General features: G+C 49.0%; 9 protein-coding genes across 23 annotated transcripts; 6 read left to right on the plus strand and 3 right to left on the minus strand.

Annotated features, from left to right (window-relative positions):
- Nucleotides 1-12,517: 12,517 nt before the first annotated feature.
- On the plus strand, nt 12,518-55,806 carry PPL (periplakin). Its single transcript, XM_048493231.1, has 22 exons — nt 12,518-12,793; nt 34,331-34,430; nt 35,630-35,784; nt 37,731-37,851; nt 38,947-39,072; nt 39,486-39,527; nt 40,232-40,393; nt 41,213-41,320; nt 41,438-41,533; nt 43,024-43,146; nt 43,401-43,547; nt 44,374-44,525; nt 44,663-44,760; nt 45,178-45,335; nt 46,074-46,252; nt 46,686-46,824; nt 47,395-47,588; nt 48,617-48,767; nt 49,236-49,319; nt 49,716-49,832; nt 50,760-50,852; nt 51,647-55,806. The coding sequence occupies exons 1-22, from the start codon at nt 12,732-12,734 to the stop codon at nt 54,308-54,310; spliced, it is 5,271 nt and encodes a 1,756-aa protein (XP_048349188.1). The 5' UTR covers nt 12,518-12,731; the 3' UTR covers nt 54,311-55,806.
- Nucleotides 55,807-56,531: 725 nt separating this feature from the next.
- On the minus strand, nt 56,532-79,305 carry UBN1 (ubinuclein 1). The gene is given in 18 exon segments (XM_048494821.1): nt 56,532-59,229; nt 60,879-61,131; nt 61,872-63,107; nt 63,286-63,328; nt 63,709-63,759; nt 64,640-64,783; nt 64,916-65,044; nt 65,863-65,981; nt 66,403-66,532; nt 67,500-67,570; nt 67,871-68,101; nt 68,103-68,337; nt 70,418-70,521; nt 72,390-72,524; nt 73,128-73,223; nt 73,764-73,850; nt 75,114-75,892; nt 78,848-79,305. Coding segments are annotated over 17 exon segments (3,366 nt in total). The 5' UTR covers nt 75,363-75,892; nt 78,848-79,305; the 3' UTR covers nt 56,532-59,176.
- Nucleotides 79,171-117,114, plus strand: GLYR1 (glyoxylate reductase 1 homolog). 9 transcript variants are annotated; one of them, XM_048494830.1, is made up of 17 exons: nt 79,171-79,398; nt 84,638-84,674; nt 85,079-85,158; nt 93,936-94,074; nt 94,531-94,746; nt 96,680-96,766; nt 97,680-97,736; nt 99,166-99,216; nt 99,332-99,405; nt 101,580-101,648; nt 103,021-103,120; nt 104,951-105,061; nt 106,821-106,922; nt 108,452-108,614; nt 109,642-109,821; nt 110,159-110,283; nt 114,484-117,114. In XM_048494830.1, the coding sequence occupies exons 4-17, from the start codon at nt 93,988-93,990 to the stop codon at nt 114,556-114,558; spliced, it is 1,497 nt and encodes a 498-aa protein (XP_048350787.1). In that variant the 5' UTR covers nt 79,171-79,398; nt 84,638-84,674; nt 85,079-85,158; nt 93,936-93,987; the 3' UTR covers nt 114,559-117,114. The 9 variants fall into 9 exon arrangements, with proteins under 9 accessions (XP_048350787.1, XP_048350782.1, XP_048350783.1 ...); XM_048494825.1 differs by lacking the exon at nt 79,171-79,398 and adding an exon at nt 79,445-79,735 and having other exon boundaries at nt 99,166-99,204; XM_048494826.1 differs by lacking the exon at nt 79,171-79,398 and adding an exon at nt 79,445-79,735 and having other exon boundaries at nt 96,680-96,757; nt 99,166-99,204.
- A 2,118-nt stretch (nt 117,115-119,232) lies between these two features.
- Nucleotides 119,233-134,091, plus strand: ROGDI (rogdi atypical leucine zipper). Its single transcript, XM_048495680.1, has 11 exons — nt 119,233-119,391; nt 123,978-124,049; nt 124,641-124,723; nt 125,622-125,676; nt 127,994-128,074; nt 128,957-129,052; nt 129,728-129,826; nt 132,043-132,156; nt 132,346-132,395; nt 132,520-132,646; nt 133,351-134,091. Exons 1-11 carry the CDS (start codon nt 119,347-119,349, stop codon nt 133,390-133,392), a joined length of 864 nt encoding a protein of 287 aa, XP_048351637.1. The 5' UTR covers nt 119,233-119,346; the 3' UTR covers nt 133,393-134,091.
- Nucleotides 134,092-136,262: 2,171 nt separating this feature from the next.
- On the minus strand, nt 136,263-139,513 carry SMIM22 (small integral membrane protein 22). The gene is made up of 4 exons (XM_048495629.1): nt 139,402-139,513; nt 137,885-138,062; nt 137,540-137,628; nt 136,263-136,525 (listed from the first exon to the last, which is right to left on the minus strand). Exons 2-4 carry the CDS (start codon nt 138,018-138,020, stop codon nt 136,481-136,483), a joined length of 270 nt encoding a protein of 89 aa, XP_048351586.1. The 5' UTR covers nt 138,021-138,062; nt 139,402-139,513; the 3' UTR covers nt 136,263-136,480.
- A 3,650-nt stretch (nt 139,514-143,163) lies between these two features.
- LOC125431380 lies at nt 143,164-150,429 on the plus strand. Its single transcript, XM_048494141.1, has 9 exons — nt 143,164-143,216; nt 146,457-146,545; nt 147,449-147,510; nt 147,821-147,925; nt 148,203-148,276; nt 148,480-148,585; nt 148,834-148,929; nt 149,886-149,996; nt 150,328-150,429. The coding sequence occupies exons 1-9, from the start codon at nt 143,164-143,166 to the stop codon at nt 150,427-150,429; spliced, it is 798 nt and encodes a 265-aa protein (XP_048350098.1).
- A 32,734-nt stretch (nt 150,430-183,163) lies between these two features.
- Nucleotides 183,164-192,356, minus strand: LOC125431644 (galanin receptor 2b-like). 2 transcript variants are annotated; one of them, XM_048494636.1, is made up of 3 exons: nt 192,193-192,356; nt 188,031-188,410; nt 183,164-184,757 (listed from the first exon to the last, which is right to left on the minus strand). In XM_048494636.1, the coding sequence occupies exons 2-3, from the start codon at nt 188,402-188,404 to the stop codon at nt 184,007-184,009; spliced, it is 1,125 nt and encodes a 374-aa protein (XP_048350593.1). In that variant the 5' UTR covers nt 188,405-188,410; nt 192,193-192,356; the 3' UTR covers nt 183,164-184,006. The 2 variants fall into 2 exon arrangements, with proteins under 2 accessions (XP_048350593.1, XP_048350592.1); XM_048494635.1 differs by having other exon boundaries at nt 188,031-188,439.
- A 17,978-nt stretch (nt 192,357-210,334) lies between these two features.
- On the plus strand, nt 210,335-262,013 carry SEPTIN12 (septin 12). 6 transcript variants are annotated; one of them, XM_048493614.1, is made up of 12 exons: nt 210,335-210,491; nt 210,625-210,776; nt 222,774-224,114; nt 244,793-244,981; nt 248,055-248,183; nt 251,725-251,806; nt 252,384-252,521; nt 255,330-255,447; nt 255,902-255,997; nt 256,927-257,023; nt 260,129-260,180; nt 260,916-262,013. In XM_048493614.1, exons 2-12 carry the CDS (start codon nt 210,722-210,724, stop codon nt 261,058-261,060), a joined length of 2,442 nt encoding a protein of 813 aa, XP_048349571.1. In that variant the 5' UTR covers nt 210,335-210,491; nt 210,625-210,721; the 3' UTR covers nt 261,061-262,013. The 6 variants fall into 6 exon arrangements, with proteins under 6 accessions (XP_048349571.1, XP_048349572.1, XP_048349573.1 ...); XM_048493615.1 differs by having other exon boundaries at nt 210,349-210,491; nt 210,622-210,776; XM_048493616.1 differs by having other exon boundaries at nt 210,446-210,497.
- Nucleotides 262,014-265,715: 3,702 nt separating this feature from the next.
- On the plus strand, nt 265,716-268,807 carry LOC125430589 (myeloid-associated differentiation marker homolog). The gene has a single exon (XM_048492592.1). It carries the CDS (start codon nt 267,289-267,291, stop codon nt 268,156-268,158), a length of 870 nt encoding a protein of 289 aa, XP_048348549.1. The 5' UTR covers nt 265,716-267,288; the 3' UTR covers nt 268,159-268,807.
- Nucleotides 268,808-281,261: the final 12,454 nt, after the last annotated feature.

The following is a 281,261-nucleotide window of genomic DNA, read 5'->3' on the forward strand; positions in this document are numbered from 1 at the left end:
TAACCACTACACCACAACATCTTTTCCTGATTTCTGCAGATCAGCAGTTTGCTAAAGACACAAGGCCAGTAACAAGCTGGGGGGGTTGGTCAGTTTGAAACCCTGTTTTGGAGTCAACCTGTCATTTCCTTTTCAGCACCCACTAGTATCTACTATTGGTGTGGAGCCCTTGATGAATATAATAGCTATCCACTAATATCTGTTATTACTGCAGAGCCCTGGATGAATACAATAGCTATCATTTAGTCTTGAGACACCTAAATGGAAGGGTGGTTGTCTTAATTTTTTAAAAATTGCATATGGGCCGCATCTCAGTGTCCTAACGCAATCCCGGAGTGCCTCTTTGTTCAAGTCAGGGAGGGGACGGTCAGAGGTTGCAACACATCACCCCCGGGGCCGACAGCCAAGTGGCTCGATCCACTCAGCACAGCATAAACTCATGCATCCAAATAGCCCAGAGAGAGGTTCACGGCATATGACTGTCGGACACCCACAGTAAACAGGGAACGTCCTGCAATGATACTGATTTTTTTTTTTAAATTAATACTATGAAGCAGAAACAAAGGATATAAATCCTTTAAATCCGGACAAATTATGTCACATCCACACAGGGCGGGGGGAGATGACGATACATTTCAATGTACTGAGTGATTTTTAAAAATCCAGTTTTCAGGAAGTGTGCGTATTAATGCCACTCGAGTGGCGTCGTTCAGTAGCACAGCACCTGTCTCGCATGCAAACGGTTCCAGGTTCAACCCCAAGAGCTGCCAGTTCCTCTCTACGCCTGTAATGAAATCTGAAAGCGGCACAATAAAGCATCACAGTCTCTGGTGTGTGCGCTCGCTTCTTTGGCTTGGCCTAACAAAAACCTGTTTGGCCAGAGAAGATAACGGGACAAGGGTGGACCCTAGAAATGAGGCCCCGGCCCTGCCACCATTGGGAAAAACTCTCCCAGCCTCTTGAGAACTAAGCATGATGTGGAGGGAAGGAGGGGAAATCTGGAACTCTGAAGAATGCGCTTTTCCTGTCTTTGAAAACCCAGCTCCTCGAATAGGCAGGCTGGCTTTTTCTGCTCCAGACGCAATTGGAACTGGTAGCTTGGCGAATGAGAAGCCTTTGCTTTCTCTAGAGGGTGGTTTAATGTACTTCAGGACAGGACTACAGGAAAAGAGAGGTCACAGCAGACAGAACAATAAATCTCCACCGGCAAAACAGCTCGTTTCGACGGTCCACGTGAACCAAACAAAGGTGCCTCAGCTCTCGCCCTGGGAACCAGCTGGTCTGGACAACATTTGCCCACAGTAGAGAGTACAAACGTTAGGGCAGGGCTGCAGGAGGGCGTGGGGAGCATCTCAAGAGAGAGGAGATGCCAAGGATATGAAAAAGCAAATTGTTGCGCAAGGTGTTCCCGGGTGCTTCCCAGCCCCTCCCTGCCGCTTCTCTCACACAAGAGTGCCACAAAATCACTTCACCCAGGTGAGAGGGACGTGGCCCAAGGAATCTCGTGGCCCAAAGGATGAGATCAGGAGCGACGGCCATCTGGTTGCCAATCCTGTAGGTGCTCCTTGCTGCTCTGAGTGCTAATACACTGTGCTACGGGGAGTGGTTTCCTTTGGATGAGATACCTACGGTGTCTTTGCCATATTGGATTTATGGACCAATAATTATACAAGCACACTAATTACACAAGGCTTCTCTGTGTCAGAACCCAGGTCCGTCTTAACAGCATTACAGGCCCTCGGGCAAAACATATCCGCACGTGTGTGCTTGCAGAGGTGACCGTGATACTAAACCAGAGGCAAACGCCAATGTCCGCTTGTTAACATAAAATTAACATTAATACTGTTCGCTATGTTTATTAAAAATGCTAAATATGCATTTTTCCAATTACAAATATTTACAGTTTAGTATAGCACAGTAATTATGTATTTATGGACAGCAAGTCACAGCATCCATAGATTAGCATGTATGCTGTGCGTCTTCCAATTACAAATATCTATAGTTTAGTATAGTATACTATTGTATGATTGATTGATTGATTGATTGATTGATTGATTGACAGCAAGTCATGACATACCTAGATTTGCATGTATGCTGTGCATCTTTACAAATATTTATAGTTAAGAAGAAGAAGAAGAAGAAGAAGAAAGTTGGATTTATATCCCCCCTTTCTCTCCTATAGGAGACTCAAAGGGGTTTACAAACTCCTTTCCCTTCCCCCCTCACAACAAACACCCTGTGAGGTAGGTGGGGATGAGAGAGCTCAGAAGAACTGTGACTGGCCCAAGGTCACCCAGCTGGCGTGTGTTGGAGTGCACAGGCTAATTTGAATTCCCCAGATAAGCCTCCACAGCTCAGGCAGAGTGGGGAATCAAACCCGGTTCCTCCAGATTAGAGTTTAGTATAGTATACTATTGATTGATTGATTGATTGATTGATTGATTGATTGATTGATTGATTGATTGATTGATTGACAGCAAGTCACAACATACATCGATTAGTATGTATGTCGAGCATCTTCCAGTTACAAATATTTATAGTTTGATTGACAGCAAGTCACAACATACATCGATTAGTATGTATGTCGAGCATCTTCCAGTTACAAATATTTATAGTTTAGTATAGTATAGTGTTTATTGATTGACAGCAAGTCACGGCATACATAGATTAGCCTGTATGTGTACAAGTCCCCTAGAGTGTTATTTACATCCAAATTCAGCCATGTGTGCGCATAGGTATGAATTTAACAGAAGCCATGCCATTGGGGAAAGGAGAAAAGGTTATCTTCTTTGCCTCTCAGGCCTTTCCCTGAGAGGAAAATAAAAACAGGTATCCATCTTTTGCCTGTATTTTTGACCTACCGGGAATTGAAACAGTGGAAAGGATTCCAGACAGGAAAACAGCTTGGAGAGAACAGTATATGGGGATTTCTTTCACCTTCTGCACCTTCTAAATGTTAGCAAAAATGAACTGCTTATTTTCACATGCGTATATATCTGCCTCCTCTTCTCTGATACAAACTCTGATGACTGTCTCATGCAAAACTGAGACCTGCTCTCAAACTGGGAGCCTGTTTTTAGTTTGTTTGTTTGTTTTTAAAAAAAAATCCTGTTTTTCTACACATCTAGTGGTTTTGCAATTTCTGACAGATACAATCAAAGCTGCCACCGCGTCCCTATCTCTGGTTTCTGAATTTGCACACTTGACTTATCTGGGTGCCGACGGATGTGAAATCTCAGGCCTAACTGGCAGATTACAAATACGACAAACAAATTTTAAAAAATCCACCCCAGTTATTGAGGCATCATGCAGGTCCCGTAAGAGGTAAATACAGCTTGCAAGGTTTGCAAAGCATCCTGCCAGGCAACGGGAAGTATTACAGCTCAGAAACAAGGGTTTGAGCCGGAGCCTGGCAGCATGGTCCCGCCCAGATCCACTACACTTCGCTCAACGCCATGTTAGAAGGCCTTTGAGCGCCTCAGGACTGGGCACTTTGATTTACACCCACTTCCAAACATCTGTTGGCATAGCGCACGGCGAGGAAACAGGGACAGGCAGCATGTCGTTGCCCCAAACCATTGTGGTTTCCTTTGCTGATGACAATCAGAAAATAGGAAAATGTCTTTCACCTCCTACCTCTGCCGTGTTTCCTGTCCTGGAGTTGGTCAACAGGCGCTGCTGTTTTTCGATACCTCGAGGAAGAGCACGGAGCTTTATTTAGCATGGCGGTGGAAATACATCCCAGCAAGTCCAGGACCGCAGATTCTTTGATCAATCCTTGTAGCTCACTGAAGCTGGTGGAGACATGGAACCAATGCTTTTCCACAGTGTGTACCAGACTTCCCTCTGTGGTCCACCTCTGAAGATGCCAGTCACAGATGCAGGCAAAACATTAGGAACAAGATCCACCAGACCATGGCCACACAGCCCGGAAAGCCCACAACAACCAATGCTTTCCCTGTCGGCAGCAGAGGATAGGACTTGCAATAACAGGTGTAAATTATGGGGACAAAGGTTCCAACTGGATATTAGTGGGAAAAATAACAGTAAAAATTGTGCAACAGTGGAATTAGCTGCCTAGGGAGGTGGGGAGCTCCCCGCTCCACTGGCAGTCTTTAAGCAATGGTTGATCAAACACTTGACTAAGATGCTCTAGCCTACAGCCAATTGCCTGCCTTACTTGCCCTGTCAGCAAACTGTGGTGTTGCAGTAAAGGATCCCAAAAGGAAGAAAAAGTTGGTGTACTGGGATAGAGGGATCTGTGTGTGAGTGGGCATCAGTGTTTCCTTTGGGAGCAGGGCCCAGCACATGTTTTGAAGTCAGAATGCTCTACCTTGGTCCCTGAAAAATGCAGGTAAAATGCAAAAGCAGAAAACCTGGACAGAGAACCTGTGCGTCAGGGTAGTCTGGGCTTGCGGACTGAAGGCTTATAATCACAGGTCTACAGTCACGATCTTCTTTGAGCATTGTAGACGAATCAGTGCCGTTAAGTGTGAAAGGAGGCAAGCTGGAACAACTCCCTCGATTACTTCTCAAGGGCCTAGGAAATCTCTGCTCTTTGCTCTGCCTGCCACTTTTTCACAAATCCTCTCCTTTCAGGCCTGTTGCGTCTTGTACCTACTCGACGCCCTTCTTCCCACTCCCCCTTGTTGCTACTCTGAAGTCGGTGGCTCTTCTGTGTACATAAAACCAATTATAAATAAATAAAATAAATAAATAAATAAGGCAGCTCAGTAGTGAGCTTAGGGTTTCCAGAGATGCTGTGCAAGTGCTATAGTAGGGAGTTTGAAAGACTCTGTCATATACTCCAACGTTTTCATGACGGGGGGAATAAAAGGGGACAGTCCCTATTTGACTGGGGTTACTTTTTGCATTGTAGGGAATCTGTTCCACTGAACAAATATAAATATATTACTAATCTGATGTGGGGATCAAATAGAACCCAAAGGAAGTAACAAAAAAATTTTAAGGGTTCAATTTGGTGTGACGCCAACTGGATAAGAGGGAAAATGCTATAACGTTTGGCTATTCAGGAATGCAGCACTCGTAAAGACAGGGAGAAAAATACTGTTAATTTCCACCTATGTGCTCAGTTCACTTTCCAATTCAGGGCAAACGGAGTTAATAATGCCCCCTATCCTGCTTGGTGAACCACAGTTGTAGAGAAAAACTATGGCCCCTCCTGCACATGCAGAACAATGCACTTTCAGTCCACTTTCACAATTGTTTGCAAGTGGATTTTTCTATCCCGCACAGTAAAATCCAGCTGCAAAGTGCATTGAAAGTGGATTGAAAGTGCATGTGCGGAATTATTCTGCATGTGCGGAAAGGACCTGTCCAAGGATATGAACTCTGCACCCCCTGGATTAAAATTCTTGAGCTTTTTCGAGCTCTTGGGGCCTGTTACTTTCTACGACATCTTACGGGCTCTGACTTCATACTCATCACTTTATATTCATCTATACGGCTCCCAGATCTGAACTTCCAGAAAATGCACAGGCCATTTAGAGGGATATCTGATGCCATTTTTCCCTTTTGGAAGAAACTTCCTGCTGGTCTAGCCACCCTACTAAAATTAGCCATCCTTCATTGTTGGCAGCGTCCTTTGTTTGTTTCATTGTCTCTCTGGAGAGTGAAGCAACACAGCTCTCTGGAGTCCAATCCTCCCTTTCACACAAATGCTGGCTCAGGAAATTGTGCCCTCCGTTTCCAAGTTCTGCCTGCCAGCTGCGATACATCACCCATCTGACTGTGCAAGATGGGATGGAAGCTGTCTGACATAATGGACTGGCAGTGCAGATGAAAAGGAGACATTTCTTAGTACAGCATAACTGACTGTACGGAACTCATTGCCACCAGACAGCCACAGCTTTTAAATACTGGATAAGTTCAGCCCAGAGAATGAGCGATTGCAGGGACAGGAGTCCTCCTTTTCTGCAGAAACAAATCCTGATCTAGAACAGCAGTGGTGTAAGGCAGGTCATTTTGGCCTTGGAAATGTTTAGTTTGGCGAAGAGAATGTTAAGAGGTGACATGATAGCCATGTTTAGATATTTGAAGGGTTGTCATGTTGGTGAGGGAGCAAGCTTGTTTTCTGCGGCTCCAGAGACTAGGACCCGGAGTAATGGGTTCAAGGGGAAGAGATTCCAGCTAAACATCATGAAAAACTTCCTGACAGTAAGGGCTGTTCAACAGTAGAACACACTACCTCGGTGTGTGGTGGATTCTCCTTCTTTGCAGGTTTTTAAAGAGAGGGTTGGTGACCATCTGTCAGCAGTGCTTTGATTATATGTTCCTACATTACAGGGGGTTGGACTTGATGGCCCTTGGGGTCTCTTCCAACTCTATGATTCTATGATTAAAGTATTTTGAAAAAATATACTTTTTGTCTTGCCTTTCAGGTTAAAGAGTAAATATCAACTGTTTCAGAGGGTAACCATGTTGGTCTCCAGTAGAACTGCTAGTTTTTAAGTCCTGTTGCACCTTAAGAAATCAACATAAACTTTTAAAGAGAAGGAAGGGTGGCATGGTGCCCAATCTAATCAGATTTTGGAAGCTGAGCAGAGTCAGCACCTGGAAGAGAGGCTTCCAAGGAAGGCTCCGCAGGGGAAGGCAAACCACCTCTGCTTCTCTCATTTCCAAAAGCCCTGCTGGGGTCCCCTAAGCATGCACTTTACACGCATGCAAGATTTCAAGTGTTTTGACAAAAGGAACTTTGACTCTCAAAAGCTTACCCTCCCAAAAAAATATTTTTGGTCTCTACAGTGTGAGTGAGCTCAAACCTAGCTGTTCTAAATAATGGGAGGTATCTCAGTCAATAGACACAAAGTTGGGGTTTGTTGGAAGGGAAAACCGCAGCCTCGTTACAGAGGCAAAATACCCGCCACTGAAAACCAGTATCCCACCTATCACCGCCATAATCTCCTTGGGCTTTCCCCAGATGCGGCTGAACACGTGACGCCCGGAATAGGTGAAATCACTGTTTATCTCATTTGGTTAAATAAAAATTCTTTTCCATGAGGGGCTTGCTGCGGACCTTGATTAGGGGTGATTTTGGGGAAGGGCAGCTGACATCTCCAGACATTACAGGAAGCATTTTGGAAGCTCTTGCCCAGTGGTGGGATCCAAAAATTTTAGTAACAGGTTCCCTCGCCAGCCCCCCCTCAGCAAAGGGGGCAGAGGTGTACCTAGGCCAGTGATGGCAACGAACCCTATGCGCTTACGTGGTAAAAGCCAGAGGTGGCACCTCCGGAGCCCTCTCTGTGGGCAATACCACGCAAACAGAATTCTGTCTATGTGGGGCGTGGAAAATCACCCCATCCACAATAATAACACACACACATCTAGGCTGGCCTAGGCCACTGAGCACAACGTGCGCGCACCAGGGTGAGCAGGGAAGACTTGGCTGGTGGGCCTGTGGTGTTCCTGGTGTGGCTTCGCTGCCTGAGGGGGAGCAGCAGAGGGAGGCGTAGAAGAGCATGCTAAGGGAGGCACGGAGTGGTGCGTATTATTAAGGACTCTTGCTGGAGGCTAGAGCAGGCTGGCCCCTGCCTGGCGGGTGGGGCGGAGGAAGAAGGAGCCAATCGTTTTTTTCTAAACTAAAACCTCAGCATTCAAGTTAAATTGCCGGGTTGGCACTTTGCGACAAATAAGTGGTGTTTGGGTTGCAATTTGGGCACTCGGTCTCAAAAAGGTTCACCATCACTGACCTAGGCAAACCTGAGCCCTGGGCAAAACCTGAGTTGGATGCCCCCCCCCCATGGGCAGCCACCCCACCACGACCCCCCAAGAATTTTCGGTTTTTGCACCAAGGTCATTTCTAAATCATCATCACATTATAGAAAAAAATGCCCCAACCTTACAAATCTGAACACAGCAATGGTGAAACGCACAGGTTCTTTGATAGAGACTGGTGAGATAAAAGGTACGAAAGGCTGAGAATCCATGAATTGCAGTACCTGAAAGGGATTAACCCAGTTCAGGGAGTTACATTATTAGTCGCAATTGCTATATGGAACCTTCACGTTCAAAGGCAGTATACCTCTCGGGGAGGCAAGGACGTGGAGATGGAAAAGCGGACCCAATTAGCAACCCCCTCTTGGCACACACAAATAATTAGTAACCCACTCTCGGGAACTGGTGAGAACCTGCTGGATCCCACCTCTGCTCTTGCCCCATTGTTTATTGCTGTTCTCTAAGCATCAGCAACTGCTGTCGATTACACAAGGTACCCTGGAGCTTCTCCCTTCCTGTATTTCTTTCATTCTTTTTTTTTAAAAAACACCTCTTTTAATTAAGAAGAGGGTAGGGCTTTCCCTTTGGGGCGTCTCTCTCACCAAGTTGCATTGCTATCTCTGCCCCTGATTTCCAGCCTAGCCCTGGTGAGTTACTTAAGGCTCGAGAATTGTCCTGCGTATGCTCAGTTCCCCTTGCTGATGCTAATATGTGGCTTATTTCTAAAAGGTGTTTAAAGCTTATGAATGGTTTGCTGAACTGAAGCCAGTTGTTTGAACATGATTGCAGGATTAAGTGCAGCTATATCCCCACAAATGCAGAGCCATTCACACTGGCAATGGGACACCACATAATAGTTTCCTGTACATTTTCCTCTGCCAACCACCACTTTCCCTGCATCGACACCCCTTCCCCTGCTGCCCCTGGAGAGATGTCAGACTTTTTAAAAAGAAGCAGTAACTGGTATAGAACCATAATGTTATAACCATCAATTACTACAGTCTCCTAGTACTTCTGAATTCCCAGCTTTCATTGTTTCAAAGTAAGGTCTGCAGCTCTTTTCATTGCAGAGATACAAGGGGCAATGTGGTAGCACGGTAATGTTATAACCATCAATTACTACAATCTCCTAGTACTTCTGAATTCCCAGCTTTCATTGTTTCAGAGTTTCAGAGAATTCCCAGTTCTTTCATTGCAGAGATAAAAGGGGCAATGTGAGCGTCTTAACTGGTTGTGTGTTCATTTTAGTTTAGTGTGTGGAGGGGATGTGATTTGTGCATGTGTTCTAATGGTGCACCATTTTCTCCCATGCAGTGTAAAGGCAATATTGTGGAGCACCATCATGCCTGAGAGGGAAATAGACGGCAGTCTGTCAAAAGACAGGAGGAAATTATCCAAACCACCACTTGCTTTTCTTTTCCTCTTCCAAAAAACTGTGGGGATTCATGTGGACCCCAATCAGCAGCTACCCAAAAGCTAAACAAACAAAATATCATTTTTCTACCTTTGCGTAGACTTGCATGCAAAGTCCTCCGTGTCTGAATTACTTCTTCTTTTTCTATAGTTTGCATGTGATCTGTTTGCATTGTAAAAGTTGGCAATTCTAGTTCGGGGTGACCTCAGATTTCCTGATGGGAGGAGAAGAATAAAAGTCACTTTTGAGCTCAGTTTAGGCCCCTTCCGCACACGCAAAATAATGCGTTTTCAAACCACTTTCACAACTGTTTGCAAGTGGATTTTGCCATTCCGCACAGCTTCAAAGAGCACTGAAAGCAGTTTGAAAGTGCATTATTCTGCATGTGCGGAATGAGCCTTAGATCAGCGGGCAATTTTCTTGCACTCAGCTTCCTCCACTGTCACTCAAACCTCAACATGAATCCTCCGCAAGTGCCAAACTGTGACACCAACCCTCCCATGCAAAAAAAACGTGCAGGAAAAATGCAACCGTGGAATCTCTCTTTAAAATATATGTAGGCATTGATAGTATTCCTTTATCAACTCTCCAGTTTGGAAATAAAACTGGACGTTGAATTTCTGCAGGGAGCCGGATGAAAGACCAGTTTTGGGCAGTAGGCCAAGCTGGTTCCTTAAATGATGAATGGATAGGAGAGCTAAACATGATGATGTAATTGGAGTCTCTAGACCAAGACCATGCACCAACCCCGACACGTGCTGGAGAGAATTCACAGATCTCTTCTAAAAGCTCTAGACTGAAGCTCAGATCAACAAAATAGAGCTTGGCTCAGAATATATTTCTCCAAACAGACAACCATGTATTTAAACAACATGGGTACCTTTTGGCAAAGGGCTCTCTAAATCAGAATGCTCCACCGGCAAGAGAAAAGAATTGGGTTGACAGCAGATACAAGGAGCTTTTTTAAAAAACTGAACTAACCTGAGCCTGGGAATGGGAAAATAAAAGGTGCAATTTCCCTTGCCATTAGCAAGCGCAAACCTTCTTGGGTATTGGAGGTAAGTCAGGATTATGAGCAGGTTGTTTTGAGGAGAGATTTTGAGGGAACTTCAGAGAGCTTTTCATTAACAGAATAGCCACTAGCATCTTGCTTACATGCCAGGATGAAACCACGGCTTCAAATCCTGACTGGCAAACCAAGAAAGAAACACATGTCGGTTAAAACATCTAATTTAGGCATTCAAATAAAGTGTAGTGGAATGAAGATTTCCTGGTTTGCAATTCCGGTGTGCATTGTGTAGAAGAAGGGAGCGTACAGGGTGAGGGAAAACATCAGTTATCTGGGCTGGCTGGAATCACACCTGCCATTCCCATCCCAGACCCCACTTTCATTATAAACTCCAACAATTTTATCTTTGAAAGTCCTTTGCAATTGCTAGTTATTTATTTAAATATTTATACCCAGTTGTCTCCCCAACAGAATATTGTTCTTCCCACCTCCAGTTTATCCTCCCAACAACAGCCCTGTGAGGCAGGCTGAACTAGCCTCACATCTGTCAATAAGTCTTCCAGGTCCGAGTCCAACATTGGCGGCTACACCACATGATCTCTCTTTATTCAAAGAGAGGTTATATAGAAGCCATGGCGAACCACAAGGAAAGGCTGTGTATAAATGTTTTAATAAATAAATTATCATTAATTAATTAATTTCATATTTTATGGTATTGAAATACTTATTATTCATATCTTTCTGGAGGGGTGGTGACTTAATGCATATATGTCCACAATATTTTCTTTGTGATATTTACCTCTCATAGCCAAGCATCGGCAAAGAGATAATGAGAGACTAATGGCTTGTTTTGACAATATCTGTTTGTTACTTGAATATCAAGCTTTGTACAGCAGATAATCTTTAAAGCAAGCCCTAGGGTCAAGGTTGGCACATTCTTCCTGTTGTGGTAACAATATGACCGCAGGTACGGGAGACATCCGATCCTCCTCCTCCAACCTTAAGGAATATTGGTCATATCCCATTTTTATGAGGCAAGAAGAAAAAAAGGGAGGGAAAAACCGCTCCAGAGTAGGCCTAAGAGAGGGAAAGGCAGGAGTTGTTAATTTTTCTTGTGGCAAGGTTGGCGTCACACCCCGTTGGCAAGAAATGCCCTCCTCAAACCTGTTCATTCAGGTGCGGCTTTAAGTCACACTTGGCCTGTCAGTGATGGGCAAAGATACCAGGCTGGGGTGTTGCCTAGCAACCAAATGGTCCTACTGTAGGTATGGCTTGTTGAGGCCTAGCGGGACCACCAGACCCACAGCCTCCAGTACAAAGCAGTTGTTATGAGAATTACAAAAATTACAAAAAAATGGCTGTTCATATCCCACAAACATCCCCATCTTCCTCAAATTTTAGGACTGTCAGCTCTGGATTCAGAAAGCCCTGGCGGCAATTTGATTTGAACCTTTGGAGGATGGCATTCGGAGTCAGAGGGGTATAATACCACTGACGCCACCCTCCAAAGCAGGTATTTTCTCTAGTAAACCTTATTTCTTTAGTCTGGAGATGGGTTGGAATTTGGTAAGTTGGTAAGCCTCAACTGAGCCTTATTTTTGAAATTGAGCGGTGCTAAGAAGTAAAACCCACCAGGGAATTAAAGCCTCTAACCAGGAAACAAAGGCTGTAAGTGAAAGAAATGTACTCTGCGCATGGTCAAAGGCATGCTTTCCTTTTATTGTGGTGTTGTAGAGAGAGTAACTTGGACTGGGGGGGAAGGGGTGGATATGTATTTCCCAGCCCAGCCCTGAATCTCACTGGCTAAGCCTTGGGGCAAGTTATTATTCCTCAATCTGGCCTACCATGCAGGGTTGTTGTGAGTTTGAAGGGGCATCATCCTTCCCTGATTTGCCACTGCAAGTGGCTTAGAGGGAGGGCTATGATAAGCCTTAGCTAAATTGTTACAGTATTATTTATACATTTATACATATTTATACACTACACAGTATTATTAATCCATGTATACATTTTATTTTATACATTTGAAAGTTTTATAAGCCACATCTGCTCAAACAGTGATTTGCAGAGAGAATCCAGTGCGTGAGGAGGAAGAAAGGGCTTCTCTCCGCACCTGTTGAATTTCAGCCTTTGTTGAAGTCACAAGGTGAGGAATGTTGGGAATTCTGATGTTGTCAGGCAGGGACAGAAAAAGACACGGGCCCCCTTAGCAACTTGCACTGCCGGCCAAAGGAGAGGAGGAACTTATGGTTTGGGCTAGCTCCGCCTGTATTTTTGACATGTGTGCTAGGTACAACCCCACCTCCCTGGCAGGAGGCTGTCCCAGGCTAGCTTTCAGGCACACACCTCCCTTGGCAGCAGTGACCGAGACGCAGGAGCCCAGGTAGCTGCAAAGCTCTGTCCTCTCCACCACGCTCTCCTTTCCCTGCAGGATCTAGCAGCGAAGACACCTGGCCTTCTGCCAAGCGGGAAGGAGAGCTGCCAGCAACCCTGTGACAATTCCCCGATTATTATTTCTGCAATTTTTTTTGCCCGGAGACCAGATTTCCACTGCTGGTTCCTGGAGTTGGCAGGATGCATTCGCTCTTCAAGAAACGAAACAAGGGGAAATACAGCCCTACAGTCCAGAAGAAGAGGTAAGTGTCCCGGCTGAGGGGCAGCTTGTGGGGAGCAGATGGCTGTGAATCTAGATCTATTGAGCAAATCCTCAAAAATATTGGTGCTTGGCTGGCATTACAGCATTTGTGTTCACTCTTCATATATCTCAGAACAAACAGGGCTGTTTGTTCTACTGGCTCTTAAACTTGCATTGCTCTCCTCGACTGCTTTTAAATGTAAAAGATCCTGTGCTTGGAAAGCCTTTCATCCTTCTCCTGCCATGCTGTATTACTGTGCCAAAGATCCTCTGCACATCCTCTGTGGAAGCACTGCTGAAGGTTTTAGGACTGAGCTTCTGAGACGAAAAGGAAAGTTGCTATTTTTTCCTGGGATCCCCCTGATCCTGTGCCTTTAGTAATAGCCATGCAGAAACATATACCAAATCAGGTATTTACCCAGTGTGGAGATGGGGGGTAGAGTCTACCCAGTGGATTTATGTGTCTTAATAAGACAGGAGTCTCTCATATTCAGTTCTGTCTTTCTTCTTTCTGCAGCCTGCAATGTTTGTTCAAAACAGCCACTGTGTTGAAGGGAACGAACTCTCAGATGAGTCGGCAGGGGACGGCTTTCTTCATTTTCCTCTCCAGCCTATTTTGTTGGAGTCTGTTGACACATTCCAGAATTTAATCTCAGGGTGCGGCCCTTTGCACCCTCTTTCCCTCTCTCTCTCTCTCCTCCTCCTCCTCTCCGAAATATTGGCATGCACCTGATCTGCTGGTCTTCCCAGAGCCAAGTAACATGCCTGGATCCATCCCAATTAAAACAGCAACCCAGGTTGATTTGATAAAAAACAGGAATTGAATGTACGCTGCTGCCTTCGACCGAGTCAGACCCTTGGGCTCTGCAGCCCGGCATCTTGCATTCTCAGACACGACAGCTCTTTAAATTTAATTTCTTTAATGCATTAATTCATTAACATGTCCTGAGCACGCAAGGCCTGGCCAAACGCACCGCACCCCAGAGTTATAGAAAAGGCTTGCTGGCAAATTCAAAAACCAGAGAGCCAGTGTGATGTAGTGGCCAGAGCGGTGAGCTAGAACCTTGGGTGGCCCAGATTCAAATCCCCACTTTTGCCACAGAACCTTGCTGGATGACCTTGGGCTTGCCACAGACTGTCAATCTGGCCTACCTCGCAGGATTGTTGTGAGAAAATGGAGGAGGGGGTGAACAATGTTGAAAAAAGAACTGTGGAGAAAAGAAAATGCATATGTAAACATGTAAAGCAGGGACTGAAACGGCAACAGTCAGGATGCTTTTTGTCAGGCGGCGGGGCAAAGTGAATGTGCTGAGGAGTTCAGCTTTAAAAATAAATGCTAGCAAGACAAGGTGTTCAGCATCTGGAAAGAGAAAATTGCCTCTTTTGAATGCAAAGGAGGGCGGACGTCTCTTACCTTTTTGCTCTGTTGATGAGGGAATTTGGGGGGAGGGGATGAAGCTTCACCAAGCACTTGCTACTGAACTTCTGAGTCTACAATATCCTTGCCAGCCACTATGTCTCTAAACTGCCAAGAGTGGGCACTACAGAATTAAAACTGGGAGGCCACCATTTAGTATTTGGTGGCTTCTCAACATCCCGCCTCTGGTGTGACTGACAGCCGAAAATTGCATCCTGTATCTCAGAGGAGTTCTCTTTTTTGGCTGAATAGGTACCCTGATGCACTTGGATATTTTCTGGGTTGCCATTCCTAAGCCAGTGTGGTGTCAAACTAAGATCTAGTTAAGGTATCAGACTAGGATTTAGGACTTCCAGTCCCTACACTCAGCCGGAGGCAGCCACTGTACCCCACAGGGTTGTTGTGTAGATAAAACAGGTGTGATAGGGCCATGCATGCTGTCCTGGGATCCTTAGAGGAAGCATGTGATGGAGGGAAAATAGCGTGTAGGTCAAAAACATTGGGGGTTTTGCCCAGATCTTTTGATCTTTCCAGTCAATCATACTGAAGTTTAATAAACATACTGTTGTTCCTCAACGGTATGGAATTTCAGGAAGATTGATCAGGTGAAACCTCTACAATCCTTGCATCTCTGTGCAGGAATAACCTGTTCCGGTCGAAGGTTTCTGCCATGCTGCTATTCAAGGATACCCCTTTAGCCACAAATTGTTTCTTGCCAGCGTGTGATCTGGGGCATCCTTTTCAGGCCAGTAGGTGAAACTACCAAGGGAGATTTTAAGGCCCAGCAACTAAAAACCTCGAAAGACCCGTTGCCAGCTCCTCCTTTGTCATCCTCTCCTCCGGAGTTCCAAGTTTCCATATAAGCAGGGGAGCCAATCCTTGTTCTTTACAAGCCCCCAGAGGAGCTTTTTGGCCCGATCTTTCCAAACAAGCATGTGGAAAAGTTTTGTGGACGTGACCACGTGACCTTTCTTGGGGGGAATCCTGTGACGAGCGGAGCCAAGGAAGCATGCTGTGTGCGGGCTGTGCTGCGTTCTTGTGTTTTTTTGTGTGGGTTGTTATGGGGAAGCGGCCAGCTGGAGGGTGAAGTTGCGATCCTCGGCCCTTGTTGTGTTCTTTGCAAGCAAGCTCGCTCATCTGTTGCAGTTGAAACTGAGCAGGAAGGGCTCAGCCAGGCAATTTATTTGGGTTGTATTGGAGATGCATTCTTTCTTCTTCTCTCTTGCCCAGTGTGCCAGGTTTATGGGCCCAGGGGCAGAGGAGCGACCTTGGCCAAGGGTCCTCAAACACACCTTGAAGCAGAGTTTGCACACAGGCAGGCTCCAGGGATGCTTCCCTGTCACTGGGAATGGGAAAATTTTACTTCCCTGTCACTGGATGGGAACATTTTACTTGCAGAAGTTATGTTGCAAAGGACTCAGAGGTCTATGGCCCCTTACGCACGTGCAGAATAATGCACTTTCAATCCACTCCCAATGCACTTGGCAGCTGGATCTGACTGTGTGGAATAGCAAAATCCTCTTGCAAACGATTGTGAAAGTGGATAGAAAGTGTGTTATTCTGCATGTGCGGAAGAGGCTTTTTGAGGAAACGCATCTAAGGGGTTTCTGGATTGTTCTCATCTGGCAAGCAGAAAGGAAAGGTAGCCCCCTTTTCCGCTGCGGACACTTTCCAACTAAAGTGGACATGCCATGGAGAGAAACACATCTTACTGTGACATACCTCCAAGCCACAGATGCGGGCAAAACGTCTGGAGCAAAAACTGGCAGACCACAGTCACACAGCCCAGAAAACCCACAATGGCCAACGAAAGAAGGGTCGCTTTACTATTCACTATTCAGCTGAGGATGCAGGACTTCCAGATCTAAAGGGGGTTCACACCCCATGCGACTAGTGCAATCTGCAGTTCTGAAATTTATTACCAGAGAGTAAACTCCATTGCGCTCAATGAGATGTGCTTTGGAACAGACAATTTTAGGGATGCGCTGAGATGTTTTGAGCACCACATGATGGGGAGAACTTTCCCCATTGTTGGGAAAAGCTTCCCCTACTGTATCTCTACCTTCCTAGACAGTGGTTAAAAATGAGAGGACGCATCCTGTCCGGGCGCCTCGGCGCATTTATTATTTTATACCTAATATTGCACAAGGTGCTGCGCAATTTAGGACTGACAAGTCACTGCCAAAGAAGTCCACCCACCCCACCCCCAAAAGGCACAATAAGGCATCAGGAATAAGGAGGGCAAGGAGTTTTTACGTAAAAGATTGCAGTGGGTATAAGGGACCATACCTGTGGGTAAGAATCTGGCAGCTGTACATAAAACATCAGAAGAACTCTGCTGGGTCAGACTAGTGAAGGTCCGTCTAGTCCAGCATCTTGTCTGACACAGAGGTCAAACAGTTCCTCTGGAGGTCCAACAGCAGGGCATAGAGGCCAAGGCCTTTCCCCTGATGCTGCTTCCTGACACTGGTATTCTGAGGTTGACTGTCTTTGAACGTGGAGGTTCCCTTAAGTCACCATGACTATTTGCTGCGGATAGACCTGTCCTCCAGGAGGAGGAGGAAGAAGAAGAGTAGTAGTAGTAGTAGTAGTTTGGATTTATATCCACTTTTCTCTTCTGTGAGGAGACTCAAGGGGGCTTACAATCTCTCTTCCCTTCTCCCCCACCACAACAAACACCTTCTGAGGTGGTTGGGGCTGAGAGAGCTCCAAAGAACTGTGACTAGCCCAAGATCACCCTGCTGGCGTGTGTTGGGGTGCACGAGCTAATCTGGTCCACCAGATAAGCCTCCACAGCTCAAGTGGCAGAGCAGGGAATCAAACCCAGTCCTCCAGATTAGAACGCACCTGCTCTTAACCACTTCACCACGCTGGCTCGAGGGAGGGAAAGTTCCCCCGGTCGCTTTGGTAGTTCTCTCTATCCACTCCCTCTGGAGCTTTAGCAGAAAGCGATGTCCCCACCGATCCTGAAAACCCTCTTACGTTTGTCATCTTTTTCTGGCCCCATTCTGGCCCACAGCAGCCAGAAACACAAATATAATCAGCATAACCTTTCTGGCTACGGGAAGATGAGTTGCTCTTGTGTTTTGTTTAAATCAGAACTCGTTTCTCCAGATAAAATTCCGTCCAGCATCTATCAGCCCCTACCAGCATGGCCAATTGGCCATGCTGACAGAGGCTGATGGGAATTGTAGTTCCTAAACATCTGGAGAGCCGCAGGTTCCCTACCCCTGGTTTAAATGGTCCAGTCGATGGGCTGTTTGCTCCACTGTTTTTGCCCCATTAAACCCAAATTGGAACATAGGCGAGAGGGAGGGACAAGCTGGACTGCCTTTGAGCCTGGACAGAAACAGGCAAATCGCCACTCGTTTTGCTGAATGACTCATTTGAAGCGAGAAAGGGAAACTGGAACCGATCCAGGGTCCGATTGGCACTTGCAAATTAGGATCAGGGGCCAGGCTGATTTTTACAAGTGAAGCAGGCTGGCATCCAGGAATGCAATTGCTATTAAGATGGCAGGCTCCGCGGTCGCTCTCCGAGCATACGGATGCCGACTGGGCTAGAGATTCAGGCCCGCAAAGTGCTTACCATAGTGGTAATTCCAGCCCTGGCTGATTCACACAGGTGGCATGGCAGACCAAGATACAGTGGCCCGTTCCTCCAGGCGTACGTTGCCAACTGGTTTTGCATTTTCTGTCTTGCAGTAATGACTCAGTGTTGGGGAACAAAACAAAAAAGGCTTTTGAAGACGGCATGATGGATACAACTCTGTCCCTGTCCGCTATTATCTTGGTTTTGTGGGGTTTTGTAGAGCTTTGGAAGAGGGACATGGGAAATATGTACACGGCAGGAAATTTCACCTGTTGTCCCCCTGCAATGTAAGATTCTGGTTTTCCACAAAAACGGACATAAAATGAAAGAACGCTCCCAGAGGGTTCTTTGGATGCCCTGATGAGCTAGCTCTCTTCCCAGTTTTCCCCGTTGTATGGTGTTGATAACCTTTCATATCTGCTTGGGATCTGTCCTAACTTGGATGGCTCAGGCTAGTCCGATCTTGTCTAATCTGGGAAACTAAGCAGGGTTGGCGTTGGTTAGTGCTTGGATGGGAGACCACCAAGGAAGTTAACCCCAGAGCGGACAACCCTATCTCATGTCTGTCCACTGTGCAGACGTACCAAGGCTTCTAAGTCTTTGCAGCTCCATGCCAAAGGAGTGCTTACGGGCGGCTATTTGTTTCGCCTGCGACGGTCGGCCTTTTTTAAATTATGGAAATCTCTCAGCGAGAAGGGTGTCGGGGGCATTGGCCACTGATCAGGGGGTTGCCGGCAGGAAGCACCTCGACACGCCCAGTCTGTTTCAAATGCTCGTCACCAATCACATCATCACAAAGAAAGCTGTAATTTCGTGGGGCTGAGAGTCTCTGACTGCAAGAAGAGGTGATTATCCAAACAGGATTTCTCATGGTAGAAAAAAAAAATGAAGAGAAACCTGACCTGGGCTGGTGGGGAGAGTTCCAAGTTGCCATCTGTGGACTTCAGCCGATGGTTCGGCTTCGGGGCAAAATGTTCTGGGAAATTCTTTCACACGTGTTCCACAAAAGGCTAATTCATGGCGCTAAAGCCAAAGAACTAGGCGTGTCAAGTGGCTAAGCAACCTAAGAGCCTTCAAAGTCCATTTCAGTTTTTGGCTTAGCAGGATGTAATTGTGTTCAGGATAGCACAGTAGGACTGTCAGCTGGGCTGTTTAGACTTTCTTTGGCCTCTGCCCACTGTTGCCCACACAACAAAGTTATCCGTGACAGTTAAATGGAACCCTCCAGGTTTAGAGGCAGTATACCTGTGAATACAAGATACTGGATCCAGGGAAAGACTTTGGCCCCTTCCACACATGCGGAATGATGCACTTTCAGTCCACTTTGCAGCTAGATTTTGCTGTGCGGAGTAGCAAAATTCACTTGCAAACAATTGTGGAAGTGGATTGAAAGTGCATTATTCTGCATGTGTGGAAGGGGTCTGTGAACTTCATGCTCTGCTTGGGGCCTTCCCAGAAGTGGTTGGCTGGCCACTCTCTGGGATGTTGTGCTAACGTTCTTGCGGGAAATGACAGATCAAATTAGTTGGCTGCCGAACTCTTTTAGATGCTGAAAAAGAGCAATACAAATGCTGATATGGTTGGCATTATTCTTATTCGGCCGATGGGAAGGTGGTGGTTGTGTTCAGAGAAATGGGTGCCGTTTGAATGATTGAACGATCATTGTTCGAATGATCGAACCCAGCGTCTGGGTCCAAAGATGGGGTCCACGGGCACTAGAAATGGTTCACTCCGTTGACGTTCCTGCCTTTCGTGATGTTCTTGGCCTCCTGCGACATTCCAGGGAGGGGCCGTAGCAACGGGGCAGAGCTTTGCATGTGGAAGATCCACTGGTGCCGATTTCTGGTGTCTTCAGCTAAAAAGTTCCCAGGCAGTAGGAGGATGGTAGGGCTCCACCCGAGAACTTGCAGAGCCGTAGCCAGCCAGAATGGGTAATCTCGGGCAACCAGAAGAGCAGGATACGGCAGTTTTTCTGTGCGCACCTTTCACGTGCTGCAGAATGGCATGGCAGGACTGAGCATGTCCTGGGTCGGTGTGTGTGTGTTTAAAATTTTAAACCTGGCGTGTGTGAATTCAAAAGCCTGGTGGAATCACGGGGAGCTGTACAAATAGCCATTCTCGGGCCTTTTATAAATGTCGATGGTTATAATTTGTAATAAATGCAAATGTATTTTTGATCCTTAGCAGCTTTCTATTTGGTGGGCCATTTAATTATTCCTTGGCCTTTTAGGTGCTTATTTCAGAAATAATGTAGACAATTATTTCATGAGAATTGCAGGGTTGTATGTGAGGGGTTGTGTATACGTGTGTGTGTGTTGGTGTGTGTGTGTGTGTGTGTGATAATGCTTGCCCCTGACAGACGCGCCCTCCCTTAAGGAACCGTCATGCTGAAAGGTACCAATAGTTTTGCATGTCAATTTCAAGCTTTAGCATCAAACAACTCAAGGAATTAACAGTGGGAGTAAGACCCATTGTGAAGAAGCAGCACTTAACTAGACGTGGATTTAGCGAAAGAACTTAGGGCGTTTCCCCACTTACCTTGGTCCAAAGGTTGCTGCGCGCAACTCCCAGCGGGTGCCATTTCTGGCGTGCGCCCGGGCTTCCCCATGACCCCGCGCTCTGCTCTGCGCGGGGTCATCAAAAGGCACCGTTTCAAAAGGCGCCAGGAATGACGCCGGGCTACGAGGGGCGCCGGGATAGCGAAAGCAAGCAGCTGCATTGTCAGCTTCTTCTGTAGTGGGGAGAGGGAAGCAAAATCCCGTAAGCATACTTGAGGAGAGTAGCTCGCGGCTTAAGGTAAGTGGGAAAACGCCCTTAGATGCAATTCTGCACTGAGCTGTGAGACTCAATCGATAGGTCCAGGCAAACCCCCCCCCCCAGACTAATCTCCTTTGCAGGGCTGTTGTTAAGATCTAACCCTTCTTGGATAGAAATATTATTTCAGTCTATGCAATACACCTTTGGCTCAGTAGGGAGTCCCTCTGGAATTTATCATCTTAACCCCAAGGGTGATAGATGCTTTACTTTTTAAAATGCTGAGGTTCTGGCAAGAATTAGGCCGGGCAATTAAATCAGTCACGCTAAGCCCCGGTTGTGCATCCGGTGCTGAATGGGTGGCGTCCTGTGGACTTTAATTTGTGCCCGGGGTACTGGGTGAAACGTTCTCTGGTTCCCATAATATTCGGTAAACAACTTTTAAGTGATTAAAACCCAGCTTCGTGGGGAAGCCGGGAATGTCTGTTTCCCATTACAGAGATGAGCAACCCAGTCCAGCCCAGCACACAACTGTGTGGCGCGGAGAGCTAGGAAAAAATGAAAGTTGGTTCAGAGCAAGTGACTAAACCCCAAAAACATGGGATCCATCTGGAGTCGGATAAGGTCCAGAGGCCTGAACTCCCCACTTCAACCCACACACACACAGAAAGGCCAACTGACATTTGTAGAAGCACATTTATTTCAACTGCCTTTTCAAGATCATGTGGCAGCACCGTTTTTTAAGATGCACATCTAATGAGGTTTCCCCTCCCCAATGAACAGCTTAGTGGGAAACCTGGATGATTTTCAGGTGGGATTCAGCCGGTTCGCACCACTTCGGCAGAACCGGTTGTTAAAATGGTGCTTGTAAACAACCAGTTGTTAAATTATTTGAATCCCACCACCAGAACCGGTTGTTAAATTATTTGAACCCCACCCCTGGTTATTTTCATGTATAGTAGGGAGTGTTGCCAACCTCCAGGGAGTGCCTGGAGATCTCCAGAGATTACATCTGATCTCCAGGCAACAGAGATCAGCTCATCTGAAGAAAATGGCTGCTTTGGAAGGTGGACTTTGTGGCATCATGGTACCCTACTAAAATCCCTCTCCTCCTGAAGCCCTGCCCTCCTCAGGCTCCACCCCCAAAATCTCCAGGTATTTCCCAACCTGGAGCTGGGAACCCTAAGGAGTGACTGTACTTCATAGGGGAACAGGTGGGTGCAGCTGATGCCCGGTCAGCTACAAAGAAATGATCTGCAATAATCCCATTAGCATTTCTCTGAAAATCTGGCTGATCTCCTGGGGTCTGAAGAAGAAGAAGAAGAAGAAGAAGAAGAAGAAGAAGAAGAAGAAGAAGAAGAAGAAGAAGAAGAAGAAGAAGAAGAAGAAGAAGAAGAAGAAGAAGAAGAAGAAGAAGAAGAAGAAGAAGAAGAAGAAGATGGAGGAGGAGGAGGAGGAGGAGGAGGAGGAGTTTTGGATTTATATCCCCCCCTTTCTCTCCTATAGGAAACTCAAAGGGGCTTACAAGCTCCTTTCCCTGCCCCCCTCACAACAAACACCCTGTGAGGTAGGTGGGGCTGAGAGAGCTCCAAAGAACAGTGACTAGCCCAAGGTCACCCAGCTGGCGTGTGCTGAGTGCACAAGCTAATGTAGTTCACCAGATAAGCCTCCAGAGCAGGAGAGCGGGAAATCAAACCCAGTTCTCCAGATTAGAGTGCACCTGCTCTTAACACTATGCCACTGCTGCTACTGGACTCACAATTAGCTTTTCTTGTCTCCCGCAAGGAGCAACCCATGAATGGAGCGGAGGCTGAGTGCTAATTTTGCCTTTTAGGCACAGGGGCAGCATGAGAGCGAAGACAGATTTGGGTCGAGAGCACCCACAATGCAAAGCCTAGACCTTGCAATTGTATGTCCCCCTGCAGTCTCCGCCTTTGACGCATATGTCTGTGTTGAAATGGGTGCAGAATTACGTTCTCTTCCTCAACACGGGACCCCAAAAAAGCAGGGAGGGAGCCCAAGACATACCTCCTTTCCAGCGAATTACATCAGTCAGGGCAGCCCTCGCCACCACTTTACGTTTCTTCTTTCCAAAAAAAGCCATCTGAACATCCCTGGCAGGAAAAGGAGAGATTTTTCCATTTTCCAGTTTATTTTGTGAATGGATGAAGCTGGACTGGATTTAACAGGGGCCTTCCCAATGTGATAGCCTGTCAAGATGATTGAAGGAGGACTTAATTCAGAAATAATACAGACATAATAATATAGCAGCCTCTGAGCTTTTGTTTGTTTCATACGGGCTACCCGTAAATTACAGCCTGACCTTAACAATGCAGTTATTCGTATATTTACCAAGAGATCCCGGTTCCTAGAGGCCCGTGCCAGATTAAACACGGTCTGACACCATAATTGAAAACTTCCCGTTTATAAAAACTAAGGAAAAGCAGAAAGGGAATGAGAGGAAGATGGACCCAGCACGGTATAGAGGGTCACACTAGGATCTGAGAGACATTGGCCCAAATGCCCACATGGCTACAAATAGGGATGCCAGCCTCCAGGGGGCACCTGGAGACCCCACACAGAATTACAGTGCAACTCCAGACTACACAGATATGTTTCCCTGGAGAAAATGGATGCTTTGGAGCGTCCATAGCATTGCACCCCAATGAGGTCAGAAGGGTAGCCCCTCTTTTTGTATGTATGGCTTGGAGGGACCTAGGTCCCAATCCACACACAACCAGGGTGACCTTGGGCCTGTTACTCTCTCTCTCTGCCTTACCTCCTTTGTATTTACTTAGCAGCTGCTAAGAATGTTCTTGTATGTCCTCCAGGAACACCGGCGTTTTTATTCCAGGTGTTTAGGTTTCACATTCAAGGGTTTTTCAGCGGACAGATGCCCGTAGCGACCCAAAGGTTTGCTATGCTCGGAATGTACCTGAGCGAACACCCCTGGATTCCATATTCAAGTGCATTTCACAACAGAAGTACAGGTGTGAAGCCTGCAAGGAGTTTGGACCAGTGAATACAGGGAGGAGTGGAGTTACTGGGCGCAGCGCGTTGGAACGGAGCAAGTGGTCTTTGTAACGCCTTGCGTTTTGGATTTCTGCCGATGCAAAAATTCCTCTTTGTATCCCTGCCAAAACCAACCCTTAACAGCAAGAAAAGAAACATATCCTCTCCTCTTTGACAGGCGACGTCTCTCGGAGCCAAGAAATTTGGGATTTTCCCACAAAACCTTTCCACTATCATGTTTTTGTTGCAGAGCAGGGTTGAGATATCGGAGGGGACGGACGGTCAATTATTAACACGACTAACAATCGCTCTCGGCAAATATTTATCTCCCTGGGCAGGTGTGTTGACAAAAGAGTTTGGACATAATAAGATGGAATTCATTTATACAAAGCTCCCATCGGAGGCCAGATCAAAGCTATTACATCTTGTTCCTGGTTTGATTAAGGCGGCGGGAGACGGCCGTGGCAGATCAATTTATGAAGCCAGACTTCGCTGACTGCACTTGACGATAAATCCAATACTGCTGCATTGATTTTTCTTTGTGCTTTTGGTGAAGCAGCCCCCGTTTGCGTCCACAAAAAAACTTTACCCGCTGCCTTTTTATGTGTGTTCCATCCTGCTCTTTAAGAACCAGCACAGAGAATCTTCCGAGATAACACGGGCCTGTCAGGCACGTGCAGAATAATGCACTTTTAACCCACTTTCACAACTGTTTGCAACTAGATTTGCTATCCTGCACAGTAAAATCCAGCTGCAAAAGGCATTAAAAGTGGACTGAAAGTTGCCTGTATGCTGCCTGTGGGGAACGGGCCTTAGTGGTGCTCCCTCAAAAGTTATGGCTCCGTTCCTTTCTGCACTTTGGCCATTTTGAGCTTGCTTTCCATCTCTGTTTCGTTAAAGCAGCTTTTCCTGTGGCTGTTCGGTTGCTGGATTTGGGGTTCTTTCCCACCCAGATTGGCTGGTTGGCTCAGAACGTTTGTACTGATGTTTTTCCTGTCACAGTGTTATTTTTCTTCTCTGCCTCATAATCCTTTTACAAAAAGGCAGTCTGCCGGCTTTCCAAATGCGTTTATTGTGTAGTGGGCTGCGCGTGCCTCACTTTCTGGCTGTGAAGGGAGCAAGCAAGTGACCTCTTGCAAAGCTTATCTTGCCCCAGCTGTTCCATTGTTGGCTAGTGTTACCTCACCGTAGAGGGTGTTGGAGAAATCTCCCCTTTCTTGTAGGATGGATTCATTTATTCACGCTGTTCTCACCTGCAGGCAATCCAAGAGCAGATTTTAGGCAAGAATCAAAGGCGAGAGGAAGGCAGATGATCCACGATACATAATTTCTACAGTCCAAAATGGCAGAATTAGGAAAGATACGGAAGAGGATGATAAATGAAACCACAGAGCTGAAACACATTCCAGCTGAGGACAAAACTTTTTGAGACATCTTAGTTTCAAAATAATTGTGACTTAGGATCATACGACTTCAAGGTCTCTTTCCCCTGTAATTTCGAAAGTGCGGAAAGTGGAGTGTAATTCCTTACTCAGTGGTTCGGCGTGCGGTTTCAGAAAGGTGTACTTCCGACCAGGATCCGAAATGACGCACGCTAAGAGGTGGGAGGAGTGGCAGAATCGGGGTGACTGCGCTGTCGCTGCGTTGTCACTGCTGGTGTAGTGGGGAGTGCTGCAGGACCCTGGGGTATTTGCTGTGAGGATCGCGCATCTAATGGTGGGTGGGAAATCGACCTAAGAATACTTTCCCAGGTGTCAGCCCCCTTGAGAAGACTTTACTAAGATTATGAACAGACTGGCTCGGGATGACACTATCAGGTTGTATTCCTATGCACGTCCAACTGTATCTCCCAGATCCAAGCCCAATGCTCCAACCACTATACCACATGGTCACCACGCAGACAGAAGGCAACTGACCACGTCTAGGGACTTCAGAGACGCAGCTACCTCGTAAGGACTCGACCCCGTCTCATTCTTTCTGTGAAACCTGAGATGGTCACTTCTTCACCTGCTGGGGCCTTCGGCAAAGCGCTGGAATTTATTTTTTTTAGAAGCAATCCAGATAACGTCATTGTTGTTAAAAGCTTGTACCAGCCTCTGTGCAGTCCTTCGGACCCAAGCGTGGCTGTTCCTTAAAGTGGTTACATGCTCTGATTGGAGTTTTAAATGTCTCTCCGTCCTTCTATATGGCTTGGTCCACAACGGAAGAGAACTTCCCAATCTGTATTTTTGTTACTGAAGTTACAGCTGGCCCGAGCGGGATGCTCACATCCTGACTTTTTGCAAAAATGAAATACTCTGTGTGTTTCAAAATATGGGCAATTTTATTACTGTTTTATTTGTATTGAGGACAGCCTACCTGATTCCCCACTCCTCCATTTTATCTCCATCAGAATCCTGAAAGGTAGGCTGGCTTGAGAGCAATAGGTCCATCTCAGTTTACACGGCAGGGAGGAAATCTGGATTTGGAAGTCCAGATGCTTATGGCCCAAATAGGTTTGGTTGTGCCCGTTTCGATTACATGTAAAGTTACACAGCTCGTTCTTTAAAACCTCTGTGTGATCTGGTTGCCGGAGCATGGATCTGAATTCGAGTCTTGCTTTTGTATTAGACTCGGCACTTGAGCCTCGGTCACGTCTCTCGTACTCTCGGTTCCATGTCTCTAAACTGGCGGGGGTGTTTGCCTTGCGGGCGGGCGGGGGGGGGGGAACGAAGCAGAGCTTTCAAAGTGCTTCTCCGCAGTTTGGTTCATGGCAGTAAGCAGTTTCTCCTGGGGAAGGGTGAGTAATTGTTTTGAATAGCTGCCAGTGTTCTTTGGCATGGGACCCATCTGCTCCTCCACCCCTGCTTTTGCATAAAATAGGAAGGGCAAGGGTGTCCTTCCAATATACAAACAGCTCCCCTGTTTCCCCCACCCCCACCAATAGCCGCCAAATCTGCACTTTAACTGGAAATTAATACCAGTCAAATGGGCTGGGCTGGCACCGTCTGTTCCTTTGGACGGTCCTTCTACATCTGGCATTTGTTAGTTTGTCAGACAGCCCTTTTCCCAGTGCAAATCAGGATTCCGCGGTGCCTCTGAGCGGGTACAAAGTTTCCTAGGCTTCCTGCCTCCGTGACCACGCAGGTACACATTTGGAGGCCTTGCAGCAAGTGCTTAAGCTCAGCCTCTGCTCCCACCTCTTCTAATCTGGAGAACCGGGTTTGATTCCCCGTTCTGCCACTTGAGCGGTGGAGGCTTATCTGGTGAACCAGATTAGCTTGTGCACTCCAACACACGCCAGCTGGGTGACCTTGGAAAGGAGATTGTAAGCCCCTTTGAGTCCCCTTCCAGGAGAGAAAGGAGGGATATAAATCCCAAAGTCTCCTTCTTCTTCCTAGAAACTGCCAATGAGTAACAGCGCCATAACTCAATGGGATGCAGAAGATCCCGGGTTCAGTCGCCGGCAGCGCCAAGGCATTTGAAGCAATTTCTAAAACCATCTAATAAAAAAGCACCTTAATGCAATAAACAAAACGTAACAGAACGATAAAAGCAAAAAAGCAATTATAACGCTCTTTGGGACAGCAATACATTTGCTCCAGGGGAAAAGGGATCTCCGTTGCCTGGAGACCAGTTGTAAGCTCAGCAGATCTCTGGCCACAACCTGGAAGATGGCAACCCGCACTGAACCTGACGGACTGATTCAGGGTCAGGCAGCTTCAGGGGTGTCCACGTGAGTTTGAATAAAGTTAGAGAAAATGAATAGCCCCCGCCCCTTTTAAATTGGGTGCCTGGCAGGCTTCCATGGGGAGCTATCAGAGTGAGCATCTTAAACCTAGCCTGCTGGACGAGAGCAGGGGCCCGTCGAGGCCAGAGTACTGTCTCAAATCTGGAGGAGCCGGGTTTGATTCCCCGCCACCTGAGCTGTGGAGGCTGATCTGGGGGATTCAGATTAGCCTGTGCACTCCAACACACGCCAGCTGGGTGACCTTGGGCTAGTCACAGTTCTTCGGAGCTCACTCAGCCCCACCTACCTCACAGGGTGTTTGTTGTGGGGGGGGAGGGAACGGAGATTGTAAGCCCCTTAGAGTCTCCTACAGGAGAGAAAGGGGGGATATAAATCATCCAAATCTTCTTCATGCAGTAGCCCACCCGTTGCCAAACAAACACAGCCCGGTGGTCAAGGTTCTCTCTTTCTGCTGCCTCAGAGTTTGCTGCTTCCAGAGATGGAGGCTTGTCTTCAGCCGCACAGCCAGTAGCCACTGATGGATCTCTCCTCCATGATTCTGTCTACCCCACTTTGAAAGACATTTACGCTTGAGGGTATCACTACTTCCACTGGCTGTGAATCCCACAGTTTAATTACCTGTTGAGTACAGAAGTCCTCTCTTTGGTCTGTCCTGAACCTAGTTCTCAGCAACTTCATTGGGTTCCCAGGAGTTCTGGTATTATGGGAAAGGACCAAAAACTCCTTCATGTACTTTCTCTACCCCCCCTGCATAATTTTAAAAACCTCTATCGTATCCCCCTCCCTTTTCTAGACTAAAAAGGTGCCGGCTTTCCAGCCTTTCTTTATAGGAAAGGTGATCTAGCCCTCCTTGGTATGTTTTCTAGGTCTGCAATATCCCTTTTGATGTGCAGAAAAAAAACGTTGCTCCATCTCTCCCTCTCTCAGACAAACCCCACTGTTGTCCGTAAAGGCAGTGAGACGAGCACGACTCGGAATGGGGTGGGTAATCATGTCGAAAGACGCTTCCTCCGACCCATCCCAACTTTGTTGTTGTGGTTGCCAGGAGCAAAAAGAAAGCAACCCAGTAGAGAATATGATAATTAAGATGCTTGATTTGCATAATTAGCTAACAGTCAGTTGCCTGATCTGCAAATCAGGCTTCCTGGGTTTGGGAAACAGTTGAGTTAGGAATGCTTGTCCGTCCACTCGTGACAGGCTGGTGTTTGCTAACACTGTCAATAAGGAAAAAAAATAGCCACGAACCAAGCAATTAAAAGGTGGGAGGACAACAGGGAAAAAGTTGTAAGACACCACTGGTTTGGCAACAGTGCCGCCTGGATTTGCCAGGAAATGTGAAGTGAATGAATTACATAACTTATGTAGTGTAACAGCACCTTGTAAGAGTGCCTCTGTGGTCTTTGCATGCAAAAGGATGCAATCTTGTACCCATTTCCTTGGATTCTGTTCAATGAACATCACTGTAAACAGGTTTCGCAATGGGGAGAAACATAGCAGTTTTCACATCCTTACCGTCATGTGCTGGTTCCATCCAAGATGACCAATTTTTTTTTGTTTGAAGAGCTCTTCCAATAATACCAGGCTGTGTATATGTAATGGGTGTAAACAATATTTGGGAGGGTGAATTAGGGCTCAAAATGTGGAAATGTCAGGAACTGGACCTTCTCACATTCAAGAGGGGGTGAATAATTATGTGCTCATTCATCTTGGTCTGATGCCAAGAACCGGATCCCGAACCGGTTCCTGCTGCCACTGTAAACCAGTATAAAACCGTCTTATAACATGTCTGATTTACAAGCGTACAGTGCAATCCAGTACAAAGCAACTGCGTTCTGATCTCATCGATTTCAATGGGCTTTGAGCAGAGTAACTCTACTCGCGATTTCACTGCCATTTCTTCTCAGACTCCAATGGAAAATTCTCCCTTGCCCCAATACAAGGCAACAGTTCCCAGCCAGGAAGGGGCATTAAAATTGGTCCAAGTTTGAACTGGAGTCGCAGTTCTCATACCTGTCACAGAAACATGAAAGCCACCCCTGATTAAAAAATACATTTGATTTTGAAAATATCTCTTCCGGATCCAGTTGCTTGCAGCATCGTTCACACAGGGCCCAAAGAGCATGATACGTTTGCTTGTTTGCTGGGAAACTTCCTAGAACTGCACTGTAAGTCTTTGTCAGACATTGGCTCTGCCTGCACACTCGTGTGGTTTTTCCAGTACTATATAACTATAATAATTAGGACTAGCGTACTAGATAGCAATTGATAGCGAAACCACCGCCAGTCCTACTGCTACTATCATCGACACGCACACAACAACACTCCTGTGTGGAGCGACACCATTTACTTCGTGAAGTGAAAAAGTAATAAAGGTGCCTCAATCTTCTAGAACAGTATAAACAGAGGTGGGATCCAGCAGGTTCTCACAGGTTCCCGAGTGTAGGTTACTAATTATTTGTGTGTGCCGAGAAGGGGTTACTAATTGGTGATTTTGCCACGTGATTTTGGCCTTAGTTACGCCCCTCCTCCGCTCCTCAGCAGTAGCGCGCAGAACTTGGAAGCAGTCTAGCAGGAGGTGCACCGGCGTGCGTGGCAGCCTGCGCCTGTGTGCATTCGTTTTCCGCCAAAGGACCGGCGCAGCGGCTGCATCCTTGCCACAGCCCTGTCCAGGAATGCCCCGCCAATGGAATGCCCAGCCACGCCCCCATCGTGCCCTGCCCAGCCCCATTGGCGCTACGGCACTGTTTGAATCCCACCACCATGGGAACCTGTTACTAAAATTTTTGGATCCCACCACTGAGTATAAACATACAAAACCTTCCACCATACAAAAAGTACTCAAAACATGTATGAATCAAACAATTCCCTCAATAACAGTCTTGGCTGCAATGGTAGGAAATTAGAGAAAAGCTGTACTCACACAAAGTATTCATTCTAGAACGGTCTTCTGCTGATATCAATGATAGTAGCAGTATTTCCAGCACCCCATGGGAACTCCCTCCCTCTCCAACTATCTCTGCAGGAGACATTGTTGTGCAGTGGTCAGAGTAACACACCAGAACTTGGAAAACCTGGTTTCAAACACTGAGGCCCCTTCCGCACAAGCAGAATAATGCACTTTCAACGCACTTTGCAGCTGTGTGGAATAGCAAACTCCGCTTGCAAACAATTGTGAAAGTGGACTGAAAGTGCCTTATTCTGCATGTGCGGAAGGGGGCTGAGGGAGCTGATGCCAACCGCTCTCTTTCAGCCTGACCTACCTCACAGGACCGTCGTACAGTCGAGGACAGGGGAAATGATGCGTGCCGATCTGAGCTTCTTAGGGGAAAGGCAGGATTTTTTTTAAAAAATGTGCCCAGCAGATTTTGTCGCATTTAAATCCAGGTCAGCCCAATCTCGTCAGATTTTAGAAGCTGAGCAGAGTCCTCAGTTAGTACTTGGATGGGAGACCACCAAGGAAGTCCAGGGTTGCTGCATGGAGGCAGGCCGTGGCAAACCACCTCTGTAGGCCCCCTTGCCTTGAAAACCCTTCAGGGTTGTGGTGCCCCATTTTTGCGACCTTGTTTTTTTGATCTCCCATCAAGGCCACACTATTGCTTTTTACCCATCCATTTTGGACACATAGTCCAGCTTCTAAAAGTAATTAAGTCTGAAAGGGGGGGGGGTCCACGCCCATCAGCGGAATGCTGGCTGTGCAAAGTGCTGATTGGCAGGTCCTCCGAGCAGTCACAGAGGCACTTCCCCACCCTCACCTTGAGCAACATGCAAAGTTGTGGCTTCTTTTAAGCAGGGAGCAGCAGTGGCGTAGTGGTTTAGATCAGGTGCACTCTGATCTGGAGAACCGGGCTTCATTCCCTGCCTGCCACTTGAGCTGTGGAGGCTTATCTGGGGAACCAGATTAGCTTGTGCACTCCAACACACACACCAGCTGGGTGACCTTGGGCTAGTCACAGTTCTTCGGAGCCTTCTCAGCACCACCCACATCACAGGGTGTTTGTTGGGGGGGGGAGGGAAAGGAGATTGTAAGCCCCTTAGAGTCGCCTTACAGGAGAGAGGGGGGATATAAATCCAAACTATTCTTATTCTTCTAAAATTAAATGGATTAAGCGGGCAATCTCAGGTCCTGGGAGCGAAAGAGGAGAAAGGTGTTCGAAAAGCTGTCTGAAGGGAAAGAGATGAGACCCCCGTCAGAGTCAGAAAAGGTCCGGCTATTTCCCTCCCTCTTGTGGGGAAAACCAGCAGGAGACAAAACTAATTTGTGACAAACAACACCGTATGCATTCAGACCTCTTTGTCAGGCAAAGCTACCGTTTAACAGCTGTATTATTCTGGCCTCGCTGGCTGACCATCAATCACGTTCTGTGATAGTAATCATTCTCTGTAAAGCCCCACAGCAAAGATTAATGAAATAATAGCCAGTCATCCCCACCAAAGAGCCCGTGGGTGTCACGGTGGTTGTTTATGTGCTTCACAGCACCCAGTGTCTTCTTGAACCTCGGGGATAAAATCCGAAGGGCCGAACAGTACCGAAACCCAAACAAACATCGGGGGTGTGGGGGGGGGTTTCAATTCACTCCCTACCACTAGCGACTGACTGGCTGATTCATCACTTGGGCTTGGCAACCACTCCCTGGGATCAAACCTATCCCTTTCGCTACAAACTGAAACCAAACAGCATCCCCTCCCCAAAACCGCAGAGAAAATCTGCACCAAACGGCACTCTTTTGGCACAGCTTAGGAAAATGTGCGGGAAACCCTGGAGGAAACACGAGCGGCCGAGAGCGTTGTCGGTATTGTTTCTGACCCTCTCCCAGGGCCAAGGCTTGGGCTGTTCCAGGCCAGATGCCAAACTCGTCTTTGTTTCCTGCTCGAAGCCGCTGGGCAGCTGTGCTTCAGTCTCTGAGAAAGTGCCTGCTTGGGAGGCAGAAACCACTGACTGAAGCTGGAGACCAGGGTTTCTAGAGTAGCTGGACCAAGCAGGAGTTAGTTTCCACCAGAGGGACGCCTATGGAGTCATTTCCTGGGGTTTCTTGTTCATGCTAGTGATTCTTAGACTACATGGTTTAGTGGTTAAGAGCAGGTGCACTCTAATCTGGAGAACAGGGTTTGATCCCCCGCTCTGCCATTTGAGCTGTGGAGGCTTATCTGGGGAACCAGATTAGCTTGTGCACTCCAACACATGCCAGCTGGGTGACCTTGGGCTAGTCACAGTTCTTCTGAGGCCTCTCAGCCCCACCCACCTCACAGGGTGTTTGTGGGGGTGGGAAGGGAAGGAGATTGTAAGACCCTTTGAGTCTCCTTACTGGAGAGAAAGGGGTGGATATAAATTCAAACTCTTCTTCTCTGGTGAATAGGATTTGTTTCTCCACAGTCACACATGAAGCCTTGCTGAGTGACCTTGGGTCGGCCCCAGTTCTCTCTGAACTCTCTCAGCTCCACTTACCTCACAAGATGTCTGCTGTGGGCAGAGAAAGAGAAGGAATTTGTAATCTACTTTGAAACTCCTTACAGTTGAGAAAAGCAGGGTAGAATCCAAACTTCCACAAATCGTGAGAAACGGGGCCGTATGCCATGCAAGAAAAACTAAGCGAAGGCTCCAATGTAAAGATGAACCAATATTTCTCATTTTTCTTCCCATCTCTTCGTTTGTGGCGGTTCCTTCCTTTCTGCTGCAGGTTTGGGAGATTTGCTTGTGCTGTGCACATTTCTTTTGCACGCCTATGAAATGTTTAAGAGCAAGCCGCGCACCTCATGTGCAGTGCCGGTTCAGCAAGCAAAATCCTGAGCCTCGGTCTCTTTCCTTCGTTGCAGTGAAGCTTTTCCAAGGTCATGGGTTAAGGGAGACAGTCGATCAGCTTGTGACATCAAGGCTGGGAACTGCAACCCCAGCCCTGCTTAAACCTGAGGTTTGCAGTGAGCAAACTACAGCTAAGGCAGCGGCAACATCTCGTCTTTCAAGGTGTTCACCGGGTCCCGCTATGAGGCTCTCCCTCTGTGTAGGCCCCCAGACTTCACATCATTTGACTGTGCGCTCTGAATCTTCATGAAGGCCCTTATGCATGGTCGATGCTAAGCCTTCTGGGTTTTAACCTACATGTTAGGGAATGCTGGCCACAAATGTGGCCACAAACCCTTAGCCTCAGGCCTCTGTCTGCCACGCTAGCAACAGGTATTCATAGACCACAGGTGCAGAAAACCTCCTCCCACGCAGACGTCTTGCGCAAGGTCCCAGGTGCCACCTGCTGGAGACAATACGGGTGCTACGTGCCCTCAAGTCATTCCCAATTTACAACAACCCCACACAAAATGTCCTAACGCGTCGTTCAGGCCTTGCGCAATGTAGGCCGTGGCTTCCTTGACTGAGCCAATTCATCTTGTGTTGGGCCTTGCTTTTTTCCTGCTGCCTGCAGCTTTTCCTAGCACTGTTGTGTTTTCCCAGCATGAGAAGATAGCAGTGTTGTTTTTTTAAAAAAGAAGTTTGTTTTATGATAGGTCAAACTTGGAAGGCTCCCTTCTCCAACCCTATGTTCTGGCGAGCGGGCAATGGTTATTCAGCGGCAAGGGCGCAGACATGCTTAGAGGACTTCACACACACTTTGCACACGCTTAGAGGACTTCTTTCAGTGTGGCATAGTGGTTAAGAGCAGGTGCACTCTAATGTACAGAACAGGATTTGATTTCCCACTCTGCCACTTGAGCTGTGGAGGCTTATCTGGTGAACTAGATTAGCTTGTGCACTCCAGCACATGCCAGCTGGGTGACCTTGGGCTAGTCACAGTTCTTCGGAGCTCTCTCAGCCCCATCTGCCTCACAGGGTGTTTGTTGTGAGGGGGGAAGGAGATTGTAAGCCCCTTTGAGTCTCTTTACAGGAGAGAAAGGGGGAATATAAATCCAAACTCCTCCTCCTCCTCCTCTTCTTCAATTGCTGTTTCTTGTGACCTTCGGCCCTTGGCATTAGAAGTTCAATGGCTAAATCCCCCCAGCTGTATTTTCCCTGCTTGAATTCTTTGCGTTCTCTTCCCGTCTCTCTGCAGCATCTCCAGCAAGGAATTGTCAGAGCTGATCGAGAAGTTGCAGAAAAATGCCGACAAGGTGGAGAGGAACATTGTGGAAGCAGACACCAAAATGCAAAACGTGAGTTGCTTCGCCTAGCGCCCTGGCCGGTTCCTAACTCCACTGCCTGTTTTGCTTTGTCATTGAAATGTGCATTGTCATCAGAGCAGGGCTGGGGTGTTTTCCCACCCCACGCAAGGTTCACTCCTGAATCCCTCCCGCAGTTGGTTTTTTGGTGGAGGGCGGGGTCTTCGATCTCATCGCTGATACACAAAGGGTTGCATTTTATAGCTTCCCCGCCCCTGTGCCTTCCATAGATGAGCAGAGTGCCCGGGTTAGCGCTGACCCAGGCAGTCCAGTCGTGGGGTGGCCTGCATGGAGAACCAACCCTGAGTTTAATTAAGTATGTATATTTCTATTGGCCTCCTTGTGGAGTCAACAGATCAAATAGCAGACTGCAAAGGCTTAGATCATTAAGCAAATGAAATGCTTAAGTGGCATCGAAGGCATGCGAACCTCCACGCTCGGAGGCAGACAGCTTGTGAATACCAATATCAATAAACCTCAACTATCAATGTCAATAAGCCCCACCCACCTCGTGCCTTGTTGTGGGACCTCCAGAGAAACTGGTTGGCCACCGTCGGAGGCAGGAGGGTGCAATGGATGGACCGCTGGTCTGACCCAGCAGGGCTGTTCTGGTGTTCAGTACTGACAGCCAGCATGGTGTAGTCGTTAAGAGCAGGCGCACTCTAATCTGGAGGAACCGGGTTTGATTCCCCGCTCTGCCACTTGAGCTGTGGAGGCTTATCTGGTGAACTAGATTAGCTTGTGCACTCCAGCACATGCCAGCTAGAGGACCTTGGGCTAGTCACAGTTCTTCAGAGCTCTCTCAGCCCCACCCACCTCACAGGGTGTTCGTTGTGGGGGGGAGGGAAGGGAAAAGAAGATTGTAAGCCCCTTTGAGTCTCCTTACTGGAGAGAAAGGAGGGATATAAATCCAAACTCTTCTTCGTCTGAAGTCTTGTCAGCCTTGTAGAGAAACCTGGATTTCAGCAGTGAATTACTTAATGCCACCCTCAGCTTCTTGGAAGGGCAGGATAAAAATGGAACAGAGATAGAAATATAGTTACAATGAGAAGGGAGAGAAGTGCCGTAACCAGGCGCCGTTGACCCGGTCCTCACAATACCCTCAACTGAGGCCAACGATAGGTTTTGGAAGCAGGACCAGTGTAAGGGAGAAAAGTTCCTGTACTGATAAATTCCCCTGTCTTACCCTGCAGGATCTACACAAACTTAAAGCCGGTCAGCCCGCCAAGTTTCAGGACTACACGTCAGACAAGCTGACGGAATCCGATAAGCTCCTCTACGTCCTAGATGGAGATGCAGCTGTTGCGCGGCACATGAAACACCCGCAGGGAGAAATGATCACAGAGGAGTGAGTCGGGGGGGGGGGAGCCATTGGTGCTGTGGCTTTTGACTTTGCCATTCATGTTTTTTTTGTTTATAACCTCATATATAAATGTCTGTCGAGCAAGGACCCACTCTAAGCACCTGACGCAGCAGGCTCTATCTTCAAGGTGCCACAGGACTCCTGCTTATTTTCGACGCCGAGTTGTGTGTTTGCTTGCAGGCAGCTCGACATAAACATGACGAGCGACTGACCTGTGGAACTCACGGCCACAGGAAATGATGACATCCAAACTGAATTAAGCGGCTTGATGGGAAAAAAACATTAGGCAGATTGGTGGAGAAAGGTCCAGCGATGCCTTTTGGGCATGATAAATGAAAGGAACTTCCATGTACCGTAGAAGTATACCACACAGGGAAAATGCGTGAGCTTCCTTGAAGCAGCTGGAAAAAGATACCACCCCAAACCTTTCTGTCACTAGCTGGATGTTTGCTCAAAGCTAGCCTGGCCAATTAAAGACCATAACAATGCAAATGAAAGCAGAGTTACTGCTAGTGTGGTGTACTGGATACAGTGGGGATGGGGGGGGGGGTGTCCCCAACTTTTTTAAGCCTGTGAAAACTTCTGACTCGGGGCAGTGGGCCCAATCACAAAATGGCTAAGGCAGGAGGCAGAGTCAACCACGAGATGTCGTGGAGTGTGGTCATGCATAACTTGAATAGTTAACGTATTGTCAAAGGCTTTTTTGGCCGGATTCAAGTGGTTGTGGTGGGGTTTTCGGGCTGTGTGGCCGTGGTCTGGTAGATCTTGTTCCTAATGTTTCATCTGCATCTGTGATACACAGACGCAGGCAAAACGTTAGGAACAAGATCTACCAGACCACAGCCACACAGCCTGGAAAACCCACCACAACCAGTTGAATAGTTAGATTTGAGTCTAGTAGCCAACAATAGTTTTGGGGCGTAAGATTCAAGAGTCAGAACTCCACTCGTGAGACGCAACAGGGTAGAAATGGAGATCTGAACCTTTATATCCCAGTCTGAAGGTGGGATGTGCATGCAAAGAATGCTTGCAAAAGTACAATAACAATCTATATTGATTAGAGGGAAAATTCCACAGAACCCGATGGGCTTAGAAGGGTATAACTCTGCTTTGGATTACACTCTATATTATACAATCTGATTAATTGATACAGTGCATTTGCACAAGTTATACTGTTTACATTGGGAGGGGATTGTAGCATTTTGGATGCAGGGGTGTATGGAATGGCTTGTTTGCTCACCCTCTTCCCATGTGTTCCCAACGCTCCATGAAACTCAGGGGGGGTGGCAGCTGGATGAGCCTAAGGTAATTTCCCCATCCAGTCTTCTTCATTGAAAGGTTCATGAAATCAGGGACTTTTGCTGTTCAAATGAAGTTCAAAGATCGATTAGCAAAAATCCCCAAGGTTAAATCACCAGCTCCCCAGGTAATATGTCGAATCTTAAAATTAACACTCCAAGCCACCGAGGTTTAGGAAGGATAAAAGCAACCGGCTCTCAGGCCTCTTCTGCACATGCAGAATAATGCATTTTCAATCCACTTTCAGTGCATTTTGCAGCTAGATATTACTGTCCGAAGTAGCAAAATCCACTTGCAAACCGTTGTGAAAGTGGATTGAAAGTGCATTATTCTGCACATGCAGGAGGGACCTCAGATGAACACAGCCTCCTCCTCCCCTTACTTCCCAACGGTTTTAAAAAGTCGATTACCCTGCTCAAAGACGGGCCACCCTTTCCTTCACTGGAGCCTATGAGAACCATTTTAAGGTGTCCTTAGGCAAAGAGCAAGATTGCAGGAGACAGTTTGTCTGCTCAAGTCAATCCTCATGCAAGGGGACAAGTGGAATTGCAGGGCAGCGGGGAACACAGCTGTGTCTCTCTACTTCGCCTGTTGCTCTTTGGACATCGCACAAATCTTTCTGCTTCTCCCAGCATCCGGCAGCTGAAGGAGAGAGTGGCCAACCTGCGCGTGAAACACGACCAGATCTACAACTTCACCCCGCAGCAGATAGAACCGCAAGTCGACTGGTCTGCGGTGATCAAGGAGAAACAGGTAAAGCATCCTTTGCTCCAGAAAGCCGAGATGGTCCCATCTGCTCTTGCGTGTGGATCGAGGAGGCCCAGCTACAAGCACAAGGTGGTATTCCCCCTGAAAACAGAAAACTAGTGCAGCAGGAAGAGGGCAGGCCTAGACTCTTTTATCCCTGCTGCACTAGCTTTCTGCTTGCATAAAAAAACAAGGCAGGTTTCAAAAGTGGATCCCCACCCATAGTGTAAAGTGATTCAATCTACTACATCTTTTGGGTTCGCCTCTTGGAAGCGCTGCTCTCTTCAGTCCCCTTTCCCTCTTGCAGCCATTTTGAAGGGAAATGAAATCCCAGGCTGTCTCTGCATTAGGGCCTCTGCTTTTAAATTACAAAAAAAGGGGAGATTCTTCTCCCCTTTCCGAGATAAGCTTGGAAGTTGCTCTCTGATGAGGCTGAGAAGCTCGCGTAGGGTCGGCTTTTGTGAATGAAAATGTGGCAGCCCGTTCATTAGGTACCAAGCAGTGTTAATGGGCTGGTTTCATGCCCGGGGCTGCCCGTCTCCCTGCCATTGACTTTGTTCCTCTCACAGTTGTCTGACCAGCTTCCAGGCAGAAATCCCCCACATCCTCTCTGGGTGTCAGCTGGAGACACACCCAGCTTCGGCATCACAGGTGGCTTTGTGCTCTGGAGGGGTTGCTAACTTTGCAACTCCTGGCTGGAGACAAGACGCCTTTGAGCAGAGGCCACAGTACACTGTGTTGTACTGAGTTGACTGGCAGCCATCTTCCCGTTGAATCCAAAGCAAGGGTTGTTGCCTCCCTCTGCAGAAATCCTGCCTTGCTTCTCTGCCTTTTCACAAAAGTCTGACACGTGGCAAACAGCACAGGTGAAACCGTGTGCTGGCATGGTGGGAATGCTTTGCCCGCTCCATTTCAGCACAAGGCCAGTTTGACACAGAAGGCAAGCTTGTCAGAGCTCTGATCTGGATTGGGCCAGCGCTATTGTGGAGTAAAGGGTTGACTCTTTCGATAGGGAAAAGGGGGCTCCATTTTCCACACAGGGAAAGTCTTCCTCCCCTGTACTCAGAAAGAGCTATGCTAATCACATTCTTTCGGCTCCAGGAGAAACTGCTCAGCCAGGGCTTTGGGACCGACTTGCCGTCTGTCAACAATCAGGTGGAAGAGCACAACATCTTCCACAACGAGGTGATGGCGATCGGCCCGCACATCAGCAAGGAAGGAGACAAGGTATGGTGGCTCAGTGGCAGAGCATCTGTTAGCATGTAGAACATGCCAGGTTTGATTCCTGGCATCTCCACCTGAAGGGATCAGGTGGCTGACAATGTGGGAGACCTCAGCCTGAGAACCTGAAGATCCACTCCCACTTTGAGTAGACCGTACTACCCTTGATGGTCCGATAGTCGGATAATTCAGTATAAAGCAGCTTCAGCTGTACTACCCAGTTTGAAGCATGAACAGCTCTGATAAGTTTGTGCCTGGCTGTCACAAACCTTTTCAAATGCTTCCCTATCCTGTTGCTGTGAGAAAGGCAGGCTATAAATAGCATAAAGAAATATCCATAAGTTTTGTGGCATAGAATTCAGAGCTACAATTTCCAGTGTGCTTTTTAGTAACATCCATATTCTTCTCTCTGTTTCCAGGAATACACAAGCGGACTACAGATGAAATATCAGAAATTATTGGTAAGACATGGTTGGGAGCCCTAGCTGTGTAGTGCCAGGGGTGGGGGTGGAATTGTTACATTTGTATACTCTGTCTCTGATAAAGATGTTAGTCTGCTCAGTTGAGGTTCAGCAGTCAAAATTAAATGCTTCTGCACTAGAATATAGTCCCAAATGAATATGAGAAATATCATTCATTTTTACCTTTGTCAAAACCATTATGGAACATGGCACTTGGATAGAAGAGCATTTATCCCCGATACTTGCCTTTTGCAAGCCGGTAGGTGCTAGGACCCAGGCGGCACATTCTACAACCAAGAAGGTCCAGCATGTTGAGTGTGGTGGCAGAGGAAAGTACTGTCCCACTATACTCTGTCTCGCCAAAAGATCAAAATGCATTTGTGTTGTTCGGAGGAAGCTAACGCTGTGCGCATCTGCCACTCCGAGCTGTGTGGGGGATATGCAGAATAACAGCCTACTAGCCAGATAGCAGCCTGAATATCTTGGACTAGCCCAATCTTGTCGCAGCTTGGAAAATAAGCAACATCGGCCATGGTTCGTTCTTGGATAGGACAGCACCAAGGAAGTCACCCCTTGATGGCACCCAGTGCTACGACGATAGATACTCTGGCTTGAGACCAAAACAAGCCAGACTCCTTTGTTCCAGAGGAGTCTTGGGTGGCTTCCGCTTTTCACGTCTGGACACTCTTTCTTTCGCCTTGCAGTCAGCGTCTCAGCAAAGGCAGCAGGATTTGAATTCCCTGCAGGACTACATGCAACGCTGCACCAACAAACTCTACTGGCTCGACCAGCAGGCCAAGGACCGAATGCAGTACGACTGGAGCGATCGCAACCTGGACTACCCCAGTCGGCGCCGTCAGTACGAGGTAAGGGCTTCGTTTGTTCTTGGTAAAGCCAGCAAAGCTGATTTCTGCCATCCAAGCGCACAAGCCAGTTAAGTAGCCAGTAGTTTTCTGAGCCTCTGAGAACTTTGTGGTGGGTCTCTCCTGTTTTGCTGGCTCCGAGAGACGCTGAAGAGCTGAGAAAGAGAGGTCCTTCCTCCAAAGAGTTGAAGACGGTACATCCATCATTGTGTCTTTCAAGTGCCATCCAGTTGTTTCCAGCTTGCGATGATCCTGTGACCAAATGTCCTGTCCTTGACAGCCTTGCTTGGCATTCCTAATTGGGGGCGTGGCTGCCTTTACTGAGTCAACCCATCCCATGTCGCTTCTTCTTCCTGCCGCCTTCATATTTTCTTAATATTTCTGTCTTGTCTTCTCATCATGTGACCAAAGTACAATAGCCTCAGTTTCCTCCATTTGAGTGGCAGAGGCTTATCTGGTGAACCAGATGTGTTTCCACCCTCTTACATTCCTGTTGGGTGACCTTGGGCTAGCCACAGTTTTCTTAGAACTCTCTCAGCCCCACCTGTCTCACAAGGTGTCTGTTGTGGGGCGAGGAAGGGAAAGGAGCTTGTAAGCCACCTTGAGTCTCCTTACAGAAGAGAAAGGGGGGATATTAATCTAAACTCCTCTTCCTCCTCCTGCTCCTCCTCCTCTTCTTCTAATTCAGGAGGGCTCTTTGGATGTTTTCATGAGATCAGTGGGATTTTGAGGATTACCTGCACGTCCAGTTGTCAGTAGCTCTGGGCCCATCTATGCCAAAGGCCTGATTCACCCTCCTCTTGCCATATTGTCACTTTCTAGAACTTCATCAATCGAAAGTTAGAAGAGAAAGAAGACACCATCAACAAACTTCACAAAGACGGCGACCATCTGCTGGCTCAAGCTCACCCTGGGAAGATCCCCATTGAGGTGAGTTTGTTTCAAGATGCCCCGGTCCCCCCAGTTTCCCCGCTCTGAATCCTGTCACGGGCTCCACCGACCGAGAGTCGGGCATCCCCTGAGGCCTGCTCTCCCTGTCTCTCGCAGGCTCACGTGGAGGCGGTTCATGCTGACTGGAAGGAGTATCTCAACCTGCTCATCTGTGAAGAAAGCCACCTGAAGTTTATGGAGGACTACCACCAGGTACCTGGAGATCAAGTGGTCAACCTCCGGATAGGGTGGGGAGAAGGCAGGCTTTGAGGCAAGCACCACGAAATGTGGGAGAAGGTGCGAGAACTGCCCAATTGGGATGGCATGAAGAATGGCTCATCAAGAGATGGGCATCGTTTTGCCTGGGTTACCACCTGGCGGGTTCAAAATCCTCACTTGCCTCCTGTTCTTCCCACTCTGCTGTAGCGATGGCTGTTTTTCACCTCTGCTTGGAGCAGCAGTGGTGTAGTGGTTAAGAGCAGGTGCACTCTGATCAGGAGGAAGTGGGTTTGATTCCCTGCTCTGCTGCTTGAGCTGCAGAGGCTTATCTGGGGAATTCAGATTAGCCTGTGCACCCCAACACACGCCAGCTGGGTGACCTTGAGCTAGTCACAGTTCTTCGGAGCTCTCTCAGCCGCCCCTACTTCACAGGGTATTTGTTGTGAGGGTGGGGGGAGGGAAAGGAGTTTGTAAACCCCTTTGAGTCTCCTACAGGAGAGAAAGGGGGGATATAAATCCAATTCTTCTTCCTCCTCCTCTTGTGCTAGCTCTGAGAATTGTTTTTCTGGATGCTGCAAGACAGATGTCACATCGCACACCTTTTGCCACAGAGAAAGGCGGGGAGGCATCTCCGCTTATCTGTACATTGCAAGCCTCTCCTTCCAGACATTTTGTCTAGCCGGGCCTTGTCTGGGGATGCTGAATGTCTGCATGGGAAACATCCCGTTGTGAAAACGACCTAGCCCAACCTGTTTCCTTTAGCATTCTTTCCCAAGCCACGGCCTCAACCTTTTGGAGGTGTCTCCGAGGCAAATGATTCCTATATGGTGCTTGTTTTCCCCAGAGATAAAGGGCATGCTCTTTGGTGTGTTGCTCCTGAAGGATTTGTGGGTAGGCGAGGCCTCGTTGGGTCTGACCATCCCTGGTGGAGAGCCTTGCTCACAAGGAACATCTGGGCTCATGATTCTTTTGACCTGTCAAGAGGATTCTGGTCGCAGCATAGAAAAAGTGAGGGTCAGAGCATATTGCACAGAGTCAGTAGGGGGGGGGGGACCAGAAAATGCAGAAAGAAGGCCATCTTTTCCTCTCTCTTTTCCTTCTTTCCGCCCTTTCTCTCTTTTTGTTAGAAAAATTTCCAGCAGGCTTCCAGATTTCAGGAAGGGTGTATGTGAGAGGAGAATGAGAATTAGTAATTGAACAGCCAATTGTGTCTAAAGACGAGGGCCTTAAAAGCTGAGCTAAAAGTCTGTCCCTTACATTTTCACTCCACCAGTTCTTCAGTGAGTTTCAGAGTAAGCAATCCTTCCCCCCTTTTCACCACAGCCCTGCAAGGTACATTATACCAAGACATAACGCTCAGGCCAAGGGATTCTTCTTCCTCGCCAGTGTGACCATTTCCCCCTTGTTAGCAGCACAACAGATACATGCAAGGCGTTGATGTTATATCGATAATGACTATCGTTTTTGGGGGGTGGGGGTTATAGTTTCAGAAAGATGCTAAAGACGCTCAGGAGCTTCTCAGGAAAGTGGACACAGACTTGGATCAGAAGTACAGCCCGGATTTCAAGGACAGATTCCAGATCGAATCTTTGCTACGGGAACTGGAGGCAAGTACCCATCAGACTGCAGCAATACTGTGCCAGAAACGTAGGACGACACAGGCTGACATCTGGAAAGCTGCACATTACAGATACTTCCTGTTATGAGAGTTGGAGATTCTCTTCGATAGCGTACCCTGGGCTCCTTGCTATTGAGATTTGGGAGAGGTGGCCCTGCTGATCTATCCCTTTCTCCCTTGGATGGTCCTGCTCCTTGCGTCCACCCTGCCAGCACTGTTACCTTTGCTTTCCTCTTTGGGCAGGACCAAGAGAAAGCCCTGGATAAGTACGAGGACGTGGTGAAGTCCCTGCAGAAACGCAGTCAGCAAGTGCTTCCGCTGAAGTATCGCCGGGAGACCCCCCTCAAGCCCATCCCAGTGGAAGCGCTCTGCGACTATGAGAACGAGCAGGTAAGCATCTCATCGGAACGTCAGCAGACCTGCAGGTCTGTCTAGTCCAGGATCCTGCCTCACACAGTGCCCAAGCCAGCGTGGTGTGGTGGTTAAGAGCAGCTGCACTCTAATCTGGAGACTGGGTTTGATTCCCTGCTCTGCCACTTGAGCTGTGGAGGCTTACCTGGTGGACCAGATTAGCTTGTGCACTCCAACTCATGCCAGCTGGGTGACCTTGGGGTAGTCACAGTTCTTTGGAGGTCTCTCAGCCCCACTCACCTCACAGGGTGGTTGTTTTTGGGAGAGGAAGGGAAAGGAGTTTGTAAGCCACCTTGAGTCTCCTTGCAGGAGAGAAATGGGGGATATAAATCCAAGCTCTTCTTCTTCTTTTGGAGGGGCAATAATAGGGCAAGGGCTGAGGCTTTCCCCTGATGTTGACTTCTGGCATGGTAGTCAGAGGATGACTGCTCCTGAACATGGAGGGTTTTTTTAGTCACTACGGCTGGTAGCCACTGATAGGTCTACCCTCTGTGAATTCTGTCTAACCCCCGTTCAAAGCCATTTATGCTTGTGGCCCTCCCTGTAGCTTCTGGCAGCAAATTCCACATCTCCATTGACTGTGGACTGTTGGGACCTGAGGGGCTCACAATGTGGTCATTGGTGCTTCTGTATAATTGCAACGAGTACACCTTCCCACCCACTCACCCTACTTTGGAACGGCACAACTTCTTCCTGCTCTTCTGGCGTGAAACAGAAGCTGTCAGGAGACGGGGGCTCCCACCAGGCTGTGCCCATGCGGAAGCAGCGTCTGCATTTTGGCAGCAAACTCTTTTCAACCCCCCAGTGTCAGATCACGCGTGGAAGCACCTACATGCTGCAGAAGAACAACGGTGACCTCTGGGAGGTAACGGACAGCGCGGCGAGTGCCATCACTGCCCCCGGCGTCTGCTTCATGATCCCCCCGACAGATCCGGAATCGTTGACCGTTACCGACAAGTAAGCGGGACCCCCTATCGGATGCAAGCGGTGGGACAGCACAAGGGCTCACTTCCCTTCTAGCCCCCCCCCCTTCTTTTTAAGCACCGGAACGCTACGTTATTCGCCAGCTGACTCTGCCTGGTCTTCTCCTGTAGCATCTCTGGACAATATCAGAGCGTGAAGCAGAAGATGGCTGGCACCAGGACCCTTCTGCAGCAGCGGCACGACAGCATGAAGGTGGACAGTTTTGGAGGTGGGAGCCTTTTAACTCCAGGGTAGGGGAAAGGTCTGAGTCTGAGTGCAACTCTTTGATCTTCCCTTTATTCTGTATACGATCGACTTAAGAATCATAGAGTTGGAGGAGACCCCAGGGCCATCAAGTCCAACCCCCTGCAATGCAGGAACACTCAATCAAAGCACTCCCGACACATGTTCATCCAGCCTCTGTTTAAAAACCTCCAAAGAATCAGACTCCACCACACTCCGAGGCAGTGCATTCCACTGTTGACAGCCCTGACTGTCAGGAAGTTTTTCCTGAAGTTTAGGGGGAATCTCTTTAGGTGGACTTCTGGCCTCCTCTTAAACGATAAGACTTAGAACTCGTAGCGCTGCCTGAGTTGCTGACCGGGGACCGTGACAAATCTTTTTCCTTGCCTCCCTCTTCCCCTAGATGCAACGTCCATACAGGGGCGGCAGCTGCTGGCAGGGCTGGAGAAAGTGAACAGTGAGTTAGAGAAACAAGAGAAAGCCATCACAGCGCACCTGCGCCCTCCGTTGGAGCAGAGTCGGGCCGTGCAGGACAGTGCGGAGCGTTCCAAGGAGCTGAAGGTAAAGATGGTCTACGAGGGAGGAGAGCAAGATGCAAGGGACCGTCTTACCCCATATGCCCCAACTTGGCCTCTGCGTTTTGCAGGGGCAAATTTGCTGGCGGTCCCCGGCCCCTCAATGATGCAGCTAGCCTCTATCCGGGCCAGCCCTGGTTCCTGCCTGTGGAACACTCTTCCTCTAGCTGTTAGGGCCCTGCGGGATCTTGGTGAGTTCGGCAGGGCCTGCAAAACTGAGCTGTTCCGCCGGGCTTTGGGTGAGGCTGGCTGCTGATTGCCCGCCCTCCTTACAGTCCCCGTGTACCACCTAACTGGCATACTGCTGGTCCTCTCCCGCAGAGGGATTTCTTGGACGCCGCTAAATTGTTTTTATGGAACTGTTATCGGATTCGAATGTATTTATTGGACTGAATTGTTTTACGTTTGCTTTGTGTTGATTGGTTTTACTGTGAACCGCCCAGAGCCCTTTGGGAGTGGGCGGTCTATTAAATTTAATAAATAACAGTAATAATAATTTTTTAAAATGCAAGAGGCTGATACAGGAACCGGGGTGGCCAATATGAGGACCAGACAAAACAACACATCTCCCTTCATCCTCTACACTGCAGCCTCAAATAGGGGCCAGAAGGCGGCACCGACATGCCAGTCAGCAAGACCCCAACTCAAGGAGACGGCCAATAGAAAAGAGCCCCTCGCCCACTGTGTGACTCTCTCTCTCTGCCTCCCTGTCCTCTCTTTGCAGAATATAACCAACGAGCTCCGCCGCATCGAGCCGGAGAAGGTCCGCAGGATCAAAGACTGTGAGGCCTTCGCCAAGTCAGTCCCTGACACGGGCAGCACCACGTTGGTCAAGAACCGGGCGGAGGAGACCAGCAACAAGTACAACCACGTGGTCCAGCTGCTGAGTGCCGCTCAGGAAAAGTAAGGCTCCCACCCTGGCTTCTATGAGCTGAGTTTGACAATGGACCCTCTTGGAGGGACATCTGCTGGTGCAAAGCTCTGAGCCAAACCGTTGCCGTGGAGCGGAGGGCCTTCACTTGGGGCCTTCTGGGTATCTTCAGCTGTCTCTTTGGGTTTCCATTTCTACCATTACCATCACCCAAATATCTCACTTTGCTGGTGCTTTGCTCTCTGCTGATGAGCGATTTGATGATCCTCCGGGACAGATGAGGACGCAGAGGAATTTGAGCCTCAGGGACCCAGCCCATTAGCTCAATAAAATCCTCATAATGGAATCAGGTCTATTCTTTAAAGTTCTGCGCTGGGAAAAGGGATCCTCGATTTGCCTGGGACGTCGGCAAGTGTCGGTTGTGCCTTCAAAGGGGTTATTTTGGGGGGTTGTGTGTCTTGGTAGAGTCGACGTGGCCAATCACCTTGAGAAGAGCCTGCAGCAGGTGAGAGACGTGCTCTCCGGTTACGAGAACAAGCTAGCCATCGAGGACACCATCCCAGAAGACGTCCGGGGCTTGGACCGCAAAGAAGAGGAGCTGCAGGTGAGCACTTGGCTTTCACGCAACGGATCCACCATGCGACGAGGTTCCTCTTTGCTGACTAGAATCCCACTGGCAGGTGCTGCAGAGCACAACACACATGTGTGTGCCTTGCACTGAACCAAAACCTTGGTCAATCAAGGTCAGTATATTCCCAAGAGCCAGCGTGGCGTGGTGGTTAAGAGCAGGTGCACTCTAATCTGGAGAACCAGGTTTGATTCCCCGCTCTGCCTCTTAAGCTGTGGAGGTGAACCAGACTAGCTTGTGCACTCCAACACGCGCCAGATGGGTGACCTTGGGCTAGTCACAGTTCTTTGGAGCTCTCTCAGCCCAACCAACCTCACAGAGTGGTGGGGGGAGGGAAGGAGATTGTCAGCCCCTTGAGTCTCCTTGAGTGGCTGCCACTCTCCAAGGTCACAGAGATCTTTCACATCCTCGTGGCCAGTCTCCATCACCAAGGTGGATACATACACCTCCAAAGCACAGGTCGCCCCACATACACCTGCATGCACACACAATGCAGTGAGTAAGTTGAATATTGCTGCCTTCTCTTCCTCCCTCTCCCCGGTCCAGATCCTGGGCTCTGAGGTGCAGGCCCAACAGCCCTTGCTGAACGAGGCAGAGCAAGACTTGCAGAGGGCCAAGAAGTGCTCCAGCTCCCTGGCCAGCCGGTTCCAGGAGCACTGCCCGGACATCGAGCGCCAGGAGGCCGAGCTCCACAAACTCAACCAGAGGTTCAACAACCTCGGCAAGCAGATCGACCACAGGTCAGGTGGCAGCTGGGGTGCAAAAAAAAAAAAAAAAGTAATGGCGAACTGGTGGGAAGTGACAGCAATGGGAGGCAGGGCAATTGAGGGCCGGGAAAACCAACTGGCAAAATATATGCTTTTATTTGACGGGTCTCTTTGTGCGTGTATATGCGGGTCTATGTGTATATTTGCGTTATTTGTACCCCGCCCTCCCCAAAAGGCGACCGAAATCATTGGAGAGTGCTTGTTGCTCAGCACCAGTCGCACAGGCAGAACTAAGTCTAAGTTTCCCCAAAAGAGGGCCAAGCCCAGCCAACGCAACAGGCTAAAAATATTGCCTTTTAAAAACATTTCAAAAGGTGCATCATTTACTACACACAAGAGCAATTTCCAAACAATCCAGTTGTCATGACAACAGGCAATTGCTGGAAGCAATTTTCCTTCTTTCGGTTTCTCCCAAAGGCGGAGAATTCCAGAATATCTCAAGCGAAATCTCATGGCCAGGAAAGCCTTTTTGAAGAAAGCCATGTCCCAGAGCTTGTGCAGATTTTTCACAAAATGGCTAAACATGTATTTCTACACAGCAACCATCTAGTCATTTCAATTTTGTCCCTCTTCCCAGGAATTCTGGGTAGGTATGTGGCTCTCCCCAGTTTGTCCACACAACAATCCCACGAGGTAGGTTCAGCTGTGAGAGTATTTCAAGGTCACTCGGAGTGATTTGAGTTCAGGTCTCCCAGGTCCTAGCCTGACACTAAACATAACCCTCACCCAAACCGGGATCAACCTAGTTTTTTCCTGGACAAATGGAAGTATGTGCTGCAGATAGCTGTAACCAACAGGGTTTACTGCAACCCCTTCAGTGTGGTGTAGTGGTTAAGAGCAGGTGGATTCTAATCTGGAGAACCAGGTTTGATTCCCCACTCCTCCACCTGAGTGGCAGAGGCTTGTCTGGTGAGCCAGATGTGTTTCTGCACTCCTGCATTCCTGCTGGGTGAACTTGGGCCTGAGAAAGGGGGGGTATAAATCCAAAATCTTCTTCTTAGGTCTCAGACCCTCCAGAAAGCCAAATCAGCCTATTCCGACTATCGTGCTGGCTACCATAACCTGACCCGTTTCCTATGCAATGTGCCAAATTACGAGCCACAAGAAACGGACAGCGTCGCCAACGTGGAGAAGAAGCTGAAGAACCAAAGGGTAATTGGGCGCCCTTTTTTGTCTGTCCCGGGAAGCTGGAGACTGGGGCGGGAATAGAAGGTGGTTTGTACTGGATCAGAACAATGGTATTTCCAGCTGATCGGTGGCCCAGCCAAAGGGTATGATGGAGGAAGCTATTCTTATTTCTGAATATTGGTAGGCAGCAGTACACTGCTCAGACAAGAAGCTAAGACAGTTTTGCTCTTTCTATGGGGCAAGCTTCTATGGGGCAAGTGAGCTCCACAGCAGCAAAGTCTGCAGGTTATGGGTTACCCCATAGTGTTTCCCCTATGGGGGCAGGGAATCAGGAGCCATTCTTTCCAACCAGCCGGCATGCTCTTTCTGCAAGATGCCCCTTAACGTGTACGACATAACACATTTCAGGAAGTAAAAGACCACCATGTCGGCAGGACTCCAAGAGGGGTGATGTTCCTTCCTGTTTGACTTCTGCTTGGTCCCCTTTTGCAGGCCCTGCTGGGAGACATCGCCAGCAAAGAGCAAGAGGTCAACCGGGTCTCGGCTGATGCTCAGCGCTACCAGCAGGCAGTGAAGGTAAGAACTGGGCGGGAGCGGAGAGAGAAATCGGAATGGCCTGCTCAGAGACAAGAAGCACTCTGACCTCCGCCCAACAGCATGACCTCCTGACCAAAGCGCACGACCCTGACGGAAACAAGCCAAAATTCTGAGCATCTGAGGTCAGCTGCATTGTTGTAACTTTGACTGATGTTACAAATAGGTCTGTGCAGCAGACCGGAAGTCCTCAGCCCACATTAGTTTGCTTGTCCTTACAACAGCCTTGCAATGTCGGCCAGGAGCTTTATCCCCCATGTCAGGAAGGAGACCCAAAAGGGTGGCAGAAGACAGGAGGGTTGGTTCAGCACAGCCTTCCGTAGGCTTGGTTGCATTCAGCACGTTCATGCTCTTTATCGGTCTCCATTCCTCCCCCAGGACTATGAGCTGGAAGCGGAGAAGCTGAGATCTATCCTCGACTTGGAGAACGGGCGCAATGGGTTCATGAACAAGAGACCCAGACTTCAGTCTCCTGCTGCAAAAGTGAAAGAGGAGGTACCTTAGTCCTGAACCCAGTTTTAGTCCCGGCCTCTCCTAAATGGGCCGTTAAGCCCGCCCCCCCTCCTCCTCCTCATGGTAGGACTATTAGTGTCTGAATTCTGCCCCTCCAGCGAAGAGGGTAAAGTGGCGTGTTGTTGAAGACTTCCATGGGCTGGATCAACTGGCTGTTGCGGGTTTTTCAGGTTGTGTGAGAACATAAGAAAGAGCCTGCTGCATCAGACCATAGTCCACCTAGTCCAGCACTCTGCTACTCACAGTGGCCCACCAGATGCCTTTGGGAGCTCACATGCAGGATGTGAAAGCAATGGCCTTCTGCTGCTGCTGCTGCTCCCAAGCACCTGGTCTGCTAAGGCATTTGCAGTCTCAGATCAAGACTGGTAGCCATAGATTGACTTCTCCATCAACCTGTCCAAGCCCCTTTGAAAGCTATTCAGGTTAGAGGCCATCATCACCTCCTGTGGCAGCATATTCCAAACACCAATCACACGTTGCGTGAAGAAATGTTTCCTTTTATTAGTCCTAATTCTTCCCCCCAGCATTTTCAGTGTACGCCCAATGTATGGCTGTGGTCTGGTAGTTTTTGTTCTGTGGTGCCACATCTTAATCGTGCCATGCCTTTGGAGATGCCAGCCATAGATGCAGGCAAACTGGTAGGAGCAAAAACGACTAGACCATGGCCACCCAGCCCAGAAAACCCACAACTGCCAGTCCAGAGCCACATGAACTGCTCTGCCCCGCCCTCTTTACCCTGAACAATAGAGTTGTCAGCTCCCAGTTAGGAAATTCCTGGAGGTTTGGGGACAAAGCCCTCCAGAGATATGATGCCAGAGAGTTCAGACTCTGCGTTCTCCTTCTTTAGACTAGCACAACTGCCTTCCTGAAACGGTTTCCTGAGTCTCTCTTCTTTTTTCACCATCTTAGGAAGCTCACCTGTCTGCCAAGTACACAGAAGTGAATGCTGTCAACAGGCAACGGCTACAGAACTTGGAGTTTGCCCAGAACCTCCTGAGACAGGTGTGTGTGAGAGAGAAAAAAAATAAATGACTCCCCTGGCCAGAATCCAGACCTTACACTTGAAGCTCAGCAGATGTCAGCTAGTTGTACAAGTCAATCCCGGAGAAGCAGTGGCGCAGTGGTTAAGAACAGGTGCATTCTAATCTGGAGGAACCGGGTTTGATTCCCCATTCTGCCGCTTGAGCTGTGGAGGCTTATCTGGGGAATTCAGATTAGCCTGTGCACTCCAACACACGCCAGCTGGGTGACCTTGGGCTAGTCACAGTTCTTTGGAGCTCTCTCAGCCCCACCCACCTCACAGGGTGTTTGTTGTAAGGGGGGGAAGGGAAAGGAGCTTGTCAGCCCCATTGAGTCTCCTTACTGGAGAGAAAGGGGGGGATATGAATCCTCCTCCTCCTCCTCCTCCTCCTCCTCCTCCTCCTCCTCCTCCTCCTCCTCCTCCTCCGCCGCTGCCGCCACCGCCACCGCCACCGCCCCCCTCCTCCTCCTCCTCCTCCTCCTGGGATGGAAGAGATTGGAAGATGCCTTCATAGTTAGCTCAATAGGGCTGCAGATACAATCCAGATTCTTAGTGTTCCTAAGGCCCCAGGTAACATTTACCTGACAAATCTGGCCGATAAGCTGACTTAAATGGGATGTACAAGTTGTTTGCAACAACAACAACAACAACGAAAGCACAACCCAACATGGGGCAAAATTAGTTGCTGACTTCGGGCAGGCGGGACAAGAGCACAATATCTTGCCTCGGCAGTAGAACCTTGAGCTGACTCTACCTTTTCTCCTCCCCTCGACAGCAGCCCGACACCCACGTGACGCGTGAGTCGGTCCAGACCCACCGCTCCGAGAGGCCACTGGAGGAAATCTGGAAGCTCAAGAAGGAGCTGGACGACGAGAGCCAGCGGCGGCAACAGCTGGAGGCGGAGATCAAGGCGATCCAGGAGAACATCCTCCTGCTGCAGAACCAGAAGCCGCAGGAGTCCGTGCTCAGGAAGGAGGTGGTGAAGAAGGTGCCCGACCCGCAGCTGGACGGGAGCTTCCACAAGATGCAACAGAACCTGTCGGAGGAGCAGCGCAGGAACCAGGCACTGCAGGATGAAGTGGAGGGCCTAAAGCTCAAGCTGCGTGTGCTGGAGCGCGAGAAGAAAGAAGGCGGGCAAGAGTATGTGGTCAAGGAGGTCCTGAGGATTGAGCCAGACAAGGCGCAGGCGGAAGAGATCCTGAAGCTGAAGGAGGAGCTGGAAGAGCTGAAGAGGCAGGAAGGGTCCCGGGAGAGCGAGATGGCCGTCCTGCGCAGACAGGTGGCCACTTTGTCTGAGGAGAAGAACACGGCACAGGAGAAGGTGACCGAGAAGGAAGTGGTGAAGCTGCAGAATGACCCCCAGCTGGAGGCGGAATACCAGTCGCTGCAGGAGAGCAAGCAGAGGGAAAGCGCACTCAGGCAGCGCCAGGAGGAGGAGCTGCGCTTCTTGCAGGACAAGCTGAAGCGGCTGGAAAAGGAGCGGGCCATGGCCGAGGGGAAGATCACTGTCAAGGAGGTGCTAACGGTGGAGAAGGACCTGGCGACCGAGAGAGAGGTGAATGAGCTGCGGCGCCAGTACGAGGAAGAGAAGGCCAAAGGGCGCTCCAACGAGCGGGAGAAGGCTGAGCTGCTCCGCAAGATCCACGCCTTGGAAGAGGAGAACGCCAAGGTGATCGTCCAGGAGAAAGTCCGGGAGATTGTGCGGCCGGACCCCCAGGCGGAAAATGAGGTGGCCGACCTCCGCCTGCAGCTGGTGGAGCAGGAGGGGAAACTCCGAGGCGGGGAGGAACAGCTGAAGGACTGCCAGGGCGAGTTGGGCATTCTACGGAACCGGGGGCCCCAGGTGGAAGTGCAAGAGGTCATCAAGGAAGTAATCAAGTACAAGAACGACCCGGAGACCGAGATGGAGCTGCAGCAGCTCCGGGATGAGATCTTGGACCGGACCAGAGCCATTGAGCGGGCAGACTTGGAGATCTACCAGCTGAAGCAGGAGATCGACATCCTGAAGAACACTCAGCCTCAGGTCCAGGTGAAGGAAGTGGTCCAGGAGGTGCTGCAGTACCGGGAAGACCCACAGACCAGAGAAGAGGTCGAGTCGTTGAGGGCTCAGCTGGCCGAAGAGCAGCGGAAGCACATGGACCTGGAGCGGGACCGGAAGCGCCAGGAAGAGATCATCCGGCAGAAGGAAGAAGAGCTCTCCCAGGTCAAGGAGAAGGTGGTGCAGCAGGAGGTGGTGAAGCTGGAACAGGACCCTGCCCTGAAGGCCGAGGTCACCTCCTTCTCCCAGAGCATTGAGAAGGAGCTGAACCAGATCGACACGCTCCGCAGCGAAATGCGCAAGCTGCAGCGGAGGAGGTCGGAGCTGGAGCGGCAGCTGGAGGAGCTGGAGAAGGAACGGGTGGCCCGCAGAGAGGCGGAGCTGGAGGTGCAGAGGCTGAGGATCCGGCTGAACGAGCTGGAGGAGCAGGAGCGGGAGACAACGGAGCGGGTCACCGTGAAGCAGAAGGTGATCCTCCAGCAAGACCCGCAGCAGGAAAAGGAGCACGCCCTGCTCAAGCTGGAGCTGGAGGAGGAGAAGCACCGGAGGCAGGTCTTGCAAGCAGAGCTGGAGGCCCTGCGGAAGAAGCTGCAGGCCCTGGAGAAGATGGAGGCCAAAGAGAAGGTTGTCATCTCTGAGAGCGTCCAGGTGGACAAGGGAGACACGGAGTTTGAGATCCAGAAGCTGAAGAGCAGCCTGGAGGAGGAGAACCGGCGGAAAATGGAGCTCGATGCAGACATCAACAGGTTAGAGGCCAAGTTATCCGAAGTGGAGTTCAACAATTCCAAGTCTTCCAAAGAGCTGGACTTTTTGAGGGAAGAAAATCACAAGCTGCACATGGAGAAAAAGAACCTCTTGCTGGAGACCAGGAGGCTGCAGTCCGAGATCGAGCTCACCGTGACAGAAGCCCGAGACTTGCGGAACATGTCGCCGGCAGAGAGCAACCTGAACCTGGACTCCCGCTTCCAGTCTTTGGAGCGAGAGATGGAAGAGCTGAAGAGGCTGTCGCGAGAGAAGGACGAGGAGATTGAGCAGCTCCAAAACCGCCTCCAGACCGTGGCCATCAAGAGGGAGCAGCGGGAGAACCACTTGAGGCGCTCCATTGTGGTCATCGACCCGGACACCGGCAAAGAGATGTCCCCGGAGGAGGCCCACAAGTTCGGCCTGATCGAGTGGAGCCTCTTCATGAAGCTGAAGAACCAAGAGTGCGACTGGGAAGAGATCGCCGTCAAAGGGCCCACCGGTGAGTCCTCCGTCATCCTCGACCGGAAGTCGGGCAAAAAGTTCTCCATCGAGGATGCCTTGAAGAGCGGAAGGCTGACCCAGGCTCAGTACGACAGTTACCTGAACAAGGAGATGTCTATCCAGGAATTGGCGGTTTTGGTGTCTGGACAGAAATAGCTCCCTTTTCTTCTCCAAGAGAGAAGGCGGGGGGGAAAAGAACTATTTTGAAGCAGTCAGCGGCTTGAAGCTGCACCCCTTGTTGCCAATTCAGCCATTTGCTGCCTATTGCTTGCCTCCCAGGGGGCTCATTGCCGAAATCTAAGGTCTTAATTCCCCCCCTCCCCTCAACCAAATGCTGCATTTTTCAAGGTCGCACGATACCTGTGTCCAGGTATGACACCTCTGCCCCTGCACTTATTTAGCCCAGGAGACCACAAGCCACCAAAGGCTCAGTGTGCCAGCAAGGCCCACAGCTGGGGAAGATGCCTCTCAGGTTGCAGCAGGGCCTGGCCGAGACAACTCGGGAGTTGGCCAGCTTGAAGGAGCCCAGCCAGCTTGAAGGAGCAGGCTCAGAAGCACTGAACTTCTCAGAGGAGGTCTGCTGGGGTAGCCAGCTACATAAAGAAGTCCAGGGGGGAGGGCCAGTGACCTCACCACTCCCGGACAAGTATCCACTGGCCCAGGGGCTTGTCACTCTTGGCATGGGGAGGGAGGATTGGCAGAGCCCAGGGTTGGCCCTCCCTTGGGAAAGCGTTTAAAGGGTTTTGCCCAAGAGCAGCCAGGAAGAACTAGACGCATTCCAAAGCAGGTGGGAATAGATAGAGAGCAGAGCAGAGCGGGGAAATTGGATGAAGAGAAACCCCCTCCTCTGGTTCTATTCTGAGTGTCTCTCCTGGGGCACTCACCTCACTATGAAAGCAACCCTGATGTTAGAGGGTGGGGCAGCCCTGGACTCAAAACGCGACAGCAGTGGATAAGGACCAAGCAGTGATATCAAACTATTTTTGTGTAGGCCGGTGTGTGAACTAGTAGAGAATGTCCATCCTCTGCGAGCCATGCTTTTGTGAATGCTCCTCTCCCCACTCCCTTTATACCTCCCACCCAAACTCAAAAGCACTTCCTACCACACATCCTTGGAACAGGTATTAAGATCTCTAGCCATGGTACCACCTCCCATCTCATGTAGCTGTAACTGAGCTTTCTCAGCTGCCCCCTCAGCAGTTTGGGAAGAATACTGGCCTGCCTTCTAGGCTAGTGGCGGCTGTGAAACTTTTTGGAAACTAAATGTTATTACTGCATCAAGCCCTTCATCTCTTCTGTCTCCGTCCCCAAGCCATGGACTCCTAGAATCATAGAGTTGGAAGAGACCCCAAGGGCCATCAAGTCCAACCCCCTGCCATGCAGGAATACACAATCAAAGCACTCCTGACAGATGGCCATCCAGCCTCTCTTTACAAACCTCCAAAGAAGGAGACTAAGAAACAGCATCACAATATTTAACCCCAAGAACTATGTTCTTTCCCATGTTGCAGTAGTACGATACTTGTGCTGGTGGTTTTTGCTAACTTAGTTCTACTCAACTGTCGTGTATTCTCAAGTATTTGCTGTAGAAGGGAATAGGAAGTTTTATCTACAACACAAAACAGTAATAAAAAAAGATGCCGTGAACTATCCCTCAGGAGTTCCTTTTATATTTCTTCAATTTTAGTTCTTACAAAAGGATGAAGGTGTTGAGAGATTTGTTGTATCCAGTGTAAAGGTTTTGATATACAAGATGGCGGATGATGAAGGCGAGTACTGGAAGGCTGCCTATATCCAGAGAAAGGTGGCCTAGTAGAGAAGGTCACCTAAGCTTCTAGCCCTTTGACAAACAGAATTATATAAATGCACCCAAAAGGCATACAAAGTTCAGAACTGATCTCTGCTTGGCCAAGAGTTTTTAAAGCTTTCAAACACCAAATGCAAACATTAACTGACACTCTCCACTATGGTCGGCGACCCCCGTGGTGGAATTTGTCCTAGACACCCAGCATGGTTTAGTAGTTAAAAGCATGTTGATTCTAATCTGGAGAAGCAGGTTTGAGTCCCTACTCCTCCACCTGAGTGGCAGAGGCTTATCTGGTGAACCAGATGTATTTCTGCACTCCAGCTGGGTGACCTTGGGCTAGTCACAATTCTCTCAGGACTCTCTCTGCCCCTCCTACCTGACAAGTTGTCTGTTGTGGGGAAAGGAAGGGAAAGGAGCTTGTAAGCCACCTTGAGTCTTCTTACAGGAGAGAAAGGTGGGATATAAATCCAAACTCTTCTTCTTCTGGAAAGAGCTACTGCGTTGGTCCCGTCCCCCCTCCCTCCCCCCCAAAAGTCTCTCATTTGGATATGTTTTAAAAAGAAAAAAACATTTTGGGAAACTGCAAAACAATTTTATTCCATTGCTGTATACAAGAGTAACCATTTTAAACCCCCCTCTCTTCCTCCTCAAGAGAGGCCCCTCCCTTCTCTCCCCTCCTCCCGCACCACAAACACCCCCCTCCCAAAAAATAAATCGCAGCTCTTCCCACGTGAGAAAAAAAGAAGCTGCTTTTTCTAAGTTAAGTGCCATCTGGTGGGGCACAGGCCCCACCGTAAAAGAAAATCTCCCGACATGGCTGGAGCTGCGGCAGATGCCACGGGATCCTCTACTCTCGCGCCACTGTTTTCAGTCTGCCGCGGCTCTCTTTCAATTCCGTTCTCTCACTTAGCCAACACACACCAAAAAGGGGGCGGGGGGGAGAAAGGAAACTAAAGCAGGAGAGGAAGAAATCAAGCAGAACTTCCACCACGTTACATCATTTCCCTGAGGCAAGAGACTTCACGTAATGGCCAGAGCAATGGTGCGGCCACAGAAGCCACTTCTGAGCAACAGCCACAAGAGGGACGTCCGAGGGGTACAGTTTGATCCTGCCCAGCGCAGAGCACTGGAGCCAAGGGAGAACAGCACTTAAGAGGCAGCCGGCGTCCAAACGGAGCGAGCCGGACCCACCAAAGCAGAGCAAAAGGGGGGGGGGAACTGTTTCCCCATTTATTCGGCTTCTGTGCTTAAAAATCAGAACCCCCAAATTTGATCTTTGGCTCGTCTTCTGCTACATCCTACAATTCATTCTTTCCCCCGAAAAACAAATCCGAGGGCGGTTCACTAGTATGAAAGAGTCATTCTTTCAGCAAGAAAGAGACATCGTTGTTTTGCTCCAGTCTATTTGGAATCCAGGACACGCAGCCGGAGGAGAAAGAACCCAGTTCTACACTCAGTTTAGAGGCCTCGATCCAGAGCAACTTAAAAAAAACCCACACAACCCCCCCCCCCCCCCCCCCACTTGAGTTACAGTGATTTATCAAGTGCTCCTGTCTTGAAAGAAGACATGGCGGACTGGAATTTCAGAGGGAAACGGGCCTCCTTATCATTGGAGTTTTATAGTAAGAAACAGCCCTTGAGTTAGAGTTGAGGCTTTCAGATTCCATGTTTTGCCTGACGGGCAGCTGGAGACCTTAAGAGTCACGGGCGACTGGCGGCCGGCAGCCCTTGTCTTGCCCACAAGCCCATCTGTGTTTTCCAGGTAACTGAAGAGACTGTAGCCCTCAGGAAGCCTCATCCACAGGCTGGGCATGGCAAAAGGGACAATCTCAAGCACTCCCCACGCACAATATATTTTCCGTCCTCTCCCTCTGCTTGTCCCCTTATGAAGTCCGGTGCTCTGCTTGGATCACCCCCCTGACCACCCTAGCTTAAAGCAGGGGCATTCTCCTAGAGGCTGTGCCTCTGAAACATTATTGATTTGGTGACCACTGAGCATGATTCTGGATCACAGACAACCCCAGCTGGCCACGTGCCACACAAGCAGGTCTTGCCAGTTTCTGCTGACTGGATGGCACAGGTTCGCCAGAACTAGTGCCCAATCCATGTGCTCCAAGTCAGGTAAATCAACACGGGGGGCGCCTCCACGGCAGGAAGGGCGCTCCCCCTTTAAATCAACAGAAACCGACAATGGGGAGAGCCCCTGACAACCTCCGGAGAGATCAGAGCCCATGGCTTTAAGTAGGAAGCTCACGCCGACTGGCAGCGTCGTAACGTTCGGCTGGGCGCTGCCTCCCCAGGTTTCATCTGGACAGCGACGCGCACCCCCTCGGGGGAAAAAGAAGCCCCATTAAATAGAGCTGAACGCATCTTAAGTACAGATCAGTTTGAGAAAGGACAAAATGAAACAGCTCCCGGGAGCCACAGCCCAAAAGATTAGCTAGAAATGTTTCCTTTCGTTTGCTCTACCATCCAAGGCACTGGAATTACAGCTTTGCTATTATTCACAATGACATGCGAGGGGGGGGGGAGGGGGCCTTGTCCAATCCGATGCTTTCAATGGCAATGACAGGTGAGGCGGATGGGGGACAGCTGAGCGCACACACAGGAGGGGAAAACACACACACAAAGAAAAAGGCAGGGACGCCAAACGGAACAACCAAAGAGATTGCAGATTTCAGTCTGAATGTCAGGGGTGAATTCTCAAGTCTTGAAGGACTGATGAACTGATTGACTTTACAAAGCTGCCATAGAGGAAGGGTTTCCTGGTCAATAGGAACACAGCTGCACTATAGGTACAGTTTTTTTTTGGGGGGGGGGGGGGGAAGGGATATATGCCTATACAGGTGACAGAGCCACAGGATCTCTGCTGAGCGTGAAGCCCACCAAGTAAGCTCAGAGTAGGACAAAAATGCTTTGGGGGAGTGAGTCGGACCTTAGAGCTTGGCTCTGGATCTAGCCCTCTACCCACACCAATGGGTTCCCCAGAGACATAATTGCATGGTGGTAGCGGTGGCCAGAGCTGTGCTTGGTAAGTGCTTCTCTCCCCCCCCCCCCCCCCCCCCACAGCTCGGCGCACATCTCCATGGAAAGCGGCACATCTGAAGCAGCCAAGAACATACAGCTTGATTGCCAAGCAGCCGGAGGGCGCCCTGTGCCTTTCAGTCCTTTGCGCAGGTCTGCTTCGGGCCTAGCGGTGCCCTCTTTTCCGGCCGTCACAACTTGCGCGGCTGCACGCTGGACCCTTTCCCGTGAAGCTGAGGAGCATCTGGAAGAGATCAGAAAGACATGGGTTTCATACCACCAAGCGGTGGGGTGGAGACTGGTACTGTTACTTCTAAGATGCCAGTTTCCAAATGGCTGCAAGCTAATGGCCAGTGGTTGTGATCTTTTCAACAATTATAGGCATGAAAGGCTCATTCTCAAAAGCAGGAAGGCTCAAGTTCTGAGAGTGGAGTTGGGCGTCCCAATGGGTTTCCCTCCTGACCACGAGCGGTTTAAGCATTTGAGGGCTCAGGGAAGAGAGGCAGAAAGAGGAAGAAAACATTTGTGGTATCACAGAGGCCAAATCAGCAGGGGCTGCCGAGGGCTCTCAAACCAAAAGGCCTCTCCTCTTCTGACTGAGCTGACATTCAAAACACCCTCTCAGCCTCAGCAGCCAGTTTAAACCAGGGGGAAGATTCCAACTGTTGTTGTTGTGAGGTACGACAAGGTCACAAACGGTTACCCCAAAATTTAGCAAGGGGGGGGGTGATGGGGAAGAAAGCAAATGTCTGCGTCTGGAACAGGGGTCTGCAACCTGCAGCTCTCCAGATGTTCATGGACTACAAATCCCATAAGCCCCTGCCAATTGGCCATGCTGGCAGGGGCTGATGTGATTTGTAGTCCATGAATATCTGGAGAGCCGCAGGTTGCAGACCCCTGGTCTGGAAGCTGCCCCACGACCAGCTCCGTAAACCACTACCAAAATGGCCTGGCGGCTGGGCCAGCCCTGGGAATTCGCTACCAACCAGCTCTAGGTGCTTTTACTCATCAAAATTAATATAGCTGCAAAGGAGAGATCCCATAGCGGCAAGATGCCCATTTGCCCTGAGCCGTGAGAGGTTCCCAAATACCTCTGTGCATTGTATTGTCGAAGGCTTTCACGGCTGGATTCAACTGGCTGTGGTGGGTTTTCTGGGCTGTGTGGCCGTGGTCTGGTAGGTCTTGTTCCGAACGTTGCATCTGCGGTAGTGTGTGGTGTACACATTCAGGGGTGTATGGTTATTATGTCAGACGACACAGGGAGGCCATTGAAATCCATAAACACCCAGAACACATCAACAAGAAGGAAGAGACTCTGAGAATTAATGAAACTTGGATACCAGTAATTAAAAACACCAGAATCAAAGGTCAAGGGCATGCTAGGTTCATGAGCAATGGACTCCACCCAGACACAGGGTTTGCATTCACTGAGACTGTTGCTGCTGCAGATAAGGCAAATGTGAATCACTCCCTGGACTAAAACCCCACACCTGCAATATAATACAGTCAACCACACCTTTGCATGGCAAGTTCCACCCAAACACTTACTGATTGGTCCCCCACCCTGGGACATGGACAATATATACCCCACTAAAACATTCCCTTCTCACTGGACACAGACTTCCCTCTGTGATGCACCTCTGAAGATGCCAGCCACAGATGCAGGTGAAACGTTAGGAACAAGATCCACCAGACCATGGACACACAGCCCGGAAAGCCACAACCCACAACAAACTCTGTGCATGCTTGGAACAAGCATCTCCTTTGCAGCCAGGGCAACTGTGGGCACGAGCATGAACAACTGCGCGCATCAGCATGAGCAACTGTGTGCATGAGCAGGGCTTACAGCCCACCAAGTATGAATCCCCGTCCCCTTCCCCACCAAGCACTTACTGTGCCCAAGGCCATGATGGAAAGTCCCCGGGGCTGGTCCTGTGACGATGGCGTCCTTCGACACGCCAGCCTTGGGGGAGGAGTCGGAGCTGAAGGAGATGACGTGCAGAGGGTAGGAATGGATGGGCGAGAGGATGCCCAGCGGGGTGGAGCCCAGGGCGGCCGGCATCTTGGCACTGCCAGGCTTGTAGGGGGGAGGCAGGGCGCTCAAGGAAGATGAACTAGTCAGCAGCACAGCCCCACTGGCTCCTTTCTGGGGAGGGAAGAAGGAGGAGGGAGGGAGGAAGCGTCCATCAGAGCGGCAGAGTGGTGGAGTCGGCCTCAGAAAACAGAGCCCATCGTTGCAAGGTAGTTTCACCCGAAAAGCCAATGAAGCCTGCAGTCGCAGGACAAAATTCAGTAGCATCTTCTAGACTAGGGGTGTCCAACTCTGGCCTTCCAGATGTTCATGGACTACGATTCCCATCAGCCCCTGCATTATGCTGGCAGGGGCTGATTAGAATCGTAGTCCATGAACATCTGGAGGGCCAGAGTTGGACACCCCTGTTCTAGACCCACAAGATTTTCCAGGGCATCGGACCATGGGAGCTTTCACTGTCACAACCTCGCGATGGGAACTGACGGTGGGTCTTGAAGGGGCTACTGGAGTTGGATTTTGTTCCATCTCGGCAGGAAGTTCTCTCCTGAGTATCCAGAAGTGACTAAGCAGCTCACAAGCCACGCTTAGGAGATCTCCACCCGCTTGGCCCACACGCTGTCAAGCAGCCAAAATGGACAGATCCCCTTCTGGAGCAGCAGTGGCGTAGTGGGTAAGAGCAGGTGCACTCTAATCTGGACAACTGGGTTTGATTCCAGGCGAGAAAGTGGGGATATAAATCCAAACTCTTCTTCTACCCTGATTTAGGGAGATGCCGGTCGAGGCCTTGCCCTGAGGGCTTTCATTCCAAAGCCCCACTTGTATCAACCAACCCGCTTTTTGTAGGGACTGCTTACCGGCACCGAGGTAGAAGCGCTGGTCACCACAGCTGGCTTGAGCGAGGAGGTCAACAGCTTGGCCACCCCCTGCGTCCCCCCGCTCGAGTTGACATTAGGCCCCCCTGGTGGAGCCACCAGCGTCAGCTTTTGCGAGACTGGCATCTTCTTGGCTGTGGTGCTGCTCGGCGACGAGCGACTGGGAGCTTGCCCGGGGGACGGAAGAGAGGCGCCGGGCAGCACGTTGCCAGCGGAGGAGCTCTGGTTCGCACTCCCAACAGACGCAGAGTTGCTGGAAGAAGACAAGTGCCGGGAAAGAGCCACAAAGGGCGACTTGTAGGATGGAGCGGAGGAGCCGGAAACGCTCAAGTGCTTCCCCAGGTAGCTCACAGATACAGGCGAGGAACTGGGGGGCTTATGGGAGATGCTGGACGCCGTGGAAATGGTCGAACACGATGAGGATGATGACGGGGAAGAGTGGCAGCTGGGCACTTTGGCAGCCCCCTTGACGTGCTGTGGCAATAGGGGGCGGGGAGGCAGCGGGGAGGGGGCCTTGGGGGCCTGCAGTTTCACAAAGGGTGGGGAAAGGGGGAAGGGTTTGGGCTGCTGCCCTCCCACAGGGAACACCTTCGCTGCAGGGGCCAGCACCGAGGTTGACATCTGGGGCCCGTGAACTGTGCGCGGCACGCTGTGGTGCTTGGGCTTGGACGGGTGCGTGTCCAGTTTGTTGTGGGGAGCCGGGCAGGGGAGCTCTTTGTAAACGGAGCCCTCTGTCTTTTTGTCTGTCGGGGTCTGGCCCAGCGCCAAGGCCTGGTCGGCCAGGAAATTGAGGGGCGACTGCAGAGAGCCGACTGGCGGCTGGGCCAGCGAGGGGACCAGCTTGGCAAAATTCTTCTTCTCTTCTGGCACGGCCTGGCCAGGGGGCTTCTCCGCGGCCGCCTTGTGGGTGGTGGGGAGGGTGAAGTCAGGGCTGCTCCCGGAGCAGCTGTTCAGCATGGCCAGTTCCTTCGAAACGGCTTCCAAGGAGGAGGCTGCGTTGCGGATCAAGTCCTCATCCAGAGAGTCGTCCACGCTGAAGGTGGCCTGGGCCGCCGCGCTGCTTGGGGCGGGAGTTGCGCTCAGCGCCAAGAGCTCCCTGGTTTGATGGCTGAGGGTGACGCCAATCGCCTGAGGCTCAGGGGAAAGCGACGCTGTCCCGCTTGAGTGGAGCAAGGGTGCGGAAAGGGGCGCCTTCTTATCCAGCTTGCCAGACGACTCCTGAGAGAAAGAACAAGAGAGAATGGACGTGCTGTACATTTAAACCAGGGTGTGTGTGTGTAGGGGTGTGTGTGTGTCCAACTCTGACCCTTCAGATGTTCATGGACTACGAATCCCATCAGCCCAAGGTACTCACTAACTGCAGCAGTTCCCTGAAGCAATGAAGGAAATGGCTCACCTTCCCCTTCAGCTTTGGAGGAGCCATGACTTTCTTCTTTGTTCTGTAGAAGAAGAAGAAGCAGCGTTTGGATTTATATCCCCCCTTTCTCAAAGGAGACCCAAAGGGGCTGACAATCTCCTTTCCCTTCCCCCACCCCCCACAACAGACACCCTGTGAGGTGGGTTGGGCTGAGAGAGTTCAAATATTAAATCAAATAATAAATAAATAAATAAAAGAACTGTGACTAGCCCAAGGTCGCCCAGCTGGTATGTGTTGGAGCGCACAAGCTAATCTGGTTGACCAGATCAGCCTCCACAGCTCAAGCGGCAAAGCGGGGAATCAAACCTGGTTCTCCAGATTGGAGTGTACCTGCTCTTAACCACTACACCACTGCTGCTCCAGAGCAGATCTGCTATCTGGCAAATGCCGCAAAATACTCACGGGATGGACGTGAGGTGGCCGTGGACCCGTCTGCTCTCCTTGAACAGTGTCCTGAAAAAGAAGGGGGAAAGTGAGTGGACCAGGGACTGTGCTGGCAGGCCGGCAAGAGGTCAGCCCTGCAGGTATCAGAAAGGCCCCTTCCGCACATGCAGAGCAATGCACTTTCAACCCACTTTCAGTGAACTTTGCAGCTGGATTTCACTGTCCGGAATAGCACAATCCACAGTTGTGAAAGTGGACTGAAAGTGAATCATTCTACATGTGCAGAAGGGGCCTAAGAATACGTTGAGTATAAGATCCCAGGGCCTCTCTGGCTGAGCCCCCCAAATCCCAGCTGTTGGTATGAAAACGGCCAAAGATCTAGACTGCCTGGTTCCTAGACTTGACGGTCGTCAACAAAAGCCACAACCGTGTGCTGGGAGTGTATCCCTGCACCTCTCCCTTTTTGCTACATTGGAGATTTGTCATATAGTTGGTCATTGACCGTGAGCAAAGTATTCTATTCTGCACCTCTCCGTAGGCTTTTTGTGCATAGCTGTGTTTTAACATGGGCAAATCAAAGTCCATCAAGCCGGGTGGGCGCAGGCGCAAGGAACACCGTTGCTCGGCCGTCTCTCATTTTTCCGGACAGCTCACAGACTCGCCAGGGCACCTTGGGGCTGATTTGGAAGCTGACGCACACAGAGATGCCGCTCTTTTTGTCTGCTCCACACTGGCTTCCTCCTCGGCTTTGCTCCTCCTCTGAGGGTCTTCCCTGTCCTGGGGTCTGTTTGCTCAGACTGGGTGCTTCTCCGCTGAACCACAGGATTACACAGAGCCCGATTCCTCCCTTCAGAGCTACTTGGTTAGAACGTAGGGCTGCCTATCAAGGGGGCTTTCTCGAGTGGGAGCAGCAGGCCCCCAACAGCTTCTTGGCTCTCCGCCCACTCACCGTGCCTGCATCCAGCCCTTGGGCCAAAGGGGCTTGACTTCGGCATCCAGGAAAGTCTTCACATAATCCTCCATCGACTGGGCCTTATTCTTCTCCAGCTCGTACCCATCCAGTTTGAGCTTCACTACCAGGCACAGCAAATCCCTGGGGGAGGAAAAGGTTGTGTGAATGGCAGGTGTCTCCACTCACCTGGTCTGGCAGGTGGCAGGCGCAAGAGATCGGCCAGAGGGCCCGCGTCCCTGTGTTTCCTTGGCCTCTGGAACAGGGACTGCCCACCTGATCTCCTCATTCCACTGAAACTTCTTCCGGGGCCCCATGATGCGCTTCCCTCCTTTGTCGTCGTCTTCCTCGTCATCGGAGCAGACCCGCTCTCGCAGTTCCTTGTCCTTTTCCTCTTCCAGCATCCTGAGGGGAGAAAGAGAGGAGACCCACATTAGATCACAAAAGGCAGCCGTTTCAACTTGGGTTCCATTTCCCACTGGGGCTGGAAACAAGCAGCCTTTTTCAGGACTGGAAACAAGCAGCCTTTTTCAGCTGATGACCCACCCCCCCACCCCCCACCCCAAATCAGGGATATAATCTCTTGGAACCCATTCAGCCACTGTCTTCTCTAGTAAGTTAATGAGGACATTTTTCATAGAATCATAGAGTTGGAAGAGACCCCAAGGGTCATCAACCTCCTGCAGGGACACATAATCAAAGCACTCCTGACAGATGGCCATCCAGCCTCTGTTTAATAACCTCCAAAGAAGGAGACTCCACCACACTCCGAGGTCGGGCATTCCACTGTCCAACAGCCCTGACGGTCAGGAAGTTTTTCCTGATGTTTAGGTGGAATCTCTTTTCCTTTCCCTTGAACCCATGACTCCTGGTCCCAGTCTCTGGAGCAGCAGAAAACAAGCTTGCTCCCTCACCAACAGGACATCCCTTCAAATATCTAAACAGGGCTATCTTGTCACCTCTTCACCTTCTCTTCTCCAGACTAAACATCCCCAGCTCCCTAAGTCTCTCCTCGTAGGGCATGGATTCCAGACTTTTCACCATTTTGGTTGCCCTCCTCTGGAAGCTCCACCTACAATTCATTAAGCCAGACGGTGGCAGGAAAAAAGGGGCGGGGCACGAACCACTTATGGAACCCACTGATGCTTTCTGACATGCAAGGGAAACCTTGAGCATCTAGTCGTCCCGGGGACACCAAGTGGGGAGAAAAATCAGATGCCTACTTGGCAAATTTGGCCTGGGTGTGCGCTTGGCATTCCTCCTGGTACTTGGCCACCTGCTCTGGCATCGCCTGGCCGATGGCTTCCTTTAGCTTGTGAAGAGGCTCCTTCAGCCGACCGCCCTGTGAGAAGGGCAGCAGAAAAGCAATTATCGCACTCGAACGAATCCATCGAGATGGACAGAATGCAACGGCTTTTGTGATGAGGAGAGAAGCAGCACTTTGGTATCCGTTTCCTTCCCTCAACAAGAACGGTTTCTCCAAGGGCAAAGGGAAGAGGAACCCAAAAACATAAAGGAATGAGAAATCACACACATAGATATGGTTGTTTAGACCCAGAACCAAATGTTATGCAAATAACCTAATATAACCTGGATATCAATCTTTCTTCTCCTCGCAGGGCCAGGAAGGATCTCCGGATGTCGATGCTTAAGCTCCATTAATTGCCCATCCATGACTTTTCCCATCCCTGAGCTATTTCTTCCTGCTAAGGGCTGGCTATTATCTGAATTGGCTGACAAAGTAGCTTTCCCACAGTGCCCACCTGTTCATAAAGGTACAGCCTGCGGGCCCGCTTGACCAGAGTGTCTTTGCTGCAGGGAAGGAAGAAGGCCAGGTAAGCGTAGACTCCCGACCGGATCTGGCTGTTCAGCTCCCGGGTTTGCAGCTCGATACTGAGAACAACAGAAGATGTTTTTAGCATGGATTCTCCCTGGCCTTGCATCCCCTTCCAAGCTAACATGAGAGAGTCCAGTGTGAAGATACTGAAAAGAGCTTTGCCAGTTAAGGAGGTAAAATTATGTCTGCACTGGTTTCTCTCCTGGTACTGTGAAAAATCCCTCCAATGAAGAAGAAGAGTTGGATTTATATCCCCTCTTTCTCTCCTGCAAGGAGACTCAAAGGGGCTAACAAACTCCTTTCCCTTCCCCCCTCACAACAAACACCCTGTGAGGCGGGTGGGTCTGAGAGAGCTCTGAAGAGCTGTGACTAACCCAAGGTCACCCAGCTGGCATGTGTTGGAGTGCACAGGCTGATCTAGTTCCCCAGATAAGCCTCCATAGTTCAAGTGGCAGAGCAGGGAATCAAACCCAGTTCTCCAGATTAGAGTGCACCTGCTCTTAACCACTACGCCACTGCTGCTCCAGAAGGGGATCTGTCCATTTTGGCTGCTTGACAGTGTGTGGGCCAGGCGGGTGGAGATCTCCAAAGAGTGGAGATCTTCAAAGAGTGGAGATCTCCAAAGAGTGGTGGGGCTGAGAGAGCTCAGAAGAACTGTGACTAGTCCAAGGTCACCCAGCTGGTGTGTGTTGGACCGTACAGGCTAATTTGAATTCTCCCCAGGTAAGCCTCCATGACTCAAGTGGCAGAGCGGGAAATCAAACCCAGTTCCTTCAGATTAGAGTACACCTGCTCTTAACCACTACGCCCAACAGACTCCCAACTCAGACTGTGCACAGAACTGTACAGAGTTCAGAATGCTGGAGGTGCTTTCTAAATATGCGAGGAAGAGGAGGATTCACTAAGCACGGGTGTCACACTTCAAGCCCCGGCGTACATGACAGGGTTTCCTAAGCTAATGAAAGCCAGTCGTTGCCAGTACAAGTTATGCTCACTGTCCAAAGATTTGGGATGAGGACTCACTCTAGCAAGATGCTGTTGATGTCCTGGTTGAAGAACTTGTGCTTCCCTTCGCCTTCTGTGGCCCTGGCAGTCTGGTGCGCAAGAGACGGCACAGAATAGTTAGCAGCCAGCAAAGGTAGAGAGGCGGGGAAGGGGTGGGGGAGAGAGAGATAATGACAGTGCAAAGACGATCGGTGGAGGCCGCAGCCGAGTACTGCCTCCAGGACCAGCATCACCAAAACCGACAAGAGCAGCCCTGCTGGATCAGAACAAGAGGGGAACACCTCTTCCAGCTCCAAGGAGCCCTCTGCCCCCACTGACCCCTCCCCTGCCAGAATTACAAAGGGGAACGCAGCCTGAAGAAAGGCTGGGGAAGCTCTACTTGGCGGTACCTGCGCCAGGTCCTTGACCTGCTTCTCCAGTGGCGCCGGCAGCCCGTCAGGGAGGGCAAGGGGCTGCTTCACATCCTGTTCAAGGGTTGCCCCGAGAAGGTCGCCCCCATCCTCCACGTCCTGGAACGGGGTCTCTTCTGGAGAGTCGTTGAGCAGCTGCTCCAGGTCTAGATCCATCAGAGAGTCCATGGCGCTGGCTGCCTGGAGCAGGTCGCCTCTGCAGCTTGAAGGTGTACATGCCGAAGAGAGAGAAAGGAGGCAAGGAGAGGGTCCGAGGGACGCTCTCCACCTGCGGGCGTGGAGCCGGAAAACTCCGGCCAGAGGGGGGGGACGTCACCTTCGGCTCCTCGTCCTTCTTCTTCTGAGCTTCCTTTTCCTTTTGGAATTTCCTCAACATCTCCCTGACGCTCAGGGCCCCGGAGTACTTCTTCTTTTTCTTCTCTTTGCTCGCGTTCAGGGCTGTGAAACTATAAACAGAACACAAAGGAGGAGAACAGGGTAACAGAAAAACAAGATTTGCAGCTCCTCGCCCATTCCTCTGGCAGGATGCTTATGTTTGTCAGGGCTATTAGAAACCACTTCAATAGCAAACTGGCTGGCCCCTGTGCAGATAATGAAAATCGTGTGGTGGGGCCATCTACAAAGCAGGTGGTGGTGGGGGGGGGTCCATCTACTTGAGAAACATCATGGATCTTGCCAGTTAAAGGGGAAAGGCCACGTGGAAAATTACTATTGCTTTTTAAAATGTCTGCATGAACACCTTTTAGGGAACCGGAGAAAAATGAAAGGGTTATTTCCGTAATTTGAGGGCGAAAACTACCTCACTTTGCTTCTCAGGAAATACCAGTTATGCCCCCAAAGAAGACCTCCATGCTATGCAAAAGGGGAAGGTACACACCAAGGTGAAAATGAAGAAAACTTGTACCGACAGGCTACAATAATGATTTCAAAAAATTAGTTCTCCCACTGGAGCAATTTACTTGTAAGTAACCAAAATAATTTTATAATTTTACAAACGGTAACAAAATGTTTTGGAACAATTGTTTACATTCTCAGATGGTAGAGTGTCACCTTCCCCTTTTGCATAGCATGGAGGAATCTCCTTCGGGGGCCTTGGCATCCACTAGCCTTTTAATGACCAGGATAAGGATAGGATTTTACAATCCTTAAAAGATAGAGGTAACACTCTACCATCTGAGAATGTAAACAATTGCTCCAAAACATTCTGTTATTGTTTGTAAAATTATAAAATTATTTCGGTTACTTACAAGTAAATTGCTACTCCAGTGGGAAAACTAATTTTTTGAAATCATTATTATAGCCGGTTGGTACAAGTTTTCTTCATTTTCACCCAAAGAAGACCTGGCACAGACTCCAGGAGCAGCAGTGGCACAATAGTTAAAAGCAGGTACACTCTAATCTGGAGGAACCGGGTTTGATTCCCCTGCTCTGCCACCTAAGCTGTGAAGGCTTATTTGGGGAATTCAGATTAGCCTGTGCACTCCCACACACACCAGCTGGGTGACCTTGGGCTAGCCACAGTTCTTCGGAGCTCTCTCAGCCTCACCTACCTCACCGGGTGTTTGTTGTGAGGGGGGAAGGGTAAGGAGTTTGTTAGCCCCTTTGAGTCTCCTACAGGAGAGAAAGGGGGATATAAATCCAACTCTTCTTCTTCTTCATTGTGTCAGATCACTGGTGTGAGTGGCCACTTGCACAAGTAACACAGATGCTGGAAAATCTGAACTGGTTCTGACACTCAAGTAGTTCTCTGTCTGGCTCAAAGGACAGGGTTAAAACTATACCTTCAATAAAAATAATTAAAATCCATACATTGTGGTGGCTGAAGAAGACCAAGGTTGAAACCGTTTAACTCACCCGGGTTAACACTACCACTAACTGATGTTCCCATGAACTGATGTATATACGTGGCCTATCTCCTGAAGTGGAATCCAGCAGAACATCTGGCTACTGGAATTGGAATACTTCCAACTTGTGATATTTATGGATTTTCACTGAAGGGAGATCATTCGTACGGGGACTTTTGCTCTTTTGAGTATACGTTGGGATCCCTTTTCTGTTTGTTAAGTGTTACCCACGAGTTGTATTATCCTTTGTTGTTGGTAATTGGTTTATTTGATACAGTACTTTTTAATTCTTTCCGTTAAAAGTACAGTTTTAATGCTGTCCTTTGAGCCAGACAGAGGTATTTTTTCTGCAGTTTCCATACCGTTTCTGGCTCATCTTATACTGTGACTCAAGTATTTCTCCCCAGCTCATTCACAACAGTGGAGTTCCTTTCTGCATCACACGGAACGCTCCAGCCTCCTTTCCCCCTGCAGTTTCCTTATCAGCTAGGCCATTTGGTGGAGATAAGGACTGCTCTCAGAAGATTTCATAGCTACAAGGTCCTGAGCTTCCATTCATCCACCCCACCTGCTTCTCAAACCCACCCTTCTCCTGTTTATGTTTAAAAGGACTCTACCTGAAAGAAGGATGACACATCTGTGGCTGAAACAGCCACTTTTGCATCCAATTGCAGCCTCTTACCCCGTTTTGGAGAACTTGGATTTTTTAGATTTCTTTTCCTTGTCGTAAGAATCATCTTTCTTCTTCTTCTTCATCTTCTCGCCCCCGTCTTTTAACTTCCGTTTCTGCGAATTTCAGAAAAAGCCAGGAATCAGACGGGTAACCAGCAGAGGCCTAAAGGGCTGTTTCTGTGGACCTTTGCTATTAAAAGACTAACTTCCGTGTCAGAAGAAGGGAAATAAATAGCCATCCTTCCCCCTCAAAGAAACACAGGGAAGGCACAAAAAGGCTCTTCTAACACCACGAGTCTTGGCACGCAGGATGTGACATTTGAAAGAAAAAAGACCTCCTGTACCCTTAATGTGATGACAAATGTGGGAAACTGAAGTCACTGCCCTTGAATTTTCCTTTGGTAAATTTTCACAGAAGATGGTCAGCTGCACATTGTTGGGCACCACACCTCCATTTCCTGATCTGTTCCAGGGACACGGGTGAACTTTATGCCGGTTCACAGCAAACTGTGCACTTTGCCTCTATTTACTTTGCCATTCCTCCATCTGTTTAAAGGGGGCTGCTGTCCTGTTTGTAGTCCAATGGCCTCTGTACTTTGGGATAATTCCCTGGAAGTTATGTGCTGCTAATTATCTGGACCAACTTCTTAATCATAAGCTCAGATGGGTGCTCACAAGAACAAGATGCAATTCTTTTCTGCCGCTGTTACTTCAAGGTCGGTTTTGAAACATCCCTCAGTATGATCAGCACAGCTCTTTCTGTCCTCCTTATACCGACACCCTTGAACACGTCTTGCTCTTTTGCCCCAAATATAATAGCTTTACGCCCGGTTTTTCTGCCTTAACCTCGGTGGGGTTATCGGCCCTTTCTACCGATCCAAAAATGATTGGGTCTTTTTTGCTTAATAACCCTGAAGTTGAGATAACTGAAGCTGCAGTCAAGTTTTCATTATGTGTTCCCTGGCTCTTGTTTATGCTATTTGTTTACCATTGGATTCACCTTTCTTTTTTCATTCTCGTGTTGTAAATGCCTAATAAAGGTCACTGAAACAACAGTCCAGTGCTGTGTGTGCATGTCTGGAAGTATGCCCCCTCTAAAGCCAGTGAGTCTGACTCCCACAATATCAAGCCGAAGCCTTGCTTCCCCGCACCAAAGGACTTAGCAGTAAACCCTGTTGAACACGGCAGACCCTGCTCCCAAGTAAACCTGCGTAGGGCCAGTAAGTCTATGTTGTTGGCAATCTGCAGCCAAACACTTCCTAAAGTAGTTGATAAAAATACATGTGACACGAAATATACTAGATTGATAAAGGGATTCAGTCCAAAATGTTGGCATTGTGGGGGGAAAAACGCAATATATATATACATATGTGGCTGGAATGTAAAGAGGTGAAACGATTATGAGATCAGGTTATAGGGTATAGAGAGAAATATGTAAAAGTTAAGATATCGGTAAATATAGATCTACTGGTCATGGGTATAAAGGAAAATAAAACTATAGAACAACGGAGAAAAACACTTCATAAAATGATGATAAGAGCAGCCCACGCAGTAATTGCGCTGGGATGGAACGACAAAAAGATATGGACAATACAGAAACGGTTAGAATATGTATGGGAACAAAAACAATTAGAAAATTTTGAAATAATGTCAAGAAACCAAGTATGGTACGAAAAACGAATGGATATGATGAAGATTTGGACTGAATTTGTAGAGTGGAGAAGCCAGAATCAATGAGGACAGATGGGAGAAGAGAGGAGAACGGATGAACCTGCTGCTGCACACTTAAAGAACAAAAAGAAAGGATTCTAGGGGTGGGAGGGGAAAAGAGGGGGGAAAGTATATTATGGATGTAATATAATAATGAAATATGTTTGTAAGAGTGATCCAAATATACCAATAAAAAATTATAACCCCCCCCCATATATACTAGATTACGTGTAACCCTGTTTGAGAACACCCAGACCCTCGTAATCCCAAACCTTTGGCGACTTCTTCTTTTTCTCTTTGATGTAGTCATCCTCCGATTCCGAGGCCTGCCGAAACTGCAGGGTCCCAGAGTTGATGTAAAACCCTCCGTACTTGGTGGTTAGAGAAGCCGGAACATGCTCGTCGTACTGGGAATTAAAAAAAGAGAGATCAGCTGATGTTCTTGCGGGGTTTCTCTAAGTGCACAAGTGGCTAGAGGGCAGGCCTGGAATCGTCACATCACTGAATGCCAGAGTCTTATACACACGTCGCGCTCTGCAAGGATGAACTGGAGTGACCCTTCCCTTGGCTCTGCTAACTACACCTTGGAGCTGTTAAGAGTCTGATACCATTTGCCTTGCCCCCTTGCTTTCAATTCTGTCACAACAGCTCCTGTCATCAGATCTATTTTTATATCCAGACATGTTTCATTGGAACGCTGGTAACAAGGGAATGAACGAACAAGCTCTAAGCACAAGCCAACATTCCTTTCTCATGGGCTCTGGGTTCCACAAGCTCACAGCAAGAGGAAAGTGGTAGTTGCGGTCCACGTAGAACCAAGATCCAGGTAGATTTTGCACAGCAGGCAAACAGAGGGTCAGCGCTCTGCTGCGACAGGAAATGCTCTTAAGAGTCAGGCCTCTGTGGCAGCGGGTGACACCCCTACCTGGAACTTTCAATCCCATCACCTGCATGGTGGAGGGGTCAGGGGCTCAGTTGTTGGAAGTCCAAGGCCTCCACTCGCTACTTACAGCTTCCGAATTATCAATGAAGGAGTCGGATTCATCGTAGCCATATCCCAAGTCAATCAGATCCTGAATGCGGTCTTTCCTGCGTTTTTTCCCGCCCTGAAACGAGACAGGCCGTTCTTAACCAAGGAATGCTGCACAGGACAAAGCAAGCAAGAATTCCCCCAACTGCTAAATGTGCTTTCCCTAAAACCCCAGACTGGTGCTCAAGACAGCCATGCGTGCCTGAAATGGGAGTTGTAGGATCCCGTTGTCCACCATCCCCTCGCCTACTACGGGTAATTTTAATCTGAGGCTGATTCTGCATGGGCCAAAAACAGTGGTGTGGAAATGGTATAAACCCTTTTACACTGTTTTAAACCCTTTTACGCTGTTTTCACACCGCTGTTTTTGGCTCATGCGGAATGAGCCTAAGATTGCTTGACTCAGTTTCATTGTTTATCTGCACTGGGCAACGGGAAACAGCCTTCTGCACTGTTCCCAGTGCCCTCGCACACGGCTCTCGGTTTGCGCCTGCTACGATCCCGCCATTAAGATACACACAATCTTCTTCATAGGTTTGACAGCAGTGATCAGAAATACTTTAGAAAGGGAGCTTCCCCAGGTAAGAGAGGCAGGAAAAAAAAAACACCACCGTACGTATTTCTCTTCAAACTTCCTGGCAAGGGCCTCCACTCTGTGCCGCTCTCTGTCCTCATCGTTGAAAGGATCCACAAGGTCTTTTTTCTGGAGGACGAGGGGGAACAATGGAAAGAGAATCAACAAAATCCATCAAGGTACCACACTGAGAAGCCGCTTGTTCCCAGAGGGCCAGAGAGGACGGGCTGAGCAGGCAAGTTCCGCTTCACGCTCCAAATTTAAACAACTGTATTTCTGAGGAGTTGTTTTAAACCTCAGGAATATGCTGGCCTCCACAGCCACTGCAAGCTGAGGGCAAGGCACGGGTTCTCTCTTGTAGGATCCGCCTGCCTCTATTTAGTGCTACGTATCAGGACAGCCTTGCTAGGTTTGTCCTTGCACTGCACAGACTACAACAATCTGGGCAACTTCCAGCTGCAGCACAATGTAGCCTGCCAGGTTGGGGCTTGAGCATTAAGGTCCCCCATGAGAACAGACATTTTGCAGAGTATACAGAGACAGGTTATTGAAGAATTCACATTTGAAATAGAACCAATCTACGTTGCTGCTAGCCTGACCAAACAGGGAATAGCAAGGCAAGTTGCTGGGAGCAGGAACTATAGAATCATAGAGTTGGAAGGGACCCAAGGGCCAAGTCCAACCCCCTGCAATGCAGGAACACATAATCAAAGCATCCCTGACAGATGGCCATCCAGCCTCTGTTTAAAAACCTCCAAAGGAGGAGACTCCACCACCCTCTGAGGCAGTCTATTCCACTGTTGAACAGTCCTGACTGTCAGGAAGTTCTTCCTAATGTTTACGTGGAATCTCCTTTCCTTCCCCTTGAACCCAGTATTCCTGGTCCTAATCTCTGGAGCAGCAGAAAACAAGCTTGACTCCCTCACCAACATGACATCCCTTCAAATATCGAAACATGGTTATCATGCCACCTCTTAACCTTCTCTTCACCAAACTAAACATACCAGGAGGGAAGGACATGAAGCCAAAAGGCGTTTTTAGAGAGATAGGCCAGGAGAAACACAGAGAGTCACTAGAGCTTCAGAGAAGGGCATTTTGAAGGAAGCCCAGGTGATGCTGTGTGCAAAGGAAAACACAAGAAATATTGGCTTCAAATGGGCAAAGGGGGTATTGTGTGTGCACTGGAATGGGAACACTACCCAGAAGTGAGAGCCCAGGACTCTGACTCAGAAGCCAGATAGGAAGCTTTTTTGGTACAAGAACATCAAGCCACACCTAGGTTTGACCAAACTGTGGTTTAACAGACTGTCTGAATGCAGCTCTGGTATCAGAAAGAGTCAAGGCTGGAGAACTGGGAGCCGCAGACCGCTTCCCACATGCAACCTCACGTACCTTTTCTCCTGTAGAACCGCTTTTCCCTTTCCCGCGCGTATTCCTCAGCAGTTCGGGGTAGAAGAATTCAGGGCAACGCTTGTGGTCCGGCTCAAAAAGGGTGAGGGAGATGCGAACCGCGGCAGCTGTTGGCTCGGGCTCCTGGGGGGGCTCTGTTCCTGTGAGGTCCTCTCGGCGAGGTTTTTTCAACAGCGGGGTGCCCAAGGGGCCTGGCAGAGAAGTGAGCTGGACCCTGTGGGGTTCCGTCATGACTACACCGACGTCGTCGTCACCCTCACGGCATGGCCATCAGTCTGTACCGACAGCCAAATGTAAACATAGCCCTGAGGATCTCACCATTAAACATACGGACAGATCTCAAGTGTGCCAAACAACACACAGCTGCTAGATTCCTCCTTTTATTTTCAAAATACAAGGATCTCTGGCTTTGTCAAAGGTCAAGAATCCCATAGTAGCTGTTCACGGGCTACTGTATGCCCCTGAATGTTACAATCTTAACAAAGTACAGAAAACCCAGCAGAGAGAGAAAGACTTTTCTAAACAGGGCAGCTTTGACAGAATTGGTTCCTATGCAACCTTGGCTCCAAAGATCAGCCTGGGCTATGTCACCTTGCCTTGGAGCATTCCCCATACCGGGGCTTAGCATGACGCAAAGGACCCTGAACGCATGTGTTCAGGATGTCCGCCAGGCCAGACGCAGGGCTTCTCATGTCCGAGTCCCAATTAATCCGATTCACTGCTGGAAACATCCTTCCACAGGTGCTTCTTCATGTTTTTACCTGTAAAAGAAAACCAAAAATTCCAGCCACCAAAAAGCAGGACAAAACACGCAGGTCTCCCCTTAACATGGACTCCAATGCAATATTCTTCCAGTTAATAAACCACTGATTGGCATGGGCAGAAACAGTAACTGCATGCGCACGAAAGGCCCAAACAGTCAGGAACTGTTCAGAAGTCATACATGTGTCATCGTTAGCTGTAGGGGGGAAATAAGAAATGAATGTCGCTACTGTGTTGTTTTCGAGTCATCCCTGGGACAGCTAGGCTGATGCAGGTGGAAACCGAAGAATCTTGGGTCTTGATCCCGAAAGCAAATTTTATCTGTGCGGCTAGCAGTGACACACAGGGTATGGGGCAATCCAATGCTGCATGAATAACCAATAGAACTTCAACACTCTCCTTCTGTATATATAGAAGGAAAGAAAGTGTTAAAGTTCTGTTAGTAAGGGTGTGTGTGCGTATGTATAACATTTGCACTATGCAAAAAAAGAGAAAGAAAATAATTTAGATGTTCCCTCACCAACGTGACATCCCCTAGGCAGATCCAGGTGGAAACAGAAGAATCTTGGCTCTGGAAACAGACGTAGGTGGAAATAGAATAATCTGGATCAAGACCCAGAAAGTGAATTTTATATATAAAAAGGAGAGTGTTCTCTTAGTAAGGTGTACAGCATTTGTACCATGCAATAAAAAGAAAGAAAATAATTTAGATGTTCCACCCTCTATGTCCTTTAGTAATGTTGACATGAGACAAAATGTTTGCCATGGGGACTTCCCTTGTTTTCCCCAGGCAAAAAGCAGACAAACATCATACCTGAGAGAATACAGTATTTGTGTGCATTGTCTCCTTGGGGTTACTGATTTCAGAATAATTAACCCTCGAGGAGCAAGGCTGGTGCTTCGGCATGGAAAGAAAGCGTTAGTACCGATCATAACAAATCTGCTTCAGGTCACTGACTTTGGATAACAAGAAACACTTGAAAGTGCTGCTATATACAGTTAACAGGCACAGCACCCCAACCCAAGCACCAAGGCCCAATCCAGCCTTGGAAAATCATCATGCCTGTAATAAAGAACAGTGTTCACAGAGCACCTAGACATCATACAGACTTGTGTTACTACAGAAAATCAGTCACCCTCTTGGTGGACAGCTCAAAAATCTCTTCTGTGGTTCTGCTTTTGTGCATGGTCTGTGCGAGCCAACAGCAGATGGGGAACCCACCTGACAGGGCTGTTGTCAGGAAAAGCACAAAAAATTTAAATATGGTCCCCAGGAAGTGTTTTCCCACCACCTTTTCGCAACAAAAGCCTGACGTTTGATTGCCTAGAAAAGCTGCAGAAAAAGTGGCACATCAAAGCAGTTCTGAGTAAGCCAGAAAGCCCGCCCAACCCTCCATTCAAACCAAACTGCAGCCTTAATACCTTAAGGCAAGCTGAGCCAGTACCAGCCCATCTATCCACCATACACAGCTAAGGAACATGGACTTGCATGGCTGGGCCTTTAAAGTATTTACAGAGCACTCTGGACATTTGAATGGTGCCCATGCAAGCTATTTTGGTGTAAAGGAATTACTTTGGTGAGTCTGAACAAAGCCCCACATACCCAACACTCTCAGCTTGATGTCCCTGGGAATTCAGAAGCAAGATGGTCCCTCCTTGTTGGGCACCCCATCTAGTGCTCAGGGGTAGACTGCCTTTCTAAATGGAGGTTTCACTTAGTAATTCCCCTCTCTCCAATTTCCAACCACCATCAGGCCAATCATACAGTCTGTGATTTTAGCTCCTGCCTTTCACAGTGCTTCAGTTGCAGCACCTTTCTGACAAATAAGTCACTTTGAAAACATCCCGCTAGTCAGACTCAGTCTATCTCCAGCTATGTTCTTCCAGACACCCCCAAGAAGCTTCAAACAAGCTAGAGTCCTTTCCCATACCCTTATCTCTGAGCCTCCCAGTACTTAAGATACCCTGCTTCTGCATATGGAAGCTCCATCAAAAGCCGATGGAGGAAAACAAGCCGTTGAGCAAAAACTGACCCGCTACAACTCCATCCATGGGCATTACAAGTAAGGGGGGAGCAGAGGCAGTCTGCCATTGCCTTCCTCTGCTCATAGCTCCCACGTCCTGGCAAGGCAGGCATATTCAGGCTGAAAGTAGATGATGCAACGCAAACCACTAAACTAACAAGATTGGTTGAGCTTCTGTAGGTCACAACCTACTTTGTCAAACAGATGGGTGTTGCATAACTCACACAGCGGGGAGTCTTTGTACGAATTATACTGTATGAATCTTACCATTCCTGTGCATAAACACAATCCAGGTCCTTCCTTAGGAAATCTTTCCAGGTCTATTTAAACTACACTCATGCCATGACCAAACAGCCTCCCTTTCAGGAACCCTATACTTCACCCTTCAGGACCTGGTATACTACACCTGCAACTGGAAGCTCCACTTAAGGCTGTCAGAGAATGACAGCTCCAATTAAGGCTGTCAGAAATTGACAGCTCTGCCACCTAAATGGATCAGATACAGTGCTCCTGCACATGGAGACTCCACTTAAGGCTGTCAGAAATTGACAGCTTCGCCCCGTAAACGGATCAGATACAGTGCTCCTGCACAACGGAGGCTCCACGAAGCCCCTGCAGAGCTTCCACCCTCTCCCGCAACTTTTAGCTACTCTTAGCAACCACCTTGCTCTGCAGTGCACCACCCCCAACCTGCATGCAGGGGAAGAGGACCAGATCTGACACTGGCTACCTTCTGCGAGGGAACGAGGAGACCCGGCAGCAGCAGGCGAGGCAGGCCGGTCTCGAGGGGCAGAAGAAAGGGTGGTCGAGTGCAGCCAGCCGGCGAGGCAGGCCCCGTTGCCCCTGGTTACGAGGGAGGCGCCCAGCAGTGCCTTTGGGGGAGGATTGTCCCTTCTGCTGCCCCCTACGCGAGCCCGAGCCGCCACTCACCGGCCGTTTATTTCCCCCGCTTTCCGTCAAGCCGCCGCGTTCGAGTCTCCCCTTTTCTCTTTCTCGCGCTCCCTCGTCACGTGGAGAGGGGGAAAAGACAAAAAAAAAAAACCCGAACGCGGACGGCGCGCGAGAGGGTCCGTGACCAGTATCACGTGACAGTGACAAGGCGGACGGACGCCGCGCGCTCCGCCCACCCTACTCTTTCTCTTCCCCGCCCGCACCGCAGCGACGGGGCGGGGGTGGTCTCACATGACAGGGACCGACCAATCGGGCGCGGCGCTATGACTGCCTTGCCTCTGAACGTAGAGAGGGGTCTGCTTTTAGTGCCACTGTGCCAGGGGTCTGTGAAGAGTCAGAATTTGCAAGATCTTTGCGGGGCTGTTGAAAAACACAAGCAAAGCTGTCGTTTCGGGCCCCTACGGGCAACCATCGGAACGCTCGCGTCACGCGCTCGGGAAGCCACCCAATCAGCGAGCGCCTCCCTTCCTTTTGCCCCCCCCCCCGCCCCAGGAGCGTCGCGCGGCTTTGGAATCACGTGCCCTAAGAAGGTGGGGAAACGAGGAGGGCCCGTCCAATCGACGCGCCCTGTCAGTCTCTTCCCCCCCCCCCCCCGCCGTTCCCTCCTTTCTGTTGCTGAGGCATTGTCAGGGGGGCGCGAGCAGGAGTCTCGGCAGCCCTCCCGGCAGCCTTTGCGCTGGAGGAGGAAGTCGCCACAGCGGAAGGAGGAGGAGGAGGAGGAGCGGCTGAGGGGAGAGAAGGGGGGAGGGGCGACGACGGCGACGGTGCCGGCTGGCTCAGGAAGATGGCGGCGGCGGCTACGGCGGCGGTTGCTGCTGCTCCTCCTCCTCCGGTCCCTGTGAACCTGCGGCTTGGCGATCTGGTGTGGTGAGTGTGGAGGAGGCGGCGGGCGAGAGAGAGGGAGGGAGGCCTGGGGCCCGGGTGAAGGGCGGCGCCGCCGCCGTCGGCCCCTCTCCGAGGAGGCAGGGAATAGAGGGGGAGCTGCCCTGAAGGGGGCGGGCCGGGCGTGGCCTGATCCTGGTCAACCTGCAGGCAGCCGGAGAGGCTAAGGTAGGAGGAGGCCTTGTGGTGGGGGGATCGGGGAAAGTCAATTTTGGGGCATATTTCCGTCCACTGATAAAAGATCCTGTGAGATTTACGGAAGGAGTGAAATCTTAAAAAGAGGTAATGGGTGGGGGGTGGGGGCAGTAAACTGAAAAAAAATCTTCGGATCCCTTTAATAACGTTCCTCAAATATTACTTTTGTACTTCCTCACATAAAAAGGCAGCCCACAAAACAACATTTGCAGAAGAATAAAACACAATCCGTTACTCATTTATGTATTATTTGGATTTGATCGCCCACCCCGGAAGGGGCTCTGAGCAGTGTACAGTGCATCCATTAAAACTTATCAATAGAACACAAATTGCAATAACGTAAAACCAAAACCACTAAATTAATACCCTGAAGAATTCAGATGTGACAAGGGTTGGTCAGGAGGACATGTCAGTATGTTAGTGAAAATCCAAGTTGGAGCGTCGTATATTACATTCTATCCCGCCAATCTCCCAAAGGGACTCAAGGTGGCTTACATATAAGCACATAATAAAACAATACAACAAACTAAAAACAACATAAAAATATAAACATTTAAACCAGTTTCTAATGAGATGGCACAAAACCTTCATAAAACATAAAAGAATACATATATGCTGCACTGAGACGAGGCCATACACCAATTATCAGATGGCCATTATACATCAGATGGTGACTTCCAGCTATTCATCTAGGACTGCAGGTTAACTCTAACTTCACTGTGTGCAGTTAACATGTTATTTCTGCAATTTAAAAAAAAGGCTTCTGGTAATTATAATCTGCTGTTTTTTTTGTGTGTTTTTTAAGATTTCAAACCCTGACACTACTTCTCTGTGTGAATAGATTTTCAGAACTTCTTCTGTAAAGAGTTTCCAGTTTTGTGAAAAATTGTCCTGTTATTTCTAAATAATACTGTCAGTTTCGCCGTTTGTAAACTAAACAACTATTATTCCAGCTCAAACATTTACAGAGCTGAGACCCATCTCTTTTCAGAAGCTTTTAATTTGTAGTTTCAGCAGGAGCAGAAGTGGATTTTTTCCCTCTCTATTCCTCTCCTCCAAAAGCCCACTGGAAGATAGTGGAAAGCTATGTTAAGTCTCAGCTGATTTATAGCAATACTAGCAGGTTTCTCATTCCAGACTGAGCTTTTGTGAATGGGGTCAGAGGAACGAGGAGGTAGCTGAAGCTTTTTTTGTGTGTGAATTAAAATCAGTGAAGGTGATGAAGTTTCCCAGGTTTGTGTTTGTGTTCTTGTGCTGGCAACCGAAATGGTCAAAGGTCTGGAATCCATGCCCTACAAAGAGAGATTTAGGGAGCTGGGGATGTTTAGTTTGGTGAAGAGAAGGTTAAGAGGTGACATGATAGCCATGTTTAGATATTTGAAGGGATTTGTTGGTGGGCAAGCTTGTTTTTTGCTGCTCCAGAGACTTGGACCAGGAGTAATGTGTTCAAGGTGGAAGAAAAGAGATTCCACCTAAACATCAGGAAAAACTTCCTGACTGTAAGGGCTATTCTACAGTGGACTACCTCAGAGTGTGGTGGAGTCTCCTTCTTGGGAGGTTTTTAAAGGGAGATTGGATGGCCATCTGTCAGGAGTGCTTTGATTATGTGTTCCTGCATTGCAGGGGGTGGGACTTGATGGCCCTTGGGGTATCTTCCAATTCTATGATTTTATTATTATTACATTACATTTATACCCCACTTTTTTCTGGAAGACTCCAGGCGACTTACAATAAAATCCAAATGGTACAATAAATAGTATAACATTTAAAATATCATGAATACAATTATGATCTTAAGATCTTTTCCTCAAATATCCTTTTGATCAAATCAATGAAAGCTTACATTAGAACAAAAAAGCTCGACCTGTGCCATTTTTTTCAGCCTGAAAGCATTAGAAACTGAACGCTAATTCCTTTGCTTTTGGTGAGGAATTTTAAAAAAGCACACAGACACATTAAAGAGAATGCTGCTGAAGCTACATAGTGATTTGGCTGTTAGGGCTGCAAATCCAGACCCCACTTTTTGAGTTAACCGTCAGGATGGGTAATGTGAGCGGTCGATTGTATTGTTAAATGGAACTTTGGGCAGGGGTCAGAGTGGCTGAGCTGTTGACTTAATTAGGTTAACTAACTTGAGTGAAAATAGATAAGTCCTGTGAGCTATTGTTGTATGTGTCCAATTGTGCTTTTGCCAAGGTTGTCTTTATTTCACTATCCTTAGTTTCAGTGAATGCATAACACAGAACTGCGACTCTTTGGACAACAAATGTGAATATTACATACTGAGGGGCAATCCTGATTTTTCACAGTAACCTTGTCCCTTGGTTTGCCTGCCCTGTTTTGGATGTCTTGAGGGTGAGCGGCAGTGAACCTACTCAAGGTCATGCAGTGTGCATTTAACTGGCAGTGAGAATGGATGGACTTCTAAAGATGGCTCAGTAAGTCCCATTCCTTCTGGCTTTTAGATGGCTTGTTCTTCAGAACTCTCTTGGCCCCGTCGACCTCACACGGTGTCTGTTGTGGGGAGAGGAAGGGAAAAGGAGTTTGTAAGCCACTTTGAGATTCCTTACAGGAGAGAGAGTAAATCCAAACTGTTCTGCATCTTTTGAAAGTCCTCTTCTCTGAAAGCTTGGATCTGTTTGCTCAGAACTGTCGTGCATACAAGTGGCTTTTTTACATTGTTGCAAGTTATGGATGGCTGGTATGTTTCTTTTAGAGATGGTTTTCTACATAAGCTAGGTTTTGTCCTGTGTTTTGTTAAGTACCGTAAATGACCCTGAGCTTTGATGGGGCACAGGTACATCTCCAAAAGCGTAAGTGTTGGCATTTTGTGCAGGTGAATTTGAGTTCAGTAGCACTTTGGAGACCAAGAAAATTTTCAGGGTATGGATGTTTATGAGCCAAAGGCCCCTTTGTCTGGTTCTGTGTGGCATCTCCTAGTCTAAACTCAAGGTGAATAGTCTCTGCGCTTTTGTGAAAGCCAGCCTATGGTGTTGCAGTGTCAATTCTGACCTGTATATGCCAGCTTAATCTGCACTGGAGTGGGGTGGGGGGTTGGTTAAATCATTGATTTAACAAAATTTTATGTCAAGCATTTCTTATAGTTCAGATTTTGATGAGAGATTAGGAGAGATAAGACTTAGAAGTGGCAAGCAAGATCCTGGGTCGGCAGTATTCTGCAAATAAATCTTCTGCCGAGTTGTCACAGGTGCATTGCCGGATGAATGGAGCCAGTCTGTTCTGAACTCTGTTGTGAGCCACCCGGAAGGGGTTTTCTGTCTTCCTGTGAGACTGCAGGAAGTACAAGTAGCACAATTAGTGTTTTTGTTGCCTCCCCTGTGTCCAAATTCCTGTTTAAAAGTCATGTGACTAGCTGGTCATAATTTACACATATTTAGCTGCTGCCTTTCCTCTGATTTCTAGATTGGGGTCACAATTATGTGTGACTTTTCCCTCCGCACATAATGGCATGTGGCCCCTCTCCCCATTGCAGATTTTTTAAATAAGAGAACTGTCCCATGTAATCCGGTGGGTAGATTATTCAGGTTTGCATGGCCTTGAAGTCTGAATATGAAGCTGAATAGGAACCAAACTGCTTTAGTCAGCTCTTCAGGAAGTATCAAGAAGTCGGAGTTGCTACAGATGTCTACCTTTCCTTGGGCTTTTTAATGTTGCATCTGCTCCTAGGAGGTTTGTAACCAGGACTACAAATATGCCCTGTTTGCCTGTGGCAAGTCTGAACTGCCTTCTAGAAACCCAGAGTGAGCAACTTTACAAACATGGTGTGTGTGGAGGGGGTTGTGTTTGTACTTTTTCTTGTGCTATTTGTTTTAAGTGCTCAAAAGATTAATACTGCTGTGTGTGGGAAGGTGATCTAGTAAAAACATGCATGGGCCAGTATATTTTTTTCCCCAGAGACATTTGCAAAACTTCTTGATAGCCTGGGAGGCCTTGAAGGAGGCTCCAGCAGTCCTAGGGATGGCCCAGCCGCATTGATTCATCGAATCATCGAGTTGGAAGAGACCCCAACGTCCATCAAGTCCAACCCCCTGCCATGCAGGAGTAAACAATCATAACACCCTTGAGAGATGGCCATCCAGCCTCTGTTATAAAATCTCTGCAGAAGGAGACTCCACCATCCTTGGAGGCAGCATATCCCAGAGTCAAACAGCCCTTACCATTAGGAAGTTTTTCCTGATGTTTAGGTGGAATCTCTTTTCCTGTACCTTGAATCCATTACTCCTTGTCCTGGTCTCTGGAGCAGCAGAAAACAAGCTTGCTCCACCTTGAACGTGACATCCCTTCAAATATTTAAACGTGGTTGTCGTCTCACCCCTTAACATACCCAGCTTCCTAAGTCTCATAGGGCCTGGAATCCAGACCTTTTACCATTTTGGTAGCCTTCTTCTGGACCCATTCCATCTTGTCAATATCCTTCTTGAATTGTGATGCCCAAAACTGGCCATAGGTTTCCAGGTGAGATCTGATCAATGCAGAAATAGAGTGGTACTGTCACATCCCTGGATCTAGACACTATATTCTTGCTGATGTAACCCAGCTCAGAGAGTCATGTGCTGACCTTCCACGTAGTCTGGCTGAAGTAGATTTTGGTTTTCTCGTCTAGCAGAACTGAGCAATGGAATTATGTTGCTCTTTTTTTCACTCGTTGTCTGAATTCTGGTTTTTCCCCAGGGGGAAGCTGGGAAGATATCCTCCTTGGCCAGGAAAGGTAGGTTCCCTTCAGCATATACTTCCGTTGATTTTTTTGTCTTCACCTTATCGTTTTGGTGTGGATGTTTCCGTTAACGTCTAATCCTTTGATGCTAACTCCCCCACGCTGGCTCCCTGATTGGTTCCGGTACTTCCCAAAACTGAGCGTGGTTTAGATGCAGGCAAGGGGACCCTGTTGTAATAGCTCTGGTAGCCAGGGATCTAGACCGCTGACTCACTCAACACAAACTACTCCCACTGATTGAAACCTTCCTTTACTCACTAAGCATTTTCTGCAAGCTTTTTTCCTAACTTTGTTCCAAAATGGGGGGGGGGGGGGGGGAGCATTGGCCCTTAGAGAAATCCAGGCCTCACCTGCTGCAGACCGTACCTAACTGCCGCTTCTCCTTTTTTCCTCACCAGATTGTTAATCCACCTAAAGACCTAAAGAAGCCCCGTGGGAAGAAGTGCTTCTTTGTCAAGTTTTTTGGGACTGAAGATCAGTACGTATAAGCTTCTTTTTCTGCTTGGTAAAGCTTCCGGGGCCTTTGTGGGAAAAACCTGTGCTGGCTGGCATTGCCACAACGTCCTGTGAAAAATTGTCTGAAGTGTCAGCCGGCCATTAGAACCATCTTAAAGTTGTCATTTGGGCAGGGCTGAAGGAACCTGGGTCATCTAAAAGTGTCCAGCTGCCTCCTAAGATGCCGTGTCAAGGATAAATGTTTGTTTCGTTCTGGTAGCCGAATTTGGAGGAGTGGGGCGCTTGACATAACACAGCTGATGTCAAAAATCATGAACGGGTCAACTGGTAGCCTGGGAGTGCTCGCTCAGTGTTGGGAATTACGAAGAAAGATGTTGACTGCTGTGTCATGTTGTCTTTGTATAAATCTGTGGTATTGCTGTATTTGGGGTGGGGTTGTGGTTACCCTACTTGCCCACATGCCCTGATCATAGGCTTCCGAGAACCATTTGGCTGGTTCTTCCGCAAAACAAGAGGCAGGACTTGGTGTCCTCTTAATTTGATCCATCCAAGCTGCAGTATTCAGAGGGTGCGATTTGATCCCTTGGCGGCAATTTGCTGATGCCTTCCTTGTAGTCTTATCTGCATCTGGCTCATGCAAGTGACCCAAGCTGCGTGATGAAGGGGACACATTCAGCAAACAGAGTGTGTCTGTATTTGCTTTATATGTAGTTTTTGGATTGTGCCTTCTGGGCTTGTGCCTCGCTGGCTGCCATAAACAAGGAAGCTGTGTCCAGGATTTGAATAACTGTGAAAGTAGCAGACAATGTTGTAGATGAAATGGCGTTTAATGAGTCTTAGAGCAGTTTCTATATCTTGTTGAGTCTGTGGACAGTACTGAGATTTCTGAGCGTAATAAAATGGCTTCCACCAAATAGCTCCCCTCAGAGGCAGTCGCAATATTTGGTGGTTCAAAGCAAACACCACCCTCTGACGGAGGCAGCTGTGTCTGCATGGGTATTTCCTGCTGAGCTAAAAGTGATACCTCCTGTGGTCTCCTGGGGGGGCCCCCTCCCACTCCACAGAGGCTGAGCTCTTTGCTTGGGGGAAGAAGCATTTCAGGGGAGGCACCAGAGAACACCCCAGTGGGCAATATTTCAGCAGTGGGCTCCATGTTGCCTGCTGCTGCCCAAGAGCAGGCTATTGAAAACTGCGGGGCTTTTTTTGCAAAAGAGGGCCAAATAGCTGGAGTGGTTTTTGGGCCCAGTTTAGACCAGCAAGCGGATTGCAGGTGGAATCACGAATGCAACTGAATGTATCCTTTGGGCGGGATGCGCATCAGCAGGCGGCGGAGGTCAGCGGAAGAGCGCACAGGAGATCTGTCAATAATGGGCGGTTGGGTGATTCTGCTTCCACTGAGCAACTAAATAGCTCAAGAATGGATTTTTGGCCTCCTATATCAAGAAGAAAAGAACAGATGTAAGCAGAGCTGTCATTATTTCAGTGGAGCAAAGAACACTGCGTTAGGGGGGGAAATGGAGCTTCCTGAGAACAATTGTGGTCTTTTCTTCTTTTTTTAAGCCAGTTTCTCATTTTTAAGATTATAAAACTTATTTTTAAAGGTATCTGTGTAAGTAATGTCTGGGCTAAGTTTTTGGGGGTGCCCCGCTGGGGTACCCCACTGTGTTCCATATGCTGTTCCGTGTCTTGAATCAGGACAGCACTTGTTGGAAACCAGAGCGTGGATGACCACTTTAAAATTCTGGTCCCATCTTTGCTTTAATACTGAAGCTGAAAGCCTCACCTATTTAGCCCTCTCTGAACTTCAGTCCTCCAAATGGTGGAAATGTAAAGAGGCCAAAATAACCTCTTTAGGTCTCTCCTTAGAAACCCTTTTAAAGCCCCTTTTAAAGCTATCCAGGTTAGCGGCCATCACCACCTCCTGTGGCAACATATTCCAAACACCAACCACACATTACGTGAAGAAATGTCTCCTTTTATTAGTCCCAATTCTTCCCACCCAGCATTTTCAATGTATGCCCCCTGGTTTTGGTATTGTGAGAAAGTTTGCAATTCAGGAAGAGCCATGGGGCAGAATTCCCCACATTGACAATTAATTTAAGTTTGGTACCTCCTTTTTAATTATGTAGAAGATTGTGCATTAGGATCCATTTTGCTGGTGTTGTGGTCTCGTGCTTTGAACTAAAGGGATTACCGCTTTGCAGATTAGAGCATCCCCAGCTGGTTGTCACCATCTTGCACAAAACACACGCGTTGTTTTAATATCTTCCTTCCTTCCCTTGTTTCCCATTCCCTGCGCCTTGCCACTCGCCAAGGCTAAAACTAATCCAGCGTTCTCTTAATCTCGACTTGCAAAGGCACTTTAAATTAGTGTTGCTTACTTCTTTGAAAGAATTCGAAGTAGCTTCAGGAAAACAGTTGAAGTACACTTAATGAAACCCAGGCGAGCTGCACGCCCTCAGTCTTCATCTCGATGCAGAAAATAAAAAACCGCTGGAGATTAATACCATTCAGGTCAGATACACTCTGGGGGAAAAAGCGCAGATTTGTGTGCTCTGCGAAATGATAGAATTGAGGGGGAGGGAGTCTGGAAGGCTGTTCCACAGTGTTGGAGCCCTAACTGAGAGAAAACAAGCTTTGCCTGGAACCAGCCACTCTTGGTGGATTGAGGACATGGCTGGAAGAGATTATGGGGCTGCTCTGAATAATTGAGCAGGCAGCTGTAGGGGAGAGGGGACCTTCTAGGTTCTGCATCGTGTTTACGATGGGAATCTTGGCTGGGGACAATGCAGACGGAGCCTCAAACGACAGGATCGGGAATTCCTTGATTGAAAATGCTGGGGGGAAGAATTATGACTAATCAAAGGAAACATTTCTTCACGCAACACATGGTCGGTGTTTGGGATGTGCTGCCACAGGAGGTGGTGATGGCCACTAACCTGGACAGCTTTAAAAGGGGCTTGGACAGATTGATGGAGGAGAAGTCGATCTATGGCTACCAATCTTGATCTGAGATTGCAAATGCCTTAGTTCAGTTTAGTTTATTCAATTTATATCCTGCCTTCCCCCGAAGGGCTCAGGGCGGCGCACAACAATAGTATAAGTAACAATATCAAGGTCTCATTTTCAAACAATTGTCACAGCACTAAAACTGATATCAAAAAGCCTTTAATGGAGAGTTGAGGTGGGAGAAGCTGAATTGATATATATGTCGAGCACTATTCTCAGTTTTTTATACTGTAATAAAAAGAGGCTTAAGAGAAAAAAATTGAATGTACATAGGTAGACGGCAACCGTATATGGATTTGTTTTCCGATATTTGGGGACGTTTTTAGAAACTGATGCCTAGATTTGTTGTTACGGATATCACCACTCCACGTTTATTAACGTACCACCGTTTTCTCGTCAATATCGTTGCGGTCGTTTACTGTTTAATCGATGCTAGGTGTATTTTTTCCTTCAGAGGAAATGGTATTGTTTATATTTTCTGTTCTTTTCTTTCTGCTAAAATCGCTGGAATAGTTCCAACAACCAACAGTCACATTGCTGGCAGGGAGAAGAATTAGAAGCTCTCGCAGCAAAGAGAACCAGTAAACAAGTGCAGCAGCACGAGCCAGAGACAGGCCACATGCTGGTGCCTCAGCTCACAGCAACCTGAGCTGAAGCGCCAGGAAATGTGTGAGGGGCAGTGGAGGTCACAGCTGCATTGTGCGGCTGCGCTAGTTGCCTGCATTCTTATTTTAACTCTACTTCCCTTTAGCTCACGTTCTGTGACATACATAGCTGCTCTGCCATTGTTCTTTTTCATGAGCCCGATCCAGCTAGGGAGATGGAAAATGAGCTGCGTGCTCAGTGAGATTTGGACCTTCCCCTTCCGGGTTCGGGTTCAACGCGCTGCGTGACTTTGCTTTTCCCATTTGGCTTGTTCCTATGCCAGTAAGAAAGATGTGACGGCTCTTTTCCACTCCGTGGCATTGTGTGTGAGAAACTGTGCTTGAAAGAAAGCGCTCTGTCGGTTTCTTTCCAAGAAGACAAAAAGCTAGCTTACATTTCATTTATTTAACCCGCCCCTCCCCCCAACTTCCACGTGGTTCTCAAGGCAGTTTGTAATCTTGAATAAGCTAGAGTTTCAACAGAGCAACATAAAATCTCTACAGGCATCAAATAAATAGGCATAGTACAACAGCACTAAAACTCAACTGCAAGAAGAAGAAGAGTTGGATTTATATCCTTCCTTTCTCTCCTATAGGAGGCTCAAAGGAGCTCACAAACTCCCCCTTCACAACAGACACCCTGTGAGGTAGGTGGTCTGAGAGAGCTCTGAAGAACTGTGACTAGCCCAAGGTCACCCAGCTGGCGTGTGTTGGAGTGCACAGGCTAATCTGAATTCCCCAGATAAGCCTCCACAGCTCAGGCGGCAGAGCGGGGAATCAAACCCACTTCCTCCAGATTAGAGTACACCTGCTCTTAACCACTACACCACTGGTGCTCCATTTCACTACAAAGTGAAACGTAAATTGCTTAAAAGAAGAAAAAGGGTTTAGATTTACACCCCACTTTTCTCAACCGCAAGCAGTCTCAAAGCGGCTTACAAAGTCCCTCCCTTCCTCTCCCCGCAACAGACTCCTTGTGAGGTAGGTGGGACTGAGAGAGTTCGGAGAGGACTTGGACTAGCCCCAGGACAGCGAGCAGGCTTCATGGGGAGGAGCAGGGAAACAAACCCAGTTCACCACATTGGAGTCTGACACTCACATGCAGGAGTTATTGCACGTTTGTTTTGTAGAAATTATGAGCTACATTCCTGCATGTCTTGACTAGATAATAGCTGCTAAGTTCTGGATCGAAGAAAGCTTCTAGAACGTTTTCAAAGGTAGCCCTGCATACAGTGTGTAGCACCGATTTCAACTGGATGGGCAGAGTTGATATACGCTTCAAATTTTCTTCTTGTGACCAGAGATGAGACAGCAGTAAATACTGATGGATCTTGCTAGGCTAAGTGAACGCTGCATAACGACCCTACCATAAGAAATCCAGCCATAAGAAATCCAGCCAAGCAACTGCTTTTTAAAGGTTTTGAGCCAGGAATTGTTCATTCGTTCCCCTTGTTCTTGCTGTCTGCTTAAAACTCTGGCTGCTTCTTATTATTGAAAGCTATAGAAGCCATTTTTAAGAGCATTAATTTGTCTAGCAACTCAAGTAGCAGCTGGCAACCTGGGGAGATTTGGGGCTTTCCTTTGAACATTCCCAACTCTGACATTTCCAAAACATAAGTGTGTACTGGGTATTGTGAAATGCCAGGCAGACTGCGGAAGCAGCCAAGGATCTTGCAAGGATGTGATAGCCGAAAAGCATTTGTGCAGTGGCCTACTTTGATCCGTGGAGAGAGAAAGACGGACGGAAGGCATATCGGCAGTTGCTAGTCAAGCCGCACAATATTCAAAAAGCAAACCACACAAGTGTCAAAAGCTCACAGTAAGCATGCATGAGAAGTTTAACTTGCAGGACAATTAAATGCGGCAATTATCATGCCCGCTTCAAGCCTGCTTAGGTACAGGCTCTGCGCAGAGAGACTGAAGAACGTGGGATTTACTGCAGAATTCATCTTTCTGACACTGTTCAGTTTGTTTAAAAAAACAACCCAACTTTCTAGCTCTTCTTTCTGCAAATATAAATTTGGGGCTGATGCCTTGGGAGATCTGGGAGCTTCTCATATTTAATACAGTATGCAAAATAACAGGAAGTGCACGTTTTTGAGATAAGCGCAGATAGCAGAATTCAGCTTGTCTTGATGCGGGGGGCTCGGTGTCCGTGCTAAGAAGAAGAAGAGTAAGAGTTTGGATTTGTATCCCCCCTTTTTCTCCTGTAAAGAGACTCAAAGGGGCTTACAATCTCCTTTCCCTTCCACCCCCCCCCCAACAAACTGTGAGGTAAGTGGGGCTGAGAGAGCGCCGAAAAACTGTGACTAGCCCAAGGTCACCCAGCTGGCATGTGTTGGAGTGCACAAGCTAATCTGGTTCCCCAGATAAGCCTCCACAGTTCAAGTGGCAGAGCGGGGAATCAAACCCGGTTCTCCAGATCAGAGTGCACTATACCACGCTGGCTCTCACAGCAAGGTACATCAAGAAGTGCAAGAGAGCGTTTTAAATAATATGATGGTATATCTGTTAGCGAAGCGAATAGCCTGGAGTAGCCCATTGTCATTACTGCTTGGAAGCCAAGCAGAGAGTCCACTGAGGAAGATGGGAGGTTGTTATGCAGAAGAAGCCAGTGGACTCTACCTCTGCTCTTTTTGTGCCTTGGGGAAAAAACACATGATCCTGGGGTCACTACAAGTCAGTTGCAACCTGATGACACACAATGATTAACCCTAACTTGAATGACCCAGTCTAGCCCAATGTGGGAGATGACCAAGGATGTCAGGGTTGCTGTGCAGAGGCAAGCAATGGCAAACCACCAGCGTGGCGTAGAGGTTAAGAGCAGGTGCACTCTAATCTGGAGAACCGGGCTTGATTTCCCGCTCTGCCACTTGAGCTATGGAGGAACCAGATTAACCTGTGCACTCCCAACACACGCCAGCTGGGTGACCTTGGACTAGTCACAGTTTTTCAGAGCATTCTCAGCCCCACCCACCTCACAGGGTTTTTGTTGTGGGGGGGAGGGAAAGGAGCTTCTAAGCCCCTTTGAGTCTCCTTACAGGAGAGAAAGGTGGGATATAAATCCAAGCTCTTCTTATTCTTTTCATCTTTTGCCTTGAAAACCCCATGAGTTGGAATTTGATGAGGTGGCTTGATTTGTGCGTGGCTCAGTGACATGTTTTCCCTTTATATCTGCTGGTTGTCAAGGCTTTATTGAACATTGTTGGTTGGCACAATTGTGCCATCATTAATGTCAGCACATGTGCCTATATAACACAGTTCCTGCATCTGTGAAAAAGACAGAACCAAGGGTGGCATGAAGTGGAACAGATACTTGCAGAGTTCTTTCGCCAACAAAGATTAAGGGAAAATCGTAGGATTTCTGTGGACTGCAAACTGCGTGCGTTTTAGTTCTTTTAAACGAAGAATGCCAGACGTCTGTGGACATTGGTAGTCCTTTGAGGCCAGAGCTCAAAGCGGGAGGAGAATGAGATGATCTCACTGGTGTTGCAGAATTTAATTGATGTCCCTTTTCAAATTGCGGTGCTTAAAAGTCTTTGGGAATTCTGTGGCTAGCGTATTGGTTCACGGCCAACTGTTAACATCCCGCAAACGGGCTGTCACGATTTTGCTTCCAAGAGATGCTGTAGGGACAGTTTATTCACGTAGGAGAAGCAGCATGTATAATTTAAAGAAGCGAATGGGAAGTATCAGCAAACATAGAAGCAGCACATTTTAATGACGGCAGCTGACTATTCCAGTGCAGGAACGTCAAGAGCATCGTTTGGGGCGAAAGGTTATTTTTAATACAATGTTTGGCAAAATAATTAGTTAAAGTTGGGTGTGATGAGGTGGTGTACATGAATGATAATCATTCTCTGAAAATATTTGGAGCAGGGGTCAGCAACCTTTACCACCCAAAGAGCCAGTTGGACCCATTTTCCACAGCCCCGAAGATCTACGGAGCCGCCTCCGGTTCAGCCCCTCCACTCACCTTTCCTTCCAGTGCTGGGAATGGAGGCACTGGGCAGGGAAACCCTCCGTGGGGCAGAGGGGGGATGGCAGCTGCAGGAGGCAGCGGTGTCGGGCAGGGAAACTCCCTCTGCCCGACGTAGCAGGCAGCCGCCTGCTTCGTGGTTCAGAGGGGGGATGACGGCTGCTCTAGAGGGACGTGTCCTGGTCCAGCTGAAGCTGCATGTGCATGGATCCAGGTTTTAAAACCTGGACCCGTGGCAGGTACAGATGTGTGGGGGAGGGGGCTTGATGACTAAAGGACTAAAAAAGTCCTTGAGGGCCCAATCCGCTTGCAGGAAGGTGTCTGGCAGAGTTGCTGTTGCTAAGAAGATAGTGTAGCGAGGAATACACTCTGTGCAGAGTTAGTCCAATCTTCTTGAATTCTTGGCACCACAATTCCAGAAGGATATTGACAAGCTGGAACGGGTCCAGAGGGGGGCAACCAAAATGGTGAAAGGTCTGGAATTCATGCCCTACGAGGAGAGACTTAGAGAGCTGGGGATGTTTAGTTTGGTGAAGAGAAGGTTAAGAGGTGACATGATAGCCCTGTTTAGATATTTGAAGGGATGTCCTATTGGTGAGGGAGCAAGCTTGTTTTCTGCTGCTCCAGAGACTAGGACCAGGAGTAATGGGCTCCATGTGAAGGAAAAGAGATTCCATCTAAACATCAGGAAAAATGTCCTGACAGTCAGGCCTATTCGAGAATGTATTAGAATGTGGTGGAGTCTTCTTCTTTGGAGTTTTTTAAAGAGAGGCTGAATGGCCATCTGTCAGTAGTGCTTTGACAGAATTGCAGAGGATTGAACTTGATAGCCCTAGTTCCTGAATTGCAGGGGATTGAACTTGATAGCCTTTGGGGGTCTCCTCCAACTCTATCATTCTATGAATCTAAGCCCATTGATTTCAGTGGACATTAACTGGAGAGGCTCTGTGTAGGACTGCATTGATAGCGCACCACTTGTAGAAGCCTGTCTGCGCAACGGGGCTCCTGTAGAAGGCTCTGATTACCCTTAACAGCGCAATAGCCATTTGTTTGAAAACAAGGGTGTTGGTTGGGTGGGGCCGCTTGCTTGATTGCAGGGGGTCTCTGCTAGGAGCCCCAGCGCTGCGTGTTTGATAGGCAGCAGGGTGCTTTGGTTTCTCTTCCCAGTGCTTGGATTAAGGTGGAGCAGCTGAAGCCGTACCATGCCCACAAAGAAGAGATGATCAAAATCAACAAAGGCAAGAGGTTCCAGCAGGCTGTGGACGCCGTGGAAGAATTCCTCAAGAAAGCCAAAGGCAAGGATCAGGTGAGTGTTTCCAGGGGGTCCAAGCCCTCAGCGCCATGGAGGCAGATGGCTAGAGAGGGCACGTGGCTGGTGATTGTCTCCAGGGGTCCAGGAGGGTTTGCAGCTGCCTGTCAAGTCCTTGTACTTATGATAAACTGAGACAGAGAGACCAGTAGATCTGTCCCCACAGTCCTGAAATGTGTAGGATCGTGCCTGTTTTTCCTCCATCCCTGTTCAAGGCAGGCCTTTCGTTGGGAAACGGAGCTGTGCTTTGCTTTTCTCTTCTGTCTCCTTTCTTAACTAGCACCTCGATCCTGTTCCGTCCTGAATTTTTGGGGGTGGGGGTAGAGTTCGATGTGCTTCAGCTACCCGGCAGTATTCCTCCTCCTCCTCCTTGCATGATTGAGGGAAGGAGGTCGCTTGCGGTTTGGGCCCCCTCTCTTTCTCCCCTCACCCTTCTGTTCTGTAATCTCTCAGGCATCTCACAGTTCTGCCGAAGAGAAGAACCGGCGGAACTCCAGCGAAGAAAGGGGCAAATCGTCAGGAGAAGAGAAGCGCAAAGCCGGACAGTCAGAGGGGAAGCCGAAAAAGAGGGTCTCTTCAGTCTCCTCAGAGCGAGGCTCCAAGTCCCCGCTGAAGAGAACGTACGAGCAGAGTCCCCGGAAACGAGGGCGCCCCCCCAAAGATGAGAAGGTTTGTGTTTGGCACCTCCTCCCTGCTTCCTGTGAGCTTGGTTCGGGTGGAATGTGAACATCAGCTGGCTGAACAGATGACGCCATTGTTGAGGCTGTTGCATGTGGTCCACTCTCCACAAGTCTTATGGGCTGATTGCGTTGTTTTGCAGCCCTGGTGGTCGGTTCTTGCCGAATGCCAGGGTCTAAATTGGTCTTGAACTGCTCCCCTTTTGTTTCCTTCCGGGAAATCGCCAAGGAGCATCTCCCAGGCTCCTGTCTCGGGGTCGTTTCCATCCAGTAACGGAAATGGGAGGAAGTCATTCGGCTGTTTATAAGGCATTTTGTCCGTCTCATCTGGGTGCGATCCAGTGAAAGGCCCCCACCCTTTCCCTCCTCCAGTTGTTTGAGCTGCACTGTGGAAGAGGATGAAGAAATGCTTGCCGAAGCGGATAGCCCAGCCAGAGGACCTAGGTTTCCAAGGGCACTGGTGGGAAGGGTGGACGGGTTTGATCCAGAACAGATGAACAGGCAGCCTGTTCACCACCCCCACCCCCCAACCATGGGTCAGCTGTCATCCCACTGAAGAGCCCCCCCCCCCCAAGAAATTGCCCTGCTGAACAGCTGGAGGCAAACGATAACATCGAGCAGGCCGTGCCACATGCTGCATGAAAAGGAAATCTCCACACACACACCCCCGGCAGATCTTCTGCCAGCGTGCTGGGCTTTCAGTTCCACTTTGTTCAGCGGGTCCTGAGATCGGCAGTCCCCTCGCGACAGGTCCTGTGATGTGTCTGACCCCACCTTTTGGACATCCAGTCTTCAGGCGATTTAAGACGTCTCAGTCCTGTTGCTCCTGAACGTTGTCCTGCTGACGGCTCACTGAAACAGCCGGGGGAGTGGGAGAGCATTCAGGTCGCCTGTTTTAAATTCCGCTTCATGTCGGTCGTCTCTGTCCCGTCCGCACCATTGGCTATAGCAATGGGATTAAGAGCAGGATGTGATGTGTCCAGAAACTGAGAGTTCCAGAACGACTTGCGTCTTCTTGCTGGCATTGCGCTGTCAGTAATGTCTCCATGGCAACAATGACCAGGAAGAAACAACAGCACAAAATACAAGGAATCGCCGCCTTCTGTTCTGTTTGGAAATAAACAGCCCCCCGGCTTGGGAAACTTACTGCATCCTGCTGCATGTCATTGTGTCGGTGGCGTTGTGGCCACAATCTCAAGCAACCTTACTTGAGAATAAGCCTCAGACTTGTTTCTGGCAGACCCCGCTTGGCTTCACTTTGCGCGGATCACTCCGTCTGCTTGAAACACCTCGAAGCTCCCCTTTGGTCTCTTTCCTTGATCTTGGTTGATTGGCTCTTTTGGTTGGCTTCTGCCTCATTGTCTCCCCGGGGGTTTGGAGCAGGGATCAGTCGCTAAAACATGCATTCCATAAAAATCAAAACACTTCACTACTTTTTGAGAACAAGTTGTGAAGTGCAATGTCAAGGAGAAAAACTATTTCCTGTCGACCTACCACTAATAACGGGGCTGCATCACGTCGCCTTTGGCCACTGCACAGATCCAGAGTTTGGCAGGTGATGCCGGGAACATGATTTTGCAGTGCTGAGAAGGTCTCTTCATGTTCTGGTGTAACAGTGTACCGATGAACCTTCCCTCCCCACTGGATTGCCTGACACATGCAAGTCCCTTCCTTATGGTCAGTCCAATCATTCTCCTCCAAAGTCATCACCTGTCTTCCTGTGAGTTCCCTCTCATGTACTTTTTGGCAGGTCTGTCTCTCCTCTGCTGTGTTGGGGAGATACTTTCCTCTCTCTCTCAGTCTCTCTCTCGTTTTATCCTGGGGCAAACATGCAGGAGGGAAACTTCTTGAAATGTTCCGCATCTTTCTTCCCCAATCGCTGAGGCCCCAGGGCAGTCGTGATCGCTTTCCTTGTTTCCCTGCAGGATCTGACCATCCCGGAATCGAGCACTGTGAAAAGAATGATGACGGGGACCGTGGCGGGCTTCAAGTGGCCACCCAGTGTAAGCGAGGTGATTTAACTCTGTCGGCTCCCCCGCTCTGTAGATGCCAGTCATCCTGGGGCCCAGCCTTCTTAGGAATTGGGGGTGGGGGGGCAGTGGTGGGATTCAAATAATTTAACAACCAGTTCCGGTGGTGGGATTCAAATAATTTTACAACTGGTTGCTTACAAGCGCCATTTTAACAACCGATTCTGCCGAAGTGGTGCGAACCAGCTGGATCCCACCACTGGGGCGGGGGGTGGGGGTCTGGGAAGGCAATTTTACCCCACCTTCCTTGCTTTCCTGCCTCCCTCTTCCATTGAAAAGAGCGCATGCCGTGTTCCTTTACCCTTGTTAGCTAGTGATTGCCCAGCCAAGACAGGTTTGGGCACGTAGCCGTTCAGGGGAGTTGAAAGATTTGTACTTGAGACAGCAGCCATTGAATCCCCTCCGACAGGGCAGATCTTGCAGGGGAAATGCTTCCAACTCAGAGGGGTCCAACCCTGGCCCATGTTTTTTCCATGGAACTTGCCATTTAATAAATGCACTTAGGGTTGCTGCCTTAAAAACTAGAACTGTGGGAAAGATCCAGTTACTGTATTGCAAATGGGTGGGGACAACCCGGCTGCAGAAGCTGTCTCCTAGCCTCCTTCTATGTTCAACCTAGAGTACTTGAAACTAAGCAGACCCCTGAATATATTTCTTATCCAGGATTGTGCTTTTGTTCTTCTGGTGGTTATTTTAGTTGCTCTCCACAACCTGCTCGATTGGAGACTCTTTAGTTCTTTCCTGTTACCAAGCATAGCGATTCACATGCTTTCCACTAAGTCTGGGGGAGGGAGGTTAACAGAAAGTGTTGAGTTGCTTCTGGGTCAGTGAGCTGCGTGCGGAGGATTCTCAAACTTGATCAGTGCCTGTCTCAGTTCCCTCTTTGCAATTACAGCCGGTGAAAGAGGGCGATCCACATTTCCATCACTTCCTGCTCAGCCAGACGGAAAAGGTGAGCGCAGGTTTGCACTGTGTCGAATCAGAATCCAACGTGGCCTTCCTTCAGCAGTGACATGATAGATGTCCAGACAATGTCAACACAGTCACGTGCACGGTTTAGTCACATGTGAGGCCCACTGCTGTAAGGTTAAAATTTCCTGACTCCCCCTTTCATGAGCATCCCCGATGCAAACATCTGGGCACCAGCCATTAGCTTGACTTTGGCATTCCCTTTCGGTTGGATCTGAGTGGCATCCCAGCACTTGGGAAAGCACATGCACCTACCTGGAGCAGCAGTGGTGTAGTGGTTAAGAGCGGGTGCACTCGAATCTGGAGGGTTCGATTCCCCACTCTGCCACCTGAGCTGTGGAGGCTTATCTGGGGAATTCAGATGAGCCTGTGCACTCCCACACATTCCAGCTGGGTGACCATGGGCTAGTCACAGCTCTTCGGAGCTCTCTCAGCCCCACCCACCTCACAGGGTGTTTGTTGTGAGGGGGGAAGGGAAAGGAGTTTGTATGCCCCTTTGAGTCTCCTTGCAGGAGAGAAAGGGGGTATATAAATCCAACTCTTCTTCTTTGGGAGGCCATGGAATTATGGCAGTTAGGATTATAGACTGCAAAGGGGTAGTCAAGGAAGTCCATCCTTAAAATATAAAGTGCAAACCCAGCGGCACCTTGAAGACTGATGACATTTATTTCACTCTGAGCCACAGCTGACTGCTTCACTCTGCCCTCTGCTGGCCTCTGGATTACTTTCTAGGTCTTTGTGAGCGGCTACTAAGGAAGCAGTACAGCGAATTGACCTAAATAGCCCAATCTCGTGCAGTCTCAGAAGCTAAGCAGGGTTGACCCTGGCTAGTAGTTGGTTGGGGAGGCCACCAAGCAAGTCCAGGGTCACCACGCAGAGGGGGGCAATGGCAAACCGCCTCTTGTTCGCCTGTTGCCTTGAAAATTCTACCAGGGATTGCCGTACGCTTGGCTGCGACTTGACGTCTCCTCCTGCTGCCACCACCATAGAGAACTGGTTCTGACATTACACGCCCCTGGTTTAAACCCCACAGTTTCCCTCTTCCTTGAGGAAGGGGCTTGGGCAAGGAGCCCATCCTCTCTTCCCATATCTGGGGGTAAGCTTATATTCTGTGTCGGCAGTTTTTAACACTTACTGTTCACAGGTATATTCACGGTCTCTGTCAGCATCTCCTTGCTGCAAGAAGGCTGAAAGGGTTAAGGATCTTTGCAGCAGAGAGAGAAAAAAGCAGTTTGCTTTTTTCCAAGGCAAAGAGGCTTGGGGGGGTCTCGGTTCCCTGGCGTGTTCTTAGGGGACCACCTTTTAAGGCAAAAGATGTGAACCGCCGCCCCTCGACAGAACAAAGACATTTGCCGGATTGCTCCAAAATGTGTGTGTTTTTTTCTCTTCCTTGCCTCCCCTCTCGCATTCAGCCGACCGTTTGCTATCAAGCCATCACGAAGAAACTGAAGGTGTGTGAAGAGGTACAGCAGACTTAGCTTTTGATCTGCCTTCCTTGATGTCTTCAGAGTATGGCTTGTTGGCTCTAAAGTAAAACTTTTTAATGTGTTCCCCCCCCCCCCCCCCCTCGCCACCAAGGAGACCGGATCTACATCCATACAGGCGGCAGACAGCACAGCTATCAACGGCAGCATCACACCTACAGATAAGAAGTAAGAGCTTCCCTTTTTGGGGGAAGAAGTTTTTTCTTCTTAATGCTTCACGCCCTGCTTTCGATGGGGTGCGGGACAGCCAGTGGCTTGAAGCCACCTCAGTACAGACCCGTGATTTTGCTTGCCTGTCTCTGTCCAAACTCAGAGGTGAGTCTGTGCAGCTCCGGACAGGACGTTGCCCCGGGCAGTCGCCCTCCCAAGCGTCTGTCCCGCTGGCTCGAAGGAGAGGTGTTTGATAGCTAGTGTTGCAGCGGGAATAACGTACAGATGCCATAGGCTTACATCCTGCCATGTAGCTCTTGCAGGTGATTCACACATTTCCATTTGATCAGAGATTTCAGTCTTCTTGGGAGATGGGTACAGAGATTTTGTCCATAGAACTTGCCACGCTGCTGTGTTGCCTCATGCCCGGTAGCTGTTGGGGAGCCAGAACCTCTGGGCCTCAACTGGGCATTGCCAGCGGGCATCTGCACACATAATGCATCCAGCGGTTTCCTTGACTAGGGCTCCTGTCTCCCCCACGACCACTGGCCTTAAGGCAGTTCAGATCCTCACTGGAAAGACCTGGGTGGAACCGCTCTGCTCTTTGTCGAGGGACCATTTAGCATCCCTTTCCAGACATCACCAGTGGGGAGGATGAATGTTTGTAGATAAGGAGGGGCAGAGGGGGGTTCCAGCAGCGGCAGACTCTTATCTGGTGAACCGGATTTGTTTCCTGATTCCTGCATTCCAGCTGGGTGACCTTGTGCCAGTCACAGTTCCCTCTGAACTCTCTCAGCCCCACCTGCCTCACAAGGGGTCTGTTGTGGGAAGAGGAAAGAGAGGAGTTTGTAAGCCCCTTTGAGTCTCCTGACAGGAGAGAAAGGTGGGGTATAAATGCACCCTTCTCCTCCTCCTGTGTTTTCTCTGTGCAGTGAAGAGCCATGGGACAGTGGAGTGCCGTCCGTGAGGTCAGAATTGACCATTGCAATTTCACCTCCCCCCTCAAATTTGTCCCTTTCCCTCCTCCTCTGAAAATAGCTCGGATTGGATGAAATCAAATAATGATCTTGAGCTAGTTGCCCAAACTGTGCCATAAGGGGTAGGCATGGGGTTAGGGTTAGCAGATGTCTGCTTTCCCTGGGTCTCTTGGGAGAAGAGCAGGATATAAGTCCAATGACACGGGCCCTATTCCAGAGAGCTCCTCTCTTGGGACTTCCAAAAGCCCGTGACCCATTAAAAAACGGCCACCGTGTCGTTTCCTCTGCAAGAACCTTCCAGGAGCTTCCCTTTGACACGAGCCTTGTCACATTTGTCGGACAGCTGAGTGTAAAAGGAAAGGAAGAGGCAGGTCTCCTTGTACCTTCTAGGAACATTACGCTGTGTTTCGCTTGAGTCTTCAGGCATTTCCTGTCCTCCCCCCTGATTGACAGGAGCCAGAGTCAAACTTCCTGTTTCACTCTTGGAAGCAATTTCCCGCCTGTACCAACACAGAACAGACCCCAGGCCTATTTTTTGTTGCCGCTTCAGCTACCGACTCTCAGGATGTCGGTTTTACAGCCCTGCTGAAGGGAAACCAAAGTGACGATGAAGATATTCAGGTAAGCTCCCGTGCAGGGAGGGGAAAAGCAAGCGACTTGAATCGGCAACAAAGGGCAACGGACAGCCTTCCTGATGTAACCATCGGAGCTGGGGCTCAAGTCTCTATTTACTGTGCAACTCACTGTTCAGTCATTCCTCTTCTCAGCCTTGCTGACTTTGCAGAAGAGCGGAAAACAAGACTCCAATTCCCCCTCCCCCCCAAAAACACACACACACACACAAACAGCTCCCTCAGTAATGTTGAGAGGTTACTGAAGAAACCAGGCTGAGCCCCAGACACAGGGCTGTCCTTGGAGTGGCTTATTGAACTCCTGCCCCATTGGTTTGCTGAACCTTAGCATGTGCCGTCAGCTGTGAGCCGAGTGGCAGGCATCTAGGAACTTTCCACGTGCCTGTGGTTGGCTTCGTCCAGATCCTGCCAGAGGTGTCAACGAGAAGAAAATAGCAATACCTTCCCCCAAGGTTCTTAGAGTGACTTCCTGTGTCTGAGCCGGGTGCTGTCTTCGTAGACCCACCTTTAAAAAATATTTGACTGGAAAGCGCACGCCAGTCCCTCCCGAACACAACAGCCCGCCTTTCTCTTCTGTCGCTAGGTTGGATAAGGAATTTGACCCATTAGCGGAGGCTTTCCCTGACCCCCAGCCCGGAGAGGCCACTAACAGGTGAATTCTGCAGGGACGGCCCGTGTGCGCCGGTAGGAATGAAAGCCAAACAAAAAACCAAAGTTTTCAGGGAGCTGGAAAGCTCTTTCGGGGTCGAAGGTGCAGAGAAGAAAGTTGGATTGAGTCTCTGGCTACCTTGCGTGGGATAACAGGAGGAGGTTCCCAGATGCTTCATCGAAGAGAAGTTTTGCTGCTAATATTCCACAAAGAGACTGGGTTTGCACAAAAAGGGCTGTGTAGCCCTGTGGGACCAGTGACTGATGTGACAGTGAAGAACTGGGGAGAAGCATCGAGGCTAGATTATGTGGGTGGGGGTATCTTGAATATGGATGTGAGAGCAGGATCAGAGAGTCACTGGTAGGTCCCTTTTTTGTATGTGCCTTGGGACATTCCACCGCCACCACGACCTGCCATTATAGGCACATATCACAACATCCAAGGTCCAGCCAGTGGCATTCTGTCGAACCACCCCTTCAATTTTTTGTCCTGTGTCCTAGGTTTTTACTAGGCAACCAGGGGCTGTTGCCCATGGACATGCGAGACTATTCCGCTGCAGTTGTCAACCTGCCAAACACGAATTTTGATTTGTTAAAAATTTTAAATTTAAAAAAAGTTATCCTCGCGCTGAGCCGAGGAGAGCCAGAGGTCTGAGCTAGATTTGAACCTGAATTTATCTTGTGAGCATCCAGGACCCTGGTTTGAACTAACTCTTTACGCCACTGGTGACATCTGTGTTCACACAGCTGCCCAGTACTTCTTGACCTGGCAGTGCTCTGTAACAAACGTACACTCTTGGAAGAGGCTCACTTATCTGTCGAAGCAGGACAAGATGCCTGCGGGGCACGGAGAGCCAGGATGGTGCAGTGGTTCAGAGCAGGTGGATCTTAATCTGGAGAACCAGGTTGATTCCACACTCCTCCACCTGAGTGGCAGAGACCTAACTGGTGAACCAGATGTGTTTCCACACTCCTGCATTCCTGCTGGGTGACCTTGGACCAGTCACGGTTCTCTCAGAACTCTCTCAGCCCCACCTGCCTCGCAGGGTGTCTGTTGAGGGGAGAGGAAAGGAAAGGAGCTTGTAAGCCACCTTGAGTCTCCTTACAGGACAGAAAGATGGGGGTATAAATCCAAACGTTTTTTCCTTCTCTAATTGTTTTTTGAAAAGCACTGCTTTGCGCCCTTCAGTTTCTGTTTTTTAAAATATGCCCGTTGACCGCTCTGCTCATTGGTCCAACACGCCTTGGTGTCTAGCTGAAATCTCTGGCAGCGAGGCTGGGTTTTTTCCCTGAAGCTTGAGCCCCGGGAACCTCTGCCCTGTGTGTGCCCCCCCTCTTCAAAATGGCTCTCCAACACTGTCTCCTCTCCTCCCCAGGATAGGGTTCCTGGGCCTGGGATTGATGGGCAGCGGCATCGTCTCCAACCTGCTGAAAATGGGGCACACTGTCACCGTCTGGAACCGGACTGCAGAGAAGGTACGCTTGTAGCTAGAGCAGGGCCTGGATTTGGAAAGGAGACATGGGGGGTGTGATGGCATGGTCAGTGGATTTTACTGAATTAGTCACGTCAGGGGCTGTGGTATGAGACAAGCCATTTGGTCGCGTTTCCAGACACCCGTCTTTGCTTCTCTGCCCGTTGCGTTTGGAAGAACTGCTCGAGATGTGTGATCGCTTCGCCAAAGCCAGCTTAAATTATCACACTGCTTTGTTGTAGCCACGGCAACAGCTTCCTTCCCTCCGCTTCATTTTTTGTTTCTCCCCCGCCACGTTTGGCGGGCAGCAACACCTCTGCCTTCTGATCCCTGGAACAGCTGCGCCCACATTGCATTGCTGCCCAGGTTTTGGAGAGAAACGTCTCGCCCACCTGTTAGCCATGAGCAGGGCGAGGCCGTCTTCCGCCAAACGGCACTTGACACCCAGCGGTGCTGCAAGCCAGCCTGACCTTGTCAGATCTTGGAAGCTGAGCAGGGTGAGCCCTGGCTATTATTTGGACAAAGGGCTACCAAGGAATTCCAGAGTCGTGCTGCAGAGGGAGGCAACAGCAAACCACCTCTGAGCATCTGCTACCTTGCTGTGACGTGACGGCCCTGTTCACGCACACAAGCAGCTAGGAGACTCAAGTAAGGCAGGGGCCAGGCACGTCTGCAGTCCTCTTGTTGCTCAGGGTGGGAACTTATTGCCACACTTGGCCAGATATTTGTTTGCTCTTTCTAAACCAGAGCACCCATGTGCCATTACTTTGGCCAGATGCAATGTTCTTCCTTCCGCTTTGAGGGGTAGAAGAGCCTCCAAAACACCCCGTAGCCAGCGTTTTTGCACCTGCACGCTGAAGACTGCAGAAACTGTACGCCATGTTCTGCATTATTGCTCCCTTCATAACCGGGCCAGAGCAAAGTTCCTCTCAACCTTACTGATGAGCTTTTATGCACGGTCATAAACAAACGATCTTAATTTTGCTTTGTAGGTTGTCTTTTAATTTTTTTGTATTTTGTTTTGGGTCTTTGTACTATGCCATTAAAGGTGATCTGTTATCTATTGCCACACTTGCAATCACAGAGTCCCTGCGCCGTTAGGTGCTGTATTGATCATTTAGTTGCATGGCATAAGATGGCTGTGCTTCCTGGGTCAGTATCAGAGTTGTCTCCTGGCAGCCTAAGTGAGGGCAAAGGAGGGGACCTCCATGGGGAGAAGTGGGGGACCCCCCCTCCTGCTCCCACCAGTGGAAAGTAGGGCAGATAAAGTGCCCAATAGGCTGAGTGGCCTGACTTGGACCTCAGAAGCCAAGCAGAGTCAATGCTGTTTATTACTGAAATGAGAGATCGCCAGGGAAGTCCGGGGTTACTAAGAGGCAAGCAATGGCCAACCACCTCTGCCGCCTTGAAAACTGTATGAGGTTGCCCGGAGTCGGCTGGCACTGGACAGCACTTGCCGAAGCCTTAGAGGCCAACCCCTAGGAGTGACTTGCCGGCTGCTGCTCTCTCTAAGCTTATCTGAAGCCCGGGGATCCCTGGGAATCTTTGGGTTCTCCTGATGGGACTTCACTCAAGATCATGATACTTCAGGAAGGGCAGACGTGGGACTGCATTATCTCCATACGTGGGGGAGGAAGAGAAAACACGCCCCTCTCTAGGATTAGCCCTTTCCAGTGACACGGTGCCATTTGCCTCTTGACTGTTGTGATCCATATTTCAGCTCTCTCCGGGATTGAACCGGGAGGCATCTGGGTTCCTGCTCGAGCCAGATCCCGGGCGCCTTCCTTGTCCGAACAGCCTTCGTCTCTTACATGTGGCTCTGTGACTTTTGCAGTGTGATTTGTTCATCCAGGAGGGGGCCCGCTTGGGAAGAACCCCCGCCGAAGTGGTCTCAACCTGTGACATCACTTTCGCCTGCGTCTCTGACCCCAAGGCGGCCAAGGATGTAAGGATTCCCTCTTTTTGCTTGTGCGCTCCTCTCTGTCTCTTTCAGAGTCTTGACATGGGGTTTCTTTGCCTTTCCCCAAAACCCTTTCCAGCAGCCATTGGTTATAAATGAATACTTCTCCAGTGATTCATTTTGAATGAGTCAGTCCATAAAAATAGAGAATTTGTTTTCTTTTAAATAATTGAAGCAAAAACTGAGAGCCAGTGTGGTGTAGTGGTTAAGAGCAGCAGACCCCAGGCTAGTGGACTGGGTATATTTATGTGCTCCTCCACATGACCTTGGGCTAGAACAGGGGTCTGCAACCTGTGGCTCTCCAGATGTTCATGGACTACAATTCCCATCAGCCCGTGCCAGCATGGCCAATTGGGAACAGCCAATTGGGAACACTCTCTGCCCCACCCACCTTACAAAGCGTCTGCGGTGGGGACAGGAAGGGAAAGGAGTTTGTCAGCTGCCTTGAGTCTCCATACAGGAGAGGAAAGCAGAGTATAAATTCAAATTCTTCATCTTTATAAAATCTAAAAAAAAGTGTTCTGTTCCTGGCGTTCGACTGGTGGAGTGGCTCAGTGGTGGAGCTCCTGTTGAGCCACAGCTGTCCGAACAGACAATATTGAGTTACCTGGACTGACGGTCTGACTTAGTAGAAGGCAGCTTTGTCTGTTCAGTGATTTCCTGCCAAAGGTGACTGTAAAGTAGGGGGAGGGGTGTCCTTATATAAAGCAGTGGTGCGACCGCACTTGGAGTGCTGTGTTCAGTTCTGGTCGACCACATCTCAAAAAGGATATCGAAGAGACAGAAAAAGTGCACAGAAGGGCAACGAGGATGATTGAGGGACTGGAGCGCCTTCCTTATGAGGAGAGGCTGCAGCGTTTGGGACTCTTTAGTTTGGAGAGGAGACGTCTGAGGGGGAATATGATTGAAGTCTATAAAATTATGCATGGGGTAGAAAATGTTGACAGAGACATTTTTCTCTCTCATAATACTAAAACTAGGGGGCATTCATTGAAAATGCTGGGGGGGAGAATTAGGACTCATAAAAGGAAACACTTCTTCATGCAACACGTGATTGGTGTTTGGAATATGCTGCCACAGGAGGTGGTGATGGCCACTAACCTGGGTAGCTTTAAAGGGGGCTTGGACAGATTGATGGAGAAGTCGATCTATGGCTACCAATCTTGATCCTCCTTGATTTGAGATTGCAAATGCCTTAGCAGACCAGGTGCTTGGGAGCAGCGGCGGCAGCAGCAGCAGAAGGCCATTGCTTTCACATCCTGCCTGTGAGCTCCCAAAGGCACCTGGTGGGCCACTGCAAGTAGCAGAGTGCTGGACTAGATGGACTCTGATCCAGCAGGCTCTTGCTTATGTTCTTATGTCCTGTGTGGCATCAATCCCTTTCTCAGTGCAGATTAAAATAGCATTGTTTCAGTTGCAGTGAGACCATAGTCTCACCCCATTTTCCCAGTGTATTTTTCAAGTACCCTTCTTTTCCCCTGCACGAGAGTTTTGTGGATGTGGCTTCGCTTCCAGTGGCAGCCATTTTATAGTTGCACCCAACACTGTGTCAGAACCCCAAAGGTGCTTGCAGGCTTAAAACATTTGGGGATCTCTTATCTAACCTCTGAGTTCCTTTAGCATTCTGGTATAAGAGTGTGTGAGCCTTGTGGGAGGGGTGTGTGTGGAGTCAGCTTTGGGCAGCGGCCAGGGTGGCGCTGCTCTGCAGACACCCTATTGCTTTGCCGCTCTTCTGTTCCCACAGCTGGTGCTTGGTCCTAGCGGGGTGCTCCAGGGGATACGCCCGGGGAAGTGCTACGTGGACATGTCCACCGTGGATGCAGACACAGTTACGGAGCTGGCCCAGGTAACCACGCTAGACTGGAATGACTGACTCTTCTCAAGGTGGGACTTGTGGCATTTCGTGGGCGTTGCTCATGGTTGAAGCAGTGTTTGGTCGTAGACGCTCTGAATCCAGGGGGTGGCTCTCATATGCATTGGTCATGACTCCAAAATGCATTGTGTCTCTGTTTTCAAGCAGGCCAGGTGGGAAGCAAGGCCAGGTGGGAAGAGATATGCTCAGGCATAGTCTGAAAGAGGCAAGTTGGAAGGCCTCAGCGGAATATGCAAAAGGGCTACAAAAAACTCAGCTTTGTGTTTATACAATGCTGTCCATTTATAACAGTGAAACATAATATTCATTGGGGTGTTGTGTGTGGTTTCCGGGCTGTATGGCCGTGTTTATATTTTATTTATTTATTTATTATTAAATTTATACACCGCCCTCCTCCTAAGGGCTCAGGGCGGTTTACAACATGGAAGATAATAATACACTTTAAAATACAATATACAATCATAAAAATAGACAACGGCAGCAGCTCAGAAAAATGGATGTTATCCAATAATCAGAACTCCCTCTAAAAGGGAACAACAAAGCCCCAAATTGTTAAATTAAAAAGGGGAGAGGAGAGGAGGAGGGGGCACCAATCAGCGGCTGGTCTCTCCGTGTTCTAGTAACATTTTCTTCAGAGGATCCTCTGAAGATGCTAGCCACAGATGCAGGTGAAACGGCAGAAGAAAATGCTACTAGAACACGGCCATACAACCCGGAAAACCCACAACACCCCAGTGATTCCGGCCACGAAAGCCTTTGACAATACATAGTATTCATTATCAACTGATGTGAGCTCGGTGGTAGGAAATAGGGAGGTACTTTGTGAGTGGTTCACAAAAAGTCATATAGGACTGAGCCCAGTTTCACAAGATTTGAGAACCCCTTGTCTAAAGAAATCCATTCTGAAAAAACGAGACAATTAGCAAGCAAGCACACTCTGTTATTAGCAGCTGTTGCCCAAGATTTTGCTAGTTGCCCTCTGTTCTTTTTGAATCCACGCAGAAGTACTTAAAAACACAGCTTAACAAACAGTGTCATAAGTAAAACAACCAACAATACATTTTGCACGTGTTTGGTTGCTTGGCTCTGATTCCCGCAACCACAGAACTTAAATGTCTCCTTTCTCCCAAGAGCATTCTTGTCCTTGAGTCTCCCAAAATGTTTTTCTCCCGTGCAAGGTAACATCTCAGACACTGCACTGTTAGTCATTCTGATACCAGCATGCTTGTTTATATCAATGAGGGTGTTATGGGGACATGTTCTGACATCACTGCAGCTCAACCAATAGCAAAGCATTCACAGGTCCCCTTGCCAATTGGCAAGCGGGGTTATAACTACCAAAAAAAAGTATTGAAAGGACTTCTGGCTTTTCAGTATTTTCCCTGGTGGCTTCCCACCAGCTCTGTATTATTGTTTGATATCTTGGCTTGTGAAGCTGGTATGTGTCCTGTGCATGCCGACATAATCAGGGGGGAACTGTCCCCTTCTATCTCCCCCTCCAGGTGATTGTATCCAGGGGTGGCCGCTTCCTGGAGGCACCTGTCTCAGGGAATCAACAGCTATCGAATGACGGGATGCTGGTGATCTTAGCTGCTGGGGATAGAGGCTTGTATGAAGACTGCAGTAGCTGTTTCCAGGCCATGGGGAAGACCTCATTTTTCCTAGGTAACTCCCTCCATCCCAGTGCAGGTCTTGCTCAGATGCAGACAATCTTTTGCTTGCGCAGGCCCAAGTTTGATGAGGCAGGCACACTTCCTTATGCGCAGAACTGGAAGGGAGCATGCTTAGGCAAGGGAACAGAAATGGTGTGAGCGCATGAATTTTATTTGGAACTCAGGTCCTGTTTGCTGTGCAGCCAGCGTGGTGTAGTGGTTAAGAGCAGGTGGATTCTAGTCTGGAAAACCAGGTTTGATTCCACACTCCTCCACCTGAGTGGCGAAAGCTTATCTGGTGAACCAGATGCATTTCCACACATCTTCATTCCTGCTGGGTGACCTTGGGCTAGTCACAGCTCTCTCTGAACTCTTTTAGCCCCATCTACCTCACAAGGTGTCTATTGTGGGAAGGGGAAGGAGCTTGTAAGCCACCTTGTGTCTCCTTACAGGAGAGAAAGGTGGGGTATAAATCCAAACTCTTCTTCTTTTATCTCCAACTCATGTTCTTTCAAACCACTGAGATGAAGGCACTTGATGAAGATGAAGGCACTGAGATGAAGGCAGTCCCACTAAGGTTTTCTTGGTAACCAGTAGGCATGTGGAGGCTTATCTGGGGAACCAAATTAGCTTGTGCACTCCAACACATGCCAGCTGGGTGACCTTGGGCTAGTCACAGTTCTTCGGAGCTCTTGCAGCCCCACCCATCTCACAGCGTGTTTGTTGTGAGGGGGAAGGGAAAGGAATTTGGAAGTCCCTTTGAGCCTCCTTACAGGAGAGAAAGGGGGAATATAAATCCAAACTCCTCTTCTTCTTTTGCCTCTGCGTTTTTTTCCCCAATAGGCAGTTTCATTGACAAAAAAGCACTGGGAAGAGAGAAATGGCTCTCTCTCCTTGCCCATGACAGAAAGAATAGTGGGTATCGCTGGATATTGTTCCAAAGGGGTTTGGATCCCAGTGAATTGGGCTTGTGCTGGAGGCGTCACTTTTGGGAGGGGTTATGGAAGGCTGCCCTGCACAATGCCTCTCTGTCCACACAGGGGAAGTGGGCAACGCCGCCAAGATGATGCTGATCGTGAACATGGTCCAAGGGAGCTTCATGGCCACCATCGCAGAAGGCCTGACTCTAGCCCAAGTGACCGGCCAGTCCCAGCAGACCCTTCTGGATATCCTGAACCAAGGGCAGCTCGCCAGCATCTTCTTGGACCAGAAGTGCCAAAGTAAAATTTCCTCCCATCCTTCTTTTGGGTTCTGGAGAGCCAGCGTGGTGTAGTGATTAAGAGCAGGTGCACTCTAATCTGGAGAACCAGGTTTGATTGCCTCTTGAGCTGGGGAGGCTTAATCTGGTGAACCAGATTAGCCTGTGCACTCCCAACACATGCCAGCTGGGTGACCTTGGGCTAGTCACAGTTCTCTGGAGCGCTCTCAGCCCCATTTACCTCACAGGGTGTTTGTTTTGGGGGGGGAGGGGAGAGAAGGGAAAGGAACTTGTAAGCCCCTTTGAGTCTCCTTGCAGGTGAGAAAGTGGGGATATAAGTCCAAACCCTTCTTTTTCAGACATCCTGCAAGGAAACTTTAAACCAGATTTCTACCTGAAGTACATCCAGAAGGATCTCCGATTAGCCATTGCACTAGGCGACTCCGTCAACCACCCAACTCCCATGGCAGCTGCCGCAAATGAGGTACGACATATCCAGAACCACTTTCATTCATTCAGGTATCATGGTCTGTTTCTGGAAATCAACAGTAGTACCCTATCAAGTTCTGGATGCCAGCCAGCTGTCATGCTCTTGGTGATGTTTGAACTCCGGAGGGGCCATCAGCCTTTTCCCCTAGCCCAGGGGTAGGGAACCTGCGGCTCTCCAGATGTTCAGGAACTACAATTCCCATCAGCCCCTACCAGCATGGCCAATTGGCCATGCTGACAGAGGCTGATGGGAATTGCAGTTCCTGAACATCTGGAGAGCCGCAGGTTCCCTACCCCTGCCCTAGCCTAAAGCCACCGTTCTTCAGCCCCACCTGCCTCGGAAGATGTCTGTTGTGGGGAGAGGAAGGGAAAGGAGCTTGTAAGCCACCTTGAGCCTCCTAACAAGAGAAAAAGGGGGGATATAAATCCAAACTCCCCCTCCCCCCCTCCGCCTTCTCCTCCTCCTTCTTCTTCGTAGACCTCTCTGAGAAAGAGAGAAGCTGTAACGTTTTACATTGTTGTGTTTCCGTAAATTGAGAGGTAAGTTGTAGAAGGGAGGGGGCTGAGAGAGCAAGATTGACAGCTCAGTTGCTCGTTAATTGAATTCATCTCTCTCCTCTGTTTCTGCCACCTTTCTTCTGGAAAAGATTCCCAGACAGCTTCCCATCTGGACTCGGCCAGATTGCTCCATCACGTGTCCATTCATTGTGTGGGTTTAAAACAACCCTGTTTTTCTGAAAGAAAGGCTAGGAGTTTTCCCCCCATCAAGAAAAAGAGCCCTCTCTTTTAAATTTGTGTACAAGTTAGTTAGGTAGAGCAACTGACAGAAACCTTGGGCATAAAATCTTTTTCAGGAGAAACGCTTGTTCATTCAGGATCCTCTTCCAGTCAGATAAATATGATATTTTGTTTCCCAGGTCCAAATGTGCAGGATTGCTTGGGCGAGGGCCGCCTACGTGGCCACCTACGTAAATGCTGTTGCTGGGAGGGACGTTGCGCAAAGATTATGACTGGATCTGGCCTGCACAGTTCTTTGTGCTGCCAGTCAGTGAAAAGCCCATGGGGTGGGTTGCGTTGGGGTAGGGTGCTCCCTTCAGAAGGTTGATGTTGCTACTTTCTGGGTAGAGAGCTGGGTTCCGATTCATGCCCCAGTTAGATGCTTGCCAAGGAAGTGTTTGATGGCCTCCCGTGGGATTCTGAAGTTTCTTGTGCTTTGGAATCAGCCATCTGCTGAATGGTAACAGATGCTACACCTTGGTGTACATATACTCAAGACTTGAGTCATAAACAAATGATTTACAATTGTGACAATTGCTAAGGTGGTTTTCCAGTCGTCAACTACAAAGACAGACATAAATCAATTGTGACATAAAGGAACCATAGGGATATTTTTTATATATATAAACCTTTAATGGCATAATTAAAACAGCAGCAATATACCAGAAAAATGGCGACCTCAGTGTAATGATACAATCTCCAGTACAGTTATAACCGTTTGCTGATGACAGAGCACAAAAAGTTAGCCAGTGCTTCCAATACACTTGCAGAACCACAATCCAACATCGTTACCACAATTGATAGATTAATATTATCAATGGGGGGTTTTAACCACGGGTTTAGATATTTATTCCTGGCTAAACTGTGTAACGGGCAGTGTAATATCACGTGTTGGATTGATTCTTCGTAAGCTGAACTGCAGGGACAAAATCTTTCATTAAAAGGCACTTTCTGTATTCTGCCCTGAGTGGTAGCTGAAGGGAGAATATTGCACCTGGCAAGGGTCAGGGCTCGTCGCAATTTGGGTTCTAAGACCAAATGGAAATACTTGGCCATGGTATAGGGTTTTAATGGTATACCCAAGTGCAAGGGAGAGCAGCGTTTATTAGCCTGCTGCATCAGGTGACTATACTCGAGATCATACAATCTCTTTTTGATAGTCAGCTTTAGCTCATTGGCATTCATTAAAACCAATGCATCCAAGGATAGACCCATTTCATGAATTTTCGCCTCAACAAAGGACCACCACTCGGTTTTGGCTATGAAAGAAAGAGCCTGGTAGGTAAAGCTTTTGTGACAGTTGTTAAAGCACAATCGTATCCAGAATTGAAAAGTCATGCACCATGCTCTTGTATGGAGTAGATGTTGGCCCACCTCCAAACAGACCGCAGCATATGGGACTGAGTGAGGTAAGCCGAGTATACTATAGAGAAAGCATGACTGAACTCTTTCCATATCGCAGCTCCATGCTTGTATCCACAGTGGGATTCCGTATAGTAATTGCATGGTGATTTTAGCATTAAATGCCTTAATGGCTGCAGGTACAAATTCATGACCTTTGGTGCGAAAATAGCGGCTAATGGCCTTGCAACTAAGTTTGCTTGATTCAATGGCCAATTTCCTTTGGGTAACCCAAGAGGAGTTATAATTAAAGTGGAGACCCAGGTATTTAAAATGTTTGACCTGTTCAAGCTGTTCATTATTTATTGGCCAACTAAATGGTCTCCAAGAACAAGCAAAAACCATTATTTTTGACTTTGCAAAATTAAGCGTCAGGTTATTATGACTACAATATTCAACACAGCGTGCCAGTAAGCGTTTCAAGCCAGCTTTTGTACGGGAGAGTAATATAGCGTCATCAGCATACAAAAGTAAAGGTATGGTCATATGATTCAAAGCAGGGCAGTGCGAGGAATCCTCCAGCAAAAAGGAAGCCAGATCACTTTAAAAAAGATTAAATAGGGTCGGGGCCAAAACACACCCGTTTGACACCCCTGTTAATTGGTATATAAGGACTAAGTATACCATCAGGAGAGCATTTGACTTGACAGGTAGTGTCATGATGTAAGGCCATTACTAGTGTAAGTAGCCTTCTGTCAATTCCTAGATTAACAAGTTTTCTCCACAGTAGATCTCTGGAGACAGAGTCAAATGCCCCCTTAAGTCCAAAAGGCCACAAACAGGGATGATTTGCTTCCGCTGGTGTATTTTGTGACGAGAGTCCTAAGGATCAAACAATGATCTAAAGTAGATTTCCCATGTTGAAATCCTATTTGTTCTGGGCCAATGATTTTGTTTTCTGTAATCCATGAAGAGAGTTTATTGTGCAAATATTTTGCATATACCTTGCCAGTGATGGACAATAAACTAATCGGACGGTAATTGGAAGGGAGCAAAAAAATCTCCCTTTTTGAAGACAGGAATTATAATCGCATGGGTCCAATCTGATGGTACAAGAGCTGTTTGATTAACGGATGTAAAAAGAGCTGCTAGTACCGGGGACCACCAGTCAACAAAGTTCTTAAATAACTCTGGGGGGAACCCGTCGGGTCCTGGAGCCTTGTGGTCCTTTAATTTAAGCACAATTTCACGCACTTCTTCTGCACAGACAGGGGGCCACTCTGGACTGTCGTTTATGTAGGCAGAAACATGCAAATTAGGAAAATGAAGGGTCTCGTTAAAAACATCAAGGAAGTATTTCTGCCAGATATGACTGGGTATACAAGCTGCGTGGAAACTAAGTGAACCTGAGTCATTGGATACAAGGGACCAAAACTTCCTTGAGTCGTTACAGTTTATTGCCTGTACAAGTTGCTCCCAGTGATCATTTAGTAGTATCAATTTACGTTCTTTGAGAATACTATGAAGTTGGTTCTTTAGGGAGAAGTATGTACCCAAGGTGTTACTACAGGAGGTATCTCTAAAGATTGCATATGTCTCCCGTAAGAGTCGCTTTGTGCGATAGTATTCATCATTTAGTACTAGGTCATGTCGACTTCTTGATTTGGTTCTTTTCACATGACTGGTGGTCGTAGTAGTGGCAATAATCTCCTGCGTTAGCTCTTCAAATGTGCGTACAACACAAACAGGATTAATAGTTTGAAGAGTGAGTGATCTTAGGGCCATGAGCTTATGGGAATAAAGTATGGTGCTGACTTCCCCAGTATTATTTTTAGGCCAACTCATTCTAACAATTTGTAACGGGCTAGCTGGTTTAGCCTCAGAAAAGGAGTGGTTTATTGATATGGTGATAGTTAGTGGTAGATGATCGCTCATATGATTAAAACCAATCTGAAATTCTTTAACATGTTTCCTGATCTTAGAGGGCCATAGGGATATATACTTCTGAACAGTAGCTGATGGTACCAACTCGGGAAAGGGAGGCTGACCCTTCTGTTCCTCCTTGTGTCTCCCGCAGGTCTACAAAAGGGCGAAAGCATTGGACCAATCAGACAACGATATGTCCGCTGTGTACAGGGCCTACATCCACTAGGGCTATTCCGTTCTTATTGTTAATATCCTGATTATTAATTATGATGATGAATACTGGGTTTTTAACTCTGGACCAGTCCATCTCTGTCTCTCTCTCTCTCTCTTCTCCCACCCCCTCCATCTTCTTCTTCTTTTTTTGTAAAATGCAACAACAAAACCCTCTTTGGAATCTGCCGCCAGAGCAGGCGCCCCAGCCAGGCTCCCTGTGCCGGCGGAAGGAAGAATCGGAGGCGAGGGCGGATGCAGGTGTTGCCATCTTGATGGCGAATCTGTTCCCCTCCGCTGAGAGTTCACAGAATGGAATTGGCAAGCCGTTTTATCCCCGAATCCCCAGACGTCGGACTCTTGTAGGAATATCTGCTGCTTGGTTTCTTTTCGCTACTTGGTTGTATGAGTGTCCCGAGTTTTAACTGCTAGTTCACCTTTTTTTGCCGTGGGTAAGGTGAACGCTTGAGCGGCAGAGGTTCCACCCGCCTGCAAATGTCGAAGTGACTCTAGGCATTCCTTGGGATGGGAACCTGTTTCCTGTGTGACTGTTTCTTCCCTGGAGGAATGGTTTGGACAAGAGAGCAGTGGCCCTAGATTCAGTGTAGTGTTTCGAGAGCTGCCCCCCCCCCCCCCCCCAACATCCCAAAGGAAATATTTCTCACAAGAATGGCAGAATTAGATCTTTGGCTTCCCCAACCAGCACAGCCTGGTTTTTAAAGAAGACGGTCCCCTAACAGCATAGCTTGCGTGCCCAGAATGCATTGGCTGACACGGATTCCCAAAAGGTCGATCTGCTCCGAAGAGCATTTGTAAAACAGTCTTGCTTTTTAAAAAACGATTCAGGCAGTGAAATCTTGTGTGTGTGTTAGAAGCGGGAAGGAGTCAATTTTCGCAACCTTTTGAGACCCGTGCTGTATCTCCCTGTGTTACCCGCAGCCTTCTTGGAGCAAATGTCACGAGCAAGGAGGTGTGAACTGAGGCTTGGTTTGAGGAAGCTGTGCGATCCAGCAGGCATCTCCGCTTCCAAGTTTTCCCACTGCTGAAATTGGAAGCAATATGTCTATATAGCAACCATTCTCAAGTGAGCGACCTACCACGCGATATGGCAACTTTCATTGACGTGGTCTGGTCTCAGAGGCAGCCTGTTACTTTGTCGGTTCCGGAGAAAAAGGAAATTGGCAGCCCAGATGACCAGTTTGAAAAGTCCAGCTCATGATAGGGGGCAGAAGACTTTTTACGCCAAACAGAATTTAACCCACGTCCTGCCCTGGCGGAACGGCTGCCCGATGGAAGGCCTCTCACTGTGCTTGTACCATGGTTGCTTTTTAACTCTCAAAAGGGAAATATGAAGAAATGTATCCCGAGTAGAGGAAACAGGGATGCTGTTTCAAACTCCGAAGTCTTTTTCAAAAGAAAAAAAAATCTTCCCATCAGTATTAATTACCTCTCCTTCCTCCTCTGGGCTTTTTCATCTTTTTGGAATTTTCCTGCAGCCACCCATCAGGAAAAAGAAGCAAACAATAAATTATCCAGCCCTCTGGAGACCTTCTCCATTTCCCGGGCTGACAGTTAGCCAAAGGTTCCGTCTCATTGTGTGCAGTGCGCGCGCGATACAGCCGCACCAGAATGGAGCTGTGCTTCTGCAGGGGTTTTTGTCAAGACAGCTGAGAAGCAAGCGATCTTTACTTTAGGGATCTGTTACAGTCCTGGTGGCTGGTGATCTAACAGCGAGTGGATTTTTGTGACGGTTGGGTGAATTTTTTTCCCCTGAAGAAGACAAATAAGGAATTTGCTCCTTCCTTGAACATGAGGAATAAAGATTCACATCAAGCACAAGGCAAGGCTGAGAAGGGAGGACAGCACGGGCTCTAAGATAGTATTCTGCTAAGCGCTGGGTTGAAATGATGCTCAGTTCACCATTTGCATCTGAGCCCCCATGACAACTGAAAGGCTAGCAGGCACGGGGTGGCACAAATGTAGGCCAGACATAGGGTCTGAATTATGGGCTCATGCCGTAGCACACCTGTTAAGTTTTCCAGGTGGCCTGGGGCTCATGCCATTTCAAAAGGAAGTCAGTGGGGTTCAGAATTCACAAGCCTGGGTCTCTTCGGATCCCGTTAGATGGTTCAGGGCGGAAGGAAGGGGACAATTGTGGGTTGCAAGAAAACACAACGGAACTGGCTTTAGTCGTCTTAATATTGTTGACCATATTGTAAAGTTCCTTTTTTTAAAATGAAGATTTCCGTTTTAGCAAATGCTCTTGGGGGAGGGGATTCCCTTCCATTTTTAAAAGAGGGAAAAAAGTGACACTTGTGAAAAGCTTGTAAAAAAAAGCAGTTTTCTTTTTAAATTCCCCCGTCCTCCTCCCCTCTTTCAATCACAGATCTATAGGTAATTAAGGTTGTGAATTTTTTTAAATGTTTTGCCTTGTTTTTAATTAACGTTTGTCATTCAAAATAGGATGTGTGGTGATGATTAAATGGCAAAACCTGACGAAACGAATTTTTTTCCTTGTGCAATTAACAAAGCTACTGGCTTAAAGAAAATAAAACCTTTCTTGGTAACACAATGCCGCTTGTCTGTTTCTAATGCCCATCTTCCCCACTTTTGGGGCATGACACTGGAAGAGTCCCAGTGGTTGGCTGTTGTGAGTTTTCCCGGCTGCATGGCGTTGGTCTTGTAGTTTTTGCTTTTAACGTTGCAAATGAGGGCACAGGAACAAAAAATCAGACTGTTACTCCAATTAGAGGGAAAAGGTTAAGTTACCCAATTCAGATTTAGAGAATCAAAGAGACAGACAAAGAAAATGATTTCGAGACGTTAGTAAGTTTATTAGAGAGGAACAGGTTGCAATAGCACCCTGGGAGGAAGGACTCAACTTTGGCTTTGGGGACCGTCCCTTTTATAGAAAAGCATCATGTGCGAAGTCATTAAATTCCTATACATCACAGAATTCTTGACACCTTGGAATAACATACAAAAAGTTAATATCCTTCGGTACAGACACATATAATTTTGTCAGGCTAATGATTCTTTTGACATAAGGATGTTTTCTTTTGGCGACTCTGAGAGGTATGTCCCATAGATTGATAGTTTTTTATTACATGCTCATTAAATTCAGGGTTAATTACAGGACAACCCTTAAACAATTTTCCACTTTATTAAGACAACTTTCTCCCAATGCCGCTTGACCCTTGGCACCATCTCAGTGCCCACTTCACCCACTTAGATGGATGGCAAAACACAGAATTGACAGGAGGAATGCACTGACAGAGGCAAGTGTATTCCTAACTAATAATATGTGTCCCTTTTAACAGTTCCCTTTCTCCGACCTTGGTTCAGTCAGGAGGATTTACTGCTGAACGCTTTGGCTGGTGTACCCTTAAAGGCCTTCTTTTGTTATGTGTTTTAGGCTATGTTTTACTTATGCCGTCAGGGTCTGCCGAATCAGCAGAAAGTGTAGACATCCATATTGTCTAGCTGTCCGCCATCCAGCTCAAGTTGAGAGCTGGAGGCCTTCCCACAATGAGCAACTCAAAATAGCTAGTATAACATAGGAATAAGCATATCTTAACTATTGAACATAAGTGAGTAATAAATGCCACTAAATATTACTAAATGTGATTAAATGCGATTATACTTTCAGTGCTAACAAGACCACAGCCATGCAACACCGAAAACCCACAACATCCGGTTGATTTCAGTTGTTGAAAGCCTTCAGCACTACCAAAGGTTTCCCATATTCCAACTACCTAGACAGGCATGCTTTCTTTTTCTGACTCCTCACTGGGAAATGTTTTCACTGCCGAGTTGTCAGTTTGCATAACAGTGATCCTCCTTATCACAGACACTTCGGTACCATGTACTAAATGCACCCAGTACATTTTTCACAGCACCCCACGGAGGGCAACCTCGCTTAGCTTGGAAGCAAACTGAAAGAATACAGCAGATATCATGGCGATCTTTTGCAAAAAACAAATGCTGGCTTCGTATAACTGTTAGTGCCATCCGCCTGCCTCAAATCTCATCAAAGCTTCCCTAAAAAGGACTGTGGTACCCAGCCGCCACCACTCAGAACCTCCTGAGAACATTCTAGACCGACCCACTGAGAAGACAGTCTTCCAGAACAGTACTATAACAATAGCAAATTAACTTACAACCAGCCTGGTAGCATTCGTGCAGTCAAGCTCACGGGGAAGCGAGAAAGAGGAAATCACAGGGAAATAGATTGTACCAAATAAAGCCCAAATTTATGCTAAGTGGGTTGGACCTAAGCCAGCCTCTTAACCCATAATGTCAAGTGGATGTTCCAACCCCATGCAAATCCCCCTCTCCGATGCCAGAGGCTGGTTTTATATCAGAGCCATGCACTGCACATGCGCGCAGACACATAAACTGGAAATGCACCGAAATCTAACCCCAGAATTCAAGATTCAACCCACTGTTATGTGACGCCATATGGCTCCTGCGCTTTGTGACGACACCAAACTCCTCCCACCACCGGGAGAAAGCGCTCTTATTAGCGGGGGGGGGGGGAACAAAAGACACCCGATCCAATCAGCTTCTGCTGCTTCCTCGGTTGCTAGGCAGGAAACACGAGAGGGAGGGGGTCCGTTACGGAGGATGAGAGACAGGCTGGGTATGGAGAGTGTCAAGGCGTACGGCCAATGAGAGCCCCGCGGCGGAGGGGGCTGTCCAATGAGAAGCGAGGGAACGGCGAACCCTCACGGAACGGCTTCTCCTCAGGCCGTCTCCTCAGAGAATCGCTCGCCTCAGGTAAAAACCAACGGAGGTGGCAACGATGAGGATGGCGGCGCTGGCGAGCGCGGCGGAGCGCGCGGTCCTGGTAAGAGGGAGAGTCGTCGCGGTCCTTTCCTCATGCGAGTTGCCGGGGAGCCGGACGAGGGGAGCCGGCGGTGGCCGAAGAAGGGATGGTGACAGCACCCCTCCCCCCCCCCCAATTCACGCAGCTGCTCAGTGAGGGGAATTTGGCTGAGGGCGTGACGTCACCCCAACCCCAAGTTCGTGACGTCACGCAACCCCAAAATGACATCCTACGTTAGTCACATTCCTAAGATGGAAAAGGGTCGGGGTGATGACGTCACAGCCAGACGGTCACTGAGACCTCAGCAGGACACTGAGACCTCAGCAGCCCTTTTGTCTAGGGGAGCTGTAAGGAGATGAGATCGGGCTGGGAATGTCCAGGCCCTACCTGGCAACCGTAAGGGATGTCTGGGATCAGTTTCCCTGGTTGCTTCTGTGATGTCACTTCCCTCCTGGACTCCCTCCCTGACTACAGCCCGCAAATCTCCCAGTCTTACATCAGCAACCCCAGTGGGGCTTCTGGAATGTTGACTCTATGATGTCATAATTGTAACAATGACCTCACTGGCATGGGGTTTTTTTCAGCGAGCCCTGTTGGGTGGGCACCCCAACAGCATTGGATTCCCCTCTCCTGGCAATGGGCCGTTTTGTCCAGAAGGTGGATTGAATGATGTCATTAGTGCCTGTGTGACATCACTAGTGATGGGTTTTTCCCATTCCCTGCCTTATAGGTAGGGTGTGTGTGTGTGTGTGACATCATTGGTTTTGCCTCTTTCATCAGAATGAGAGAGAGAGAGAGAGAGAGAGAGAGAGAACCACTTTTTGTTGCAAATGGGATGGGCAGGTTGGGTTTATGGTTTGGGAGATTTGTTTGTTTGCTTTAAAGAAATGCATCCCTGGGGGCAGGGGAAAGGATCTAGCCAGTTTTTAAATGCTGTGTTCGTTTTCTGCTGCCAAGGAATGGAAAGAGAGATTGCCTCTGGATGTGGAGGGTTCATTGAACTTCTAGCAGCTTCACCGCTGGCCAGAGCCAGTCTTCACGTCCTAAAAAACCCATGTTGCCAAACTGTGTGGACCTTGCAGTTTCCCTCGAAGGAGCGGCACTGGTCACCCCACGGCCGACCGGCCTGCTTCTCTGTCCCTTGTGACAGCAATTAAGATCAGCAGATTAGCTCCAGCATTCCCCTTCCAACAGCAATCTTGCAAGGCACAACCCTTTGTTTCCCTGGCAGTCCCCAATCTCTGAAGTGTGTCTGTCTGCATCATCCATTTGTGTCTGCTGGGAGCCTCACACCTGGCTGCACAAGCTAGCTTAGTACTTCAGCAGATCTGCAAACTTTGGTGAACGGTTACTGTTGACTTTTGCTCTAAAGTTGGAGGATTAGGATTCCTGGGATTCTGAAACTACTGCAGGAGGCTCCGTTGGACTCTTCTGCATCCCTTATGTGTTTACGAACGGAAAGTTTGCAAACCTACGCATTTATTTAATAACTAGCAGGGCACCTGTGCTTCACTACGCGTACTTCATCACAGGCTCTCTATGATTTTCAGGGTGACATTCAACATACCTCCTCACAGCCTGTCTGTGAACTTCGGGGTGACATTCAGCATACTTCATCACAGCCTCTCTATTAACTTTGGAACTACATTCAGCATACTTTTTCACATCCCCTGTATGAACATCTGGGTTGTTTTTCGCATATTTTGCAGCAGCTTCCTGTAGTTGTCTTTTTCTAATCGAATCTGTAAATCACTTTCTGCGTTTAATCCCTCTCCTCCCTTTAGCTCTTTCAACAGAAGGAAGAGGTTCGTATGCGGTGAGGAGGTCGGTGGTAGAATCCAGTTGGGCCACCATTGGCTCAATTGTGCTTTTTGTTTGGTGGGCATTATCAGAACTTGTCGATTCGACACATGGAAGTAGAGTGTCAAAGTGCCCATTAAAATCTCCGGTGAAATGAATCATTTTTACTCCCCTTTAGATTTGCATCCTTTAGCTTGGCAAGCAGGCTTTTAACTGTCACCTTTAGAATGTTCGTGCAGATGGCCAGCGTTCAATAGTAAATGTGTCATAACTCGAGTAAAACTGAATATTTTGAAAAATCCTTTCTTAGTGAGCACCTAAACTACATAATGAACCAGTGGGCCAAATTTCAACATTGTAGGTTCGGTGTTTTTTGAGTTCTTTTGATGAGTCAGTGAGTCAGTCAGTGGTATTTCGCGTTTATAGATATAGATTCAGGTCTCCTCTGTCACAAATGCCTGTACAGTTACAACGATCCTTGGCTGAGTTGCCCAGGGAGGTGGTGCTCCAATTCACTTAAAGGAACTTCCCTATCTCATGACTGCATTCACTTGGACACTGTGTCCAATCCTTAAGAAATAGTTCCTTCTGAAACAAGTAGTCATTAGCCAGTATTATTTTGCTACATGCAAATTCTGCTTATTTGTTTGTTAGTTTTTCCCCTGGCGCAGCAGCTCTGTGCAAATGAGCCAAATTTCGATGTTGTTTTAACCTGACAGATGTGGAGTTGAGGAGCCCTTTCTGATTGGGCATGTAAAATGTGTGTTGCTGGCTATCTTTGGCTGATGCATTAGGTTTGTGGGGTTCACTGCCCCTTCCTTTTTAAGAAGTCCAGATCAAAGTCCAACAGGGACCAAACAGTTTTGCTTACCAAGGCAGGCAATGTTCAAAGCAGTAGGTTCGTTAACAAATGCCTTTTGGTGTCTCAAGCACATGCTTGTTTATTTGTGTTAGAGTGTTTGTGCTCTGGTATGTTACTCTGATAACAACCGGTTTTCCTCCTAACAATGTGAAGGATGCCAAGGCCAGACTCTAGTCAATTTCAGTGCAGCTCTGGGCCTGTTATTGCATTGCTTGTCAGTTACATGGTAGATTTCCATTTCTTTCTATCCATGAAAGGCACCTTTATTGAGGCTTTAGTAGCATGCGTATTTACTTTGAAGGTTAATTGGCCAGGTTGTCCAGGTGACTTACGAACTGTACGAACTGATTTAAAAACCATGATTTGTATTCTTAGGCGTGGGAAGAGAGGGACTTACAGGAAGGAACTGTGCTTTGCGTATTCTTTTGTTCAGCAGCAAACACTGCAATCCTAAATGAATCCCCCTCCTTCCCAAAGTTCACTGAGGGTGGTCCACATTGCATTCTTGCTCTTGTGAAGGTGGGAAAGCCCTGCACACTGCTGCAAAGGTTGGGAAATCCCACACTCAGTGTAGTGCAAGGAAATGCCCTCTGAGCATGGGGCTAGTATCAGTAAGCTGCTATGGAAGGCTTTGCTCAGCTCTGTATATGGGGAAAATCAAGAGGCAGAGGCCTGCCATGTGGTAGGAAGGGTGCAAGAGAAAGCCATACCACCTGTTTTGGTCTGAAGGGGGGACCCAGAAGTGGTGGAAAACAGAGGTGGGCAATAGAAGTCCAGTTCTGACCCTTGCCCAGTTTTGTTCTCTTGACAAGCAAATGAGGATGATCTCAGAGAAACTAGTGTAAATTAATTATTACAGCGATGCAGGTTGAGTCAAGCTTCATGTCAAGCTTTAAGAGGCTGTATGTGCATTCCTAAGAGTTAGGGGAAGAAGGCCCACAGTACTGTACATTATCACTGAAGGGCCCAAGCAAGACACCATGCTCTCTAGGAGGTGTTGTATTCTACCTTTGTATTCACCGCTGTGCAAACAAAGGCATTTAGAAAAGCGTTCCCAGGGGCTGGTATTTCAGGCTGCACCTTTCCCATTCTTTGGGAACCTTCACCCAGTTCTGTGAGAAGTGCCGTGTGGTGGATACATCCGTCAAATTGGCAACTGTCTTCTCTCCTTTGTTTTGCAGGAAATTTTGGAAAAGTGGGTATGTTTTGTGGGGAAGCGGTATGCAGTTGATTTGCTGAAAGTTTGGTTTGCCAGTTGAGAAGGTTAGGCAGGACCCTGAGGGTATGTGGAGGGTATGTGGAGCACAGGTCTTTGGATGCTGCTGGACTTCCCTCTCTGCATATTTGAGGAGGAAGAGCATTATTTAGATACAAGTTGAAATTCCTGAGACTTCTACTGGAGCCAAATGATTTTTAGCAGAAATATATGACTGTGGATTGTATTGTTTTGTACTCCTTATTGCTTTCTTGTCAAACAATGCCTCCTCAACGCAGAGGCGTTGTTCTTTAATGCATGAAAACAAAAGAACACTCAGTGCCTTTCTGGCTAGCTCAGTGGGGGCTTGTGAAAGCCAGGGAAAGGGTGAGAAAGAAGAATTTGCTGTTAACAACTGCAGCCTCACTAGTTGACCAGGATAAGAATGGAAGAGTGCATCCTTGCAGCTTTTAGGCAGAACTCTTATATGTGACACACGTAGCTGGAATACAATCAGGTACAAGGTTTTGCTGCTGCCTGGTCAAGATGCTCACAAAAAGGGAAGAATCTGACCATGGGGGGTGTCAACCTCCTTGAATAACCTAGTTGGGATCCACCCCCCACCCCCATCACATATTCCTGCGTGTAAAATGGAAGGGAAGGATCAGATGCCTCCAGAAAAAGTGAAACGTCAAACAGCACCTTTCAGCACAGCATGCTAATGGTTTCTTATTTTGTTTTGCCACACAGGAAGAAGAGTTCAAGTGGCTTTTACGAGAGGAGGTCCATGCTGTCCTTCGGCAGCTACAAGATATTCTGAAGGTAGGTTTGTTTTTGTAAGTTCTTCAAAAATATATTTCCCCATGCTTGCAACAGGGAGAGTGTAATCTCATAATGTTGAACGTGTCTCCCCCTTGCTCTGTTTTTAATATTTTATTGATTTACAAAGTTATTCACAGGGCAGAGAGAGAATGATGTTCCCACCTCTCCAAAAATACTAGAACTCAGGGGTGCTCAGTGAAGTTGATGGGCAGTAGATACAGGCAGTACTTTTTTATTGGATAAGTGTTTGAAATGTGGAACATTTCAGCGGAGATAGTATTGGCCACATGCATTAGATGCCTTTGAGAGGGGATTGGACAAATTCAGAGAAGCTAGGGCCATCAGCCATGGAGACTAAAGAGAACCTTTGCATCCAAAGGCAGTATGCCTCTGAGTAGCAACTTAAGGGGAAGGCCTCAGCTTCTGTGCCCTATTTGTTGACCCTGCATTATAACTGTTGGCTGCTGCATGAGACAGGATGCTGGACTGGGGGGACCACTAATTCAGCAGGGCTCTTGTGATGTTCTTAAAGTGGCTTAGGGCCACACATCCCTCCAGCATTGACCCGCCTCCTCTCTCTTTCTGATCCAGGAAGCTTCCCACAGGTTTACTTTGCCCGTGAGTGGCTCAGAGGGACCCATCAAGCAGGAGAACTTTATCCTGGGCAGCGCAAAGTAAGTCCTGAGAATTTGGCATGTGGCGTTTTTGGCAATGGCTGTCATTTTGCAGCTGCAGCTGGCTGGGCTGAGCAGGAGAAGCAGTGGCCATTCTGGGAGCTTCACAATTCTGGATGGAGCAGGCGGTAAACATGAGGCTCCTATTCAAAGCGAGCCCCTTCGATGCTGGTCCCGGCAGTTCATATAGAAATTGGCTCACCGGCTGCCTCCTTAAGTGAGGATCAGCTTCCATAGGCCTAATTAAGTTTCATCACACAGATGATGCAGCGCTTCTCTCATCCTTACACAGAGCCTGGCAGATCAGAGAGAAGGTGTTCATTAAAGTCCTCACTGTGTGTTGGTGTTTGGGGCATGCCAGGGTGGGGATGTAACTGGCCAAGAAGCAGGTTGACATTCCACATCCTGACCCAGGCCTTCCACTGTGTGCACACAGAAGTAGAATTGCAGGGGCTCCAGAGAATCCTTTGAGCTGTTGGGGATTCGAATGGGTCTGAGGGAGGCTGAAGCCAAGGGCTGAGAGGCTTGGCTCTGCCTTCTGTCACCAGAGCTAGTTCCAGATCACCTCCCATTCCAATCGGGGGTCAGGTGCTTGTTGTGAAAACAAAGAGCTTTCTGTCTACATAACAGACCCAGCTGGGCTTGCAAATCAGGTTTGCCATGTTATTGACTTATTTATTAATTAAACAAGGCCACTGACAAGTTTGAGATGTGTTGGCCGCTGACAGGCACATAGCACAAGGCGTCCCTTGTGTATCAATGTCTGTGGTAGAAATCAGATCTTCATGGTTCCAAATTTTTTTAGCCTTTTAGGTTTGCCTCTGCTACACATCCCCAGAGGTTTTTGAGTGTGGGGATTAATTTTAGCCCCATTAATGACACTGCCCTCTTGTTTCAGTGCTGACCAGGTGAAGGGAGTGTTGACGCTTCAGGGAGATGCCCTGTGTCAAGCTGTGAGTATCGGTCCAGATGTCTGTGTCTGTATAAGGCAGGGTGGGGATGATGTGTTGACAAGGGGCCATACACCTCCGGAATATTCTAGCCCAGAAAATGTCTTAATTGGTTTAGAATAAAAAGAATAGTTTGGATTTATATCCCCCCCTTTCTCTCCTGTAAGGAGACACAAAGGGGCTGACAATCTTCTTCCCTCCCCTCCTCACAACAAACACCCTGTGAAGTGGGGTGGGGCTGAGAGAGCTCCAAAAAGCTGTGACTAGCCCAAAGTCACCCAGCTGGCATGTGCTGGAGTGCACAAGCTAATCTGGTTCCCCAGATAAGCCTCCACGGTTTAAGTGGCAAACCCGGTTCTCCAGATTAGAGTGCACCTGCTCTTAACCACTACGCCACTGCTGCTCCTAAGACCCTCTTTTAGGTCAGGAAATAATTCTCACTCCTAAGGTCTTCTCAGTCTCTCGTAGGGTGACCTTGGTCCAGTCATATTTCATAGCCTCACCTCATCAGCTTGATTTTTTTTTTTTTTGGCCTGGATAAATGCACCGCATTTGGCAGAAACAGCTGGCCATTGTGCTGGAATCCCTGTAGCCCAGAGATCCTGGCTGTACAGCAGACATTGAATCATTAACTCATTTCTTCTTTGCTTTTGGTTTATATTCCACTCTGAGGGCTTGCTTTATAACCCCTCTCGTTTCTAGGTTCCTTGTCCTCTCGCATGATTTTGCACCTTTCATTTTTCTTGGCTGGTAGCGATAAGGGAGTCCCACTGTCTGCAGCTAAATTTATTGTTTCTGCTTTTAAGATTAAGTGCTTGTGTATATCATCTAAACCCAGAGGTTGAGTTTTAAAATATTTTTGTTAATGATTTGGTTTTTTATTTAGCCGCCTGCTTTGGCACAAAGGCTCCCAGATTTCTGAACGGGGAGGTGGTTTTGAGGATAAAATGGGGAAAGGAGACTCAAATACTCCACCCCAAGCTCCGTGTTTGTTTGCTTTATTAGATTTGCCACCCTGCCCTGTCCTGAACAATGCCAGGCTCAGGATGACTTGCGCACATTATATAAAATGTACAATTATAATCATTTAACATTAGAACATTAACTGATCAATTATAACAGACACAGTAGCACGTAATCAAATATCAGAGCCTAAAAGCCTACAATCCCGAACCCCAATGTCCCATCGAACTCCAGTATTCTGGGAAGGTAAAGAACCGACCTTCAAAGATGGAGAAGGTTTGAAACTGAGAAATTTGAAAGGAGTTTGAAAAAAATATATTAAAGTTTGGGAGGCCAGCATGATGGATTGGACATAGAGAGCCAGCGTGGTGTAGTGGTTAAGAGCAGGTGGATTCTAATCTGGAGAACTGGGTTCGATTCCACGCTCCTCCACCTGAGTGGCAGAGGCTTATCTGGTGAACCAGATGTGTTTCCACACTTCTACATTCCTGCTGGGTGACCTTGGGCCAGTCACAGTTCTCTCTGGACTTTCTCAGCCCCACCTGCCTCACAAGGTGTCTGTTGTGGGGAAAGGAAGGGAAAGGAGCTTGTAAGTCACCTTGAGTCTCCTTACAGGAAAGAAAGGTGGGGTATAAATCCAAAGCTTTTCTTCTTAACCAAAAACTTGGTGGAATATCTCTCTTAAAGGCCCTACAGAACTTGTTAGTACCTTGAAGGCCCTGGTCTCTGCTGACAGAGAGTTATAACTAAACACTGGAGGAAGAGTGGGATAAAGAAGCACAGGATAGCCTGGTTGATGTCCACGTCCACTGCTTCTTCAGTTATAGGAAACCTCTTGAACCATTAGCAGGTATGGGTTAGTATTTAGCAACAGATCAGACAAGAGCTGGAAAACTGTGTGCACCTCCCTGAATTCCTTGGAACAAAGGGCATAACACCCCCCCCCCCCGAAAAGTGCCATTGAAAACAGTAAAATATGTACGACAAGCTAAATTGCAAAACTAGAAAGCATGGCATCTGGTGAGTTCAAGGAGGGCGTTTGCCCATGCTGGACTGCCTAGCTTGGCTGTGATAAAACATCCTGAGCTGTCACCTGACACAGCTATCTCTCCACCAAACAATGAGCTTCCTTCCTAAAGTCATCTCCAATCTTAGCTTCTGAGTGTGCTGGTGCTGCTTTCCGTTCACTCTGCATGACAAAGAAACTTCCAATGTGATATTTTTCAGAACGTGGTGTTCAGTAACCAGAAAGGTGGGGAGGGATCCGAGCTGGCTTTGTGAGTCAGGTGTTAGCTGAAAGCTCCAAACTAACACAGCTTCCCCCTTCCCTCCCTCCCTCCCTCCCTCCCTTTCTCAGGATATTAACTTGAAAATGCCCAGGAATACCCAGCTTGTGCACTTTGCTTTCCGGGATGACAAGCAGTGGAAGCTGCAGCAGGTATGGCAATGCTGGGCCTCCCCCCCACCGCTGCTCTGTGTACCTTTCTAAGATCACAACAACTAGCTTGAATCAGCTGGCCATGCGGAGGGAGGGCTCATTGAAAGGCACACGAATCATAAAGGTCATGTTTCTACCCCTCATAATACCAGCGAACTTGATAACCTGTTGTGGTGGGTTTTCCAGGCTGGGTGGCCGTGGTCTGGTGGATCTTGTTCCTCATGTTTCACCTGCATCTGTGGATGGCATCTTCAGAGGTGTATCACAGAGGTGTATCACAGATGCATCTGCCATGGCCACCAGCCTGGAAAACCCATCACAACCAGTTGCATCTGGCCGTGAAAGCCTTCGACAATACATTGATAACCTGTGATGAATTTTCGTGATGCTGACCTCCCTGCTGTCTCTGTATCCTTCCTCCATTTTAAATGTATTTGCTGTTCGTGTGCTTCAGTAGGAGGGGGCAGAATAGAAGACTAGATCAAAGTCTCAATTGCTTTCAGGAAAAGGCTGGTTTATTTTTATCAGAAAAATAATTCTCGTTAGAAATTACCGAGGAGGTAGCCATGCTAGTCTGTTGTAACAAAGGCGAACAAGAGTCTCGTGGCTTGCTGAAGACTGAGTTTTTATGCTTGCGTCTGACTAAGAAGTGAAGAGTCACCACAGGCATCTCAATAAAGTGGGCTCTAATCCACGAGAGCCTACACTGAAATGAAAACATGCTAGGCTTTAACATGCCACAAGAATGCACTACAAGTAAATTAAATTCAGGCGTAGTAGAGTCTGGATTGTGGGATTTCTCCTTCAGTATGCCAGACCTGCTTCCAGGTCTGACATACTGATGCCGCCGTATTGATGGAGCTCCCCTTTGTGCTTCCCCAGATCCAAGATGCAAGGAATCATGTGAACCAAGCCATCTACCTGCTTACCAACAGAGGTGCCAATTACCAGTTCAGGACTGGATGCGAGGTCCTCAAGGTGAGCCCACTTGCCTGGCATGGCTGCACCCTTTTTAGTTCCCTCCCCACCGCCCATTTAAGAACATAAGAACATAAGAAAGCACCTGCTGGATCAGACCAGAGTCCATCGAGTCCGGCGCTCTGCTGCTTGCAGTGGCCCACCAGATGCCTTTGGGAGCTCACAGGCAGGAGGTGAAAGCAATGGCCTTCTGCTGCTGCTCCTGTTCCCAAGCACCTGGTCTGTTAAGGCAGTTGCAATCTCAGATCAAGGAGGATCAAGATTGGGAGCCATAGATCGACTTCTCCTCCATCAATCTGTCCAAGCCCCTTTGAAAGCTACCCAGGTTAGTCACCTCATGTGGCAGCATATTCCAAACACCGATCACGCATTGCATGAAGAAATGTTTCCTTTTATTAGTCCTAATTCTTCCCCCCAGCATTTTCAGTGTATGCCCCCTGGTTTTAGTATTGTGAGAAAGAGAGAAAAATTTCTCTCTGTCAACATTTTCTACCCCATGCATAATTTTATAGGCTTCAATCATATCCACACTTAGAGGAATAACAGGATAAAAAGAATTAAAGCAACATTATTTTGCCATTTGAGTAGCATCCTGTGACCGGGGCTGCGATCCACATTTTGCGGTCAGCCCATATTAAAATCGTATGCATGTATATGTTTTTCTCTCATTGCCAGTTGATGGATGCAGTAATGTTGCAGCTAACAAGAGCTCGGAATCGCCTCACCACTCCGGCTACTTTGACCCTACCGGAAATCGCCTCCAGCGGCCTTACGGTAACCGAGCCTTGTCTGTTGACAACGCTTTCAGATAGGGATAGGCTCTGTATAATTCTGTGCCAAAGGAAATCCCAGTTATATTATAGGAGTGATCCTAGTTTTGTGTATTTGTGCATTGGTGTAGAGTTCAAAACATTGGGGAGAACGCAGTCTGTACAAAGCTGGAAGCATGTGTAGAGAAGCTTTAGGGCAGTGATGGCAAACCTTTTCAAGACCGAGTGCCCAAACTGCAACCCAAAACCCACTTATTTATCGCAAAGTGCCAACACGGCAATTTAACCTGAATACTGAGGTTTTAGTTTAGAAAAAACGGTTGGCTCCGAGGCGTACGTTACTCGGGAGTAAGCTTGGTGGTAGTTGGTGGCTTTGCTTTGAAGCAACCATGCAACTCTTTGAATGGGTGAATCAGGACCCTTGGAGGGTTTACTCAGAAGCAAGCCCCATTGCCAGCAACCGATCTTACTCCCAGATAAAGGATTGCGCTTTAGTTCTTCACATGAAAATCAGTGTGTTTAACAGCGCTTAACAGGGTTACCTACACTGCTTCTCCAAAACCAGGTCTTAGGTTTAATGCTAATAATTGAGCCCAGTGGCCCAGGCCAGCCTAGAAGGGGGGGGGGGGGGCTCTGTTTGCACGTGCCCACAGAGAGGGCTCTGAGTGCCACCTCTGGCATCCGTGCCATAGGTTCGCCATCACTGCTTTAGGGCTTCCATTTTCCTCCACTCTGAGCTCTGGAGCGCCCTTCTTAAAGCTCTTTGTGGCATCTGAGTTTTCAGTACCATATTTTCCAAGCATTTTCAAACTTCAGTCATGTGACGGAGAATCTTGCTTTTAAAAAGCAAGCTTGGGAAACTGCAGCCGATTTCACAAGAGGCCCCAGAATGCATCTTCTGACCTTGACAGGATGCTATAAGTTGTGTCGCAGGAACAAGGTTTTTGTTCTGTGGCTTGGGCCTGTGGGTTTGTTCATTTGCATGTGTGTGTTTTGATGTTAGAAGTGTGGCAAATGTGCCATGATCCCTTCTGAGACCCCCCCCCCTTTCCTGGATTACCCACACAACAGTCACCAGTGGTCAGGTCCAGTCATACTGCAAGTGCACAAAGGGATGTCTTCTGGCTTGCAGGCAAACTAGAGTCATGGCAGGAAACCACAGTGTTTCCTGTGACCAGCAAAGCCTTTGCTACTAGTAGGAGCCAGAAACCTGTCATGCCACATAACGTAGCATCCTGTGGCTCTGCATTCCTGTCTCTCATTTGTATCAGTGTCCAGATCAACAATGCTCACTCAATGGCTCAGGAGCCACATGTAACTCTTCTCCAGCGTGGCGTCTGTCCCAAGTTTCAGGCAAATGGGCTGTGTGGTTGCCAGGTGGTTCCGACCTTGAAACCACCACCAGAGGAATGGGCAAGCTGCCAGTCTCCCTGACGGGCTGGCCTTATGCCAAAGATAGGTAAATGTGGCTCTCCATGAGCCTTGTGAGTAACTCTGGTCCAGATACCTTGCTTCTTCTGTTTAACTCCTGAAATTTCTTGGTCCAAGACGGCCAAGTCTGTTCAGCATCATCCCTGCCTGGAAAGAAAGTATTAATCTGGGAAGGCTGATGTCTCCATCCCATGTAGCAGTTCTAATTTGTTTGGGAAGACGGGCACTTAGAGAAACTGAGAAAAGCGTGAACCTCTTTCTACTCTCAAAGTACAGGAAAAAGAGATTCCACCTAAACATTAGGAAGAACTTCCTGACTATCAGGGCTGTTTGACCGTGGAATGCGCTGCCTCGGAGAGTGGTGGGGTCTCCTTTGGAGTTTTTTAAAGAGAGGCTGGATGGGCAGCTATCAGGAATGCTTTGATTATGTGTTCCTTCGTTGCAGGGGGTTGGATTTGATGGTCTTTGTAGTGTAAGTCCCTTCGAATTCTATGATTCTATAAATCTTCCCTGTATTGCTATATAGCAATGACTGAGTAGCGGTCTGTCATTATGTGCTTGTACAATACCCTTGTCCCACCCCCCACCCCACCCCATTAAGATGCATATGGACAACAAAGAGGGAATTTAGTCTTCTGCTGACATTTGCTCAGGAAAGGCCCAATCAATCAAGAATCCTTATTCTAGAGGGCTTATTCGTAAAGGTATGGTGTGTGTTCAGTGGAATGTGCACCACAGGCTTAAAGAAAGAGCCTGCTCTCTGACAACGATGTTTTGGTCTCCCTGCAGAAAATGTTCACTCCTGCTTTGCCTCCAGACATCCTGGTGAACTTCTACATTAACCTAAACAAGCTCTGCTTGACTGTTTATCAGCTGCACGCCCTGCAACCCAGCTCCACAAAGGTAAGTGCATGTGTTGAATGTACCATGAGAATTTCCGAACCCACGTAGTTTCCAACATTAACTGTACGTTTTGCTCGAATCGGTTATGTACACAGTGTGACATGCGAACAGGATTTGAATCAGCATCATCATACTTCTCCCTCATTTGATGTCCCAAGAGGCATAATTTCCCTCCCTGTTTTTTTCCAGAACTTCAGACCGGCTGGTGGGTCCATCTTGCACAACCCAGGGGCCATGTTGTAAGTACTGTCTCTGGAGGGGCATGGACAGCTTGCTGGAGTTGGCGGGAGGGGTTTCCCCACGGAAACAGCGGACTGGGCTGCCACCATTCTCCCTTTCCACGGTCTCTCTCTATCTCTGCAGCGAGTACAGCAACCAAAGATACGAAGTCAGTCACGTCCATAAGGTGGAGAGTGTGGTGCCCTGGTTGAACGATGCCCTGGTTTTCTTCACGGTGTCTCTGCAGCTCTGCCAGCAACTAAAAGATAAGGTGAGAAGAGTAGCCGTGCCTGACTATACGGAAAGCCACTGAGGGTGGTGGTTTGTCAGCTGAGTGATCAGAAAAGAGGTGTGGGGGGTGGCGGGGGGGGGCACGGCAACTGAGCTGTGTGAAAACAGAAGCAGAACACTCGCTGCAATTATGATTGCGTTTAAAAGATGGTCAGCCACTTTGGAGGTCAGACAGCAACAGGGAGAGATACTTGGGGTGTTCAAGATTTACGACCAAGTCCTTTCAGGTAAAATCCAGGCTGCCAGCTGATTACCTGAGCCTGCTTCGTGAGTCTGTGGCGCAGGTGAAATTTGAACCAAGGATGGCTTCTTTGCAGCTACTGTTGTTCATTGCATGCTCGGGATTTAGAGGAACATGGGGCATTTTGAGAACGTAGGATGCATTACAATAGAAAATGGGGGAGTAGAAAATGAAGCACAGCTCCCTCCTTCCAACACATAAAGCATATTTCAAACACAAAGGCCCCCCATTTCTGTCTAGCTACTTGTCACTTAACTGTACTTTGAGTAAACATAAGGGGCTACCATTTGGATGGAGGTACAAAAAGACCCGGAAAATTCAGTTGAGACTTCTTAGCCCTTTGGCCCATGTACGAAACGTCGGTGTTAACAGTCCCAAGTTTCTGACAAGCAAGATGGGCCCACCCCAACTTCTGGACGCCTCTCCTGTTTTCTCTTTTCCAGATTGCTGTGTTCTCTGGCTACTGGAACTACAAGCTGTACTGATAACCCCACAAAGGGTGGCCCCCCTTCCTTTTGAAGTTTCAGCCCCTTCCTTCCCGGGGAGAAAAACCCTGGTATAAGCGGTGCATAGCAAGAGTTGTCAGATTCCAACTCTCCACGGTGGCTTCCTGGGCTCAACGTCTTTGTGGGTGGAGTGTCGCCATTTATTAGCACTTTAGAATCACACCTGTTGTTTCCACACATGCCAAGACTGGGGACAAAGAAGCGCCAATAAGGGCCTGTCTTGCCCCACTCCTCTAGAGGAAAGGTGTGAGGTAGAGCAATATGGGGAAGAGCCCAGAAGGGGGCGTGACCTCCCAGAAGGGCCAGCTGGGCTGAGTGACACGCACAAGAGCCATTCGTTGTCGTAGATTTTGGGGCCACTCTCCCTTGCAGCCCTGTCCCCTGACACAAATGTGTGCATTTCTCCCATGCTTCCTGCATGACCTAGCACTAGAGGGACAGGGCCCTGTTTCTTCCCATGGTAGCCTGGAGCCTGCTTTGAGCAAGCAGGGGTTGTCTACCTTTGGTCTGGTCTTCCACGAAGCTGTCTTTTCTGTCTCACCACCAATGCAATGCCCACGTGACCCTCACCTGGACCAGTGTCGTGCAGGTGGCAGGGTGGTTTGTTTGCTGCTAGACCTCTCTAGAGTGATTCCTGGAACTAGTCGGTTGCTGTGAAATAAAGGTCCCTGAACACTCTTGATGTGCGGTGGGAAGTCTTTGCTCTCCGGCCTCCGTTGAGATCTTCCTGACTGCTACACAGGTGAGAGAAAGAAAGAGCAGATCTCATGGTGCTGGAGCCAAACCAGAAGTTCAGAACGAGCTATTGTGGCTTAGCTTATCAGACAAGGTTGGGGGAGACCTGGGCCAAACTCTTTCTCTACTGTGCAACTCACTTGGTGTCTATGGGCCCGTCGCATACTCTCAGCCTCACTCATCCCACAGCGGTCCTGCATGCAGTACCCTCTGTTCTGCATTGGTTAGGCTTCACCTGGAATATTGTGTTCAGTTCTGGGCAGTTCAAGAAGGATATTGACAAGCTGGAACAGGTCCAGAGGAGGGCAACCAAAATGGTGAATGGGCTGGAGTCCATGCCCTACGAAGTGAGACTTAGAGAGCTGGGGATGCTTAGTTTATTTATTTATTTATTTATTTATAATGAGATTTATAAGCCGCCTCACCCCCGAAGGGCTCGAGGCGGCTCACAGAATGGCTGCACATTCAATAACAATCAATAAAACCTATCAAGTACAAGAGTGCAGCTTAATTCATTAAAACGTAAAACTTTAAAACTTAAAAGCGATTTCAATTACATACTGGTTAAAATATCAGAGTGCCCGGACTAGAATGGCCAATGGAGAGGAGGGGATAGGTCGGCCCAAGATGGGAAACCAAGAGGGCCCGGCCAGATGGAAACTTGGCAGCTTCAAGTGGGGGGTGGTAGAACCGCTGACCCAACCCCCCAAAAGGCCCGGTGGAATAAGCTTGAAATGCTTGCAGGCCCTGCGGAACTCACCAAGGTCCCGCAGGGCCCGGACAGCTGGAGGTAGAGCATTCCACCAGGCAGGGGCCAGGGCCGTAAAGGCCCCTGGCCCGGGTCGAGGCCAGCCGCACCATCGCCAGGGCCAGGGATCTCCAGCAGCTCTGCCGCCGCCGAACGCAGCGGCCTGTTTGGGACATAAGGGGTGATGCGGTCCCGTAGGTATGAGGGCCCCATGCCGCGTAAGGCCTTAAAGGTCATTACCAACACCTTGAAAACGATCCGGAATTCCACTGGGAGTTTGGTGAAGAGAAGGTTAAGGGGGGTCATGATAGCTATGTTTAGATATTTGAAGGGATGTCATGTTGGTGAGGGAGCAAGCTTGTTTTCTGCTGCTCCAGAGACTAGGACCAGGAGTGATGGGTTCAAGGGGAAGGAAAAGAGATTCCACCTAAACATCAGGAAACACTTCCTGACGGTAAGGGCTGTTCAACAGTGGAATGCGCTATCTTGGAGTGTGGTGGAGCCTCCTTTGGAGATTTTTAAATAGAGCCTCGATGGCCATCTATCAGGAGTTCTTTGATTATGTGTTCCTGCATTGCAGGGGGTTGGACTTGATAGCTCTTGGGGTCTCCAACTCTGATTCTATGAAAAGAGGAAGGAAAAACCACATGTAATCCCCCTCTCCCCCAAGCTCCTTCAAGGAAGGCTGTGATAAAACTGCAGGCCCCGGGCCACATGTGAGCGTTAATCCATCTGCCACATTTTCCCATGAAATCCCCAAGGAACAAATTATCTTCACACTACTGGCATCCAAAGGCTTAATGTAAACTATCACCTTGCCACTTCCCTGCCAGGACCTCAAGGCATTATTCAGCACAAATGGCAATTATGTCTAAGAAATGAGGAGGCTTCACAGTTGCGGAGGTGACATTTTTGTGAGGCCAACCTAGAGCCTTTTCGTCGGCGCCTTTAAGAGGCGTGCATGTTTATTGTAGCGTAAGCTTTCGAGGACTGCGGCCCACCTCAAACATATTTTGTCAAGGGGCAGGTTTGAGCATGTTTTCGTAGTTATGGAAGAAGGAAACGTGATATAAACAATTTTCCCTGAAGACACTGAATAGGGAAAGGTGCTTTCCACTATGTCTGCAGCATGCACATGAGCTGGGATCATATGGCACTCTTCACAACGGCAGCGTTGCAAAAGGCACGATCTCTTTCCACAGCACAATTTTAGAGCCAGTCTGGTTCGAACCTCAGCTGGCTGCCCATTATTTCAGAACCACAGATGCAGACTAACTAGTAAAGGAGTCAACGGAAAGGCTTTCCTCGAACAGGTGTGTTGTATAACCAGCAGTTACGGCACAAGAAATCTCTGCCGGACGGTTCCTCTGTTTCTCCAGAGTTTAATGCAACTGAGAAAAAATGAGCACAGGTAAAGGACTGCCACAGTCAGAGAGTGAACCCCCCGGTGCCAAAGGCCCCCAAGTCACACTCGTCATCAGGTGCGAGAGGTGAAATCCAGCTTAGAAACAGTCTCAGTGCAGGACCCCCGGGGAGCTGCCCTGTTTCTTTCCTGTCGCTTACATGATTTGTCCCGGCTGCTCTTCAAGGTTCCATGGCCTGGTTATCAACGCCAACTTTTCTGGGAGCCTGCGTATATGAAGGCAATATGTTAAAGTGGCAGGACCACGCATGCTCAGCAAGCCTGATGGGATGCGAATTTAATCCAGCAATACGGTTAAATTTGGTTTTGGAGCCCAATAGCCTAGAAGATCGGGTAAAAGATCCTATACCAATATACCGGATTAGCCGGGAGCAGCAGTTTTCTCCAAGAAGTTCTGGGTTCTGCCACGGGGTGGGGTACAGCTCAGTGGTAGATCACCTGTTTTACGTGCTAAAGGCTCAATCAACAATAGCTCCAAAAAGAAGGATCAGTAGTTGATGCAAAAGGATCATGGACTGAGACCTGGAGAGCCACTGCTGACTAGTGGATGTAAAAGAGACACTAGTGGATCCCTGGGCACGAGTGTAAGACACCAGGTAACCCTTTCCCCTCTTTCCAGCTGTCCTCTGCAATCTACTGGCTGTTGTGGGTTTTCCAGGCTGTGTGGCAGGTGGCCACTTTTGTTCCTAAGTCTTCCCACATCTGTGGCTGGCATTCAGAGGCATGTCATGGTAAGATGTATTTCTGTCTGGCACAGTGGCCTCTGCAACTTTACTCCAGTGTCACACGCTCCCAAGACTGTGTAGGCTGCAGTGGTTAGAGTGCTGGAACTGCGGCTGATATCCTTTGTCAACCATGAACCTCACTGGCAGCAGGAGGACTTGGGTCAATCAGTTTCTGCCTGGCCTACCTGGCACAGTTGTTGTAGGGGCAGTGAGGAAGGGGAGACCTCTGTGGAAACAGATGGAAACAGCCCCGGTGTGTGTGTGAAATCTGGGTTAAGGTTAGATGTGGCTCCTGAGCTGACCATTCCCAGGTGGACATAAACCATCTATTTCCACACAAGCACCTGCAGGAACGCTCAACACTCTTGACTTTGGGTGGGATGTTGCCGGGGGGGTGGGTGGGGAGTCTGAACTTGGATCCCCCTAGAGGTGGTCCATCCTTTGTACCCCATCAACATCATCTGAGGTTAAGAGGAAATCCAGGAAAAGGTTTACCTTGTGATACGACGCCGTGTGCTCACAATCGCAGCAGCAGCAGCAGAAGCAGCGGATCAGAACAAGGAGGACCAAAGAGAGAACTGCCCCTAGGAGAGGAAAGGAGACAGACCGTTTCAGCTCGTCAGTTCTCCAGAAGTTGGGGAAGCGGTTAGGAAGAGTACAGGGGATGTTTTGTGGACCTTGGATTTTGGAGATCCATTAAAAAGGTTGCGAGTAGGCCAGAAAACCAAAATGTCTGAGGTTCTCTGGATCTGCTAAAGAGGAAGCTTTCCAAGCTGCGGAGTGGACTGAGGGTAGATACGAGAGCTGAGAGGTGGTAGGAGAGAAGCCAGCCCAGCTTACCAATGAAAATGAAGAAAATGGCGAAAGCTGCGATATCCCAGTCAGTCTGGAACATCTCCTTGGTTTCCAGTCTGTTCAGGACATCGTTGATCTGGTTGCTCAGTTCTTGACCGAAGTCTTGGCCTGGCGACCCCATGTCCGGTCCACCCGTGGAGTTCTCCCAAACGTTCCAGTAGCTCTGTAGATGGCAAAAGGGGAGATGGCCTTCTGAGGGCAGAGTTTCACAGAGGTGACTCCAGCAGGGCTGCCTATCCCCAGATGGGGCCTGGTGATCCCCCGGAACTACAATTGATCTCCAGCCAGCGTGGCGTAGTGGTTAAGAGCAGGTGCACTCTAATCTGGAGAACAAGGTTTGATTCCCCGTTCTGCCACTTGAGCTGTGGAGGCTTATCTGTTGAACCAGATTAGTTTGTGCACTCCAACACACGCCAGCTGGGTGACCTTGGACTAGTCACAGTTCTTTGGAGCTCTTTCAGCCCCACCCACCTCACAGGGTGTTTGTTGGTGAGGGAAAGGAGACTGTAAGCCTCTTTGAGTCTCCTTACAGGAGAGAAAGGGGGGATATAAATCCAAACTCTTCTTCTTCTTCTTCCAGACTACAGAGATATTTTCTCCTAGTGGAAAGGGCTGCTTTGGAGGGCGTGTATTATACCTTGCTCAAGTGATTCCCCTCCCCAGATCCCATCCCCTCCTGGATCCACCCCTTCAAATCACCCAGAATTGGCAACTGTAACTCCAGCTGCCATGGTGGCAAGACAGCCCTCTTTGCGCATCATTTTCCCCTTTCCCATCACCTGAGGTGGAGCCAGATGCTGTGGGCTGAGCAAGAGCTGGCTGGGTCAGGCACTGGACCTCACACAGTCCAGCTTCTTCGTTCCTCCTCCCTATTTACATGATCTGCCCAACCTTACTTTTATTCTTGGGCTCGTGACTCACAAATCTGAACACCAACGCGAGCTAACTCCTACTCTCAGTGAGAGTTGATTACAAAAAAATTCCGCAGTCCTGGGGAAGTCGCTCCAAACAAGCCCCTCGCTGAGGGTTGCCAAACTCCAGGTAGCACCTGGGGATCTCTGCTGATATAGTTGATCTCCAGGTGTTTGTGTGGAGAAAATGGCTCCTTTGGATGGGAAACTCAATAGCATTATACCCTGCAGAGGTCTCATCCCTCCACAAACTTCACCTTCCCCAGGCTCCACCTCCAAAACCCTCCAGGTTTTTTCCCCAGCCCAAAGCTGGCAACCCTGCCCTGACGTCCACAGAGGCTACCCGCTTCTGACTTTGATTTGGACACCAGCAATCCCTCCCTGTTCTCTTCCCCAGAGTGATCCAGGGCCTCCCAGCACAGGTGGGCATGCGCACGTGTCAGATCCCAGAGCAGAGGCATAAGAAGGAAGCTGCTTTTGGAACGAAGCAGGGGCTTTAAAAATGAGCTGCTCGTTCAGTAACAGAAACACAAGGAGATTTTTTAAAAAGAAATTCCCTCCAAGTCAAGATTTCTTGGTGGAAAGGATTACCTGCCGCAGGAACGCCTTTTGCTCCTTTCCTTTGCTTTCTGCAACTCTCTTCTGTTTTTTCTGAAGCTCCTTCAACTTCCTTGTTCCTGTTTGCTCCAAGAACCCAGGGCGGGTGTTGACTTAAAAGCACCTGAGCCCCAGCCAAGAGCAGGCACACCCCAGCCTCCCCCCCCCCCCTTGCTAGGAAAGGGAACAGTCCCCTGGGTCCAACAGGTGGCCTTTCAAGAAAAATGGAGTAAGAGCTTGCTGCAGAAAACTTCCAAAAATCCCTTCACAAATCGCACGTTGACAACTGTGTTTAACCCTGTGTGTGCATGTTGCAAGAAGCCACAGCTGATCTTTGCTTGCTAGTACATATTGCCTGCCCACACACTATTTTCCCATCCATCGTACTCAGAAATATGGAGCTGGAGGGGACCTCAAGGGCCATCTAGCCCAACCCCCTGCACAATTCTGGAAATTCACAGCTGCCTCCTCCCCACACCCCAGTGACCTCTACTCTGTGCCCAGAGGAAGGGGGGAAAAACCCACCCTCCAAGTTTTTCCTGGAGTCTGGCCTGGAGAAAAATTCCTTCATTCCTGAACCACTTCATAGTTTTAAGGAAAATGCGTGCAACCTATTAAAACGTGTGCCTTCAAAAACAAGGGTGCCAAATACTTTTTTTGGTACAGCTGCTGCCTTAATGGCATAGGTGCCCTGCCACCCTCAAAACCCCTCCCCCAATTGGCAACCTGTCATCGGAGATTCACTTTTAAGACAAAAGTTTTAACCCCTTTCATGACAGCAGTGGTTGTGGCAGGCTGAAGTCCAGCAGCTGTCGATTTCTCTTGTTATGTACGCCTCTTAATACGTTGGAGAGAGGCCTACTTCTTAAACTAGCGCACAGTGAAACCTGGGGGAAACAGAAATAGGTTTATGAGGGGGCATGGAATTAAAGTAGGGATGCCAGTCTCCAGGTCAGACCTGGAGATTCCCTGGAATTACAGTCCCATCTGCAAACTGCAGGGATCAGTTTCCCTGGCTGCTTTGAAGGATGAAAGTTACCGCCAGGAAAATAAAGAAAATATTTTCCTAAGTCAGGTTGCCTGGCTACACTGGCTCCATGCCCGGACACGGAGACTTGTGTGGTTCAGAAGCCTCCATAAGGTTCACAGAGAACGCATATGTATGTTTGTGCCAATGCTATACGGTTTCCCTCTTGTTTATGCCTTTCTACGATGTAATAAAAACCCCTTTTAGTTGAATTTATGATGTGCCTGCAGTTTAGGATGTTATTGTTTAGTTAGGTTCTTCAGTTAGTTTAAGGTTTTGTTATTGTTAGATTTAAGAAAGCCATGCCAATAAGTATCTGTAAAGTCTTGCCCATAAGTATAAGTACATGTGTTTATCCTCTAAGGTTTCCCTAACGTTTAAGTTTAGAAATGTTATTTTTGAAATTTGTGTCTGATGGCCAAAGCAGTGGCCAGAAAGGTTGGTATTAAGGGACAAGGAAGTTAGTCCTGCAATTCAGTTTGGACCAACACCCAGGTAATCCCATCTTCACCAACAAAAGAGCCTTTTGACTAACAAAGGATGGACTCAGGGTGTGGACTGGCTGTTGGAAGGTGTCACCCTGTTTTGCTATTGGACTGTTTGAAGTTTTACTCTCAGGATCCAGAAGCTCATTGGACTGTTCACATCCTTACTTTCAGGATCCAAGAATTCATTGGATCATTTAAATTCGTCTCTGTCTAACACTCCCAAGGAACCACCTCAGGCAAGAAGGTGCAAGCTTTTCTTCTGGGATTTGATCTCATCAGCATGTGCAAAGGGATTGTTTTCTCCCTTTGGTGTTCTAGGATATTTTCTCTGTATTAGATGGAAGGAGACCGCCCCCTTCCTGGTTTTTGCACTATGGGGTGGGACTGCCCTACACCCCCTTTCTGGGTTACTGGGGAAATGTATAAAAGGGGCTGATGCACAGCCATGTGGGGGTCCTTTTTGCTGAGCTGTGCCAAGAAATCACTTGCCAATAAAGAACCTCCCTGCTTTTGAAGAAACTCTGGTCTCCTGTGCCTTTCCTCCTTGCCTTGCTGCCACGAGCTGAAATCACTTGAAATCACTCCTAGAAATCACTTTATGTTACCGGGGCAGCGGTAACATGAACTCTATGGTATTCTGCCCCGCCGAGGTCCCTGTATTCCCCAGGCACCATCCCCAAATCTCCAGAAGTTCCCCGGCCTGGATATAACAACGCTACATTAAAACGATGCCTGCTGAAACTTGGTTTCTGGTGCCAGCAGAGGAAGCCCCTGCTGACCCCCTCAGTTAACAAACGTGTACAAATTTCCATCGCTGCCCAGCAGGTGGCAATACTGTCCTGTCGCTCAAGCCGATGCAGGATGCCTAGAACTTTTCTGAACGTTTCAATATCCTACTGTGTCCTCCTAGTCCAGGGGTAGGGAACCTGCGGCTCTCCAGATGTTCAGGAACTACAATTCCCATCAGCCCCTACCAATTGGCCATGCTGACAGAGGCTGATGGGAATTGTAGTTCCTGAACATCTGGAGAGCCGCAAGTTCCCTACCCCTGTCCTAGTCTTTTGGGAGTTGGGAGAACACAGCAGGGTTTTTAAAAACCCAGGTTAGGAGCTGACTAGACAAAATGCGCTAACAACTCCCTGATGCTTGTTTTATTTAGAAGAAAAGTCACTTTGAGAGGAGGGAATTTGAAGGGGGAAAGAGGATTGAGGGCAATCAGAATCTTCTCTCGCTTCCCACCATCCGCCAGCTATCTCTTTGCTCCTCTGTAAGCGCATAAGCTGTCAAGTCGATTCGAACACATGGCAACCCTGCGAGAGAGTTTAAGCATGGGCCGGTTTGCAAAAGCAGGGTTTTTTATTTGTTTGCCTGCTTCTTGAATTGCAGCTGGGGTCGGTCCAAGGCTGTTCCTTTGGAGCCCCTGAGGCATTCCGTGACCTTGGAGATAGACCCATGTGTGGCGCACAGTGCCCACACTGGGCTCATCTGATGTGACAGCCAGCGAGAGGATGCGACGGCTTGTTCGTGGCTCTCCAACGTTACCCTTTCCCTCCTCGGTCTGATCCCTGGCTTTTGTTCCCCAATGCAGTGAAGACTCGTGGAGCAGGGAGGGCAAAGAGCCCAGTCTAGACCAATGACTAGAGATTAACAATATTTTAAACATTACACTTTGGCCTTCCTCGTGCTCGCATTTCATTCTGCTGCCTACCTCATCCGCCACTAACTCAACTGTCTCTGTTGCTGTTCAAAAATCCTCCTCCTTCCTAGAGCCAGCGTGGTGTAGCGGTTAAGAGCAGGTGCACTCTAATCTGGGGACCCGGGTTTGATTCCCCGCTCTGCCACTTGAGCTGTGGAGGCTGATGTGGGGAACCTCGTGCACTCCAACACACGCCACCTGGGAAACCTTGGGCTAGTCACAGTCCTTCGGAGCTCTCAGCTCCACCTACCTCACAAGGTGTTTGTTCTGTGGGGGGGGGAGGGAAAGGAGATTGTAAGCCCCTTTGAGTCTCCTTATAGGAGAGAAAGGGGGGATATAAATCCAAACTCTTCTTCTGATACTTAGAAAATTTCCCTAATGTATTTTTTTCCTTGTTTAAATCCATGGGAGGTGGGACATTGGTTCTTGGGGGCATTTTCAATGTGCAGTGGGAGGGAATGGGTCTCCTGCCCTCCTCCAGTACAGATCAGCCCCTCCCCAAACTGTTTTTCCTTCCAACAGTGGCCTTTCAAAGGTGGTCTGCCATGGCCTGCCTCTGCGTAGCCATCCTGGGGTTCCTTGGGCATCGCCCATCCAAGTACTAACCAGGACCGACCCTCCTCAGCTTCCCATATCAACGACTTCAGGCTAAGCTGGGCCATCCAGGCAGGGGGCTGCATCTAGGGCAATGGCCTGACAAAACCTGAGTTTGGTGCCTCCTCTTCCCTTGCCTCCTCTCGCCAAGTGAGGCATACAATACCACCCCCCCCACCACATGACCAAACAATGATTTTTTGTACCAGCTCACAAACACCTCCCACTTCCATCAAAACATACATGGCTCTCTCCCCACCAACTCTTTTCCTAATTTCCTAATCACAACAACCCTATGAGGTAGGTTGTTAGCCTGAGAAACAACTCCAAGCCAGTGCAAGTGGGTATTAAGCATGTAAATCTCTCACAAATCACCCCCAGCAAAACATTTACCAAACAAATGTCAGCATCATCTCTCACAAAACACCTCCAGTGGAATCCACCCCCAAACAGCATCACTTTCAATGGTGTTTAAACTAGGGAGCTCAGATTCTTCTTTTAAACCCACCTTAAAGGGGTCCCCGGTTTCAAGGTGGCTCCAGGAGGGTCTCCTGGTAATAGCATCCAAGCTTGGTGAGCTTTGCTTCTGGAATGGGGCGAGTTGAGAGAGTTCTGAGAGACTCAGCCCACAGGCTTCTCTCATGTGCAGGAGTGGGGGAAACAAAATAATCCTTTGGGGCCCATAAAATTGAACCCCCAGAAGCAAAGGCCTCCAAACCTGATGCTATTACCAGGAGGCCCTCCTGGAGCCACCCTGAAAGTCTGGTGCCTCTGTCTGAAAAAATGTGCAGCCTGCCTACACACTCAGAAATTCCCCATTGGCTACAATGGAGCAAAAGCACTGCAAAACAAAGAATCCTGGGCACATTTCTTTGGGGTGCCTGAAGGGTGTATTTTAGCTAGTGACACCAAAATTTCAGGGTATCATCTGTTAACTATTCTATGATGCCACCCAAGCTTGTAAAGTTATGTTCAGGGGAATCCAGTTATGGTCCTCAAACAAGTAGCCCCTGTTAGCTCCCATTGAAAACAATGGGGATGGGGGCACCCCCTTTGGGGGTCCATAACTTTGCTGCCCCTAAACCAAACATCACCAAATTTGGGTGGTATCATCAGGACAGTTTCTGGATGTAACCCTGAAATATTGGTGTTGCTAGCCTTAAAATGCGCCCCCTGCAGGCCGGAACTTGAAAAAACACTTAAAAATTTAAAAACCACAAACGTCCCTGAAATGTTGGCGCCCCCTCACGTGACCAAATGAGGGGTGCCTGGGGACATAGGGTACCCCCTGTCCCTAGGCAGGAACGCCACTGGGTGCAAGCCTCCCAAGCCAGCTGACAGTTTTTTGTGCCACCCTAGATAAGTTGGAGGAGGAGTTAGGCCAGTGGTTCTCAACCTTCCTAATGCCGCAACCCTTTAATCCAGTTCCTCATGTTGTGGTGACCCCCAAACCCTAACATTTATCCATTTTACAGATGGAGGACACTGATGGAGAGAGTCTTAGGCAGTGGTTCTCAACCTTCCTAATGCCACGACCCTTTAATACAGTTCCTCATGTTGTGGTGACCGCCCACCCTAACATTTATCCATTTTACTTATGCAGAGAGTCTTAGGCAACCCCTTTGAAAGGGTCGTTCGACCCCCAAAGGGGTCCCAACCCACAGGTTGAGAACCACTGGGTTAGGCCCTCTTCCTGGGGTGGTCTTGTTACCACGGAGTAACGGGTTAAGAAATTAAGCCCAAAAAGCTCAAGCCAACAAGGAATAAAATTAAAATAAATTTTTATTCACGCCAACAAATGGGCAAGCTAAGGTTAGAGGAGCCACACTAAAATGGCTACTGTCTTTTACTTTTATGGGATAGAAGGCAGGTTACAACAAAATGGAGGAAAAGTGTACACCCAAAGTACCCTCATCATCAATCAATCATTTAGAAAGGAGGAGATTTTCTCTTTCCCCAAAACATTTGGGGCAGGCTAAAACCCCTTATTGGAAGATGTCAGTATTTCGCCCTTTGATGTCTTGTGAACTAAGGCCTTGTCTCACCTTATCAGTATTGTTCTTTGTTGCCCTATTTTCCAGACAAAGAGCCTAAACATTTTGCTATGTTCTGAACTCTGTATCAGAGTTGGCTCAGATTCCCAAGGGGCATCTTAAGAAAAATGCAGGACTTAGGTCACTGGAATGATGCACATTCGCTCTGTCTCAGGAAGAAAGAAAAACTAATCCGACACCTTCCATAAGTGACATGGACACCTAAAATGAAATTATCTTACCATGTCACCTATATGCATACAAAAATACCAGAAATTGCAACTGTGGGGCCAAAAAAGCTAACACTTTTGGGAAATAAGGGCTCACTCAAGAAGGCCAAGGAAAACTCCATCCAGTATAAAAAGAAATCAGCAAAAAACACACACATACAATTTAAAGCTAAACCTGACATACAAATGAAAGATTAAAACCTTAAGAGAAGACATTTGTACAATATTGCAGATTATAACTTAGCCTTTATTCTCCTCAGTACCTGATAATTTTGCTAAAATGTTTTGAAGATATAAATCTAGATATGGAATGCACAGGACAGTACAAGGTGGAATGCCTCTAACTTGATATTCCAAACTACTGCACTGATCTTGGGGCTCTTTCCTTCCAAAGAGGTGGTTTCAGTGGTAGGATTCAGCCGCTTGCACCACTTCGCAGAGCCAAGTTGTTAAAATGGTGCTTGTAACTAACCAGCCGTTAAATTATTTGAATCCACCACTGCCCCTCTCCTGCAAAGAGGCTCAAAGGGCTGACCGTCTCCTTCCTCCCCCCCCCACAACAAGCACTCCTAAGTGGGAGGGGTGGCCTGCAGTTGAACCAATGGAACAGAATGTCAGGGACAAGTGCCACGCAGGCTCAGCTTTTAGGAAAAGCTAAGTGGCCTCCTCCTCCGAAGCCTTGTGGGCTGGAGACAGTTGGAGGAGGAGGAGGTTTTTTCAAAAGGATCAGGAGGTTTTCTTGCCCAAAGGCCTACCCGTAACCCCTCCCCCTGTTTGGGATGGCGGCTCAGCTGGGCAACATGCAAGCAGGGATATTGCTCCTCCTCTATGGCTCCGCCTTCCTCCCTCCCTCCCCACAACCTGAGGATCCGCTTTCCCGCAGACCCGAACTCCCCCCTTGACCATTCTCATTTAGGGGTGAGGTGGGGAATTGGGACGGGGTCCCAATCCTCAGCTTCTCTCTGCTCTCCTCTCCTCTAGCCTTCAACGCCTGCGGGCTCTCTTTGGGCGAAGAAGAGGGAAAGTGACCTTTGCATCTGTGGGAAAAGAGCCCAGGCAGCGGACTGCAGGTGAGGAGCTGCCCCAGGCCCGCCTGGGATGGCCAACAGGGAGGGGCGGGGGAAGAGGCAGAACCACGGAGGACGGCCACACTCCTGATGCTCAGGTGCCCCCACCCCCGAGCCTCTCTGAAGGAGGAGCGCTTGCTTCGGAGACTGGGCTGCCGAGGCTCCAATAGCGAGAGCTTTTCCCAGCTGGACTCCCCACTGGATTTCTCGGTAGCAGCTGTATGCCTACTGCTCCTTTCTCAGAGCGAGGGGTCAAATGCAAAGATGAGGAGGGGGGATTGGCCTGTGGCTGGTGGGCAGGATGTGTGTGTGGAAAGGCTGGACCTTTCGGGGGCTGATTTCAAAGGAGGGGGAAAGGAGGCGCTCCTCTAGAGAAGGGCGTTGTGGGTCCCAACCTAGAACAACAGAAGGGCCAGCTGCAGACACCGCATGCCAAGGAACACCATCAGATGAGCCAGAACAGAGGATTGCCAAACAGCTGTTTCTGGGAGGAGGAGCTTTGAGCAGGAGGCTCCACCCACTCGGCCAGAGCGGGACTCTGACTCCTCCCCCTTTGCAGTGCCACCAGTTCCGGTGCACCTGTGTGGCCCCCCAAGTCACTGGGGTGCTGGGGACCCACGGGGCTGCCGCGACCACAAGCACTGACCTTCTGTGCGGCTCCTGGCGGAGCTCCTCCCTCGGGCCGTCGAGCTGCTGGTGCTGCCCTACAGTGGGCAACCAGAGGCCCAAGGAGATGGGCAGAGAAGAGCAGCCCAGCCGACCTCTGCGTGGAGACCCCCCATCAGGGACGCTAGAGCAGAGGCGGGAGCCTGGAGACCAGCCTGGACAGGCTGAAGGGGAAGCCGCCCTGGAAGGTGGAAGGATACTGGACTCTCCCCCGGCTGTAACTGAGTCTTCTCTCCACAGCTGCCCCATCCAGAAAGACCGTCGCCAACTGCGTTGAAGCCTACTTGCGCGAGAAGAACCAGGTAACCCCTCCGGCTAACGGGGTTCTCCGAGCCCAGGCCAGGCATCTCCAAGGGCCTAGCTCCCACTCCCTCCTGTTTCTGCGGACAGGCTTGGGAGTCTGGGGCTGCATCACACATCCCGCGTATGCAGGACAGCAAAGAGGTTACCCACAATCCCAGTGCTTCAGGCTTTGAAGGCCCTGTCGCTGGCCTCTGGGAAGGACCCTGGCTTCCAGACAGCCTCTGTCGGTCAAGCAGGCACGTCTGGGGGCACGGGGACACTCCGTGGCTCTCCTTCCCCCGCTGACCCCCCCAAACTTGCCTCCTGCAGGACCAGAAGCGCCATCTGGAGTTCCTTGAGGCCGCAAGAACCGCCTGCCAGGGAGGGCGGAGAAGGCTGCCATTCTGCAAAGAGGTGGTGGGGGAGGCCATCAAGGTGAGTGAGGGCCAGCCTGCTGGTGGGGAGGAGCTGGGGGGCAGGCCCCGGGACTGGGCTGTGAGTGGGGGCTTCGCTGTTCCTTCTGACCACTGTTCCTGGCTTGGTCTTCAGGCAGATGCGTGTATCACCTTGGAAGCTGTGAGTGTAAGGCAGGGGAGAAACCCAGACAGCCACCAAGGATTTGCGGCTCGTGGGCGGGGGGTGGAGGAAGGAGCCAGCGGATAATGGGGTCTAAGGAGCCCTGACTGACCTGCCCTCTTTTGCCCTCTCCCAGGACATCATGGTGGGCTCCCTACTGGAGGTGGGCCCGACCTTCCTCTCCGCCATGGCCGCTGTGGAGCGCCTGAGGTACGTCTGTCTGTCGGGGAGGGAACCTTGGGAAGCAGCAAAGACGGGGGCCGCCAGACAATGAGCGGCCCCACCCCAAGGGAGGGACGCTGCTGTGTCCTGGGCAGTGGGGGGCTCTTGGCCTGAGGGCGGAGTGGGAGGCTCAATTAGCACCCCCCTCCCTTGCAGCGCAGAGGCTAATGCGCGCCCTTCCTCCCCGCCAGCAAATTCCCGCCGGCATTCAGCACTCCACTGCGCCAGTCCCTGGAGACCTGGGCGCTGCGCCTGGTGCTGGGCCGCAGCTCAGGCCCCGGAGAGGAGGGAAGCCAGGTATGTCACTGGCCGGTCTCCTGCCGAGAGAGGTGGCAGACATGCCTGCTGGTCCCATGGGCCTGAGGGCCGGCTGTTCTCGATGGACGGGGAGCGGAATTCGTCTGGGAGTGCAGGAAGAGGCCGTGGAGACAGGGATCTAGGGGTCTGCTTCCAGCAGGAGAGGGGCAGGGTGGCTTTGGCGGCCCTCCATGCAGGGGAGGGTGGGGGTGGTTGGCAACCCCTCACGGGCTCCCTCTTCCCTCCAGGCTCCAGGGGATGTGGCTGAGGAGGGTCTCCTCCAAATGCTCAGGGGGCTTCTCCGGGAGGACCCATCTGCTGGGCACCTGGCCTCCATCTTCGAAGTAAGTGGCGGGAGGAAAGACCATGTGGGACGGAGGTCCCCTGGCAGGCTGGGGGCAAATGGGAACCTAGCGAAGGGCAAAGAGGAGCACTTGAGAAGGGCTCTTCCTGGCCCCGCCCTCCTCCCTGCCTGTCTGTTCCTCCCTCCCTCCCTCCCTCCCTCCCTCCCTCCCTCCCGTTCTCCCAAGCGCTCCAGGCAGTTGTGGGATCCAAAAATTTTAGTAACAGGTTCTCATGGTGGTGGGATTCAACCTGTGGCATGGCGCCAATGGGGCTGGGCGGGGTACGACGGGGTGTGGCTGGGCATTCCTGGGCGGGGCTGTGGCGGGGGAACGCACCGGCCAAGCTGGTCCTTGGGTGGGAAACTAATGCACGTGAGAGGCTGAGGATGCCATGCATGCCGTGGTGCATCTCCTGCTAGGGCTGCTTCAAGTTCTGCACGCCACTGCTGAGAGGAGGGCTTAACTTTAGGCAAAATCACGTGGCAAAATCGCCAATTAGTAATCTCCTCTGCACAAACAACAATTAGTAACCTACTCGAACCTTTGAGAACCTGCTGGGATCCCACCTCTGGCCTCCAGGACTGCCCAGAGGGTCTTCTGATGCTCACAGCCTCTGTGAGGCTGCAAAGTGAGGCTGAGGAAGAGCCACTGGCCCCACGCTGCCCTCTCTCTCCCTGTTGCAGCAGCATGCCTTCCTGGGCTCCGAGGACTGTGCCGGACCCTGCACTGGCACGCTTCGGTGGGCGGCCAGGCTGGCAGATCACTGCCCGCCCTCTGCCTGAGGATAGCAGAGGATTGTGCAGGCCGCTGTCCCACGGGGAGAGGGGTGTCAGGGTCTGCTCCCAGGGGTTTCTGCATCTGAGTCCCTGGTGAGCCGGCTGCCAGCAGTCTGGCAAGGAGGCCGTGCTGTGGGCCGGCCCAGAACGCTGAGACTGAGGTGCCGCTTCCTTCCACAGCAACTCGTCTACTGGGGCCAGCCCAGGTGGACTGGGAGGCTTCCAGGTACCGTCCACAACCATCGGTCAAGCAACCTGCTGGGCATCATGAAAGAGCTACCTTCCATCAGTGTAGTCTCCCACCCCCCCCCCCCCTGTAGCTTGGCCCTGTCCTTGTGTGTCTGAGGGGTGCAGAGCAAAGCTGAGGGAGGGGCTGCCCTAACTCTTGAGGGGGCAGCTGAGGACTGGCCTCCTCCGCTTCTCCTAGAAGCCTCCTCTTCCTCCCAGGAAGGAAGACTCTTTTCCCAAATGCTAGTGGAGTCTGACTCCTGGGACATCTCCGGGCCCCTCTCTCTGTGTTGGGTCTCTGGGTGGGGTCAGGGAGGGGACCATTCAGAGGGTTCCGAGTTCCAATGCTACTTGGGGATTTGCAAGAGAGGCCTCTTCGTCTCCTTCCCTGTAGATCCTGGAGGAGGACGTCCTGGGCCATGTCGTGGGTGCAGTTGGGCGGTCTCCCCTGGCTTCGAATCCCGAAGAAGGCATCCAGCAGAAGCTGTGGAAGTGATGCAGCAAGCTACTCACTATGCTTCTCCCACCGGCAAGGGGTGAGTGAGCTGGGCAGGAGGAGACCCCTTTCCACTGGAGCCTTTGGGGGCCCTCCAGCCCACCCACTCTGAGCTCTGCCCGTCACAGCATTGGAGCTGCTTCCCGCACAGCTGATGAGATGCATTTCCGGACGATGCTCTTCCCGCATGTCCCACGGGCTCCAGCCCCTCCACCCACTGGAAAGGTGGAGAAGGACGCAGCTGAGCTCAGATGGTCCCTGTTGGGCCGAGGGTGGGGGGCTTCGAGACCCCTGCCTCCAGAGCAGTTGCTGCCTCCAGGCCAGAAGGGAGTCCAGCTGTCTTCCTCAGCTCCTGCCGTCTCTTTGTCAGGGCTTCGAATGACAGAACCAAGCAACCCTCATACACTGGGGGGCCAAGTGGACTCGCCGGAAGGGCTCCTGGAGAGTGAGCTGCATCCACCTGCTCACCGCCGCTGAGGTAAGGAGCACCTTCCGTGCTGCTGGATGGGCATCTCTGGGGAGGGGGGGCAAAGGGGCTGTTGTTTCTTCAAGGGAGGGACCTGGGGGAACCCTTTGAGGCTGGTGTGAAGCGAGACCACAGACAAGAGTCCCTAGCCGTTGGAATGATGCCGCTTTTGCCCCTTCCTTCCTTCCTGAGTCCCCTGGCCCCATGAGGCACCTGGCCCAGACTGGAAGGGCAGGAGCCAAAGAGACCAGGCCCTGCCGGGGGTGGGGGAGTTGTTTTGAGTCTCTTTCGGGGAGGGAGCTGAGGGAGGGAAGGGGGGCTGGGCCGTCTAGAAGATCGGTGCCCGGGCTTGGCTTTGGGCAGGGCAGGGCAGGGCAGGAGAGGACTGAATGGCTGACTGGTTGGTTTCAGGTGTTCCAGGCCCACCTGAGCAAGGGACAGCAGCTCTGCTTCCAGGAGGTCAGCCTCTGGGCAGCACGCCCTGTTCCAGGGAAGGAGGTGGACCAGGGAGGCCGGCCTTCTGCTCCTCTATGCCTCCATCAATCAGGCCAAGCCACTCCCTAGACGAGAACAGGATGTGAGTGGGATCATCGGGGAAGCACTCTGGGGGGGGGGGGGGCATGGGTGGAAAACACTCCCAGCCCTGGGCTCACACCAATGGGAGGTTTTTTGGACTGTTTCCCCACTTCCCCAGGAGGACTACCTGAAGGGGGACGTGGGTCCGCCTCTCTCTTTGTACAACTCCAACCTTTTCAGACGGGCAGGCAGGTGCCGAAAGAGATCGAGGTGGCCCTCGGCCCAAAGGGACCGGGTAAGGCCTCTTTTCCAGGGACGCAGAGGGGTGACGGGACCGCGTGGGCTCCTCGGGAGTGGGCCACCCTGCTCTTCTTCCATACCGGACTGGTCCCGAATAGGCTGAGGGTTGGTTGCCCTGTTTTCCCTGGAGGGGGTCGCAAGGGCCACGCCACGGGCTGGGCTTTGAAATGCCGACATGACCCCAGGGAGGGCAAAGAGGGGTCTTTTGAGAAAATCCCTTCCGGGTCACCTGCCGCTTTGCGACGCCAACCCAGGAGCAGGTCTGGCCTCTCGTGCCAGTCCAGTCCCAAGTCTGATCCCAGAGAGCTGATGGGAGGGTCTGCCTGCCTTTCTTCTCTTCCATGCAGGTCGCTCTTCTTGAAGTCCCCCTTCTGCCCGGGGCAAGAGGCAAAGCAGGAGGGGCTTTCCTTCACTTCTACAAGCAGGTAATATACAATTGACACTGACTATGGATGGAATTTATAGTATGATGGAATTTATGGAAAAGAATAAGAAAGACCGACTGAAATAGGAGCAAGCAGGATTTCATGGGTAATAGGTCGCCTTATCTCTCTGTTATATTATTTTTTGTTTTGTTTTTGAAGTCTTGCTTTTAATAGAGAAAAAACCCTAAGAAGGAGGGAGAGGAGGGGTGAAAAACTTAGAGGATACACACACAAAACAATTAAAATCAGTATATATATATATATATAGATGATAGAACTGACTACATAAAAGAATACATTAGAATTAAACTGAAAGATTGCTTTGATAACTTTATATATGAATATCTTATCACACTTGCATCTCTCCATGGTTGTGGTTGTCTTGTTCTTGCTTCTTTTATCTATTCTTTTTTTTTCTCCCCACCCCCTCCTTTTCCCGCTAAACATGCCAATGAAAAATGCGATAAAAGGGTAAGTAGGATAAGAACTCAGAAACGAATAGGTAAGTATAGTAAGAGTGGTTAAGGAAATAGGTGAGTATGATAAGAAAGGGACTGATATACTTTCACCTAACTATATGAAAATTTAATTCAACTAAAAAAATGCAATTGAAAAATAATGTCACAATGTAAATGAACAAACTCCCTGCCCCAATGTAATGTAATGAACTCAAAGTGTTTCCATTTTCTACATTCACAACACCTAGATATATGCATACTCGATTCTTTTCCAAGGTTAATTTCTAGACCACAACCCAGTAAGCTGGACAGTAGTTATTAAACACACAATTAATACCACTTGGAAATTAGAAGATTGGTTATTATACAATCCCAATTATAGTTAACAATGTAATGTTAAAAAAAATGGAAGAATATTTTTTACTTCAATGATAATTTGGTACAAGACTTAAACATTATTTGGGATGCACACTACACATGTATTGGGAATGCACAAATATAAAGAAATGCTGGCAAGAGGTACATAAGCTTAACCAACCAAGGAACTTTTTTGAAAATTCCATTGGTTGGGTAACTCCAAAAAAATGTAATGGCTAGGGATTAGGAATTAAAACAATGACCTAATATTAACACAAAACTTTTTTCTATATATCTCAAACTTAACTCCAGAATACAAATACAAAGTTGTGGGAAGAAGGAACTACTCACCCACAGCTATTGAAGACCGGCTCTTACAACTCACACAGTGACTCCTTTCAACTGGACAAGCTGTCAGATAAAAATTCATGACCTGCACCGTGGGCAAAGATTCCAGAAGATTTGGAAAGACTATATCCAGTGTCAAGAAAAAAGGGAAATACTGTAATTCAAATAACTATAATTATGTTATTAATAGGTAAAGAAATAGAAACTAAAAAGAGAAGAAGAGAAGAAAAGCAATAGCTTCCTCTCGCTGCAGCTTTGAGCTAGAATATTGAGATGAGGTTGAAATTCGGTTATTCTGTTGAGGAAGCCAACTAATTTTGTTTCTTTGGAAGAAAAATGGGGTTTGTAATATTAGAATTAAAATAGTAACTAATGTTATGTGTAAATGTTAAGTGTGGAGAGATTGTGTTAAGGTTAAATCACTATGAGGGTATAGAGAGGTTAAAGGGGAGCGGAAAATGATGAGAGGGATATTTTAGCACAGCACTGTTAAGGGGGAATCATGTGGGGTTAAGTCTAGGGTCAGGGTCAGGGAGGAAAATAGTGAGAGGGCTAGTGAGAAGGGTAGAGTAAAGGGGTTAGGGCTCTGTGAAGGGAGTGAAGAAACAATGTGAATAGATTGACTATTGACAACGTGACACACTATCTGTTTTCTATAATCATTTATAATGTGAATGAATAGTTAATTTATAATTTAGTGCACAGCATTATAGACTTATATGTGTTTGTATTGAATAATAATAACCGAAGATAATTCAATAAATGTTTGAATAGCCAGTATAACCTATGTGAATCAATTTATTTCTTCTGGCCATTATGCTCCAGGGACGGAGTCACTTTATGTTATACTGGCTATTCAAGCTGTTATTGGTATATCTTTGATTGTGTATTTCACATTACCATTGCATATTATGCCTAGAAGTGCTTGTGCACTAGATTTTATATTTCATTCACACGTTTATAAATATTGAGCTGCCAAGTGTGTGTCAATGCTGCATTGTCCTCCTAGATTAGGGGGTAGGCTAGAGTAAACAGGTTGGGGAGGAATTCATCATGCTTTATGTGGAATGTTTTTATATACTGGAAATTAATAAAGACTATTTAAAAAGGAATTTTAATTGCAAAGGTGTAATTTGTAGTTCTTGACGATTATATAGTTGCAGGGACCTTACACTAGATGCCATGGACTACACCTCTATCACTCTCGGCAGCATGGCGATTGGCCATGCTGGCAGGGGCTGGTGGGAGTTGTAGTCCATAACATCTGGAGTGCCAAAGGTTCGCCACCACTGATATAGGGTGTAATAGTTTTGAGTGTTTAAAATTATTATTACTACTATTGTTTTTGCTCCTTTGCATGCTTGTAATGCATCTGTTTGTCTTGTCTTCTCTCTTGTTTTAACTAAATAAAGCATTTTAAAAAAAATTGTGCCTGATGTGAATACTTTTTCTGTTGCAGCCAGCACCGTGTGTTAGAAAAGCAGGGCGGCTACATCCTTTCAAATAGCCCTCCGAAAAAATAGCTGAAATTATCTCTGCCCCTCACTTTGTCCAGACCAGGTGGGGGGTGCTTTCACCACCAGATTGCTTCAATCGATCTCAACTTATAGAAACGTAGGGGTAAAAGTTATATAAATAACTCAAGATTTTCAACCTCCATCTGGCCAAGAAAACTTGCTCGAATCCAGATGTCGAAAGTCTGGCTGGGCTTGCTCAGTGGTAAGCCGTTCTGTTTATGCTCAGACACATTGTTAGCCAGTAGAAAATTAGGCAGAAAACAAGATGAGTTGAAAAATTATCCCAGTAACATCAAGGAACATTCACTGAATGTTTAGAAAACTCTGTGATGGGGAGTCCCCAATGCATCGCGCTCCAGCAACACCTTTGTTGGTGCACACCAAGTGTTTTGAAGAAGGTAGGTGGGCTTGGTAGTGCTGTCACCCAGGCCTCCGTTGTGAATGGCTTACTGAAGCATCCGGGTCAGCTTTGGCACATTCAAAGATGTCTTTTCAGAGGCAGCTGCCACTCATGTTTGTTTTATTCTCTCTCTCTCTCTCTCAATCCACTTCCCATTCTTTCCACCCTTCTTCTCCCTTCTGCTTCTGCTTCCTCTGTGTCTTTGGCCTCACCTGAAGGAGCCATTTGGCGGTTTGTCTCCACTCTCCTGCAGGAGCCATTTTGGCTCAAGTGCAGCACACTCAGATCCAAACTCCAAATGGGCCCCAGGCCTAAAAGCAGGGCAGTCTTGCTCTCTAGCTGTTCAGACACAGCAGGGAATACTTGAACTGAGGTGTGGAAGTCTTGGCACGGCTTCCTGTATGCTGTAAAGCCCCCCAAATGCCAACCAACCATTAAAATTTCCAAATGCCAACTGGGCCTAATGTTTTATTGGCAATGGCACGCCGCTTACTATTAATCTTAGGAAAATGAGAACTATTTAGAAATTACAAGTATTAGAAGAAAAATCAAGCACGACAACATTTTCTGTTTCCCCACATTGTGAATGGCCTGATGGGGTGGAGGGGGGCATGAAGCACCTGGCTTCTTAACTTTGCTGTGGGCTATTGTATCCTGGAGAGTTGAGTTTGATTCCCCCACTTTTTCTGCCCCACCTAAGCTGCCCCCCCCACAAGGTGTTTGTTGTGGTAGAGAAAAGAGGGGCGCTGAGCTAGCTGCTCTGGAGACTCCTGTAAGCTTAACTGCACTTTGGGATGCACGCGCTCCCAAGGCCCTTGCCTTGCCCCTAGCCGCCGCGTCTAGGGTAATGTTCCCCCTGCTCCTGGAATGCATGGCCACGCCCCTGGCCATGCCCCCCTGCCCAGCTCCCATTGGGGCTACGCCACTGTTTGAATCCCACCACCATGGGAACCTTGTTACTAAAATTTTGGATCCCACCACTGATAAAAAAGGATTGGCCAGGAAAGGATCAACAACCAAGCTATAAAACAAAACTGGGGCGGCGGGGATTGAGCTGGCAAACATAGACTTCCTGAATTCTGCCTTTGTGTTCTCATAAAACATACCGAAGGCATAATCACAAATGAGGACAAATACTGATTTGTGTCTCTGTCTCTCTTCCACCCCCCCAAAGGCAGAGGGACTCTCCTGCAGGAATAGTCAGAGAAATCCATGAACCTTTTCCTCTAGGAGGACTTTTTTCTACCTGCCATGATGAGCTCTCAAAATAAACAGTATGGAAAGTGTCCTAAACTTTCAGGACCAAATGGCCAGTGGAGGATGACCCAACAGTGGTGTTGTGGGATGCAAGATTGTTTACTGCCATCAAGCTATGGAAACGCTTCCAGTGATTCTCTCTCAGTGTAGCCCCAGGCTAGGGCCTGGATCTCCCTCTGATATCTGGAGTCAAGCAGGGCCAGTCCTGGCTAGTACTTGGATGGACAATGTCCAGTGTGCTAAAGCTGTGCAGTTTCGAGGGGGGAAATGGGTGCAAGCCTCCCAGCCAGCTGACAGTTTTTGGCGCCCCACCCTGGATAGGTTGAAGGAAGGGTTAGGCCCTCTTCCTGGGTGGTCCTTGAGTTCCTGTCTGTAAAGATGCTTTTATGTATCTTATCAGGGGAAAATAAAATGGATGTGGGTGGGACATTGAGGTGGTGAACCTTCAAAGCGACCCCTCGTAGCAACACCTTACAGCTGACAAATAAAGACCTCCTGAATCCCTTGTGCAGTTGGGAGGGCTCTCACCCTTGACCTCCACACTTCACAGAACAGCAGATTTTATTAATGTGGTTCAATTCTCCCCATGATGTGGCAGGAGGGCTTCAGGCTGGAGTCTCTTTGCTACGTTAGTATTATCCATTTGAGGACTCTTCCTCACCTGCCAAGTGATGAGCTCAAATGAACAGCAAGACCTCACAGTCCTAATTCAGGGACTCAAATGGCCAGTGGAGGGATGACCCAACAGAAGCTATTACAGTGGATGCAAGATTGCTTTACTGTCATCGTTATGGTAACGCTTCTACACCTGAATAGCCTCAGGTTAGCCTCCGGATTACCCCCCCCAACCCCTCCCCAACCATACCCAGCCATCTCTGAAGCCAAGCAGGGCTGGTGCTGGCTAGTACTTGGATGAAAGGCTTTCAAGGAATACCAGGGCAGTGCCGGAGAGGCAGGCGCATGGCAAACCACCTCCAAATGTCTCTTCTTACCCTTGAAAACTCAACCAGGGTTTGCCAATATAAGTCAAAATGTAAGCCTCGACAGCTTAAAGAAAAATTTTTAAAAAAAGCTGTGAATAGAAAACATAACTATGGCACAAGCAAGCATGTGGAATTTTTTGCACTAAAATAAAAGTAGAGAAAAGCAAGGTAGATCTAATGCTCTAGAGCCTAGGGGCACATCAGTGGTAGCGGACAAACTAATTTACAGAAGACCAGAAGCCACTGGGAGATATTAGCCCACAACAAGGTCCCACCATAGAGGGAGGAGGTATCTTGAGATTGCAATTCAGCTTCCAAAGGAGGCTCAGATTCCAAAGGGGCACCTTAAGCAAAAATGCAGTGCTTAGACCACTGGTCAGAGAAGTCCATGAACCTTTCCTTGAGGGGATTCTTTCCTACCTGCCATGGATGAGAGCTCAAAATGAACAGAACTGAAGGCAGGATGGGAGATGACAGCTCTGAGGGGAGAGATTATTAACTCAGTAGGAAGCCTATAAAAATTATGTATATGTTAGCATATATTGCTTGAAGAGAAGTAGTCAAAAAACGCTGCTTATGCCCAAAGCCGCTTCCTGTTTATTTTCTTTGGATATGCAAGTACTTTTAAGTGTGCTGCAAAAAATTGATAATGATGGAATAGGAGCATATATACGCTGGTGTATGGATGACTGAAAAAAATAATTTTTGTTCTTATGAATCATTGAATTTGGAAGTATGAAATATGGATTGGATATCAGCCTTTATGGATTAAGTGGATTTTATGTATGTAATATGATGATATATGAAAATGAAATAAAAGAGCTGACAAAACTGGATACACATAATAGTAAAGAACATTTTATTTCACATCAGCTTGAGTGCAACAGTTTGTTGTAGTTTTGAGGTAGTGCATGTTGCACTCAGTTTTTTGTAAGTAAGTGTTCAACAGTGTTGGATAGTGTTGGTGGGTCAAGGGACCCTTTGGGGAGACCAAACGACCCCTTCTTCACAGAGGTTGCTCTAAGACTTTTCTGCATCAGTGTTCTCCATCTGAAAAATGGATAAATGTTAGGGTTGGGGGTCACCTTCACAACATGAGGAACTGTATTAAAGGGTCGCGAAGCATTAGGAAGGTTGAGAACCACTTTCTGGCCTAACCCCCCTCCCTCCAACTCCATTATCTAGGATGGCACAAAAAACTGTCAGCTGGCTTTGGGAGGCTTGCACCCATTCCCCTCCGCAACTGCACAACTTTAGCACACTTGGACATTGTCGATCCAAGTACCTCTGCCAGGACTCGGCCCTAAGCTTGGCTCCAGAGATCAGAGGAGATCAGGCTAGCCCGGGGCTAATAGATACCAGCCCACAGCAAGGTCCCACTGTAGAGGGGGGAGGAGGCATCTGAGATCACACCAGCTCCCAAAAGGAGGCTCCAGATTCCTAAGGGGCACCTTTTTTAAGAAAAAATGCAGCTTAGACCACTGGAATGATGCACATTTGCTCTGTCTCAGGAAGAAAGAAAAATAATCCGGACATCCCCGAAGGGTGACATGGACACCTAAAATGAAATTCTCACGGATTGTCACCTATATGCATGTAAAAAAATACTCAGAAATTGCAACTGTGGAAGCCAAAAAAAGCTAACAGTTTTGAAAAAATAAGATCTCTCACTCCAGAAGGCCAAGGAAAACTCCATCCAGTATAAAAAGGGTTATTGGCCTGGAAGCAGAGGAAAATAACAGAGCAGGCAAAAAAAGGGGCCTTCTTTAATAAGCCTTGCATTCTGCCAAGAAAGCCAAGGCATAATCCCATACAAGGAGGGGAATACTGGATTTCTGTCTCTGAGCACCACACCCTCCCTCCTCCACCCCAATCAAGCCGCAGAGGGACTCTCTGCAGGAAGGGCAGAGAAGTCCATGAACCTTTCCTTGGAGGACTTTCCTACCTGCCAAGTTGAGCTTAAATGAACAGTATGGAAAGTCCTAACCAGACCAAATGGCCAGTGAGGATGACCCAACAGAGGTGTTGTGATGCAAGATTGTTTACTGCCATTGCTATGGAAACACCCAGACTTCAGTAGCCCCAGGCTAGCCTGATCTCCTCTGATCTCTGGAGCCAAGCAGGGCCAGTCCTGGCTAGTACTTGGATGGACAATGTCAAGTGTGCTAAGGGTGTAAAGTTGCGAGGGGGAATGGGTGCAACTCAATGCAAGAGATGAGCAGAGGTGGTTTGCCACTGCCTGCTTCTCTGTCGCAACTCTGAACTTCCTCGGTGGCAGAGGTGGGATCCAGCAGGTTCTCACCAGTTCCTGAGAGTGGGTTACTGATTTTTTGTGTGTGCCGAGAGGGGGTTACTAATTGGGTCCGCTTTTCCATCTCCACGCCCTCGCCTTCCCAAGAGGCATACTGCCTTTGAACGTGAAGGTTCCATATAGCAATTGTGACTAATAATGTAACTCCCTCAACTGGGTTAATCCCTTTCAGGTACTGCAATTCATGGATTCTCAGCCGTTCATACCTTTTATCTCACCAGTCTCTATCAAAGAACCTGTGTGTTTCACCATTGCTGTGTTCAGATTTGTGAGCTGGGGCATTTTCTATAATGTGATGATGATTTAGAAATGACCTGGTGCAAAAAAAAAAATTGGAGTCGTGGTGGGGTGGCTGCCCAAGAGGCATCCTAACTCAGGTGTTTTCCTCTTGCCCAAGGCTCAGAAGTTTGCTCTTAGGGTACACCTTCCTGCCCACTTTAGCATTGAGGGGGGGGGGCTGGCGAGGGAACCTGTTACTAAAATTTTTGGATCCCACCACTGCTCGGTGGTCTCCTGTCCAAATAGTAACCAGGGCTGACCCTGCTTAGTTTCTGAGATCTGATGAGATTGGGGAAGTGTGGGCTAACCTGGTCAAGGGTGTCTTCCAGGTGAGAAATCCACCAGGAACATCCCCAGTGAGTTAAAAGTCCACTCTATCCCAATGACAACAGTGCTGTTTCTCTCGGAACAAAGTGAGTTGAGATACTTTTTCTCTGGGGGCAGGGAATAAGCAGTTCTATATACCTTACTGCCAAAGGCTGCAACAGACTGTGTCTTTCTCTCTCTCTTTTTAAACCAAATTAAATTGTTTTGTTTGGGGGAAGAAATGGGGTACTTCATAATATTCTCGTCATTTGTTTTTATTGCCAAGTGACGACAGGGTGATCTTTGTCACCCGCTGTGTCTCTGCAAAACCTTTCTCGCTGATGGATCTCGGCTGGGTAGAGCAGACTGGTTTATTCCCCAAGCCGGAGCTGATGGAAAGGATGGCTGGGAAGACTGATGGGGGGCTGCAAAGGTGAACAATTCCAAGCGATTGTTCAGTAGGCAGGTAGCCAAGGATGTTAGCGCAGTTATATGATTTAGTCTAGAAGAAGAAGAAGAGTTTGGATTTATATCCCCCCTTTCTCTCCTGTAAGGAGACTCAAGGTGGCCTACAAGCTCCCTTCCCTTCCTCTCCCCACAACAGACACCTTGTGAGGCAGGTGAGGCTGAGAGAGTTCTGAAGAACTGTGACTAGCCCAAGGTCACCCAGCAGGAGTGTAGGAGTGCGGAAACACATCTGGTTCACCAGATAAGCCTCTGCCACACATGTGAAGGAGTGGGGAATCAAACCCTGTTCTCCAGATTAGAATCCACCTGCTCTTAACCACCACAACACGCTGGCTGTCTAGTGCAGAAGGACGCAAAGAAATGATTTGGGGATCTAGGGTGGGTTTTTTTTAAATGCCCAGATTCAAATGCAAAGTTGGTTTGATGTGATCAAGCAAGCAGCATAGTTGCTGGGGCTCACTATTTGTACTATGAGGTTTCCGCGAGAACTGGAGGGGAAAGTCCGAATTCAGATCCCCATCTTATGGGAAGCTCACTAGCTGACCCTGGTCCAGGGACACTTTACTTTCTCAACCCAGGTTGCTGTGAGTATGAAATAGAGGACAGCAGCATACCCTCTCCCGAGTTCCTTGGATTTTCCTTTTAAAGCTTGAGCTGAAATGCCAGGGCTTTAACCTCCTTCGGAGGCTCTTCCAGGCCAGCAGTGTGACCAGAGTCAATGGGCTGCGTTATTTTCAGAAGAAGAAGAAGAGTTTTGATTTATATCCCCCCCTTTCTTTCCTGCAGGAGACTCAAAGGGGCTTACAATCTCCATGCCCTTCCCCCCTCACAACAAACACCCTGTAAGGTGGGTGGGGCTGAGAGAGCTCCGAGAAGCTGTGACTAGCCCAAGGTCACCCAACTGCCGTGTGTGGGAGTGCACAGGTTAATCTGAATTCCCCAGATAAGCCTCCACAGCTCAGGTGGCAGAGCTGGGAATCAAACCCGGTTCCTCCAGATTAGATACACGAGCTCTTAACCTCCTACGCCACTGCTGCTCCTTCAGTGTGGCTAATTGAAATTGCTGTTGGTTCTGTGGTCCATTCTCTTTGTTCTTTATTCTGACATGCTTTTATCCAGCCTTTCCTCCCAGTGTTCGCCCTTCCCTACAACAACCTCGCAGCAATCCTGGGTGGTAGGCTAAACAGAGAGAAAAGGGGCGAGCACAAGATTATCCAGCGAGTTTCATGGGCAACTGGGGAATTTGAACCCAGATCTCTCAGACCCGTGTTTGCCGCTCAGCACATAGAAATGAAAGTTGGAAGCGGTTTGAGGGCTTGGCGCAGAGTTTCTTTTCCTGTTGTTTGGAGGTCAGTCCTTGTCTGGACCACGAGTCTGACGGTGCTCGCTGCCACCAGAGGGCTTTAAAATGCCTTAATATTGCTCTCTTTAATGAGCAATTAGTGCATTTGGCCCCCTGAGCCGGGGGTTTATTTGGTGTCGCAGGTGTTGGAAGTGAAGGGCTTTACGCTGTTTCCTGCCTCAACCTACAGAGGGGGTTTTACTAGAGAGCTAGTGGCTAGATAGGGACCTAGGGATTTGACACCTTTACTCTATCATGCTGGTTCTATCCCTTTGATGTTAGACTGATACTCTCAGGGACTTCCTTCCTTCCGGCTTCTTCCTCGACCCCTTCTCACACTTCTTCCTACCATGCCTAGAGAGAGGATGGATGCTCCTCGCATCCACCTCCATCCAGCTAGATTAAGATAGCATAGTGACTCTATCTACCTATCTTTCTATCCAGAATGGAGTTCACTAATAAATACTCTTTTTATTAGATTAGAAACTACAACTGACTCCGACTTTCTTTTGTGTAAGCTTGCCGCACATTGGGATCCATCATGCAGCATCGCATCTATCACTTTGTAAGGGCTTCTGCTGTGTTCTAGCCACCCGTGCCGCTCTGCTAACTACGATAAAGAGATAATCTCCAACTACCAGGAGCACTTATCCCAACAGCAGGGACAGGTGCTAGCAGCTTGAAAAGGTGCACAGCCAACTGTCTGTAGTTTAGAAAGTTCAGAGGGTTACGGAAGCTACCTGAAGGAAGGCCAGTTGGGCCAACACAAGCCTCTTCAGAGAAAAGCTAATGAACCATCCGTCGCCAGAAAACTTTGGCAAAAATCCCCCGGGGAGAAGACGCTAAAGTCAAGTGTGCACCAGAGGCAGAGGTGACCAACTGACCATTGAACAATAACTGCACTTCTGGCAAGGCTGACCAGGTTTTAATCAACACAGAGCGAAAGGTTTGTGAATGACTTTGCTGGCAAGGGAGTGGAACTTGTTTTCCGAGAAGGGTCTGAGAATCTACCACACGCAGGCACCAGTCGGGAACAAAGGAACTTCAAAGAGAAACTGCCATATTAGAATTTGCCAGTAAGTTTGACAGCCTTAGCTGGAGCCCCAAGAGAGCTGACATGTTTCCTCGGTCTCTGCTTAATGGAACTGTGGGTTAAACAAGGTTGCCCTCTCTAAGCTGGAGAACCGGGTTTGATTCCCCATTCCTCCACCTGAGTGGCGGAGGCTTATCTTGTGAATCAGATGTGTTTCTGCACTTCTACATTGCTGATTGGGCTAGTCACAGTTCTTTGGAGCTCTCTCAGCCCCACCTGCCTCACAAGGGCCGTTTCCACACAGCCTCCTTGCGCCCCCACGCCGCCAAGAGTGCTGGCGCGTGTGAAGGTGAAAGCTCCGCCGCGACGCTAAGCTGCGATGGCAGGCCAAGCTGGAGGTTGGGAGGACAGTGTGGGCGGGTTCCGACGTGGCCAGCAGGTGACGACGACGAGGACATCGTGGAGTAGAACGGAGGAGGGCGACGGTGTTTTCCCCGGGCGGCGCTGCGTTCGCATTCGCGCCGCTGGGAAGACGCTTCTTCCCAACAACAACCTCTTTGGCGGATAGGTGCTGTTTAGGGCTGCCTGACAATCGCCTGGGGAGGGAAGCGCATTACATTTGCCATACGCTGCTGCGCGCAGCAGCGGCGCCTGTGCGAACGGCTGCCTGGGGGCGGCGTTTTTACCGCCCCCAGGCCGTCGTTTATGGGCCGTGCGGAAACGGCCAAGGTGTCTATTGTGGGGAGAGGAAGGGAAAGGAGCTTATTAAACGACCTTGAGCCTCCTTACAGGAGAGAAAGGGGGGATATAAATCCAAACTCTTCTTCTTCTCTCCAACTTAGAAAACCTGGAGCTTTAGAAACAGCGCTCGGAGATGGCACCGTTTGGGGAGGGGAGGAAACTCACTGGGGATATGATGTCACTCTCGGACTTTCCTTTCTCTTAGACTCTGCGATATAGCATAAAACCTGTCCTCTGAAGTTGCTGTGTCCTCTAAGGGAACTGATGTCTGTAATCTGGGACTCAGTTGTAATTCTGGGGTTAGCAAACCGAGTTATCACCAATTACAGTCTTTGTGAATGATGGCCTCTCTTACCTGCAGACTCTTTTGAGTTTTGCTTAGAAACAATGCAAGTAGAGGCTTTTTAAATTTTCACAGGCTTGAGGCCTCTTTGTCAGATGCATGCAGTAGATTCTCGGACAGAAAGCTTTCATATATAGAATGGAAAGGACAGGTGTTCAAAATGAACCCAAATTTCTGGCCAAGACCATCTGAATTCAAGATATGCTAAGGCTTTGGCTTCTTCAAAATCCACAAATATCCCCCTCCCTTCCAAAGAACCCTTCCAAAGAAATTGCCACTCGTTTTCTTCTTCTTCTTCTTCTTCTTCTTCTTCTTCTTCTTCTTCTTCTTCTTCTTCTTCTTCTTCTTCTTCTTCTTCTCCTCCTCCTCCTCCTCCTCCTCCTCCTCCTCCTCCTCCTCCTCCTCCTCCTCCTTTTCCTTTTCCTTTTCCTTTTCCTTTTCCTTCTCCTCCTTCTTCTCCTTCTCCTTCTCCTCCTGCTGCCGCCGCCGCCGCTGCCGCCGCTGCCCCTGCTGTTCTTCTACTGTTTTACTCTCTGAACAACCCTGTAAGGGAAGTGAGGCCAAAAGAGATCATCACTCACTGAGCAACTTAACCGATTTGAACCCAGATCTCCAGTTCTAGTCTGAAACAATAGCCATTATAGAAAGGTGCCTCTTCTCAAGATCCTGCCTTGCAATTCTCCCCCTGTCCTGACTTAGCCGAAAGGCCGAAGCGGAGGGGATCATTAGTGCTGGTATGATGGCCACAATTTCCAGATGACAGACCAGCAGGGGCTGCCCTTTGAAGCAAAATCAGCCCTAATGAGGTGGAAGGAGACCCCGCGGCCTGCTCGCCTTCAGCCTAATTGCCACCGTCAAAAACAGGCGGCTGTGAAACATGGCTCTCCCATGGCCTGGGTGCGAAGGCCAACGAAGAACCAGTTGCCATAGTGCCCCGGCGTGCCTCATCGGAGCTGAAGCATAAGGCAGCCCGGGTGCCCGAACCGTGAAATGGATTTGCGTGTTCAAGCCTCTGCTTTCGTACAGATTAGATTGTCATAACCAGAGGTGACAGAGTGGCATCTTCAGGAAAGATCATTTCCTTGCCGTTTCTCGGTGCGGAACGGCATGATCAATGTAGTTTTGTGAATTTCCCTTTTTCAAAAAAACAAATGCAATTTCTTTTAAGAAGGGGGGGGGTTGTGTTGGGAGGGAGAAAGAAACAATTGAATCCTTTCCCCTCCCCTTTCTCCTATGATTAGGTGCAAAAATATTCTAAGTACGTGTATCCAGCTTTAAAAGCAGCCTCTGGTACCTGCGAAAAAACCTGCATCTTGATTAGATTTTGGATTTCGTATTTCTAGTCTGCAGATTTGCAAGGGTTCTCTGCGGCTTTTCCAGTTCAAAAGAGAGAGAAAAGATTGCAAAGGTCGTGGGCATTAGCCAAAATGTTTTCTTATAGGTCCAAAAGCTTTGCAGGATGGGAGGTGCAGGGAGATATTTGCTTCTAGATCAAATAGCCATGCAGGACTTGAGTCTCAGTGAGGAGGAGAATCAAGCAAGATGGCCTCTTCAGCTTGTTGCATGAACAGAATACCTGGTGGGATTTGTCTCAGTTCTTGATTGAAATGGCTGTTTTGGAAATGAACTGATAGACATCTTTCTGTTTAAATGTGTAAATTATCCAAAAGGTGAGGAAAGATCTCACCTAAGGAGCAGTGGCGTAGTGGTTAAGAGCAGGTGCACTCTAATATGGAGAACCAGGTTTGATTCCCCGCTCTGCCACTTGAGCTGTGGAGGCTTATCTGGGGAACTAGATTAGCTTGTGAGCTCCAACACACGCCAGCTGGATGACCATGGGCTAGTCACAGTTCTTCAAAGTTCTCTCAGTCCCACCCACCTCACAGGGTGTTTGTTGTAGGGGGATGGGGAAGGGAAAGGAGATTGTCAGCCCCTTTGAGTCTCCTACAGGAGAAAAAAAAGGGGAGGGGTATAAATCCAAACTTTTCTTCTTCTTCTAATCACTTTCTCCATTTGGCAAACTGGTCTTCTGTTGTCACTGAGCTTATGTTTTTGTGCTTTCATCACAACAGCAAGACAAAAAAAAATATTAAAAGCTATCTTACCCCAGTGAACTATGCAAGTAAAAGTTTCAAACTCCTGGCAGGAAATTCTTGGGCTTTTGAGACACGACAGTTTTGAGACACGACAGAAATGATGATGCACAGATTCGGCACCGTGAGCTCATTCAGATGTCAGAGTTCTCACCAAGCCAGTATCTCTTTGCCTCTTCCCTGATGCAGTTTGATGTGGGTGACAAAAATCTAAAACAGCCCATCTGTGAAATAACCCTCTTTTTTATCACCACAAGCCCAGCGGCTATTGGGGAATAGTTAATTGTCATCTGAGAAACGCTCCAGGGAAGTGAGCTGTGAAAGTGTATGCCACTGTGAATTTGGTAGACTTGAAGGGGCAACAAACAATCTAATTAAAATCCATAGCTCAGCATTTGGAAATAGGGCATGTTTTTTTGAAAAAAGGCAAACAGAAAGTGAATTCAGTGGGTGTAGGGCAGGCTGATTCAGATAAACTGAAGGGTTCAAGAACAGGAGGAAGAAGAAATAGCAGAGCTAAGGGTCCTTTGTCCAAATTGTACAGCTCCCCCAGTTCATAGGCAGGAGCGGCTGCTTCTCCTTCTCCCTACCTTGGCTCTATCGAGGTCTTCCACCAACAGTGAAGGTTTTTTTTACTCATTTGGCATACCCCCAGCAATGGATACTGGCCCTCCTCCTTGGTCCTGGTGTCATTGGGTTTTTTTTTTAATTTAATCGTTTTATAATTTTAAGCATTGTTTTTACAACCACCACCACCTTTATTAGACATATAAGATAAAGTCTGATACATTACCAAAAATTTTTTTTGATGTACAGAGAGAGAATATAATCGAGACAAACACAGAAGAACTGTAACATTAGACATTACTTACAGAGTTCCATCACTTGTAAGAGAATTTTTGCTGTTTTTTTTCCAAGAGCATAACATCTGAGTTATTTAACAGGAGCCCCACGGCAGAACTGTCAGAGTCACTTACAGATTTATCTAAGACCAGACAAGGAGGGAAATTTCTGATCCCCACATATCTCGGGCAGTCAAGTATAATGTGGGCAAGAGTCTCCACTTGATTCTTACTATGTGGACAAACCTGATCCTGGAGAGGGATAGATAAATAGCGACCCTTCATAATGGCAGGTGGTGGAGTATTACACCATTCATAGATGGTGGAGTGCACATTGATTTTAGTTATGTTCCCCTTCTCGTTTTGTGATGACATCCCAGCTATCCTTCTTTTTGTAACCATATTGCTGCTCTAATAGCCCAGTGGCAGGCCCCTCTCGGGCAGGCAAATCTATACAGAGGCTAGCCGTGTCCATCCCGTAATGTGTTGAAATCCCCAGTTTATATAAAAATAAATCTGACTTGGGGGTGACCTTCCCCCACAGGACTTCTGGACATACTGAGACATCTCCAAAAATAAATAAATAAAGGTTAGAATTTAAGCAGCAACAGAAGAAGGATTTGGATTTATATCCGCCCCCCTTTCTCAAGACTCAAAGGGGCTTACAAGCTCCTTTTCCTCCCCCCCATAAACACCCTGTGTGGTGAGTGGAGCTGAGAGAGCTCCGAAGAACTGTGACTAGCCCAAGGTCACCCAGCTGGCATGTGTTGGAGTGCACAAGCTAATCTGGTTCCCCAGATAAGCCTCCACAGCTCAAGTGGCAGAGCGGGGAATCACACCTGATTCTCCAGATTAGAGTGCACCTGCTATTAACGGCTACACCACGCTGGCTCTGAACTCTGGACAAATTGCAGACTGCAATATACCAGATATGGAACCAGAAATTATTGAATAGTAGTTCCTCTTGTGGATTTTGATCTTGAGAAAGGTGCTGGTTTCTTACCCTCTGCCAAACCAGCGTCTGGATTCCATAGCCTCTTTTTGTGACATTCTCAATGGCGATTCCACTTCCAGCTCCGTTTCTACAGCAATCGTGGAGCCCAAAGGCCTCAGGAACAAACACAGAGCAGCCCTAGCCAACGACCTTTACACGGATGGGTTCTCAAAGGCCGAGAAAGGGAGATGCTTAATAGATTGTGAAGGCTGAGCGTGGGCTGACATCATATTGAACTTCACTGAACCAGCATTTTTTTTTTTTTTTTGCTGAAGAGAGGAGGGCATTGGAATGAAAAGCATCACGAAGCCAAACCAGGGCCCTTTGGGGACTCTGGCTAAAGCCCAGGCATTGGTTCTCTGGGCATGATACAAACCAGACTCGGAGGAAAGTGCCCAAGTCACAGCTGACATATGGTGGCCCCATGGGGTTTTCAGGGCAAGAACCATCCAAAATTGGCTTGCTACTGCCTGCCTCTTGAGAGTAGTGTAGTGGTTTGGAGCAGGTGGATTCTGATCTGGAGAACTGGGTTTGATTCCCCACTCCTCCACCTGAGTGGCAGCGGCTTATCTGGTGAACCAGATGTGTTTCTATACTCCTGCATTCCTGCTGGGTGACCTTGGACTAGTCATAGTTCTCTGAGAACTCTCTCAGCCCCACCTACCCTCACAAGGTGTCTGTCGTGGGTAGAGAAAAGAAAAGGTGCCTGTAAGCCACCTTGAGTCTCCTTACAGGAGAGAAAGGTGGGGTATAAATCCAAACTCTTCTTCTTCTAGACCAGCTGGGCTAGAAAAAACATCCAGCATTTGTTGACGCTGGATTTGGGTGACAGTGTGTTTCAGAATGTAGTTGCGCTGAACCATAGTTTTTGCATTATGTCTAAACTGTGTTGTAAGTTTCAAACTCTTTGTTTCTCTCTCTCTCTCTCTCATCTAAAAGGAAAACCAAATCTACTTGCACGGCCTTGCAACTTTTCGCCTAAGGTGTCTTTTTGCTCAGTGTTATGGAAATAATTTGAAAAAAGAAAAAGAAAACAAGAACTGATCGGAGCTCTCCAAAGAGCATCAGGAGAAAAGAGACAAGGCCAGGTTGTTACAAACAAATCGTTGGGCGATGTCTGAAATTTATTTGGAATGCAGTGGCAGTAATGAGGCGTCGGTCAATTAAAATGCCCCCAAATCTATACCGGAGCCAAGTTAGAAGAGCCGTGTCTGTAAGGCTAATAAAACAAGGCAAAAAAAACGCAGTACTCTGGGTAGGTAAACAGAGAGCAAACATTGTTTTTGCTAGTCTCCTCAATAACAGCCATTTGATTTATGAGCTCTTCCAAAGAGTGCCAGAGCGCTCTGCCTCTTGGGAGAACATGCTGCATTGGGAACTGTAGAATGATACTTTGGCAAAGATCCGCTACGTTCTGATTTAAGGGCAGTTCTCAGCCCTCCAGATCCATCTAATCTAAATATTTGGGGTCCCTGACACTTCTTTTCTCTCTCTCTCTCTCTCTTTTCTCTCTCTCTCTCTCTTTCTCTTTGGGAGGAGGGTTGTCGTTAAAACACAACCTGCCATGAACAATTGAAAATAAATATGGGAGGTGCCATGCGAAAGTTTTTTAAAAGCGAAGGGGAGGAGAAGTCGGGGAGCAAGAAGACGTATTTTTAAAAAGGGACCAAAAACATCCTTTCAATCTCAAAGAATCTGTGAATGCACAAACTGCCAACTGTGTTCCCCCTAGGAGCAGCAGCCACTTGGTAGTCAATAAAATTGATTTCAGATTGGCTACAAAATCCTGGCAGTTATTTAGCACAGGAACAAGAGACTACCCACCTCTGTTGAAAAGCTGTTTGTTATGGCTGTTGGTCAAGTGAATTTAGGGTTGCTAACTCTGGTGTAGGAAATTTGGGGGGTGGCGCCTGAGCATGGATGGATTTGAGGGGGGGGACTTTAGTGGGGTATAATGCCAAATACCTTTCAAAGTGGACGTCTAGGTGAACTGAAAATCGGTTCTCATAGTGGTACATCTCCAGCCACCACCTGGAAATGGACAACCTAAGGGATTGGGTCATAGAATCATAGAGCATTGAAGAAACCACAAGGGCTATCAAGTCCAACCTCCTGCAATGCAGGAACAGACAATCAAAGCACTCCTGTCAGATGGTCATCCAGCCTCTCTTTAAAAAAACACCTCCAGACTCCATCACACTCTGTCAGGTTGTCACAGTTTTTTTCAAACAGCTCTGCTGTTGGGTTGCCTCTCATTCTCTGAGGATCTGAGAGCAGGGAAGCTGGTCTAGATCCAACCTTTCCAGTCATTGGGGTTGGCCAGCCTCCAAGTGAGGCCGAGAAATCTCCTGGAATTACAAATGATCTCCAGTGATCAGTTCATCTGAGGAAAATGGCTGCTTTGGAGGTGGACCCGGGGGCCTTATACCCTCCCCAGGCTCTTCCCCCAAATCTCCAGGAACTTCTCAGCCCATGGCTGGCAACCCTACCCATCAGTCCTCACTTACTTTCAAATTGTTCGCAAAATTTAAGGTCTGCATGAGCGCTGTGGAATGGTCTGGTGTAGCCCCATCTTGGAAGCTAAGTGGGGTAGGTACTTAGATTGCAGACCACCAAGGTAGACTCTGAAGGGGAAGATCATGGCAGACTACCTCTGTGTCGCCCTTGCCTCAAAAGCCCTTTCCTGATGTTGTCAGAAGTCCTCGCAACTTGATGGCATTGACGTATGTGCATAGAGAACCAGCGTAGTGTAGGAGCAGGTGCATGCTAATCTGGAGGACTGGGGTTAATTCCCACCTCTGCCACTTGAGCTGTGGAGGCTTCAACACATGCCAGCTGGGTAACCTTGGGCTAGTCACAGTTCTTTGGAGCTCTCTCAGCTCCACCCACAGGGTGTTTGTTGTGGGGGGGGAAGGGAAGAGAAAGGTGTTTGTAAGCCCCTTTGAGTCTCTTTACAGGAGAGAAAGGGGGGATATAAATCCAAACTCCTCCTCCTCCTCCTCCTTTTCCTCCTCTTCTTCTTCTTTTATATTTTGCATAAAGACGTTCTTGTAACTTGCTTCCTCCTTTACTCCCTTTCGTGGCAACTGAAAGTCTGTTCTATTGCTGCCATGGTGGGCTTTCCTAGGCAGCCAGCATTGAATTTGTCAGACAGAGATTGCAGAAAGCTGCTAAAGGTCAGAATCAGTGACATTTGAAAGCCCAGCCCTGGCATACGTTGACCACCCTCCCCCAGCAGCTTCAGCTGGGCCTTGACATTTTCTCATGCTCTTGTTTCTACATCTGCACATGTCCCCTGCTACAGCAGTTCTGGGACTGAAGAAGGGGTTCATTGAGGCAAACCTCAGAGGTGGCCCTACAAGAAGGGACACTGAGCCAGCCACCCAGGGGGCCGATAAAGGGTGCAGCCGAGGACAATGGGCCAGGAGATGTATCCAACCCAAGGAATGCAGTGCAGGGGGAAACGGTCCTGTGGAAGTGCCACTGAACGAAGCTGTGACTTAGTGGCCATGTCTTTCATTGGGCAAAAGCCCCACACAGCCACACTGACTTTCTAAGAAGGGTAGTGGTGGGCACCTGGCATATATCAGAGGTGAATCTAGGGGAAATGCAGCCTGGTGCAAAATCTGAGTTTTCTGCCCCACCGCCCCACCCCTCCACCCCCGTATGGGTGGCTGTCCTCCCCCACCACACCCAGTGTATGGAGTCAGTGTATGATCCCAGGGGGAAGGAGGAGGGGTGTGGGGTGACTAAATGGCTTCAGCCCGGGGACATTTGACCCCCTATGTCCCCCTGGGCGGTACACTCCTGGTGTATATACATGGATCCCTCCCAGTCGTGGCTAGTCTTTCCATTAGCCCATAATCAGCCTTATTTGAATTGTTCCTCCCTAGTGTATCAGCTACTGTAGGTTGCCCGGAACTAAATGCAGCTGAGAAAGCAACATTAAATTGACCTGCTCTGGGCAATATTCTTACAGAAGACCCATGTAATGCAATTTTGCTTCTGGTGTTGAATCCCGCGATGGTTGCAACAGAGCGTCTCGATTCGAAAGGAGAAACCTTATGTCATGATTTCTGCCAAATAAGAATGACCTTGATTACATTCGCGAGCCGGAGCGCACCGAGGAAGATAATGAGCCCATCTTTATAATTCAGCAACGGTCAACCTCCACAGTGCGATGACAAATACCGTTCAAATATGCAAGCGGAACATGCGAACAATCATTAGCCACTTTTTTCTTCACGTCGGTGTTTGCTATTGTTTTTTAATGCACGGCAAATCTGGCTGTTCACCCCAAAGAGATTATTCATCCCTGAGTTGTATTGGGATAGAAGAGGGAACTGGAGAACCGAAGTCTCTGGCTTAGGTGCAATTCACCTACAGCTTGTAGGTAACTGCCACTGCTTAGTGGTTTTCCAAGCTGTGTTCTGGGAACTCTGGCGTCCCGCAGTTGAGAAGATTAGCAATGGCAGAATGCATTTCCTGAAGAAGAGGATTTCTGTCCCATTAATTGACTTCTGCAGTGTACAGCCACAAGGCAGTTTGGGGTGGCAATTTCAGTTGAAACAAAATGATTGGTTGGAATAAGCCTGCCAAGTGTGGCCCATGCAGCACGAATCCCAGAATCCTCTGCAATAATTTGCGGTTCTGTGGCCAAAGTTCGGAGTCCCTCGGCAATTGAGCTTATGGATGTATTTATTTTACTGGATGAACAGCCTCATAACCCCAAGGTGAACAGAAAGCACAACTATTAAAAACAATCACAACCAGTACATAACAAGGAAGTCATTCTGCCAGCAGAGCCAGCATTAAAATGAATAATTTAATGTCGGCCGTTATTTTTCTTTCTTTCATCCCTTAGGAACAAAGCAATTGAGCCACAAAGAAAACTCCCGTCTGCAGTTTTAAGACCAAATCAAAAGACATGACTGTTGGGGGAATGAACTGGCCATCAATTAATTAAGAACCAAGAAACTTGAGACAATAGGAATTTTTAAAAGTTGATATATAGAGGTTATCAGGGAAGGTATAAGATATAGGGACACACAAAGACTTGTGGGAGGCATCTCATTTCCCCCAGCCCCACTGAAACAAGCACATGGGTTGCTTGGTTGTTTTACGCTGAGGAAAACCCCACTCAGGTACTAAGCAGTGAAGCTTATGAGAGTGGAGGATTTATAATATACAGATAGGGGGGAGGGATAGCTGTGATTCCTGCTCTGTTAAGCAATGTGTGGGCTAGACCTATCTAGTGAAGAGATCGTTTAAAACTTAGGATTTTAGGCAACAGTTTTGAAATGCTTACCTGAGGGTAAAAAGGAAGGTCTTTCAACCTAATTCAAAGGCAAGCTGAATTTTGGGTCACCTATACTAGCAGGATATGTTTAAATTAACACCTTGAAGGAACAAACCCGAGCCAAGCTTGAAACAACTTGTTTATAGTAACCACTCAGTACCAGCTTCTTGTGTATTCATATTTATTCTTTTTCTAGAACTGCTTTTGTTTGTTTCTGTAAATAAAATAAACTTCTTGTTTCATTGTTCAACTTCACAGAGCCTCTGGTGCCTGTTTGGTGTTTTCTGACAGAAGGAGAAAGGGGTTATTCTGGTGTTCCCTCAGAGCAGTTTCTGTGCCTGACTGAGAGGCCATCCAGCTGACTAGCTAAAGTGCATTTTTACCGTTTATCATAAATATAAAGGCGGGAAAACACACAGTGAAAAGGAGTAAAGTGAAATCACCACATTAACGCTACCGCATCACAGGACTAACAGGCCTAAGGGCTGCTCAGACCAAGCATGCATGACAGTTGGAACTTTTGGAGGGAAAATCTCCTCAGGGCACAGATGGCGGAGGGGAGGCGCTCAGGGGCGCGACAAGGCCTATCACTTGGCATAGAAATGGGGAGTTCTTCGCATTATGGGACAGCTTCAGCAACCTCTGAATCAACAGCCTTTGCAAGACCCGCAGTCTTGTGTGGAAAACAAGTTCTGAGTCTTTGAATGACGCTCGGTTGTTTGCTTTCCTATTCATATGCAGAGCTGCTGATATTCTTTGTTTGGTGAGGCTGCCATGTATATTCAGCAAGAGAAGTCATTAAAGAAATGAATGGAGACTCCTCAGGAGTTTCTTTATGTCCAAAGGGAACATCTATAAGTAACCGCGTCTCTGTGTCTTTTAATGTCCCCATGAAATGCTAGCTACGTTGTAAGAATTCTTTTTTATGATCCGTGCTCGGCCTTCTCGTGGGTGATTTCAGACTACGGTTTCTTAAAAGCTCTTATTCATGCGGCTTTAAAGATATTTATGATTGCATCCTGATTTACTGTGATGAGCCTTTTTTATCACTGCTGCTAACCGTTGGCTATGCCTCGTCTTTGATTTTTTATTCCCCTGTTTATTTTGATTTCATTGCCGTTTTATTGTTCGTATTGCAATCCACTTCAGAGATGTTTATAAAGAGAGGCGGAACGTTCATATTTGAAATGAATGGGCTGTGCTGGCCTCTTGCCTCTCCTCTCTCCAGTGGCTGCATCTCTAGGAAGTCAATGTGACTGAGTGGGCTTGATGCAGCTACTCTATGAAAGCCCCAAACCAGATGTGTTATATATGTGCACATCTGTAATGGTGCCTTATACTGAGTCAGACCACTAGTCCATCAGGGTCAATATTACGTACTCAAACTGTTAGGGGCTCTCTGGAGTCTTCTGCAGAAGTCTTTGTCAACACCTACTACAAGATTCTTTTTACTGGAGATGCTGGGTGTTGAACGTGAAACCTGAGAACCAGCGTGCTGTAGTGGTTAAGAGCAGGTGCACTGTAATCTGGGGAACCAGGTTTGATTCCCCACTCTGCCACTTGAGCTGTGAAGGCTTATCTGGTTAACCAGATTAGCTTGTGCACTCCCAACGCACGCCACCTGGGTGACCTTGGGCTAGTCACAGTTCTTTGGAGCTCTCTCAGCCCCACCCACCTCACAGGATGTTTGTTGCGGGGGGGGGGAGGAAAGAGAATGTAAGCCCTTTTGAGTCTCTTTACAGGAGAGAAAGGGGGGATATAAATCCAACTCTTCTTGCATGACTGAGCCATGGCCCCTCCAATCATTGTTTGTGAGATTTGCACGTTCCCTGACGTACTTGTGTGTTTCTTTTCTCTGAAGCTGTTCTGATTGTTTGACTAACAAGCTGCACTTCAGAAAATCTCACAGGAGGATGGGAAATTGCAGCTCAGATTAATCCTGTATAAAGATTTCAGCTTTGTGGAACTGCAGGGTGGACTCCAGCAGTCATGTTCAGTGTTACCAGCACACCAGATTGTGTATGTGTGATGAGCCCGCAAGATTGTTAAGCAGCCGTAACAAAATACATTTTTTCCCCAATTAGGATCAGCCAAAACTTCATGAAAATAGTGTACAGGACTGACATGCATCCATCCCTTCAACAACAGGACTTTCTGCCAACACAAGGAGGCTTCTGCTGGGGCAAGAGGCCTTCGTGCCAAGAACTAAGCTCTGTCATCAGGAGATTGTATCGCTGAGATGCACCCCAAAGTATCCAAGAGTGTCCTTAACTTCTCACGTGTTGTAAGGTCTGCATTCTGAGGGATCACATTCACACACTGTCTAGTATTTTTGGAAAGTTGGAACTCCCACTTCAAGACAAGGTGGGCCTTACTGTTGGAATGAGCAACTCTTCATGCCTACACATGGCGGGGGGGGGGGGGGGGGGGGCGGGGAATGTGTATAAGTAGGTGTTACCTCTGTGAAAGTAATGTCCCTCTGTTTATCTTAACCTGGGAGTTGTCCTCTGACCCCTCCACTCTCTCCCTGGCCCTTTGTTATACACTATTCCCTACATGGCTCTTCATGGAGTCACATGTTTCCCCACTCCTCCACATGAAGCCTTCTGGGTGAGCTTGGGCTAGTTGCAGTTCTCTGAGAACTGTCTCAGCCCCACCTACCTCACAAGGTGTCTGTTGTGGGGAGAGGAAGGGAAGGCACTTGTAAGCCACTTTGAGACTCCTCACGGCAGATAAAGTATAAAAACCAACTCCTTCTTTGCCTACCTGTTGTTTTGCAAAACAGAAAACAAACCAACTAGGTCTTTTCTGCTACATTTGTTGCGGCAACGTGACTTGCCATCGGCCGAAACAGAACAGCTATAAAGTCTGCAGTTGGAAACACCTCGTGTGGCACCAGGGGAAGCAATTGGCTTCCTGAGAATCACAGCTTTGTTGAAGTTCTTAGTCCTCATGGGTACCAAGTGTATGAGCAGTGTCGCCTGTGATTTCCTGGAGCGGCTGAATCACATTCACCCTGCGTGAAAATATAACTAGTGCAACGTTCACCACAGGATTAAGCACTCTAGGTAATTGCTCCACTAGCTGTGTCTCACAACATATACCTCCCATGCATGGCAGGTCAATGGAGAGAAGCATGAGGCATTGTCAGTGGGGAGCGGTTTCCAGACTGTGACCAGAGATAGCTTTGTGGTACAGCACCTGAAAATACTATTTCTTGACACCTCCAGATGAGATTGGGAAGCCCATCTGCCCGGTACCTTGGACAGCTCCTCTCTGTCCTAGTAGATAGGTGAAATGGACCAATAGCCTGATTTGCTGACTGATATGTTCATCTGTAGCATCCTTTCTCAACCATGTGGAAAGGAACTAGAAGCCCAGATGTGTCTCACAGCTGTCCAATCTAGGCTGCTACCTGGCAGTTGCAGTCACTTGCTCAGCGATTTACCTCCTTTTCGAGAAAATCCCATCTTTGCACACTCACGCAAATGTCTGTGGGTTGCAGAGGACTTCCCAAGGTCCACCCAATGAGGATTTGAACCCAAGATCCTAACCAGACACTTTACACACTGTGCCACACTGGTATGTTAGGTTCTGTAACCTGTTAAGTTTTCCTAGATAGCCTATGGATCACAATTCCCATCAGCCCTGCCACTTAGCCATGCTGGCAGGGACTGGTGGGAATTGTAGTCCATGAACATCTGGAGAGCCGTAGGTTGCAGGCCCTGGGCTATGTGATATGGTAGAGCTGTTATGGCCTATAATGATACACATTTAAATTTTTTGTTTCTGTGTCATCTCTGGTCAAACAGTGTGGAATTTTTTTGTCATTTGGGTTGCCAAATCATAGAGACCGCAAGGGTCATCAAGTCCAACCTCCTGCAATGCAGGAACACATAATCAAAGCACTCCTGACAGATGGCCATCCAGCCTCTGTTTAAAAATGATCCAATTGTCTGAGCTTGGCCCGGTGTGCCACCAAGTGTCCATTTGAGCCATTGACTGTCATAGATCCATTATTTAAAATAATAAGTCCCTAGTCCTTGTTGATCCAGTGATGCAAGGCAAAAGGGCCAGGCAACACTTTACCAAATCTTTCAGTAAGAAACCAGCCCGTTCCTACCTTCCATTATTCTAGCTGATGTGTGGAAATTGCAGCTATAATTGATACATTTGCTACATCTTTCCCCTGCCAACAAGTTTGGCTATTGGCTAAGAAGAAAGCACAAGCAATGATGAGCGTAAGCGGACAATCGGGTCAAAAGACGCTTCCTTTAATCTCCCCGCAACTGTCAGTTGCAGTTCAGTAGATGCGAAGCGATGACGGAATTGTTGCACAGTCTGTGTGCTTAATTCGCATAACTAGCCAACAGTTTGCAAAATGTGCAAAATTGGACAGCCCAGATTTGAGGAACTGGAATATGGTGGCTTGTTTTATTGTGTTTTATACGCCCACAGTACCTGAGAGGGGAAGGGAAAGGAATTTGTCAGTCCCTTTGAGTCTCCTGCAGGAGACAAATGGGGAATATAAATCCAACTCTTCTTCTGTATGACCAGCAACCACTGCAGATGCATGAGAGCCAGTGTCTAGGCTAATGAGGGCGTTATTATGCACATCACCTTTATTGCTTTGATAAGTGATAGATGCTCTCCAACTTCAGAGGACCTTGGTTCAAGGTCCCCTGCTTCCCAGGTGACATGTGGAGGATCCTTTATTGCCAGCTCTTTAACAGAATGTCAGGCCACAGAAGAAGAAGACAGGAAGCTTTACTGCTGCATTTAATCACTGTTACGAGGCTCTTAAAGGAAAAAATAACTGGTAATAATGAAACTGAGTCTTCAACGGTGGCATCAGTTGACCTCCGGAGGATGCTTAATACAAAATATTAGAATCCTGTTAATTACTAGGAAGTGGAGAGCGGGCTTCACAGACAGGCTCCTCCGTGACATGCATCAAATTCCAGAGACCTTTGTCAAGGAAAGTGATCATTGCTAGCAGTCAGTGCCTGCCTAGACAGATCCCGTCTGGTTTTATCTCTGAAGTTATTGATTGCAAAGTATGGAAGGAAATGGGGTGCGGCTGCCTATCTGCCGGTTCAGCTGTCTACAAAAATACATCAACGTCCAGTCTCCCTCTGATTCCGTCCCTTCTGCGGTACCACAGATGAAAACAAAGGTGTTTTTCTAACATCCCTGTCTTCACACTTAAGGTCACTAGCTGAAGGCTCAAACAGATGAGGCAAAGGTCCGTATTTGTCCATAAAATGAAACTGAGCAAGCCTCAATTTGCCTCAGGGACCATGCAATGTCGGGCGGGGTTGAACCGTTCAACCTCGACTTGGTTTTGCTGTTTGAACTCAGAATCCCTGCTTTGTTATCAATAATAGTATAGCGTGGTGTAGTTACGGCCAGCATGGTTTAGTGGTTAATGGATTGGATTGGAATCTGGGAAACCCTGATTCACATCCTTACTATGCCATGGAAATCTTTGGCCCGTCACACACTCTCAATCTCAACCCCGGCAAATATGTGGTTTTGCCAAGGAATACCAGGGTTGTGATTCTGAGGCAGGCCGTGGCAAACCACCTCTGAACATCTCTTGCCTTGAAAACTCTACAGGGTTGCCCTAAGGCAGTTGTGATTCAACGACAAAACACAGAGCATCAGTTTAGCATTGGAACTGGGAAGATCTGGGTTCAACTTCTCAGTCAGCCATGAATTTCCCAAGGTGACCTTTGTCGTGTGAGGATAGAAAAGGGAAGAAATTCAATGCCACCCTGAGTTCTATACAGACAGCAAGAAATATAAATATGCTAGATAGATTTTGGACAGGGAAAAATATAATTTTTTTGTTTTAAAAAGATATGCATTTTCTCCTTTAACATGCCTTCAGAAGATTTAAATTCAAGAATGCCGGGAGATGAGTTTGAAACCAGAACATTAGTATGGATCTGTGCCCATTGTGGGGTTTTTTAAAGCAAAAATGGGTAGCATGCTACCAGAAAATTTACCAGAGAATTGGAGATGTGATGCACAGCGCAGCTCCTGTGAAGCCGGGTTGTCGCCACCTGTGGATGACAGCTGTGAAAATCTCGGCCTGCGCCACTGAATTGGCTTCCCGGCTTTCAATTAGTCAGGCTAACAACTCACATTTTAATTGGATTATTTTATCTGGCAGGCTAATGAGGATTTTGGTCTGCCGTTGGTAATTGAATGGCTGGCCGCAGCGGGGTCTGCCGTCCCTGTTAGGAGAAGTTGGGAACGTGGACCTGAAAGTTTGGCAGGGCCGGCCTTCAAAGTGCCCTTGCCCTCTGGCAACTGCAGGGGCCTGGCCCTTCGAAAGGGCAAACCACTTTAAGGGCAAACTACAGCTGCTGCTTGCTGGCTCTTGCTTCCTTGAGGGGCTTCCTCCTCCTCCTCCTCACTCCAGCTGCCTGAAAGATTTGGTCACAACTTCCACAGGACTACCAAGACTTTTTGCCTGTCATGAAGACAAGGTGATGGGAGATCTCTTTGCTGCCTTGTAGTATAAGGGGGTGCAGGCCAAGGGCAGGGGAAACTGGGGAGGACAGAATTGCCGGGCCCCTCCAAGTCAGCTGCCTTCAAATTGCAACTCAAGAGATGAGTTCCCCTGGAGAAAATGGCTGCATTGGAGGGTGAATTCCACAGCATTATATCCCACCGAGGCCCGCTGTTCCCCAAACCCCTTCCTCCCCAGACTCCACTCCCAAAATCTCCAGGTATTTCCCAGTCAAGAATTAGCAACCGTCCTAATTTTGCAGTTAATGTGACCTTTTCTGAGTTGGAGTGTATTTCGGAATCAAGGGGCCCCTTGGAGCCAGTCGATAATTTGGTGTCAGAGCCGTTTATCCTCCCGTAATGGGATTTGCCCCAAAGAGGATGCCCATTATGTACTGAACCGCCAAATCATCCCTTTGCAGAAGCGTCTTTCATTGCTTTGCGTTGTCCAGAGCCGTAGCTTCAGCCGTGCGTGACTCCGCTCTTATCAAGGCTGGTCTGTGGTGCTGAAGTTCATCTCTGTTGAGGCAAATTGGTTACACTCCAGTGAAGCCATTGGCAGGGCGTGCTTCGGGGATGGAACGTGCAACTTTGCAGCCCCCACTGAATAACAAGACTGTGAGCCCAGCCGGGGGGGGGGGGGGGGGTAAGCACTGAGGTTAAAAGGCGACACCCCTCCAGTGTTCACGACACAACCGTTTCTATGCATCCTACTGAAGCCTTGAACTGCAGGGGAGTTCAAAAGTCATGTATTCATTGTCTGACTAAAGCTAAGTGATGCCCGTTCTTGCCATAGGGCAGATGGTACCAACCTTTGCCAATTGCTGTCCAATCCAGCATAGAGTTTGGATTTATACCCTTCTTTCTCTCTTGTAAGGAGACTCAAAGGGGCTTACAATCTGCTTTTCCTCCCCCTCACCCCCCTACAACAAACACCCTGTGAGGTGGGTGGGGCTGAGAGAGCTCCAAAGAACTGTGACTAGCTCAAGGTCACCCAGCTGGCGTGTGTTGGAATACACAAGCTAATCTGGTTCACCAGATAAGCCTCCACAGCTCAAGTGTCAGAGTGGGGAATCAAACCTGGTTCTCCAGATTAGAGTGCACCTGCTCTTCACCACGACACACTGCTGCTCCATTATGGACTCCTCCATAAAGTTAGAAGCCCTGTTCATAATCTCGCTTCAATCCAATGAAGCCAGCTGATACGTTCACACCTTGAGCCTGCCTCTCTTGGCAGAACAACTTGTGAAAACTGGGGCAAATACAGGTGCCCTGCTTTGAGACCGTCTTGTTTGGCAGGTGCCAAGAAGCGGGCGAGCCCTATTGGCTGGAGAGGACAGACACCATGTTAGAGGAGGAGCCAGTGAATGCATGTTGGACATGCTGGCAAGGGCTGATGGGAATTGTAGTCCATGAACACCTGGAGAGCCACAGTTTGCAGACCCCTCTAGTTGGTCCTCATTTAAATCCTATTCTATCCCAAGCACATATGGGCAGAGTGTGCATGGGGGTGGGTGGTGGGTGGGAGCAAATTATATGTTGCCTACCTAGCAGCATAACCTCTAGTACAGTGATGGCGAACCTTTTCAAGACCGAGTGCACAAATTGCAACACAAAACCCACTTATTTATCGCAAAGTGCCAACATGGCAATTTAACCGGAATACTGAGGTTTTAGTTTAGAAAAAATGGTTTGCTCTGAGGAGTAAGCTTGGTGAAGCAACCGTGCAATGCTTTGAAAGGGTGAATCACGACCCTAGGAGGCTGGGTTTACTCAGAAGCAAGGCCAGCCTAGATGTGTGGGATGGGGGGATTTTCCACTCCCCCCACATGACGAACTCTGTGCGCACGTGCCCACAAAGAGGGCTCTGAGTGCCACCTCTGGCACGCGTGCCATAGGCTCGCCACCACTGCTCTAGTAGGATTGCCAGGTCAGTTAGAGGATGGGGAAGGTTGAGTTACCAGATCCAGATTGGAAAACTCCTGATTTGGAGGTAGAACTTGGGGAGGGGTCCACCCTCCGAAGCTGCCATTTTCTCCAGGGGAACTGATCTTTGTAATTTGGAGATGAGCTGTAGTTCTGGGGGGTTCCCAAGTCCCACCTGGAGGCTGGCATCTCTACCTTCCAGCATTTTGCAGATGAAGATGGGGGACGAGCGTGTACCTGATTTTTTTATTTATAACAAGGTCTGACTCCTCTTCACCTTGCCAAAGGTCCTGTACCATTTGTGCCCTGGGTTGATTTGTTCCGCAGCAGCCTGCCCTAAAAAGGCAGTGCTGCTCATGTGCTCTGTTTGCTCAAAGGCCAAGGAAGCCTTTGTTTTTCCACCCAATTTTTTTTTAAAAAAATTATTTGCGTCATTTTAAAATGCGTATCAAGACTCCTCGCACTTCAGAATATAACTCCACCGTTGTGGAATGTGAGGTGTTAGAGGACTTTGAGTACACGAGTCTCTTCCCCAAAGCAATATTGCACTGCAAACTTTGCAAATCATGTTACATACATTTGAAAAAGAAAAAAGGCAGCATGAAGCTCTTGAAAATATACACCAAGTAAATTGTTATGGAATCATAGAATCATAGAGTTGGAAGAGACCCCAAGGGCCATCGAGTCCAACCCCCTGCCATGCAGGAACACACAATCAAAGCACTCCTGACAGATGGCCATCCAGCCTCTCTTTAAAAACCTCCACCACACCCTGAGGCGGTGTATTCCACTGTCAGACAACGCTTACCGTCAGGAAATTCTTCCTAATGTTAAGGTGGAATCTCTTTTCCTGCACCTTGAACTCATTACTCTGTGTCCTAATCTCTGAGGCAGCCGAAAACAAGCTTGCTCCTTCTTCAACATGACATCCCTTCAAATATTTAAATATGTCTGTCATGTCACCCTTTAACCTTCTCTTAGAATCATAGAAACAGAGAGTTGGAAGAGACCCCAAGGGCCATGCAGTCCAAGCCCCTGCCATGCAGGAGCACACAATCAAAGCACTCCTGACAGATGGCCATCCAATCTCTGTTTAAAAACCTCCAAAGGAGGAGACTCCACCACACTCTGAGGTGGTGCATTCCACTGTCAAACAACCCTTGCCATCAGGAAATTCTTCCTAATGTTTAGGTGGAATCTCTTTTCCTGCACCTTGAATCCATTACTGCATGTCCTAATCTCTGAGGCAGCAGAAAACAAGCTTGCTCCCTCTTCAACTTGACATCCATTCAAATATTTAAACCTGTCTGTCTTGTCACCCTTTAACCATAGAATCATAGGGTTGGAGGAGACCCCAAGGGCCATCCAGCCCAACCCCCTGCAATGCAGGAACTCCAGACTAAACAGCCCCCTAAGCCACTCCTCATGGGGCATGAAATCCATACCTTTTACCATTTTGGTCACCCTCCTCCGGACCTGTTCTAAGTCCATGGCATGGAGACACTCAGTAGCAAATCTGTAGAAAACTTGTGTCTGCTATATGAACCCCAGCCCAGCCTCCCATGACCTGAAAGGCCAGATCCTGCTTGCTGGGTAATCATGCCCAATTCCAAAACTGTACAAATAACATTCGGAAATGTGTACTCAATGCTCTGTTCGCCTTGAACAACAGTGAGAGGAAAGTCATGGAATTTGGAGAGGCAACGCATATCCTAGAAGAGTGGGTTCCGTAAAGAAAAGTAGCAGAGCCTTACAATGTTCCTTTTCCTGGCCTTTGGAACCCTCCCCCAGCCAAATCTCAGTCTCTTTTCTCCCAGTCTCCCAATATTGTTTCTCGTTCTTGGCATGTGTGTGGTGGTGGTGGTTGTTGCACTGGGATCGTACAGCAGTCATTAAATCATTGCCCTTCATCCAGACGATGCTGCTTCTCCAATGTCACGTTGAGTGAGAAGCAAATACCTGGTTTTTAGGGCTTCTGTGTCAATATCTGGTATGTGCCACCAGCACCAGCTTATAGCTCAGCAGTAAAGCGCAGGATCCTTCTTGAACAGAGATTAAGAAACGTGGAGGGGCCTCACAGCCTCCGAGGGGATCATGAAGCACCTGGGATCCACTTCATTCCTCTGCGCCTGTCTGTTGTGGTCCTCGTTCATCTGGGAAACTTCGGTAGAGCCCACCTCGAAGCCGGGCACTGTCTGGGCCGTGTGGATGACGTGGACCTTGTTGTGGGCCTTCTTCCTCAGCAGGCAGCTGAAGACCTTCTTGAAGCCCTTGCGGAAGTGCTTAGAGACCAGCGCGTAGACAATGGGGTTGAGGCAAGAGTTGGCGTAGGCCATGCAGTGGGAGAGCAGCCGGAAGGCGTAGGTGGTCTGGTTGAACGGAAAATCACCATAGAGGTAGCGGAGCACCACCACATGGTAGGGCAGCCAACACAGGCAGAAGAGGACGGTCACGATGATGATCATCTTGGTCACTTTGCGCTTGGCCTTCTTGGACTCAGACATGTCCTCCATGGGGTTGACGGCCGTCCACAGGTATTTAATCGTCCTGGTGTAGGAGAGGCTGACGATCAGCACTGGGATCATGTAGCCGAAGGCAAAAGTGCTGGTGTCCATGATCTTCCGCCTCCACTCTTCCCACCCAGGCACGCAGATGTAGCTGGACTCCCACTCTATCAGGTCGTAGTAGCTCAAGTAAGGCCCAGAGAAGACTATGGAGAGACCCCATATGATTGCCATGGCCGCCACCGCGTTGCAGGGCGTCCGCAACTCCCGAGAGCGCAGCGGGTAGCAGATGGCCAGGTATCTGCGGAAAAAGTCAACTGCATTAGGAATCACTAAGGATGTCTGGATCAATTAACCACTCTCGGGAGGAACTGAGAAGTAACTAAGCTTTTTGGAGGAAGGGTGGGATAAAAAAAGTGGATAGATATCTCACAAGTGCACCCACGTGTTTTTTAACTACTAGATCCCCGTGTGGGTGAATTGAAACTGAAGAATTCTAGCCAGTAGTTGTAAAATGTACCCCCCAAAATCTATCCAATTATGTTAGGGGCAGGTACTGAGATATTGTGACTGCCAGCCAATAAATAAGCCTTTGGTGGTGGTTGTAAGATGTAAACATTTCAGATCTGATTTTTTAAAGAATAAGGATACGGGAGGTGGGCCGTGGCAGGACCCTGAGGCCTTAGACCATGTTGAACACAGATCCCTTTTCCAACTGCCACGCTTTGCCTCAGGGTCAAGCGCACCAGGGAGCAAGAGATGACAAGCAGCATTCTCATCTCACTTCCTCCCTCAGGGAGGGAAACGTAATGTTTATTTTGACAGCTATGGCAGGTTGGAAGGTCGGTGTGACAGCTAAGAGAACAGGTTGCTCGTTTGGGTGTCACCTTTGAAGAAAAGGAGCCAGTGGGGCTGACGGGAAAAAGATTACAGGGCCAGAAATGTTGGCTGTGCATCAGCGGACAAGTTTGAGTGACATGTGGGAGAAAACTTGAGCATTTCCCATCTGCCCCTCGCCCCGTTTCTCTGCCCTGCCCCTGATGCCATCAGGAAAAAATCCCCAGTCCAGGTTTGGATGCGGTAACATCTTTTGGTTCTGGTGGGTTTTCCAGGCTGTGTGGCTGTGGTCTGGTGGATCTTGTTCCTAACGTTTCACCTACATCTGTGGCTGGCATCTTCAGAGGTGTATCCCAGAGAGAAGTCTGTGTCTAGTGTGTAACAGACTTCTCTCTGTGTCTGGTGTGTAATAGACTTCTCTCTGGGATACACCTCTGAAGATGCCAGCCTCAGATGCAGGCGAAACGTTAGGAACAAGATCTACCAGACTACAGCCACACAGCCCAGAAAGCTCACCAGAACCAATTGAGTCTGGCCATGAAAGCCTTTGACAATACAGCGGTAACATCTGTTTACGGCGACCACAGGCTCCAGGGATTCCCTGTAGTGGTGGAAAGTGCCAGAATCTATAGGACCGCTTCTCCAAATACACCCCCAGGAGGCCACTCCATTATGTGGATAACAACTTGTTGGTGATCCCTGGCTTGGAAGCTATCCAGCTCCCCTCGACCAAGGCCAGAGACCCAGGCCCTGTGGAACCTGTTGAACCACAGGGCTTGTAAGATGGAGCTATTCCATCAGGCCTGTGGAGGAGGAGGAGGAGGAGGAGGAGGAGGAGGAAAGTTGGATTTGTAACCCCCCCTTTCTCTCCTGTAAGGAGATTCAAAGGGGCTTACAAACTCCTTTCCCTTCCCCCCTCACAACAAACACTCTGTGAGGTGGGCGGGACTGAGAGAGCTCCAAAGAACTGTGACTAGCCCTAGGTCACCCAGCTGGCATGTGTTGCAGTGCACAAGCTAATCCGGTTGACCAAATAAGCCTCCACAGGTCAAGTGGCAGAGCGGGGAATCAAACCTGGTTCTCCAGATTAGAGTGCACCTGCTCTTAACCACAACATCACACCAGCTTTCAGGACAGCAATGGTATACTCCATCAGAACTGGCCTCTCTGTTCTGATTCCTTTTGCTATCCCTTTCCCCACCTTTCCCCACCTTTTGCTCTCCTTTTGCTCTCCTTTTCCCACCGTCCCCAATCCCTTCAACTAGGGTTATTTTGAGGCACCACTGAAGTTCGTTCATTATAAAGGGTTTTAAATGGGTCTTTCTATAAGTCTCCCTTGGCCCATTTGGGGGGACAGGTGGCGGGTAAGTCAAATAATAAATAAAATTTGAAAATCAAGTCACGGCCGGCTTATGGTGGAGAGCCTGTAGGGCAGTGATGGCGAACCTTTTTGAGACCGAGTGCCCAAATTGCAACCCAAAACCCACTTATTTATTGCAAAGTGCCAACACAGCAATTTAACCTGAATACTGAAGTTTTAGTTTAGAAAAAACGGTTGGCTCTGAGGGGTGCGTTACTCAGGAGTAAGCTTGGTGGTAGTCAGTGGCTTTGCTTTGAAGCAACCGTGCATCTCTTCCAATGGGTGAATCACGACTCTAGGAGGGTTTACTCAGAAGCAAGCCCCATTGCCAGCAACCGAGCTTACTCCCAGGTAAAGGATTGTGCTTTTGTTCTTTGCATGAAAATCAGTGGGGTTTAACAGCGCTTAACAGGGTTACCTACAATGCTTCCCCAAAACTTGGTCTTAGGTTTAATGCTAATAATTGAGCCCAGCAGCCCAGGCCAGCCTAGATGTGGGGGGGAGGGCACTCTGTTTGCGTGTGCCCACAGAGAGGGCTCTGAGTGCCACCTCTGGCACCCGTGCCATAGATTCGCCACCACTGCTGTAGGGTTTTCAAGGCAAGGGACAAACAGAAGTAGTTTACCATTGCCCTGGACTTCCTAGTTGGTCTCCAATCCAAGGACTCACCGCAGCCAACCTTACTTAGCTTTCAACCACTGACGAGTGTTAGTCAGGGCTATTTGGACTGCTAGATTCCCTGTACACATGATTATAAGATTGGGAAGAGACAGAAGAGAGAGGAAGGAAGGAAGGAAGGAAGGAAGGAAGGAAGGAAGGAAGGAAGGAAGGAAGGAAGGAAGGAAGGAAGGAAGGAAGGGAAGGGAAGGGAAGGGAAGGGAAGGAAGGAAGGAGGGAGGAGGGAGGAGGAGGAGGAGGGAGGGAGGGAGGAAGGAAGAAGGGAGGGAGGGAGGGAAGGAAGGAAGGAAGGAAGGAAGGAAGGAAGGAAGGAAGGAAGGAAGGAAGGAAGGAAGGAAGGAAGGAAGGAAGGAAGGAAGGAAGGAAGGAAGGAACTCACATACAGTGATGGTGGGAAAGCAGTGTGACCTACTTGCCTCCAAGTGCGCACAGCATCACGACCTTGCTACCAATTAATTTTAGATGGATAGGCTATAAAATACTGCTAATATGTGTTACGGATATGGCTTTAAAGAGATACGATTTGCTGGCTTTGTTGAAACAGAGTATTAAAATGGGAATTGGGGAAACCTAATGTTGGTATTTCAGAAATGTTCTGAAGGATTACCTTCCCCAGGTCTACAACACCGGTCATGGCTGGCCAACAGAGACGGGGTGTTTTTGGTGGGGATCAGACCCCGCCCCCCCAGCTATGGTTACCTGTCCACGGAGACGGCGGCCAGCGTGAAGCTGCTGGCATACATGGTGAGGTAGATGAAGAAGTGAACGGCTTTGCACATGAAGGAGCCAAAGACCCAGCCCTCCAGAGAGTAGATGGTCGCCTGGAAGGGCACGCAGAAGACAATGAAGAAGAAGTCGGCCAGGCTGAGGTTGAGGATGAAGAGGTTGGTGCTGTTGTGGCCCGTCTGCCCGTTCCTCAGCAGCACAGCCAGGACCAAGCTGTTGCCGACCACGCCCAGCAGGAAGATGAGGGAGAAGATGACCGGGACGACGACGCTGGCCGGGCTGAAGTGGTAAGTGTCGGAGATGTTCCAGTGTCCAGCTAAGCTGGCAAAGTCTTCGGGCTCAGTCATGGTCGTCTGTAGGCACAAGGGGAAGGAGAGGAACCCTGATGAGAAAGAGAGTTTGGAGTTAGTGCTCGGCTGGCCTGTCAGGGACAGGTGCCCCACACCTCACACTTGGGGGCCCCAACCACCCACAGCCCCAGAAGAACATCTGCCTGCTTCCACTTCCATCTGCACATCTGGGCCTCCAACAGCTGGCTTCTGGCAGCAGCAGTGACTCCCACCTAACTCACATAGGGTGAGGCCCAGCCTTCATTTGGCCTCAGCAGTCGGGGGTCAGTGATTTGGGGACCCCATCCTGGTCTGCTGCCCATGGCCCTGGAATCGCTAAGACCCCTTCCCCCCTGTTAGTGTGGTGTAATGGTTAGTGTTTCAAATCAGGAGCTGCGAGACTTGGGTTCAAAATCCCCACTCGGTCATGCAGCTTTCTGGATGATCTGGGAGCCGGTGACACAAACATTCTCTCCGCCTCGCTCCACCTCACAGGGATATTGTGAGGATACAGTTCAGAAGGATCAAATGCCAGGATTAGCAAGAACCTGAGGTTCCTGGAGAAAGCGCAGGATAAAAATGTCCCTTCCCTTGAAAGTTTCAGACAGGCTCAAAGGGACCTCAGCCGACTGTCTCTCTCCAGCATCATGCAAAACCCATTTGAAAGGCCCTCTTGGGTATGCTGAATGGAGGCATAGTTCTTGGGGACCTGGCCAAGGAGCCGATGAGTTCATAACTCATCCAAATGGAAGCTGCGAGTGGTAAATTCTGCCTTGCAAATGAGCCATCTTTCGGATTCAGCCCAGCTCCGAGCTTCTGTCCCAGCGCAAATTTTAATCTGGACCTTTGGCAAAGAGAAGCAAGCCCTCGGCACTGAGTTACAGCTTGGGCGGTGGGGGTGGGGGGTGGGGGGTGTTGGTGGCGGGAGCCTTGCAGTAGCCACTCTATCCCTAGTTCAGTTTCCCTGGCAAGCTGACGGCTCACTGAAGCATCCCCATTCTGGCAATAAGAGTCGAGCGCGAAGTCAAAGCACTTGCCAAGAAAATTGATTTTATTGCACTGCAGAAATCTATGGCGGTGACGTTTGTCTGACTGCTTATGAATTCCACTCTGCCAAACAAAGCGGAGGGGTGCTTGCCAGAGGGGGGAGAGCATTATAGTCGCTTGTCTCCCTCAGTGCACGGGGCTAAAACAACAGGTAAGGTTTTCACGCACGTTTCCAAAGGTCTCGGGAGCTCCTCTTAACAGTATTGAAGTACAGCTCTGAAATACATGCAAATATATGGAGTAAAATGATATTGAGTCCTGGCTGGTAACTAATTTTTGGCGGGTCGTATCGTTACAAAGGCAGCATGGTACAGTGGTTAGAGTGTCAGACTAGGATCTGGGAGACCCAGGTTCAAATCCCCGTTCTGCTATGGAGGCTTGCTGAGTGACCTAGGGCCAGTTGTACCATCTCAGCCTAGCCTACCTCACAGAGTTGATGTGAGGATAAAATGGAGGTCAGGAGTACAATGTAATCGACTTTGAGTTCCCACTGGGCAGGAGGAGGAGGAGGAGGAGGAGGAAGGAGTTTGGATTTATATCCCCCCTATCTCTCCTGCAAGGAGACTCAAAGGGGCTTACAAACTCCTTCCCCCCCACAACAAACACCCTGTGAGGTGGGTGGGACTGACGGAGCTCAGAAGAACTGTGACTAGCCCAAGGTCACCCAGCTGGCATGTGTTGGAGTACACAAGCTAATCTGATTCCCCAGATAAATCTCCACAACTCAAGTGGCAGAGCGGGGAATCAAACCCAGTTCTCTAGATTAGACTGCACTTGCTCTAAACCACTTCACCACGCTGGTGAAGTGTACATGAATCTGCATTGTACCTTTGCATCTTTAAAAGCATTCCTTACAATACCCCTTCCACCTTCTCACAGGGAAAAAAGGATTTGGAGATCTCAGTTTCTACTCATGTCTGATAAAGGAAACTTAGACTCGCAATAGTGTATCCCCTGAATGCCCAGTTGATTTCAAATCTAACTGTTCTAGTGCAGACCAATACAGCTACCTTCTCAAAGCTGAGGATGGAAAAGTCCTTTGCTGGCTTCATGAGGAGCCACCACTAGGAAATAGCCTAGTTTGGGAATAGTTTTCTCAACGCAGGATCATTCGCACAACTTAATTCCGCCTACGTTAATATCACACAAACCCCTCCGAAGTCAGAATAAGTCTAGAAAGAAACACAAAACGAATGGCTGGAGGTTTCCCCTTTCCAAGAAAAGAGTCCAAATTAAGTCACCTGGGTGGGCTTGAACAGATGAAAATGTCTGCTCCGGCAGCTGGGATCATCTGCGGTAGAATGACGAGATTCCGGTCCACAAGTGTCTTTGAGACCAAACAGATTTTCAGGCGATGAGCTTTCGAGAGTCAACATTCACCCGAGGAAGTGAGCTTTGGCTCTCAAAATCTCAAGCACACCAGATCCTGTTGGTCTCTACGATTCCAGTGGACTCAAATCTCATTGTTATGACAGGCAGCTGTTACAAGAGTCTGAGAAGAAGCAGCCCAAGCAGGCAGTTCGGAAGATGCTATTTCCGGAGTGCTTTATGATATATTCTGTTTGAGAAGAACTTCCACTGTACCCATTGGAGCAGCAGTGCCGTAGTGGTTAAGAGCAGGGGTACTCTAACCTGGAGGAACCAGGTTTGATTCCCCGCTCTGCCGCCTGAGCTGTGGAGGCTTATCTGGGGAACTTAGCCTGTACATTCCAACACACGCCAGCTGGGTGACCTTGGGCTAGTCACAGTTCTTTGGAGCTCTCTCAGCCCCACCTACCTCACAGGGTGTTTGTTGTGGGGAGGGGGGAAGGGCAACGAGATTGTCAGCCCCTTTGAGTCTCCTTACAGGAGAGAAAGGGGGGATATAAATCCAACTCTTCTTCTTCATTGTACAGCAGAGCAATTGAGGATTTCACCAAGGCTTCTTCGAGATCGCTCCTTTCACTGGTGGTGTGGAGGGCTCGATTTCTGGGATGGTCACTGGGATGTGGTGAATGCATTCTCAGGCCCAGGTGTTCCCTTCAGTGAAGAAAAGAACCCCTCTGAGAACATGCAGAGGATCTTTCCACCCCACTGACCACCACAGTCCGCACCCCCTGTTTAAAAGCGGGAGAAAGATTTTCAAGCCAGCTTCCAGGATGGGACACTCTGCAGAGCTTTTCATTTTGGAGATGTGAGCGGCCACTCCAAATGTTCTCCAAACATTCTGGCCTCTGCAGCTCTGGTCTGGGGTTGCCCCTTGCTTTTACTAGGCTGAGCTCCTCGGCCCTGAGAGGGAGAAATTCAGCTCCCCGCCCCCCATGAAAACTGCACTGAAGAAGAAGAGTTTGAATTTATACCCCACCTTTCTCTCCTGCAAGGAGACTCAAGACAGCTTACAAGCTCCTTTCCCTTCCTCTCCCCACAACAAACACCTTGTGAGGTAGGTGGGCTGAGAGAGTCCAGAGAGAACTGTGACTAGCCCCAGGTCACCCAGCAGGGGTGCGGGAACACATCTGGTTCACCAAACAAGCCTCCGCCACTCAGGTGGAGGAGTGGGGAACCAAATACAGCTCTCCAGATTAGAATCCACCTGCTCTTAACCCTGACACCACGGTGGCTCCTGCTGTCAAAGGCACAAGAGTGGGCCCTGTAAAAAGCGCTGGTAACTTTGTTCTGACTACTCCCCGGTGCCTGGTGCCTGTTCGTCTGGAAACTAGAGAGCAAAGCATCCCTCTCTTACAGCTCAGGTGCAACACACCTCCTCAGCACAGACCTACCTTTTCCTAGGGCATGAAGCGGCTCCTCTTCTTCAGCTCACGGTTTCCCTCTCCCCTTGGCAAAGGTCTCAGGTCTGGGCAAGCAGGCAGCAGGCTTATGCCCAGCTGTCAGAGCCCTGCGCTGGCACATGACAGCTCACTCCGTCCCTGCGTGATGCTGCCTGCTCCTCTCCTCTCTCGGCTGTGCTGCGTGGCTCTTGCCAGAGGAGCCCCCAAGTCCTGTTTGCTCCTCCTCCTCCTCCTCCTCCTCCTCTGTCAGTCTTGTTCCACCCAGAGTTCTCCTCCCCCTTCCCTTTCTCCCCACTCTAGTCGTGGGTCAGGCGCCCCACATCTGGGGCACACGGTCCCCTATGCCACGTCCACAAGATCCCACCCTGCGAGCCACTCAAAACTATCTCAGCCCCACAGCAGCTTCCAGACCGGATTTCCCAAGTGCCGCTTGCCACGTTCACGAAAGCTGATCTGTTTCTCTGTCCTAAGGAACCTGGAACAATCAAAATCTCTCCTTCTGCTCGCTGAAACAGATTAAGGGCTATTTGTCTGGTGCTTTCTTCTTCAGAGGAGCTCAGGGTGGGTGTTCATGCTCTTCTCTTCCCCTATTTTCTTCTCACAACAACCCCAAGAAGTTGGTTTGGCAGAGAGAGAGAGAGAGAGAGAGAGAGAGAGAGAGAGAGAGAGAGAGAGAGAGAGAGAGAGACCCTGATCTCTAGTGAACTTCATGGCAGACTGAAAATTTCAACCCACGTTTCCCAGATCCTAGGCCAAACCTGATCTGGCTCTAACTCTGCATCTTACTAACATACCGGTAGAAGAGTTTGAAGAGTTTGGATTTATATCCCCCCTTTCTCTCCTGTAAGGTGACTCAAAGGGGCTTAAAAACTCCCTTCCCCCCACCCACCCACCCACCCACCCACAACAAACACCCTGTGAGGTGGGTGGTGCTGAGAGAGCTCCAAAGAACTGTGACTAGCCTAAGGTCACCCAGCTGGCGTGTGTTGGAGTGCACAAACTAATCTGGTCCCCCAGATAAGCCTCCACAGCTCAAGCGGCCGAGCGGGGAATCAAGCCCGGTTCTCCAGATTAGAGTGCACCTGCTCTTAACCACTACACCATGCTGGCTTTCAACATTAGAATGAAGTAGAGGTGTGGGTTGTGGTTTCCACAGGCCTCCCTGGGGTGCATAGTTTAGGCCTCATACTGACCCTGGTGGAGAGCTACCAGGGCCGAGAGCTGGGCTGAAACCCAGCTCTCCTCAGTGCCTTTTGACAGAAGGGAGGGGTAGAAATGTCCTAAATAAATTGAAGCAACCGTGCATCCCTAGGGTGAATCACGACCCTAGGAGGGTTTACTCAGAAGCAAGCCCCATTGCCAGCAACCCAGCTTACTCCAGGTAAAGGATTGCGCTTTTGTTCTTTGCATGAAAATCAGTGGGGTTTAACAGTGCTTAACAGGGTTACCCAAAACTTGGTCTTAGGTTTAATGCTAATAATCAAGCCCAGCGGCCAGCCTAGATGTGGGGGGGGGGGGCACTCTGTTTGCGTGTGCCCACAGAGAGGGCTCTGAGTGCCACCTCTGGCACCCATGCCATAGGTTCGCCACCACTGAACTACACCATACCCAAGGAGGAGCCCAATAACTGTGATTGAGTGTAAGCCAAACGCACTAAAAAGGTTTTTTTCCCTTGCTGGGGGAAGACCCCAATAGAGGGAGGCAGCCGAATCAACCTGGGGACAGAGTTCGAAGGTTTTGGTGCCACAATGAGAAAAAACCCTTTCTTGGATTTCTGTCTAGCCTCAGATGGCGGGAGCATGCAAAGAAAAGGAAAAAACAAGAGTACGGAAAAAGCAATGGAATTAGTCAAAAGCAGCCCCTGGAACTCTGCCTTGGGGAACTGGGGAACCCCTTCAGATGTCAAGTGACTCTCAAGAGCTGTTCATTCACTGAAGAGAGCCAGCGGGGTGCAGTGGTGAAGAGCAGGTGGATTCTGAGCTGGAGAACCCGGTTTGATTCCCCTCCCTTCCTCCACACGAGCGGCAGACTCTTATTTGGTGAACCAGGTTTGTTTCTCTCTTCTACATTCCAGCCGGGTGACCTTGGGCCGGTCACAGTTCTCTCAGGACTCTCTCAGCCCCACCAACCTCACAAGGTGTCTGTTGTGGGGAGAGGAAGGGAAAGGAATTTGTAAGCCCCTTTGAGTCTCCTTGCTTTTGAGGAAAACAAAGTATAAATCCAAACTCTTCTTCTTCAATCAACCAGTCTTCTTCTAAACATAAAAAGTTGTATGCAAGATGACCACCGTCGCCTCAACAGCTGGTGCCCTGCCTCGTGTGCCTTTTGTGCCCGTGGGCTTTTGCGGGGAGCCTTGTAGCTCCTGCTCATTTTCCAGGTAGTCTCGAGTTGCGTGAGGAACACTTTGCCCCACACTGTGTCATTTTCGTGCTCCCTGTCCAAGATGCAAACCCCGGCACTGCGACGGGAAACCTGGTCACCGTTGACAAGGCAACCCGGCCATCGCCGAGTGCCAAAAGACATCTCCATTAATTGGGAACCTGGCAGTAATTTGGGCTTGTTAAAGTGAGACGTTCCCACCTTTTTTAAAAAAGGTGCTCTGATTACTTAACAGCTAGCTAGTAATGACGGAGAGCATTGCTTCTTGCTACCATGTAATAGGGTCAGAGAGTCCGCACATCTCAGTCCACTGGAGCTTCAGTGAACAAAGGCACGGCAATTTTTGAGTGAGGTGAGCAGGCAATTTCTTGGCAGGTGACTGTGGTCCAGAGCCAGCAATGCCAGTAATAACAGCCCCCTTTCCCATACAGCCCTTCAGGGGGATGATTCTCCTATGACTGTCATCATATACAAGGGTAGCAACGCACGAACTTGCCCTTCTCTGTTTCTTCTTTCTCCCGCTTTTCTCGGCCAGTGATCTCGATTGGTTTGGACACTGCATCTGTACCAGCCATGTCCCTTTGATGAGCAATCATAGAAACATAGAGTCGGAAGAGACTCCCAAGGGCCATCCAGTCCAACCCCCTGCCATGCGGGAACACACAATCAAAGCACTCCTGACAGATGGCCATCCAACCTCTCTTTAAAAAACCTCCAAAGAAAAGGACTCCACCACACTCCGAGGCAGTGTATTTCACGGTCAAACAGCCCTGACAGTGAGAAAGTTCTTCCTAATGTTTAGGTGGAATCTCTTTTTCCTGTACTTTGAGAGTAGAAAGAGGCTCACGCTTTTCTCAGTTTCTCTAAGTGCCCGTCTTCCCAAGCAAATTAGAACTGCTACGTGGGATGGAGACATCAGCCTTCCCAGATTAATACTTTCTTTCCAGGCAAGGTTAATGCTGAAAAGGCTGACCATCTTGGACCAAGAAATTTCAGGAGTTAAACAGAACAAGCAAGGTGTCTGGACCAGAGTTACTCACTCAGAGGCTCATGGAGAGCCATCTTTGGCATAAGGACAGCCCCCCTTGGCACCTTGAGCCCATGACTCCTGGTCCTAGTCTCTGGAGCCGCAGAAAACAAGCTTGCTCCCTCACCAACATGACAACAGGCGCGTTGACAGCATTTAAAAGCCACACACGTCTAACAGGCAAGATGTGGTGCAAGGAAACAACAGCGTGAAAATAAAGCCAGGGTTTTAAAAAGAAAAGAGAAAATAACACAAGGAGCTCTGAGCTGAAACTGGCCGGCCGTGTCCAGAAGCTAAATGTGTTTTAATAACAGGCTGCAAGAGATTTAATGACAGCTGCACGGGCTATATCAAAGGAAAGCCCAAGCACTCCGGGCAGCAGATATGGCTGCTCTTTTCCCTGTTTTATTCTCACCCTGCGAGTGAGCTGGCACAAAGACCTCCAGTGCACTATCGGCAATTAGGGCCACTGGGTTCTCCCAGATCTTTGTCCACCACTGGAACCCAGGGTTCCCCAATGTGGTGCCCATAAATGACCTGACACCTGCCAGCACCTCTCCTGATGCCCACCAGGTGATTTTACAAAGCAGGCGGGGCCAGCAGAGGCATTTGCCCAGTAGGGGTTTTGATTGGTCGCTGGAAATCTGGTTGGCTGTACAGGTTCGGAAAAAAATTTGCTTGGGTAGAAAAAGCCCCTGAGTGGACCCAGGAGCGATTTCTTAGCTTCTGCTGCCATATTGTGGCCGAAGGGAAGACTGTCATTGCAGGACCAAAATTGGGATCCTACACCATTCGAAAAGGCACCTTGAATTGAAGATCCTTCACCTTTCCGGTGTTTTGGGTTTCATTGAGATTCCAGCCAGTCTGTGACCCCATTAGTAATCTCGGTTGTCTATCTGCTTTAATTTATTTTTAAAAATAGCTCTTTAAAAATGTCACCTGGTTTCCCCCTCTAATGCAGTTACTGTTAGGTCCAGATGCGGGATTCCCATCTGGAAAACTCTTGGGGTGGGGTGGGGGGTTAACCCCTTTGATGTGTCTAGGGTTTACATTATGGGGCCCTGGTCTTAGGGGGAGAGAGGTGGGGTGAAAGCAAGGGATAATCTTTATTTGGCTGCAGCAACAATTGTCCTTGAGGCAGAAGCAGCGTGTACAACAAAAATGCCATTTTTTTTACAGTTTACAGAGTCATCATGTAATTGACACAATAACATCATCAATGAGGTCAGAAAAGTCCCTCGTACATACTACTACATGTGAAGCCCCCTTCATACGACCCATGATTGAAAAGACACACCTTAGTACCTTCCCTGGGTGGAGATTTTATATTAAAATGAGTGGCAGGACAGGTCAAGATAGCACCCTGGTCCCAAATGCTAACCTGTTTATTCTGGATTTTGGGGATATATTTTTTTTGGCATTACAATATATGGTTCTCATCCTTTAATTACTGTTCGGAGCTTGCTGGCATTCTTACAACTTTGGAAGAATGCAGGTGAAATTCCTGGGAACCGTTCCAAGTTACAAAACAAAAGCTACAGCTTACATTTCCTAATGTTACAGTCCATGAATGGCTGGCACATTGCTAACTGTAAATAAAACAATTAAATTAATCCTTGCTAATGTTTTGCTACCCAAAAGCATTTGAGTAAGTTACAGAAAGAGCTGAGAATTACATTCATAAAAGAATCAAAAAGTGCATCACAGTTGTTGTTTCATCCTGAAAGATGACCCCACCATGCCTTCTCCCTCATTCCATCATTTCAGATGTCTTTCGGGATGATGTTGGATCCCAATTTTGGTCCTGCAATGGCATTCGCTCCTGGGTCCACTCAAAGGCTTTTTCTGGGCAGCTCTTCCACAGGGACCTTCACTTAAAGCGACTTTTTCGTAGCCAAAGTTGGCCGGTGGGTGCTTGTCCTCGTCACAAGGCAGACAGGCAGGAATTTGTTGTTGTTGTTGTTTGTTTGTTGTTGTAGATTTCACAGCTGTCAGATCTTTAGCTGGTTGTTGGCCTCAATTACAATTCGAGCCTCACCCAGAGGCCTAGGCAGTTGTAATGTATCGGCGTAGTATTTGTGCGGATCCCAGCAGGGCTGCCTTCTGAATTTGACAGATGTTAATTTTGTCAATTCGAAGATGTTTCAAGTGCTGCCCTAGTGTTTTTGGGATGGCGCCCAGCGTGCCGATTACCACTGGGACAACCTCAGCTGGTTTGTGCCATAGATTCTGAAGCTCGATTTTCAAATCATGGTATCTAGTGACCTTCTCATGTTCTTTTTCAATGACCATTATTATTATCATCATCGTCGTCGTCGTCGTCGTCGTCCTCCTCCTCCTCCTCCTCCTCCTCCTCCTCCTCCTCCTCATTATTATTATTATTATTATTATTATTATTATTATTATTATTATTATTATTATTATTATTATTATTATTATTATTATTATTATTATTATTACTGAAACATGAAATGGGAAAGCAGGAGATGATCCAGGCCACAGCTGCACATTTAGTTGAAGCGGCAAAGTGGGTTGCCAACTTCTTTGCCTCTTCGTGTGCTTCTGCAGCCAAAGGCAGTTTGACCTGCAGGGCCTCAGTAGCTGGGCATCTTGCTCTCATTGCCAGCAAAAGTGGCCTTTGCTGTCTTCTACAAATGACTGGCACGTTGCTAACCGTTAATAAAACATTTCAGTTAATTCTTGTACATTCATAAAAGAATCAAACAGTGCGTTGCAGTTGTTGTTTCATCCTGAAAGATGACCCCACTACGCTTTCTCCCTCGGCATCCCATCATAGGTCTGGGGGAAATACCATCCCCACCCCCCACACAGCTGCTTTCTAATGTGAAAGAAATTGCTGGAAGATCAGCTCATCATCTGCAGCACAACATTTAGTTCGCACATGCACACACACCCATGACAAAGCTGCCTTTCTCTTGAGTGGGGTCCCAGAGCAGCTTATATCATTCTCCTCTCCACCATTTCATCCTCACAACAACCCTGTGAGGTAGACTGAGTTGAGAGAATGCGCCCGGGCCAAGGTCACCCTGCAAGCTTCCGTGGTACAAGTGGAGATTTGAACCGGGGTCTCCCAGACATCTGAAACGTTTAGCCAGTCTGTGCAGCACTCTCCCACAGACTGGACATTTCATATCAAAAAGCAGGGAGTGAGAAAAGCTGCTTTTTACACTCCTCGAAAGAGAGGTGTTGACAATCAAGGGACAGTCAAAAGATGTGCCAACCTCCTGGTGGCTCCTGGAGATCTGGAAGAATCTCCCAGGGGGGGATTGCCAACTCTGGGCGGAGTGACTGATGGGGACCTTTGTGTGTGAGCAATGTGTTGTGTGGCAGATCTGTGATCTGATTTTCCAGCCATTTCTGAAGAAGCAGTTGTGGGGGTGGGGGATTTCTACCAGACCTGTAATGGGGCGCTGAGGGAGAAAGGGTTAAACCCTCCTACAGTTACAGTTTTCCCTACAGGAATCCCACACCTGGAGCTAATATTAACTGCATTATAGCAGGGGGGAAAAACCAGGTGCCATTTTTAAAGAGCTACTTTAAAAATAAATCAAACCAGCAATGCAAATGTATTAGTATGATCAGAGGCCAGCACAAATCTCGATGAAATCCCAAATAACATTAGAAAACACCCCAAATGTGATGAATCTTTCATTTAAACCTGTATAGGAACCCAATTTTGGTCCTGCAGTGGCATTCTTCCCTTCGGCCACAAGATGGCAGCATAGACTAAGGAATCGCTCCCAGGTCCACTCAAAGGCTTTTTCTGGGCAGTTTTTCCAAAGGGACCTTTAGTTAAAGGGACTTTCCCGTAGCCAAAGTTGGCCAGTGGGCACTTGTCCTCGTCGCAAGGTGGACAGGCAGGAATTTTATTATCATTACTCGCGGGGCCCGGCCACGCGTTGCTGTGGCAATTGTCCTTCTCAACACAGTCCGCAACCCACACCAATGTCCATGCAGCATAGCCTTTTGTGGTGGTCAAATGGAATCCCTCTTTCCCCTTTTCAATTCACCTTGTGATATGTGGTGTCTTGTTTTTTTAGTATACGGTAACCCTTTCCATTCCACAACGGAACTGTCCAAAGTGCGAATTCCGCTGTCCATAAGGCTGGTTGACACGCACAGTCCTGGCTTGGGTAAGGCAGAACTGGGGCAAGCAGGCTATCCCAGTCAGGCAGCAGAGGCAGGGTGGTGAAGCACTGAGATCGAGGCCAGCTCCCTGGGTTCGTAAAGGGCCACGTGCAAAAGAAGCGGAGCCAGTAGTGTTGGTTCGCCCCCACCCCGCAGATTGTCTTAAAAGAAAAAGGCAAACTCCAGCTTGTTTTTAGTAAAAGAGAGCTGTGGCGAATATGGGTGAGGAAGTGGGTAAGTGGTGTTGGATGTGAGGGAGGGCAGAGTGCGGTGTGTGAGGATGAGCTGGATGTGTATGAGAGTATGTGTGTTGTGTGGTAGTAGTGGGTGAGGCACAGAGAGTGAAAGTCACCTGCGTTTGAGGGGGGGGACCCCACCTGACGTCTCACACGGCAAAGTGAGTATGTGTTTCACTTCCACTCGTATTACCTAACAGTATTACCTATTTACTGCTTTCACTGCTCATCTCTGGCCATCTGCGTGAACTCTGTAAGGGCATACCAACCCCTCAGGCCACAGACGTGCTGCACGAACATTCTAAGGGTGACAGTTAAACCCAATCAGCTTCATGGCCTGGTGCACCAGGAAAAAGACGTTTTACCTGGCTCAGGTATTGAATTTCAGCAATGTGAATATCCGAAAACCTGCCCGCATTGGAAAGGCACGTTGAGTGAAAATTTGAAAGCAATCCATCCAGTGGTTTCAGAGTTAGAGCACAACTCACAAACAGACGGTTTGCTTTTTATATTTATAGATTATTATCATTAATGAAACAGGAAAGTGGGAGATCATCCAGGCCACAGCTGCACACTTAGTTCGAGCAGCAGGGTGGGTTGCCAACTTCTTTGCATCTTCGTGCGCTTCTGCAGCCAAAGGCAGTTTTACCCACAGTACCTCAGTAGCTGGGCATCTTACCCTCATTGCCAGGAAAAAAGGCTTTTGCTGTCTTCTACCGACTCTGTTTTTGTATAGAGAGCAAGAACTGACTGGGTCTTCCCCCTCCAGTCATTTGGCACCAAATCCAACCTCTTGTTTTGGGATCACAGAAAGGGACACCAACGTGGCCCCTGCTTGGGGGCCTCCTTTTGAGGCACAAAGGTTGCCAGCTCCAGGCAGGGCAATTCCTGGAGATTTGGAGGTTGGAGACTGAGGAGGGTGGAGGTTTCACTTCAGAGTCCTCCCATGGGATATCTTGCCGTACAGTCCACTTTCCCAAGTGGGCACTATCTCCAGGAGAGCTGATCTCTGTCGTTGGGAGAGCATTCGTAATAGCAGGAGATTCCAGCCTGTCCCTGGAAGTTGTCAGCCCCAGATACACTGCCCGTGTACATGGAGGTTCCATTTAACTATGGTGGCTTCTATTTGAAGGACTTCCATAAATCCAAGAGGTGCACACTCAACGTCTTCCACATTGTCAGCACAGGAACAAATGTTCACAGATGAGCTATTTTTCTGGCTAATTTCTGACTCCCCCTATTACTTTCCTTCAGTCCTGATTTCCCTGTTTTTGTCCCCTGCCTCCCCCTGCCCTCCCACACACACACATCTGTTTGCAAACAGCAGGGCGCCAGCTCTTCACTCCCAGCTGTGGGGTCCTTTCTGCTGAGGCATTGCAAACTCTATGCAGTGTGTGTGTGTCATGTTTGTGTTTTGTTCCCTGGTGTTCCTAACTTTCCAGAATGCTCACCCACACATCTCTCCTTTAGGGGATCAAGAGAAGAAAGAATGGGGAGGAACGGACCAATGATGAAGCCATAAGTACCATCCCTATCTTCTGGTGTGGAAGGACTGGTGGTTCGGCGGCAGAGGTATCTCCCATTTATAGGAGCACACAGCAACTGGGCTGGGCTAGGCAGTCAGGAAAATCGTGTGTGCAGAGGGGTGGAGAGGAAGAAGACGAAGAATTGGATTTATACCCCCCTTCCTCTCCTGTAAGGAGACTCAAAGGGGCTTACAATCTCCTTTCCTTCCCCCCCCCCACAACAAACACCCTGTGAGGTAGATGAACTGAGAGAGCTCTGAAGAACTGTGACTAGCCCAAGGTCACCCAGCTGGCATGTGTTGTGTGTTGGAGTGCACAAGCTAATCTGGTTCCCCAGATAAGCCTCCACAACTCAGGTGGCAGAGGGGGGAATCAAACCTGGTTCACCAGATTAGAGTGCACCTGCTCTTAACCACTACACCACACAGTAGAACAGCTCTGCTGGATCAGTCCAGAGGTCCATCTAGTCCAGCATCTTGTCTCATACAGCAGCTAATAAATTCCTCCGGCAGGCCAGTGACAGCGCATAGAGGCCAAGGCAGTCATTAGAGTATAAGAATTGCTCTGCTGGATCAGACAAGTGGTCCATCTAGCCTGACATCCTGTCTCATACAGTGGCCAACAAACTCCGCTGGAGGGCCAACAGAAGGGCACAGAGGCCTTGATGTTGCCTGCTGGCACTGATATTCAGAGGTTGACTGCCTCTGAATATGGGTGTTCCCTTTAGTCACCGTGTTTATAGACCTGCTCTCCATGAAAATGCCTAATCCCCTTTTTAAAGCTATCTGTGTCTGTGGCAGCGCATTACACGTTTCAATCACTCATCGTGTAAAGAAAGACATGAGATGCAGACATAGCATAGCATTAGACTGGGGCACTGGTGGAGTGCCTGGTTTGCATGCCCATTGCCGAAGACTCAGGTTTGGTCCTCTGCAGACTGCAGTTCAAAGGATCCGGTAGCAGGGGAGGGGAAGGACATTTTCAGAGCGGCTGCCGACCAGAGTAGACAATGGCATCCTTAATAGACCCAGCGTCTGACTCAGCAGGAGGCCGCTTCAGGCATTCACGTGTCCCGGACAGACTTTTGAACGTGTGTTTCTAGGATTGTGACTCTCCAGGTTTTAGCTCCCTCCTCAAAGACTCCTGAATCCAGCGCTCGAGCATCGGAGCATGCGCCCGTGAGCTCTCCTCCGCCACACAGTGCGTTTGGCTCACTGCAATCAGAGAGATTGATTCTGAACTCTTGATAACCCTGCTGAATGACAATTATGCCTTTTCCGGTGTGGAAGAACACACACCCTTTTGCTTTTAAATCCGAGCAGAACAGGTGATTGCTAAGCAAATGAATACAGCACACAGAAGGCAGACCCAAGCACTTAACCTTCTCTGGACTGCATTCCTGTATTCTGCTGCGGGGGTGTTACGAGCATATTCCAGTTGTTCCCCTCGCATGGTGTGGAAGAGTATATGAAGGCATTTATTTGTCGCATGAGTCGCTGACTCCTTTTTCTTTAAAGAGAGACAGTGTGGTACAGGGGCTAATTCAGTTCCCTGCTCTGCCACGGAAGCTTGCTGCGTCACCTTAGGCCAATCTTGTACTCTCGGCCTAACCTACTTTGCAAGGTTGTTGTGAGGAAAAAAATTGGCAGACATGATGAAAGCTGCTTTGGCTCCTGGTTGGGGAGAGAGGAAGGGTATAAATGGATGGCATTTCACTGCACAGAGAAGTGGCCGGTTAAAAGGGTAAAAGATAAATGTTCATTAGGGAACTACTTTTTGGATGGGACAGTGGGGAAAGAGAGCATGTTGCTGTCTTGCTAGCTAGGGAGACTCTGTCACACTGGCAGTGGCGTATCTAGGCAAACTGGAGCCCTGGGCAAAACCTGAGTTTGATGCCCCCCCATGGGCGGCCACCCTCTCCCACCGTGACCAAACAATGATTTTTTCCACCACGTCATTTCAAAGTCACCATCACATTATAGAACATGCCCCAACTCTCAAATCTGAACACAGCAATGGGCCATGCCACACAGCAGAAATAATTTTTGGAAAACATTTTCAAAATGCTTTCAAAATGTTTTATTACTGCTATGAAAACATTTTATGGTGTTGTATCCAGTCCCCCCCAATTGGGGGAAACAGCATCACTTTCAATGTTATTTAAACTCGGGATCCCAGATTCTCCCTTTAAGGTGGATTTAAAAGGAGAATCTGGGCTCCCTAGTTTAAACAAGCGATGCTGGAATCCACCCCCAAACAGCATTATTTTCAATGGTGTTTAAACTAGGGAGCCCAGATTCTCCTTTTAAATCCACCTTAAAGGGAGAATCTGGGGTGCCCAGTTTAAACACCATTGAAAGTGATGCTTTTTTGGGGTGGATTCTCCATCACCCTGAAACAGCATCACTTTCAATGTTTAAACTGGGGACCTCAGATTCTCCCTTTAAATCCATGCCGAAGGGGGGTGGATTTAATAATAATAATAACCTTTATTAGGCATTGAGAGAATAAAAGAAAGAAAGAAAACAAGCATTGTCGGGAAGGGGGTGGATTTAAAAGGAAAATCTGGGGAAATTTAGGGGGTGCCTGCTGTCAGGGGTGCAATGATTAAGATAGCAGCACCAAAATTTCAGAGTATCTTCGTGAGACCCTACTGATGATACCAATCAGGTTTGGTGAAGTTTGGTTCAGGGGGTCCAAAGTTATGGACCCTCAAAGGTGTAGCCCCCATCTCCTATTAGCTCCCATTGGAAACAATGGGGGATGGGGCACTCCCTTTGGGAGTCCATAACTTTGGACTCCCTAAACCAAACCTCACCAAACCTGGTTGGTATCATCAGGAGAGTCTCCTGAAAAATCCCTAAATTTTGGTGCTGCTAGCCTAAAAACTACGCCATCTGCAGGCCAAAAACGGAAAAACACTGAAAATACAAAAAATCCCACGAACAAAGCTGCAGTTTTTGCGCCCCCGCCCTCCCCAAGGTGGCGCCCTGGGCAATTGCCCACTTTGCCCAATGGGAGGAACACCTCTGCACATTGGCCGTTTCCCCACTCCCTGTTTGATGTGGGCTGCTTACAGCAAGTAACCCGCGGTCCAGCAGCACTCCTCATGGCGGCAGCGGTGGCAGTGCAGCCACCTCGATTCTGGAGCTCTTCAATCCCATTAGCGCGTGTCATTTCCACTCCTGTTTGCAAGAGCGTGTTTTAGAAAAACCCTCGTAGAGCGCGGGCTGCCGCTCCTAGTGATGTGGACGCTACTGTCCAATCAGGCCACAGCGGGGCTCCAGCCAATCAGAAAAAAGACCCGCATTTCTGACGCCGCGGAAGACAGCGAAGCTTTCAGAAGGCACAAGCTGCGGTGGGGTGTACAAACTCGCGCTGAAAAACAGCGAGTCAAACGAGACTGGTTTGCCTTAGCTTTTTTTTTTTAAGTGGGGCCACTGTCTGAGAAACCGGAGAGTATCAGGACAGACAAGAGGTAACACAAAAGGAGAGAGGGTCACTAACTTTACAGTCCTCTCTAGCTGACCCCTTGCCAGCCCCCCTGCTGGGACACCTTCTCAGTCCCTTTGCACGTTAGACATTGCTACTTCCCACATCCATGAAGTAAATAAATGAAGTATTAGACTGATCTGATCTTTTTGCTTTTAACATCAGTGCGGAGCAAGCAAACAAAGAAGGATAGGGTCTGAGAAAACCACCTTCAAACCTGCCATGAAGTTTCTCAATGTTTTTTTAAGTCAGTCGCATTCTTTCTCAGGTTCGCCTACCTTGCAGGATCGCAGTGAGGATATAATGGGAAGAACAGATCATGTAACCCTTTGTTCTCTTGGGAAGAAGAGCAGGAAAGACGGGCTGAACCATGCCCTTCTTTAAAATAAAAGTAACAAGGCCTCAGATTTCCTACGCCATGTTTATTGGGCCCAGACGTTTCCCAAGAAGAAGAAGAAGAATTTGGATTTATATCCCCCCTTTCTCTCCTGCAGGAGACTCAAAGGGGCTTACAATCTCCTTGCCCTTCCCCCCTCACAACAAACACCCTGTAAGGTAGGTGGGGCTGAGAGAGCTCCCAAGAAGCTGTGACTAGCCCAAGGTCACCCAGCTGGCATGTGTGGGAGTGTACAGGCTAATCTGAATTCCCCAGATAAGCCTCCGCAGCTCAGGCGGCAGAGCTGGGAATCAAACCCGGTTCCTCCAGATTAGATACATGAGCTCTTAACCTCCTACGCCACTGCTGCTCCAACACTTTTCACTGTTCAAATCACACTTCTTGAGCATCAGCAAGGTTTTGAGAAGAGCCCTCTAATTTAGAGAAGTGAGCCATGGTTCATAAAACATGGGGACCGGGAGATTTCCTTTCAGAGGTTTTGAGTGCCATCCTGCCATTTGGACCGTTCCTACCTCCATCCTTGCCTCCCTCTCTGTTCAGAGCTGCTGGGTGGTCTCGAACTGGGTGGGGGCTGGATCTCCCAGTTAAGACTGCCTCCTGTCTAGGCGGCGATGGGTTTTTTGTGAGCGGCTGTGCAGAAAACAGTGATGGCAGGCAGACAGAGTCACCTTTTGCACCAAGATATAATTAAGCAAAGTATCTGGCGTGTACCAGCAAGTGGGTTGGGATGGGAGGTTGGAATGGGAGGAGGGGCTGCTTGGAGGCTACATAAGCGGAATCACACCTTGGGACTGCCTGTTCCTTAAGTCCTGAACCGCTGTTGCACCTGGCACCTGAGCTACCCTGTGGGTCTGTCTGGATTAAGGCCCGGTGCTCAAGTCAAGCTAGACCTGCCCCAGGAATTATCTCTGGTGTGCTTTAATTTGAAAAGCCAACTTGGTGGCTGAGAGGGAGCAAGCTTGTTTTCTGCGGCTCCAGAGTAGGACACAGAGTCATGGGTTCAAGGTACAGGAAAAGAGATTCCACCTAAACATTAGGAAGAACTTCCTGACTGTTGGGGCTGTTCGACAGTGGAATGCGACCTCGGAGTGTGGTGGAGTCTCCTTCTTGGGAGGTTTTTAAAGAGAGGCTGGATGGCCATCTGTCAGGAGTGCTTTGATTGTGTGTTCCTGCATTGTAGGGGGTATGACTGGATGGCCCTTGGGTCTCTTCCAACTCTATAGGTCATTCCGCACATGCAGAATAATGCACTTTCAAACTGCTTTCAGTGCTCTTTGAAGCTGTGCGGAATGGCAAAATTGACTTGCAAACAGTTGTGAAAGTGGTTTGAAAACGCATTATTTTGTGTGTGCGGAAGGGGCCTATGATTCTATGTTCCAGCACGTAAATGCTCAACTACCGGGGCTGCTTTTCACTCCTTTCCTCTTTTTGGCTAGCTAATTTCCAGGTGGGCGATGGTGCCGCATTCATCCATTTGTCCCACAGTGCCTTTGTATTTCCCTTCCCACTGACAAGAGTCTGGCCCCTTCCGCACATGCAGAATAATTCATTTTCAATCCACTTTCACAATTGTTTCCAACTGGATTTTGCTTATTCCACACAGTAAAATCCAGCAGCAAAGTGCGTCGAAAGTGGATTGAAAGTGCATTATTCTGCATGTGCGGAAGGGGTTTTTAGAAAGTCAGCTCTGTGGGGCAAAGAACTGGCTGTTCCATTCTGTTCTGTGGTAAATCAGGGGCAGTCGTGGGGTTGCCAGCTTCCAGGGAGGGCCTGGCGATCTCTCTGAATTACAGTGGAGTTTCAGACAACAGTTCCCCTGGGGGGTGAACTTTGGCAGTGTGCCTTATTGAGATCTCTCTCCTCCCTTCCCCAAATGCTGTCCTCTCCAGCCCCCACCCAAAATGTCCCAGAAGTTGGCAACCCTCGCTTCTTGCAGACCCCCCCCCCTTGCAAACACAGATGTGTTCTTCCAGCCTCCCTCTCTCTGGGAGGGCCAAAGCTGGCAACTCCGTCAAGATCTTGGGCTTCTTCAAGCGCTGCCAGGAAAGGCAGCTCAGCAAAACCCCAGGGCCTCTCTGCCATCTCCCAAGCAGAGGCAAAGAAGGAGAGGGGGGGGAGGGGAACAAAGCATGATTCTCCTCCAGCAGAGAGGGGGTTAACTCTCCTCCTCATTTGGTCTGGCGCCCCACCAGCTGTCAGGGTGTTGGTGGCAGATGTGGGGAGGAAAGGTGTCAAAATCCCTTCTGGAAGAAACATCCCCCTCCCTTCTTCCCCTCTCCTTTCTTGACACCTTTTCACCTATCCCTTTAGCTGAAGGTAAACACTGCAAAGCTTAATGATGCAGGCATTCCCACCCCAAGCTCCTTCCGGCAGGGATGTGACCCAGGGGGGAGGGGCCGAAGCCCTGCAGAAGGTCTGAGAAGGCTGCCTTGAGCGGAGTGGAGCTGCTCGGGAGCACTGGACTAGGATCCGGGAAATCCAGGTTCCAATCTGTACTCTTCCAGGTTTAGAATCATAGAGTTATAGAGTTGGAAGAGACCCCCAAGGGCCATCCAGTCCAACCCCCTGCCATGCAGGAATGCACAGTCAAAGCACTCCTGACAGGTGGCCACCCAGCCTCTCTTTAAAATCCTCCAAAGGAGACTCCACCACACTCCGAGATAGTGCATTCCACTTTTGAACAGCCCTTACTGTCACGAAGTTTTTCCTGATGTTTAAGTGGAATCTCTTTTCCTGCGCCATGACCCCGTGACTCCTGGTCCTAGTCTCTGGAGCTGCAGAAAACAAGCTTGCTCCCTCACCAACGTGACATCCCTTCAGTTATCTATAAATGTGGCTATCGTGTCACCTCTTAACCTTCTCTTCACCAAACTGAAACATGTAGCTTTTCAGGCTTCCTGCCCTCCAGCCCTGATGTCTGGCTTGTTCCAAAGGCAGCCAGGTTGCTTCTTGAGATTCAGTAATCTCTGGGCATAGAAATTAAAGTGGTCAAGTTGCCAGATCTCCCCGGGTCACTGGGGAAGGATGGGAGGGCAGGCTCGCTGGAGTGGAAGGTTTTCACAGCCGCGATAATTCAGGTGTTGTGGATTTTCTGAGCTGTGTGGCTGTGGTCTGGTAGTTTTTGCTCCTAACATTTCGCCTGTTTCTATGGCTGTTCATGACAAACCTCTGGAGATGCTATCAAAGAAATTCGCATTACACCCAGCTGCCTTGTATTAGATCATGATACAATCTAAACAGTAAAGGAAAGTGTACAAGTATAAATATCCAACACCACATATCTTAATCATGCAACACACTCAATACTATACTCAATAATGTACATTTACAGGCTTTACAGCAGTGGTGGCCAGTTCGCACCCCTTCGGCAGAACCGGTTGTTAAAATGGTGCTTATAAACAACTAGTTGTTAAATTATTTGAATCCCACGACCGGAACCGTTTGTTAAATTGTTTGAATCCCACCACTGCTTAACAGCACTATAGTATTGAGTGCGTTGCATGATTAAGATATGTGGTGATGGATATTTATACTTGTACACTTTCCTTTAATGTTTAGATTGTGTCATGATCTAATGCTGGGTGTCACGCGAATTTCTTTGATAGCATCGCTATACGTTGCACCCCTCCTTTTGCTATTGCTATTTTCCTAGAAACCTCTGGTTTCTATGCCAGCCATAGATGTGGACAAAACATTAGGAGCAAAAGCTACCAGACCACAGCCATATAGGCTGCAAAACTCGCAGCCCCCAAACTCCTGGAGAGGTCAGCAGAGGGGCACAGTGCAATAAAGTCCACCTCCACATGCTCCAGAGGAGCTGATCTCTGTACCCTGGAAACGAGCTGTAATTCCAGGAAATCCCACCTGGAGGCTGGCATCTCTAGTGATGAAGTTTTGGGCCAGCACAGGAAGATGAGTTGCCAACCTGGACGTGAGAACTTCCCAGTGGTGGGAGGGCAGTGCCTGTGGAAGGGAACATTTGGGAAAGGATTTCAATTAAGAATCTCTGATGTACCAGAGACTCTGAAGCAGCCTGTTTTCTCCAGGGACAAACTGGAACGGGTCCAGAGGAGGGCAACCACAATGGTCACAGGTCTGGAATCCGTGCCCTACGAGGGGAGACTTAGGGAGCCGGGGATGTTTACTTTGGTGAAGGGAAAGTTAAGAGGTGACGCGATAGCCCTGTTGAGATATGTGAAGGGATGTCACGTAGGTGAGGGAACAGGCTTGTCTTCTGCGGCTCCAGAGACTAGGACACAGAGTCATGGGTTCAAGGTGAAGGAAAAGAGATTCCACCTAAACATCAGGAAAAACTTCCTGACAGTCAGGGCTGTTCGACAGTGGAATGCGCTGCCTCGGAGTGTGGTGGAGTCTCCTCCTTGGGAGGTTTTTAAACAGAGGCTGGATGGCCATCTGTCAGGAGTGCTTTGATTGTGTGTTCCTGCATGGCAGGGGGTTGGACTGGATGGCCCTCGGGGGTCTCTTCCGACTCTACGATTCTATGATTCTAATTCCAGGAGAACTCCAGGCCACACCAGGAGCCTGGCAACCCCGAGAAAAGCTTTGCCAGTGTCTGAGTGCCAGGCTGCTCTTAAAAGCAGAAGAGCCGAGCTGATCAAAAAGAAATGTGGGCCTTTGTGTGGACCTGGGTTTGGAGCTGATAAGAGCAGCCAACTAGGATGACAACTTTGCAGGAAGGAGTCAAAGGAAACGCACAAACGCGCGCGCGCGCGCGCGCACACACACACACACACACACACAAACCCCCAGCCTGCAGCTGCCTGTCGCCACTTCTTGGCAGGCCTCCCCCACCCCTTCCAAAGCCTGCCAAAAGCTGCTTTGACTTTCGACTGCGGGTCCCCCCACCCCACCCCACCCCACCCCATCCCCTCCCTCTCTTCTCTTTCTCTCTCCTCCCCTCGTCTCCTCTTTCCCCACAAGGAAAGGACAGGCAAGCCGGCTCAGCCAATGTGATTCTCGCAAAGGCTTGGCTGGGGAGTGGGGTTTCTTGTTGTTTGGGGGGTGGGAGAGGAAGGGAAGCCAGTCTCTTTCCTCCTCTGCAGGCAGGAGCACAGGGGCTGGAGGTAACGGTGGGGGCCCTTGTGACTTTTTAAAGAGGGGGCAGGAATAAAACTTCTTTGCTTTGTTTTTGCTCCTTTGTTCGTGTTCTGATTCCGGCCCACCCCCTCTTCTTTCCTTTCTTTCTGCAAAAAGCAGCTGAGGATCCAGAGAGAGGGAAGCCGATCTGGTGACAAGGGACTGAGCCACCCACCCGGCCCCCTGGTCCCGAAGGGCAGCCCCTCCCCAAGCCAAGATGTCCCAGCTGTCTGTCAAGGAACATCTGGATGGGATTCTCTCTGACTTTGAAGGTGAGCAAACGGGGGATTGGGCTTTTGGAGGGCCAAGTTTCTCCCCCAGTGAATGGGTCTCTCCTTCTCTCCGTATGACTGACTCAACCCAACTGCCCAGTGCCCAGCTAAAGGGGCCTTGGCGCAGCGCCAGAGGGAAGGGGTGGCTCTCTTGAACAAACTCTGAGAAGGAGAGGCGCCAACTCCTTACAGCATGGAAGAAAGGCATCCATCTGTAGCCCTGGATCTGAGAAATTAGTAGACTCCTGGCGTGCTGTAGCCTGTATTTCCAGGATAAAAGTCTGGCAGATTCTCCTGCTCTGCTTCTAAACCAAGAGGAATGTGGGGGACCTCAATCTGAAAACACACGTGTTTGAGGAGTGTGTGGTGTATGAACCTGTGGGAGTGGGAAGGATGGGACTGGGCTCCAAAACCAACTTCCTGTGAACTTCTAAGGGCAAGGTTCTAGTCCTCATGGATGCCCAGATGTGTCTAAACATCTGTGAGGAAGGCCCCTTCCACACATGCAGAATAATCCGCTTTGCGGCTGGATTTTACTGTGCGAAATAGCAAAATCCACTTTCAAACAATTGTGAAAGTGGATTGAAAGTGAATTAATCTTCATGTGCGGAAGGGGCCGAAGGTATGATGAATCCAGGAGGTCAAATAAATTTCTACTGATTGCGGGAGGGACTTCAGGGCCCCAAATACCTTCTGACCCCTCCCCTGGGTGTTCAAAAATCAGCATAAATTATGCCCAGGAGTGAAGACAGTCCCAGAGGGTAACTTGTGTCGTTCTGCAGTCGAACAGCTTGATGTGAGTCCGCGAGAGCACGCTTTTGAGATCATTCAGGATTGGCCTGCAGCTTTTCCGATAGTCTGTTTCCCATTTCACCAGCATGGCCAATTGGCCATGCTGACAGAGGCTGATGGGAATTGTAGTTCCTGGAACATCTGAGAGCCGAGGCTCCCTACCCCTGAACTAGATCAGGGGTAGACCTGCGGCTCTCCAGATGTTCAGGAACTACAATTCCCATCAGCCCCTACCAGCATGGCCAATTGGCCATGCGGCAGAAAACTGATAGGGTCATTCTAACATCTGGAAAACATGGAATTTCTGAACAATCTTCGGGGTATCCACGTTCAAAATTCAAAGCTCCCTTTGGCACTGCAAAGCAGTGAAGATTTCAGAATGAAAGAGGTCCAATGAGAGAGTCCCATACCAAAGTGCTCCAGTTGCAGAATGGGATTTCGGGTTTCTTGGTGTGCAGTTCGGGTTGCCAGAATTGTATTTTTTTTTTTAAGATATGTGCGTCCCTTGAAGGTTTTCGCCTTCAACACTGATTTTGATAGCCGCATTTGCTCAGTTACGTGGATTGGTGCTAAAGGGTTGCCAAGAGGGAGTCCTAATGTGGATGGGTGCTGTAGCAGGAGGTGGGGTGTTAACTTTTCCTCCCTGTGCAATTACTTCTGTGAAAATATTCCCCCCACCCCAATGCCAATTGCTTTTAGTTCCAGTAGAGAAAAAGACAGTCCTTGTATGTTACTTCTGTTTTTAGGCAAAAGGGTAAAATCCGTGAGTAGTTTGTCTTTTTCTGAGGAAGAGACAAAACCCACGAATAGTTTGTCTTTTTAGGGGAAAAGACAGTACCTGCTTGTTATTTGCCATTAGCGGGGGGGAGTAAAAACTCATGTATACTTGATCTTTTTTGGAAAAAAGTACCCATATGTTGTGGGCAAGTTCCGCTAGCAGCAGAATCTTCTGCCGAATGCCTCTGAGTTAATGGAAAGCTCCATGCGCCTGCAGGAAAGCACCAGCTCCCGTGCAGGATTGAGCCCATGAACAATAGGTTCCAGTGGCTAATCTCAAGTAAACTCTGCCTGTGATTAGATCACTACTTTTATCAGCATGGGACCCTTCATTTTGGGTGTGACTAAGGCTACAGAGGAAGCCTCAGATCTCTCCCCCGCCCCCTGCTGTGTGTATATAGGTTGGGTTCAACATATATTGTTGGGTCGAAGTGTGTGTTCTCCGTCTCACTAGCCGATCACAGATCCCTCCCTTGTCTGACTAAGGGAATGCAGTGGACGTAGCACACCTTGATTTTAGTAAGGCCTTTAACAAGGGCCCCTTGGGCACATGCAGAATAACGCACGTTCAATCCACTTTCACAATTGTTTGAAAGTGGATTTTGCTATTCCGCCCAGTGAAAGAAGTGACTAATGGGGTTCCACAGGGTTTGGTCCAGAGACCGGTGCTATGCAGTATTTTTTTTATCAATTGTGCCCCTAGATGACGGCATAGAAGACATGCAAATCCAATTTGCAGATGCCACCAAATTAGGAGGGGTAGCCAATACCCCAGAGAACAGGGTCAGAATTCAAAATGACCCGGACAGATTAGAGAGCTGGGCCAAAACAAACAAAATGAATTTCAACAGAGATAAATGTAAGATACTGCACTGAGACGGAAAAAGTGAAATGCGCAGAGATAGGATGGGGGACACCTGGCTTGACAACACTACATATGAAGGAATCTGGGAGTTTTAGTAGACCACAAACTAAACATGAGTCAGCAGTGTGATGCGACAGCCAAAAAAGCCAATGCGATTCTGGGATGCATCAATAAGAATATAGTGTTTCGACTGAAGGATGTAATAGTACCTCTCCATCCTGCATTGGTAACTTAGACCTCATCTGGAATATTGTGTACAGTTCTGGGCACCACAGTTCAAGAAGGATGTTGACAAACTGGAACGGGTCCAGAGGAAGGCAAGCAAAATGATTGAAGGTCTGGATTCTATGCCCTTCAAGGAGCAGCTTAGGGAGCTGGGTATGTTTAGTGTGGAGAAGAGACGATGACATGATAGCTGTGGTCGTTTCCCCACTTACCTCGACCCAAGGTTGCTGTGCGCTACTCCCAGCGCGCGTCATTTCTGGCGCGCTCCCGGGCTTCCCCATGACCCCGCGCTCAAAAGGCGCCGTTTCAAGGAGCGCCAGGAATGACACGCGCTGAGGGGGCATGACAGCGGCAGTGTTGGGGCGGCTGCATTGTCGCTGCCCCTGTAGTGGGGAGTGCCGGGGGACCCTGCGCTACTTGGGGAGAGTAGCGCAGCAGCAGGTTAGTGGGGAAACGACCTGTGTTTAAGTATTCGAAGGGATGTCCTGTTGAAAAGTGAGCTAGCTTGTTTTCTGCTGCTCCAGAGACCAGGACAAGGAGTAATGGATTCACACCTGGCTTGCAAGTTTCCTGGGAGCGCCAGAGTCACCACAGAGGGGAGGAGGGCAGGATTTTGAACTCCTTGAATGTTGGACCTCTTAAACAGGTGACACTGCTTGGATCCTTCTGGCTTGGTGGACATCTCCTCAAAGGGTTGCAGAACAATACTGGCGGACTGGGACGAGCAGAGGGAAGGGTTCCTTCCTAAACTCGGGCTCTTTCAAAGCTAGCAAAACGGGCCGCGATGACAGTGGCCGCTTGGGAGAGCAGCTGCCCAGACACACACTGGGCTGAAAGGCAGGTTATTCCGCCTGCCCCACCATAGCATTAAAGTATAGTTTTATCCGGGAGTGGCTGCCAGAGGAAAGGGAGGCCAGCATGGGGGTGGGGGGAGCTGACAATTGCTGGCTTGTCTCTGTGAAGACAGGAAGGGGAGAGAGAGAGAAAGAAAAGGGCTGGGGGAACGCTTTCAATTACGGGCCGTGAGTGCGGCAGGAGCTCCACTTCAGCGTTTCGCAGGTTGTAATTAAGGAAAGTTTTGGAGCAGGTTGAGAGAGACATGCTGGCGGAGACCTTCCTGCAGGCCAGGCTGGGGCTGTGCTCGGGTTTCCGGAGAACTGCCCTGCCCAGCAAAGGCGAAAACCCAGCCTTCTTCTGAGAGGAGGCCCTCTCGCCCAAGACCTACAGTTTGCACTGTTTAATGGGACACATCCAAAGGGATTCCAGAAGTTGCTGGATCTGAAGGCTGTGGATAGCGGGCAGTTCCACCTTTGCAGGCCGAAGTGTCCATCTTTAGTCTGCAGTTAAAAGATCCAAGGGAGCAGGTAGGGATGTGGGATCTGGCGATCTCCCGGAATTACTTCTGCAGACTACAGGAGCAGCAGTGGCGTGGTGGTTAAGAGTAGGTGTACTCTCATCTGGAGGAACCAGGTTTGATTCCCCACTCTGCCCCCTGAGCTGTGGAGGCTTACCTGGGGAACTCAGATTAGCCTGTCAACTCCAACACACGCCAGCTGGGTGACCTTGGGCTAGTCACAGATCTTCTGAGCTCTCACAGCCCCATTTACCTAACAGGGTGTTTGTTGTGAGGGGGGGAGGGCAAGGAGTTTGTAAGTCCCTTTGAGTCTCCTTACAGGAGAGAAGGGGGGGATGTAAATCCAACTCTTCTTCTTCTTCTTCTTCTTCTTCTTCTTCTTCTTCTTCTTCTTCTTCTTCTTCTTCTTCTTCTTCTTCTTCTTCTTCTTCTTCTTCTTCTTCTTCTTCTTCTTCTTCTTCTTCTTCTTCTTCTTCTTCGATCAGTTCCCTGGAGAAAATGGACCCTTTTGAGAGTGGGCTGTATGACTTTGTGCCCCACTGTTGTCCTGTCCTCCCCAAAACTCAAGAGATTTCCCTACCTGGTTGTGGCAACTCTGCCCACCCCCTGGCCTACCCCCATCCACTGACACCCTTAAGTATACGCTTTCAAGAATCAAAGCTCCCTTCTTCAGCTTTGAGTCTCGAAAGTTAGACCCCAAAAGTCTTGATGACGTCTAAGACGCTCCTGGCCTTTCTCAGTCAGCATGCTAAAAAATGGATGCCTACCTCTGGAGCTTCTTGGAAATTGGGAGCCCCGTGGATAAGGAAGGGTAAAATGGTTAACCTCCCCTCTTTCTGAGCTGCCGCAAATCAGTGGTGCGAACAGTCTCCAAGGGAGCCACAAGTGAGCCTGGAAGGAGAGGGCAGGCATTCTGTTATTGCGGACTAAGGAATGTGCACACCCTCTGTAATGGTGGACGTTCACCTTTTGACTAGTGGGCTACAAGAGGAATTTAAATGGCCTGGGTTGTGTTGGCAAGGTTGGGTCCCAGTGGGGCAAAGAGCGGGACTTGTTTTTGGTTCCAAAGCAGGGAAAGCCACAGCATTTCATTGGATAGTGACCATTTTTGCATGGCCCAGCTATCTTGCTTTAGCAGTCCGTAAACTATGGCTGGGATCACTGAAACAGTTGCAGAAGCATCTGCGGGATGCCAGGGGTCATGTTCTCTGTTTATGTCCCTGGGGTGAAGAAATGCACTGAGAACAAAACCACTAGGCTAGGCTGTTCCCGTTCCCTCTTTTTCATGCGCTGCATCTCAGCCATCCCTGTCTTGAGTACAGGAGCCTCCACTTTGGAAGCGTGGAGCCCCCCCCCCCCCCCCGCCAACCTCTTCCGAAAAGCTGTCCCCTTTCGGCATTATCGGGTGATTTTAAGCAAGGTTTCCCAACATGTCAAGTTATTTACAACAAAGCAATTGCCGAAACTGGCCAAGAGCCAGCTCGTTTTTATTCCCTTTGATGGCGTGCCATCTTTCTGCCAAGGCGCTTGGATTGATCTAAGCAGCATTCTCCTGCCTTGCCGAACAGCCCCGCGAGATGGATTAGGGTGGGAGAAGGGGAATAGGCCAAGCTCTCTGAGGGAGCTTCATGCCAGGGTGTCTCCGTGGTCCTTGTCTAGCACCCCCTGCCAGTTTGTAGTTGAGAACAGGAAGATCACACTTGCCCGGGCTCTTCACACTGGCAGCAGGGTCAGGAAGCGTTTTTTGAGTGGCACGGGCGAATCCATTCATTGCCTTTGTTCTCAAACCCCACCTTGGCCAAGACTTGTTGGTGCTGATTTGAATGACACGAGCGGTTTTAAAAGCCAGCCGGCATTTTTAATAAAAAATCTGTTTGGCTGACGGCCATATTGTGGGGCAGCCGCCGCGGCTGAGAGTGGCCGGGGTGCCTGTCGAGGTCTGTCCAGCTGCCTGAGTCCCTTCTGCCCCTTGGGCGAGGCTTTGATTCCCAGCTGACAGTGATCAAGTGCTGGGTGTCACCCACTCTGCCTAGTTCAGGGGTCAGCAGGGGAGTTGCTGGGGGTTAGACCTCTCAGGGCAATGAGGGGCAGAGGGCAGGAATGAATTCCTCTTTCATCCCTGGGGGGAGGTAGTAAATGATACCCTCTATGATGGACACGTTTGGGCTTGGGAGGGGGGGCTGCAGAATAGCTGGAGGAGAGAGAGGGGAAGAAATGGGAAGGGGGTGAAGGGAGGGGCCCCCTCTGAAAGGAGAGGTGGTCTTTGGGTCTCTGTCTGTCAAGGAATTACAGCTGGATTTCATTCAACGCATTTTCCTTGGTGAATTTGATGTCCGGTCTTTACTCCAGATTCTCTGACTGCTGCAATATTTGACGTACAGTCAGCCATAGATGATACCTGGAGTTGATATACAGTGTTGTTAGGACTTTTTCAATATGCCCACCTGTGCTTTGGGCCAGTCACAGTTCTTCAGAATTCTCTCAACCCCACCTGCCTCCCAAGGTGTCTGTTGTGGGGAGAGGGAGGGAAAGGAGCTTGTAAGCCACCTTGAGTCACATTACAGGAGAGAAAGGTGGGGTATAAATCCAAAGGCGGCGGCGGCGGCGGCGGCGTCCTCCTCCTCCTCCTCCTCCTCTTCCTCTTCCTCTTCCTCTTCCTCTTCCTCTTCCTCTTCTTCTTCTTCTTCTTCTTCTTCTTATTCTTCTTCTTCTTCTTCTTCTTCTTCTTCTTCTTCTTCTTCTTCTTCTTCTTCTTCTTCTTCTTCTTCTTCTTCTTCTTCTTCTTCTTCTTCTTCTTCTTCTTCTTCTTCTTCTTCTTCTTCTTCTTCTTCTTCTTCTTCTTCTTCTTCTTCTTCTTCTTCTTCTTCTGCCTGTCTCATAAGCTCAAGGTCCACTTGATCAACCCGCTGTGGATATCAAAGGAAGATTATTGGAGCTGCCTTTAACACGACCCAGCCCATTATCTGTAAAACTTTTATCTCAGGGGAGTTTCCTTTGAAAACGAAGAAATGCCACCAGCCACAGTGGAATCGAGCTGGCCAGTATTTTTCAACAGCAGTCAGCATTCCAACAGAGCAGGGATCTTTGTGCGTGAGGAAGAGGAGGGGGCAAAGAGAGGCTTCGTTTTCCAGCGAATCATAACAATCGATGTTTTATATGATTCAGTGCTGGAGATTCTCTAACCACAGCAGCATCTAGCTATGCGTTTGAAGCCGCTGCACACACAACAGTCTCAGTGTATAAATAGCTGCTTGCCCATTCATCCTATGGCAAGGTAAGAATCGTCTCCAGGTGAGCAGGCAGGAAAGCTTTGCAAAAGTTCTCCTCCTTAGATTACAATTCACTAATATCTGCTGGAGGCGTGCTTTGTTTGCTTTGCCTTTCGGGGTCTGTTTATTTTAAACCTAGTTATTTGTTTCAGCGAAGACAGAGGAAACCAGAGAAAATTTCAGCGGGAGGCTGTCATGTTAGAATCTGAGAATCTCACTTGTCAGTTTCTTTATTTTGGTGATAAGGGAGAAAGCCGGAGAAAATTTGAGGCTGGCATGCTGGAATCTGAGAATCTCACTTATCAGTTTTTTTTTAATTTTGGTGATGAGGGAGAAAACCAGAGAAAATTTGGTGATGGCCTGGTGGAATCTGAGAATCTCAGTTGCCAGTTTCTTTATTTTGGTGATGAGGAAGAAAGCCAGAGAAAATTTGAGACTGGCATGCTGGAATCTGAGAATCTCGCTTATCAGTTTTTGGTTTTTTTTGGTGATGAGGGAGAAAACCAGAGAAAATTTGGTGATGGCCTGGTGGAATCTGAGAATCTCAGCTGCCAGTTTCTTTATTTTGGTGATGAGGAAGAAAGCCAGAGAAAATTTGAGACTGGCATGCTGGAATCTGAGAATCTCGCTTATCAGTTTTTGTTTTTTTTGGTGATGAGGGAGAAAACCAGAGAAAATTTGGTGATGGCATGGTGGAATCTGAGAATCTCAGTTGCCAGTTTCTTTATTTTGGTGATGAGGAAGAAAGCCAGAGAAAATTTGAGACTGGCATGCTGGAATCTGAGAATCTCGCTTAACAGTTTTTTGTTTTTTTTTTTGGTGATGAGGGAGAAAACCAGAGAAAATTTGGTGATGGCCTGGTGGAATCTGAGAATCTCAGCTGCCAGTTTCTTTATTTTGGTGATGAGGAAGAAAGCCAGAGAAAATTTGAGACTGGCATGCTGGAATCTGAGAATCTCGCTTATCAGTTTTTGGGGGTTTTTTTGGTGATGAGGGAGAAAACCAGAGAAAATTTGGTGATGGCCTGGTGGAATCTGAGAATCTCAGCTGCCAGTTTCTTTATTTTGGTGATGAGGAAGAAAGCCAGAGAAAATTTGAGACTGGCCTGGTGGAAGATTTCAGTGTAAGGCTGGCGTGATAGAATCCAAAAATTTGCTCGCCCCACGGTAGGGGGAGGTCCTTTCTGTCCCTTCAAGGTGGGCGGTGGCATGCATTCCAGGCCCATTGAGTGATACTTGGACGAGAGGGGGCTTGTTGGAACAGAATCGTATGCCTTCTTGGCTTCCCTCAGAAACGCCTCTTCTGAGTCCTTCCTTCCAGGTGTCATCTCATCGAGTTTTCTAGTTACTCGGGAGATCCACTTTCACCTCTCAAAACCCACAGGCAAACAGGGAAAGCACCAGTTGCAACACCCACCCACCCTTCTCCCTGTATCTCTGTGACCCTCACAAACCTGGCAGCCCGTAAATCTGTCCAACATTCAACCCAGATGGTGGTCATTAAAAGGGGCGGTCTCTAGGGCAGGAATGTAGAGAGCCTGGTGCCCAGGAGTGTATCTGGAACCAGAGGTCTGTGTGGCAGGCTGCAAAAAAACAGCGCAGCAACTTCTCTTCTGGAGGCGTCGTCCTAAGCAGAGCAGCTTTTCACTGGAGATGCTGTCGGGGTGGTTGCCGTCTGTGTCCCCATTGTGGAGAAAGGTGGGCTAGGAAGAGATAAATCAGCCTCGGATCTAGGATTTGAAACAACCAGGATAACGTCTTTTTCACACATCATGTTGCAGAGGAGTCACTGAACCCAAGCGATGGCTAGAATCGCCATGGGCTTTCTGCAGGATGCGGGCATCTCTGGACACTGCCGGCCTGCGGAGGCATTTCAAGTGCTGCCCCAGGAAAAAATGTAGTGCAGGAATCCCCAACTTCCAGGTGCTCAGGAGGAGGAGCAGCAGAAGCAGCAGAAGGCCATTGCTTTCACCTCCTGCATAAGAGCTCCCCAAGGCACCTGGTGGGCCCCTGCGAGTAGCAGAGTGCTGGACTAGATGGACTCTGGTCTGAGCCAGCAGGCTCCTTCTTACGTTCTTATGTTCATGCCTCTGGCCTCATGGTGCCCTTTTCTAGTGTCCACCAAGTGTTTTGGGAAAGAGGGCTTTTTGAAGACTTGATTGGCCGTGCCAATTTTCAAAAGCATTGGTTTCTGCCACAGCACAAGGATCTTGTTTTGGAGGGGGTCACTGGGCTCAAGCAATGACTCACTTGCTTGAGCAATATATGGCTGATTTTCCTACCCTTCCCCTTATCAGGAGCAGCGTGCTTTGCTCATTCTTGCTCTCTGCTTCTGGCACGCTTGCTAGAATCTGAATAACGTGGAATAATTTGCAGGAAAGGAGACTGGTGTGTGTGTGAGAGAGAGAGAGAGAATACTGGAGAATACCGGCACAAATCAAACCCCACGCTTTCCTTGTAAGGCCAAGAGCAGAAATAAGGGGTGGGAGACAGCGGCAGACCTTATCTCCACAACCCTGCAGATTAATTTTAGGGGGAAGAGGATTTCGAGGGGAGGATGACGCGAAGTGGGGTGGGGGAAGCAAGATGGATGGATGAGCTCGAGCCCCCCCCCTCCTGTCCCAACCTACATTCTTCTCTTCCCCTCTCTCACGAACTCTCCTTTGCCCTGGGAGCCCTGGCTAAACTCTCGCAGGCACAGATGGAGAGAGGAAAGCAGTCCAGGGCAAGATCTGATTACTTGGAGATGCCTCTGGTGGGATCGCTTTACACGCCTGTGGTTGGAGGTGAATAAAGTGGTTACTGTTGTGTCCCCCCAAGGGGAACCGTTTGAAGCAGATGACAGGGATACCGTATCTCCAAGAGATAAAACGCCCCGAACAATTAGATGGGGGAGATTGCAGGCCTCGGGAGCGGATCCGAGAGCCAACTCCGGTTTCCCCAGGGGGAGCCGCTAACAAAAAACCCCCCAACCCTCCATTCTGCGGAGGCAGAAAGCAGGAGCCAAAGGGTCTCTTCCTTTCTTCTTGATGATTTTTTTGCACGCCAGGACCCAGGCAGCAATAGAGACCTTTGCTTCGAGCTGCTACCTGCAAAGATTTTGGAAGGAGCATCCGCAGGGACAGAAGAGTCCAGCCACATAAATCCTTTGCACGCTTAAAGAATCCCAGGTTTTTCCTGCTAGGTTCGAGTCCAGAAGCACCATAGGCACCTGCAAGGTTTGTGATGTATCTGCTTCTGAGAGTCCCAAGTTCCCTTGACTCTTGTAAGCTCATACCCCAGAAATCTTTGTTGGCTTCGAAGGTGGTTCTAGACTCCAATCCAGCTGTTCTACTGCAGAGCAAGATGGCTGCCCTCTGGAGCCAAGCCAATTATTGTGGTTTTTCCAGTCTGCCACAGCCTGCACTTTGATGAATCGACTTCATTTTGAAGGAGATACAAGGAGGATCTCCAGAGTCAGTCTGACGTCTTTTACCTCATTGCTTACCCAGTCCCTTTAACTGGAAGAGCTGGGGATTGAATTGGGGATTTTCCGCATGACAAACAGATGCTCATCCGCTGAACCATAGCCCCTCCCACAGGGCCCTGTGTCAGCAGCACTGTGTCAGTGGCACGATATCACTTCTGGCAAATACCTGAATGATCACCATAGAGCTTTGACCAAATCCTAGAGCACCACTGATGGTGTGATGTCACTTCCAGATATTCACTGGAAGCGATGTCACGCTGCCAGCATGAGGTAGTGGTTAAGAGTAGGTGCACCCTAACCCGGAGAACCGAGTTTGGTTCCCCGCTCTGCCACTTGAGCTGTGGAGGCTTATCTGGTGAACCAGATTAGCTTGTCCACTCCAACACATGCCAGCACAAGGTTTTCTGTTTTACATATCATGAGAGTATCTCACACCCGTGCTGAGTGAACCGGTTCCTTGTGCCAATCTCTCCCTTCCAACTTCCTATTGAACCTGATGGATTTACACTACGGCACCCCTGTGGAGGTGAACTCTGACTCATAAAAGTCTTTGCTGGCAGAGATGTTGTTAATTCCCAAGCCTGAGTGAGAGAAACAGGCTAAAGCCTACGTAGATGAAATAAATAAATGAAGTGTCTTTTTTTCAGTCTGCTTGGAGCTGCCTAGGTCAGCGATGGCGAACCTTTTTGGGACCGAGTGCCCAAATTGCAACCCAAAACCCACTTATTTATTGCAAAGTGCCAACATTTAACCTGAATACTGAGGTTTTCGTTTAGAAAAAATGGTTGGCTCTGAGGCGTGCGTTACTCAGGAGTAAGCTTGGTGGTAGTTGGTGGCTTTGCTTTGAAGCAACCGTGCAACTGTTCCAACGGGTGAATCACGACCCTAGGAGGGTTTACTCAGAAGCAAGCCCCATTGCCAGCAACCGAGCTTACTCCCAGGTAAAGGATCGCGCTTTAGTTCTTCGCATGAAAATCAGTGGGGTTTAACAGCGCTTAACAGGGTTACTGACACTGCTTCCCCAAAACTAGGTCTTAGGTTTAATGCTAATAATCGAGCCCAGCGGCTCAGGCCAGCCTAGATATTGGGGGGGGGTGACTGTGTTTGCGTGTGCCCACAGAGAGGACTCTGAGTGCCACCTCTGGCACCCGTGCCATAGGTTCGCCATCACTGGCCTAGGTTGACTTGCCCCCCATTTTCCGGACCCTAATGCTATCCTGTCTTTGTTCCCCCACTTTCTTCCGCAGCCCTGAAGAGGTCGTTCGATATGGAAGATGCCGAAGATGTCCCAGCGTTCTCTCCTTCCTCCCCACCCCATTCCCCCCTCGGTCCCAGCCTGCCCGGCATCATCCTTGCTGCCGGCAACGGAGAAGGGAGGCGAGCGGGTGGCCCCATCCAGCCCAGCTACCAGTCCCTCATCAGCCTGAGCTCCGATCCCAGTCCAGCTCAAAGCCCCGTCCTGAAGACCCGGATCGGCAGCAGCCTCTCCTTCAACCGAGGCACGGTCCATTTGGCTCGGGCCAACGGAAGCCACCTCACCCGGGTCTCCTCGTTCCAAACCCGCCTGAACCCCAATGGGTTCTCCTCGTCCTTGGGGCCAGGAAGTGACAACGAAAGCCTCCACAGCTCTTCTTCCAGTTTGGAGTGCCCAACGCCGATCAAGGGCCTCCCAAATACCACCCCGCCACCCGAATCCCCCGGCATCGGGGTCACCCAGCTCCCCAGTCCCATGCTGAAGAAGTTCTTCTCACATGGCAACGTCTTCCACTCTGAGGCAGACCGGCCTGCCCAGCAGGTCTCCAAGGAAACCCCCAACCGTGGCTCGTTGCCAGCACTGGACCTACACATTGCCGAAGACCCGGGGGCCAGCCACACCCTCTGCCCGACCCAAAGCTCTGGTGCTGCCGCCACGCAGAGCCCTTGCGACCAAAACTGCATTGCCCCCCTGCCAAAGGCTGGCATGGCCAAGACAAAGGATTCCTCTGTCCCGCTCTTGGAGTTCAGCCAGTTGACGCACGTGACCCCTCCTGCCCTGGCCACCAGGCAGACAGTGAAGCTGCAGAAGTTCCCCATCAGCTTGGATGGCTTGATTGAGAAGATGACACCAGAGTCGGCACCCAGGCCTCTGCCGAGGGCACAGATCCACGTCAACCTCAGTGCGAGTCCTGGCTCGTCCCGGCAATGCGCCGAGATAACGAAGGAGGATAGAGTTGTAGTCGTAGGCTGTGGTTTCCCGTCACCCTCTTCAGGAAGGTTTCCAGGAACGGCAAGTTCAGCATCTCCTCCTCCGGAAACTTCCTTTCCACTCATCCCTTCTCCTCAGATAGGGCAAGTTGCTTGCCAGCCAGCCTTTCTAGGGGCCACACCGATCTGGCCCACCCAAGGGACCCCCGTAACGGCTGGCCCAAGAGAACACGGCAGCCCCACAGCCAAGGGGATCGACTCCAGCCCCAGCCGAGAGGCATCCCGACCTCGGACTACAGCACCCGCTTCTGGTGCAAAGGAAGATCCCCTCACACTGGCAAGCAGATCTCTGGAGGCCTTTTCCGAGAAGAAGGAATCGCAAGGGAAGGCTTCGTGGAAGGAAGGTAGGTGCCAAGAAAATCAATGCGGGATTGAAACGAAGGCCTGCTCCTCCACAAAACCCTGGGCAGAATTTGGGAAGGTCCAGAATTAGGTTGTGGTAGGAACTACAAACCTTTTCACCCTCCCAGTGGCGTTTTTCTCTTGCCCTGCTCAGATGCCTTTCGATATCCCGTTCCTTTCCCCTCCCTTGAAAAAAGAAATAGATGTTTAGGATCATCATTCAGCACGCAATGTGGAAGGAAAAATTGTTTCTCAACAGAGAGCTGCAATTAATCTTTGCTCCCGAGGAGCATATCTGTATGATAGATGTGTTTCCACACACTGGCTTGTCTTGATTTATTATTATATGATTTATATTATATTTTCAGGGTCAAACTAAATACAAGGCTGCCTCCTGACAGATTGTGGATGCTTCCTCTCTCTATGTAGTGCCTTTTCTTTCTCACCATTCTTTCAAGGGACTCAGGATAGTACATGGGGCTCTTCCTTCACTGTTAGATCCTCATAACACCCCTGCAAGGTAGGCTAGGCTGAAAAAATGACTGGCTCAGGATTCCCCAGTGAGCTCCATCACGGTTACTAAATAGTGTATGGCAGGCAAGACTTGAAACCCAGGATTTTTGGCTCAAAGTCCGATTGCTTAACTATTGTTTTACGATCAATTTTTGGCTATTTGGGCAGTTTGTGTTGTGAGGCAGTTGAAGAGTGTGACTGGGCCCTGAGAGAATTAGATTCAAATCCCCACTCAATTGTAGATTTTGGGTCAGCCTTTTTCTCTCTGTGTCTATCTCAGCCATAGCTACACCACAGGGCTGTTGTGAGGATAGAATAAAGGAGGGAGAAAGAACCACATATGGATCCTTGGCGGAAGGATGAGATAAAATTGTGCTTGATAGAAGCAGGGGTAGTCAGTTTCTTTGCAGTGAGAGGAAAGTACTTAGGACATGCTCAGAGACGCTTTCCTTTCTGTGCGTGGTTCAGCCTGCCTCCCAAATCAAAACACCTCCTAGGCGGTCAACTTTTAATTATGAGCCTGCTGAGCAGCGTAGGGGAGAAAACCAACTGGCAACACCTTTGGAAAACACTTGGCATGAACCCTGCCCAAAGAGGGAAACCGTCACCGCATTTCCTTGAAGTCCCAGCCACCATCTGTTCCTCGCCTTGCAGCAGATGTAAAAAGAAAGTTGCACAAACCGCCCCCTCCAGCGAATGGCGTCAAACCCTTGCCATCTCGACTTCTGGCAGGATCCCAGCAGTGTCGCTAGAGAGCCAATGTCTTCAGGCTGTCTGAAGAAGCTTAATCCCTGAAGTCTGGAGGGAGGTGGGCTGTTTTGCCAAGGACCCATCTGAGCGCGCAAAGTCGGCACCGTTTATTTTTCCTGGCACACCTCCCAAGCCTCTACAAACTGGACGATGAGCCTTAATGGGACAGAACTCTTGTGCGTATGCCATCCGGTAACCGTGACCTTGTTTACAATGTTTCAGCCGGTCCTAGTTAAAACATGCTGGCAAAAGTTAGCTTCCTATTAATAAATGCGTATGCTGCCCTTGAAAAATAAAGAGGAGTTTGGATTTATACCCCACCTTTCTCGAAGTGGCTTACAAGCTCCTTTCCCTTCCTCTCCCCACAACAGACACCTTGTGCGGTACGTGGGGCTGGATGAGTTCTGAGAGAACTGTGACTGGTCCAAGGTCAGATTCACAAACACGCGTGGCACATAGGCGCTGGCCCAAGCAATTTATATTACCTGTTAGTTTCTTGTAAAGTATGCCAAATTGTTGGCTATTAGACTTATCAAACTATTATGTCTCCATAACACATATATATCTCCACTTTAAATCCAATTCATGCAACAATTTATTACAAGACAACCTCCTCTCAAGTCCATAATCATGTATTTGTTAAACCAACAATGTCCATAATCTTGTAAATATTATTGCGTCAATGTCACCCGTTGTGCCTGTAATACAAGTTCATGACAATTAATGAAATTCCTGAATTGGTGACATACTTTACAAGAAACTAACAGGTAATATAATAGCGGGCCAGCGCCTCAATATTGCCCCGCATGTTCGCTAATGAATCTTTCCTCTATTATTTGTGGAATGGGTAGCACATTAATTTCATAACTGGTCCAAGGAACGCAGGAGTGCGGAAACACATCTGGTTCACCAGATATGCCTCTCAGGTGGAGAAGCAGGGAAGCAAACCCAGTTCTCCAGTTTAGAATCAAACCCAGTTCTCCGAAAAGTAGACTGCCCATCCAAAACATTGTGAAGTGAAGACGAAAGACAGAGAGAATTATCTATCTATCCGGGATTGTTTTTCCTCCGCCCTTCCTCAAAGCAACCTATATGGTTCTCCTTCCTTCTTTTTATCCTTACAGCATCCCTGTGGGGTAGGCTAGGCTGAGCCCAGATCACCCAGCGAGCTTTACAGCGGTGTGGAGATTTGAATCTGGTCTCCCAGGTCCAAGGGACTCCTACAGCAGCTAGGAAAAGGGGTTTCCAGGGCGTACCTTGGGAAACGTGTGGCTTTAAAACCTCCAAGGCCAGCTGTTTCCCATGCAGGAAGGAGCCATTCAGCTGGGCTGCCCGTGTTGCATGTTCCAGCTCAGCGAGAGACCCTCTGTGTGTGTGTGTGTTGTGTGTAAGACCGTGCTAGAGTGTCAGTCTTTCTTTGCAGTCTATCATTATTTCCCCCTCAAGCGTCCACCACACCCTTCCCACTGGCTGCCTTTCTGTTCACAGGACGTCGGCTGAACTCGCAGTGCGTCTCTGCGTGGAGGTGGGGACACTCCCCGCACGCCTCCCATGAACGATCCTTTCCCCGGGGTCAGCCACAGTTTTTCCTCATAGCTTTCCTGTGAGATCTCACTCAGCAACTGGCGACGCGGGCCAGCCTGCTTTCCAAAACTTCCTCCCGATCGAGGCAGAGGATAACAAAGCAGTTCTCTGTTTCCAGGCTCGCTGCCCTGTCACGTCCGGCCGTATCGTCTCTCTCCTTGGGGTTTTTAGGTGCGGGGTGAGATTGTGCCGCTGCCACTCCCCGGAGCAAATCCAGACAACTGGCTTGTGCAGCAGCAGCTGGGACGAGACCCTCTCGAGTTAACTCGCGCGAAGTTGTCGCAAATGAGTTCCTGCTGAAAGGCCTGTCATCGTTCTGGAGTATTTAGAATCAGAGAAGCTATTCGGGAGTGGTAGAAAGATAATTCCCCACCCCACCATAAACAGTTGGGCGTGCGGGGAAAATTAGACGCTGCATTTGAAATCATGAGAGAGAACTAGGGCCAGTCATCCCACTGCCAAACAGAGGTGTAGCTCCAAGGGGATAGAGGGGTGGCAACGCACCGGGCGCACACCCCTGTGGGGGCATGGTGAAGGCGTTCTGGGGTGTGTGGCGGGGGTGTTCCAGGACAGGGGCGTTCTGGGGCAGGACAGGGGTGGACGTTGGCGTGGCAGGGCAGAGGACACACCAGTGCACCGGTGCTTTCCCCCCTTGCTACGCCTCTGCTTCCAAACCCCAAGCCCAGCGCAGAGGCCTCTACCAACATCTTTCTGCCCCCTAACCTGGCTGCTGCTCCTGTCTGCTGCCTCTACTGCCTATAAGCTAACTCTGAGCCACTCACCTCTCCTTGCCCGTTTGGGGTGGTAGGGCTTAGTTACATCATTTATACCCTGTCTTTTTCCCAGGAAGGACCGAAAGCAGCTTACCGCATTCTCTTTGCCTTCATTTTGTCCTCACATTCGGCTACATAGTATGCTTTTGACCTGCCCTTCTGGCACCTGGGGCTCCAGCCTAACCCAACAGCTATTCCCTTCCACTGGGGGGAATTCCATGTAGGTATGCCAAGATGGTTTTCTGTTTCTTCATTCCCATTGCTCCACAGCAACCATTTTGGGAATAGGTTTGGCTGGTCCACGGTCGCACAGAGCAAACTCTGTGACTTATGCACATTGTTCCGGTCAAATAGATGGTTCAGGTTTTTGAAACATGGGGGGGGGAAGCTTGCACAACCTATTGACTCACAAAAAGCAAGCGCCCTCAGAGCTCACAAAAAGCAAGCACCCTCTGCCAAAAAATGGAGGATTGCTACTTTGACATCTAAAAGAGGCTTTTATCATAATTGTTTTTTTTCCCCACCAAGTAAAGGCAGGCTGGGACAAATGTGTTTCCGCTAGCAGGTCCCGAGGCCGGCCTGTAGTTTTTGAGTGAAACATGATGATTTTGTATCCATGCCAGCCGCGAGGTTGGCGTTCCTTTCCCTTTCCCCCTCCCACCCTGTTCTGTACTTCCCTCATTTCCTTGGCTTGGGGACAAGTTCTGAAATCGCTTGGCACGGTCTGATCTCTTCCCCAGTCTATCCCCGTGCCTCTTTGCAAAAACAGGGAGGTGGCAAGGGGCCAAGATGTTCTCTAAGATCTTTAACACCTACCTAAGCATTGGAAGGAACAGCTGTGTAATCACTCAAGGTACAGGGAGGGCACTTCTGCTGTCTGAACAGTCGTACACGTTCCTAGGGAACATCTGGGGAGCAATCCTTTCCCCCCATCACACTGCAAAAGTGACCATTAAAACCTCCTTTCCCTGTGGCTGACCTTCACCCTCTGTTTGTGGGCCGTTCTACATAAGGTTGCCAACCCTGGCTTGATAAATACCTGCAGATTTTCCTCCCCCTGGAGAAAATATCCGCTTTGAAAGGTGGACGGGGTGGGCATTATACCCCCATGAAGTTTCACCCTACCTGTCCTTCTCGGGCACCCCCCCCCCAAAGAGCTCCAGGTATTTTCCAACCCAGATCTGGCAACCCCGCCAGTGGATATCAATTGAATTAAACAAAATAAACATACTGGCACGATGGGGCTTTTGTGATCTTTTTTCCAGTCAGCCGCAGAGAACTTGTGGCTTTGAGGCGGCTGTCAGCAATTTTGTTTCAAGGAGGACACGGAAAGAAGCGATTGACAGATTAGGCGAGGACGGTGGCTATCACTTGTAAACCCTGTGCCCTGTGGGGTTTCACAACTCACCCATTAATCATCACTCCACAGAACGAGAGCCCCTTGGCACACACTGGTGGTTTTTTACGACGACTCGTGAATTCCGGTGTCTTTTTTGGCACTTGGTGGACAGGCCAATATTTTTGCCCCAGGCTTGCAAAAGGTTTTGGGCAGCTCTTTCAAGGATATAGACAGACACCTGTGTCTCTGGGCATGTCATAGCAACAAACTTCTGAACCTGTCCGAAAAACAGCTGGAGGGGAAAGCGTTTCTGAGCATCTGCAGAGCGCCTTTAGGCCTCTGCTTCTGGCATAATGGAAGGTGGCGGCGGCTTCCAAGCAGAAACAAGGGACTTTTCCCAAAAACCGAAAGGAAGTCTTCATTGAGCATCATGGTACCTTCTGTGGTTATTTCATATTACTATTTCTTTTGCAAATGCTTGCCAAGGAGCAGAAGAGAGTGAAGGAACACCGTAGCCTTTTCCCTCGCCGCCGCTGCCAAGTTGCTTTTAGCAACTACTTACAATATATCTTGGGCAACATGATGGTTGTATAGAGAGACCTACTATTTACACTATGCCCAATGGCTTAAAACAGAAACATATACCCGGAGAAGGTGCAAGTGCTCTATTAATGTGCAATAATGTGCATACAACTTTGGGGTGCTGTGTGGTTTCCGGGCTGTATGGCCATGTTCTAGCAGCATTCTCTCCTGACGTTTTGCCTGCATCTGTGGCTGGCATCTTCAGAGGAGATCCTCTGAAGATGCCAGCCACAGATGCAGGTGAAACGTCAGGAGAGAATGCTGCTAGAACATGGCCATACAGCCCGGAAACCACACAGCACCCCAGTGATTCCGGCCGTGAAAGCCTTTGACAATGCATACAACTTTGTTTGTATGTTTTAGGCACTTTATTGCACATTAATAGAGCACTTGCACTTTCTCTGTATACATGTTTCTGTTTTAAGCCATTGGGCCAAGTTGCTTTTACATGTGCTGGGGGAAACTTAGAGGCGGAGATATCAGACTGGGTTTTGGGTTCAAGTCTGCACTCAGTCACGAATTTCACTTGTGTGGCTTTGGGGGGGTGTGCTCTTTCTCTTTCTCTGTCTTTCTGCCCAACATACCCCACATGGTTGTCAAGAGGACAACATAGCTGGACACATTTCTTGTTGCATTTCAACATGACAGGAATGACACAAACACCCACAAGCCATTCGTCTCAATAATTCTGTCTTCCGCCATCTCTTTTTACATTGTTCTGCAAGGAACCCCCTGCACACGGGGACCACCCCTGCATGCAGCAGGAAAACCAGGGGGCGCCTTTCAGGGGCACGGCTGCCAAGTTTTAACCCAAAGGCTGCCCAGCTGGGTGTTAACAGATCTTCCCAGGAGCCAATTCAGCGGTTCTCTTTCATCCCGCCAATTCCCAAAAATGCGTTCCAAGGGCCGTGGACTGGGCAGTCTTCCTTTAAGAGGAACCCCCCCCTTGTGACATCACTGCTGCCTAGCAACCGTTGCATCATCCTCTCCGCTTTGATCTCTCCTCGGCAACTGTCGCTCTGCCCGTCTCTCTTCCTCTCGAGTTCAGTTGGCAACAGATGGGAAGGTTGATTCCCATGACTGGTATTAGGGCAGCCTTAGGGAGAAGGGGAAATGGCATAAGAGAGAGAAGGTAAGAGGCGAGAGGTAAACAGACAAATATCTTTGCTCTGGGGGACATACGCAAGGTCAATCAATTAATGCCGGTTAATTTAACACAGTCCCTGAGAGGCCTGCAGGTTTGTGTGGGCTTTTTTTTTTTTTGGAGAAGAAGCGCAGGTTGTGGTTAGAGCAGCCCTTGGGGAGGTTTGGGGCCTTCCCCGGCTTCATCTCCACACCGCGAATGTACGTTTCCCTCTCCTGTTTGTGCCCCTCTCTGCTTTGCTTCTTGTGGCTGCCTCTCTTTAGGCAACATTGGGCCAGTAACTGGGAGCTGAGTTCAGTAAAAAGCCACTGAAAACTAATAGCACCGTATATATTCTTAATCAGACCTCTTGACATGTTGATGCCGGCGTGGTTAAGAATGTCAAACTAGTATGTGGCAGACCCAGGTTCAAATCTCAACTCAGCTCGCTGGGTGACCTTGGGCCAGATGCATAATCTTATCATAACCTACCTCAAAGGGCTGTTGTAAGGATACAATTGAGGAGACGGGAACAATGTAAGCCCCTTTGGGTCCCCATTGGGGAGAGAGGCAGGGTACAAATGAATAAAATAAATACATTTCCCTTCTCCTTCGTTTTGAAACTTGGCCGCTGGGTCTGAGAGCCAGCATCATGTAGTGGTTCAGAGCAGTTGCACTCCAATCTGGAGAACTGGATTTGATTCCCTGCTCCGCCACTTGAGCTGTGAAGGCTTATCTGGTGAACCAGATTAGCTTGTGCACTCCAACACATGCCAGCTGGGTGACCTTGGGCTAGTCACAGTTCTTTGGAGCTCTCTCAGCCCCATGTAAGCCCCTTTGAGTGTCCTTGCAGGAGAGAGAGGGGAATATAAATCCAAATTCTTCTCCTTCTTCTACAGTTATAATTTCCTCTGGAGAAAACAGCAGCTTCGCAAGACAAAACACTATGGCATAGCATAGAGTCTATGAGCAATCGTTCTTCAAATTCCCACCTCCACTGCCCCAAATCTCCAGGAATCTCCCCGACCAGAGTTGGCATCCCTACATAGAACTGTGGGTGCCCTGCCATTCCTGGGACTGACCCAGCTTAGCTTTGCTGTGTGGTTTGCTAGGATTTCTGTCTTTATCAGGGACCAGGAAAGCAAGCAAGATCTGGAGCGTGGAGAAAAGCCATGCCTGTTGCGGGCGACTTCCTCTGCCCACTGTGCCCGTCTGTTGACAGGAAGCAGGTGTTCCCTGGCAAAGGAAGTTCCCTCGCCAGGGATTGATTGTGTCAGATGGAGGCTGGGTGGGCGGGTGCCATCTGCGAGGGGATGAGCCGTGTGACATGAGCAAGCAAAAGGTTGCACAGTGACCTGGCCGCTGTGGAATCTGGAAGCCGCCAAATTCTAATTTCCATTCTCTTGATTTTGCTGCTCCAAAGGGTGGCCGTTGATCTCTAAGGGCTTGGTTGCATTTTGCTGGTTTGGGTGCATTCTCCAGTAGTTCATATATGAACAGCACAAAAGGGTTTTGTCAGGATGTGGTTCAAGGATGGCTTTGTAGACCACGCGCAGAGGAATTTAGGGCATGTTCCGGTGCCTCGTGCCTGTTTTACAGTTCTGCTTCTGGCATTTGAAATAGCTTTATGTGGAATCAGAGCAACCCTATGATGACTGTCACATGGCACTGGGAGACACTGCGACCAGAGTTTGCTCGAATGTTCCTGGAATTACCAAAATGGATGTCATCCTCTTGTATGTCTCTGGAAAGAAGGGTGTAGTGGTTAAGAGCAGGGGCACTCTAATCTGGAGAACCGAGTTTGATTCCCTGCTCTGCCACTTGAGCTGTGGAGGCATCTCTGGTGAACCAGATTAGCTTGTGCACTCCAACACATGCCAGCTGGGTGACCTTGGGCTAGTCACAGTTCTTCGGAGCTCTCTCAGCCCCACCCACCCTACAGTGTGTTTGTTGTGGGGCGGGGGGAAGGGAAAGGAGATTGTCAGCCCCTTTGAGTCTCCTTACAGGAGAGAAAGGGGAAATATAAATCCAAAGTCGTTGTCGTCCTCGTCGTCGTCCTCGTCGTCGTCGTCGTCGTCCTCCTCCTCCTCCTCCTCCTCCTCTTCTTCTTCTTCTTCTTCTTCTTCTTCTTCTTCTTCTTCTTCTTCTTCTTCTTCTTCTTCTTCTTCTTCTTCTTCTTCTTCTTCTTCTTCTTCTTCTTCTTCTATTGTGTCTAAATAGAAGAGCTAGAACAGGGCCGCAAGGAGGGAGGGAATAGGTAGAGGAACATGACCCTTCCCTTTTTTGCCACAATAGCAATGCTCACTTGCTCCATGTTGGGCATGAGACCAAGGGTCAGCAGGCCGAAGCCAATGGCTTAGAAGCAGCAGCTTCCCAAGAGTTGTAGCTGGGGTGTCCAGCTTTGGGGTGGGAAATTCCTGGAGATTTTAGGAGTGAAACCTGGAAAGGGTGTGGTTTGGGGAAGGGGAGGGCCTCAGTAAGGAATAGGGGCAGGGCGTCCACCTTCCAATGGTCTCATTCAGTCTGAGGCAGCTTCACATGTTCACTTCCGGAGTGTCTGTTTGTGACCCTCTTGCGGGTGCTTTCTGAGGCGCGTGGGCACAAACACCCCTCTGTCCCTGGAGGGCGCTGCCCCACAATTTTGGAGAACCTCCAGGAAGGACGGCAGAAGTGGCCGAGCCACTCCTGGCCTCCTCACGACCCCATGCCTCCCCACTTGCGCAGGGGGCAGCTTCAAACCCGCCACACTGTACACACACCCACACCCACACTCACGCCCGGACTGCCACTTTGGTCTCACGCTTTCTCAACAATGTACAGCTCAGCACTCTTGGGAGGAAGACGAAGCCGCAGGGCAGGAAGTACCAATCGTGTGCTAGTCCCTCAGTGACCTCGGGGAAGCCAGCCTGCAGCGTAGAAGCCCATTCCTCTTCCTCTGTGCATCTGCAGGCTTGCCCGGGTGCCTGTGCAGAGGGCTGCTACATTGCTCCACGAGAGGTAAATATCTTTGGAACTGCCACTGCATCCACGGGATCTCTCCGGCAGCCCCTGGCGTTTGCAGGGAATGGGATCGTGCTGACTTGTGGCTCCTGCTGTGACCCACATCCTTCCTGCAAGGGTTTTGACAGCTCCTTCCTGTACTGCAAACATGAAGCCAGTTGTAGTAGAGAAACAGCAACCACATCTGCCTCTCGAGGGGGAGCCGCCCGCCTGCCCTGGAGGCAAAGCGAGGCATGTGGGCTGGAGGTACTGTTGCCACCCTCCAGGATGGGCCTGCAGATCTCCCAGAATTCCAGCTGTTCTCTAGATAATAACGATTGGATCCCCAGAGGAAATGGCTGCCTTGGGGCCAAGGGTGGGATATCTGGCAGTATACCCTGAATGTGCTCATCTTACTTGGGATTCTGCGAGGACAGCAAGGTTGCATTTTAATAGCAGGGTTGTGTTCCCCTTGCTTGCTTGGTCTAGAATTGCCAGCTCTAGAGAAGAGAGACAGTTTCAGATTTATACTCTATCTGTCTCTCCTGTGTGGCTTACAAGCTCCTTTCCCTTCCTTTCCCCACAACAGACACCTTGTGAGGTAGGTGGGGCTGAGAGAGTTCCAAGAAAACTGTGACTCAGCAGAGTATAATGCTACAGAGTCCACCCTCCAAAGCAATCATTTTCTCCAGGTTAACCGGTCTCTGTTGCCAGGAGGTCAGTTGTAATAGCAGGGAATCTCCAGGTAGCCACCTGGAGGTTGGCAACTCTATCCTACCCCATTCTCTCCCTATGCAAAACTTCTCATTTGCCCTTTACAGCTGTGGATGTTCAAGGCTGTCTCTGTGCCAAATGGGGAGGGGGGCCCTGCATTGTAAGTCAGTTCTCAGAGAGCCTGTAAGTCAGTTTTCAGAGAGCCATGTGTGCCCGTCCTGTTTTTGAGCCAAGATCCTTTAGAAATCCCTCCTTCTCACCCGTTCCTTCCAACTCTGTTCTCTCCCGACATAATTGGGAGCAGTGGCCATATTCCCAGTCAGCCTGAAATGCTGGCCGCTTCCAAGGCACAAAGGAAAGAAACCTTTTTGTGATTTAAAAAAAACCACCTGCTTGTTTCCTGTGTCACTCACTTTAGGTGAATGCTGAGCTGTTCTGATGCCATGCAACGTTCAGGGGCTTTCTCAGCTGTGGAATGTTCACAAACATTCTTACCTAAGATTCTGCACTGAGAAATATGAATAGAAGTGAGTTTGGGCCAGGAGGATCGGCACAAAAAACCCCACAAGAATTGTGAGGAAGCTGTGTAACATAAAGGCCCCTTCCGCACGTGCAGAGTAATGCACTTTCAATCCACTTTCAACGCTCTTTGAAGCTATGCAGAATAGCAAAATCCACTTGCAAACAGTTGTGAAAGTAGATTGGAAGTGCATTATTCTACATGTGCAGAAGGGCAAGATCCTCTTGTTCATTTGGATGTTAATTACCACCATGTAACCTGGACGCGAGCGCGTTGCAAGAAATAATTCCTTGCCACAGTTTTTCAAAACCATTTTTTTTGGGAAAGTCTGTAATGCTGTTTATTATATGTCAGTTTCCTGAAATACCTTGTGCTTTTCATTTGTAAAAAGTTGTTGATGATACATTGTTTCTCTTTTATTGACAAATTTGGTGAAAATGACAAAGCTTTTACAGCAAATGTTTACTGAAAATAAGTAGCGTGTGTTTTTTTCAATTTCCTGAAATGTACCTGAACAACTGTTAACAACAATTTGTTAATTATTCTCCTTGTGGCTGTAAAAGGGTGCTTATATATTTAGAGATTCTTAGGAGATGACAACTTTGCACAGATGGGAGTCCCAAAGGCCCTGCAAAATATCAAGAACTGGGGGATCAAGAGATGTAGCAAAACTAGGTTGTCAGCTCTGGATTGGGTAATTCCTGGGGGTGAATCATAGAATCATAGAGTTGGAAGAGACCCCAAGGGCCATCAAGTCCAACCCCCTGCAATGCAGGAACTCACAATCAAAGCACTCCTGACAGATGGCCATCCAGCCTCTCTTTAAAAACCTCCAAAGAAGGAGACTCCACCACACTCCGAGGTCATGCATTCCACTGTCAATCAGTTTTTTCCTGATGTTTGGTGGAATCTCTTTTCCTTCACCTTGAACCCATGACTCCTGGTCCTAGTCTCTGGAGCAGCAGAAAACAAGCTTGCTCCCTCACCGACATGACATCCCTTCAAATATATAAACAGGGCTATCATGACACCTTGTAACCTTCTCTTCACCAAACTAAACATCCCCAGCTCCCTAAGTCTCTCTTCATAGGGTATGGATTCCAGACCCTTTACCATTTTGGTTGCCCTCCTCTGGACCTGTTCCAGCTTGTCAATATCCTTCTGGAATTGCGGTGCCCAGAACTGAACACAATATTCCAGGTAGAGGGTGGAGCCTGAGGAAGGTGAGGCTGAGGAGGGGCGGGACTTCCAGGGGGTGTAATCCACAGTCCACTTTGCAAAGCAGCTGTTCTCTCTAAGGTCACCTGGACCTCTGTCACCTGGAGATCTGTTGTTATAGCAGGAGATCTCCAGCCGCCACCTGGGGGTTGGCATGCCAAAGCAGAACAGGCAAAGATCATTAGCTTTCAAAGGGGCTTGGACAGATTGATGGAGGAGAAGTCGATCTCTGGCTCCCAATCTTGATCCTCCTAGATCTGAGATTGCAAATACCTTAGTAGACCAGGTGCTCGGGAGCAGCAGCAGCAGCAGACAGCCATTGCTTTCACATCCTGCCTGTGAGCTCCCAAAGGCATCTGGTGGGCCACTGCGAGTAGCAGAGTGCTGGACTAGATGGACTCTGGTCTGGTAGTTTGCTTGTCTGACTATAGCAGGGGTTCCACAGGACCGATTGGACAAAAAGGGTTCCCTGCATGTAGCAAATAAGTGTATCAGGAGAAGCCTATGCCTAAAACTCCCATAAAAGGCTAGTTGTCTACATGCAGGGAAATTTTTCCATGGATAAATGTTCAGTGATAAGAAAATACCCAGCTGCTTTCTGAGAAGAGCAGACATTTGCCCCTTCCGTGAGCACCTAGACCAAAAGCATGCTTATCTGCCAGGTGCCCCAAACCTGTGTCTTCAAACTCTTCTGGCCTCACTGAGAATCCACAGCAGAGGAGAGGGGAAACCACAGTCCAAAGCCACTAACCATGTGGAGAGGCAGCCGGCTAAGAGTGCTTCCCTCTGCAATTGGGCAAACTTCTTGAATGGGGCTTGTGTTCCCGAAGGGCCAGAAGGGGGTGTCCCAGGAAAAGGGAGGGGGAGCGGGGGACAGGGAGCACAATTGCCATTCTGGTCATGTGTTCGAGGCAGCCGGTCTCACTGTTTCTCCTGTTTGATCCCAATGGGGGAGCTGGCAGAGGGGAGGGGACTCCTCTTTCTCTCCCGCTGTAAGATGTGAGGACCAGAAGCCGGAGAGGCTTGCATGCGCCTGGCCCATGGAACTGGGGAGCAGGAGGGACCTCTTTGCTGGCGTCCTCCTTCGGGGCTGAGAGGAGAGGTAGGACCGGGGCAAGGGGTGTGTGTGTGTGGAGCCCCCAATTCCAGGAGGAGGGGCAGGCTGGAAGCTGGCAGACAAAGGAGGGGGGAGCCAGTGCATCTATCTCCACTGCAGCATCTTTTCTGCCTCCTCTTTGTCCTCCAATGGGGGGGATCCCTCTCCCCCAGGCAAGAGGAGCCCTCATGGAATGAGGCTCTTAGTGGGCGTGGTGGGGATTCTCAGCAGCAGCCTTGGAGGAGCAAGGTACCGGAGCATGGCATGCACAGACTGAAAGGGGTTGGTCAGGTTGCATGGGGGCCCATGCGCAAATGCGCACATCTCAGGTTTTGGAGGCTCCCTTTGTCCCCGCTCTGTGGAATCGTAGGTAGATGTCCTTTCCCCATTCATATTTTTTAACCTGCCCCACCCCGTCAGTATGGGTCAGTGTTGCAAGAGGCGTATCGGTGTGTTAGGCGCATGGCTGTTCTTTGGCCTGCCCTGCTGGACCGGCAGGACTGTATTTAACACCATGGATTATTGGTGGTTTAGAAAGTCCTTTATTTAAGGGTTACTTCTTTCTTGCTTGTGGCCATGCTGGCGAGTGACAAGTCCTTGTTCTGACCATAGAGTTGGGAGAGCCAGGGCTGAGAGTCAGTGGTTCATGGAGAACGTGTGGTGGAGGACTCAGGACCGCACAGGGCAATCTGGTTGAAGCCCACTGAAATAGCTCTGCTGTTTCAGCCGCCAGGACCTCTGTCACATCCTATGGCAAGCAGTTCACAAAAATGTTTCTTGCTCTGAGAAAACTAGCATGGCAGGAAGAAGGATAGGTGCAACTCCTTTCCTGACAGGCTACCTTGCTATGTGCGGGGGATGTTTTTGTGTGGAGGAGCATGAAAACTAGGTCTCTTCTCAGAACCTCTGCTCTGAATTTCACCTGTCAGCCTCAGCTTTTCTCAGCCTTTCAGGGGATAGAAGCGCTGGCCTGCTCCACAAGGCTGTTTGTTGTAATTTGATGGAGAGATGAAAGTTCTTTGGACTTGCTTGCAAAGGCTCTTTTTTTTTAACATTTTGCTGCAGTGTCCTTGATTGATGAGGCACAGAAGGAGGTCTCTTTAAGTACTAGGGTCTGTCTGCTTCATTTCTATGGTGGGGGGAGTCCTATGCTCATTTAGCCTGGGCAGTGAAGGGACTTTGGCCAGGTTAGCTCACTAATCTGGAGCCAGACCTCTGGTCCTTCTAGCTCCGTCTTGTCTACTCCGGCCAGCGGTGGCATTCCAGGGCTGTCAACAGTGAGAGGTCTTTCCTGTTCTTTTTAATCTGGGGGTTGAACTGGAGGGAGGGGGCTTCGTGCGCAAAGAAGAGGGTCTGGAACCGAGCCTCAGCCCCTCCACAAATTCTTACCCTCATTCAAATTTCTCTCGGTTTTTTTTTCTCTCTCCCCCATCCCTCAAGGAGTCCAGGGAAACATGCGAGGTTCTCCTTTCTTCTGTTTCATCTTCACAACAACCCTGTGAGGTACGTTAGGCCGAGAGAGAGAGAGAGAGAGAGAGAGAGAGAGAGAGAGAGAGAGAGAGAGAGAGCACAGCCCAAGACATCCAGCAGGCTTCATGAATGACTGCTGGGGTGGATCGGGAATATGAACTGAGCCAAGGGGCCCTTATGGGGCTGCCAGATCCAGCTTGCTTTGGCCACCACCGGCTTACCAGGACAGTGGCCTGCCATGAAGGTTCCCAATAAGCTATGTTCCCAGTCTCCCTCCGCCTGACTGAGGATTCGAACCTGAGTCTCCCCATTCCTAATCCAAAACATAAACTACCAGTCTGTGTTTTTGAGTTGGAATCTTAACATTTACTGCCAGCCACACTATGCGAGAGATGGGATATTCTTTTTTTAAAAAAAATTTAAAACGCATGCGGCAACGCCCCATACTGAGGGCTGTCTTGATTTGATCGGGCAGCAGGGGCGTACCGCCCAGAGGAACGTTTGGGGTCAAATGTCCCCGGGCTTGCGGCCATTTAGTCACGTGGGGGGGGGGACAGAAAATCGCCCCCCATGACCCTCCTCGTTTCCCCTGGGTCCATACACTGACTTCAAGACCTGGTGCAAAAAAGTTGTGTGGTTGTGGTGGGAGAGAGTGGCTGCCCATACAGGGGAGAGGGGTGGCAAACTCAGATTTTGCACCGGGCTACATTTTCCCTAGATACGCCTGTCAGGCAGTCCAGGGTTCCAGCCTTAAGGGACAGGGAAGAAAATGTCTTGGGAGTTTCCCAGGATTCAGCAGTGCTCAATAAAAGTGATGCACACGGAAGTAGCCAGTGTTGGAGACCCAATCCAGGACTGGACCTTCCACTGCTGTGATGCCCCATGGTAACTTTGGGGGAGAAAGGGGGATCAGGCCACACCGGTAGCTTCGTAGAGGAACGGCAGAGCAAAAACACGGTGGACCATTTGCTCAAACAGCACAAAGTTTATCTTTGGAGGATTCGGTGCTTCCTGCCTCTTCCAGAGCTCAGAAAATTGCACAGGGGACTTTGGAGGGTGCGCAAGATCCTTCCTCCCGGCTGCCAACTAACCAACGGCAGTTTCCCCACCCGCCTGGGATTAAGGGTGAAGGACCTCCTGGCTGGATCATTCCCCGCAAGGCTCCAGCTATGGCATTTCTCCTTCCTCCCCTTGGAACGGTGACATCCTGGCTGCCTGCCCACCTGTTCAAATGAACCAGCTGCCACTGGCGTTTGGGGTCACTGTATCCAACCCTGGCGTAGTTTGCAGAAACCTGTCAAGTGGCCGGCATGGAGGCTCCTTGCCACCTCTGCACAGCTACGGAGTTGCGTCTCCCCCCCCCCCACCGCGAGTTCCAGAATTTTCTCGCTGCGCCCCCCAGACAGGGCGGCTTGAGCTCAGCCGTCTGCTGCTGTGGAAACAGGTCGTGCGAGGCGAGGGAATTGCTCGTGAGCTGCCCTTGCGTCTGGCCTCCGGAGAGCCGGCTGCTTTCGGCTGTTTGTGTCTCCTTCTGGGAGGGACGCAGGGGGTGGCCGTCTTTCGAGAACTCTTGCTGACCTTCCAGCTATGCTCAGAGACTGGGCCCTGGTTTTCCTTCTCCAAGTGGGGAAAGGGACGACTGCGGGGCGGGGGGGGGGGGGAAAGGGGCTGTCAGTTTGAAGTCGGCTTACGGCAGCCCCCTCAAGGCAGGAGAGACTAGTGGTGGTTTGCCCTTGCCTGCCTCTGCGTCTCAGTCCTGGGCTTCCCAGGCGATCTCCCATCCAATGCTAACCAGGGCTGACCCGGCTTAACTTCTGAGATTGTATGAGATCAGGCGAGCCGGAAGAGCCCAGATCTCTTGCAGGATTGAGCTGCCTTGAGCAGCGCTGAGAGGGCTGTGGTTTTATTTTGTAAGAAAGGGGAACGAATGGCTGCCTTGCGTTTCCTTGTGGCCCGCCCTGTGTCGAAACCCCCGCACATCCAAGGCAGGCAGGGACACCAGAGGTGGGATCCAGCAGGTTCTCACCAGTTCCCGAGAGTGGGTTACTAATTATTTGTGTGCGCCGAGAGCGGGTTACTAATTGGGTCTGCTTTTCCGTTAGAAATCCCATTAGGTCCAAAAATCATAAAGTCCTGTTGTTTCCTTTGGGGCTGGTTAGCGAAGGTAGAAAACGGGATAATTCTCCCTGTTGGGCTGTTTTAATAACATGTTTTAGTAATATGATAAAGTTCCTTGTTTAAGGAAAGTATCCTTCTTTTGATTTCTAGAAACAAAATTAAGTATTTGAAAGTAGTAAGTATTTGACAGGCAGTCAATTAGAGGAGAAGTGGTTGTTTCTGTTGGCAGTAGACGATAGGACTTGCTATAATGAGTTTAAATTATGGACAGAAAGATACCAGCTGGAAATTAGGAACTTTTTTTTTACAGTAAGAGTTTTTTACAGTAACAGAGAAATTATTAATGCCCCGCCCCCGGAATGCCCAGCCACGCCCCCGTTGTGCCCCGCCCCACCCCATTGGTGCTACGCCACTGTTTGAATCCCACCACCATGGGAACCTGTTACTAAAATTTTTGGATCCCACCACTGACTGGGACACAATAGGACAAGATCCTGTTTTGAGGGGTTAAGGGAGCAGAAGTGTCATGTGTGAACGGAGTGGTGGTGTTCCAGCTTGTAACAAGCGTGTGCCTTTGCATTAACCCAACCTGCATAATGAAACATCCTGAACCTGGAAACGAGAGCAAACTTTCACTCCTGCACAGGGCAAAAAAGTTAGGGAGCCAGATTCCTCACCCACCCTTGTGCTCAAACAATGGCTGAATTCCCACTGAAAATTTAATCTAGATACAACCAAGTTTCAAAAGAATCGGCACCTTTTCATCCAGGTTCCAACATCCTCACTGCAGCATGTTTCTGGTGAAGACATAGGCCTGCCCCTTGGGTGTGTGTGTGTGTGTACCTGCTGTCAGGGGTGCAATTGTTAATCTAGCAGCATCAAAATTTCAGAGTATCTTTAGAAGACCCCCCTGATGATATCACCCAGGTTTGGTGAAGTTTGGTTCATGGGGGCCAAAGTTATGGACCCTCAAATGTGTAGCCCCCATCTCCTATTAGCCCCCATTGGAAACAATGGGGGATGGGGGCACCCCCTTTGGGAGTCCATAGCTTTGAACCCCCTAGACCAAACTTCACAAAAACTGGGTGGTATCTGTAGGATACCCTCCTGATGATACCAGCCAGGTTTGGTGAAGTTTGGTTTATGGGGGCCAAAGTTATGGACCCTCAAATGTGTAGCTCCCATCTCCTATTAGCTCCCATTGGAGTGTTTTTTTCAAAAAGGTGCATATACAATAAGGTGACCAGACGTCCCGCTTTTGGCGGGACAGTCCTGCCTTAAACCAATCTGTCCCACGTCCTACTGGGTTTTTTAACTGTCCCGATTTTGCCTTCTGGGGCGCTCCCGGTTCCCGCCCTGTCACAGGGCAGGAAACAGGGGAGCGCCCCAGAAGGCAGTGTGGCAGCCTGCCGCACTGCCTTCTGGGGCGCCCCCTGTTCAGGCAGGAAACTGGGGAGCGCCCCAAAAGGCAGTGTGCTCCTGCGGCCGTGCGTGCATGCACGCGCTCCCCTGTCCCAGTTTTAAAAGGTAACAATCTGGTCACCTTAATATACAAGCAGATCCAGGAAAATCCCATGATGGGAGGGGGGGAGCGCCAGAGACAGGACTGATCTGTGTTCCACAGTTTGGCTGGGAGGAGATCTCAAGGGAACCTGGATATTTCAGGTGACTATCCCAGGATTAATCACCAGTGAGGATATCACCAATGACATGCAAAGCTGTTGCGCTTCATTTTCTAGTTGGATTCCTAATAGGCTGGCAAGACAGCTCATTGGCATTACAAATGCCTCTCTTCGGTGAAATTTGCCTGGTCTCCTTTCAGCCTGGCCTACCTTTGTGGCTGTTCTGACGTCATCCGGCAGCGAGTTTGAAACTTCCCATTTGTTATTGTGAGAGAGGCTCCCAAGATAATTTGGAAGTCACCCTGGTGAAGGGGAAAAAAAGTTCTCGATTTGCGGTGTCTGCATTGAATAGACATAATGGCGCAACTTTCTTGTGAAAGAAAAGCCTCGAAGTCCTGGTAGAAGGCTGCCCAGCCAATCAATAATAGGACTTTCTTCTTTAATGAGTTATTCAGCCCTTTGTGCCAGAAACTGGGGCACCAGAAAGGAATTGTGGGTAAAAAATGGACGGTGGGCTCCAGTGGATGGTTGGGCACGCATTTTTTTACTAGCACTGAACGCGTGGGGGGGGGAGAGGCTATATTATCCATCATGTGCAGTGTATTTTGTAGAAGTCTTTCAACCATGAAGGCTGAATGGAGCCTCCGTGTTCTGAGGCAGTGTACCTGTGAACCCAGTCACAGATCTGCTTCATAACATGCGGTCAACACCTCTGTTTCCTTTTTTCAAAGAGCTGTATATTCCATGTTGGCATAGTCTAACAAATATTTACTGTCTCACTTATGTCCCTGGCCCGTTTCCTGCAAATCACACAGGCTCCGTCGGTTGTTCAGGCGTCTTCAATCCTGGGAAAATGTAGCGCTTCAGCAAACCTCCCCCCAGTCCCAGGCACCCGTCCAAGCCCCCCAGCGTAGACCCTTAGAAACTGCCCCCGGGGGGGCTGCATATTCAGATCTGTTGGCTGCCCTGCACTTTCCCTGTCAAAGAGGTTGCCAGGGTGGCTGTGCAGGGCGGGGGCGTTGTTGTTGTATATCTTCATCCACTTCTGCTTTTTGTTTCGCAGCTCTCCCAGTGAACACAATCATGTCTTGTGAAAGGCCAGCCGGGCTGATTGCAGGCTGCAAGGGAAGGTTGCTTTCTCTCTGGCCTCTTTTGCTGCTGGGGGGCTCTTCCAGTACATTCATTGATTTGCCCCCAGACACGCACACCCTTCTCCCGTACAGAGACACACCTGTCGCTGGTGCCTTCACCGCCTAGGCCTAGGGATAGCTTTGGATGCTTTGCAGAAGGGACAATGGAGGAAGCTCATTACTAATTATAGTGAATGGTTACACCCAGTGGTGGGATTCAGCCGGTTCGCACCGCTTCGGCAGAACCGGTTGTTAAAATGGTGCCTGCAAACAACCGGTTGTTAAATTATTTGAATCCCACCACCGGAACCAGTTGTTCAATTGTTTGAATCCCATCACTGGTTACATCCTTTTTTACTTCCCCCTCAGATTTTATGGTTTTCTTGGAACGTCTTTTATTGTATTATTTTGGAACCTGTGTTATTCTGTCCCAAGCTTTACTTTTGGTCTGTGAGCCTAAAATAAATAAATTTGAATCTGCTCCCACAGGGTAGTGTGCACAGAACATCACTAGACTTACTTAAAATGGGTTGGGACATGTTCAAGAAGAAGAAGAGTTTGGATTTATATCCCCTCTTTCTCCCCTGTAAGGAGACTCAAAGGGGCTTACAATCTCCTTGCCCTTCCCCCCTCACAACAAACACCCTGTGAGGTAGGTGGAGCTGAGAGAGCTCCGAAGAGCTGTGACTAGCCCAAGGTCCCCCTGCTGGCATGGATTGGTGTGCACAAGCTAACCTGGTTCACCAGATAAGCCACCACAGCTCAAGTGGCAGAGTGGGGAATTAAACCCGGTTCTCCAGATTAGAATGCACTCGCTCTTAAACACTACACCACGCTGCAGCAACATAGGGTTGTCAGCTTCCAGGTTTGGCCTGGAGATCTCCTAGAATTACAACTGATCTCATGATGACGGAGATGAGTTCCCCTGTCCCTGGAGATGAGTTCCCGTGTCCCCTCCCAGGCTGTGCCCTCAAATCCCCAGGAATTTCTCAAGCCAGAAATGGTTAGTTTTACCAGCTGGTTCAAGGGGCATTTTTGTCACAGGACCCTCATTGCAGAAGTGCAACAGGGGAGCAAACGGAAGAGAAAGTCCCACGGAGGAAGCCTCGTACCTGGCTCAGGATTCTCTTCTCTCTCTTCCTCTTTCAGAAGGCAGCCCGGAGCCTTTGTGGATTAGCATGGAAGACGAGCCAGCTCGGGGGCCACCGCCCCTGAATGCCCCTGCACCTGTAACCGGGGATCGGGAGCTGTTTGGCTATGTGGGAATCGAGGCAGTGCTGGACCAGATGCGGATCAAGACCATGAAGACTGGCTTTGAATTCAACATCATGGTCGTAGGTGAGCTCTGCACCCCTGCATGCTTGTGGTCTGTGGTGGTCCAAACTGTGGTGGAATAGGATGGGATGGCCATGGGAAAGAGTCTGTACCTTTCCTTTATTTCTATTCTTTGTGCTTGCGGATTAACAGGCCATGGACCAAACAAACCCAGTGAGTTCACTAATACTGAAATTATTGCAAAGGGAAAGCTGAGCAGGACACCCCCCTGCAGGGGCATACCGCCCAGGGGGACATATGGGGTCAAATGTCCCTGGACTGCGGCCATTTAGTCCCAAGGGGGGCACAAAATCGCCCGCACCCCCCTCCTTCTCCCCTCCCCACTGACTTCAAGTCCAGGTGCAAAAAAGGTTTGATCATGGCAGGGGAGTGCAGCCGCCCAAATAGGGGGGTGGGGGGACTCAGATTTTGCACCAGGCTACACTTTCCCTAGATACGCCTCTGCCTCCTAGTCCCACAGGACAGACTTCTGAGTAGACGCGCTGAGGATCAGGTCACAAACAGCCCTTCTGCCAGGCATTGCTGTTAGAACCTGGGTATTCCTCCAGCCAACAGCCAATAGGGAAGGTTTTGCCTGCCCTGTCGTTTCCCCCACTTGGATGCTGGCCAGGAACTCCTGCCCCCAGTACAACCTTCATGCAGTGCCAAAGCCATCGGGGGCGGTGCTGGCCAATTAGGAGCCAAGAACGGGAACGCTGAAAGCCGTTCCAGCTGTGACTCCACCGACCCCTTACTGGAGGCGGCACATCTGGTTTCAATCAATCCTGGGAAATTTTCCTTCTCTTCCTTCTCCAAATGTGGACAAGTTTGACGTTTTCTGAACTTAAAAGGGGGTATGCATGCAGAGAGGGGTGGGGAGGACAGAGCAGCTGGTGACAGGGAGAGGGAAGCCCCTTGAAGCCAGATAAGCCCTCTTTGGGGAAAGCTCTGGGTAAACAAACAAGAAGAAAAAGGGGCCCAGCCAGCAAGGAGAGGAAAAGACAGACAGACAGACAGACAGACAGACAGACAGACAGACAGACAGACAGACAGACAGACAGACAGACAGACAGACAGACAGACAGACAGACAGACAGACAGACAGACAGACGCTGCTGGAGATGGGGGGAAATATGCTTAGTTTTCCACATTCATCCCAAAGGAAGAGGCATTCTGCCATTGGATCTAACAGGCAGATAAAACTATGCACTATAATAATGTGCAGACTTCTGGATTTCACAACAGCCTTCATCAGGAAAGATATGGAGTGCAGGAGAATTATGCACGTGCCAATGTTTAACAGTGTCCTTCCTCAGGCAGATGAGGAAGGAAGCTGAGGCCAACCAAGATTGCCCTCCTTTTTCCTCTTCCCAAAGTCTTCACTTTTTGGAGATGAGCCTTTGTTTTCTGGAGAAACATAAATGTTCGTGGGATATCCATGAACGTATCTCCTGTGATTTTTTTTTTAAATATACCTCAGCCTTAATTCAGATCAGGGTCACAGAGGGAAGGTGAGTTTACCTCTCTTCCCTACATAATGTTTCCTGCCTCTGTTCCCACCATGGAGTTGCTGTTCGCTGCACAGAAGGAGAATCCTACATGTTTTATTCCCTATAGGGCCAACTGGAGGTCAACAAAACGGTACAGGGGAAAAGGTTAAAACCCAAACCAGGCTAGAGCTCTTCTTCCTGACTTCTCCTTCAGGGTTTCTTTATTATTCGAAGAAGCGTTAAGCCACACAATTAGATGCCTACAGCCATGATTCATATCAGTAACGCTCGGATCTGTGATTTATTTCCCTTTTTTACACCCACAGGCAGCAGTCCCCATGTTGTATTTGCCATTTCCCTCTCTGTGATGCCCTGCTAGATCCCCCATTCATTCACACATGCAAAGAGTCTACTTCTTTGCATGGTCGAATCCCCACCACCGTCTTAGCCAGGTTTCAGAACACAAACTAACCAGGTTCGAGGGACGACCTCCCCGGTCGAATCCCCACTACCGTCTTAGCCAGGTTTCAGAACACAAACAACCTCAAACCTGGTTAGTGTGTGTTCTGAAACCTGGCTAAGACAGTAGTGGGGATTCGACCGGGGAGGTCGTCCCTCAAACCTGGTCAGTTTGTGTTCTGAAACCTGGCTAAGACGGTAGTGGGGATTCGACCCATGTTTGTCTTTAGCACTTTGGACAAAACTGCCATTTCACTTGGTTATTTTGTTTATTTATTACAAGTTTTTCATTGCCCTTCCTTAGAAGGTGCAGAGCGATTTCCAAGCTCAGTTAAAACAGTAGAAAATCATAATAAATACTTTAAAATGCATCTAAGTCAAAAAATGTTAGTGACATAGAATTATAGCAAGCCATTGAACCATTAATACCAGAGTCTCTTCCTCTGCCTCACAGAATCATCAGAGCAGGGAAAGGAGGAGAATTGTTTTAAGTGAATGAGACAGGAAAAGGGCAGGGTATTCTTCTAATACACTTTTCCCCATTTTAGAAGAAGAGAAGAAGAGTTTGGATTTATACCCCACTTTCTCTCCTGTAAGGAGACTCAAGGTGTCTTACAAGCTCCTTTCCCTTCCTCTTCCCACAGCAGACACCTTGTGAGGTAGATGGGGCTGAGAGAGTTCTAAGAAAACTGTGACTAGCTCAAGGTCAGGAAAGTAGGAGTGCGGAAACACATCTGGTTCACCTTCCTCTCCCCACAACCGGCACCTTCTGAGGGAGTTGGGGCTAAGAGGGTTCCGAAGAACTCCTAGCAGGAATGCAGGAGTGCGGAAGCACATCTGGTTCACCAGATAAGCCTCTGCCACTCAGGTGGAGGAGTGGGGAGTCAAACCCGGTTCTCCAGATTTGAATCCACCTGCTCTTAACCACTACACCACACTGGCTCTCCCTATTTCACTCCCTATTATTTATATATTTTTGAAAAACAAAATCGCCGTCAACATTTCAGCCTCTTGTTTTCATTATGTTTTGTCGTGAACCGGTCTGAGCCGATCCTGTGTTTCACCGCATGGTTCTTAAACCTACTGCTTCCCACCTCTTCAGCCGTCAGGACGGTTTCACACGGTCCTCTTCTCTTTCTCCACCTCAGGACAGAGCGGCCTCGGCAAGTCCACCATGGTGAACACGCTCTTCAAATCCAAGGTGAGCCGGAAGTCCTCCTGCCCAGGCTATGAGGAACGCATTCCGAAGACGGTGCAGCTCCTCTCCGTGACCCACGGTAAGGATTCAGAGAGAACCTTCCTGCAATTTTGCCATCTTGAGGGAAGGCCTCCTCTCTGTTCTTATTTATTTTATCCATTTATTTGTGGGTTTATAGGCTGCCCTTCTCCTTACGGGCTCAGGGCACTTTACAGTAATACATAATAATTAAAATACAGTTTCAATTCCTGGCGTGATAACCCGTAATGGTAAAATCAAACCGACTAAAGGGAAAAGGACAAAGGAATAAGGTAAAAATAAGGTTTAAAAAAAGGAGGAAGAAGAGTTTGGATTTATACCCCACCTTTCTGTCCTGTAAGGCTTACAAGCTCCTTTCCCTTCCTCTCCCCACAACAGATACCTTTATTTATTTATTTCTGAGGCTTTTATACCGCCCCATCCCCGAAGGGCTCTGCCTCTTGAGAGGTAGGTGGGGCTGAGAGAGTTCTCAGAAAACTGTGACTAGCTCAAGGTCACTCAGCAGGAATGCAGGTGTGTGGAAACACATCTGGTTCACCAGATAAGCCTCCGCCACTCAGGTGGAGGAGTGGGGAATCATACCCGGTTCTCCAGATTAGAATCCACCTGCTCTTAACCACTACACCACGCTGGGGCAAGGACAGGGAGCAGGGAGGCCATCTCTATTGGAAATATTTTTGCTGCCCTCAATCACAGGCCAGGCGAAATAGCTCCATCTTACATATCATGTGGAACTGTGGCCCCTTCCGCACATGCAGAATAATGCGTTTTCAATCCAGTTTCACAAGGGTTTGCAAGTGGGTTTTGCTATTCCGCACAGCTTCAAAGAGCATTGAAAGTGGATTGAAAGCGCAGTATTCTGCATGTGCGGAAGGGGCCTGTGACACGTCTCACAGGGGCCTGATCTCATTTGAGAGAGCATTCCACAAGGCCGGGGCCAGAGGGGAAAATGCTTGGGCCCTGGTCAAGGACAGCCTGACTCTTTTCCTTGTGGTTTGAGCAGCGAGCTACCACATCCCCAGAATGGACCGCCTCTGCCCTACATTTATCCCAACTTGACATCACCCTACATTCCCCAGGTGCGACAGTTTGAGGTCTTGTCATCAAAGGCTGTGTTCAGTGTATTGTCAAAGGCTTTCACGGCCGGAATCACTGGGGTGCTGTGTGGTTTCCGGGCTGTGTGGCCGTGTTTTAGTAGCTCTTGACATTTCACCTGCATCTGGGGCTGGCATCTTCAGAGGATCAAAGACTGTGTTGTAAGCCTCCAATCTTCCTATTAGGGTATTGCCAGGGTGACATTCCAAGGAAGCCACAGCCTGCCTTAGGAGCTGCTGCTGTGGATCCAGAAGGCACAGGTGGTCTTCCAGCCTGGTCCCATATTTGGCGGTCCCACAGACCTTCAGTGTCCACAGTGTTCCACGCTAGCCTGAACGAATGAATCTCGTCTCAGCCACCTCACACCTAATGATCTACTGTGACTGGTAGTGGCCTCCACGGTTTCCATCCCTGAAGACTGGAAGATGGCCAATGTCACACCAATCTTTAAGAAAGGGTCTAGGGGGGACCCAGGAAATTACAGGCCAGTCAGTTTGACATCTGTTCCTGGAAAATTAGTAAAATCTATCATTAAAGATAAAATTATTAAACATGTAGAAAAGCAAGACCTTCTGAGGAAGAGTCAGCATGGCTTTTGCAGAGGCAAGTCCTGCCTTACAAACTTACTAGAGTTCTTTGAGGGTGTAAACAGACAGGTTGATAAGGGGGAACCAGTGGACATTGTCTACTTGGATTTCCAAAAGGCTTTTGACAAAGTTCCTCACCAGAGACTGTTGAGAAAACTCAGCAATGAAGGAATAAGAGGGGAAGTCCTCCTATGGATTAAAAACTGGTTGAGGAACAGGAAACAAAGGGTGGGTATAAATGGGAAGTTCTCACAATGGAGAGATGTAGGGAGTGGTGTCCCCCAAGGATCCGTATTGGGACCAGTGCTCTTTAACTTATTCATAAATGACCTGGAAGTAGGGGTGGGTAGTGTGGTGGCCAAGTTTGCAGATGATACCAAATTATGTAGGGTGGTGAGAACCGCAAAGGATTGCGAAGAGCTCCAAGCGGACCTTGATAAATTAGGTGAGTGGGCTAAGAAATGGCAAATGCAGTTCAATGCAGCAAAATGTAAAGTGATGCACATAGGGGCAAAAAATCCAAACTTCACATACACGCTACAGGGGTCAGTGCTATCAGTCACAGACCAGGAAAGGGATTTGGGCGTCTTAGTTGATAGTTCCATGGGAATGTCAACTCAATGCATGGCAGCTGTGAAAAAGGCAAACTCTATGCTGGGGATAATTAGGAAAGGAGTTGATAGTAAAACTGCAAGGATTGTCATGCCCTTATATAAAGCCGTGGTGCGACCGCACTTGGAGTACTGTGTTCAGTTCTGGTCGCCACATCTCAAAAAGGATATCGAAGAGATAGAAAAAGTGCAGAGAAGGGCAACGAGGATGATTGAAGGATTGGAGCACCTTCCTTATGAGGAGAGGCTGCAGTGTTTGGGACTCTTTAGTTTGGAGAGGAGACGTCTGAGGGGGGATATGATTGAAGTCTATAAAATTATGCATGGGATAGAAAATGTTGACAGAGAGAAATTTTTCTCTCTTTCTCGCAATACTAGAACCAGGGGGCATTCACTGAAAATGCTGGGGGGAAGAATTAGGACTAATAAAACGAAACACTTCTTCACACAACGTGTGATTGGTGTTTGGAATATGCTGCCACAGGAAGTGGTTATGGCCACTAACCTGGATAGCTTTAAAAAGGGCTTGGACAGATTTATGGAGGAGAAGTCGATCTATGGCTACCAATCTTGATCCGCCTTGATCTCAGATTGCAAATGCCTTAGCAGACCAGGTGCTCAGGAGCAGCAGCAGCAGAAGGCCATTGCTTTCACATCCTGCATGTGAGCTCCCAAAGGCACCTGGTGGGCCACTGCGAGTAGCAGAATGCTGGACTAGATGGACTCTGGTCTGATCCAGCAGGCTAGTTCTTATGTTCTTATGTTCTTATGTTCAAATTATCTGCCAGTGTGGTGTAGGGGTAAAGAGCAGGTGCACTCTAATCTGGAGAACCAGGTTTGATTCCCTGCTCTGCCACTTGAACTGTGGAGGCTTATCTGGTGAACTAGATTAGCCTGTGCACTCCAACACATGCCAGCTGGGTGACCTTGGGCTAGTTACAGTTCTTCAGAGCTCTCTCAGCCCCACCCACCTCACACGGTGTTTCTTGGGGAGTGGGGAAGGGAAAGGAGATTGTCAGCCCCTTTGAGTCTCCTTACAGGAGAGAAAGGAGGGATATAAATCCAAACTCTTCTTCTTCTTCAACCTGATCCTTTAACTGGGCAGGGGCAAGGAATGGGTCCCTCAACATGTAAGATGAGTGTTTGAGCTGCAGCCTGCCCCTGCTAGTTCTGAATATCATCACTGTTTCTCACATCCAAAAGTCAGCAGACTTAAGCAGTGGGTGGCTTTGGTTCTTGGCCTGGGGGACCTCTTCAAGGCTAACTGTGCCCCCTCTGTCCCCTGCAGTCATCGAAGAGAAGGGTGTGAAGATGAAGCTGACCGTGACCGACACACCAGGATTCGGGGATCAGATTAACAATCAAAACTGGTATGGAAGAGCTCAGTTTCTAAGGTCTCGACAGGCGGCAGCTCCTTCCATGTTAGATTTTAAGCAATGTGCCTGAATTTTGCAATGTAGCTGCAGGGATTACTTTATCAATGAGAATGGCTGGGGAGCTTCATTCAGCCATGGACAAAGAAAGATTGTGGATTTAAGTGGGAAGGAAGGAAGGAAGGAAGGAAGGAAGGAAGGAAGGAAGGAAGGAAGGAAGGAAGGAAGGAAGGAAGGAAGGAAGGAAGGAAGGAAGGAAGGAAGGAAGGAAGGAAGGAAGGAAGGAGGGAGGGAGGGAGGGAGGGAGGGAGGGAGGGAGGGAGGGAGGTAGGGAGGGAGGGAGGGAGGGAGGGAGGGAGGGAGGGAGGGAGGGAGGGAGGAAGGAAGGAAGGAAGGAAGGAAGGAAGGAAGGAAGGAAGGAAGGAAGGAAGGAAGGAAGGAAGGAAGGAAGGAAGGAAGGAAGGATTACTTGCTTTGAAAGAAAGAAAGGTAGCCAAAACAGTGTTCCAGCAAGTCCCCAAGCTTCCCCTAATCTCACACAAACTCTCTCTTTTTCTCTGTCTCTCTCCCATAGCTGGGAGCCAATTCTTGAGTACATCAACGACCAATACGAGCGCTACTTACGAGAAGAGATCCTCATCAACCGCAAGAGGAAAATCCCTGACACTCGTGTCCATGCCTGCGTGTATTTCGTGCCACCCACAGGTCACTGGTAAGTCCCAGGGGGGACTTTCCTGCTTCCTCATCTAAGGAATGTGGCAGGGCTGAGCGGCTCTGGGGACTTTCTTTCTCTGTCATCCACACTGCAGCATTCTGATATTACAGCACAGCTGCAAGACATGGGGGGAAGAACATTAAAGCCCCTCCTTCTGACCTCCATAAATCCTCTTGAGGTTCCTCTTTCGGGCTCTAGAGATTTCACTCAGCATCTCTCACAAACGTTTGCACGTTCCTTTGCTGCCGTAAGGGCTGGAACCACATTTTGCTCTTTGTTTAGCAAGGTCCACGGGGGGTTTAGCAAGGGAGTTGGACTCGATGGCCCTTGTGGTCTCTTCCAGCTTTATGATTCTATGATTCTCCATGCCTATCGGAGGTATTCCCCCCGAGCCACAGCCCCTCGCCGAGGAGGAAGGGCAAGGCTGAAGTGTGCCTCCAAACATACTTGCAGGCATTCAGCTCCTGGACCGGAACCCCTTTTTACTCCAAGCCTCAACCCCCCCCTCCTTTCTAGTCATCTGAGCCCTTCAGGTGTCCAGGGAGAGCTATGCCAGGTCTGCTTGAGAGGGCTCGTGCCTCGCATACCTCAGTACCTGCCAGGAATCTCTGTCATTTTTAATTAAAACCAGCCCTTCTCCTTCCCCTTCAGCATTCCAAAGGAGCTGCCTGTCCCTTTTCCCCTCTGCCCCGCGTGGGGATCTGTGTGGGTGTTGCTGGCCCTATCGCTGTTTCCAAACATCTGTCCCACAGCTGCTGCTCCGCCCCTTCAAAGTGGGAGGAGAAAGTTGCAGCAATCCTGGCTGAATGGGGGATTTCCAGGGAGCGAGGCGGGCTTCATTGGTAGGGGGGCACTAAGAGTGGCTACAGGAGAGTTGGATCCTGACCCCCTCCTAGTGTGAGGGGGGACAGGAGGAGGCAAAAGACGCAGAATACTCTCAGCAAATGTGCAAGACGATACTGCAGAGGAGACCCTGTTCATGTCTCCTCGTTTCTTGAAAGAGCCTGATATGTGAGCTTGCGTCGCATGAGTCAGAGCTGATAAAGTGATATTTGTGAGCTGGCCCGGACAGAAACCAGCCTGCTCAGAGGATGATGGATAGCCAGTCCTCTTGACAGACCCGCCCAGAGCTGAGAAGGAAACACTCGCTGTAGGCCAAATCCTCTTTAGATTACACCACGATTTCCCTCTTTGAGTGAGGAATCTTTCCTATCAATCCCAATTGATCCTATCAGGAAATTCCCCTGTTCCTATGCCATCCACCTCTGTGACGGTAGACAGGATTTTTCTAGAACAGTTAAGCTAATCTCTGTTTAGCCAACAGCGCCTTACTCAAGCTCCGGCATCAACTCGGCTTTGATTATAACAAACAATGGATTGGTGCCCATTTGGAGGAAGGAGGGAATTTTCCTTCATTTCTTTTCTCCGTAAGTTCCTTTGTATTTTTGTCACCGGTTTCCGCTCTCAGCCGTTCGACGCAGATTTCGCTTGTCTCATAGGTGGTATGGTTTTAAAAAGGTATTTATACATGCTATGTACTGTATATCATGCACATATCTAAACTCAGAACGTGTGGTAGATCTTGACTAATGGGTGGTACCCCCATCGGCGAATTTGGCCCTCCCCACTGAAGCTTGAAATACTCCCCAAAAGCCTATGATACGAGAGGCAAATTGGGAGTCTGCAACAGGAAATGTGGTCAGTGAAAATGGTCACAATCTTATTTCCATTAGCAGGAAATATCTCATGGAATCCCAGATCTCATGTGCACGATGCTAACTTATTGAAGCAGGAAAAGCATTGAAAATGTGTACATTTTATGGGAGGAACTTGGTACAAGGAAATAGAAAAAGGCATGAAAATCTGTCTTTCTACCACACGTGTATCCATCCTTTCTTGAAGGGACTTAGAGAAACTGGCCCAGGGTCACCCAGCAATCTTCACAGCCAGGTGGGGGTTCGAACCCCAGTTTCCCAATCCAACACTCTAACCCCGTGGTGGTGAACCTTTGGCACTCCAGATGTTATGGACTACAATTCCCATCAGCCCCTGCCAGCATGGTCAATTGGCCGTGCTGGCAGGGGCTGATGGGAATTGTAGTCCATAACATCTGGAGTGCCAAAGGTTCGCCACCACTGCTCTAACCACTACATTACGCTGTCTCAATGAAGAACTGTGGGTTTGGTTTGTAGAGAGGAGAAGCAAAAACAAAATGGGCTTATGGGAGGGGGTGGTGTGAATCTGCAGGAATGAAGAAGTTGAAATTTGTATGGAGAGTCAGTGTGGTGTAGCAGTTAAAGTGTTGGAGTGGGATTTGGGAAACTCAGGTTCAAATCCCCACTCTGCCTTGGAAGCATGTTGGGTGACCTTGGACATGCCACATATTCTCACCCTAACCTACCTCAAAGGCTTGTTGTGAGGATGAAATGGAGCAGAGAAGAATGATGTAAGGCAATTTGAGTCCCCATTGGGGGGAGAAAGACAGGATATGAATAAAGTAAGTAAATGAATTTGTTACAAGCCCCCAGTCTCCCATGAACCTTTTCAGGATGCCATTCTAGAAAGCTCTGGATGGAGGTCAGATTTGGGGTCGAGCAATCTTTATCCTTGGTTATCAAATATAACACGGACATGTATAAGTCCAGATCTGTCTACCATGCACATGTACCATTTCTTTCCAACCGATTAAACTTCAGACTCATGGGGAGCACATAGGAAAGGAATCAAAGAGGAAAAATTCCAATGCAGAACTAGCGTCCCCCTCGACACAAACCCTGTATGTGGCTTCTTGTCTTCCCCCTGCAGGCTGCGTCCCTTGGACTTGGAGTTCATGAGGCGGCTGAACAAGATCACCAATGTGGTACCTGTCATTGCCAAAGCAGACACCCTGACCCTAGAGGAGCGGGCAGAGTTCAAACAAAGGGTAAGGGTCCTGCTGAAAGGCGTGTTATTTCCAAGGGCTCACTGCTATTATTATATTGATATCGATGTATCAGTATGAGAATGCAGAGGTTGGTGGTGTCTTAGCTAAGCCTGTGTGAGTGAGCTGCTTCTCTGTGACTTGAAGGAGCCGGCAACATGCGAGGGGAGGCATGAGGGAAAGGGTGGATGGCAGCGTGAGGGAGTGGGAAGGCTGGCTCCGGGTGAAAGAAAGATGTCCAGGGCAAAGCTGTGCTCACTGGCAAATCTGCCCGGCTCTGCTGGCACAGAAAATTAAAGCTACGCTAGAAATGGGGTCCTTTGCCACAGAGAGATTGGGAAGTGAAATAGGGGCTCCAGAAAATACGTCCATACAAGAAATCTTGCTGTGACAGACATTCACCCCCATCATGCAGCAGACGCCTTGTGCGTAATCGGCCACTGTTTCATCCCTGCAGATCCAGAAGGATTTGAAGGCCCACGGCATCCACGTTTACCCCCAGGAGGATTTCGACAACGACGCCGATGACAGGCTTTTGAACGACAAGATACGGGTAATTCAGGGCAAACTGGGCAGGGAGGGAGGCTTTGAGCGTAGCTGCATGTAGCCATGAGCCACAAGGACTCACTGCTTTTCTCTTTTTATAATAACTTTGAGCAATATTGAAAGGCTTTGTACCCAGCAAGAGATGGGAAGGCAGCCTTCTTTGGCCTGCTTTGGATTCTGTTGCCCTCAGTAGCCAAGTCCAGTGGTCCACACACAGTTGGGACATCCTCCTGTCCAGTTTTTGACCTCTGATTGGTTGGGATTGTCCATCTGACTTGCCCAAAAAGCAGACAACACAATATTCAGAAGGGGACAGGACTGAACCAAAGCCAGAGCAGATAAGGAAAAGAGCGCCAGAAAGGACTGCACAACAGAGTGGTGGGTTGCAGGAGCAGCAGGGCAGATCAAGAGCCAGCATGGTGTAGTGGTTAAGAGCAGGGGGACTCTGATCTGGAGAACTGGGTTTGATTCCCCGCTCTGCCACTTGAGCTGTGGAGGCTTATCTGGTGAACCAGTTTAGTTTGTGCGCTCCAACACACACACCTCACAGGGTGCTTGTTGCGGGGGAAGGGGGAGAAGGGAAAGGAGATTGTAAGCCCCTTCCAGTCTCCTTACAGGAGAGAAAGGGGGGGATATAAATCCAAACTTCTTCTCTTCAAAAAGGGGAGGCCAGAGAGGAATGGGCACCAAGTGTAAGGGGAAGACACTCCTGGAGAGAGGAATGTGCATGTTGCCCCAAAACCTGGAGTCATCAGTGGGATCTGAAAATCTGAATCTGACCCCCGTCAGGCTGCCAACTCTAAATTGGGGGATTCCTGGTGATTAAGGGGTGGGGGCTGGGGGGCGGGAATGTAAGCAGGGTGCAATACCTTAGAGCCCACCCTTCACAGCAGCTGTCTTCTGCAGGGATAACCCACTCTCATTCTTCCAACCCAGGAGAAAATCCCTTTTGCTGTGGTGGGAGCAGACAAGGAGCATCAAGTGAACGGGAAGAAAGTCTTGGGCCGCAAGACCAAGTGGGGGATCATTGAAGGTAACTGTGCCTGGGGGTGTTGGCCAGAGGCCGCAAAGGATAGACACCCCCCCTCCTCCTCCTCCCCAGCACGGCTTGGTATCATAGTAGGAACGGAGGCAGACAAACAGAGAGGCACTCCCCAAAGAGCCCATTAGTTTGCTGGTGTCTTAGGCACCTGTGGAGAACAGCCTTGTGACCTCCGCAAGCACCCCGCCCTCATTCCACAGTGACCTTCCCTGGGCCAGGAGAGTTCTGCCACTCCCACCTGGAAAAAAAAAGGCAGCGGGCCAGAAATTGGGGGAGCCACACGTCAGGGAAGGAGAATCTGGCAGGCCAAATTGGGAAGGGAGGGCTGCTTTTTCGACCCTCTGCCGAAGACGAGCTACCCCAGGGAGTAGAGTCAACTGGAGAGTATGGCTTTCTTAGCAGAAAGAGAGAGCATCTCGGCGCAGCTAATAGAATGGCTTTCGTCACTTGTTCTTGCTTCTGCTTTAGTAAGCAGAGACATTGCCTGCCTTGTTGTAGCCCACCCAACGCTTTGCTAATTTTCTTTTTCCTCTCTGCACTTATGTAATTCCAACTTTGCCGTCATGCATAACAAACTTAAATTAATAAACAGTTGCTTTGGCAGCAAAGGCAAAGCAGGAATTGAGGCCGCTTCTTCACCCACCCACCCCCAAAGTCCTAATTGAGGGTAAATTCAGGAATGCCACGGCAGTGAACAAGAAGTCATGCGGCAGAAGTAGTCAAGTCACGAACGGAAAGGGAGGTTACAGAACGTAAAGAGGCGATTTGCTGAACAAAAGCTGTGCGATATACTTTACTTTAGAACTAAACAAACAGCACAAAACGGTATGCAAACTTTTGAGTTCCTCAGAATTCTTCATCAAGGTGAAAGTTAATAAAAAATTTAAATGGAACAGGGAGTTCCGTTAAAAAGCAAACAACAGAAGGGAAATGTGGCAATTATATTAATAATATTCTTTAAATGGTGCACTATATGAGGAGTCTGTGGAAGCCCAATTTATTTAGTGGTGGGAGCAAGGAAGCTTGTAAATGTAGCCTTTTCCCAGATAAATTTTGACAAGTTGAAGGACCCAAATCTTTGGCAGAAGGCACTTTCCAGATTGCAGGTGGCTGGCCATGCCGGTCGGAAGCAAAACCCCAGAACCAAAACGTGGCTGTGCTTTTTTTCTTAGGACCTACCAAAATGACACAAAACACTGGCTAACTTTATTACCTAGTAAACGTGTGAGCAGGATCTTGTCTGTGGTGATGGGCAGCGCTGGATTTTTCTGGGGGAATTCAGAGCTCTGTGAAGCGCACTGTTTCAGGATACAGATGGGGAGGAAAGAGCCCTTGAGCATGGAAGCCCCACCTGTCTTTGAGCTGCGGGGGGGGGGCACTTCTGATGCCTGACCCCCAGCAAACACACGGCCACATCAGCTTCCACGCCAGCTGGGTGACCTTGGGCTAGTCACAGTTCTTCGGAGCTCTCTCAGCCCCACCTACCTCACAGGGTGTTTGTTGGGGGGGGGGGAGGAAAAGGAGATTGTAAGCTCCTTTGAGTCTCCTTACAGGAGAGAAAGGGGGGGATATAAATCCAAAGTCGTCTTCTTTCTGGCGGCTCCGTGGCATCCCTAGGAAAGGCCTGTGTGACCTGACCCAAGTTGCTTCTGGATGCCGGTTGTTTTCTCGGCATGCGCATGCTTGTCTTTGTCCAACACATCTAGTTCTGCTGCTTTAGTCCCAAATCGCTAAAAGATGTGAGGAAAAGAGCCTGCGTCCCCAGCCGTACTGAGTTCACTGAAAGAAGGAATTTGCTGCCCCCTTGTGTCCAGGACTGGTTACTCCCCCTCCCCTCCTGCAGTGGTTTTTTCTAATTTCCTTTTCAACCAAGCAGCTCTGGGCTACGTTTGCGGCTCTCCACCTGCTGCATTTTGTCCTCACAACAACCCTGTGGGGAAGGTTACGCCTAGGGAATGTGACTGGCCCAGCTGAGGGGACCTGTACCCGAACCCAGGCCTCCTTGATCGTAGTCCAACCACTGCCCCGCTCAGGCTCTCTCTGCGCCTCTTCCTTTCAAACCTCTGGATACAGTGAGACCCAAGAGCCGAGCTAGACACAGCAGGAATGGCGCTGGGGCTGGGGTGTGTGTGTGTGTAAGATGAAATTGTGTCATTTTCCCCCTTGCTGCTTCTCTCCCACCCACCCCCAGAACTTCAGTTTCTTCCCAAAATCATTCTGGAAAGCACAAGCAAAGTTTCAAACAAGCATTCAGGTTGCTAGGATGTTGTGGGTTTTCCGGGTTGCATGGCTGTGTTCCAGTACTATTTTCTCCTAAGGATGCCGGCCACAGATGCAGGTGAAACGTGATGAAAAAATACTACTGGAACACGACCATACTACCCGGAAAACCCACAACATCCTCGTGATTCTGGCCGTCAGAACCTTTGACAATACATGCAGGTTGCTGTTGGGGCCTGCTGCTCCTAAATTGTCGATCAAAAATATGTACCTTTTCCCTTCAACATGGCACATGTGCATCCAGGATTCCAGCTTGGAGGGGTTTTCTGGGGGCGGGAGTAATGTGTACAAAAAAATGGGGGTATGAGAACCTTTCTGCCACCTCCCTTCTTCAAATCACACCCTCCCTGTCTCACCTTGAAGACTGATTGTTGTGGGCTTTCTGGGCTGTGTGGCCATGGTCTGGTAGATCTTGTTCCTAACGTTTCGCCTGCATCTGTGTTACTTCTCCCTGTGATACACCTCTGAAGATGCCAGCCACAGATGCAGGCGAAACGTTAGGAACAAGATCTACCAGACTACGGCCACGCAGCCCGGAAAACCCACAGCAACCAGTTGAGTCCGGCCATGAAAGCCTTTGACAGTACATCACCCTGAAGAGTTTGGCAGCGACCTGGACCTGCTACCGGACATCCATCTGGGTCCTCCAAATCAATAAGGGGAGCTGATGGGAAACGGCCATGGGGACTTGGAGTGGGGGGGGGGGCGGGGGGCTTTACTCCTCCGGATCCTATCCCGTAGCTGCCAGCAGAACGTGCTCTCTCGCGGATTCCCACCACGGAGACTCAGCCGTTTTCTTGTGTTCTTCTCTTTCAGTGGAGAACCCGGCCCATTGCGAGTTTCCCTTGCTGCGGGACCTCTTAATCCGGTGAGCTGCAGCCCTTGCCCACCTGGGAGCTTCCTGATGGTGAAGGGGTGTGGGTGGCATAATAATCAAAAAACATCCCTGGGGAGGTGGGCAGGCACGTCAAAGCAGACAGAGCCAGAGGAGTTGGAGACTTCTTCTGCAGAGGAATTGGAGACTAAGAGGCGGGTGGTCAAAAGGCAGGAGTCAGATGGGGTGCCCAAATAAATGCCCCAGCTCTGTAGACCTTCTAGGTCATGGGGAGCCAACCTCCAGCCAGGGTGGACTCTTTATGGTCCAAGGAACGCACCAAGCTGTAGCCCTGGGGGTTAAGAGCAGGTGGATTTTGATATGAAGAACCGGGTTTGATTCCCCACTCCTCCACCTGAATGACGGAGGCTTATCTGGTGAACCAGGTTAGCTTGTGCATTCCTACACATGCCAGCTGGGTGACCTTGGGTTAGTCACAGTTCTTCAGAGCTCTCTCAGCCCCACCCACCTCATAGGGTGTTTGTGGTGGGGGAAGGAAAGGAGATTGTAAGTCCCTTTGAGTCTCCTTGCAGGAGAGAAAGGGGAAATGTAAATCCACTCTTCTTCTTCACTGCATCAGGAAGGAGCTGACAGATCTGCAGGTTCCTGGTTCTAGTTTGGCAGCTCTTGCTAAAGGAATGGGGAGGAGGCAGCCGGGTGGGGAAGAGGGTGGGGTGACCTGAAACCTTACCTCGCTCCGCCGCCCTAACCTCTTCCGTCATTTGCTAGGTCTCACCTCCAGGACCTCAAAGACATCACCCACAACGTGCATTACGAGCAGTACCGCGTGTACCGCCTCCACGAGAGCAACCCGCCAGCCAAGGGGGGTGAGCAGTTGAGCTCGGTCAATGGGGAGCCAGAAAGCCACCTTTGAACTGCGGGGGCCACGCTGCCTCTCTTCCCGCTCCGCAGTCTCGTGTCCCTGCCCCTGCCCCATGGACTTACTCTTTTCTCCCCCTAAGCAGAATGGCTATAAGACATTCCCTCTGCCCACCCCCACCCCCCCGTCCCCCACCCCTTCAGAGCATATGTAGCCTCTGACTTTGAAATAAGTTCTGGACGCCTTCCCTTCCGCCGGTCTTCCTTACAATTAGATGCCTCGGGTCAGAGGGACCCTTGAAGGACGGGACTGTGCATCCATCAGCTCCCCTGGGCATCTCACCTGATCCGTTTGCCTGGTCTCTGGTTCCTTCAGGAAGATCCCCTTCCTGTACCCACATCTGGGGACAATCAGCCTGGCCCGTACTCGTCCAGCTTTGCCACGTCATCCGTCAGCAGTTCCTACCCTAGCCCCCGACACCGTACCACCATCTCATCCTCGCCTTCCCTCTTGCTGAGTGCCGGAGGTTGTCCGACGGCCCCCTTTATGCTCACTGTTCATTGGCGAACACACAAGAACGGCTGAAGGGTCTGTGCGGTATGATGCCCAAAATCATCCCCAGAAAAAAAAATTGGACCGCCTGGCGACCGTTTCCCAGTCCTGTTTGTACCACGGGGACAATTTCCTCGGCCTCCGACGCTCTTCCAGGACTTGGACCACTTCTTTGGACTTCTTCTCTCCGTGACTCGTAAGGATTTGGGAGCAGGGGTGGATCGGCGGAGCCTCCTGCATGGAGACGGCCGCAGCCAAACTGTCAACACCAGCCGCTTGCTGACCGGAGACCCTCTGTTCGCCTCGCATCCTGCCGAGGAGTAGGGGGGTTCCTCAACCCTGACCCCTTGCCGATGCAGCATGGGAGGACAGCCTGAGAATTCCTGCTGTGTTCCCGTTGCTGTCGGGCAGATTCTCCATCTTCACTTCACACATTAAAGGGTGACTTAGAGGTTTTCCATGTTGTGTCTGTACAGTCCTTCGAGACAGGGAGGAGGGGCACCCTTCTACACATTGCACGCTGGAACAGCCTCTGAGTTACCAAAACCCCGTTACCAAAACTGTATCAGAAGTTGCATTGTTCAGGTGCATAAGAGTTCCTGTGCAGGAACCGCTGCTTCCGAGAGGGGGCAGGTGTTGCACGGCAACTCGGCAACTCAGAGGTGTGGCGGAACAGGAGTAATTTGACTTACTCTCCGCTCCCAAGAGTTTTATTAGTTCCCAGTCCCCACCCCCTTGACCCGGTCAGTCTGGGTCAAGAAATCTTTGCCCGCGGGCTTCAGGAAGATGCTACTGAAGCCTTTCTTTCCTTTTTACGACCTCCAAATCTCTGATACCTGGCTTGGAGAAGGAGATCCCATTGTCTCTCACTGCCTGCATTAGCATTTGTAAAAGTGGCTAGGCGGGGTTGGAATTGCTCCTGCTCAGAGCAAAAAAATTGGTTGAAATGTTCTCTTCAGACCTCAAGGGGAGGGAGAGGGAAAGCCATTTCTTCACAGAGGGCAATCTGCCTTTTTTTTAAAATATGCCCCAGGTTAGCAGCATCCTGTCACACAGAAAGGGGAAGAGCATTTTGAATATCATGAAGGAGGGTAGAAATCCCTTCCCCCTGTGATTGACACCTGTCGGCACCTCTCGTCTCTTGAGTGCATTCCTACTTGGAGTGCCAACGTCAGGAGCGACCTGGTCTGACAGAAAAGCACTCTGGGGAAATGGGACTGTCAGGAGGTAAACCAAGGGCCTTTGGTTGTTTTTCCTTTTCAAATCAGATCCCTCCGCCATCCCTTTTTTGCACGGCCGGGGCAAAACACCTTGAAACATCCAGAACCGGTGCCATATTGTCCAGGCTCTGGAGTAATCTAGAAGGCATTGGGGGGGGGGGGCGAAGAGGATGGCTTTAAATTTCTCATCTGTAACTCAAAAGATCTCACCACGTTTCACGTGAGTGTTTTAGTGTTGATAATGTGAGGAGGAGGTGCCCTTTCTCAGTGCAAATTGCTTTCCATTGAAAGGGAAATGCCAGCGTCACCGCCCGATCAGCAGTCTGCGGATGCAGTTAATTGTAAGCGGATAGGATTTCTCTTGAACCCTTGGGTTTTGATGAAGCATGTGATTTATAGCCTTGCTGGATCTGGACCGAAAGAACAGCAGGCTCGGGTAAGGAGATAACCACCTTTGGAAAATGCTCTTCTCCACACATGGAGATCCCTTCTTCTTTTAAAGATTTAAAAAAGTCAAACAAGTCTTTAAATGTCCTTTTCCCTATATGAATATTGCTATATGTTCCATACATGATCAATCTCTTTTCAACATAACCAGGTTAATAAATTTCACGTAACCCCTGGCACTTTGGGAGCTGTTAACCTCAGAGGAGGGTGTCCTTCCAGCAAATCGACTTCCTATTTCTGTACTTCTCTGGCGCCTAACAGTGAGTTTCCCCACGACAGAAACATTATAGATATTTTTCTTATCAAACTTCTTTTTTGTTGGTGTAGATTTCCTATAGATGTTCAGTTTCTTCCCAAAACCATTCAGGAAAGCACAAGTGACATTTCAAACAAGCATTCAGGTTGCTAAGATGTTGTGGGTTTTCCGGGTTGTATGGCCGTGTGCCAGTAGTATTTTCTCCTGAAGATGCCAGCCACAGATGCAGGCGAAACGTGATGAGAAAATACTACTGGAACACGACCATACAACCCGAAAAACCCACAACATCCCAGTGATTCTGGCTGCCAGAGCCTTCGACAATACAATCAGGTTGCTGTTGGTGCCCGCTGCTCTTAAATTGTCAATCAAAAATATGTACCTTTGTTGCATTCAGGTTCCGGATCTCTGTGAATGTATTGGATGTGGTTTTTTAGTAAGCTCTAACTCTTGTGCAATTCTACCACTTCTGGACAAAATAATGTTTCCCCTCCTTCTCTCGACTGCCTCAAGACTCGAAATCAGCACAGTTTTCAGAGGAAACCATCAAGCTGAAACTGCTTACCTCATTTAGTGGTTTGTTTGTTTGAGTGCCTGAAAGTGCGTCTGGTTTTGTGTCGACTTTCAGCACTCGTTGCAAACACTCCTGCGGTTGTTTAGATGCTGTTCTTTACCTTGCCATTTTCCTTCATTGTCCTCACTGCCCCTGACCTCAGTTTCCCTCAGTGTTATTGAATCACATTAGCTCTGGTGACTCATGCAATTTGGGGGGCTGCATCGAAAGAATCCAGGACAAGGTCACAGACTCTTGTAACCAACCATGCGGGGCCGTTGCTGCAGATGAAATGAGTGCCGGCCAGATTCAGCATCCAGTTGATTAAACGCTTTAGTGTTTTTTGACGGAAACAAAAATAGTTCATTTTCTAATGAAGCAAGTCCAGGCCGGATTAGTTGTTGCAGGGAAAATGGACACAACATACCAAGAGCACTGAAGCTCCTACCGCAAAGTGTGTTTGTGTGTGTTTTGCAGAGATAGTTTGGAAAAGTCAAGTGGTCAAAAGGGAGAAACTGTGTGGGCAGGGTGGCTGTTGATTCCTGTGACATGAGTCACCTCGTGTGCACGTGTGTGTGTGTGTGTGTGTGTGTGTGTGTGTGTGTGTGTGTGTGTGTGTGTGTGTGTGTTGCTTGCTCTGAATCTAGCAAAGTTGGTTTGCGTATTGGGAGGAGATCCTTTTTCAAACAAATGGCTTTCCTATGGAACGGGAGAACCTGCATTCCAGCCCCATGAAATGTTTACAGATGCAGTTAATAGAGATCAGATTTGCCAGAAATTCATGGTTCTCACAAAACGCTTCCTTTATGTCTTGGACCAAAGCAGACTTTTGCCTTTCATTAACACGTTTTTTTCCTAGGTAGGCTTTAAAAAAAGATGTTACTGCGTCTTCTGGAAACCGTTCTGGCCCTAAGCAAATGTGCATTGGATAAGATCTTTTCCGTGTCCACGTTTCCACTTGGGTCCGCATGTACAGGAAGCGCAAATCCCTAATCCCTAACCTCTGTTGTATCACTTCCTGTCTTCCAGTCATTCTGTGATGCTGTCAGCCAGCGATAAAGTCACCTTACTGTAGCTTTATTTCTCACCGCTGGAAGATTAAATCAGGGGCCAAACATGAGGTTAGGCAGAGACTTGATGTTAGCCAACATCTTTGTCTGACATTGCTAGGTTTGGCAGTTACACAAACCACCTTGTTTGCACAGGGAAACAAAGGAAGCTTTGGGCACCTGGCCTGGAGCTTCCCAGTCACTGACGAATTGGATTACTACGGATTGGGTTGGGTTGCCTAGAGAAGGGCTGCCGGGTGTTGTTTCAAAGTGGCTGAAATACTTTTGGACTGAACTGTGTTGAGAATGGCCCGGAGCCAAGGTCTACAAGGGACCGATTCCACCTGTACTTGTAAACCTGCCAAATTAGAAATGCCCACAATCTGGTTGCGTAGCTGGTAGGAAACTGGGGCGGGGGAAACAGATACTGGGCTTGAGTGGTTGAGCTGGGGGAGGAAGAAGAAGAGTTTGGATTTATATCCCCCCCTTTCTCTCCTGTAAGGAGACTCGAAGGGGCGTACAATCTCCTTGCCCTTCCCCCCCCCCAACAAACACCCTGTGAGGTGGGTGGGGCTGAGAGAGCTCTGAAGAACTGTGACTAGCCCAAGCTCACCCAACTGGCATGAGTCGGAGTGCACAGGATAATCTGGTTCCCCAGACAAGCCTCCACAGCTCAAGTGGCAGAGTGGGGAATCAAACCTGGTTCCCCAGATTAGAGTGCACCTGCTCTTAACCACGACACCATGATGGAGTGTTTGTCAATCATTCCAGTCCCCCAATCAGGAGAGTTACCATCCATCAGGATTGGCAGCTAGGGTTTCCAGCTATGGTTTGGGAAATTCCTGGAGATTTGGAAGGCGGACCCTGAGGAGGGCAGGGTTTGGGCAGGGGAGGGATGTCAATGGGGTAGAATGCCACAGACTCCACCTTCCAAAGTGGGCATTTTCTCCAGCTGATCTGATGTCCTTGAGATCAGCAGTAATCTCAGGAGATCTCCAGCCACCCCCTGGAGGTGGGCACCCCTATTTAGAACTGATCACCAGACTATAGAGATCCGTTCCCTTAGAGAAAGTGGTTGTTTTGGAAGGGGGACTCTCTGGCATCACACCCTGCTGCGGGTCTCTCCCCTCACTTAAACCTGCCCTCCCCAGACTCTACCCAAAATCTCTGGGGATTTCCCAACCCGGAGTTGGCAACCCTACCTTGGCTAGATCACTGGCAGGCAGGAGCAATCTTTCCTCTGAGCTATGGGGCAGAGCACCTTTTTTGTAGATGTGTGTTGCTTATATCACAGGGACTGTCCTTGTTTCAAAGTGAAACGGAAGGTTGAAAAAGGGGGCTGGGTGCCTGAACTTATTGAATGGGGTTTCCAGCTCCATGTCAGGAGATATCTGGAGATTTGGGAAGCAGAGACTGGCAAGGACGGGTCTCGGGCAAGGGAGGAACCTTAGCACGGTATATTGCCATAGAATCCAACCCACAGAGAACTGATCTTGATCATCTGGAGGTCAATTGTAATATCGGGAGATCTCCAGGGGTCCCCTGGCGGTTGACAACTCCACCACTGCACCCTGGTTTCTGCCTCTGGCTTGTTCCTGGTTTTGCTCCAGCACAGCTGCCCACCCGCACCGTTTCCCAAGATCGGGCTTCCCCAGGCTGTAGTTACTTTTTAATCCCTGTTAATCATCGACCTGCCTCTCGCTTCCTGGCCAAGTTCCGGCTCTGAGTAAAGAGACACATAACCATTTAGACTTTGGGGATCCACAGGTGCACGTAGGGACGTCTGCTCCCGGAGGTTTGGTGCCTTCTCTTACTCTGACCCATCTGCTCCTGGGGGGAACTCTCCTCCTGCCCTGACTGAGTCTGGAAAACTGATCTGCCTGAAGGCGTGCAGGCAGAGAAGGAATGCGGTTGCGACTGCATCCCACAGGGCGTGTTGCTTTCTTTCTTGCTACCTTGGGCAAGCAGAGCCACTCTGCTTGTACTGCTGTGACATAGCTCAGGGCGTCTCCAAGCACCAACGCAGGGTCCGCCTCCCAGCGTCAAGGAAAGGCCACTCTGACTGGGCGTTCCTACTTGGCAGGACAACGCCCAAGCTCCATGCCCCGCCAGCAGTCTCATTACCACTCCTCTGTTACCAGCTAGGTTCCCTCTTGCCCCGTGCTAAGGAGTTGGACGCCACGGCACTGCTGAGCCCGGGACATCATGGCAATCTTTGAGCTGAACCCCCGCTCCCTGATCTCCCCGCTGGGCATTGTCCGCTTCTTTGAGATTTTCTTTGCTTGCACGGCCTTCAGCTTGGTTGCCGTCCATTACAGCTACAACGGTTCCACTGGAGACTGGTGCATGTTCACTTGGTGTTTCTGCTTCGCCGTCACCTTCCTCATCCTCTTGGCAGAGTTCATCGGCTTGACACAGTCGCTGCCTCTCTCCTGGCCGGACTTCACCTCTGCCTTCTCCATGCTGGCCGCTCTCATGATCTTCACCACCTCCGTGGTCTACCCGTCGGTCTTCATAAAATCCAACTGCTCGGGCACGGTGTGCGGCTACAAAGGCGCAGCCACGGCCATGTCTATCCTCTGCTTCATCGCTTACGCCATCGAAGTGGGAATCACCCGAGCCAAATCCGGTGAGGTCAGCAGCTTCCTGGCAACTGTTCCTGGCCTTTTGAAGGTGTTTGAGGCCTTCGTGGCCTGCCTCATCTTCTCCTTGTTAGAGAAAACGGCGTATCAGTCCCTTCCTGGCCTCCAGTGGTGCGTGGCTGTCTACTGCATCTGCTTCATTGTCACGACACTCATCATCATCCTCACCGTGGGACGTTGCCTTGCCACTTTGCCCTTCCCTTTGGAGAAGGTCTTGGTGGGCTTCAACATCTTGGCTGTGCTCATGTACTTAACAGCGACTTTTGTGTGGCCCATCTATAGTTTCAGGAATTACTCAAGACCTCAGCCATGCAATTCTTGTGTCTGGGACTACCGTCTCGGTGTGACTTTCCTGACTATATTCAACCTCATTGCCTACGTTGTGGATCTGGTCTACTCCTCCAAGATGGTCTTTGTGACCACACCGGCATAGCCTGCTCTACCAGGACTGGTAGAGCGGACTGTACTTCGGACCTTGTCCAGAACACAATTGTTGTTGTTTTAAATGCCTCAACAGCTTGTTCGGATGTGGGGAAATGTGGATGGCGAGGGGCTGGTACTTTTACCTTTTACTTTTTTCTGTGTTTCCCTTGTCTTCGTGGGTGGGTGTGTTTTAGCAATTGTTAACTTTTTGCCTCCAAAGCCTGTTTCATTGCTACGGGCCCCGCCCAAGTTCCAAGGCAGCTGCCGCCAGGCCTTGGCGAATCTTGACCAGGTGTTGGAAGATTGCTGCAGGGTGTGCTTGCAAATGCTCTGGGGAAGGTGGAAGGTAACAGGGAGGAAAATGCTCTCTGTGTTAGTTCGGTTTTTTTTTCCCTAAAGGGTGTGTGATCCAGAGAGGAGAAAGGGAGAAGTATTTGGGGAAAGGGGTATGGACCACGGGAATGGGGAAGTATCACCGGAACAAAATCTTGTTGCTCTTGAATGTGGGAAAAAGTAGTTATTCACCTTTGTACTCAGTGGGCAAAAGTAGTTGTTCACCATTGAGAGCCAGTGTGGTGTAGCGGTTAAGAGCAGGTGCACTCTAATCTGGAGAACCGGGTTTGATTCCCCGCTCTGCCACTTGAGCTGTGGAGGCTTATCTGGGGAACCAGATTAGTTTGTGCACTCCAACCCACGCCAGCTGGGTGACCTTGGGCTAGTCACAGTTCTTCGGAGCTCTCTCAGCCCCACCCACCTCACAGGATGTTTGTTGTGGGGAGGGTGCGGGAAAGGAAAGGAGATTGTCAGCCCCTTTGAGTCTCCTTACAGGAGAGAAAGGGGGGATATAAATCCAAACTCTTCTTCGTACTCATACAAATAACAATTTTTTTTCTCACACAGCTACACCTGTGATAAGTTTCAGAGGGTAGCCATGTTGGTGTGCAGTAGAATAGCTAGATTTGAGTCTAGTGGCACCTTAAAGACCACGTATGAGCTTATACCCCCAGAATCTTGCTGGGCTCTAAGGTGCTCCTGGATCCAAGCCTACCAATGGTATGGTATAATTACCTTGACTGCTTGGCAAGAAAGACCACGGTGGGCACTTCTGAGCCTCCTTGAAAGCTATTGCTGGCCCCTCAAAGCGGCTCAGCCGTCGGAATTTTCCTGCCACATCCTCAGAAAGGCGGTACCACATATCAGGTCAGTGTTTCCCAACCTTTTCGAGGTCAGGGTACCCTTGACCTCACTCTTCATATTTCACGGTACCCCTGCCGCCGCCCTCCACCTTCCCCTCCCATTGCCCCTGCTTGCCACACCCCCCACCTTCCCCTCCCAGGGTGAAGGGAAGCACTGGGGGTGGGGTGGGGGGGTGCTGACCTTGTGGCAGGCCCTGCCCAATGGGCCAGCTCCATGTTCTTGCTGGCGCCGGTGGGAGACACCACAAAAATGAGGGGGGGCAGTAGTGTTGCCGCGGTACCCCTGGGACATGCTCATGGCACCCCAGGGTACCCTGGTACTCTGGTTGAGAATGGCTGTATCAGGTGTTAGTGGGCGGTTGCATGTAAGGTGGGCCAACGTTCTCCCCCAAATCACATCTGGCAGGAGGAGTGTTTTACTTTCCAATTTCCCTCAGGGAATGAACAGAATCGTACCGGCAGTTCACACGTGGATATATTTTGGGTGCAAAAGGGGCTTGCAGGGGGCCGGAATTGTGAAGCTTCCTCTGAGACGCCTTTTGTGCTGCAGTTTTCTCTGTCCCGGTGCTACTAACATGTTTTTCAAGTATTCTTCCCAGTGCCGTGGGGCGCAAACTAAGCAGGGTCCACATAATGAATGTGGTGGTATCAGACCATAACTGGGGAAAGGGGAAGTTTTGTGCCAGCAAAACGGTTCAGAATAGCACATATCCCCCCCTTCCCCCTGCTCCATTGTGGTTCAGTCCTTGAAAAGAGGCCTCGAGGGACAAGACAGTACAGAAAGCAGAGCTGCCAATCTCCAGGTGGTGGCTGGAGATCTCTTGTAATTACAACTGGTCTCCAGAGAGCAGAGATCTGTTCCCGTGGAGAAAGTGGCTGATTTGGAGGGGGGGGGGGCTCTGTGACATTAAACTCCATTGAAGTCTCTCCCCACCCTAAACCCCGCCTCCCTCAGGCTCCGCCTCCCAGATCTCCTGTTGTTCCCCAGTCTGGAGCTGGCAACCCTGTAGAGCAAAGTATGAAATCATTTGCACCGAAACACAGAGCTTATGAGCCGTCAGATTTGTCACGCCCCGCAGCCAAGTTTCCACTTTTGGTGCCACCCTATTGTGAGGGTGTCAGTGCTCCCGTTCGTCGTTTGCCTCCCCAGTTCCCCGGCTGTCGAAGAATCTGAAAGATTTTACTTTAATAAATAAACATCTGAACTTCGTCTAAAAAAAATTGACATTTCATGGTTGTGTTTTACAATTCTTCCAGGTGTCAAATATGCACAGAATCTGTCTCTACATTGCGCCCTATGGACAGTGAAGATCTCACAGCCTGATGCTGGCACATATGTACCCCAGTTATATATATAAAAAACCCCACCGTAACTTTTGCCTGTTATTGTGCCTGTCCCTACAAACATAATGGAAACCCCCTTGACTTCCTCGGCGGTCTCCCATTCAAGTACAAACCAGAGCAGACCCTATTTAACTTCTGGGATCTGATTGGAGATCAGTCAAGCCTGGCCCGTTCCAGGTCAGGCTGTGATTTATTAACCGCAGTTAGCCTCAGCCTTGATTTTGCTCGATGTCTGGATGCAGGCATCGTGGGCCGATCCTGCAGCAGAGAGAAGTAAAAGCAACCAGCATTTTGTCAAGGCAGCTCAGGATCTGGGTAGCTGTGGACCTGGTTTCACAAGTTAGCCCTTGTTCAGCCCAACCAGGGTTTCATGTTATGCCTGGACGCGAGCCAAGGAGTGGTAGTTTTTCTCCTGCCACTGGAAGTCATGTTCTGCTGCCTTCAGTGCACCCAAAAGACACCTGTGCCAAGATCCCAGAAATAAGCACTTGATTTAAATTTAATCAGGGAGAAATTCATCAGCTAAAAATTATTTCATCAGCCAAGAGACTCTAAATTCCCCTAGAATTAAGGATGCGACTTTCCTGCCGCCAAACATATTCTTCCTAAATGTCTGAAAATTGCCTGACGACGTGGGTCTTCCATGTGACCGGGGGTCACGTTTGAAGAATGCTTTTTGTGTCCTCCGAGCCACGTGCTTTTGGTTTTAGCACTGCCGTAATACCTCCACCTGGGCCCACGCGTCGATGACGTTCCAGCTCTGTGTCCCAAGGACCAGCAGATGTGCCCAGTGCCACTCCCTAAACATGAAGCCGGCCACGCTTAAGTGCTTTCTGCCCCGTGGTGTCACCTTTCCGTCAGGTCCGAATCCACGGAATCAAAAAGGCTGCCTGCCCTCGGTTGCATAACGAAACAACCTGTGTCAAATTTGATTGCATGTTAGAGGAAAGCAAGGAGAAGGAGATTATTATCACACCTGGATGGTGAGCCTGAATGTTCCCGTACCTGGATGAAGTAGCATCGCTATGGTTACTGCCTGTCTCCCGCAAAGCTCTCTTTTTGACTCGCCCAGTGATCCCAAACCACCGATGGACAAGGGCCAGTTCTCTGGAGGGCACTAAGAAACATCCATCACTCATGCAAGAGCGCGAACGTTGAGCACAACTGTGGCCTGGTTGCCCAGGGCATATTTTGCAAGACAGATTTGCGGATGGCTGCTTGCAAGCTATTCTTCGGTGGTTTTTTTCCGCCAAGGATTTATAACCGCGAACTTGCAGTTAATGCAAACGAACAATGTTTCTGAGAGCCCAAATTCTGCAACAGAGAAATGTATGAAGCTCTGTCGGTTGGAGGCCTAGCCCTGTACTGAAGTTCTGGAACAAAAAGGGGTGTCTCTCGCTCACTCTCCTGGGCCTTCCATCAATGCGGGGGGGGGGGGCGAGGGGGGTTCAGATATCCCAAAGTTCACTAATTTGTGTGTACTGAGCCTCATTATTTTTGGCTTCTGCTTGATTTTGCATTGCAAATTTAATCCTGGTACACAGAGAACTAAGAACATAAGAACATAAGAACAAGCCAGCCGGATCAGACCAAAGTCCATCCAGTCCAGCTCTCCGCTACTCTCAGTGGCCCACCAGGTGCCTTTGGGAGCTCTCATGTAGGATGTGAACGCAATGGCCTTCTGCGGCTGTTGCCCCCGATCACCTGGTCTGTTAAGGCATTTGGTCGGTATTGTCTGATAAAGCAGTTGTGCTGCTTTGTCAGAAATTTGTGGGGGACAGGAAATGAAAGCCTTTCTGGGGGTCCAGCTGGGTGAATTTTGTCTTTTGAGCCAAGGGACTTTTCAGTCCACTTTGATTTGCCTGTGTTGACCCTGAGGCACCGAAAGACCGAAGCACGTTATGGATATAATACTTCCAGATCAAGGAGTGCTGTTTATTTGAACGTTTCCCTGCCTGGTTACGTTATAAACCTTACACCTTTGGAATCTGTTTTCATTAGCAGTGATGAATTATCTCTTTATGCCTCCCTTTTTCCCTGTTGTAAAAAAAAAACAAAGTCCTTTCATCTCTCCAAAGGCATGATGCATGAATAAAAGCTCTTGTGCTGTCGAAGAGCTTCCAGAATGTCTTAAAATAACTAGGACTGGCCAATTAAAAAATGTCTCTCCTACCCTCACTTCTGGATTTATCTAGGCGGAGGGGGATGAATATGTTTAATTAATTGCACGAACTTAACGTGTGTTGGGTCGGATCCTTTGCGAAGTGTAAAGAATTAAGATGGTGGTGTTTTGAAAGTTCAGAATCCCATTTTTTCCCCATTATAACGTACACAGCAGTATTTTAGAGGTGGGATAGTATGGTATAGCCTGATCTTGTCAGATCTTGGAAGCTAAGCAGAGTTGGTACTGGGACAGGAACTGCTAGATCCGTGTCCACCACCACCACCTAAGAGGCCAGCAAGGTTTGGGGGATATAAGCTGCCAAAAGCCAAAACTCCCTTCATCAAACACATCTTTACGATCTGACTCCAGGGGTGTTACTGAACTCAAATCGAGCTGCTCTGCTGATCAGCACAGTTACCCTCTGACACAGTTACCTTAGGGGTCATCCTAAATCACTGCGATTTGACAGCACTTAACATTCTTACCTATTTTAGCTGTATGTGTGACGGGGACGTTGCGAGGATGTTGGGTTTTTCAAAAGTATGCAAAGAGATTCTTAAGTAGCAGAGTTGCGCAACCGCAAAGTAAAGATGCACAGGGATGCCGCGTTGTTTTTCCATAAAAATATACTTAGCAAAAAGGAGTGAAGGGTTACATGGATATAAAACAAGAAATGCTGTACTAGCCAAGACTACATCTTGTCTTGTTCTTCCTGACCATTCTCACGTTCTGCTCTACACACTCTCAAACAAAGAAAGTCAGGTAACTTTATAACCTCTGACATACGGGCTTGCTAACCTTTAAGCAATGGCGAACTACTGACCAATAGCTGATCAGTAGACTGGGTCACAAAACGGTGACCTCACTACCTTGTACCTGGATTGTGACAGACACTGGCAAATACCAACAGGGGACCAAAAGCAATCTTTTCAGATGCTGGCATCTCTTGAGTGGGTCATTGGAGCGGCTAGCTTTTGACCGGTCCTGGAAGACATGGAAGCAATCCAGGTCAGTGTTTTCTGGTCAGGTGGGAAGCCACCTGGCCTTGGAGAACTCCTCCGCTGAGGCCACAGGGCGGGAGCTGCGTGTGGCTGAAGCCTCTTCTTTCTGAATTGATGTGCAGCTATAAAAAGCAGCCGCTCTCCTTTGGAAATCTCTATTTTGGGCTCTCGTTTAGCAAGTCAGGTGCTCTCCCGACTGCTAATGCAAGCCCATTCAGTGGATCTCTCTGTCTCTTTTTCTCTGTCGCTGCACATCCCCGTAATTGGGTCTTGCATCAGTCACAAAACTGGTAACGTTTGCAAGTGCGGAGAACCAAACCTGGGGAGGGCTCAGCTGCTGGGTTGCCATTTTCCAATTCCATCCACGTACCTAGAAGCAACTTCCCTTAAAATTCTCATACCTGGGAGCAACTTTCCTTAAAATCCAGAACCACTTGGGAGCATTCCTTCCTGGGTCCAGTTACCATTGACACCAGGGGTTTCAAGGAGTTAACAATAGAAACATGGAGCTGGAAGGGCCTTAAGGTGCATCCAGGGAGCATACATCGAAAATGCTGGGGAGAAGAATTAGGACTAATGAAAAGAAATATTTCTTCACGCAATGCATGATCGGTGTTTGGAATATGCTGCCACAGGAAGTGACTAACCTGGGTAGCTTTCAAAGGGGCTTGGACAGATTGATGGAGGAGAAGTCGATCTATGGCTCCCAATCTTGATCCTCCTTGATCTGAGGTTTCAAATGCCTTAGCAGACCAGGTGCTCGGGAACAGAAGCAGCAGCAGCAGCAGGCCATTGCTTTCACCTCCTGCATGTGAGCTCCCAAAGGCATCTGGTGGGCCACTGCGAGTAGCAGAGTGCTGGACTAGATGGACTCTGGTCTGATCCAGCAGGCTTTCTTATGTTCATCCAGTCCATTCCCCTCCACAATGCCAGAAATTCAAAACTACTCAGGAAACCCCACTCTATGCCCAGAGGAAGGTAAAAAAAACAACTCCAGGAAGATTCCTTCCTGACCCCAAAGTGGCAACCAGCATTATCCTGGTCATAGGAACGCTGGCTCCCCCCTTACCATTGTGGCGTGACTCACTTATGCCACCCGCCCATTAACTCTGGCAGTTTAGTCTGTTCCAATCCCTGCTTAGCCATAACTCATCAGTGTGGGAAGTTTACGGCCGTTCCTGGGCTGATTTTAAACAACCCTTTCCCCCTTTTTGCAAATATAACTGCTGGCGTTACTGAGGAGGACGATGCGGAGGAGAGAGACAAAGGAATCCTTTCCTTCTTTGTCATTGTCTTTTGCTGGGAAGAACCATTTCTGTGTAGCTTTTTCTCCTGTTGGGGAAAAACTGCCAGATAACCTGGGCCACCTTTGGGGGCCATTCTGGTGGTATGGTGGTAGAGAGCCAGTGTGGTGTAGTGGTTAAGAGCAGGTGCGCTCTAATCTGGAGAACCGAGTTTGATTCCCTGCTCTTCCACTGGAGCTATGGAGGCTTATCTGGGGAACCAGATGTGTTTCCCCACTCCTACATTCCTGCTGGGTGACCTTGGGCTAGTCACAGTTTTTTGGAACTCTCTCAGCCCAACCTACTTCACTTTAGGGTGTCTGTTGTGGGGAGAGGAAGGGAAAGGAGCTTGTAAGCCCCTTTGAGCCTCCTTACAGAAGGTGGGGTATAAATCCAAACTCCTCCTCCTCCTCCTCCTCCTCCTCCTCCTCCTCCTCCTCCTCCTCCTCCTTCTTCTTCTTCTTCTTCTTCTTCTTCTTCTTCTTCTTCTTCTTCTTCTTCTTCTTCTTCTTCTTCTATGGCCCCCTGATGTGGGAGGAGCCATTTCACCCACACCAGAAATAGAGTTGCCAGGTCCCTCCAGGCTACTGACAGGTGATTGAAGGGGCGGATCTGTAGATCACACCCTCCAAAGCCGCCCTTTTCTCCAGGTGAACTGATCTCTGTAGTCTGGAGAGGAGCTGTAAAATTTGGGGGGTCCCCAGATCCTACCTGCAGGCTATCAAAAAGAATATTCTGTACCTTTAAGGCTCAAGTACTGTGGAACACAGTTTCCATGTATAATACTTATAACACTATGTAGGTATAATACCTTCACAATGATTTTTTCACTAAAGCAATAATTGTTATGCCCTTACAATGATATATCTCACACAAAAAAACCCTATTTACATTTTAAAAAACCTATTTACAGAAGCACACAGTAAACATGGGGCTACCGGTAGCTAACCCCTGGGTTGGGTTATGCCCTCGTAAACACCTTCTGTGGCCCCATCTGTAAAAACATTAGCACAAAAAATCCTAATGAGAAATCACATTATTTATTATAAAACAATAATTGACTACTGGATACACATTATCGTACCCATGTTTCCCTGAAAATAAGACAGGGTCTTGTATTAATTTTTCCTCCAAAAGATGTGTTAGGGCTTATTTTCAGGGGATGTCTTATTTTTTCCCCATGATTTTGTGCCCCCCACGTGACCAGATCGGCTGTGCCAGGGAATCTGTAACTAAGGCTTATTTTTGGATTATATTTGTGGATTATATATATTTGGATTATATTTCAAGCATCCTCCAAAAATCCCGAAAAATCATGCTAGGGCATATTTTCAGGGAAACAGGGTACTCATGAACGTAGTGCCTCTCCTACAAAATAAAACATAAAGTTCAGTTGCTTGTAACCTTATAATAAACACCAATATTAAACAAGACCAATAATAATCTCTAGCCAATAACAATATGAACACAAACCTGTTAGTGGCAGAGTTAAGCAGTCTTTTGTTTACACCAGTGTCTAGCTACAGATAAGGGCTGAGGGCTGAATTTAACAGGGCACTGTTCTCATCTGTCTGGGCATATCTGAGCCCCAGAATTCATGCTTGCAAGTTGACACGAGGCAGGCAATAGTTGGAAGACTGGGGGATTTAACCCAAACTGGGGTGTGGTCAGGGGAGCGGGGAAAGGTGCAACTCATTGAGAAACTTATTTAGGATCAACGATTCCACCACCTGCTTTCAGAGACGGCTCCTTTCCAAAGGCTCTCGGCTCTTGCTGCGTTGGTTACACCCGCCAACATTTCAGCGCCAAAAATAGAGGCATGCTTGTAACACTCCCGGTTCTCACATCCAATTCTCAGACACACATACGAGACACACACATTATGCGCTGCCGAAAACTCTTTTATATGCCATGGTTGTTCTTTCCTCAAGCTGCTGCCTTCCGCTGATTGAAAAGCAAAGAGGGTGTTTTGTTCCTGCAGTTAAAAATGTACTTAAGGCATAATTGATCTGCAATCTGCAATCTGCTGTCAACGGTTGAAAAGATAACTCAAGCATTGAGGCGTGTGCGCAGCGGCTGGGTGCACACCGCACGGTGCCTTAGCGTTCATGTGCGTGCATTGGCATCGTTTCAGAGGTCCAAATCAGAGCGCTGATTTCCTGGGAACACACACTTCCAATAAGAACGTTCCCTTGTAAATAGGGACAGTGTGGTATAGTGGAAAGCTTTTTATTTTATTTACTTCATTTATATTTTTTCCTTTCTAGCCAGTGGGGATCCAAAGCAACTGACAGCGTTGTCCTCTCAATTTTGTCCTCACAACAGTCCTGTGAGGTAGGTTGGTTAGGCTGAGAGCGTATGACTCTGCATTTGAAAATTCATGGAGATGCGTCAGCTGGGAGGACTCACGGCTGCTGCGTTCATTCCCGTTTTTCGTTCCCTCTTTTCTGCCATTTCACCTCCACCTGATTGGTTTCATATGTCTGGAACACTTTCTATTCGGGTTTGTTCGGGTCCCAAGTTAATAAATGTACTTCACTGTTGTGAAATCCACCACGCTCTACTGTGTCACTGGAGCGTCGAGACACAGAAATCATTTTGAACAGGGGGACCGCGAGCAGCTTGTTTGTTCATTACTTGTACATTGGCGAAAAAAGTCAGTGTTTGTGTTGGCTTCCAACTGGCCGTTGCAGATCCGGAGAACTGCATACCTGACCGGACGTCTGTTGAGGAGTTTATTGGGAGATCGGCTTTTTGAAACAGTGTATGGGAACAGTAAATATCAAGGTGGAATTGGATCCTTTGTGTACCCGAAGGCGGTGTAATTGGACAGCTCTTGGCTCATGCAGTTTGTATTTTGTCAACAGAGAGAGGAAAGAAGCGGAGTACTTGTGGCAAAAGCGCAACACCGCCAAACCGCCGCTAGGAAATGCGACAACAGACACTAACACACAACCCCTCACGTCTTGGCCTGGAGAGGGTCTCTCTTACAAGAACTAGTCTGGCCGTGGAAGAGACATGTGGTGCGTTTCATGAGGGCAGCCACGTTGGTCCAATGTGGGGCAGCCGTTAAGAGCAGGTGGACCCAAATTGTTTCTGTAGAAGACACTCAACACTCCTGCCTTACAAACCTGTTTGAAAGCACTCATCCCATCACACTTGCTTGGGTTACCTCCGAGTGGGTTTGTTCTGATCCACTGCAACTTTGTGACATTCACACACCACTTTCCTATGTTGCCGAGCCCTTTTTTCACAGGGCATTGCGTTAGGCTTTAACCCAAACACCATCTGTCTTGCCTGGGCTTCTGCGTGGAGCATGAATGAAACCCACAAGTATCCTTTTCACAAAAGAGTACACACACATTCGGATTAATGGAGTTTTGGCTTCCAACAGATCCGGCTACGCTTATGAGAGAACAGAAACCAGACTGAGCAGAGCGAGATCTGTGGTTAGGGAGGAGGAGGAATCGGGGAGGGGTTGTAACTCAGAGGCAGAAAACATGCTTTGCGTACAGAAGGCTGAAAATTCAGTCCCATGGGATCTCTGGCTAAACGCGCTGCAGGGCACAGAAGGAAGGCTAGATCTGGACCCTCAGTACCCGCCAGCATTAGATACAGTGTTGTCATTAGTTTGGCTAGATGTTGCTGAGTTGGGTAAGCCCCCACGTGCCGCTATCTACCTGGCAAATTCCTCCAAGATTCTCCTCCCACATCCCCGAGGCTGTTTTGCCAAGCCTTCTGTTCTGCCCAATGTCCCAGGTACCTTTTCTATTAATACCAACCCACGTGTGCCTCAAGGAGGGCCCGTGATCCATCGGGCTGTTTCATCAGCGCCGCTTCCCTGGAAAGACGCCTGCCAGATTTATCATCCTTGTCTTCCCCTGCCAAGGACTGCAAGGAGTCACACTTCCAGGATGCTGGCAAGGATGGGGAGGCCACTCTGGCTTTTCTCCCCTCCCTCTTCTATACCGTCCGGACTCCTGCTAAGCATGGTGACACCCAGTCTACCATACCCCTAGTTATTTCCAGTTCAGCAGAGAATCCTCCACTTCCTGCTTATCTCCCTTGCATTTAACCAGAGGTGGTGCGTCAAGGGGGCCCAGCGGGGGCATAAGACACACCAGTGCACCGGGCGCTTTCCCTCCTTGCTATGCCTCTGCATTTAACTGATTCAACGCTCTGGGTCTTTTGGCCCTGAGTTCTATGGGTCATCGTGAGATTTAGATATATGTATGTATATATATGTATATGTATATATTTTCTTCCAACCACTATGGCGTAGTGATTAGAGCACAGGTTCTCAACATGGTGCCCATGGACACTGTGGCACCTGCTGATACCTTACCAGGCTGATACTTTCCCAGGTGTTCTCAGAGAGTGGGTGTGGCCAGGTGGAGCAGAGGTCTGCAGAGGTCTGCAACCTGCGGCTCTCCAGATGTTCACAAACTACAATTCCCATCAGCCCCTGCCAGCATGGCCAATTGGCTGGTGGGAATTGTAGTTCATGAACATCTGGAGAGCTGCAGGTTGCAGACCCCTGGCCTAGGTCATCTTCTGCTTGGCTATTGGAGATATGATTGGCTGTGCAGACTGAAGCAACATTGCTTGGGTGGCACAGGCTTCCACCATGTTGGTATAAATTAAGCAAATGAACAAATAAATAATCGTCATGGTCTAATTTACAAACTGCTGCGTGTCATTGTCCTGGTGGTCCTCACATCAAGTCAAATACCTTTAATGGCATATAAGTAAACAAAAACATAACATCACAGCATTCCAATTAACGCAAGATAGAATGACTTAAGATTACGCCATTCAAAAATTTGGCCACAGCTTCCAGCACCCCGTAGCAATGACTGTTTAAAAGAAACATAACCTTCAATTTATCAGTTGTCCCTTCCCTTTCATGCAAGAAGGGGGTTATATACTTTCCCCTATCTTGGACATAGAAGGGACAGCATAACAACATGTGAGATACAGATTCCATACAGTCCTGGTCACATGGGCATTTCCTATCTTTATATGGAATCCCAAGATGGTGCCCTTTTTGGAGGGAAGAAGGTAGAACATTACACCTAGCAAGAGTAAGTGCCCTACGCCACCGAGCCTCAATCAATAGGTGAAGATATCTGGCAGCCGTTAATCTATCAAAGGGGATTCCCACAAACACAGGGGAGCAGGTTTTATTGGCTGCCTCCACCATCTGTTGGAATTCTCTGTTGAAAAGGCTTTTCTTAATAACACTGAAGACCTCTTGACCCATTCACATTAACAATTCATCTATAGAAATCCCCAGGTCATTGAGTTGAGTTTCAATTCTGGACCATCACTTGGTAGAGTGGAGAATAGAAAGAATGTAAGGTCAGATTCATCCCGACTGAACCATATTCTGGCCCAAAATTTAAATGTGCGACTCCAGGCCAACGTTTCCAACCAACGTTGGCCTGTTTCGAGGCAAGAGGCTGCACAGGGGATTGAGCGTGGTCCTCACATCAACCTGGCAAGGTAGATCGATTGTTTTATTGGCTAGGTGCAATGTCAGAGTCCTGGGACCGCCTCCCTCAGCATATCTTTCAGCCTGGAAAGCCACAGATAAAGTCTGTGGGGCTGCCCGAAAGGCTGTTTAACTCTTCAACCATTTTCTTACCAAAAAAACAGACTTTGGTTTTCTGCTCAGGATTCTTTTAAAAGCCCAGCCCCTACAGTTTCTCGGCAACTCGTTTTCAATCCAGCTCTTGTTCTGAGTGGAGCACGGAGCATTTTGCGCCTGCAGATGTTGTCAAACGATGCAGCGGGAGGCTGAAGCACGGAACGAGCTTTCGGGTGCCGTTTCTGACGGGACGATCTCAGTTTGCCTCCTGCCCTGGGTTTGGCTGCTCAGTGGGAGCTCTCCAGGATTGCGTCCCCTTTCGTGGGACTCCAGGGTTGCTAGAACTATTTAGGTGAGTGGCGCGGGCCAGGCTGACTGATCTGCATCCAGCACAAGTCTGGACAGAGTCAAAAAGCCTCTTAGCCTCCTGCCTCTCCCAGAGTCAACAGCAGCGGAGGCTGTCTCAGAATTCCTGTCTCATGCACCTCGGCCGCTCCCTCTTTTGTGCCTGTTGCGATGCAGGAAAAATGGCCAT

Source organism: Sphaerodactylus townsendi, linkage group LG04 (assembly GCF_021028975.2).
Source record: "Sphaerodactylus townsendi isolate TG3544 linkage group LG04, MPM_Stown_v2.3, whole genome shotgun sequence".
NCBI lineage: Eukaryota > Metazoa > Chordata > Lepidosauria > Squamata > Sphaerodactylidae > Sphaerodactylus > Sphaerodactylus townsendi.

What these genes read in the sequence shown, in the direction of transcription:
- PPL (XM_048493231.1), top strand. Translation starts at nt 12,732, where the DNA reads ATGCATTCGCTCTTCAAGAAACGAAACAAGGGGAAATACAGCCCTACA. An exon ending in GCAAAGAAGAGGAGCTGCAG is followed by an intron (nt 46,825 to 47,394) that starts GTGAGCACTTGG and finishes TCCCCGGTCCAG; the next exon opens with ATCCTGGGCTCTGAGGTGCA. An exon ending in AGAAGCTGAAGAACCAAAGG is followed by an intron (nt 48,768 to 49,235) that starts GTAATTGGGCGC and finishes CCCCTTTTGCAG; the next exon opens with GCCCTGCTGGGAGACATCGC.
- GLYR1 (XM_048494822.1), top strand. Translation starts at nt 79,653, where the DNA reads ATGGCGGCGGCGGCTACGGCGGCGGTTGCTGCTGCTCCTCCTCCTCCG. An exon ending in CGGCTTGGCGATCTGGTGTG is followed by an intron (nt 79,736 to 84,637) that starts GTGAGTGTGGAG and finishes GTTTTTCCCCAG; the next exon opens with GGGGAAGCTGGGAAGATATC. An exon ending in TGCTCAGCCAGACGGAAAAG is followed by an intron (nt 97,737 to 99,165) that starts GTGAGCGCAGGT and finishes TCTCGCATTCAG; the next exon opens with CCGACCGTTTGCTATCAAGC.
- ROGDI (XM_048495680.1), top strand. Translation starts at nt 119,347, where the DNA reads ATGAGGATGGCGGCGCTGGCGAGCGCGGCGGAGCGCGCGGTCCTG. An exon ending in AGCTACAAGATATTCTGAAG is followed by an intron (nt 124,050 to 124,640) that starts GTAGGTTTGTTT and finishes TTTCTGATCCAG; the next exon opens with GAAGCTTCCCACAGGTTTAC. An exon ending in AGCAGTGGAAGCTGCAGCAG is followed by an intron (nt 128,075 to 128,956) that starts GTATGGCAATGC and finishes GTGCTTCCCCAG; the next exon opens with ATCCAAGATGCAAGGAATCA.
- SMIM22 (XM_048495629.1), bottom strand. Translation starts at nt 138,020, where the DNA reads ATGGGGTCGCCAGGCCAAGACTTCGGTCAAGAACTGAGCAACCAGATC. An exon ending in CATTTTCTTCATTTTCATTG is followed by an intron (nt 137,629 to 137,884) that starts GTAAGCTGGGCT and finishes TTCCTCTCCTAG; the next exon opens with GGGCAGTTCTCTCTTTGGTC. An exon ending in ACACGGCGTCGTATCACAAG is followed by an intron (nt 136,526 to 137,539) that starts GTAAACCTTTTC and finishes TCATATACGCAG; the next exon opens with GCTCCCAGAAAAGTTGGCGT.
- LOC125431380 (XM_048494141.1), top strand. Translation starts at nt 143,164, where the DNA reads ATGGCCTGCCTCTGCGTAGCCATCCTGGGGTTCCTTGGGCATCGCCCA. An exon ending in CTTGGGCATCGCCCATCCAA is followed by an intron (nt 143,217 to 146,456) that starts GTACTAACCAGG and finishes CCTCTCCTCTAG; the next exon opens with CCTTCAACGCCTGCGGGCTC. An exon ending in GCCCAGGCAGCGGACTGCAG is followed by an intron (nt 146,546 to 147,448) that starts GTGAGGAGCTGC and finishes TTCTCTCCACAG; the next exon opens with CTGCCCCATCCAGAAAGACC.
- LOC125431644 (XM_048494636.1), bottom strand. Translation starts at nt 188,404, where the DNA reads ATGACTGAGCCCGAAGACTTTGCCAGCTTAGCTGGACACTGGAACATC. An exon ending in GCCGCCGTCTCCGTGGACAG is followed by an intron (nt 184,758 to 188,030) that starts GTAACCATAGCT and finishes CTTTTTCCGCAG; the next exon opens with ATACCTGGCCATCTGCTACC.
- SEPTIN12 (XM_048493614.1), top strand. Translation starts at nt 210,722, where the DNA reads ATGTCCCAGCTGTCTGTCAAGGAACATCTGGATGGGATTCTCTCTGAC. An exon ending in GCTCCTCTCCGTGACCCACG is followed by an intron (nt 248,184 to 251,724) that starts GTAAGGATTCAG and finishes TGTCCCCTGCAG; the next exon opens with TCATCGAAGAGAAGGGTGTG. An exon ending in CAAGTGGGGGATCATTGAAG is followed by an intron (nt 257,024 to 260,128) that starts GTAACTGTGCCT and finishes CTTCTCTTTCAG; the next exon opens with TGGAGAACCCGGCCCATTGC.
- LOC125430589 (XM_048492592.1), top strand. Translation starts at nt 267,289, where the DNA reads ATGGCAATCTTTGAGCTGAACCCCCGCTCCCTGATCTCCCCGCTGGGC.